General features: G+C 37.9%; 5 protein-coding genes across 13 annotated transcripts; 4 read left to right on the top strand and 1 right to left on the bottom strand.

Moving 5' to 3' along the window:
- Positions 1-870: 870 nt before the first annotated feature.
- Positions 871-30,669, top strand: atf7a (activating transcription factor 7a). Of its 3 annotated transcripts, XM_079850339.1 has the most exons (13): positions 871-946; positions 10,800-10,871; positions 18,611-18,707; positions 20,109-20,239; positions 20,436-20,600; positions 21,491-21,648; positions 22,781-22,874; positions 23,611-23,700; positions 25,187-25,306; positions 25,904-26,053; positions 27,471-27,659; positions 28,644-28,749; positions 28,833-30,669. In XM_079850339.1, exons 2-13 carry the CDS (start codon positions 10,824-10,826, stop codon positions 29,066-29,068), a joined length of 1,584 nt encoding a protein of 527 aa, XP_079706465.1. In that variant the 5' UTR covers positions 871-946; positions 10,800-10,823; the 3' UTR covers positions 29,069-30,669. The 3 variants fall into 3 exon arrangements, with proteins under 3 accessions (XP_079706465.1, XP_079706466.1, XP_079706464.1); XM_079850340.1 differs by lacking the exon at positions 23,611-23,700; XM_079850338.1 differs by lacking the exon at positions 871-946 and having other exon boundaries at positions 10,782-10,871.
- Positions 30,670-32,409: 1,740 nt separating this feature from the next.
- On the top strand, positions 32,410-85,217 carry dip2ba (disco-interacting protein 2 homolog Ba). Of its 2 annotated transcripts, XM_079850336.1 has the most exons (39): positions 32,410-32,695; positions 62,233-62,304; positions 64,614-64,751; positions 65,367-65,492; positions 67,734-67,967; positions 68,251-68,388; positions 69,676-69,795; positions 70,026-70,223; positions 70,437-70,528; positions 70,619-70,729; positions 70,807-70,930; positions 71,032-71,141; positions 71,224-71,326; positions 72,189-72,253; positions 72,367-72,460; positions 72,588-72,707; positions 72,798-72,912; positions 72,999-73,138; positions 73,603-73,739; positions 73,837-73,917; positions 74,108-74,235; positions 74,328-74,442; positions 74,663-74,864; positions 75,199-75,311; positions 75,661-75,684; positions 76,276-76,356; positions 76,443-76,566; positions 77,402-77,523; positions 77,733-77,844; positions 77,931-78,040; positions 78,145-78,275; positions 78,463-78,631; positions 79,320-79,490; positions 79,573-79,634; positions 79,717-79,774; positions 80,443-80,517; positions 80,652-80,826; positions 83,489-83,612; positions 83,743-85,217. In XM_079850336.1, exons 1-39 carry the CDS (start codon positions 32,611-32,613, stop codon positions 83,993-83,995), a joined length of 4,752 nt encoding a protein of 1,583 aa, XP_079706462.1. In that variant the 5' UTR covers positions 32,410-32,610; the 3' UTR covers positions 83,996-85,217. The 2 variants fall into 2 exon arrangements, with proteins under 2 accessions (XP_079706462.1, XP_079706463.1); XM_079850337.1 differs by lacking the exon at positions 75,661-75,684.
- A 720-nt stretch (positions 85,218-85,937) lies between these two features.
- Positions 85,938-108,486, bottom strand: LOC307146393 (acrosin-like). Of its 5 annotated transcripts, none has more exons than XM_079850343.1 (5): positions 102,025-102,088; positions 91,916-92,132; positions 91,579-91,829; positions 91,337-91,476; positions 85,938-86,576 (listed from the first exon to the last, which is right to left on the bottom strand). In XM_079850343.1, exons 1-5 carry the CDS (start codon positions 102,029-102,031, stop codon positions 86,403-86,405), a joined length of 789 nt encoding a protein of 262 aa, XP_079706469.1. In that variant the 5' UTR covers positions 102,032-102,088; the 3' UTR covers positions 85,938-86,402. The 5 variants fall into 5 exon arrangements, with proteins under 5 accessions (XP_079706469.1, XP_079706468.1, XP_079706471.1 ...); XM_079850342.1 differs by lacking the exon at positions 102,025-102,088 and adding an exon at positions 92,231-92,380 and having other exon boundaries at positions 85,939-86,576; XM_079850345.1 differs by lacking the exon at positions 102,025-102,088 and adding an exon at positions 106,994-107,072 and having other exon boundaries at positions 85,940-86,576.
- scn8aa (sodium channel, voltage gated, type VIII, alpha subunit a) lies at positions 108,284-165,138 on the top strand. Its single transcript, XM_079850334.1, has 27 exons — positions 108,284-108,576; positions 112,043-112,374; positions 121,142-121,261; positions 125,627-125,715; positions 125,855-125,983; positions 128,702-128,793; positions 131,486-131,710; positions 132,107-132,170; positions 132,418-132,559; positions 133,830-134,036; positions 134,234-134,524; positions 135,362-135,634; positions 137,552-137,687; positions 137,789-138,027; positions 139,100-139,273; positions 140,209-140,565; positions 143,151-143,621; positions 144,099-144,216; positions 144,346-144,500; positions 147,518-147,691; positions 154,223-154,345; positions 159,731-160,015; positions 160,118-160,171; positions 160,243-160,380; positions 160,502-160,606; positions 160,690-160,960; positions 161,073-165,138. Exons 2-27 carry the CDS (start codon positions 112,099-112,101, stop codon positions 162,209-162,211), a joined length of 5,847 nt encoding a protein of 1,948 aa, XP_079706460.1. The 5' UTR covers positions 108,284-108,576; positions 112,043-112,098; the 3' UTR covers positions 162,212-165,138.
- A 6,073-nt stretch (positions 165,139-171,211) lies between these two features.
- Positions 171,212-225,434, top strand: fignl2 (fidgetin like 2). 2 transcript variants are annotated; one of them, XM_079848405.1, is made up of 4 exons: positions 171,212-171,315; positions 179,087-179,234; positions 210,548-210,689; positions 220,950-225,428. In XM_079848405.1, exons 3-4 carry the CDS (start codon positions 210,665-210,667, stop codon positions 223,004-223,006), a joined length of 2,082 nt encoding a protein of 693 aa, XP_079704531.1. In that variant the 5' UTR covers positions 171,212-171,315; positions 179,087-179,234; positions 210,548-210,664; the 3' UTR covers positions 223,007-225,428. The 2 variants fall into 2 exon arrangements, with proteins under 2 accessions (XP_079704531.1, XP_079704530.1); XM_079848404.1 differs by lacking the exons at positions 171,212-171,315; positions 179,087-179,234 and adding an exon at positions 208,625-208,725 and having other exon boundaries at positions 220,950-225,434.
- Positions 225,435-231,114: the final 5,680 nt, after the last annotated feature.

Here is a 231,114-nt window from a genome sequence, read left to right as displayed (position 1 = left end):
CGAAGCACAGGATGTCCTCTTTATGAGAATGCAAATCAGACAGGAAGGAAACTACACTAGGAGTGAATAAAATAACCTTCCTGTCCTTTCAAAGCCGTCACCTTCAGTTTACATCACAGTTTTCATCTTCATCATTGCCTTACATAGTTAATCAATAGCAGAGGATTGAATCACTGAACACTTGTGAAGAGAGACAAGCCCAGAGATGGGAACCACATGTTTTTTTGTTGTTTTTTTGTCAACATTGTTATAGTTTATGACATAATCTTAGGGTATGAATAATAAAATAAAATAAAAATTGCTTCCTACTTTGCCATTAAGATTTGTAATGCAGAATCACTGTTAAAAGAACAAAGAAAACGACTCTACAATCATTTTTTATATTTTATTTTATTAACAGAATCTTGGAAAAATAGATTCGAGTTTGATATAATGTGTTATATATTATTGTTTAATATATTGAGAATATTAATATTAAATATTAATATTAAACTGGTCGGTTTAGTACCTACAAAGAAATCTTGCAAATGAAATTGCATATTAAATTTATCCTACGAAATACAGATGGCAACAATAAATTCTAGACATTTATTTTTAGTTATTTACAAGTTAAAATAATCTATTTTAGAGTAAGAACATTAACATTCGTATTAACAAGTTCTTGCCACAACTCTGTAACATTATTACAGTCAGAGTATTATGAGCTATAATTCTTTCTTCGTCATGTATCTGTATCACCATACAGAAAGTAAAAGCATCAAGAATGTCAGCATATGGAATTACCAACTAATGAGTTGACAAGATCGTAAACACCCCAGGTGAGGGACGCCACAGACACGCTTGTGTGACGTCAAAATCTCGCGATACTTCACTGGGAGGGGCGTGTCAGATTCCAAGAGAGGAGAGAGAGAGAAAGAGAGAGAGAGTGGGATAGAGGGGCGCTGTGGTAAGTTTTTGTAAACATTCTTAATCTGTCAAAAATGTGAAATCGATGATTGTGTGGATTTGAAACAGTGTCCAATCGTTATTTATATTCGTCAAAAAGGTTTGTCTGTGATCGAGAGTAACTTTAATGAGGCGGCTGTGAGGCTGTCAGATTGGCAGTGGTCTTCCACCGAGGTCTGCGCGTACACTGCAGCTCGTTCAGGGCTCTTGACAAGCGAGGGCAGAAATTTTAGCAATAAGAAAAGTGTCAAGCCGCCATTTATTACTACTATATACTATGGAGTTTTTTTATTTTTTTTTATTTTAGTCAATATATACGTTTTATTACTTATATAAAATGGCAAATTAGATAACACAGTTACTTTATTTGCTTTAAAGTACTCTTTGCATACTTTTGTTTCTGGGGGGGAGATATGAGCCTGTACTCTGTAAGTCCGTGAATTCCATTTTTGAGTGGAATTTGCGTCCGCCAATGAGACGCAACTAATAATCATGATTGGCGTTTATTGTAGCCAAACAGCAATTACATAAATTTGATTGACGTGCACGTGACCAATCAGAACAACGGTAGGGCGGGCACATGCGGGAAAAGGCTGGCTTTAAAGTTGGCATGTCCGCAAGACATCAAGTTAGCATGGGTTTGCTAAATAGTTAGCGACGTTTATTTTCGGCGAGGGCACTAGAAACGAACGTTATTTTATGGTGTAATCCAACATAAGAGGTAGAAATTGCACATTAAAGTGTCAGAAAATTATATTTAAACAAAACCCGGCAACCTTACCTTTTGTTTTTAGTTGCCATAACTGTACATTTGCCTTCAAAAGTTTCTATTTTTGTTACCCTACACATAGAAACACTCATGAGTTAAACTAGGATACATTCCAGAGATGTCTGAGTAACTTAGTGCTGCTTTTCATATTTTGAACTAAACTTTTTGCTAAAGGTGTTATTTTTTTTGTTTTTGTCATGAATAAATAAGAGGTCAACCCCACACAAATGTCAGCATTCTAAATCACAATATTTGCTTGCCAATTAAACACACAATACTTGATTATGGCTTGTTTGTATGATATATAAAAATGCCATACAAAACAAGCACCTGCTGTTGATCAGTTGTTGTGTATATTTGGCCAAGATCATTCAAATAAAACAAAAGATAATGTGAGCATTTCACATCTTTGTTCATAATGCATGTAGCGTGAAGAGACACTCCCCAAAACCACTGATAACCATCAACTTTATTTCATCTGAGCATGTGAATGTCCTATCTTAGAGTGCCTGTAAACACATCTGAGGACCTGTAATTGTATATATAGGTCATCTTCGCATGGCGCTTGTTGAATTCCAATAATGTTACTCTTTGGAATGACTGTACGTCCCCATATAATACATCATCCTCTCAGTAGACATATTTGCTTGTGCACTAGTGAACATTTTTGCAGCTGTTACAATAATTGCTTCTCAGCGACTTGATTAACGAGAGCTCGGAGCCTTGCTTGTTGCTTTCACCTCTGCTATAAGGCGTCTGCTGTAGCTCATGGTGAAGACGCAATGTGAAGACGTTTTACAGGAAGGAACTTCATATGCAAGTTTCACATGATGAAATCGGCTCTGTTTCTGACTTGTTAAAACCATGCTCTGTGATTAAACGTCAGTGAACTGTGAATGAAGGATTAGCCTATGTTATGATTATGTAAGTTGTCCTGGCAACAGTTTTATACAGGATAATGTAATTGACAGCACGGTTGTCCAGATGCATCTATTGAGTAATTGAGCAGACCAAATAACACTGTTTCAGATTTCCAGCAGACCAAATAACAGACTGTTCAAATAAAAGAGACAATAAGGGTAAACTGCCAGGCGTACTTGAGTTGATTCTGGGCATCTGTGCTCTTCTAATGTTATGTAATATTTGGTCTGCTCTAAAAGGTGTGACAGGCCCATGAAGTACTGTGAGAGTGCTCTCAAAGATTGAGGGAGATACTCCATTTTAGAAAAAATGAATGGACGGTATGGGTGGCTGGAAAATGTTTTCATCCGATTTTGGCAAACACGTCAGGCTTGATGGATTGCTGTGATTTCGGGATCGTTAAAATATGATATTCACATGCCATCATGTTGCTGTAATGTTTAGAGAACTAGTCAAATATGCCAAAATTGTGTTGGTATGTCAATTATAATATAATTAGCAGCTCTTTCAGAACATTGCCATACTCGACAGCAATATGTCTTGAGATTTCTTTCCAGCCTTTTAATATAATCTTGATGTGTATTTGCTCTGGAATTTCTTAATTTTTATCTTTTTTTGGAGTCATAGGATAGGATCAATCATCTTGACCATACACTAAAGTTTAATGCAAGAAGAAAAATATGGTAAAAAGTTCAAAACATTTTTGACAGTTTTGCATTAATCATTACTCCAGTCTTCAATGTCAAAAATGGCTTATTATTAGCAATGTTGATGGTTATTAATGTTGTGTTGCTTAATATTATTTCTAGGAACACCATAGAAAGTTCAAAAGAACAGCATTTATTTTGTACAAGATATTTTTTGTAACATTATAAATGTCTTTACTGTCACTTTTGATCAATTGAATGCATCCTTGCTCAATAAAAATAAAAATTTCTTAAATAAAATTGTACTGACCCCCAACTTTACAATATCAACATTTAAATTTGAATTAATTTAGTGTTGCATAATACTAGGCTATATACCAGCAAAATCATTGCAATATATTGTGGATATGGATATGGAACACTTTTGGCTTTTGTTGACTTGTAGCATGTCCAACATTGTTGTAGCAGAGTTTTTTTTTCAGAGGGGGACTTTGGAAGGGCGTCCACATTGTTCTTAGCGGAGTATGGGCCCTGGGGATTGCATTGGGCTACATTGTGTATTTCCTCACCATGGATTTAGCACCGGGCACACTGCAGACATGCAGACATGGATCTAAAGTTTCATTTGTTCCATTTTCCAAAGCTCAGGTTCACTAAGGTTACATAAATCCAAATCGGCCATAGAACGCACCCCTGATCCCCGACACTATCCGCAGCACCTTTGGCCTTTACCTACGAGTTACCGAACACCCTCCAAAACCGTTCGTTCCATTCTCTGCTCCCTGTCCCACTTTTCTGTCGCTCCCTTTTTGTGGGGTCTCCCTTACTCTCTGGCAGCTCACTCACCAGATTCCTCATTCTTGGCTCCAGCTGGAGCTATTAATACAGTTTGTTTTGTCAGTTTCCTAGCAGACAGCATCAAACAGTGCACGCCTGAGGCAGATTATAGCCGGACCTCGCTACACGTCCACCTGCTGAGTAGGAGAAATCCAAGTTAACAGCAGGATGCTGCTTGTCCCCTTGTCGGACCCAATTGATTCTGAGGAAACCAGGCTTTGATTTAAAAAGTTCATGGATTTTGGAGGGAAAAAAAAGCCACTGAAATTTCATCCTGAAAAATCATGGAAATTTCTGTAGGGAATATACATTTTCTAAAATATCTTCTTAATACATTCAGTCTCTATAAAATGATTTTTAAAAATCTAGTTTTTTTTTTTGTGTTTTTTTTTTTTTTTTAATCTAAAAAATCTAGGCTAATGAGTTATGGAAAAGTTATTGTTTACAAAGGTACCTCTAATAATGCTAGTTGTTCCTGTATGATCTGTTAATATAAGACTCATAATTTTTAAGTCATTTTGGATAAAAGCCTTCCTCTTAATGATTCAATGTAAATGCAAAAGTCATGGAAATCGATTGGTCGAAAGGTGTGGGAACCCTGAATGCATTGCATTTTTTAAAACTCAACCAAAGCAGTGCACTGCTAGTACTACCAGCTGTCTTCCTGTTTAAATGGTTGATGATAGACAAACCCAGCTGTTTGATTTTATCTTCGGTAGTACAATCAAAGATGGATGTTGTCAGAGCCGTGGCCTAGCAACTAGCACTAGTGCAGGGACACATTGAGCTATGCTTCTCATGTAGGAAACTCTGGTTTGAGTCTGGTTGTATCAGTTCCCCTTTCTCGTCATCATTTTCTGTCCTGTTTCTACAATCGCTATCAAAACAAAAAGTGACAGAAAGGCCAAAAAAAACGTAGCATTTTCAGCAAATAAAGTTTAGATAATTGGTAATTGAGCTTGGTATGGTGTTGCGTTCTCAAGTGATAAATTAAACCAGTCATAGTAAAGTTCTTCAGCAACTTTATCAATATTTCAGCCAAGCAAATTATACAGATTGCTACTTTAGCATCCTTTTTTTGGTCACTGTGAAGTGTGTCCAGTATCCACCCAGTTATTTTTTAGTTTATCCACGTTGTGTTCACGGTAATGTATAAATAAATGCTGACACGGTTAAAATGTGAAATTGAAAAAGCGCTATTTAAATGTCACCATTTCGGCCCTCCAAATCTATTTCATCCAAACTCGACTTTTTTCCCCAGCCAAATATTTTTGTTTGCCAACGTTTTATTGTGTGTCTTTTTAGGTGCAATTTTGTTAATGCAGACTCTTTGAAATGTTAAGAGAATGATGTCTGATTAATAAAGGGGTTTATTCCGAATTTGTTGGAAATAATTCAGTACAAACGTTCAAATGCTTCCCATGCTTTTATATTGCAAACAAGTCTTAATCATAACAGGAAGTAGTCTTAGATTACTCCAGAATGTCTTTGTTAATAATCTATCTTGGCTCTATTTTTGTTTTGGATGGTCAGTTGTAGCACACATTGATGCAGGTGGGCCGATCTCTGTTTGTCTGATTTATTGTGATGGTAAACTTCAGAGAGTGCGCTCCCCTAGTTTGAGGCTCACTGAGATGTGGACACTTCACCCAGGGTATAACGAATGGGTGGTTCTCATTTGTATATAGTCACTCCGTGCATTTCTCTGACCAAACTGTCTGTGTGTATTGCAACCAGACCGAAAGCTCTGGCACCAAGCTGTTGGCTCACTTGTAGAGCGTGTGAGGTCTGCAAGGAATCAAGCCGCTTAGCTTGTACGCCACTTTGATCTCGGTCGTAATGGGAAGGGCCTTTCAGGGGCAAACAAGATGCAGTTACTTTCTTTATGGAAAACAGAGCAAGGGTCTTGGCAGTGGCTGCTAATTTCAGCTTGTAATAACTGCACGTCCCTCCACACGGGACACTTGAACACTAACACAATTGAAATAGTGATATATGGACATTGGTGTTTATGTTTAGTTCTATTCTATTCCATCCATACATCCGCTTATCCTATGTAGGGTCACGGTATTCTATACTAATTAAAGTCTAGGCCTAATATTTGATTTTATTTATTTAAAAAAATATAATGGTTTTTATGTAAAAAAAAAAAATTTTTTTTTTTTTGTTGTGCCTTATATATAGCATGTTGACAACTTGCACACTAAAAAAATCTTTGGACATTAGCGTTTTTTTAGGGATGCATGATATATCGGCCACCATATCGATATACACTCAGCTAAAGGATTATTAGGAACACCATACTAATACTGTGTTTGACCCCCTTTCGCCTTCAGAACTGCCTTAATTCTACGTGGCATTGATTCAACAAGGTGCTGAAAGCATTCTATAGAAATGTTGGCCCATATTGATAGGATAGCATCTTGCAGTTGATGGAGATTTGTGGGATGCACATCCAGGGCACGAAGCTCCCGTTCCACCACATCCCAAAGATGCTCTATTGGGTTGAGATCTGGTGACTGTGGGGGCCATTTTAGTACAGTGAACTCATTGTCATGTTCAAGAAACCAATTTGAAATGATTCGAGCTTTGTGACATGGTGCATTATCCTGCTGGAAGTAGCCATCAGAGGATGGGTACATGGTGGTCATAAAGGGATGGACATGGTCAGAAACAATGCTCAGGTAGGCCGTGGCATTTAAACGATGCCCAATTGGCACTAAGGGGCCTAAAGTGTGCCAAGAAAACATCCCCCACACCATTACACCACCACCACCAGCCTGCACAGTGGTAACAAGGCATGATGGATCCATGTTCTCATTCTGTTTACGCCAAATTCTGACTCTACCATCTGAATGTCTCAACAGAAATCGAGACTCATCAGACCAGGCAACATTTTTCCAGTCTTCAACTGTCCAATTTTGGTGAGCTTGTGCAAATTGTAGCCTCTTTTTCCTATTTGTAGTGGAGATGAGTGGTACCCGGTGGGGTCTTCTGCTGTTGTAGCCCACCCGCCTCAAGGTTGTGTGTGTTGTGGCTTCACAAATGCTTTGCTGCATACCTCGGTTGTAACAAATGGTTATTTCAGTCAAAGTTGCTCTTCTATCAGCTTGAATCAGTCGGCCCAGTCTCCTCTGACCTCTAGCATCAACAAGGCATTTTCGCCCACAGGACTGCCGCATACTGGATGTTTTTCCCTTTTCACACCATTCTTTGTAAACCCTAGAAATGGTTGTGCGTGAAAATCCCAGTAACTGAGCAGATTGTGAAATACTCAGACCGGCCCGTCTAGCACCAACAACCATGCCACGCTCAAAATTGCTTAAATCACCTTTCTTTCCCATTCTGACATTCAGTTTGGAGTTCAGGAGATTGTCTTGACCAGGACCACACCCCTAAATGCATTGAAGCAACTGCCATGTGATTGGTTGATTAGATAATTGCATTAATGAGAAATTGAACAGGTGTTCCTAATAATCCTTTAGGTGAGTGTATGCTTGTTTTTAATTTTATTGTTATCAGGCCCATAAGAAAATTTGGCTGATATATTAAAGCTGATATATAGGCCTAATGTATTATTTCCTTCAGCTGAGACACTTCAGATGTGCACTGTTTGCCATGATGGTTTTAAATTGCTTGAAATATGATTGGAATCACTTCAAATAAGGAAAATACAGTCATAGGCTACATAAAATTATAATGAGAACATTATAATTGTGTGCTTGGGACATGACTTTTAATGATGAGACTTTAATCAGGCTCTCAGAAATTATATAAAAATGTGGATTTAGATTTATCGGCCAATAAATCGGTTATCGGCTTTCAAATATAAAAAGTTATCGGTATTGGGCAAAATTTTCATATCAGTGCATTTTCATTTTTTTTATTTGGCTGTTGTGTCACATCTTGGAGTGTTTTTTTGAGTGTCCTCCCTCAAGTGTTGTGTTTTAAGACAATGTGAATTTAAAAATAGTCCTTTAACCTTAAAAAAAAACTCATCTTGAGACCACAGCATTGTTTAATTCTTTTGTGCTCCGTCCATCTGTACACAAGGGCTACATTTATCTAATGAAGTAATGTTTTGTAAACGCCTCCTAAACCGCATGTGCATATGAGTAATAAATGTTTCTTAAAATATGTGTATTTTTTGCACATTCCTATTCCATTGGCACCTTGAGCGCAGTTGCTTTTGTTTTCTGTAAACTTTACAGCGCCAGTGTTACATAAATTGGCAGCGACTCAGGCTGCAGACCTGCCATTTTAAATGGCTTTTTAAATTTTCACAGATGACAACGCAAGCTTTACCCATTTAAATCCCTGCTGTTATAGTCAAGGAAGATGTTTGGTTCATTCTTCACCTTTTGTTTGCGCTGGTGATTGTGTAACACACCAGACGTCATTCCGAGCTGGTGGGGCATGTTGAAAGTTTAATGAAACTTCCCTCCATTTAAATTTAATGAACGTGTTACTTTTTCCAAAATTCCCAGCCTCTCCACACGTGGGCCGTTGGGTTTAAAGGAGTGAGAGTGTAGATTGCTGTAAAGACAGATTCAACCATCCCAGTCAAGATGGCTAAAGGCCACCACTACTAAATATAAAACGCATGTATAATGATACTAAATGTGTGTCATACATAAATAGATTTAGAACAAAAGCTGGGTAATGTACTGAATATTTACTGTATGTTCGTGATGTTGTCAGTATAAAAGGAAGCAACATTGTGAAGATTATGATTATGCTCTTTAGTTAGCCGATAGGTTTACTAAGGACCTTGACATAGTTTTATTATTTTCCCTAATGGCTGGAATACACTAGACAACTTTCCCCCCAGTTTGCAGTCTGAAGGAGTCGCCGCTGTTTGCCACATTAGTCTTCACATTTTGGGCTGTCAGAATTGACAGATTTGAGGTAAAATTACATAGTGCATAAGGGGCCGATTTTTTTGTTGTTGTTGTTTCAGATTCAGAATATGATTTCATCCAGTTGGAGGATAAAATGTTAAATTTCACGTGAATCAGTTCAAACTGTCTGTTACAGTGAATTGATTCAAAACTCAGATTCAGCGATTCATTTGCTTCACTTAAAGGGATAGTTCACCCAAAAATGAAAATGGTCATCATTTTCTCACCCTCATGTTGTTCCAAACTTGAGTGAATTTCTTTCTTCTGATGAACACAAAAGAAGATATTTTGAAGGCCCCAAAGACTTCCATAGTATAGAGAAGAACAAAAATACTATGGAAGTCAATGGGGCCCATCAACTGTTTGGTTACAGACATTCTTCAAAATATCTTCTTTTGTGTTCGCCAGAAGAAAGAAATTCATACAGGTTTGGAACAACTTGAGGGTGAGTAAATGATGACAGAATTTTTGGGTGAACTATCCCTTTAAAAATGGTTTGAGGTCTCCATGTTGGATTTTTTTGTAGTGTTATATGTTTGCAAATGTTTTTGTCTACTACTATATATTGTTGTATTAGTGTATATAAATGCAAATGATAAGATATAGCCTATATTTTTGTGTTAATTAAGTGAAAAGCAAAACACTTAGTTTTAAGCCATTTCTGAGCAAATATTGCAATTCGCATGTTGAATGTTGTTGTTGGAAAACGTGGAAGTTTTTACATTTTAAAATTGTGATTTCCAGGCCTGGAAATGTCATTGAAATTTTATTTGAAAAATTCATGGACATTTTTGTAATGACTACTAAATGAATAATTAATCAAACTAATACATGAACTAGACCTAATTAATTTTAAAAAAATAGCTAAAAATGGCTTTTTGTGAGAATAACCTGCAATCAGAAGTCATGAAAAAACCCTGGATAACCAGTGCTATTCTGAATATAGGCTAGACCCTAACATGGATCTAGGGAAGCTTTGGTTTGGTTTGATTACAGAGTAATGTCAAACATGCGTGTGTTTGTGTGGAAGGTGCTGGCAGTTTGTCTGGAATAATTGCAGTGGTTCAGCTAATAGGAAAAGAGGGAGTGTCTACGACGAGCCAATACACACGCATGCCATTCCCCTGGATCAGAGCGGTTCATTCCAGACATGTCTCTCCAGAATTACCATTAGAGCACTGCCCTTCCTTCATTTACAACACTTACACTCGTTACACTCTCTTGAATTAGATGAAAATGCAATCAATTGATCTTATCTCCTTGGTAAATCAGTTCCCGGCGTCTGGCAAAACGGTACCAGCACAACCTCTCGATGTCAATGTAGATGTCTTGAGTTCCTGTGAAAAGTGATGAGCGTCTGGGAGTGTGGGTTGCTGATATTTGATCCTGAGAAACGGGTGGAGGAGTTCAGAGAATGACTGCGGACAAAGGTGTAGAGTGGCACTAGAGTCGTCGCCGCAGACGAGCTTTGTGGAGATGGTGTCAGGAAGACTACAATGAAAAGTAGAGGAGGGGCCAAAAAGACTTTGAGCAAATCCCAAACACCGCGTGTCATTGGTCTGCCAGATGCCCCCAGTGTGAAGAAACTATCACCGGGGAAACTTGTGATTGCTGCATTAACATGCATGTGCTCGTTTCTTCTCATTGTTTTTAAACACCCATCGTTTCCTGAGCCGAGCGAGGATCCAGGCAGAAGCATCCCTGGCTGACTGTTGAACTTTTCCTGGCTTAAACCTCTAGGAAAACCCTTCAGTAATGTTCTCGTCTTCTCTTCCACAGTTACATTGCAAAGCCTTTGCAAAGATGGGGGACGACAAGCCTTTTGTGTGCAGCGCTCCTGGCTGTGGGCAGGTAAGTTCACTTTCACTTTGTCTTGGGTTTCAGGTGTGGGTGTTCTTTGCTGGTTCATTCTCCTCTGGTTATTGAAGAGTGTCAGCGTGCACGTCGTCCTCACAGCTGTACGGTGGCAGCACGTCTGCCCGGCGTGTGTGTGGAGAGAGGTGTGCCTGCTGTACCACTCTGTAAACATGTTGTTTTTTTCACACTGATGGAGCTGATAGCGCACTTGTGAAACTGCGTTAATGTCTCTTCCACTGTCTGACTCACTCACAAACTTAGCGAATGACTAATCTTAGCTCAGTTATCGTCTACACTTGTCTGGTTTGAGTCAAAGTCCATGCAGACGCTATGATGAGATATTTGACTAATACGTAATACTAATAATAAGTGCGCTTATGCTGGTGAAGTCAGTCAAGAGGTTCCTGTATTTTTTTTACAGTAAAAATATCTAATGCTCTTTAAAAAAAAAAAAAACGAAAAGCAAAAAATGAAATAAGGAAATGTAAGAAAGTAAGGAAATATTTTCAGAGAGTGTATATATATATATATATATATATATATATATACACACACACGTGTGTATATTCTCTGAAAATAAGTTATAATGTCTTAAGCAATTTTGCTTCTCAAGTAATTATATTTTCCAGTGTAAGAAGTGAAAAACAATGTGGCCTTTGGAGGCTTGTGGTGCTTTGAGGGCATTGAAAACCGAAAGAGGAAGTGATCGAGACCCGTCCTACTCAGTGAGACAGTGATGTTCATTTTGTGGTTTTGATCTGAATGTTCTCCTCCGCAGTTACGTAGAAAACATTGTGAGAAATGTAGCATGGACCGAAATGAGGCAATTTAACAGTTACACCTTGCCTCTCCAGTACTGAATGCAACAATGATCATTTAACCGTACCGTTGGCAGCATAATCTTGAGAATTGAGAGGAACAACATGAACTTAATGAATGATTTATGCAAGTTAGTTGTTTGCAGATGTTTCTTTCCATAATCCACAGGGACTATGACTGTTTGCTACTGCTTGCTCTGACCTAGCCAGACTTCCTTACGTAAAAGGTGCCTTAGATATTGGAATTTTCAAATATCTCTATTACTATTGCTTATACTTTTTTTTTGCAGATGATTAAAACAGGTGAAAAAATCTCATAGACTTGTACTACCGTTTAAAAAATTGTGGTCAGTAAGATCTTTCAATGTTTTTGAAAGAAGTCTCTTATGCTCTCACCAAGGCTGCATTTATTTGATCAAAAATAATCATATTTTGAATTATTAATACAATTTAAAATAACTGTTTTCTATTTGAATGTATTTTTTTAATGTAATTTATTCCTGTGATGGTAAAGCTGAATTTTCAGCATCAATACTCCAGTCTCACATGATTCTTCAGAAATCATTTTAATATGCTGATTTTCTGCCTCAGAAACATTTCTTATTCTTATTATTTTTTTCAGGATTCTTTGATGAATTAGGAATCCAAATCTTTTGTAACTTGATAGATGTTGTTACTGCCAAGTATTAATTTCTTTAAAAAAAAAAAAAAAAAAAAAAAACTGACCCCAAAGAGTTTTGATTGATAGTGTACATTGAAGCATTCTGAAGCATCATAGCAGTATCATGTTGTCAGGTGAAGACATTTTTTAAAACCACTCAGCTCCGGTAAACCAAAACTAAAGGCCACGTAAAGGGAAATAAAGGAGATTGGTTGAAATAGAGATCAGGTTGTGCACATCTGTCAGGCTTTGTTGAGATGCTTAGATGTGTGTAGCTGGATGAGGGGAGTGAGGATTTACTCTACTTGAGGTATTGTTCTTTTGTTGACGAGCAAACGCTGTTTGCGTCATACTGAAGTCTATAGGGGTTTAAGATTGTTTTGCTCCATCCCAGCGAACCAGATTTCCATGTGACTCCACTGTTTTGGCAACCTATTACTGAAAAATAACACTGAGATTTGAGATTATCAATGCTAGTGCTTGTCTAAAGATATTTTCAGAGTAAATTAATCCTTTTTAATGTACTTTGATTATAATGTCTGATATTTTTACATAAATTTCTTCTGTATCGCAGTCATATGAATATAAAAAAACATTGTTCAACAAAATTAAAATTGGTTTTAACTAAAGGCTACACTTTAGCTAGTGCTTGCAAGTCAGTTTGTAGTTTAGTTTTTAACAGGAAGTCCTGGACATAGACTACCGTTCAAAAGTTTGGGGTCAATAATTTTTTATTTATTAAAGAAACAATACTTTTTTACTAAAAAGAAAGAAACATTAAATTGACCAAAAGTCACAGTAAATACATTTATCATATTAAAAATATTCAGTTTTCAATTAACAACAATTTTCAAAATTGAAAAATCATTTTAAAATATTTTAATAGAAAACAGTTATTTTGAATTGTAATAATATTTCACAATATTTTGACATGACTTTGCTAGGTATGGTATAGAAAGAACAGGAAACATGGGAATAACTAATGGGAAGAAGCTCAACATGTAGGAGCATCTGTACTAACCCTAGGCCAACAAAAACTGTGATTTTATGCATAGATGACCATTTCCTGCTGGTAGAACTTGGTCAGAGTATTTATACTTTGGTAGTTGACAAATACCATGCATTGCTTTCTCCACTGCTTAACATGAAGAAAAGAAAAAGGTTCTATATAGAACCTTAAAGAGTTCTGTCAGACACTTCATATTATATAGAACCACTGATCTATATAAATGACTGGATTGCTCATTGCGCTTTAAACTGCCGGCCGGCAGTGAAGCCACCAGAAGTGTTCGAATGGCCATATTGGTATTAGAATATGTGGGAATGCCAATATTGCGGCGATACAAATATAATAAACAGTGCTTTTCATGTTTTTCAGGTAGGTCTAACAGTAGTTTTCAGGTACAAAAAATTGAATAAACTGGGCTTGAAAATAACTTTTTACTTGGTAGCATTGGTGCTCCCAACTTCAAAAAGTTAGGAGTAGAAGCAAAAATTTAGACTGATCATGAATGAACATCAGAAGGAATGTTTAAAAGATAAAGTACAACTGAAATCCATATCATGTCTCATGTAATCGCTCAATCAGTGTATCAACCGCGGAAAGACATCAATAGAACAGCTTGTGAACCAGGGGTGCCCAGTCTTGTTCCTGGAAATGTAACTTCCTGCAAATTTCATCTCCAACCCTGATCAAACACATCTGAAGCAGCTAGATCTTCAGGAGCACAAGTGTTACAGGAAGGTGTGTTGGATCAGGCTTGGATCTGAACCCTGCTGGTAGGTGGATCTCCAGGAACAGGATGGACCCCCCTGTTATAAATATGTCATGTAATATTACATTTACCCCAGAAAAGCCATTTAATGACCATAAACTTATTAGTCAGCTGGAAAAAATAAACTCTAGAGAGGAGCATTTTGCTAAATATATGCACTATATTGCATTTTCATTTTATTTTTACCAAAAATTGTTCTTCAATGTTTAAAGGGGTCCTATTATGCCCTTTTACGAAGCCTTGATTTTGTTTTTGGGGTGTACTAGAATATGTTTTCATGCTTTATTTTTATTATTCATTATTTTTCACATTTTACATTATTACAGCTCCTCTCCCAAGTCTGGTTGAACGTGCCGTTTTGGATGAATGTCACCTACCCGGGAAGAATCTCGTTGTAGTCCCTACCAGCCGTTTGTTGTAGTCCTTCAAATGCGACTTCTGTAAAATAAAATATCTCCCTTTGCATTGAACTTTGAGCGTCGTAACTTTGCAGATGTTGTTTACGCTCAAACAGCAACATTACACACTGATGACATTACAAAACGCTGTTATCATGTAAATGAACGGCAAAAACGTTTTCGAAACGTTTTCTTTTTCAAAAAAGCTTTTCGTTTTTAGTTGAAAATGGTCGTGTAAACGGCCCCTAAATCTGACTGTACTTTGCTGTTTGGTGATCATGAAACAATCAAACCACATTTACAGTATAATCTGCATATTTTCTTCTCTGACACATCACTTTTATAAAGCTTTTTAGTTTTCTTCTCATCATGCAAGCATGTTATCACTTCGAGAAAACTAATGAAAACAGAACAAATTATTATTTTATATATATTATAAATTTATATATATTTACAGATGACTGTACTATTTACCGAAAATAATTCTGTGAACCATGTATGTTAAATATGGTCTGAAAAATCATTTGGAAGGAGGTCTGGAAATTTGAGTCTGGAAAAGTATTGAATTTTGAAATGGAAAATGTGTAGGAACCCTGTAATAGTGATGCACCGATTATGACTTTTCATGGCAAATTCCGATACCGGTTGCCTATTTTATTTGTTGTTTATTTGATCTATAACAGGCTAAAATGGCCTTAAAAAACAACCATCTGTTGCCATTTGAAATTAGAGGCAACCACTGCATTTTAATCACGATCCAAACAAAGATGCTACACACATGTTTTTGATTTAAATTAGATTGCATCATTTCAAGACTTAGAGTGAATACAGAATGGTCTGACTTTAGCTTTATGAACTATGTTACATAAGACACCTGCACAAAACAAAAAGAGATGGACTGAATGGAAAATGCCAATTCACTATCTGACAACAGGTGGCGCTTATGGAAAAGAAGCGTTTCTTTACACAAAGGAGCTGTGCTTATAAACACTACTTTACACAGATGGGAAGAGGAAAAGAAAATGCCATCGAAACTGTTCTATAGACAGTCAGTTCCCTTCAGAGATCCATTCATATAACCCCCCACCCCAATTTAATATTTATATTTTTCTACCCATATTTTGAGCATCGCGAACTGTGATCTTGCGGTGCCTGGTATTTTCTCTGCTGCGCGTCTGCGCTCTCCTCTTTAAATCGGTCTTCAGCATGTCCCGTCTCTGGCCTGTTAACGTCCTGTTAACAGACTTCATCATAATTTCACATGAATGACATTGCGAGAAATGATTGCAATGCAGTTTGTGTGCAAGTCCAGAAAAGAGATTAGCCAAAATGAAACTAAAAACCAGCCGGTTGCCGACTGTGTTTTTGGAGCAAAAAACCGTCCATTTCCAATTTATGGGCCGGTCGATTGGTGCATCTCTAGAAGAAAGGTCGCTCCACAATAATTATTTGCACTCGCACAAATACTCCCAAATAAATTGTGAGGTCGCATTTAATTTCAAGAGCATATGCAACCAAAATGGTCGCAATTTTGAGCCTTGATAATGTAATCAAATGTAAAATAACACTGCATATAGGCTAATCTTCACTGTATAAATTAAATAAAGATTAAGCCTTATTAAAGTTACAAAAGTTATTCAGTCAAGAGCAGTGAGAGATTTCTCTGTTTTTTTTATTAATATAATATATTTGGCTAATATCAGCGGCGTGTCTCCTTTGTTTTCTATGCTGAACTGCAACACTTTTGTCAACAATAGATTTACATTCTAACAGATGATAGGGTAGCTACCATCACTTGAAACTCATCCGGAGTGTATTAATTAACAGAAACATACATTAGTGGTCTATGCATTTTTTTGTTACCTTATTATATATGCCTCATCAGAAGTGCGTGCCGAACCATGAGTGGAGAACGATGCGGTTATTCTTTTTTTTTTTTTTTTTACAGAGAAACGTTACACCCAATTTTTTTAAGTATTAAACTGTGCCGCTATATAACATAATTCATTCTTGACTATTAGAATAGCACTATTTGTTGCATTTCACAATTGTCGCATTCTTCTTAGAGGAAGATACAAACATAAGATATGGCTACTAAAGAGGAAGTATAAAAATGAAGCCTACTGCATGCAAGGCAATCTAGCTGCATTTCTTGTTTGTTGGTGTTAATTAGTTTCTCTGTTTGCTTCAATCAAGCTGTTGTCCTTGTGTTGTCATCATGTGTTGTCCTTGCCAGAGTAACTCATTTAAGTGTAGGGAGAGAAGAAGCTATGAGAAATGCAGTTGTTGTATTGGTGATGCTGGCACAGCTAAAAATAAGCTTCTGACACTTGACTGTGTTTCCACTTTGCGCTGTCACTGCTGAACTGTAGCCATGACATGGAGCCAGAAATAATCTGAAGAAGACTGTGGAGCCCAGTGAACATGATTTGAGTCATGAAATCCACTCAGAAAGAGGAAAAGATAATCCTAGAGGCTCCACCTCCGCATGAGTTGTTTTGGAAAAGCCTGCAAGGATTCAGTAGTCGAGGTGCTTCTTCAAACAACTGTTAATTTCGGCAAACGTTCCAAACCCACCCACAAAAAACCCTGAACTGAGTCACGTTTAATCAGCGAAGTCCGCTTTTTAATGAATAAAACAAATACAGCACAAGTGGAGTCCAAATTCCTGAACAAATGACACTTTTTTTTCAGTCAAACAAAAATGCATTGCAACCAGTGTAGTCTGAATCCCAAGCAAGCTATTTTGAGTCAGTTATTTTTATTGAATCAAAAGCATATCACAACTTATGTAGTCTGATTTCTGAACAAATCACTCCTTTTAAATCAGTTATTTTTTACTGAATCAGAAACATGGGGCTCAACAGTGTTGTCCGATTACCAAGCGTATATCTATTTTGAGCTGGTTCTTTTTAGTCAATCAAAAACATGCAGCGCAAACATTGTTGTCAGATTATTGCAGATTATGTCAGCAAATAATTATTTTAAGTCAAAAACATAAGAACGTGTCCAAAGTAGTCTGATTCCCAAATTAATTACTTTTATGAACCGGTTCTTTTTAGTGAATCAAAAACATACAGTTTATATCTTACTGTGTAAAATCTTATGTTGTACTTACTCCTGTTGTTCATATTATATTATTAATGCAATTCATTTATTATGTAGTTGACTAGATGAAAATAGGGTGCTTCTATAAAGACTGAGTAAAGTCATCAAAATGACTGCAAATATATTTTTCAAGAATTGTTGTAAATTTATAACCAGAATCTTTACCTTTCATTAGATTCCCATTCCTACTTAGCACAGCTGTTTCACTGCTATCTGTCAGATCATAACATTTTAATTCATCATATTCCAAAAAAGCATCTTTAATACTTGTGGAAATGGTTTCTTAAATATCCGCGATTCACTAGCTGTGCATGTGCAGCGCACGGTTTTAACATCAGAACAGCTGTTTTGTTAAATATAAGGTAAATATAAAAGCACATTGGAGAATGCATGATTGCCTGTCATAAATGTTAATTGAATACGTCTGTGTAGTTTGCTCAGCCCATGAGCTGTTGTGTCCTGCATGCATAACATCATGGTTTTAAACCACGAAACTCCACCTTAACATCAGCACTTTTGTACTCATTTGCACAATGTATTTTTGGACTGTTCTGAAAGACATTTTTATTGTTTGACAAATGTGGAAGTTCAATATTTACAGCGTAATGCTTTAGCTGCACTTCTGAACGGAAGCGTAAAGAAACGTAAGCATTGTAAGCCTGGAGGTTGTATAAGGGTACAAAGGTCAGCTGTGTAACAGAAAGCCACTTCTACTGTAAGTCTTTGACACTGACACTGTAGTTACATCCTATACCTCAGAGACATTGAGTAGGGCACGGGTTTGGTGAAAAACGATCATAATGAAGTCCTCTCTGGCCTACATTTTCTGTTTCGAAAGACAAATCTTGTCAATGCCACTCCCTCTAGATTTCTTTGGAAGTGTGTCTCTGCCCTGAGGTCATGAAAGGCTCCTCTTTCTTCTACTGGCCAGATTTGTCTCGTAATCCATCTGTTCATCTGTGTCCCTCTGTAGAGGTTTACTAATGAGGACCACCTGGCTGTCCACAAACACAAACATCAAATGACGCTGAATTTTGGACCCGCCAGAACGGACTCAGTCATCATTGCAGGTACTTTGCACCCAGACAATTTGATAGTATGAACGCACATTGCCTCAAACATAATATTTTTACCATTTCATTAGTCAAAATAAAAAAATAAAAGTTCGGTTTAATATTAAAGTTCGGTGATATTATTATTATCACTTCTTCAATTGATAATAATAATAATAATAATAATACATTTTATTAAAACACACAGAAACTCAAAGGTCTGCATTACAAAATAAATGTTTGGTCTAGCTTGAAGAAATTATGAATGAAATGTAATGCTATTGCACAGTACAATGTACTTCTTAAAGTAATAATAATAATAATAATAATAATAATAGAAATACAATTAATTAAAACATTATTTTTAAGAAATATTACACAAGTTTTCATACATGTTTTATTTTAAACAGTAAACTTAAATTTTAAATTTTCATTTAATTACATTTAAAAAAATTAACTAAATTGTTAAGTTTATAAATAGATTTGATAACCTTATATTGAAGTCAATTTGTATTTGACCGTATAATGTTTTTATGTTATATGTACTCCTGACAGTAAAATAACCCACAATAAACCTATATTAGTGTGTTAGTGACATGTAAAGGCCAAGTATGGTAACCCTTACTCGCAATTTGTCCTTTGCATTTAACCCATCCGTGTTAGTGCACATACTTTTACTTTTGGAGTAATGAACACACACACACACACACACAGACACAGTGGCCACCAGGGAGCGATTGGGGGTTAGGTGCCTTTCTCAAGGGCACCTCAATCATTTCCTGCCGGTATTGAGAATCGAACCAGTCTGACTCGTTACCAGTCTGACTCTAACAATTAGGCCATGACCGCCCAATATAAAGGCCCAGTCATGAAAAGAAAAAAAGTGATGTACAGTGAAACCGACAGAATCTTAAAATGTACCGTCATACATTCTGCATTATTATATTAATTAAATAAATAAATATTGATAGTTATTGTTAATTTGTCTTTGGTAGGTTCATGTCCCTATCATCCATCCCCATATTTACATCCATGTTTTTGTGTGTCACTACTTTTGTGGGAAATGGTAACCAGGAATGCTGGTTTCAGTGGCACTGACAAAACAAATAGTGTAGAGATTTAACAATGCAATTTGATATCATTACTTTATAGCTATTGAGTGAAGCTAAATCCCCTTAAGCTAGTAATTATAAGGGGGGAAATTTCTCAATGTGCTTTTTTTTTTTGTCTTGTTAAACTTTTGGGGAAAAAACACAAACGTAATAACCTTGAACTCTCACAGATTTATCATGTTAAATCGTTTGCAGATTTGGTTTGTATGGCTGCGTACAGCCATTTGGCTGCACGACAGAGTTTATATTGTCCATGTCTTTCATAAGGAAACAATGAGATCTCTCGGTTTCTCACTCTCTATCCCAGACCAGACGCCGACTCCCACTCGTTTCCTGAAAAACTGTGAAGAGGTGGGCCTTTTCAATGAGCTGGCCGGCTCGTTCGAGCAGGAGTTCCCTAAAGGCCAGGAAGATGAGGACAAGAGGGCCAAGAACCCGGTGAGCTGCGGGACTGGGTGGAGGGATTCAGTCATACAGTCAGACGTGCTCCAAACATGAGGAGCTCTGGTTGTCTGCTGCCAGAACTCAGATTTATGGACTGCAGAGTTCCCTATCAGTTCTCGTGTAACACTGCCTCGTCTAGCCCTCTCTCCGTCTATCACATTCTTCATCTCTCTTTCTTTTTTCCATGTAGTTGCCGGCTCCTAATTCGGGAGCACTAGACATGAGTTTGCAGACGCCTTCAGACGTTAAGGTGAAGGAGGAGGACCCTGTGGAGGTGGACTCCTCTCCGCCTGACAGCCCTGACTCCTTCTCCAGCATGTCAGATAGCAGCAGAGAGCCCATAGGCAGAAGACAGGTACAGGCTTTATGCAAACCAAACTGTGCTAGAGCAGATACAGTAAAGCCCAAAAGTCTGAGACCACACTGGATATCTGCAATTCAAAATTATTTAAACTTAAAATGTTATATATGTTTTATAAATGCAAAATGAATAATAATAATAATTTCTAGGTCACTAATCAGGTAAATTTGTGACATTGATCATGTGAATCTCTGTACAGACAAATCAGATGATCTTGCATTGAAGCACAAGATGCTCTTTGGATTGTTTTCAATCATGCTGGAGAACATGATCCTAGGTTTTACACAAACTTGTGGAGTTTATGCAGCTCAACACTGCTGTCAATAAAGCAAAAGGGGTACAAACTGAATACTATTTCTGAAATTCATGTACATTTTTTAATTGAAACATTCACTTCTATCATTTCACTTTTCACTTCTATGTTAAAATATTATGTAATTTAATATTAATAATTTAATTTAATGATTTGTATTTATTATTATTTTATTATTAACTGTAAATGTATTTGTATCATTATATTTACTCATTTAAATAATTATCCAAATAATGTATTTCATTTATTAAAGTAAAATACATTTCAAATAAAATTAAAACTAAAGCATTATCACTAGTCTTTTTGTAGAATACATAGAATATAAAAAAATATAAATAGTTAGTAGTAACGTATGCTAGCACACATTTGGCATTCACGTGGCCACTGAGCTATGGAGACCATAATTATACATTTCACTAAACTATGTATTTGGCATTGAATGAACTAGATGTGTTGCATCACTAAACAAACAATCATGACTGGGTGACATCCATTTTGGAAGTAAAGTGTTGCTTTTGAATTAAAAGCTTTGAGATGTTTGTGCTTAGCTGGCTGATTATCTACCTTACAGGATTCTCCTCCAAAGCCCGCCTTCAGTTCGGCTCCCACCCCTGCCATAGTGCGTCCTGGCTCTCTCCCCCTGCACCTGGGTTATGACGGCCTACAGCCCACCATGCCCTCTCCTACCTCTGTCATCACACATACCCCACCGTCCAACCGCACACTGGGGTAAGAGAACAGCCACAGCGTATCAATGAGGAGTCGTTGCTTTGGGCCGTCAGCTTTATTCTCTATGACTCATTTCTATATGACTCACTGTGCTGCTTTAAGTTGGTGCGGTAGTAATTCTTAGGAAAATGTGGGCAGCTGGCTCATTTTAGATGCCATACTTGACGTCCCAAGAATGTTTGGTCAGATAGTCGACAGGAAGAGAGCAGAACTTGCCAACAGAACATTACCAATCCGAAGTCTATATGGAAGCCAATGAACCTTCCTTGGAAATCAGACGACTAAAGTTGGCTTTACAATATCAGGGCTAAAAACTTGAAAAATCTGAAAAGCACTGTTTATTTCATTTATATGTTTGTTCTTTTGTATTTATTTGTTCTATTACTAGTAATTTGATTATTTGTTCCTATTTTATTGCTTAATGTTTCCTAGTTTATTACTTAATGTTTAAATGAATTTATCTAGTAGCTTTAAAATAATGAAAACAAAACTAGGCTTATTTTATAGGCCCTTTTTGTTGTGGGGCCAGTGAAAATTTTGGCAGGGCATGTAAAAATTTGAACCACTGGCCCGACCGGTCAAGTAGAAAAATCCTTAGCGTTGAGCCCTGAATATGCAATCAAACTTAAAACAAATAAGGAAAATACAGACTATTCAACAGTTTTTTCAAGTCAGCATTCAATAATATGTGAAAGGACGCCAAGTTACATCCGTCCATTTGGTCTACACATTAAAACCCATTTGGAGAATCTGAAAGTGGATTTAAACAATTTGGAACCGACACATTTTTGCAGAATTTCAAAAAGCCCCAAATCTATCTGGATTTAGCAAGAAACCAAAAGTCCAAAACCCATCCGAATGATTATAAACCAGCAATTTTTGGACATGAGCAATGTTCCCACAACATACCCTGATATACATAGATAGATCTAAATCTGGAAATCAGCTGGCAGTGCTTTTGCAACAAATCAACAGTGTCAGTGTATACGCATCCCTGACCAAAGTTCAGTTTTCACAGCAGAGACAAATGCTCTATTATTGGCATTGAATGAGAGAAAAAAAAGAGCAGAACTTCAGTATGATTTGGTGTTGCTGCTTGTGCAATCTGGAAATTTCTCTACTTCTCTTTCAGGTCTCCCACAGTGCCGTACCCAATGATGATGCTTCCCAATGGTCAAACCGTTCCTGTGCTTCCAGGTCCTATGCAGATGCCCTCTGTAATATCTGTAAGTTTGAAGTGTATTTACTATAATTCATTTGAACTTATACTGTAATCAGAAACAGTATAAGGCAGGGGTGTCCAAACTCGGTCCTGGAGGGTCACTGTCCTGCAGAGTTTAGCTCCAACTTGCCTCAAGTTTCTAGTATGCCAATAAGACCCTGATTAGCTGGTTCAGGTGTGCTGAACTCTGCAGGACAGTGGTCCTCCAGAAACAGGATTGGACACTCCTGGTATAAGTAGATAGACAACTCGAAGGAAAATAATTGGAGAGACCCGTTCACTCCAAGAATGGTAAATATAACGATAACTATATTTGCATTTACACCAATGCATGATATCATTCTGTTTATTCTAAGCATGTGCTGCAGTTTTGTGGTCTGCCACTTTAAATGCTCAAGCTCTTTTAAAACAGGATGGATTCTGATTGGCTGTCAGTTTTTATCTTTCATCAACTGGGAAGAAAACATTCCAATGATATCGTCTCTATGTGCCATTATTGTTAAAGTTATTAGTGTGGCCATTCTTTTACATTGAGAAAGATTTGTCTTTCTTTATCATTATAGTTGTATATCTTTATAATTATAGTTATCGTCATTGGTGTGAACGGGCCTTAACACTCGACTTTTTGTTTACTGTAAAACTGTTTTTTAAACTGGGGTCTGCAAAATGGTGCTGGGGGTCTGTGGAAAATTCAGTGTTGTTATTGTCAATTGAAACTAAGGCTGTTTCTCAATTCCAAGAACGGACTTGCGTTCTCGTGGAGGCCGGTCTTGCCAGGCTACTTTGAAAGAACGAACTCGGAAGGACGCGAGGACACAGAACGCATCCTTGTGAGAATTGAGATGTGCTGTGATCTTGTTGCTCAACTGACCGTCCCAGCATATTATAAGTAGCAGCCAATGCACTATAAATACAACATAACATCACAAACAAATCTCATAAACTATTAAAACATTTATTTCATGTTATTATAGACATTTATTTTCATATAGTTTTATATCGTTTTATTTTACCGCATGTATTTGTGAAAACGAGCATATATGTTTAATGTTATTTATGCTTTGTCAGTGTTAAGATATTTTTTAATATGCCAATTAAAATACTGCAGGCTTTCTCCAGGTCTTTATCACTTTATTAAAATGAAGCAAAACAGAATGATAAATGTTTACTTGTATTTGCGAGCTTGCAGCGGGAATCTCTTAAGTGGGAACGAGAAGTTTAAAGCTTATAGGCTTCTGTACGTCGTCGATTCTCTCAAGTCTGCATTCGATGCAACCTCGCTATCAAAAACACATCCGGGTACTTTAATGCGTCTTCTGTACTTGCGTTCTGGAGTATTGGAATTAAACTTCGACGGTTGATGATGGCGTAGTATAAGATCACAAGGATGCAAGATCGCTTAAGAACGCATATTGAGAAACGGCCTATTAAAACATGTTTTTGTTAATTGAAATAAAGCTTTAAGTTAAAATACTAAAATTACTAAAACTGAAATAAAAATAAACTAAAGCTAAACAGAAATATTAAACAAAACAAAAACTAATAAAAATGACAAAGCATGTTACAAATGTACTAAAAACTACCCTAAAAATAAAACAAAATATAAAAAAAGCTAATTTAAAAATATTAATAAATACTCTAATAGTATATAAATAATACTAAACCAACATTAAAGCACTACATTTTAGTACAATAACTTCATATCTGTTATTTAATTTTTAAACAAATGGTTGTCTTTATAATATCATATTACGTATATAATGTTAATATCAAATTAATACTATTGTTCTCACTCTTAAAATATACTGTAGCTGCTTTTATATTTTGAAAAGGGATAATTTGCAAGAGAATCATCATATTTAGAGGTGCTCAAAACACTTTCTTTTAGCATATTTTGAGTTAAAGAAGCAAACTTTGTTCTGATTAGAGATGTATTATTGAAATGTAATCCCGACAAATAGTTTTGGAGCTTTCAGTCTTTTGATCTCACTGAAGTACAGGAATAAATTGGTACAGGGTACAGGAACTGTACCTTTATACCCATTACCTATATATAAAATAGCTGCTCTGGTCCATTACCAAGATGGACACCAACTGAATTGACTTGCCTTAATGGACTTTGCTCTGATTCAGTTTTAAAGGCCAAGTGTGTTTTTTGTATCATGTAACCCCCTTGTTTCAGCACAGTGCCAGTTGTAGCTCAAAAATTATTCACTTCTATTTCAATATGATGTTTCTGTGAGCTGTTCTTTTTGATCTCTGGAGTCATTTATAATTTGCCTCATAATATGTTTTGTGTTTGGCTCTGTGGTGTAGCTGGCGAGGCCCCTGTGTATGGTGCCTAACATTCCAGGAATTCCCGGGCCTCCACTAGGGGGCAGCAGCAGCGGCTCGTCTTCACCTTCCGGTTATAACCCCCACACTGAGGCAAAGATGGTGAGGGCAAGCTTTTTTTCTTTCTGTGCCAGCCTGTGGATCTTAATGCAAGACGCTCAGATGCATAGCTTTCTCTTAGTGTTCCTATGTTGAAAGTCTTAATCCAGCACGTCACATGGGTGATAGTTTTCACAACAAACAAGCACTGGCTGTTGGAACTAAGCAACTCTGTCATTAACAGTCTTTATTTCAAATACACTTGTTATCCAGGGATATGCCAAAAATACATATTTTCATAACAGACTAGTTTGTGGGTGGTTTGAAGGCTAGTCAGTCTACATAATTAAGCTGATATAACGTCCACCAGATATGTTTCTTAGGACGTTCACTTAAGATTTGGAGAAGAAAAAATCGACATGACCATCCTGACACATAGAAATAAAATACAGAAGTTCACACGTGTTTATTTCCTTTCTGTCACATGGTTTCTCTCCTCAGTGCTTGATGAGTTGTGGTTCAGTTTTATGAAATGACTTTTCTTGCCATTCCACATGAAAGAGGATTCAAATTGAGTGTTTGGGCTGTAACAGCTGTCTGTAATTAGACAGAATGCCATCTTGTGCCACATTACCATGGTGTGTTTGTTGTTATTCTCAGAGGTTGAAGGCAGCATTATCTCAGCAGATGCCCTCTGCTCAGGGTTGTCTTGGTGTGGCGATGGGGTCCAGTGCGATGGTACCTCAGAGGGTTGAGCAAAGCCAGCTGCTGGTCCAGCATCCAGACGCCCCATCCCCTGCTCAGCCACAGGTATAGCACGTTTTCACGCTCGAATTGTCTGAACTGCAAACATTATGGGCCCTATTTTAACGATCTAAGCACATGGTCTAAAGCACACGGCGCAAGAGCACTTAGGGCGTGTCTGAATCCACTTTTGCTAGTTTAGCGACGGGAAAAATGGTCGGCGCGCCAAACGGTTGTCCCTATTCTCATAATGAGTAATGGGTGTGTTTTGGGCTTTACGTGCAATAAACCAATCAGAGTCTCATCTCCCATTCCCTTTAAATGCCAGTTGCCGCCATGGTGGATTTGCTATTTACATGACGGAATTTGATAGTGGAAAGACCGCAAACGGATCTGCTCGTGCGCAAGGTAAAAGTGCGCACGCTGATCATCTACGGGACAAGCCGGATTCCACCATATCTTTATGTACACAATAATAATCTTTTACATTGTAATCCTTATTTTTAATATTTGGCATGTTTGTGTGCTGCTGTGCGTCCCTGTGTGTTTAATAAGCAGAGCAAAATTTCGTCAAAATTTCAGATTCAGTCCGGCATTTTAACATGGTTGTCACTCATGAAAAATAAATATTTTATTCAAATTATTAATGGGTTATACACAGAAACTGAGTAAAGTTATATAAAGAAACCGTGCAATCAACACTGCAAAAACATGTAAATAGAATTTCTTTCACATACCCCTTTTCCACCAGGATGGTTCGCGCTAGAGCGAAAAATTGAAGCCAGAGCCAGTTCTTGGCCAGGCGAACCGGTCGCATGTTTCCACAGACTTGAAGAACGAATGGTGTTGTTTACCTGACTATAAACAGTTTAACTTAAACAGTGTGCGTCCTGGTGTTTGTGCAGACAGTGCGGCACTTCTGTTTTGCTGTTCCAGTATCGGGAGTGATTCTAGCGTACCGGCAGCTCGCATTAAATCCCGGTCCTCTCATATGTCCTTTTTGGAGATGTATTGAAACTGAAACCATTGATTCACTCATGCTCTCGCACCCACAGTTTTCTATATTTAGACATAAAGAGCAACGTTGCATACACATATAATAACGTTGCATATTTAGATATGTCGTGCAACGTTATTAAATTGCTCAGCGAGACTGCCATAGACAGCGACAACATTTCTCCACCCTCTGCTCCCGGCTCCATTCGAGACCAGCAAGTTTTTAGGGCTGGAGTTCTTTCAAAACAATCTTTCTGGCTAGGTACCCCTTTTTCTGCAGTGGAAATGCGCGGAACAGTCTGAGAACGGACACAGGCCGGGAACCCGCACTGGAACGGTGTCGGTGGAAAAGGAATAAGGGAGTGCTTACACAAATATTCACGGGAGCGTTTGAAAGCAGAGCATCATGTTTGTCAGGGAGCATCTTTCACTTTGCTGTGGCATTAAGCAGTAAACATCTCTGTTTACTCTGTCCTGCTGTGCTCAGGTGTCACCCGCTCAGCCCACCGGGGGTCGCAGGCGGAGGACGACTGATGACGACCCTGATGAGAGAAGGCAGCGCTTCCTTGAGCGGAACCGAGCAGCAGCTTCTCGTTGCAGACAGAAACGCAAGGTGTGGGTCAACTCTCTGGAGAAGAAGGCTGAGGAGCTCACATCCATGAACGTCTCGCTGTCGGTTAGTGTGCATGAAAAATTCTTTGACTTGTAATTTGATCTAAAATCAACTTGAGCAAAAATGTGTTAGAAGTGGTTCCTCCATGTTCTTCAAAATGTATGCAATTCATGGAGTACCTACATTTTCTTATACAAGATGCATACAACCAGAATATACTGTGTGGGAGACCATATCCCACAATGCAATGCGTTTGTCTTTAACTTCTATTTAAAGAGTCAAGACTGAACCAAAATCAATGCCAACTGTGATATTTTGTAATCTCTTTAAGTGGCAAATGTTAAGATAAGATAAAGTTAGAGTTAAAAGATACATTTTGTTTGCACAAAATTGCAACAAAAAAAGGAAGCAAACATTTATTTACCAGGTAAATGTATCTCACTTAATGTAAATAGGTTATGATGAGGTTATACTGTTTTACATACTGTTTTTTGAAATATTTTTAATTTCTTTTATATCTTTGCATATACTGCACTATTTCTAGTATCTCATTCCAAACATAGACTATTTTTTTACAATTATTATTATTATTGCTATTATTATAATAAAATAATAATAATAATTATATAATATATATATATATATATATATATATATATATATATATTATTTTATAAGAATTTAATATTTTTTATTTATGTGTATGTATTTATTTATTATATTGTTTTTGTTGTTTTATTTTATTATATTTATTATAAATATTTCAAAATGACCATCATTAATAATATTAATAACAGCAAAAATGCTAATATTTTTATTTTTATTTATTATAAAAGAAAATATTTTCGATTATATTTATTTATTATATTGTTTTCTCATTACTTCATTTTTTTATTATTTATACTATTTTTCATTGCTTTTGTTGTGTGCATTGATGGTTTGGCATTGTTGTATGTACTTGAAATTGAGTAGATACAAATGTGTTTGCAAGTTTGTGTCCAAGTGTCATGTTCACACTTTGTTTTCACTTATTTGTATGTGTACAAGAATGAGGTGTCTCATCTGCGAAACGAAGTTGCTCATCTAAAGCAGTTGCTGTTAGCTCATAAAGACTGCCCTGTCACCAACCTCCAGAAGAAAGCCGCCTACTTAGGTAAGTGGAGCTTGAGTTGTGGTTCTTTCACTTGCATCTGCATGATCTAATCTCCTTTTCACTTCTTTTTTTTTGTCTCTCAGGAGAGGAACACATGAAAGAGACGTCTGAGCCCACGGGCTCCCCGGCACCGGTCATTCAGCACAGCTCTCTGGCCCACAGCCCCTCGTCTACAGTAGGGCCCAACGGCCTGAGCTCCCGTGCTGCGGCTGAGGCGGTGGCCATGTCGGTGCTGGCAGGGATGGGCAGCCAGCGAGGGGAGAGCGGTGGGCCATCGCATGTCATCATGGCCACACAGTCCCACCAGTCCAGCAGATGATGAGAGCAGCTAACAGTCTGCCTGGGACTCTCCGCATCCCGGGAGAGGGGGCAGATCTGTACACGTATAGAGTGAGACGGAAGGAGATTGTTGTTCACTATGCCATAGACTATGGGGGCTGGACTCCAAACCGTGTTCTCCTTTGCATCCTCTGTAACTCTTGCTCCTTCCTTCATCTTCCTCCTGCTCCTCCACTGGCTGTAGGACTGCAAAGCACTTCCTGTCATTAAACGTATCCCCATAGACATATGCACATACACACTGCAATAAAGACATTGCCTGAATTGTGACGGTGCACTCGGTGTATGTGTACATGTGCTTTATTGCACATTAATTCACACACATGCAGGCTGCGTCTCAAATTTGTGACGATGCAATACTTTATATATTCTTATATATATGTATTAGTATGTGTGTGTGTGTGTTTGAGAGAAACATGATGCTTTAATGTTCTGTACGATCTTTTACCTTGCTATTTTAGAGTTTTTTTTTTAGTTTTCAAGTGGCCACCCCCCTCATCTGACCCTCGCTCATCTTACCTCATTTTTAACCTGTTATATACGTTTATAATCGACGTGTGCATGTGTGCTTCTTGTGTGGGTGTACAGTGATGTACAACGGAAAATAGCAGTTTGTGAAGGACTGATACACTAAGACTGCCTTGTTAGCATGCAACCTTTTTGCTATATATAAACTGTATTGTATTGGCACATTGCATTCAGTTTGGGCTACAGAACCTCATAGTTGTCGTTTGTTCGGTCCTATCTTTGTTTTCTTGTGTACGACAAACTCGCAAAACGCAAATAGCATACTGTCCGAGGACCCTTGCGCACAGTCCAGTGTCTTGAAAAATCGATGTCTTTCCAAAGTTAGCCATTTTCTTTCCCTGTGATCACAATGTTTTAAATTCAACTTTATATTGAGTTAAGTTGGCCATAGAAAAAATAAGAAAACTCATAATAATGAGATAAAAAGTCACATTTATGGCGTAAAAGTCATAATTATAACAAAAACTCGTAATAGTGAGATGAAAATGTACAATTATGACAAGTTTAAATTATGAGACAAGTCAGAATTATGACATAAAAAGTAGAACTTGTGATGATTTAGAATTTTGTCACAATTTTGATGTTTTTGTCATAATTTTGACATCTCATAATTATGTTTTACCAGAGCATTTTATGATGTGGTGGAAATGGACTTCCATAGTTCTCCGCCTCACTTTTACAGTAATACTGCCCTAGTGCCTCTATAACCTCCCGTTCAGTCACTTTCACGATTACCAGACTGTTAAAGTTGATATCCCGATACTTTGTAACACTATTTGTTTTTCTGCTTCCTTATCCGCTCATAAACATACACAGTCCCTGATAAAAATTTAAAGAGACATGGATTCTGCCTTATGAATCACTCGAGTGCCTCTTTATAGGTTATCCTCGACCCGACTGGCCAACTATCGCATTCAGGCATCTGTCAGGAGATGTTAAAAGCTTTATCTGAATCATCAGTCCTGAGGTAATGAATTAACAATAATGCCTTTAAACAGCCAGAGAGCACTGCCCTTAATTTTGAGCATATTCTATACTGCCACCTGGATGTAATAGGGTGCTATTACATCAAACTAGAAGGCTGCAGGGATCAAAGAGTATCCAAATCTACTGTTGTTCGAATGGTTTTACCTGTACCTGATGTTTAATCAAACTCACAGACTTGTCTTTTTTACACAATATCAGACACTTTCAAAATTAAGGCAGCATATAGACAAGGGACTAAGATGTACTGTCGTTGCTCAGTATGTAACTTGAATTCTCATTCATTTTCTGTCATTATTTGCAGTTTGAATGCTGCATTTACACAGTATCAGTCCAAAATGTATATAGGCCTGCTAGAATGCACTAAAAAACAGTTTGGGTTATTTTTCTGTTTGGTGTCTCAGAGATTGTCAGGTTTTCTTTCAAACAGCATATCAAACTTCCCACTTGACCGATATCTCATGAATGACTCCTGGTTTAAGTGTTAACCCTGGCTTTTCTGTTATATTATGTGCTGGCACTGTAATCGTTCAGCAGAACCCATATAGAGGATTGTTGACCTGAAATGAACAGAATGGAGAATTTTTTGCCTCACTGGCACTTTTTAATTTGAATTTTTTATGAATTTTTTTTTTCTCATTGTATGCTGCCAGGACTATAGAAATATCTATAATAAATCTTTTTTGTGTGTGTTGTAAGATGTAAAAGTAGAAATTCTTTTGTAGACTTTATTTTCTCATTCTCTTTTTGTTCTTCTAACACTTTGTACTCAAATATTTGTAGTTATTTTTATTTGTAAAGATTAATGAGGATGCCTTGAGACGGTCCCTGACTGATTCCCCCCTCTCACTTGAATCACTTTAAAGTTATACCAGATTTCTGTCTTGATGGACTTAATGATCCATTATTCCAACAAAATGCACAAATAATTTATTATGGAATTATTTCATGCAAGTAAAATTGAATGCAGTTTCCCTGAGATAGTCTGACTGAACAAAACAAAAGTCCTTTAGAATAGGATGATTTTATAGGCTAAAGAAAAAATTATAAATGGTTGTTTAAGAGTATGTCTTTTATGGGAAATAGCCTCACTCCAAGTTGGACCGATAGTTTTTAAAATTGTCCCTTGTAATGTACATATGTGTACCATATATATTTACTATTTTTCATGCATGTTGAAGTGAAATACTCTGAACACAGTGCTGCAGTTTTGATTAAACAAAAAACAAAAAAACAAAAATGTCTTTAGTCTTATTTAGGCACCACGAAAGATTATACATAATATGTTTTATATAATTCTCTATATAATTTTGTTTCAATATAATAGAATTGGGCAGTGTTCCACTAAACTAAAAAGTCCTATTATTAAAGCCTACAAAACGTTTGGAAGTGTGACGAATACAATTTATACATTATATAAATATATGGTCAATTTATTACAAATAAATGCATAAATAGGCAAATATTAAAAATACGTATGTAATAACAAGTAATGTTTCTTATGCACCAGTTTTTGATGGTCCACAATGGTGGAACAATGATACAGTATAATCTATCGATTGTAATACCATAGTACCCTGCTGCTGAATGATTTCCATATTCAAATATTTATATATAATATATATATATTTATTTATTTTATTAAAGAATACCATAGTAAGTTACATGTTCAAAAATCACGTCAGTATCACATCTTCTGTGTTGTCGCTAGAGGGTGCATGCGTGTCGTCTCGAGGTGTGTGTGTGTGTGTGTGTGTGTGTGTGTGTGTGTGTGTGTGTGTGTGTGTGTTTGGGGGTGTCGTTGATCTCACACACAGGAGGTAAACGCGATCACGTGACCGCACAGTGCAGTTGGCGTTGGTGAGTTCTCACAGCATGGCGGAAGGAGTAGTTGTCCGGATGGATTGTTACTCACCTTTTAATACATGTCTTCTGTCTTGACGGGAGGATTTTTGCCTTTTAAAACGCATTTCTTCACACTTAAAACAACTTAAGCGCATTCTCACTACGATGGCAGACCGCGGTGTGGATTTGGCAGCTCTACCGAAAGAGGTTAGAGAGCAGTTGGCGGAGTTGGAGCTCGAGCTGTCTGAAGGTAAGAGATGGAGTTATCACCTTAACCTTAATAATGTTTAATAATATTAACCTACTATTTAAATCCCATGGTCGTATGGCGCTAAAACAGTCACATAACTTATATACTCTCAAGCAGACAGTGTCTACTGCTTTGTGTTGGTGTTTGAAGGTCCTCTGTTTCCCCTCAGAGAATTTTTTGAAAGAGGCTGTGTTTCAAAAACTTGCGAGCTGTCTACCTAGACAGAATGTCTGGATGCCTAAAATGCCGTTTCTAACGCATCTGATGCCCAGACATGCTGTCTAGGTAGACAGCTCGACGGGTTTCTAGACACCGCCAGAGTGTGTTGAAAGAAATTATGATTTTCCACCATCAAATATGCTTTTAATCTCGTGTAAATGAAAGATCCGACCTAGAAGAACATTGTTGCTGAATCCGGCCGTTTGTTTCACCTCGAGACTGAGACTATTGTTTGTTCAGTGATCTAGACCTTAAAGAAAAGAGAGCCCTTGACAGTTTAGCTAGACACAATGCCGTAGTACAGAGACTGTCAGTAAGGCAGATCGAGTTCATGTGGTTTTGGATGTTGATTGATTGTATGTTACGATCGCTGTTCTTCTCAAAGCCCTTTGTTTTCATTTTGGAGACGTTTTTAAAGGGGCATCACTTTTTGCTATACGAGTGTGTCTGTTCTTTAAAGCAATAAATCAGTGACGGCATTGATCTACTTCTTGATGTCCTGTTACCACACAGACACGCCTTCTCTGTAGACACTTCCTCTCACCTTTTACTCAATATTATAAAATGGTGATTATCCATTCCAATCCAACCATAGTTTATCTTGTAAACTATATTTGATGTGAAGATGCATTTTTCCACTACACTAGTCTATGGGTTATACAGACCCTTAGTCAGCTCATTATTTTAAAAAGCCAAGGACTAAGTTACATTATCACACAATATATATTTCTTATCAGTTATTACTTTAGTTCATTAAGATTTATACTTAAGTTCATTCAGTTATATTGGCTAGATTATAAATAGTTCTACATATCTCTAGCACAAATCTCCTACAGTACCTTTCAGCCAGACATTAAAATCGTTTCATGCACAGCTAGCCTTGGATTATCCCTTACTTAATATCTTTGAGACCATACATAGCACCATATTGAGTGCTATTGTATCTTAAAGGGTTAGTTCACCCAAAAATGAAAAATCTGTCAGTAATTACTTACCCTTGTGTTTTTCCAACCCTGTAAGACTTTCGTTCATCTTTGGAACACAAATTAAGATATTTTTGATTAAATCTGAGAGCTGGATCACTCCTCCATAGGCTTCTATGGGATCGAAACTAGCCGGCCCAGAAAGTTAGAAAATATAATGTTTAAAATAGTCCAAGTGACTACAGTGTCTCAACCATAAGTTTAATACTTTCGTGCGCAAAACCCCCCCCCAAAATAACGACTTTATTCACCTCTGACATGAGTTCACATAGTGTAACAGCGCAGCGCTTGTGTGTTGTACGTCACACGCGTCACACACATGACCAGCGTCGGCCAATAGTGAGCCTATGTGCTGACTTACAACGCAGAAGCGCTGCGCTGTTACACTATATGAACTCACTTAGAGACCCACTGAAGAAAATGAATAGTAGAATAAAGTCGTTATTTTTGTTTTGTTTTCGCACAAAAAGTATTCTCGTCGCCCTTTAAAGAGGCCTTTTAGTGATGCTAAATGTTTAGCTGTGTTACCAATATGATAGTAATCACATTATTAATATACTTTTTTTTTTTTTTACAATATTATTTGTTTAATAATAATAATAATAATATAAAATGATAGTAAAAATAGTGTTTTATCAGAAATATCAGCCATTTATGTCTATTCACAGGGTTTAGAAGTTCATTCAATGTTCATCACAGCTATGGTGTTTCATGCACCGTCATGCATCTTCAAGCATCTTCTCACCGCCGTGTCATCCGTCTGTGAAAGACGGTGCCGTTCTACTCATTCACTCAGTCAGAGAGCACTATGTGGGGGAGATGTGTCAGTTTTCAGCTTAGTAATAGTGTTACACAACTGGAAGTGTGTGGGCCAGACTCTCAAACAACTTGTTGATGTGTGCAGCTCCAGGCTGCTTATCAAGAAAACCAGCCATAGACACTGTAACCGGAGTAACACAACATTTTATGACCGTATGATGAAATGCTATAAATTATGGACATATAATTACTGATGACCATTGAGCCAAGTTTTTTTTTTCTTCATCCAGCCACACTATAAAATATCTGCTGAGTGCAAAAGAATGTAATGGAATATTTTACCCCAAAATGAAGGTTTACTCAAAAAGTCATACGAATGCAAGTCAAATTGTTTGGGTGAACTATCTTTTAAACCACTGTTTTGCATGTGATCTAGAGGTCTGTGACTTTTGAGAGTGTGTGAAAATAACATGAAAGCTCTTACAACTGTGTGTTTAGTTTAAGGGTTTTAGTGCCCTTGGGGCAGGTGAGTGATCTGGAGTGTTTGGTCAATTGGAGGGCGGTTGCAGGCTCACCCCCTCACCCCCTCCTCCCATAGGAGCAGCTGCCAGTTACGGCTGTCGCCTCCCCGGACGGTCACCTCCCCACTAGCGCGTCACACTCCTATCCTTGCTCTCCTCTGCTTGCGCCATCCCTTTCTCTCTCTTTCTAGTTCTGGGGCTGACTAGTTCTTGCAGATATGACTCAAATGCATCACCACTCCCTGACCAATCAAAATACACCTTAATTCAGCACAAGCACTTTAATCATCTTATTTATACCAGTCAGATAAGTTGTATGTCGATATTTGATTGTGTGTGTTAATTTATCATTCAAATGACTTTTTCCAACATGTACTCACTTAAAGGGATAGGCCTAGTTTACCCAAAAATGCTAAATTTTGTCATCTCTCATGCCATTCCAAACCCATGAGACTTTCATTCATCTTTGAAACACAAATGAAGATATTTTTAATGAAATCTGAAAGTCTAGGCCTATTCATCAAACTCTCACGGCTCGAAACGTTCATAAAGAGATCTTAAAAGAAATCCAGACGAATCATGCTTGAGCTTACGTTTTACCAAATACGTTTGCTGATCAATGTTTATATGTGAATAAAAGGCTTAATTAAATCTGGTCATCATATAAAGTGTTTGTTTGTCTTCAGAAGAGGTGAGCTTGATTCATAAAATTGATTTCTTTTATAATCTCTTGAGTCTTTATGAATGCTTTGAAGCGTCATGAGTGAATAGACTTTTAGCGGAGGGACAGAAATCTCGCAGAAAAGTCTTTTGGGTTTGGAATGACATGAGGTTGAGAGACGATGACTATTTATTTTTGGGTGAACCCTTTAAAGTTAATCTTTAAAAATTAGAATAATTTAACACCTTTAATCTTCAGGAACTTTTAAAATTAATGTGCGTTGTTCATACTGTACATTGTAATATTGTGATGCCTAAATTTAATTGTAGATGCCCAAATAAATGTAATATTGTGATGCCCACAAATATATTTTAAGTTTTTCTTCGGAATGAATGTAGACAAAATTGTCACAACTGGCCATTTTTTGGTTATCAGCCATAACGTGAAAATAATTAACGACTTATCACTATAGAGTGGTGCAGGTATGACATCACTTTGTAGGCCAATAGCGCGTTAGCGTTTTAGCATTTCCGGTTTCATCATCCCAAAGTCAATTTTGGTTAAAAGGCTTTAAGGCCTGTGGTGAACACAAGCTCAAAACACTTTAACGTTTTATTCTACGACATAAAATATATCAGTATGACTATGACCCCACTTGTGAATTAAAAAAAAAAAATTTTTTATTTAATTTTTATAAGCTGTTATGTGTCTTGAAAAAGGCGGTTTCAAACAAGTGGCTAAATGGTACTACAGAGGCAGTCGTGGACATTAAACGTCATCACGGAAGCTTGTGGCGATGTTGAATTCGTGGGACCGTGGTGTAGTTCTTTTATAGCCTATCTATAGCTTTTTACTTCTGGCGACTGCATTTAGGCTTCAAAATTCATAAAAGTTGTTCATCTGTGATAATTATCTTGATGGACAAAACGTGTAAGTATCATAAACTTTTGTTGATCACAGACCTTGTTTTTAGTGATAATCCAAAAGCCTATGGGAAAATCCTTTTGGGTTTTTATCGAGGGAACCAGTGTGATGCTAACTGCCGGTTGGCCTACTACGTGACGTCATACCTGCACCACTATTGGCCAGAATTGCAGTATCTCTAATCTGCTAGTTGTTTGTTCAGCGACTAGTTGACTTTTATGACCTATTCTGTTCCTAAAACCCTTTCCCCTCCACCACTTGAAACTAGGGCTGCAACGACACGTCGACGTAATCGATTATGTAAATTAGTCGATTTGCATGGAGTATGTCGATTCGTCGCTACGGTTGAGTATCGTTTGAATTTTAACGATTCCAAATTCGATTCTGCTTATCGATTCCAATTCTTTTTGATTTCTAATTTCAATTAAGGAACAACATAGATATCATTCACATTTAGTCCTGTTGCAAAACATTTAATTGTAGCTGAATATCATGAACAAAAATCATCAGGCTAGAACACTTACGCAAGGCCTTTTTGTTCACCATTGATGGCGGCTCCCGGGCATGCTGAAAATCAGCCATTATTACAAAGCTATCGAGCCCGATCTAAAGTGTGGGAATTTTTTAAACAGAGACCGAATAAAATGGTGCTCTGTACTTCTGTAAAACTGAAATGGCATAGGCCTACCACAGCAGCAACTTCTATGCAGGAGCATCTAAAGAAAACATCCAGTGGCTCCCTTTCCACTTCTTATTAGAACCACTTGTACACTAACAAGTAGCTATAAATGTTTAAATCCATTAATTCAACAGATTGGCTTATTATCTGACATCCAAATGGAAATTTCCACCAGCAATCTCTAGCATGAATCTCATGAATGTCTGGACAAATCCTGGAAAGCTCATGGAAAAGTTCTGAAAATGCACTGGTCCGAAACTGTGGAAAACCTGCTTTCTGATTTGCTGAAAAGGTGTTTATGCTGTTGTCATGTCTTGCCTTTAATTCTGGATCCATGTGTGGTTTCCACAAGGGCACATGTTGACCTTGGAGGGTAGAAATATTTCCCATTGCCATGCTCTGCTGGGCCTTTTTACAGTGAAAAAAGTCTTTCCAAATGATCTCCTACATAATGACCCAATTCTGCAGGATTGTAGTGATTAGAGTAACAATAAGCACCATTGAGCTGATCTGGACTATGGTGGTTCTGATCTGAACTGGCTTTCAACTGAAACCTTTGTGTCCCAAATGAGCAGACGAGATATGGACACAGTCTGGGAGTGAGAGAGAGTATTTATGTGTGTGTGCTTGCATCCACTCTATGGCTTCCTCACCAAACAAGGCATCTCCTCAACATCTGTGATAATAGATATAAACAAAAATAACACCTTGATAATCTCTGTAATCTGAGTGAGACCCTAATTATAATTCTTCTGTCTAGTTGTACACCTTGTAATAAACCAATGCTGTCATATGTGAAGGTGTTGCAGGAAGTCGAGTGCAGCCTGAATCTGCTCTTGAGTGTGTGCCACTCTTTGTCTATCCGGCTTAACGCGGAATTGAACTCGAACAATAAAAAATCATTCAAGCTCCTGGTGACGTTGTTCAGAAGATCCTTAGCACTGTAATCTCTTCTAAATAGCTTATTGTTCTTTTAAAGAACAAAGGAAATTATCCTGCTATGCAACCCCACGTTCTGAGCAGCATGGACGGCTCCCATTCCATGCCATCTTATTAAATTACTTCAGTTACTTTAGGGGGAGTTCTTTTAAGATGCAGGATTGTTAGAGGCCTCTGTGGACGGCTGTGATGTGGAGTTAATGTGTGCAGTTTGTAAGTATTGATTGCTGTTCTAAAGAGGGTTGAGTTCAGGTTGTCAGCAGTGTGGAGACTCAATGTTTTACTGCTGCCATCCTGATGGAGGGGTGCATGTTATTGCCAGAGCCTTCCTATCTAGGGCACTGAATGACCGAACATGGACTGAACCCTGTTCATTTGTGCTCTGAGTCATTCTCTCTTTCTCTCTCTCTCGGTTAAGCTGTCCTCTGACCATTAAGGGAAGCCACAGACATCTATTTTTGCAATTAAGTAGTTCCCCTTTTTCTTCTGTTGTTTTGTGTATCTTATTAAATTGTTCCAAGTGAGACTGGGAAATGTTGTTTCCTGCTGATCACGTCGTGTCACATTTGAGTAAAAACAAAACATTTTCATAACAATTAAGTGCTATTATTCTGTCAATTCTCAGTTATCTACTTCAGTGTGGTGAAAATATGTATTTTTATTTATAATTTAATATAATCATAAATATTTGTATTTTATATAAAGTGTAGCCTACAATTTGAATGTGCATTATAGTTGTTTTTGTATCACCTTTAATGTATGCTTTAATTTACTATATTTTAAAATAAAACACAAAATAATGTTAAATACAGAAAATTATGAAAATAATTATGTAAAAAATCTTGTTGCACTAAAAATAGGCCTAATTTCCTTTATGCAAATGTTATTTCTTTTCTTTTGACTTTTGGGGTGGAATTTGACTCAGAAATGAGATTCACTCTGAAGTTGAGTGAATTCATTTAAGCTCTTCATTTAAAACATTAAGACCTGATTTTCTGTAATGCTGCTTTGAAACATAATGGCTTGTGATAAGTGCTATACAAATAAAAATGACTTTACAATATGGTCATTAGACTATAGGCAGTTTTTGTGTGGCTGAGACTATTTGCGTGCGTATATACCCTGACCACATGAGTAGACCGTCACAGTTCCTCTTTTCTGTAAAGGACCCTTTGTTACACATTCTGTGGAGGAAAGGTTTGTCACAGGCTACTTGTTACGTAAACAAATTCTTAGCTTACTAAATTTGGCCAAACTTAAATCTATGTGAATTTCATTTAATTTTATATCAAAATAATACCAAACCAAGTTTCATTTATTTGCTATAAAGATCAAGCAAAACAAGTTTTTAAACTATAAAACAATACATACACATATACAGTTCACATGAAGGTAAAAAAGTGTTGGACACATTTGCTTACAGATTCCATTTGTTTTGATATTTCATATCTAATGCAGACAATTAGTGTGGCTAAAGTGTCCAAGCCCCTTTTTGGGGCCACTGTATGTGACCAAGTGCTACCAAGGTTTGCATGCTTGTCAAACTTAACCTCCAATCTGTCCGCAAGAACGACCTCACGGGAATCAAACACAAAGTGCTTTCTTCGTGGGAGCATCGTATTTATACAGAGTGCTAAGCATAGACAGATGGGACATGATCAGATGTCCAGGCTTCACACAGATTCCCTTTCCCTCAAACAAAAGCCCGGAGCCTCTTCTCCTGGTACTGGGCCCACTGGGTCTGCTCCCTCAGCATGGGTTGTATAAGGAATCGTCCAGGCTGCCCTTGGCTGTGAATGGTTAATGTTACATTGCTGTTGTCTTAAAGGGTGCTGAGCCTGAATTATTAACATGCCTTCATTAAATACCATGAGGCTTTGCTTGTGTCTCCCTTTACTGGCACTATGTGAACCAGGGTGTGTACGGGGGAAGTGCTGTCACATATTCCATAAGTGAAAGTTAGTGTTGTGGTATGACGGAGCTATGCGCTGCCAAGGGAACACTCATAACTCGCAACACAATGTGCCATCCATGAACAGGATGTGGTCTCCTTATAGGAATGATATCTCAAAATATATCCTTTCCTTAGTTGTTTGAAATAAGAATTGCTAGAGCCGTGGCATAGCAGTTGGCACACAAGCTTGACATGTTATGTCATGGTACTCATGAAGGTAATGTTAGGGGTCAGTAAAATTATCTATCTATCTATCTATCTATCTATCTATCTATCTATCTATCTATCTATCTATCTATCTATCTATCTATCTATCTATCTATCTATCTATCTATCTATCTATCTATCTATCTATCTATCTATCTATCTATCTATCTATCTATCTATCTATCTATCTATCGGATGCATTAAATTGGTGAATTTACTGTAAAGACATTTATAATGTTACAAAAAACTCTGTAGTATTCTACTTCAAATAAATGCAGTTCTTTTGAATTTTATATTGATTAAAGAATCCAAATGATCAGTTTCCACAAAAATATTAAGCAGTACAACTCAAATCAGCATATTACAATGATTTCTGAAGGATGATGTGACACTGAAGACTGGAGTAATGATGCTGAAAATTCAGCTTTGCTGTCACAGGAGTAAATTACATTTAAAAATAATTTAAAATGGAAAACAGTTATTTTTAAATGTAATATCATTTCACAATACTGCTATTTCATTGTATTCTTGATCAAATAAACGCAGTCTTAAGCATATGAGCATAAGAGTTCTTTCAAAAAAAGTAAAAAATCTCTTGGACCCCAAACTTTTGATTGGTAGTGTGTTCCTCAGAATTCTGCAATTCCTACAAAATCAGTGCAAAAACATCTACAGAGACCTGTATATTACCACACACTTTTTCAGCAACGTGTCAGTGAGTCACGCATTGAATCAATGCCATTGGTCTCTATTAAGTGAAGCATCAGCTTCAGAGTTACTGTACCCATGAGACGCAATGCTGGTCAGCTGAGCCTTGAAAAGTGGAGCTCAAAGTTAAAAAATAATGAACACCTTGTTTCATTACATCTATCTTTTTTATCAGCGTTTTTGAACATTTTTATTGAATGAACAGTTTAAAGGCCCCTTGAAATCAAAGTTTAAGTTTTTTAGCTTTTAGTAGGAATATGTTAAGCTTAAGGTTATGAATAAGCTGGTCTTTTCCAAACCAATGACAAAATTCGCATTTAGGAGATATAAGCATTCAAAACTTATAGCCCCACACTTCCGCTAAAATGGATCACGGATTTTTATGACGTCACCGCAGACTTCAGCTTCTCATCACATCTTCTGTCCAATCAAATTCTCTCTAGAATCTAAAGCGTCCCGCTCCTTCCGCTATAAATACCACCAGGCCAAAGCGACCATCGTTGACACACGTCGCGGAGCAATATGGGTTTTTGCCTGGCTTGATATTGTCCCGACCACTTTTTGAAACATCTTGCAGCACGGATGTACATAATACTAATAAATAAAACATCTCAAATTAACTAGCAGGGCATTCATTTTGTTCATTTGTCAAGTAAGAGGCGTTCTAGCGCTGAAATGTGTTGTCTTTTAAATCAAGCTGCTGAGCTCGTTGCCCGGCTATCAGTTGCATGGATACAGTGTTCTCTTGTGGCTCGCGCACAGTCTTCACTCGGACACACTCTTCAATCTATCGCCGTTGCGGAGACTCTATTCGTTCCGATGAAATCACAAAACAAAGTGCACACAAACTTGTCCCTGATTGATATACAACCACTGATTAACATATTCGGTTTTGATGAGAAAAAAACGATACGGTAACGAAAAAAACGATAAGTGCGGATTAGAACCCAGAACCTCTTACACGCTTGGCAAAAGTTCTGCTACTAGCCCATGAAAGCACACAAAGTGATTTTGCGGATCTATGGATTTATTCACGTGAAAATTCTCGGCACTAACAATATATGTTAGTAGATCTCATTAAATGGAAAATTAAACCCAATGTACTATCGAAATTGATTTTTGGCCATCGTAATGTTATTTTTTCCGAAAATTGTTATTGTACACATATATTGTACATATATCTTAGCATTGATTCTATAGCAACCTCCTTACGCCATTGGTTAGAGATGCGTGTTCCGGTTGCTTCGAGTTTTATTCCGTTTTTAATTCCCTACTGTACATTGGACTAGGAATGAAATGGCTAGAATTTCACACCTCTATTGAATCCAATGTATCATCAGCGCTCGGATTCGATTCCATGGTGCTGTCAAGTAAGACTTGCTAAACTAAATGCTATTGGCTATTTGAAAAGGGGGAGGAGCCATTCAATATGTCCCACCTTAGCTTCCTGTTTCAGTGGAAATGACGTCAACGCATCAGACAAAGCTGCACGTTCCAAGGCACTTCAGTGGACCTTTAATGACTCACTCAAAGACAGTCCGTTGCCGTAACAATGTAACTGCGCGCTGAGTGACAGCCTTTCAATGCACAGAGATGCTGTTTAGTTTCCGTTACATTGGTTACTGAAAATGTCCTCGTTTTTGTGCATGCTGACCACATCGTAACACTTATTTATATAGCAACAAATAAATATAAATGAATCAAAATAAATAAATAAATAGTGATTAATACCGTATATCACGCTATTGAGCCACTCAAAATTACCGCAAGGGAAATTCCTTCACCGCGACAGCCCTAAAAATAGCTCCTTTTGCTGGGAGTCCTAAGTGGACCTATGTCTATTTAGCAAGTCATCAGCTGATACTGCTAAAAAAGTACATTTTGGATTATTTAAAATTTGTCAAGACAAAGTTAATCAAAAAGTTTTACTGACAAATTCTCCATTCCTCAGTCTGCTGCTGTTTCCAAACCTCAGCCTTGTTTACAGCTTTTATTCAAAGCACCCGGGACACTCCTGTTTTTGTAACCCTCCAGCCTGAGCTTTCCTCCAGGGAAAAGCGTTTCACACACATTCAGACTGTGAGAACCTGTTTTCCCTGCATTTGTCCTGTTGTTTGCTTGATTTGCACACATGCTCTGCACTCTTCCCCGAGTAAAACACCTTGAATGAGACCTTACATTTCAGGAAAGGGGAAATGTACCCTCAAAATTTAGACAAGCACTGGATTACCCTGAGTTTTGAGCTCTTGATGCCTGACATTTAAGGTGCAGTGGTTGTTTTGCTGCTGTTGCTCAACCACACTATTGTCTTTAAGGCCCAGAGTTAGTGTGAACTGGCTGACAAGTGCTGACAGATCCCTCCTGAAGTCCCAAGTCACGTTCACTTCAGGTTTCAGTCAGGGCTTCTTCTAATGAAATGCCAGTTTTCGAATGTTTGTTTGACTTAAGATTTATCTGACTGCCATGATGTAGGTGAAGTGGAGGTTTTGGGTCAAAACTTGGTAGGTCTTGCTGTTCCTCATATATTTGCATGACTTTTACGTCTGGCTTGTGGAAGTTATTGTCTAATATGTTATAAAAACACAGCATAGTTCTGTTTAGTGGTTGACCAAATGTGCCGCCCAGATTCCAGGGCTTTTTTAAAATAATATTGTAAGTCAGATTGCTTGCCATGCACCACTAATAAATTTCTATGTTACAGAAGACACAATTTGAAGCTAGAAAATGTGCATTATTCATTGACGAGGCTGTTGATTGATGTAATTTCGGTGAATTGGCCCAGTGGGTTTGGTTATATGATACCATTAAGCTCAAAATGACTAATTATTGGCCGATTAATCAGTCAGTCTATCTCTAGTTTTATTGTTCTGTCAGCATATGACCCGGTCGAGATTGAGTCATAACATTCACGTTCCCGCTCGTTGTGTTTCTTGTCTTGTCTACTTGTGCTCAAGTTGCTGTGAATAGAATTAAACCCATGAGAAATGAAGAACAGATTTAAGGAACAGTCTACTCCAATAAAATAACATCTCTCATGTTTTAACAAAAGTTCAGCTCTAATCCTCTCTCCCAGATCTTCCTCCCCTCCCTCGTTTCTGTCTGTTCGCCATGCTTCATTGTGCTGGAGTCAGGCCTGCTAAATCAGATTATGAGCACTCGATTGTTGGTGGAGGGTGTCGCAACTGTTAAGCATTTTAACAGCAGCTCTTCACGGTCTAATTTTAAATCCAAGAGTGACCTCATAAACCACAGAGGGACTCGCAAGAGGGCCAAAACTTAGTCAATGTCATTAGCAATGTCAATATATTACTATTGATCTAGGGATGAAACGAATACTGGTTTCACAATAAACCACGATAAAATGTCCTGACGTTTAGTATTATAGTTTAAAATGTAATTATCATTAAAACCGTGTAGCCGGAGCTACTTCTTTCTGTTTATGTCTATGACGAGTCACGCTGGTACTGGGCTACTCCGCAGTAGTAGTACGACCCTTATCAGTCGAAAATAGTCAGAATTAGGGGTGTAACGGTACACAAAAATCACGGTTCGGTACGTACCTCGGTTTTAAAGTCACGGTTCGGTTTATTTTCGGTACAGTAAGGGAAAGAAATGCAAACATTAAACTGCAGGTTGTTTATTACTATAAACTTTTTTTTAACAATTTGTTTACACTTTTTTAAACACTTTTTAATAAAATATAATAAAATAGATATAAAATAAAAAAAGAATAAGAAATAAAATACTGCTGCAAAGTTCTCCACTAAATAAAATACTCTCAGTCTCAAACCAATATCACATAATAAAATATAATGAAAAATATAAATAAATAACTATGATTACAGTGCAGGAACAGAAAATAGCCCTATATTAAAATAATATTAAACAAATATATTAATGTATTATTATTTTTCAATAATCAATCAACATAATAAATTTAAGATTTTTTTTTTCCACTTTTTTAATAATTATCAAAATAAAATATAGTCCAAAGCTATAGTACAAAGCTATTATTACCAGAGCATGTGATCAGAGCAGGTCATTTTACCATTGTTGCCAGCATGACTATACCAGCTCAGCAAACAGAAATCTAAGTTACTACTGAGAAATTTCACCTTATTTGAGCGGACTTTGCTTTTCCAGTGCGTGATCGGTACATGATTGGAGTGTTTGGGCCGTTAACGACAGAGCAGAACGCGCAGCGCAAACACGGACTCGAACATTGAGCAGAGAGCGCAGCGGGTCGTCGACACACACACACACACACGCACGCGCGCGCGCGCGCGCGCCACGGAACGGAGAGTGCGGCGGCGCACACGAAGCGGAAAAGCTTTTTTTCGCCATGCAGTCTATTTCATTGTTACAGTGACGACGGGTAAAACACGGGTAAAACCAGAGAATGTCTAATAGGAAAAAACATTAGAATCAGCTGCAGGGCGGGATTTGCGCTGAACGCGGAGACTTCCGCCACTTAATATGTTCGTGTGGAAACACGAAAATGTACCTATGTTCCGCACACAAAATATTGCATTCAGTCATTCGGTACACACGTGCACCGAACCGAAAGCCCTGTACCGAAACGGTTCGGTACGAATACACGTACCGTTACACCCCTAGTCAGAATAAGACTTATTATAGGTGTACTGTAATGATTCAGGATGAGACAAAAACACGGTTTGGAAAATGGATTCATGATGTACTCGCTTTTTATATACATTTTGTACATTTTGAACAAAAAAGTTACATACTGCAGCTTTAATGTTTATGTTTAAAAGAAGTACATAGAGCTGCTAATTTTACTTGTTGTTTGTTGATTTTCGAATATTAAACATGTTGAAATGTTTTCAGTGTGTGTGTATCAGTTCTTTTTGAACATTTTCATCTCATTTTAACAAAACCGTAATAATATTTATAATCGTGATAATTTTGGTCACTATAATCGTGATATGAAATTTTTATACCGTTTCATCTCTAATCAATCACATTTATTTAGACTAAAAACCCTTTTCATTAATTTGGTGAGGAACATTTTTGAGCAGCATTTGCACTCCCTATATGCCACTGCAGTAGACGCATATTGCAGTATTAAGGCTAACGGTTAACCGATTAATTGATCATTAATTTAAACGACCATCGATCATTGGAATTTGTATAAATTGACATCCCTAAAATGTGTTTTATCGATACCGAACGACATGAAACATTATATCGTGATACATTTTTTTTAGCTATATCGCACAGCCCTATGTTTAAATTAATATAACATATATGTATCACGATTTTGCGGAGCGAAGGTGTCCCCTGTCGGACTCCTACGCAAAGGCGTGCGTGAGTCTCTACAGTTGAGTCTTCTAAAATTACAGTAGAACAAAAACTGGAGTTTTTTTAGAGGTGTGGTTGCACAGATCCCTGAGCTCTGTCAGCAGTTGAGATGTCTTGGCACTTTGCCACGCCATAAAGCTGTCAAACATCAAGGTTGTTCTCCATATGCTCTAATTTGTTGTAAACACCGTTAAATCTGATAACAGAAATCAATTCCAAAAAAACAAAAACAAGGTGGGCTGACCAGCCAATCAACTGTTTTTCATTTGCTCTTTCTCATTTCCTGGAAGATACTTCCCATGTATGTGTCCCAGACTATCTTATGCCTCATCTAGTTGTTTGCGTGTCTAATTGCTCATCCACTTGTCTATAGTTTCCACCAAAAAGTGAGCGAGGGTCGAGGAGATCTGATGTCACAACATGGCAAGAAATGAATGAGGATCTAGCATGTGCTTCTTTCGCAACGAAAGTCCCTTCCTCCCACTCTTCCCCCGGCAGACACACCCTGTTGCTCAGGGACTTGTTCAATGTTTCCAATGCGTTGGATGGAGACCAGGACGCGTCAGAGCTTGGCAGCTGAACCAATCCCATGCCGTCTTATGATAGACTCTGATATAATGATCAGCCAACCTTTGCATGTATCACTGTGTATTTTACAGCGGTCTGAGTAAACATATCCTGAAAGCAGGGCTTTCCCCTCCTGGTCATGTTTAATCAGCTATTTTCTTACAGGGCCGGCCTCAATGATGATGTCACAGTTTTCCGAGTAAACAGTTTGGAGTGAGCAATGCAGCAACTCTCTTGGAAGCCTAAAATCCGTTGTTAATTATTATTATTATTTTTGTATGCATAGTTATGCCTTAAACAGACTGTATGTCAGGGGTTTTCAACTTTCACAGACCCAAGGACAAAAAGTCAAGTTTCTCAGTAACATTTTATAATGATGGGGATTGTATGATATATCGGGACCAACATAATATATAAAATAATAATAATACATATATGCAATATACACTCTATATTTAAAGGGGACCATTATACTCTTTTCATAAGATGTAATAAAAGTCTCTGGTGTCCCCAGAATGTGTCTGTAAAGCTCAAAATACCCCATAGATCATTTATTATAGCTTGAGCATTTACAGTTTTTGTTTCAGATACTCACATTGGTACTGGTACTGCCCATACTACACATTGGGACACTGATGACTCTCTTTCCGGCAGCGTGACACCATCCTCATTGTACAAGATCACTACTCATGTTTATGAACAGCAGCAAAGCTGATATCTGTCTGACATTACTTGTAATGTTATTTAAAGGAGAACTCCGGTCAATTTTAACATTGAGCTCATTTTTTTGTACATTTGGAGTGCTGTCAATACAGAGAACAACGACAGAAATCTGTGTTGCCTACACCGAGTTATCCTCTTTTTAAAATTTGCACCCTGTTGACTTCAATGGGGCAAGTTTTAAACTTGCTTTTAGCCTCTTAACATCCTTGATGTGTCATTACAAGTGCACAGGTCATGTGAGTGATTCCTTCAGAGTGAACACGAGTGAGTCTGACTGCAGTAGATGTGAAAGATATGAATAAAAGTGATGTTATTTCAGCCAGCGCACATACCTGTATTTACATCCTGTTTTCGGTCAAAGTCCATAGTAATCGATTGTCGAGTTCACGCGCATTGGTTTAGTACCTATGATCATGCGTGTGAACTCGACAATTGATTACTATGGACTTTGACCGAAAACAGGATGTAAATACAGGTATGAGAGCTGGCTAAATAAATATAATTTTTATCCATATCTTTCACATCTACTGCAGTCAGATTGACCCGTGTTCACTCCGAAGGAATCACTCACATGACCTGTGCACTTGTAATGACACATCAAGGATGTTAAGAGGCTAAAAGCAGGTTTAAAACTTGCCCCATTGAAGTCAACAGGGTGCAAATTTTAAAAAGAGGATAACATGGTGTAGGCAACACCGATTTTTGTCGTTGTTCTCTGTATTGACAGCACTCCAAATGTACAAAAAAATGAGCTCAATGTTAAAATTGACCGGAGTTCTCCTTTAAAGTACATTATGATAAATACTTTTAAGCCGTAAATAAATTATTCATGTTAGGTAGAATATATTTATTACCTGTCTAGCAGTGTATGTTTATGCTGAAATATAGTAAAATAATGGTTTGTATTTATAAAAACATCTTTCACGTGTCATTATGTGTAGTGAGTTGGCTCACGTGATTTGTTTTGCACTTCAGAACTTCTGTTTAGGGAAAATGGTGAGCATCGATGCACCCTGGTTTTCACAGTGCATTGTGGGACTTTTTAGGGAGCAAACGTTTCAGTGCCCTGGAAGGATTCTGCTATTGAAACAGCCCTTAAAATGGCCGACTCCCTGATCAGTGCCCTGACTACTGAACTAGGGAGCTGATTGAGACGCACCCAATAAGGCAGATCGTCACCAGTTATGGGCGGGGCTTCCTCCTCCTCTTACCGCTTGTTTGGAGAGACTGTTTATGATTTATGGGGATTATAAAAAAGGACTGGGTGGATTTTTACTATTATAGGCTGGTTGTTTACACACTGTGGACACACATCTTATAAAAGTCAATTTTGCCTAATAGGTCCCCTTTAATGTATAATAATATAAATTAGGATAGAGATAGGGCTGGATTTAACCCTTTAAGAGCATTATATTTAAGAACGCTTCAATTAAAGGGACTTTCTTCTCATCTATTCAACATTCTCATCAATCAAGTTATCTATATATTATGCTGTATCTTATGTTGTAATGCCTATAAATTCAGTTAAGCATCAACGTTTATCTGACTTTTAAAAAAAAAAATATATATGTATTTTTTATCAGTTATCAGACATAAATTTCATTAATGCTATTAACAAACATTATTAACTTCTATTGTGCTTAATCGATGCATGATTCTGAGCTTGCATAGCCTTGAAGCATTTGTCTTCATGAACTTGCATAGAATAAGTTTTGGTCCATAAATGTTGGTTATGCAAAAAAAAAAAAAAATTTAGCTGATAAAAAAATGGCTTTTGATTGACACTATTAAAATACCTGTTTTGATTAGAAATTGCCTGAACAGAGAAGAGGAACATGTGCCCATCACCAGCTCCTGCTGTTTGTTTTTAAGTGTGTGTGAGAGGTGGTTTTCCCACAGCTCTGGTTGACTTTAACTGGCCTGTGTTGAATGTGTTGCCCAACTGTAGTTCTGACCCACTGGATGGGATTGTCTCTGAATCTGTGATCAGATATCGCAGAATCTTTGACTCAGTGATACCGTGTTGATTCCACAGTCTGCCAGACACGTCTCGAAAACAAAGCCCTCCACACCAGTTGCAACATCAAACCTCCCTTTTCCATTTAAAGATCTAGATTTCATACATGCACAGACACATTGTGGGTGTCATACATGAATAAAAAGTTGTCTGTTCATTAAGCACTTCTCTTTTCTAAGCATCAATGTGTACAGTATCAGCAAATTGGATCAGGATTAGCTGCAGGGCAGAGGAGTGTTCTGAATTTGTGGATGTACTTGAAAGCAACTGCTCTTGTAGGTCAGAATCACAAGTTTTCCCATGACATTGCCTCTACTAGAGTATTTTCATGGTCACAGAGGTCACTGAAGCTTTTTTTATGACCCTTAGAATCTGACCTTTAAATGACTCCTGTCAATCCTGGATGAACCGGACACTGTTTCAAACCCAGTGAGCTGCCTCACTCAGACGGCTCTAAGGCTAAGACAGCATCATGTCAACCCCTTAAGTCGCTGATTTGAAATTTTACATAGGCAAATAGCACTCCTCATGCAAAGTGAACTCAGAAGTGATTTTAATTTAATTAGTGAGGTGATACTCTAATTAGTTAGTAGTATAGTTTATTGTCCTTTTTCAGGAAATTTGTCTTGGACTCAAAGCTGCATTAATACACAACATATACATACATACATACAACATATGCACACACAAACCAATAAAGAGCTAAAAGTGTTAACAGCATCAACAGTCCCTCTTCCCACCATATAGGCTAATTGAAATGGATCCAATAATGAATTTACACTACATTTCAATCTCAGAGAAAAACAAAACAAAAAAACCCACAAAAAAAAAACACACTACATTACTACATCTTGCTATTTAACATATTAATAGATCCAGTAATAAATGACTTTTTGTAACGGTTGCTCTTACACAATGGGACTCTATACCGTCTCCCTGATGGCAGCATCTGATACATTGGAAATAAAACATGGCTTGAATCACTCACTATTGTCTGTGCATTTTTAAAAATCAACGATTCGTAAATTGATTGAAGTGATGAGTAAACACCCATAACTTTCATTGCAATTTTCACAAGACGAGCAAGCTGTGATTTTAATTGGACCGAAAGATTGCCATATCAAGTTTGCATCCCATAATTCAAAAGACTACCTAAAACAGCGTATAAAATAATTGCATAATTCTCTGATTTACACCAAACAGCCTAAGTCTTCTTAAAAAATACAATCGTTGTTGGAATTTTGAACAAATATAATCAATGTGGGCTTTCCAAGTAAATGAACGATCAATGACCACACCTAGATACTTATAGGTATCCACCTGCTCAATGATATTATCATAGATGATAACTGGGCTATAATCAACTAATCTTTTTGGATCTATTATTATTAATAAGTGTTAATATACATGATGGAAGACGCTAATCTTTTTATTTATTTATACATTTTATTTATTTTTTTCTTCTTCGCTAAGCTTGTTGCAGTCTTCTGTGAGGGATGTTGCTTTAGAATTTTACCAAAACAATGTTTCTTAGGAGATAGCACAATTAAGTTGCCTACCTTACTGCTGGGCATCTTATTAGGTTTTAAAATGGAGCAATAAACTCCTTACAGTCCCATTACAGCTTCTGTATGAAATGAATCATCCATCACGCATGGAGATCATATGATGAATGTAGCATTGTTTACTTGTTTTTTCTTGTCAGTGTAATGTATTATTACTGTTGTGAAAGTGTTTTGGGGAACTGATGTGGGACTGAGTAAGTTTGGCAGAAGTTAAAGCACTATAGAGGTTTCATGGAGGAATCTGGTCTGGTCTCATATGAATGCTGTGGTTTGGGGAACAGGCTGATGTTTTTGTCATGGAGACCAGGGGAATTTATGGAAGAGAGAATCGTGCTGACCCTCGGCAGTTTAGCTCCAGTTCAGGCTTGTCCGTTTCTCTCACGGCCCCACAACAGAGCTGCCCCCCTTGGGGTCTGTGTTCATTTGCATTAAAGAGACTGTAACCCGCACATGCACGAACAAGTACGCACGCACACATGTTCTCAAAGTCTCCCAAAGCCACACCCTCGCATGGCCTGTTCATTAGTCGCTTTGGGGAAGCTTACCAAGGTGTAGTGTCCTGATTTAGCCAGTTAAATGAGGCCGAAGCCCCACTGGGAAGTGTCTGTAATAGACTTAAACACTGACACACATAATTTTTTTAACTGGATGTGCTGCAATGCAGCTGATGGATAGATGGATAGATGGATGGATAGATAGATAGATAGATAGATAGATAGATAGATAGATAGATAGATAGATAGATAGATAGATAGATAGATAGATAGATAGATAGATAGATAGATAGATAGATAGATAGATAGATAGATAGATAGATAGATAGATAGGCCTAGATAGATAGATAGGCCTAGATAGATAGATAGGCCTAGATAGATAGATAGGCCTAGATAGATAGGCCTAGATAGATAGATAGGCCTAGATAGATAGATGGATGGATGGATGGATGGATGGATGATCAAATTCAATTAATTTTTATTTAATTTCAGCTTAGTCATGAAAATGTTTTCAGTTTAAAGTTTTTCCAGTTGTTACTTTGTATTTTCATTTCATTTAACACATTTTTTTTTTCAATAACATATTGTCTACAAGGATAAACATATTAGTAGCTTACAGTCTTAATTCTGTTGTATTGCTTTACTTTTTGTACGAGTATACCTCACAATTTTGTCTGCCCTCCTATTGGTAGTTGCAGCACATTGAATGAATTCAAACCGAATGACTTGCCGTTGCTTTGTCAATGCAAATCGCTGTCAGTGTGAACGCCCATGTAGTGTGGTGACTCAGTTTTGTATCCTGTGTTTGATTTACAGTGGATGTTCCTTCATCTATGATGTGTTCATATCTGGTGAATCATACCATTCACACAGTCGCATATTATTGTTTAAGGCCATTCGATGGAAAGGCTCCCCAAACTTTTCGTTTATTTAGAGGATTAGTGACTAAATTCTCATGTTGTTTAAATGGTTAACATTCCCCTGGAGTTAGCGCAAGCTTGTTGGGTTGTTTCATTGTTACTGGGACTGCAGAAGTTTTATTGAGCCGTTGATGGCCGTTGAACTGCCTTGATGTGTAAATATTGAAAGTAGGAACACATCTGTGAGCACTTCAGTGATGGAGAGTGGCAGCCTGCTGAAAGCTAGTGACACCACTCTTTAAACAGTGTGCTTTAAACAAACCAGCAGATCTCAAAGGTCAGTGTGATTTATTGATTTGTTTGGTGTTCTAACTATGACAGATCTCACTTGTTTGACTGAAGACCAACCTGCTACAGACAGGAATGATTGTCACTCTGTCTGAATACTGAAGGCTAATCTGCCTGATAGTCTAATAGTCACATAGATGAATTGTCATTAGAGCTAATGGACTCATCACATGAAAGAACCAGCTGCAGTTCAGACAATCAGGTTTTTCTTTCCAACCTAGACATTTTTTTTATTTTTATATGAATATTTAATATTTTTATTATACTGTATTATTAGATTTATGTTTTTACTTATTATTATTATTATTATTATTATTATTATTATTATTATCATTATCATTTATAAAATGTATATGTACAGTGTGTATATATATGTTTCCTGTAACGCTTTCCTGTAGCTCAAACAGTAGAGCGTTGGTGCTTGCAACACCAAGGTCATGGGTTTGATTCCCAGGGAAAGCAAGAACTGATAAGAATGTAAATGTGTACCTTGAAATGCAATGCAAGTTGCTTTGGATAAAAGCGTCTTTGTGTGTGTGTGTGTGTATGTATATGCAATATTTGTCATATTAATATTTAAGATTATACTATATTATTAGATTTGTTTTTAAATAATATATTTTACACTATATTAGTATATTTAAATAATATACAAAATAAAGTAGAATGCATTTACATGTATTGTAATATAATATTGTTTTTTAAATAATGCTTATTTTATTTTAATTATATGTATATATTAATACTATACCTAATGAAAGTTTGAAAGTTAACAACAAACACTGTCATTTATTAGAAGAGCAGTTTTTTTCTTTTACACTTAGTTCTTGAATTTTGGCAGCTTCAATTCTTATGTTACAAATTGTGGCCAGTCGAACATCTCAGCAAAATCAACAGGCCCCAAACATGCTAGAACCACCGTGGGCTGTTGGTTACCTCATTTTTGTCTACTTTTCATCCTTTGTAATGTTTTTTTTTATTTTTTTTTTATACTGTCTTCAGTGCTGAACATTTATATTGAAAATAGACTATGACTGTATTATTTAAAACCTGAGCTACGTACTTAGACAGCGAACAAACCTATGCAGTCTAGATTGGAAGCCACTTGATTTTAAGACACTTGGTGTGACCTCTCTTGGGAAATGATGACTTGTCATGACTTGACAGAGTTTTTCTTCATTTTCTAGTCAGCATCCAATCTGTTTGTCCATCAGTGCTCTAGCACAGCCCACGAGGAGCTTTTTCTCACCCCAGAATTTACAGACTAGACTGTTGCCCATTCATGAAAAACAGAAAATCACCCACTACAATCAACACCTTGTTTTGATTGTCCCCCTCATGTGATCACAAATTACAGTGTTTAGTGTCATAACACTACAAGTGAGGGTGAGATTTACAGTGTGTCCCTGCTGCTATCCTGCTACTTAGTTGATTCAGATCATCTCTTTGAACTGCAGACCCACAAACGAAATTAGGATTGATTGTTTCCCGGCACCGCCACACTCATTTTACCTTTAAGTGCTATAGACTCCTCGATATCCACACTGTTAACTAAAGTGGTTTTAAATGAGAAACAGCAGGCACTGACGGGTTTGCATGTGACACGGAGGTGGTGGTGAAAATAGTTAACAGAGCTGACAGGAAGTGATGTCAGCACCAGACACCCCGTCTTTAGTGATGCATCGAAAGGAAACCGAAAATTTTATTAGCCAAAAACCGAAACCAAAAATGACTTACTAATTCAGCTAGCTTAGCTAAAATAATGACTAATTCCTTATTTTAAATTAAATTTTTTGTATCATCATTATTATTATCATTATTATTATTATTATTATTATTGCCTATTGAAAACTACAAGCCAATAAAAGAAAATAACCACACTTTTATTTAAAGTCACACAAAAATTGTACAGAAAATAGACCTATAGTAAAAAAAAAAAGATTAATATAAAGGTTAATAAAACGTTACACTCACTTCTTCTGGAGGTGCAGCAGGAACACGAATAGTTGGTACCGATCCTTTTTTCAGGAGCAGCTTCTTAGCAAAACCAGCTTTATACTGACCCTCGTTTGTAAAGCAGTCTGGTGTGTGAAAAGATTCGCGCAAACATGAATGCATTGACGTTGATCGTGGGGAATATTCCCTTCGAAAACAAACTCAGCCACTGCGTCTTCAGCGGTTCGGATTTAGGAACATCAAAATGACTGCTGTGTTCGTTATTACACCCAAGAACAGAACACCACAATCGCTTAGATGCCATTCTGCTCCAGCGTATCAACAATGGCGGACTATGATGACAGCTCGCTCACGAGCGAGGGCGGGTCTGTGTTGAAATGCTGCTGTCAATTAACAATCGTGGGAGGGGCGTCCGATGGTCGAATGGCTTGATTTGAGACAGGGGAAAACATATAAGGAGATTTAAAAAAAAAAACACTGGATGGATTTTAATCATTTTATGATGGTTGTGTACAGGCACCGCCAACACACATTTCAGTACAATCAACTTGTAAAAGTGCATGTACCATTATATGACCCCTTTAATAATTTATTTTGGATCAATTTTAACCCAAAAAAGTTACGGACTGCAGCTTTAAGATAGTCAAATGCTTCTTTCCTTAAATGAATCAGCTGTTTGAATGAATCGGTTGAATCTCAATGATTCGCTCATTAACAGTGACTTGCTGTCACTGCTGTGAACTGACCACCACACAGAGTATGAAGAATATCAAAAACTTTAGGAGTCGGCTGTCCACGACCGTCCTAAACCTGCCAAAGTACCAACACAATAAACACACTCAGCAAAATATTGTCTAATAATCGTTATCGGGAAAATCCAAGAAAATATCGAGATATAATTTTTTGTCTATATCGCACACCCCTAGTCCTACAAAGCTATTATTATCAAAGCATGTGAGCAGATAGCAGGGAGTGGATCAGTGAACGAGGGTAGCGTCGTTTTACCAGCATTGCCCAGCATGGCTATACACACACCTACTACAGACGCATTAAACGCTTATGCTTTTGTTTAAAGCGGTTATAAATATAAAGCAAGTATGTTTCGGACAACTTGGATTGTGTACCTTCCCCGGAGCAGCTAACTCTGTGTCTTCTATTTTCCATATGCGTTTTGTCCATAGAAATGGGTCATTCACTACTGTAAAGTGACATGACTGGCTGATGGTTTCCCTGGCACAGTGCGCAGACTCGTCTAATCGATAAACAAATTCGTTGTCGATTATTTTCATAGTCTATAATAATCGATTTTAGCGATTCGTTTTTGCAGCCCTAGTCCATATATTGTGCAATAAGTCGATATAGTAAATATCGCGACAGGCCTAGGAAGCTTGCAACTTATTTGCCTTTTTAAATTTGGGCCTCACATGGACCTGCATATCACAAATAACAACCCTAATCATAGTGTTAATTCGAAAATAGTGATTAAAGCAACACAGGTCTATCACCAAACCCTGTACCATATGGATGAAATATGGATTTAAAGTGTGTTGAGTGTGTGCATGTGGGTGTTCGCATGTACAAGTGTAATTCCACACATTCCATCTGCCTAGTTGGGCCCTTTAAGTCTGTTAATATCTGCACCGGCTCATCACATAGCCTTAATAACAGCTGATTCTTTTGGACTGACCCCTGCACCCTGTGACATGCATCAGCAGCTAAATTTGACCCAATTGTGGCCGTAGTTAAATATGCAGCAGTGTGCATTCTTCTTCTTCTTCTTCAATGTTTTTATGAGTAGCAATGAACGACTGTTAAACGGCTTTTTAGGGTGTTTATAAAGAGGCCTCTTAAATCAGTTGGACTGTATATAGAGCCTTGTTTTCAGTGTAGGCAACAGTCGTTTAGGGTTTCTTTTATTTGGAAGACCTACTTGTTTCAGTGAACCAGTTCCAAAAGAATCAGTTCACAGACTTGAGTCATCACTGAGAAGTGTTCCCAAACATCCCTTTGCTGGTATTTTGTTGTGATCATGATTTTTTTCATTATATAGATTGCCTAAAATACGTTTACCAACATGTTGCTTTCCTGACAGTTTTACTACTCAAGTTCCCCCTTTAAGGGTGTACACACTGACAGCGATTAAATCACTGGAGGTCGCCAAGTGGATCATATGAGCCCCATTTTCTGTAGTGGTGTAATGTTTGACTCGTTTTCTTGATGCATTGATTACAAAACCTGCCGATTCAAATGCATTCATTGATTTTTCTACTTACACTCTGCTTTAAAATGTTTATCAGCAAATTGCACTCTTCATTATATACCAAGTAGCCTATATTTACATTTATTTAATGTGTCCATTCAAGTTACTTTTGATGCAATAAATAAACTATTTATTTTTCTTGCCTACAAAATATTAAAGAATACCTAAGTATCCAGCAACCTGTCAATCACACGAGATCGCAGCAATTAGCAAACAACTACGAACCAATTAATGCCCGATAGACCAAATCAAGTCTCGCCTTTTTTTTCTTGTTTGAGAAGCCGTTTCAGTTAAATATCCGTCACAACAGGGAAGAAAAGACGATTACATTTTTTTTCTTCTCAGGCTCTTTCCGGCCGATTTTTTTCTATTTTTTTAATTTTTAAAAATACATAATCAAATCATCAATTAAATAGAATTAAATCAATCAGTCAAATTGAATCATTCTGAATTTGATCCTTGAATTGTGAATTGAATCGATTTGATGTCTACCCACTTCGCTAAATGTCTGCATTCCCATTGGTAGACACCACTTTAAATCAACACTCATTTAAATTAAGTTAAAATGCTCAGCGTTGTCAAATTCCCAATGGATTTGTTGTTTGCCGTCTCAAATTACCAGCTTTCTTTGAAATTGAACAACTTGCAGTCACAATCAGTGTGAATGCCTTTGTGCAGTTCAGTGTTTTACAAATTAAGCAAATTGACAAAACAGTTTCAATGACAATTATCACTACACTGAATTATTATTAATAATATTATTATTTCACTTATAATTACAAAAACCGGCATGCACTTAATTTTGACTTAATAACCTCCACCCAGCTTTATTTATAAGGTGGTGTAGGAGTTAAACGAGGACGTCACCTCAGCAACTGATTAACCATTGTGGAATGAGAGCCATTAGCTGATGGGAATTAAGTTTTACATTGGCTAGTTTATGAAAAATAATCAGGCAAGTTATTTATATTCCTGTCTTTCTCATGGCCGTTCACTTCATTTTAGAGACCGCAGAAGCCTGAAGCCTAGCAACCCGAAAGAAAAAAACACAGCACTCCTGTGGTGGGGTATTCAGCACCCTCTTAGTCGGGTTCTTTGTTTTTGCCCTCATTTTCTTGTGTGTGTGTGTGTGTGTGTGTGTGCGCGTGCGCATGCACTTCCTCCCTTGTGCTCATGGGTTTTTCCAGTCACCCTGGGGCCCGATGGAGCAGGAAGCCCCACAAACTTATCATTTCCTCTGCTACTGGCTCTGCCTGAGCCTTGTGTATGGTAAACTCACTCACACACACAGATCCTGACAGGCTTGTAGGCTAAATTCAAGCGCTGACACACTGACACAGATAACACCGTGGATGTTAAACAGGTATTTGTAGAAACATGCACATCGAAGCCCCTCACGGTGAGCTTGTGTGTCTGTTCAGTGTGAAGTCTGTTTTGAGTCCTGAAGGAACTGGCTAGCTATCCCTTTTGGCCACCGTTGCCTTTCTGCTAGCCAGTTGGCCCCGGTCATCATCCAATCAGCACATTCCTCCCAATGAATACACTGGGACCAGTTTTGGCAGGCCACGCTGGGTGGGGTAATGTTCATATCCTGTGAACTGACCCTTACACACACACTTGTATGAGACATCACAGCCGTCACAATAGACCAAAGTTTCTACTTTCTTGAGTTTGTCAGCCAATCAGTTACATGCAGGCATGATTCCTCAATCCTTAAATAGACAGGTACGTGTAGACACACCGATGAAAGGAAATGAGAAAGGGAGGGAAAGAATAGCTCTTTAGAGCAGAGCGAGTGGGCACAAAGCTCCCTCAGTGCTGGAGTGGCACTGCCAGTTTGTGCAGACCTGTTGTTGTGTGAGCACAAACCCTGCTCTGTGTGTGTGCGTGACCCAGCTGCCCTCCCAGCATTACATCAGTCTCCCACATCACCCACACACACAATGAGACTCCAGTCAGCCATTCCTCCATATGCCCAGCACGCTGCCCGCATGCAAAAAGCAGCTTTACGCTCTCACACGTGTGTGTGTGTGTGTGTGTGTGTGTGTGTGTGCGCAGTGTTGTTAGCTGAGCTATTTATTAATGATGTTTGCTAAGACAAGTATCCCTATTATTGTTGCTGTAATTTGATTGGATTTGTATTTGATCAAATTCCTAAACCTAAGTATTCAACTTTTGGCATGTAAACCGCCCCGCATTGTTTGTGTTGTAAACGCTCACTGTCATGTTGTTCCAAACCAGTATGTCTTTCATTCTTGTGTGGAACACCAAATATATTTAAAAAATGTTTTGGACCCCATTCCCTTGCATTGTATGGAAAAAAATTGTTCTTCAAAATATCTTCTGTTGTGTTCCATGGAAGATAGAAAGTCCTAGAGGTTTGGAACAACATGACGGTGAGTAAATGATGACCGGATTTAAATTTTTCTATGAACTATCCCTTTAAGTTAAGCACCACCCAGAACACATTATTAACACCACAGCATTCACATAACAATGCCCTGGCAGCTACTTAGAACACCTTAGCAACGCCCTGGAAACTCTCCAGAATATCCTATTGGCACTATTGCAACCTAATAGCAACGTCATGGCAACTCCTTAGAACAGCTTAACAACTACCTAGAACACCACAGCAACGCCCTGGTAACACTCCAGAACACCAGATTTACACTATTGCAAGCAACCACAAAGCAATGCCCTGGCAACTACCTAGAACATATTAGCAATGTCCTGACAGCTGTCCAGAGTATCCTTTTAACACCATAGCTACCATATAGTACCGCCCTGGCAACAACCTAGAACATCATAGCAACACCCTAGTAACTCTCCAGAACACCCAACTGACACTATAGCAACACCGTAGCATCTACCTAGAACACCATAGTAATGGCAATTTGGCAACCATGAGCTACAAAAACATTTTTCAGAAAATGTTACAATAAACAAATCAATTTGAACTCATGTTGATAAAGTTTGTTCTGCTTTAAGAGGTTTTAAATAAGGTATTGTGTTTGTGTGTATGTGTGTGTATGAGTTGTCACACACTGAGCAGAGTGGGCAGGAAAAGGCTGTTGTGTTTCTAGGCCACATTCTTAAGCAGAGAGAGAGTAACCAGGCATGAAGTCTGCGCTCAGCGCGGCCCGTCCCCACAGAAGTGGCATATCTCTCTCTCTCTTTGTCTCTGTGTTCTCTCTCTCTGTGTTCTCTCTCTCTCTCTCTCTCTCTCTCTCTCTCTCTCTCTCTCTCTCTCTCTCTCTCTCTCTGTGTTCTCTCTCTCTCTCTCTCTCTCTCTCTCTCTCTCTCTCTCTCTCTCTCTCTCTGTGTTCTCTCTCTCTCTCTCTCTCTCTCTCTCTCTCTCTCTCTCTCTCTCTCTCTCTCTCTCTCTCTGTGTTTTCTCTCTCTCTCTCTCTCTCTCTCTCTCTCTCTCTCTCTCTCTCTCCTGTCTTTTCTGCTTTCTTTCTTTTTTTTCTCCCCTCTTATAGCAGAACTGGCCCACTTGGCCCCTCTGACCTGCCTCCTTTTCACTTCTTTCTCTGCAGAGTTCATGCTGACATGTTGCATGTTGATTTTTCAGTATAAACACCATTGTGTGTAATCTTATCACCTAAAGCTGACAGCTGTCTCCTAGACAGACCAGATCTGGTTTAGAAAAGAACCAGGAGCCTGGTTGTGTATCCTATGGAAAAGTGTCGGTCGTCAGCAGATCCGTCACTCCTAGTTTTGTTTTGCTCTACTCAAATTTGGCTGTGTAATGTGTGTTGCCTCAAACTCTCTGCAGGCCACGAGGTGTGATCCTCATCCAGCCGTGTGTCACAGGAGTTTAGGAGCTACTTGTTTGTCACAGATTAGAGGAGACATGTGCGAGTGTGAGTACGAGTGAGAGAGGGGTGTTTTGTTAGGCTTTTAGGGAGTGCTAACCGCGGACATAATCCACAACAGTAATGGTAGTAGGCTTGGCAAAAACTGCTTTAAGAGAAACGAAAAATTGAACAGGATGGAGGTGGATCCATGTGATTGACTCACATGGCCATCCTTCTGTTTTTTTGCTTGTTCTGTTTGGTGTTTCTTAAATTTTATGGAACTGTTAGCCCACAAATGAACATTGTGTAAGTATTTACTCACTCTCACGTTATTTAAAACCTTATGACTTCCTTTCATCTGTGGGACACACACGGAGAAATGTTGAGAATGTACTGGCCACTGTTTACCTTGAAAGTGAATGGGGATCTGGGCTGTCAAGCTCTAAAATGACTCAAAAGCACCATAAAGGTTTAGAAAAGAAGTCAATATATTTATATTTTAGGTCTTCTGAAGCTGGTTGCTTTATGCGAGGAAGAGACTGAAAGACATGCTGTCCACATCCATTCAAATATGGCGCCTTCATCATGGATGATTACATGTTGTGTGATCAATTATGAGGCAACAAGTTTGATTTGACAAGTGCAAATGAGATATGAGAGAAAGATAAGTGAATAACGAGTTGTCATGTATAATATTGCGTATAGTCATATGTAGTATTATGGTTAAAATTAAACGGAAATTAAAAACAAAAAATCAAATGTTTCTTTTATGGTGCTATTTTGCCATTTTGCAGCTTGGCCCCTTCATTTCACAGTTCTCTTTTTGTGTTTCACTAAAGAAAGACGAAGTTAACCATAAATATGAGAAATAGTTGTGAAGTTTCTCTCTAGCTTTAATCCCTAATTATGAAATACGCAGAGAGAAACTTACTATTGTGCGTATTGTGTGTTCTGTTCACCAGTCGTCACACAGACAGACAAGCTCAGTTTGTGGATGTAGACGTGTGGTCCCATCACATGTCAAATGTATATTTATATATTTGTGTCGTCTTGTGTTTTGTGCTCTTACAGGTGACATCACCCGGAAAGGCTATGAAAAGAAGCGAGCTAAACTTCTGGCCCCGTTCGTACCACAGACCCAAAGTAAGACTCCCCACATAGACTTCCTGTCTGCTAATTTTCCACCTCCTCTCTGATTCTTCTTTTGTTTTGCATGCCACACAATGCCATCGTCACACTGATCTGAGTCAAATAAATTATTTTCTATAGTTTGTTTTTTATATAAAGGTGTTTTCATGTTACTGCTGTGTTTAATTTTCTGGAAACCAAATCCTGCTGAAGAATATGATGTAGAGGTGTGACATCTGTCACACTGCGTCAATTACGTTGCACTAGAGCCATAAATGAAGAGATTTGTTTTGTTTTTTCTCTTTTATTTGCATTTGTTTGGCTCCATGCTGCATTCTAGTGGTGATAAGTAGAACTCTACCTGCTGGAGTCGTCTGCCTCTTCATTAAGAGAACGCACTTTAAAAAATAAAATACACTTGAAATAGTCTTGTGACCATTGGTAAACCACCTTCTTATCTGGAAACTTTGAGTAATTCAATCATCAGTCAACAGACAAACATTGCTCTTCTCAGGCTCTTTCCGGCCTATTAATGTCCACACACACACACACACACACACACATACATATAGGCTTCCAGTAAGCAGCAGCCCCCTGCCAGTCGTGAAGGAGGAACTGAAACAGGTGAGTTCACTATATTGGTGGATTTTGACAGTTTAGTGACCTCAAAACTGACTTCCTTGTTCCATAGTTACGAGCTATTACATACTGGATAGCAGGGACACGTTTACACAATAGGTCTGACCTTCGGATATAGTGAGATATGTCTAAAACACATTTGTTGCATAGATATGTTCTTATTTGAAACCCCCGATCAAATGTGCCATTTTGTCTTCAAAGGTGCCATTTCAGTGCTTTGAAGTTAAAGTTCACCTCCTGCTGTCCGCTTCTGCCTTGTCTCTGTGTTTCTGAGGTTGACGCTTCCTCAAACTGTGTATATAACACAAACATGTTATACCAAATACATTTAAGGGGTTAGTTTGCCCAAAAATGAAGTTTCTGTCATTTACTCTCCTCCATGTTGTTTCAAACCCTTTATTAAATTATCTCTTCTGTGGAAAAGAACCATATTATTAAGAAATCGGCTCAAGTAAATATTGACTTAAAGGGGACCTATTATACAAAATTCACTTTTGCATGGTGTTTGGACATAAATGTGTGTGGGCAGTGTGTGTACACAACCATCCTAAAAATCCACTCCTTTTTTTTTTAATCCCCATAAATTATAAGCAGTGTCTCCCAATGACCTGTTTGCAGCCATGGGGCTGGTGTGACGTCACAACAGCCACAGGCCCCGCCCACGAATGTTGACAGACACTGTGGTTTTAACATAGACCCGCCCTGATCGAGTTCACAGCGAGTTGTACACATCCACCATTGCTGCACTGATGAGAATGTAGGTGTTGTGTGGCTGGATGTATTAATCTACATAGCTCTCTCTCTATTTACTCCTGAAATCTGAGCCAGCCGCTAAAGACGAGGTGGATTCATTTTGTTTTCGAAGAAAATGCTCCCTCAACTCTATCGAAATTCGTTTATGTGCTTGTGCACTTCTCATACTGTGTTTACTCAGCTCTTAGGGTGATTTTCTGGAGTAAAACTGACGCTTCATCTTTTGTGTGATGTACAATAAACTTTATTAAACTCATCAGTTTATTTTTGGCCATCATTCGGACGGGGTCCTCTACAGCAGGCTTAATAGTGGTTACAAGCAATGACACATACGTTATAACCGTAATTAAACTAAACTAAACTATACCTGTTCCATCTCCATACAGCATATATTCTCTGACTCTGTAGGCATTATTGTCCGACTCCGGGTCGAAATAAACACCGTTACTCTGAGTTTTTGTTTTGATATTATCATTATTCTGTGAGATGAGATTTTTCTGACACTGAGCACGAGCTCGTGAGGCTCCGCCCCCTGTGCAGTGCAGCAGCAGCTCATTTGCATTTAAAGTGCACACACTAAAACGCCATGTTTTCTGAGCCCCAAAAAGTGACAATTTAAACATGCTGTAAAAAATGATCTGTCGGGTATTTTGAGCTTAAACTTCACATACACACTCTGGGGACATCAGAGACTTATTTCACATCTTGTGAAAAGGGGCATAATAGGTCCCCTTTAAGTTTTCATCCAACCTATTCCTCAAACAAAGATATTGTATGGTTTCAGAAGACTTATAATGCACTTCATTTTTGGGTGGATTATTCCTTTAATATGTGTCTATATAATATGCATTTGGAGACAGACCAGAGACTTTGCACTTTCTGTTGATGTTGTCTGTGTACATGAGTTTATTTATGAGCTGTGATCTTTATAGATATGGACGTGAGTATCAAGTTGACCCCGGGCCATCCTTCAGACCCTGCTTCTAGCCCTAACGCCATCCCCATTGCTGCCCCACGGCAACACCGAGCTCACCGCAGCGGAGGAACGCGGGATGACCGCTACAGATCAGGTAATGAAAATTTGTTTGCCATTTATACATTACTATTTAAAATTTGGCATCAATAAGAATGATTATTGAAAGAATATTGTGAAATATTATTACAATTTAAATGCACTGCTTTTTAAAAAAAAAAAAAAAAATATATATATATATATATATATATATATATATATATATATATTTTATAGAAATCATTCTAATATGCTAATTTGCTACTCAAGAAACAATCCTTCTTTTTACAAATTTTGAAAACATTTTGTGCTGCTTAACCATTTTGTCATGTATATATTGGTTGTAAAAAATAAATAAATGTATTGTAAGTATAAGCAGCTATTTAGGAAAGGTCATCAGTGGAGAAAGATGCTTTTTCTCCCCTGATTGTGTAGTTACGGCATTTACATAGTGCAACTGAACGCCTAAATGTGAACACTGCTCTGTAATGTGTTTGTCACCACATAGAGACAATTCTCTGTCTCTACATGAGTCAGTCACTGTTTGGTGACATTGTTGGATGTCTCATCTGCCTCTTGTCATGTGCTATTGTGTAATTGTTATTCTCTTCATTTGTCTTTCTGTACTCTTCGTTCTCTCTTCTTCTCATCGTTCTTTGTGTCCGTCTGCTAGATATCCACACAGAGGCTGTGCAGGCTGCTCTGGCCAGGCATAAAGAGGAGAAAATGGCCCTTCCCATGCCCACTAAGCGTCGCTCAGCCTTCGTCCAGTCTCCTGCGGAAAACTGCACTCCTCCCGGTAGGTCCTGCATCGCCCACAAGCCTTCTGCTTCTCCTTCTGTCCAGATCTCACTGACCAGCAGGGTCTCGGAAAATACAGGCACACCCGAACCTTTAGCGCACACCCTGGCCTTCATACGAGAAAATTATAAAAGTATCTTAACAGGGTTTAAAAATATATATAATTATCGGGCAGAAACTGTATATTTGTTCCGAAAACGGTTTGATTAGAAAAAATACCGGTTGATAACTTTATTTAAAATATACTGTATATATATTTTGCCTATACTTTATATCAGAGCTTGAACTGAAGAGCTTGTTACTTAACCTTGTAACTCCAGTGGATCCTCAAACTCGGCAAAACCTCATACAGAAACTCCACCCGCCTCAACACATTTTGGAGACGGTGTTTGACCTCTGCTTGTTTGCAGTGCAAGGGTAAATAAAAAAACTGGTTCTTTGAATAAGTACTACAATTTCTTTATTCAAAACATGATGTGTTGTAAAGGCTAATGTTTTATGTATTTGAGGAGCCGAGAGGAGTGTCTTAGTCTGGTATTTGCCGTCTAGTCATATAGCCAATACAGCATGTGTGTAACACTTAGTCTTTTATAACACAAGCTTTTTAACAAATATATTAAACAACAGTAGCCGCGTTTCCATTACCCTTCAAATTGCGCAAATTGAATTGGCGAATTGAAAATACTCCCAATGTAAAGACGTCAATTTCGCCAAAACTCCCATTTATTGCAAAAAAGTTTTTTCGCTCGTATGAGGTGGTTTTTCAGGCAATTCGAAAAATAAATATTTCGCAAAACTGCAATGGAAACAGTTTTAGCGCATTTGCAGGTCACCTGGCGTAGATGGCGCAGTATGTTTGGACAGAATACGAGACAGAGTTCTATATTAAATTTATTACAGGAATACTGGATTCTAAACCTCAAAGAAATGCCACAATCAAGACCTCGAAGCAGATATGAGGGAGAAACACCTAGAAACACCTTATATGTGCCGCTCTCAAGTATAAGGGTCTTTCCTTGCCATTAATGATTGGATAACGCATATGTCTCTTTCTATTAATAATAATGGCTAGTGTGGCTGGGATACATAAACCTACCAACGTCCGTTGCCATGATTTTTGGAATGACTTCTCGTGAGAGGAAAAAATGAAGTTTTAGTCGCATAACATCGGTTAATGGAAACGCAGTCATTTCGCAAAAGTTTTTTGTCAACATTTAGAAACAATCTCAAAGGTTTTGCGCAAATCTGTAATTGAAACGAACCTAGTAAAAACTGAGCAGCCACATAGCTACAATATCATTTGTAACTTGCAAGTTAATAACTTAATATGATACACTTACTGCCTCAGATGCGACCGTTCTAATGATGGACAAATCTCAGACTTTCGTTGGTGAAAATCCTTGTAACTCCATGTGAGCTTAATTTTGGAAAAATGTCTGACCATACATAAAGCCACAAAACTAACTTTGACAGTAGGGTGTTTAATTATTTAAAAAAAACTACTTTATTTTTTTAATTTTCTAAATAGTTGCAGTTTTTGCACTAACTGCTATTTTCGCTGGTTTCAAAACATTGCTGGATATAACCTGCCATGGTAACATATCCTCGGATAAACTACTGTGATCCAACGGCTAATGCCAGCACTTTGATTTGGTGACTTACATTGGATGACTTGACAACTGAGTGCAGGCATTTCTCACTTTGGATGCGTCATCACATTTGCATAGGCTGTTATATTTGAATTTAATTGGTTGACTGCCAAATTAAAATATTAAACAGAAGAATGCTAAAATAACGTTATTAACTGGTTAATGTTAATTTCAAATAAGCGTTTCTGTTCAGAATGTTTAAACTTGATTTCATTTTCATTTTTGTTTGTTCCTGTTAAAAAAAATTTTCGTTTGGTTTTTGTTCCTTGAACCGGTTCGGAGCCCTGTGTCATATATTCTCTAGTGATATTCTAAGAATATATTCATTTTATATTAATTTCCCATATAGGTCAGGATGATATTTGAAGCAAATGTTAATTGGATAATTCCATCTTTTCTATTGTATACTAACATGTTTGCCAAATATTTATTGTACTATAACTACAATTTCAGTATCACTGCTAATACATCATATCAGATTCATCATTTATTTGTGTCTGTCTTTTGTGGCCTTTATCTGTAAGCGTTTTTAAAAGGTTATTTCTGTGAATAAATAGCTGCTTTAACTGTTGTTATGCGTGTGGCCACAGATACATCATCGGCATCAGAGGACGAGGGCTCCCTGCGCAGGCGTCAGGCTGCAATCAGTGCAATGCTGGCTCAGAATCTCCAGAGTCCTGAGTATTGGATCAACCGCTCTGTCCAGGGCTCCTCCACCTCCTCCTCTGCCTCCTCCACGCTCTCTCATGGAGACGGCAAAACTCACAACCACAGCCAGGGCCAGACCAGCATGCTCGCAGATGTGCTGGCACACACCCGCATAGGTACTGCAAGATAATGAGTCACACGTACATACATGTTCAGGTGCTGAATCATAGACAACCACTGATACACACACAAAAGAGCCTCAGTTTTATAGGTCTGACACTTACGCAAGCACAATTTAACTTCCAATGAACTGGTCAGGGCAAAACAAAGCAACGAAAATCCAAACCAGTCAGTGTGGATATTGACTTTTCAAACCTGTTTGTTCAGTTGTGTTTCATATTGAGCATGTGCATGGGTTCACCAGATGAATCACTGTGCTGTTTTGTGTCTTCACTGCAGAGAGCAGCAGCATTCCTCCTGACGTCACATCCACAGTGCCTCAGGACAGGAACTCCAGAGCGGACCTGCCACCCAACATTGTAGTGAAGGGCATAAGCCGCGTCCAGAGCCGCTCCAGCATGATGGAAACTGCCGGCGGTACAAACAACATCTCACACAGCTCATACATGCAGGGACCTAAAACCAAACCAATTGGTTCTCGACTCAAAGGCCCACCATTGTGCCAATATACCAAGATATGTTTGATATTTCTGCTGTTATTTACCAAGCAGAAACTGTGTATTGATATATTACATTTAATAACATGACACATTTTGTGATTCCATAAGTTAAGAACTGTATGTCCTTCAATGAAAATAGTTACTGAGGGGAAACACTTTTTTTTTCATCCATTTTATGTAATTTAATTTAAAGTTATTTTAATAATGATGTATTCATTTAAATGTGGCACCTTGGCTGAGAACCACCGATCTACAGTAGGTCAGAGTTGAATTTCCATAGTTAAAACATTTGCAAATGTTGTACAAGCAAAAAAAAAAAATAAAAAAAAAATAAAATAAAAATATATATATATATAAAGAAAAACTTAAAACTTTTAGTTACACTTTTAACAAGATTAATATTTTTTTAATTTACTGAGGCATTGCTGATAATGTAATTAAACCTATTTGTATGTCCTCTTTTGTGTATTTTTTCATAAAATAACCCTTGCTACTACATTGCATATTAACTAATGTTAACCTTAACATTGTCTAGCTAGCGTCCACTAGCCTGTAAAAATGTAATGGAGGTTACCACATTTTGCATAACAATTGGAATTTAAGAGGCCCACGGACATGGGAAAACCAGGAATTTTAAGATGTGTTGTTTCCAGGCCAAAAATAAATAAATAATCCAGTAATCATAAAATAATATAATACAATATATATATATGTAAATATAATGAAATAATGTAAATTCATTGATTTGAATGGCTTTTTCACTTCCAGCAGCTGGTTCAGAGTGTCATTTGGTTTACCACTTGTGTTTATTCACTTCCCAAATAAGCAACAGAAATCATTTCCTCTCCATGTCTTTTTTTAGAGCGATCATAAATTAAAGTAGTTGTCATGCATTTCTGCTAACATTTGAATGTTTTTCTTCCTCCTTTGTCGTGATGCAATCTGACTGTAGGAAAAGGTAGGGGTGGATGGGTGTTTAGTGCAGTGTAGTGACACTCCTCCCTAATTTTTTTGTCCTCCCTAATTGATCCTGTATGATTCTGTGTGTTGTTCCAGTTTGTTGTTGACTTCTGTGTTGTGACAGAACCTCTTCCTTATTGAATCCTCCATATTTGCTTTGGCTCTGTCTGTTCCATATGGTGTCCATTGACCAGCTAATTTTTCCGTAATCTGAACAGGTGAATGAGAATATCTCTGTCAACAGGTGTTCCAGCACACAGTCGTGTCTCCACCAAAATACAGCAGCTGCTCAACACATTGAAGAGACCTAAGCGGCCTCCTCTCAGCGAGTTCTTCCTGGATGACTCTGAAGAAATTGTGGAAGGTGTGATGCTATTTCTTGATGCCATATATTGGGACATATATTTCATCATATATAATATAATAAAGTTTCAATTTTGCTTCTAAATTATTTTCTAATTTAATGCAACATTTTTGTTAGCAGTTTGAGTGAAAATCAATTTTAAAATTAACACGAATTTCAGAATGTCTTAGTATTCAATCTGTCCTCCTTCTGAATCTGAACCCCTCTATAACCGTCTTCTCCACTTGCAGTTCCACAGCCAGATCCCAACACACCCAGGCCAGAGGGCCGACAGATTATTCCAGTAAAGGGGGAGCCGCTAGGGGTGGTCAGTAACTGGCCTCCAGCTCTGCAGGCGTCACTGGCACGTTGGGGAGCCACACAGGCCAAGAGCCCAGCTCTCACTGTCTTGGACATGACTGGCAAACCACTCTACACCCTCACCTATGGTGAGATGTCACACTGTTCGGATTGGGACAAGCAGTTTTCCAATGTTTTAATGGGATAGTTTACCCAGAGATACAAATTGTGCAATTAATTACTCACCCTGATGTCATTCCAAACCCATATGTTATAATATTTTTCAGTGCAACATAGTAGTAGAACATTTTGAAGATTTCTTTTAATATATTTGGTCTTTAATAACCCTGTGATCCCTCTAGGTAAGCTGTGGAGTCGCAGTCTGAAGTTGGCGTACACGCTGTTAAACAAACTCGGCACCAAAAACGAACCAGTTCTGAAGCCTGGAGATCGAGTAAGATTTCAACACAGTGTTTGGCACACTGCAATCGCATACTGTTCTCAGCTGAAGGCTATTTCTGATTTTCCATATTTCTCCCTTTAGGTGGCATTAGTTTATCCCAACAGTGACCCTGGGATGTTCTGGGTGGCCTTTTATGGGTGCCTTCTCGCTGAGGTCATTCCTGTCCCGATAGAGGTGCCTTTATCTCGGAAGGTATGAGAGAGGATCAAAACCCCTAAAACATGACATTAGCTTGTTGAAATGTTTACAGTTGTTTGTGTGATTTTTAGGATGCAGGAAGTCAGCAGATAGGCTTCCTGTTGGGCAGTTGTGGTGTGGGACTCGCTCTCACTAGTGAGATTTGTCTAAAAGGACTTCCAAAGACCCCGAATGGAGAAATACAGCAATTTAAAGGTTAGTTCCCTGTTGCTTTTCTTATCACCCTGCTTCCTCACATTAATCATAAACTTCTCTTCTGAGGCTGCAGAATGGCAGTTTAACCTGTTTTCTTACAGGATGGCCTCGACTCAAATGGGTGGTCACTGATACCAAGTATCTTACCAAACCCTCCAAGGACTGGCAGCCGCACATACCTACTGCAAACACTGACACTGCTTACATAGAGGTGAGTGTGGGTGTTTAGGTGAGTAAGAATCCTTTCAGTCTCTGATGTGTGTGTGATATGTGCGTGATGTGTGTGTTCTCAGTACAAGGCCTCGAAGGAGGGTACGGTGATGGGAGTGGCTGTGTCGAAAATCTCCATGCTGACACACTGTCAGGCTCTAACACAGGCCTGTAATTACTGTGAAGGTGAGTGCTACACTATTACTGTAGAACAAATGTGTTGAAGTATTCCTGTTACTGCAACAGCACAACACTGAGCAGCCCCAGAATTAAGCAGTGAGATTAATTAATTTATAGCCCATGCTTAGTTAGATTATTTCATTAGATTTATACTAATTAGATCATTTTCCCAATAGTAATTTGGAGATGACTTGCTTTCTATGTAATTTTTTTCCCATTTGATTCTCTATAAAATCCTTGTGAACTTTGAAATTTTTGTTGGCCTGTTTACTGGCTTGTCTCAGTTTATCAGTTTAAGTCTAAAATGATTTAATATTTACCCTCAGTGTTATTTTTGTATTTTTTTTTAGTAGTAGATGTAATAGTAAATGTATTATTATATTAAGTATGATTATTTATTTACATTTAGAATTTGCTTGCTTTTTTATATTTTTGAGTAATCTTTGTGTAAGGTTTAGTAATTTTGTTATTTGCTTTTGTCATTTATATTGTTATTTTTTAAATCTTCTGTTTAGCTTTCTTTTATTTTATTTGTTTAATTTAAGTAATTTTAGTTAATTTCAACTTTAACTTGTATTTTCATGTACATGTATTTCAGTTAGTTGCCAAGGCAACGTTTCTAATTTTTATTTAATTGTTTCCGTGTAAATTTATATTTCAGTTTTATTTCAGTTGCCAAAAATGATTTTTTAGTAGTTTAACAATAACAACACTGGAATTATAATAACAACAATACCATTATAATACGTAATACCTCTTATTATATTTTTTAATACACGTTTTTTTCATAACATAATACCCATAATATATAGTTCTTGATTAAGAAATATTCTGACATTATAAAAATGTTTTCTGTGCTCTTTCTTAGGAGAAACACTGGTTAATGTCCTGGATTTCAAGAAAGACTCAGGCCTTTGGCATGGAGTTCTAACGGTGAGTGCGATTCCTCTGAAAATTTCTGTTCTGTGCATTCTTTTCAGTTTCACAGACTTGTTGCTACATGGTCGCCGTTTTTTTAACTTCTGCATGTTTGTGCATTCTTACAGAGTGTCATGAACAGGATCCACACTATAAGTGTGCCTTACTCTGTCATGAAGGCTTGTCCACTGTCCTGGGTGCAGAGAGTTCATGTTCACAAAGGTAAAGGCATCCTCAACATCTGTGCGTGTAGTTATGTTATTGTGATCTGGATAATGGCCAATCATGTTGAATCAACAGTTCTGTTGTACAGTGTCTAAAGTTCTTTCATGTTTATGTTTACACACAGCTCGTATGGCCTTGGTGAAATGTAGAGATTTGCACTGGGCTATGATGGCTCACAGAGATCAGAAGGACACCACTCTTTCTTCCCTGCGCATGCTGATCGTAGCTGATGGAGCCAATCCCTGTAAGGAAACGAGATAGGGGAAAGAGATTGTTGTATTTCTGTGTTTCAGTGGCTTTAAGTGCAAATAAATGATCCATATTTCTGTCTTAGGGTCTGTGTCATCTTGTGATGCCTTCCTGAACGTGTTTCAGTCTCATGGTCTGAAACCTGAGATGATCTGCCCATGTGCTTCCTCCCCTGAGGCCATGACCGTGGCCATCCGCAGGTACCTGCATGTATTAAGAGCTGTGCACATCATCTTTCTATACTTAATTGCCATAGATATGCTTTAAAGTCACTCTTTGTGTTTAGGCCTGGTGCTCTAGGCGCTCCGCTCCCTGCCAGGGCCATCCTGTCAATGGCAGGACTCAGTCACGGGGTGATTCGGGTCAACACAGAGGATAAGAACTCTGCCCTTACCGTGCAAGATGTAGGACATGTCATGCCTGGAGGTTAGACTCCGTTTGAACATTTCACTGTAGATTATGTGAGTGTGGTGTGAATCGTCAAAACCAGTTTCTACCTTGTAAACAACTACTGGATATTAGCAACTAATTTAGCATGTGTTAAATCAGCAAAAACGTACATTTTTGCTTTATCTGATTTATATCCTTTTAGTAGCCTGAACAAAAATAATGCACAAAATACAATGTTTATGAACCCGACCCAAACCACATCCACGCATCGTTTAAAATGTTTCAGTATCAATGCAATATAGAGAGAATAATAATAAAAATCTATATTATAATATTTTATGAATATAAATGATTGTATAGGCACATAAGTGTCTTCAGTGTTGGATTTTGTTTTTGTTTCAATTAATTTAATAATTACAGATTTAAATATTTCAAGACTTCAGTACATTTCAAAAACATTGTGTTTGAAATCATTTCTGACTTGTCTTTCTGCTCCACAGCTCTGATGTGTATTGTGAAGCCCGATGGGCCGCCCATGCTCTGTAAGACTGATGAGATCGGGGAGATAGTGTTGAACTCGCGTGCCGGAGGCACCATGTACTACGGCCTACCCGGGGTGACCAAGAACACTTTTGAAGTACGGAAAAAGTGCATGGAGAGAAATAATTCTGCAAACAATACACAGAATACACACATTTACTCAAAACGTCTCTCACTGACCTTATTGACTGCAGGTGATTCCTGTAAACTCAGGTGGTACCCCTATAGGAGACGTTCCCTTCACGCGCACTGGACTGTTGGGCTTTGTGGGTCCGGTAAGTAATACTGTAGTAGTTAAGTTTTTCTATATATTTGTATTAAATGATTTTAACGCATTAAGGATTTTGAATTCATCGCATACTTTAACACGTTAACGTTGACAGCCCTATATTTGAGTTTTTTTTTTTGATAAATACTGTTCTTTTGAACTTTCTGTATTAAAAAAACTCTTCTCTGTGCCCTCAGGGAAGTTTGGTGTTTGTGGTGGGGAAGATTGAGGGTCTGCTTGCAGTCAGTGGTCGCAGACACAATGCAGATGACCTGGTGGCCACAGCACTGGCGGTAGAGCCAGTCAAAACCGTCTACAGAGGGAGGTACGAATGACGCAAAAGAAAAAACAAAAACACATTCAAATTACAGGTGGAAATGTGATGTGGTTTTGAAAGTGTGTGTCGTATATATGCAGGATTGCCGTGTTCTCCGTCACCGTGTTCTATGATGAGCGAATAGTGGTCGTGGCAGAGCAGAGGCCTGATGCCAATGAAGAGGACAGTTTCCAGTGGATGAGTAGAGTCCTACAGGTAATACACAAACAACCAAGTTGTTGTCCTCACTTAAAACTGATTTAGTTTAGTCTGAAGTAGGTCATTGAAATGAATGGACCTGAGCCAGCAGGCTTAATGCAATGAGGCAGAACACAATGACAAATTGACAATATCCAATGTTGCAATTATAGGTTTTGACCCTCTATTTCACAGTAATAGCTGTCATAAATTCCTGTCCCTGCATGCTTTTCCACAGGCAATAGACAGTATCCACCAGGTGGGATTGTATTGTTTGGCGCTGGTGCCTGGAAACACGTTACCCAAAACTCCTCTGGGTGGTATACATGTGTCCGAGACCAAGCAGCACTTCCTGGAGGGTTCTCTGCACCCTTGCAACATTCTGATGTGCCCTCATACGTGTGTGACCAACCTCCCAAAACCTAGACAAAAGCAGCCAGGTACTGAAAAACATCAAATCCTGAAAAAGTCACACTTCTCAGAAATGTGATCAGTTGTCTGAATTTGATGAGGGGAATGAACTTTTAAGCTTCAAGTTAATTGCTGTTAGTTCAAAGGAACATCCTTATTTGTTTTATTAATATGTACTTTATCTTTACCTTTTATTTGTTTTAATTCATTTTTAATTAAAATTAAACATTTTTATGTTTTATATATATAATATGTTATTATTTTAATGTTTTCATATTTCTCACACTGTTCTTATGAATCTGCAAAGGACTTTAAATTGCTATTATGTGTGAAATTTGCTATAAAAATAAACTTGTCTTACAGTGGGAGTTGGTCCGGCCTCCATCATGGTGGGCAACCTGGTTGCAGGAAAGAGGATCGCACAGGCTAGTGGGAGAGATCTTAGGCTCATTGATGACCAAGAACAATCCAGAAAGGTTAGCCAAAGATTACTAGACTACTGCCTAGTACTCCCTGCGTGATGTCCCAGGACATGAAGATTTCAGTAATGCCTCTTATCTCTTTTAGTAGTCTGTAATAGAGTAATACAATCTTTAAGTGTATTATAATACACAATATTATAAATATTTTGCAACATTAAGCCTCCAGTTTCTAGGTACTTGCAAACACCACAGGATTGCACCTTGATATCTGGTTTAAATGATAATATCATTAACTCTAACTCAGCATAAATAGTTTAAGGAGAAGTGGAGATGAAGAGTTTTTTCTCGTCTCCTCTAAGCTTGTGCTCTGGTCTGTCTTTCTCTCTCGTGTGGGGGGCTGTAGCTCTGTGTGTGGCCCACTAACATGGTAAGGCTGAATGCCAGCAACACTCTGCTATTTGTGTGTGCTGAGCTTTAAATCCCCATTGCTACCAACAACAACAACCACCTCAGGGCCTTACAGGGACCAAAAAAAAAAAGAAGTTTATAAAGTGTTTTGAAGAATTTAGATTTTACTTCAAAATGGAAGCAAAATGGACCCTTTTGTCAGAATAGACTAAATTGACTTCTTATCGCAGAATTGTGACTTAATTCATTGTAATTGCTACTTTTGCATCTCAAAATGTGTTTTATGTCCTACAAATGTGGCTTTAATTCAGATTACATAAACATTACATTTCAGAAACTGTAGGCACACTTTTACTGCATGGTGTGGTCATTATTGCTGCTGCCTGCATGAGTCCTGCTATGTGTGTTTAAAGACAGACAAACTATGTGAACTATCACCTACCCCTGATATTATAAACCTTACACCTGTTTTATTTGCTGGCTTAATATTGCTGTTTGCTGAAATGCTATGAGTTGATTTGTGTCTTCCTGTTATATTAAAGACTAAGATTACTCTTGATCATTTTGTGGTTTGTATGGATAAGTTGACCTGTCCTCTTCTGTCCTGTAGCATCAGTTCCTGTCTGAAGCCCTGCAGTGGAGAGCACAGACTGATCCTGATCATGTTCTCTATATGCTGCTGAATGCAAAGGTGACACGCATATAAAACCCCCATCAAACTGATTATGTAGTCAAACCATCAGCCTGTTCTGACTTATTTTTTGCTGTGGCCTGCAGGGTGTAGCAGTGAGCTCAGCCACATGTTCTCAACTGCACAAAAAAGCAGAGAAGATCACTGCAGCTTTGCTGGAAAGAGGAGGAATTAACACTGGAGACAACGTGGTTCTGCTTTATCCTCCCGGTAATGACATCCATCACAGCTTTCAAAGAACATGTTAAAGTGCTGTCACATTAGGAAATGTCTGTGAAATTTTTGCAGGCAAAAAAAAGAAAAGTCCATTGTCTATTGGCTGTAGTGTTGCAATGTATAAAGCACTGCTCACACTGAAGTGAGTTTCAAACACAGTGAATCCGCATGACCAACTTGCTAGGGAAATCTTTAGCCCTCACACAAAATTCTAGATCAAATAGATTCCTAATGAAAACAAAAATTCACAGAACAACCGTAGATGTGACCTCACCTCAGTTAATATACAGCTAGAATGAACACATTAATGCACAGATTTTGTTTTTAATTAAAATTATGAGTAGAATTTTGGCAGAATCTTTTATATGAACATTTTTTCTTTTCTTCTTTTTTTCCAAAAGATGATTAAAATATATGGTAACTTCAGTTCCTGTTGGCCACATAGAAAATCGATTGTTTTTATCCAGCGGTCACAGAAGTTGACATGCATTTCCGAGCACCTTAAAAGGATAGTCCACCCAAAAATGAAGATTCTGTCATAATTAACTCATCCTCATGTCGTTCCAAACCTCTACGACTGCCTTTCCTCAGCTGAACACAAAAGATATTTTGAAGAATGTTAGTAACCAAACAGTTTCAATTTTCCATTGACTTCCTTTGTATGGATAAAAAAAAAACAATGGAAGTCAATGGGAACTGAAACTGTTTGGTTATCAACATTCTTCAATTCATTATTGGGGGCGTGACTGTCCCTTTAAAGACCCAGAAATAACAGCATGAAATACCACATGACATATTATCAAGAAAGATGTTTTCTTCTTTCCTGCAGGCATAGATCTTATAGCCTCCTTTTATGGATGTCTGTATGCTGGCTGTGTTCCAGTCACCGTCAGACCTCCTCACCCACAGAATCTTGGTGCCACTCTCCCCACGGTCCGAATGATCATTGATGTGAGTCTGTTTATTTTGCACATGCCATCCATTATTTATGATTTTATAGAGCAGGGGTAGTCATGTAGTGCCACAGTCCTGCAGAGTTTTGCTCCAACTCTGATTAGGGTTGGAGCAATTCTCTGCAGACTTTGGCTTTCCAGGACTGACATTGGCCACATCTGTTATAGAGCAAGGCATATAAATCTGTGAAATGTTGTCTGTATCAGGTGAGCAAAGCAGCATGCATCCTCACGACTCAGACCCTGATGAAGACTTTGCGGTCTAAAGAAGCGGCAGCCAGCGTGAATGTGAAGACGTGGCCGAATATCATAGACACGGGTACAGAAATGAAAAATATTCCAATGGCTTTTATGCTTATTGATGAAAGATCGGTATCCCTGACTTGACTGCTCTTGTGTGTTCAGATGATCTTCCCAGAAAACGGCCTTCACAGATCTATAAACCGCCCACTGCAGAAATGTTGGCCTACCTGGACTTCAGTGTGTCCACCACAGGCATGCTGACCGGAGTTAAGGCAAGACTTGTCTCTTTTCCTCTTTTTTTGGCAAGAACAAGTGTGTAGTATCTTTCTCTTAATTTTGTCTGGTCAGGTCCTAAACAGTTATGTGTTTCTTTCAGATATCTCACGCAGCTGTCAATGCTTTATGTCGATCCCTCAAACTGCAATGTGAGCTGTACTCCTCCAGACAAATTGCCATCTGCATGGACCCCTACTGTGGCCTGGGCTTCGTGCTGTGGTGTCTGTCAAGGTAGTACACACAGTGTATTGTGATTTTGACTTAACCAGACGTAACTCAATAAATCACATCTATTCCATGTTAATCTGAGGTTAAGCGGTGTCTGCACGAGGTTAAGCGGTGTCTGCACCTGGTTAGGACACAATGCTATGCATGCAATTTATAGAATACCCATTGTAACTTATATCTTTGTGTGTAGTGTTTATTCAGGTCACCAGTCAATCCTGATCCCTCCCTCGGAGCTGGAGACGTCTCTGCCCCTGTGGCTGAGCACGCTCAGTCAGTATAAGATCAGAGACACCTTCTGTTCATACTCAGTCATGGAGCTCTGCACCAAGGGCCTTGGCACACAGACTGAAACTCTAAAGGTGAGTCAGCAGGATACAAATTCACTACTGTTCAAAAGTTTTGGGGTTGGTCTTCTTTTTTTCATTAATAAAAAAAAAGTCTCTCAAATGCTTACCAAGAATGTATTTTTGATCAAATAAATGCAGTATTGTTATGCCTGAGGCTGTATTTCGGTGCATGTGTGTGTTTCTCTCTCTCTGTTGTTTCCGCTGTCTCTCACCCTCTGGGGATTTTGAGTCACTCAGGCGTTACAGTAAAAACCGCAACATTGTGAAACTGTATGCGTCACATGCTCATGTCATTCTGAACCTGCATGACTACAGTGGAACACAAAAGGAGTATTTTTAAGAATATCCTGGCCATTCTTTTCAGCTCCAAAATTATGAAAAAATATTCTGATACCGATAATAAGTTTGACAAGATCGACCTAGCTCACAAAACCAGCCTGAATGATTAACTTAAAAAAAGGAATGATCCAGTTCTTGATTCAAACACAAATCATTCATATGGAATAGAACAATCAGCAAGTTGAAAAGAAAGAAAGAAATCATAGGGGTTCAGAATGACACGAGGGTGAGTAAATGATGATAGAATTAAACATTTTGGGTTAATAATCCTGTAATACTGAGGACAACAGACAGAAAGGGATGGTAAAGGTACATAAAGTGTGGACGTGTCTATAAAAGCTGATGAGAGATGTATGTGCAGGCGCGCAGCGTGAACCTATCGTGTGTAAGGAGCTGTGTCGTCATAGCCGAAGAGAGGCCTCGTTTGGCACTCACGCAGTCATTCTCCAAGCTCTTCAAAGACCTGGGCCTGTCTCCACGCGCAGTGAGCACCGCTTTCGGCGCCAGAGTCAACTTGGCAATCTGTCTACAGGTTGGGCCTATAAATATATTGCATCAACTGTGTCATGACACAAAAACAAAGCCTTATTTTGATTTCTGTCTCCTTCCATCAGGGCACTGCTGGTCCAGACCCGACCACTGTCTACGTAGACATGAAGTCCCTCCGTCATGACAGGTATGTGTGAGATGGCAGTGATGACTTGAAGACAGTTTGTACATGCTTGTATTGTGACGTTGTCCTTCTTTCTCCGTCATAGAGTGAGACTGGTGGAGAGAGGAGCTCCTCAGAGTCTGCCACTGATGGAGTCTGGGACTGTAAGGCCATCCTAGTTCTTGTTCTGTCCTAATTTATCTTCAGTTCTGGGTAGATTACTTGCTAATTATAGTCTGTTACTGATTACAAATTACATGACACATTATTTTACACATTTTAAGGAATGTATTCTATTTTTTGATTAATTTTAGATTACTTTTAACTCGTTTATCACATAGATTGGATTGTATCATATTTATATCAGAAAATATATTCTATATAAATAAAAAATGGAAAATATAATATATAAAATTAGAAAGAATGAAAATATATTCCAGTTTTATCAACAACATGAAGGATCCCAAACTTCAGGGTGTTCATGAGTTGATGATAAAGTAAATAATATATATATTAAAGTGAAAAAAAAAAAAGATATATATATACAATTTTGAAATCAAAATAACAAACATGAAAAAAAAAATGTTTAACTGGCATCAGAGAATCAATAATTTACTGCCATTGTGTGAATGTGTTATCATCTAATCAATAAAAGTAACTGTAGTCTGTGTACGAGTATTTTAAAATGTAATATAATCTAATTACAAGTACTTACTTTTTAGGAAAATGATTACATAATCAGTTACTAACCACTGCTTATTTTTAGTTTATCGTATATGCTTGTTATAAGACATATCAGTCATCCCGTATTGTTTTCTTTGCCTTACCTCAGATGCTTCCTGGAGTGAGAGTAATCATTGTGAACCCAGAGACAAGAGGACCATTAGGAGACTGTCATCTAGGCGAGGTGACCAAACACATTTAATTGGAGTAAACGCACAAATACAACTTGTCTCAGTGATGTACATTTCTCTATATAGGAAATTTCTCCATATTCTTATCATGCTCTGTGTGACAGCTGTCATCATCATTTTTTTCTAGATCTGGGTGAACAGTCCTCACAATGCCAGTGGTTACTATACCATCTATGGTGAGGAGAGCCTGCAGGCCGACCATTTCAACACACGGCTGAGCTTTGGAGAGACCGAAACGCTTTGGGCCAGAACCGGATATCTGGGATTTGTCAGGAGGACAGAGCTACTGGATGCCAGTGGAGGTCCGTAACTAGCAATTTAAAAGTTTGGTGTCAGAAATTTGAAAGAAATTAATACTTTTACTCAGCAAGGATGCATTACATTCAAAAGTGTCAAAATTGACAGTAAAAACTTTTACATTGTCACGAAAGATTTCTATTTCAAATAAATGCTGTTCTTTATGGAAGCTTGTTTCTGGCACAGAATAAAAAATATAAAAGGTAATTGCGACTTATCTCACAATTATGACTTTTTATCTCAAAGAATTGTATGATATAAAGTCAGAATTGCATGATATAAAGTCGCAATTAAGTGTTAAGTCAGAATTGCGTGATATAAAGTCGCAATTAAGAGTTAAAAAGTCAGAATTGCGTGATATAAATTCACATTTGCGTGTTATAAAGTCAATAAATGAGAAATAAATGTGCAATTCTTACTTTTCTCAGAATTGCATGTTTATATCTCGCAATTCTGACTTTATAACGCGCAATTGGGAGATATATAGTCAGAATTGCATGATATAAAGTTGCAATTACGTGTTAAGTCAGAATTGTGAGATATAAACTCGCAATTCTGAGAAAAAAAGTCAGAATTGCGAGATATAAATTCACATTTGCGTGTTATAAAGTCAGAATTTATAACACACAATTGTGACTTCATATCACTCAATTCTGACTTAATATCTTGCAATTGTGAGAAATAAAGTCAGAATTGCGAGATGTAAACTCGCAATTTTGAGATAAAGTCGCAATTATATTTTAAAATGTTTTATTCTGTGGTGGAAACAAGCTTCCTTTGTTCTTTTTCATCAAAGAATCCGCAAAAATATTAAGCAGCACAACTGTTTTCAACATTGATAATAATAAGAAATGTTTCTTGAGCAACAAATCAGCATATTAGAATGAATTCTGAAGGATCATGTGACACTAAAGACTAGAGTAATGATGCTGAAAATTCAGCTTCTAATCACTGAAATAACAGTTTTAAATTGTAATATTTTACAATATTACTGTTTTTACTGTATTTTTGAACAAATAGATGCAGCATAGGTAGGCATAAGAGACTTCTTTTTAAAAAGTCTTACTGACACTAAACTTTGTAGAACAGTAGTTTACAATTTTCACACATATACTGTAAATATAAGAAATTCCATAAAAAAAAATAAAAAAAGTTTTAGCAGGAAGTTTTTCACATTATAATTACACTGGATATTCCAAGAAGCTAAATTCATAACCAAATGTCACAAAAAAACTTTACATGCATTCTCAGAAATGGTAGGATATAGTCAGGGATGCACATAAGTGGTGCGCAGGTGCGCATGCGCTACCCAATTAAACAATGCGTACCAGATGAATTGCCGCAACCCTCATTTGCGTACCTAAGATTTGGGGATAGATAGGTGCGCAATCTGTGGTGTTGGATAGGCCTCAGAACTAGAGATGCGCGGATGGGCTATTTCATCCGCAACCGCATCGCAAAACTCATCATCCGTCCGCCATCCATCCGCATCAACGTTTTTGACCAATTTTCAAAACCGCACCCGCCCGCCATCCACTGATTGGGCAATGCAAGGCGCTGCTGATGACAGCCGCGAGACTAGAATCTCTTGCCTCAGAATATCAGCAGTGAACTCCGTCTCCGATCGGCGCACATGGACAAAAATAAATTAATTAAATAAATAAATAAATAGCCTAAATTAAACGAACTTCGGCAAACCTGACCGTACAATATTTTCATTGTAGCCTAATAGAAAACGCATTTTGGCACATCATTTAGGATTTTTCGTTGGTGCGCCATCAGCTAGCCTATGCCTACAAAAGACAGATGAAATTTAATATTAATAATTGATCCATGTCGGTATACACAGCCTAATATTTTACACTTAGGCTATAATTAAAAAATAGCCTAAACAATCAAGATAGCCTATTTACTTTTTTATTTATTAAAACCAGGAAATAGGTTAATGAAACATGGATTAAAATTAAGATACAATTAATACAAAACGAAATTCGCTTTAAAGAAAGGCTTTGTGCTTTCTGTTTGAGGTCTCTGTGAAAGTTTGAAAGTCTTTTAGTGCCGCGGCGCTTTCAGAGTGGTCGCGTCCGTAATGGAGAACTGTCACTCACGTAAGATTTCGAGATTTCCTCATAAATGACAAAATACTTAAAAAAAAAAAAGACAAACCATCAATTTAAAAAAAATATATATATAAAAAAAGGATGGATTTATAGCGTTTTGGGGGAAAAATGGATGGATGACCTTCTATTGCCTTTGTTTTTAATTCTCCTTTTTTGAGTTTGTCACGTAAAGTTACCTCCTTCGTCGGCGTTGCCATCTCTGATAATAACAAGCAGTCTGCATAGACTCGACTAGGCCATATTAGCCTACTGCCTGATAAAAATTTGACTATTTTAAAGTGTGCTCGATTTTTTATTTTTTTTATTTTATTTTTTTTATTTGGATGTAGGTATAGTCAGATAACAATATTTAACAATATATTATGCATCCCTCTAATTTGTTCCTCCCGTGAGGTGGGTTAAGGAAAAAATGCATTTGAAAATGTGAGGACCAAGCAACAACCCCAGGTTCTCCCCTGAGAACAAGACCAAAAATGTTATGTGCACCCCTGGATATAGTGCTGATCCACTGTCTCACACCTTTTTCTTGTGGTTTATCATCCACCAGATCGCCACGATGCTCTGTTTGTGGTAGGTTCACTTGATGAAACACTGGAGTTGCGAGGTTTGCGTTATCATCCCATTGACATTGAGACTTCTGTGTCTCGGGCGCACCGCAGCATCGCTGAGAGGTGAGAACCTCGAGATAATTTACGCTTCCTGTCTGCATGTATCAGTCTCTAATTACTGCACTAAATGAGTTTTATTGTAGTTACTATGATAGTTCCTGTCTCTGATTGGATCGTATGCTTCATCGCACAGTGCCGTCTTTACGTGGACCAATCTTCTGGTGGTCGTGGTGGAGCTCAGTGGTTCTGAGCAGGAAGCTCTCGACCTGGTTCCCCTGGTCACTAATGTTGTGCTGAAAGAGCATCACCTCATCGTTGGTGTAGTGGTCATCGTGGACCCCGGCGTCATCCCTATCAACTCGCGGGGCGAGAAGCAACGCATGCACCTGCGCGACTCCTTCCTGGCCGACCAGCTGGATCCCATCTATGTGGCGTACAACATGTGAGCCTAAAGTGGACTAAAGTGCTTAAAGCTCAACGTGTGGCACCCAAAGATCCACTCACAACACAGCTGTTCCTCTGTGCCATTAGCACGCAACTGGACACGGAGGAAAAAGCTGGCTAGGCCTCTTTCTGCCTCTGCGCTGAGCCTTGTACATATTTTTATGTTCTCTTAATGTGATTGTGGCCTGTTCGACCAATGGCAGTCACCCGGCTTAAGCCATCCAACCCTCCCTGGACATCCGGGAGGGTGGTGCTCTTCTTTTAGAACATATTTCTGCCCTTTAAAACAGGTGAAACCACATTTTCACAAGTTGCATTGACTTTAATGTCTAACTTTTGGTGCCACTTCCGATATGCCTCTTCCATAGAGCAGCGCTTGTGCTCTTGCAGTGAGACCTGAGGGACTTACATGAAGCTTTTCTGCGCACTTTATCTCCTCTCCTGAGCTAGTGCTCAGAGGAGAGTCCTTCAGTTTTCATTCTGGAAGTGCTAACTTAGTTTTATGGATCAACAGTATCACCAGCAAAACAAACATATCTTCTTTTAATCGAAACTGCTAGTCATTTTAATGGTTTTAAAATAAATGCACCACATTTTATTGTTGCATAAAGTTTTTTAATTTTACTGACATTGCCCACTATAATGCACATCAATATTGAACTGTGGTGAGGAGGAATTTGTGGAATTGCCCTCACTGAAAGCACAGCAATTTTAACAGAATACATTTGTAACTTGACATCTATATACATTAAACGTGTATATTGAAGGTGACAGAAAGGTTTCAAGATGAAGACAGTTCCATGCCTAAATGTATGTTTCTGTCTTCATTGTGATTGTTGTGTGTAAAGGGACTGGAAAGATGAATAGATGGAAGGTGTTTGTGTGGAGTCTATATATTGTAGTGTCTCACTGGTGTTACTGTATAAACAAATGGACCTTATTATCCGGTCCTACAAAAACTTGACTGATATTTCATACTTGATGGCAATTTTCAACATAATTTGCTCAAGAACATGATGCAAAAACAATACAGATATTTTTACACATTACAACGGTCACAAAATAGATAATTTTCATGTTTAATATCTGGTTGGTCATTCTGTTTCTCGTAAGCCCTGTTCACACTGACACCGAGGTCGCCGAGTGCTGGACCATGATGTTGCTGCAAATCTCTGTCAGTGTGAACAACCCTTCAATGTTGAATGTGTGTGTGTGAGAGAGAGTGTGGTAGAAAGTAAGAGTGTTTTAACCAAGGCTTTCCAACATATGGGGAAAAAAGATAATGTGAGCAAAGAGATCTTTTCTATCCTAATAAAACTTCAGTAAAATTTATTAGCACCTAACATGTCTATTTCAAAATGGCCTTAGATATCAAAATATTCTTTCTTCCTGCAGATTGTTTACATGTGAAATTCTGTGCAGCTCTTTAACAATGCACACATTCTCATAACATTTTTTTTTCTTTTTGTATTTTTAATTCTCATTTCTTAATTGTCAAAATATTGTTTGTTGGTGCAAAATTTATAAAGTTTTATGTTAATTAAATTTATTGTCATCAATGAATCTTTTACTGTCTTTACTACAGTAACTTCAGGTGAGCATTGTGCAAATAAGGAACTGTTGAATGAGCCTCACACCGTGTCTACACTGGACGAGACAGTGAGAGTAGAGCGAGCGCTTTTAAGTACGTCAGAAATAGACAGGGAAATTTGTTGTGTTGCACCACATCCGGTGTAGACGGTATCACTGATTTATGGGTTCTATCTGCTTCGTCACGTTTGTCTGGTGTAGACCGTGTTAAAAGATTTAGTGCTCTCAACCAATTCTGTGAGGAAAAGGCAAACTAATCCATTTATATTTAACAGCAAAACTGTACTGCACATCAATACAAATTTATTTAAATTCATTTGAGCTGTTTTTAGGTTTTGTACTGTCCTGCATTTATACCTTTATTTGATTAACATTATGCTTAGGTATAAATGCAGGGACAGAAATTATATTAATGACCTCAAATAATTGACAAATACTTTTAGGAATAATCCACTATTATTTATGACAACTGAAAAACCAATCCATTACAGCTTATCAGGAATCATCATATAAAACCTACTGCAAGTTACAGGCTAAATTCAGATTTGTCCACCAGAGGTCACAAATATCCTCTGATTCTTAATCACACATGTACACAAGTTTAAGTAATCTTATAAATAAAGTAATATGCACACAGGATACATATCAATAGGTGAAATTCAGAACTTGAAATTAGATAAATACATTTATAAGTATATAAGAGGAAATTAACATATAATGCATGACACTCAGAACTTGAAACTATATAAACATAAATACACTACCTAACTCAGTAACATGACTATGCACATAGAATAGTGTGAGAAATCCAGCTTGATTTCAGTGGAAGCTTATATTCATTTCACGCTCAATCCAATAGTAGAGGGAGTAGACTTTCAAATAAATATTTGGTCGGTTAGGTTCTCCGCAGGAAGTGGCCTTCACTCGAATTCCAATCAAATAGTAGCGGTGCTCTATTTCGACAAAGCAGTTCAGCGGTCCACCCAGATTTGTCTGCATGTGTTAATATAAACATAAAAGGTCACATAATGAGTAGCTTAACTCACTCCAAAATTCAGGGTTCCTACGCATACTTTTGCAGACTCAGTTTCCAAACCTCTCTGTAGATTTTTCACACCATATTTAACATGGTTCATACAACATTATTAGTCCCCAAGCCCTAGGGGGCGCCCCCTGAAGTGCAGTTGAAAACTTTGTCCATATATCATACATACTTTCATGTATATGTAGGAAGCTCGGTACACATATCAATCTCATCGAGCCGAACAATTTTTACGCCCACAGTCTAAAGCAAACCCAAAAGGAAGTCAGCTATTCAGAGTTTTGTGAAAAACACATGCGCTGAACTTTTCAATACTCCTCCTAAGTGATTCATCCGATCGCCACAGAAATCGGTCAACGCTCGACATTATGTCAAGACATTAGCCCCTTTCACACAGCAATCCCGGTAAATTACCGTAAAATTACCAGAATGACCTTACCGGTAAATGCACAAATATGCTGTTGTTCACACAAGCAACGGCGTTCTGGCTTTTTACCTGTAAGAGACCACTCACACATCAGCACCTGGTAATACAATCAAATAACGGTAGATTATTTGATGTCAGTCATTGGAAATTATCTTTAACACTGCAGCGTTGTCTTCGCCCCGCATGAGGAGAAGCGCTTTAGTTTCACTGTCTGTTCAATTTGACAACATTTTTTGACGTCTGAGTGAAAGGCAATATGGGATGATCAAACAGAACGTGATTTCACTCTTTAAAAAACACGAGACGTGTATAATAGTATCCAACTGCAGAGCCACAGCATTGATGAATTGAAAAGAAGCCGGAAAACTTTCTAATTCCGAGCTCCAAACAACAGGAAGTCAGCTATTGAATGTGGATTTTTTGACAAATCAAGCTCTGAATTTTTAACTATTCACACCAAACTTTCTCAACATGATGCCAACACAATGAAGATGCTAAATTGCGAACAGATTTTGTATATCTCGAACAGTGTTGCCTGCATGGCGAGGGAGTAAAATGACCAAAACAATGGGGAAACAGGAAAAGTCTCATATTTTCTAAGCAATAAGCTATACACCATTTATTTCTATATAAAATAATACAACTAGAAAAAAACAACAATTATTTTTCAATTAATGCCGTATGTGTAATTTAAAACTAGGCAGAATGGTGCCTATCTGGTTGAAATAAATAAATCAAATATCATAGATAATTTATCCACTAGTTAACAGTATAGGCCCCATTTTTGAACAAGGTTTAACAAACCCTTGTTGTTAAAAACAATGTTGCCAGCCATAATGACTCACTTTTATTAGGTATTGCATATGGATATATATTCAGACATTATAAAATAATACTTTGTTAGAGTTTTTTCTCTTTTTTTGCACTTAATGTTGTTAAATCTTCTGGCTCAACTAACTGGTAAACAGTCTCAAATGAGCATTTGACCTAACTCAGGGCATGGAACCATTTGTAGGCCACTGACAACATATTGTTATAAAATTAGTCTAATACATAGGTTAATAAAATATAAAAAGACTGTAAGAGGAATCATTTTGGACTTACAAAATTTTGAGCTGTAAATGACAACTTAGCCTTCATTTAGCATATCCTATGACATGAAATTCATTTGAATTTAAATGACATCATGGATATGGCTGTTGTGGTTTGCAGTCATAGTTGCACTAGCTGGCTGTAGTAAATGTAGCAAACTACTTTGACATTTACCCTCTTTAAATGCAAATTGCCTGTTGTGTACAGTCTTCCTAAAGCCACTGGGGTGGAAGTGGCACAGGGGCTTGGGCCTGATCATCACTTTATTTTTTCATTATATTTGGTAGGGGTGTGAAAAGATCTTAAAACGTTACAATATTTCTCGTCGAGGTGAAAAGCTGTCTAACGATATCACCATGATGGAGTTGAGTTTGTGGCAAAACCTTTTACAGTGCTTGCATTACTGCATATGAATTCATATTCAGAAAGTAGAACTAAAGTGACATTCATTAAGGTGATAATTAGTTAAAACGTTTCAAAATGCACCTGCATTGTTTTTTTTATGACTTTCAGTTGAATAAAAGATATATGCATTTCATATATTTAGTCACTGAAGATCTCTTAAAAGTAGTGTTAAAATATTGTCAAGTCTCATTCTTGTGAACCAGTATCGTGTATTGTCTTGTTTCATGAACTAAGTGTTTCATCACAGCCCTAATATTTGGTAAAGTACAGTCGTCTGTAAATATTTTAGTTTTCTCAAAGTGATAACATGCGCTTATATGAGAGGAAACCTAAAACACTTAGGCTGCATATATTCACCTTTGGCACATTACTTTGGTACTGTAAATGTAGTCTGATGTTGCATGATCACCAAACAGCAAAGTACAGTCTGATTTAGATGATTGCATTAAAGGGGACCTATTATGCCCCTTTTTACAAGATGTAAAATAAGTCTCTGATGTCCTCAGAGTGTGTATGTGAAGTTGTAGCTCAAAATACTCCACAGATCAAATGACCCACAGATCATCATCTATACTATAGCATGTTAAAATTGTCACTTTTTGGGGGTGTCCCTTTAAATGCAAATGATCTGGTGTCTTCTTTCAAGAAGAGGGCAGAATTTTAAGAGCTCATGCTCCGGTGTCCTCAGATAGAAGATAGAAGAGGTATATTTTAGTTTAATTACAGTTATAACGGTTGTCATTTTACTTCGATCTACTATTAGTACAAGCCTTCTATAGAGCAGTGGTTCTCAACTCCAGTCCTCAGGACCCGTTGCTCTGCACATTTTGTATATCTCTCTTATCTGACACACTCAGTTCAATTCATGGAGTCTCTCTTAACGAGCTGATGATCTGATTCAGGTGTGTTAAATAAGGGAGACATACAAAATGTGCAGAGCAGCGGGTCCTGAGGAGGACTGGAGTTGAGAACCACTGCTATAGAGGACCCGGCCCAACTTTACTATTGAGTTTTATTACGTTTATTGTACTTCACGTTCACACAAAAAATGAAGAGTCTGTTTCACTCCAGAAAATCACTGTAGGAGCTGAATAAAACACAGTACAAGAAGTACTGTGAAAGAAAGAGGATAAGAAAGTCTTATCCATAAACTCTCTCTCTCCCTTGCATTATCATCAACATACACAGCGAACTAACACAGAAACACTTGTTACAACTAACAGTAAACAAATATATACGGACCATATGCCTTTCCAGGGGGTGCTTAATACACTGGTAAACTTTATATCTGTAAAATAACTCAGATGAACTGTAATAAAGTGTGCGTTCTCCCTTTCATTACTGCTGTGACCAGTATCGATCCGGAGACTGTAAGCTGGATCACGAACAGTTGGTACTGATCCATCCATGAGTAACTACTATTTAATAAAACCTGCTTTTGGTTTATGGGGATTAAAAAAGGAGTGGGTGGATTTTTATCATTATTGGCTGGTTGTGTACTCACACTGCCAACACACATTTGTTCAAACACCATGTAAAAGTGAATTTTGCATAATAGGTCCCCTTTAACACTATCAATGCCGAAATGAATCTGCAGCTGTCAGGTGGTACAGGTCAAGTTGTTTATGTTCAGTATTACTGTAATGTTATGTGCTTTGAGACATGAGGTAGTTTACATGAGACATGAGTAGTCGTGATGCTTTTGTTTGATATGAACCTTTTGCCATATTACCCACCCCTACTTGCTCCTTTATCTGTTGCAGGTTTGAATGACATTTAAGTGAACATTATTTTATTGAAGTTCAAAAGAGACTTGCTAATGGTAAAGAGAAACAGTTTTGCATAATGAAAATCTGCACCTTGAATTCATTAAGTCGTGTTCGACAATCACTAAATGATCGCTAAACCTTTGCCAAGATAAATTTATTTTTTAGAAGTTTATTTTAGAAAACTGAATAGGGGTAATAGTCTAGAATTTGGAAACATATTTTTCCATACTATTTTCTTTTTTCCATACTTATCCAGACCTGCGTAGGAACCCTGAAAATTACAACAACCTAAAATCGTCATTGTACATGCTACAAGTGAATTTAGGCATTAAATGTATAATGTACAGTATGAAAAAAAATATATTTTGATTTGCTATTTGATTTTGAAATTTGATTTCATGAAGGCAAATGTATTTTACTCTAGTGTTCAAAAGTTTGGGGTCTGTAAGATTTTTTAATGTTCTTGACATAAGTCTTTTATGCTCACCAAGGCCAAAAATATTATAATAACCATTTTCTATTTTAATATATTTAAAAATTATATTTATTCCTGTGATGTACAGCTGAACTGTCAGCGTCATTATTCCAGTCTTCAGTGTCACATGATCCTTCGGAAATCATTTTAATATGCTGCTCAAGAAACATTTATTATTATTATCACTGCTGCAAACAGTTGTGATGCTTAAGATTTCTTGTAGTAACTGTGATACAGTTTTACAGTATTCTTTGACGAATAGAACAACATTTATTTGAAATGGTAAAGATATTTATAAAGTTACAAGTTCTGACTTTTGATCAATTTAATGAGTTCTTGCTGAATTAAAAAAAAATCTTACTTTGACACCCAATATTTAAACAGTAGTGTAAATGTAGAAATATAGAATATCAGCATGCACAATTAAATTCAGCCGATAATCAATGTTTTACAAGTAAATTGCAACTTCAAGGAGTTAAATGAATTTAACTATTCACCTTTTACACAAGTAGGCCTGTAAAAAAAAGGAGTACTAAAACATACCTCACATCCGTCAACACCTCCCCCATATTCTCCAACACATAGCATGTCCGCTGACACAGTGTAGTTCCAGTATGCTGGCTTATTGCACAATGACCGTGACATTATAAACACATTTGCTTCTTGCAGTACACCAATATCACCTGATAAATATAATATGTGTCAAATTCACATAAAACGAGAACAACTAAAATTGCAACATCTACAGTCAGACACTATTGTAAACATCTGCAGTGTCAACTCACCGCCAGGTTGAGCGTTGTATCCTGTGATGTGACAGGATAATTTATGATCAGCAGCCATGTTATCAGGCACACAGATGGGATAGACAAACTCATTAAACACAAAAGGGGTCTCCATTTCAAAAAGAGCAATACTGTACCGCAAAGTGACAGGATTGAATAGTTCGTGTTTGATAATTCTGGCGACTTGTAACGACTGTGTGAACTCATCATCAACATCCAATCTACTGCTTCCTGCTCGGATCAAAAGTTTTCTATAGGAGAAAGTGCAACAACATTATGTGCGTGAGTAATAGAGCGTATGTATCTTGCTATTTAGGATTAAAGTGGACATAATTACCTTTGATTCTGCACATCTGCACATGAAGCTGCTGTCATTATCCAGTAATCGTCGATAATAGCTCCACCACAGACTTGACTGAACGGTACAGATGAATTGGGCTGGTACAGCACAGCCACCTGCCATGGCCAAACATCCACGCTGACGTCCTCACCTCCGATCATCCGGGGTTTTCGAAATTTGCCTACTCTCTCAGGCCTGTCGCCGCACTCTCGATCTAAGAGATTGTTTAAAAAAAAAAAAAGTAACGTTAGTAAGATATCGGTTAGTGTAACGTTACTGAGCTAATTGTTTATAACGTTTATATTAACTCACGTCGAACGGACGGATTAGAGATTCCGGCATTATAAAATACGAATGACCCCAACCCAAAAGCACCCACAAAAAAGAGAACTTTCATGAAACTGCCCATCACGGCGGTGGGATTTAACGTTAGTTAGTTGAGCGACAGATTAGCTTGCTCGACTGGCTCACGACAAATACGTCTGTTTGTGTTTGGATAACGGTCAAATATATTTGAATTCTATGACGTAAGTCACTGTTTTGTGAAGCATTGTGGGCCGTTCACATATCGCGTCTTTTGCGCGCTCAAGTTAACGTTATTTCAAGTGCGCTAAGCGCTCGTTTTTTCCTAGTACTAGGGATACATAATCAACCAATCAGCTTCACCCTTTCCGTAACAACATTGAAAGCTCAGTCAACATAATCAGGATGGGGTGCACGCACCGTGCATACAAACCATACAAACACTAACGTTCTCTTTCAGAGCTATGCAAGCGTTTATCGGTGGTGGAAATCCATAACTTAAACTTCCTCGTCGTTGTGGACATACAATCCCGAGCTTCCCACTGGTATTTACGACATTGTGGTGGCGTTCAAGTGCATTCAACTCAGATGTAATACATTAGATACGTCAACGCGTCCGCTGAGGGCAAGACTGCGCTGTAAACAAATATAGACCTTATTCATAGCAGCGCCATGACAGGTGTGAAAGTGAGGCTGTGAGGGATAGACTTGCCGTGTTTCCAATAGCATCCGCTGTAAAAAGCTGTATAATAAAGCTCCTAGATTACTTACACTTTTCCGTAGCTTATATTGTCGGGAGTTTTTTGTCAACTGAAATTTCTTGGAAAGATATTTTTCCAGTGTTTTATGAGCAGAACAATCCAAAAACACATTGAATAACAGTACAGCCCATTGAAGAGATGCATGTCTGTCCCTCACAGCCTCGCTTTCATTCCCATTAAAAATCAAAGATGGCACTGCTGTGAATAAGGTCTATGGAAGTAAGATGAGCTGCGGTTTTTCTGGATAAAAAACAAAAAATAACGTTTACATTTATCAACCAATTTCAGTGGCTTGTACGTGGTGTACAAAAAGTTGAATCTCTAGTTATTTAAAATCTCGATAGTTAGTATTTTTAGTATTTAGTAAGGAATTGTCAAAGCTCAGGCTTGTCATGTAACGTTATTTGGCTTTTTATTCTTGGATAAGAATTGTGAAGACCCCCATACTGAGATATAATTTAGTTTTCACAGTAAATGAAATAAAGCTTTCTTATTGTGGAAAAAGCATTTTCTGTCTTTGACCCAATTTTAGCAATAACAAAGATAACTGATGGATCCTTTATGGTAATACATATGATATGGTACAACTACAGTGCAATGCAAATACGTAGTAAATATAAGATCAAGTGAGGAGTAATAGTAAATAGTTTAGTGTATAGTCAATAAAATAAACAAACAAACAGTATACAGCAAATAAAATAGTAATGAATAGTATAATTATATAATATAAGTACAATAATATAATAACAATATATTGATAATAGCATATAGTGTATGTATAATACTATAATAATAGCAATAGAATATGAAATATCAATTACAGAATATAGACAATAAAAAAACAATAAGTTAAATAGTGACTAGTGAGTAGTACAATAATGTAACAATTTAACAGCATAATTGATAATCGCAAGTGGTAGGCTATAATATTATAATAACAACAATAATAATAACAGCAAATACAATGTAATATAAATTGCAGAATAATATAGACAATAATAAATAGTAAATGAAATAGTGACTAGTAACGTTACCTACCCGAAACAAGTACTTGTCATAAAAGTCGGTTTTAAGAAAATATATGAATATTTAGATTTCAGGAAATTTACTTTATAATATAAAATATAATACAAGCTAAAACTATAATATAAATCATGTCGACTCATGTTTCAACTTTCACAGCTAAGTTAACTAGCGACATCGTTAGCTATTTTAGTCTGACTGACTCTGGTGGCCAACTAATGTTACTATTACTAATTATATAATGACCAAATACAACCAGAAACACATGTTCAGTCTTGCTTGTGAAAGGTAGGCCTAATTCCCCGAGACCTGTTTTTAATTGTGCGGCGATTTGTACAGCCTCAAGCAGCACACGAAGCAGTCATTTTTCTCAATTCCCATTATGAGAGGTATGGGAAAGTTGCCCTCCGCAATATGGCGGCGCCGTGGATGTACGATCCAGCGGCCAATAGGACGTCTGTACTGTCCTCCAATTGGTGTTCTTGACCAAAATTAGACAGACAGCCAAACTCCCTCATGAAAAACATGAGAGTCAGAATATAGCTTCTTAGTTCCGTTTAATTGAGACTCTTGTTGAGCATGAAGACATGAACAAAGGAGTGAAACTGAAAACAAGCACAAAAAATACACTAAGGTGAAATTGTCACTCGTACAGATACTAATAAAGCTTAATTACAATGAAATATAATGTCTCAGTAAACAATCAGTTCACGAATTGAAATCAAAGATTTATACCCATATATGGTTTAAATCAATATGAAATCAGCACAAATCTATTATTAGAAATACTGTTAAACAGAAAACAACTTACAGGCAGTTCTTGCTAAGGAGAAATCAAAACATAACAGAGGATTATTGCAGCTGGAACAATCTTCACCATGTGCTTTTTTAAACTAACTTCCTGATTCAGCCTGCAATACCATACTTGACCGTTAGAGGTCCTAATTACTCTAACAAGGAAAATACCCAAAGGGCAGAACACTCCCCGCTTGGTGTTTATGACACCACAGTCCACATTGCTAAAATTTAGCACAAACTTTCAATCCGTTGGCGGTAAAAGTAGGACGACTTCTGTAACAGGCCTTGTGAAGGTCTTTGGAGTACCTTGAGCAGTGGTCCTTAAACTAACTGTTCGTACCTTTCCATCTTGGCTATGAATAGCAGAAGTGACCACTGCCAAAGGCAATGTATTGCGAGCAGCTTGGTTATCCTTCAGGAAGACAACATCACCTTCTTGTAAGTTGCGACGTGTCTCATTCCATTTCCTGCTACTCTGTAGGGTTGGTAGGTACTCCCTTTTCCATCGGAGCCAGAACTCATTGGCAAGGGCCTGTACTTGTCTCCACTGCTTGAGAAGAAGATCCCTGTCACCAAATTTCCCTGGAGGAGGTGAGACTGCTCCCTTCTGAGTAAGCAGCATTGCTGGAGTCAAGATGAATGGAGACTGTGGGTCACTTGATACAGAAATGAGAGGTCTGGCGTTGATGATGGCTGAAACTTCGGCCATAAGCGTGCACAAGACTTCATGGGAGAAAGCAGTATGTTTTCTTAGTAGGATACAATCGAGAATTCTGCGGGCCACTCCAATCATTCGTTCCCAAGAACCTCCTCTGTGTGAAGAATGAGGAGGGTTGAACTCCCAGGAACAGCCCTGCTCACTCAAATATCTGAAAACCTTTTCCTCCTGTTGCAACTTGTTCAGTCCTAGCTCTTTACTTGCTCCCACAAAGTTTGTGCCGCAATCAGACCTTAGCTGCTTTGCGGGTCCTCAAATGGCGAAGAATCGCCTCTGGAAGCTGGAAGCATCCATTGATTCGATTACCTCAATATGCACCGCTCTTATGCTCATGCAAGTAAACATGAGCTTTCCGCATCCCACTTATTTAAAAGGTCCGCATGTCCAGCGGAAGTTCCTAAATAGGAGGAACTTCACCTCTTAGGTCTAAGTCCTTTATAGTCTTAGCGTGTTCCTCTTGAGGAAAGGCTTGCATAACAACTGGGCTATTTGAAGCAATCTTGTGCAAACAAAGGTTCGATTCGGCTAAAGATGCTCGTGTTCTTCGAAGGAGACTCACTGTCTGATTGTCAGTAGGTAGGGACACAAGCCCATCATCCATGTAGAAGTGTCTTTCCACATACTGTCGAGTATCTGAGCCATGTACCTTCTCACCCTCGCTAGCAGCTCGTCTTAGCCTGTAAATGGCAATGGCCAGGGAAGGGCTATTGCCAAAAACATGTACCTTCATGCAGTACTCTATGACATCCTTTGTTGGGTCGCTGTCTCTGAACCAGAGGAACCTAAGAAAGTTACGATGGTCCTCTCTGACCTTGAAACAATGGAACATTTAATGGATGTCAGCTGTGATGGCTACGGGTTCCTTACGGAATCGAAGAAGGACTCTCAGCAAGTTATTGTTCAGATCGGGGCCCGTTAACAACACGTTGTTGAGTGAGATGCCCTGATGTTGGGCGCTGGAGTCGAAAACCACCCTGATTTGATCTGGCTTTTTTGGGTGGTAAACCGCAAAGATCGGCAGGAACCAACACTCCTCTCCCTCCTTCAGTGGTGGTGCGGGTTCAGCGTGGTCATTCTCCAGGATTTTTTTCATGAAAGAGACAAACTGTTTTTCCATCTCTGGTTTCTTGGTAAGAGTACAATGCAGAGAATGAAATCTATTAAAGGAGAACTCCGGTCAATTTTAACATTGAGCTCATTTTTTTGTAAATTTGGAGTGCTGTCAGTACAGAGAACAACGACAAAAATCGGTGTTGCCTACATCGTGTTATCCTCTTTTTAAAATTTGCACCCTGTTGACTTCAATGGGGCAAGTTTTAAACCTGCTTTTAGCCTCTTAACATCCTTGATGTGTCATTACAAGTGCACAGCTAATGTGAGTGATTCCTTCAGAGTGAACACGGGTGAATCTGACTGCAGTAGATGTGAAAGATATTAATAAAAATGATGTTATTTCAGCTAGCGCACATACCTGTATTTACATCCTGTTTTCGGCTGAAGTCCACAGTAGTCGATTGTCGAGTTCGGGCGCATGATCGTACGTACTAAACCTATGCGCGTGACATCCTTTTTAAAAGGTTTAAAGGTTTAAAACTTTTTTTAAAGGTTTAAAACTTGCCCCATTGAAGTCAACAGGGTGCAAATTTTAAAAAGAGGATAACACGGTGTAGGCTACACCGATTTTTGTTGTTGTTCTCTGTACTGACAGCACTCCAAATTTACACAAAAATGAGCTCAATGGTAAAATTGACCGGAGTTCTCCTTTAAGAGCTTGTACACGATTGTTGGGAAGTATTTGTCTTGGCTCTCTGAACGGCAATGGGGCGATCCAACTGTTTCCTTCATCCTTGTAAACCTCTGAATTCATGATCCTTAAGAACACTGTGTCCTCATTGGATGGGGCTAGTTTTTTATCGTTCTCAGTTCTTTGGAACACATCACAACCAAGGCTGTTTTCTTTGTTTCTTTACATGATATTTTTGCGTGCTCCGAGGATAATACCCCTAGGCTTCCCGCTGTAAGGAGCTTCCTCATTCAGGTTCATGTAACTGGTGCAGGGCGAAAGGTAAGTGGTGTGACCATTCTCTAATATATTGGTCCTGAAGGTGCTCACACTAGGTATATGGGCGTTTCCCAAACATACCTCACCAACTACCACCCAACCCAAGTCTAACCTTTGGGCAAAAGGGTGCATCATGTGGGCCATTAATTTGTTGTCTGACCTTGTGCACCCTAATGATGTCTCTCCCCAGTAAGAGAAGGATCTGAGAGTTGGGATCGAGTTTGGGAATTTTGCTTGCAGCTGACCTCAAGTGAGAGTGATTCAAGGCTACATTTGGGGTGGGTATCTCACATCTGCTGGCCAGTATTTGATTGCACTCTATGAGTGGTGGTAGAGCAAAGGAAGCACCTCCTGCGGCTGGTGAGATCATGAGAAGCATTCCTGGCAGACATATTGGTAACTCAAGCACATGTCCGAATGGAATAAGAGGAAGGTTCGCTATCTATACCGAACAGCTCAAAGAAATAATTTTTTTGCCAATGAGCGATTACTCTGATCGTCGAGTACTGCGTACATTTTGACAACCTTCTCTGGCTGATTCTGAGGGAACACATCCACCAAGCAAATCTTAGAGCATGATTTCCCTGGCTGCCCCTTGCCACAGATCTCAGTACAGTGTAATGTCACTGTGGAGGTTGACAATTCATTGTCATCTCCTTCTGCTTCGTAGCTCAATTGCGGGGTAGAATGCTCAGGCCCTTGACAAGGTGGGCCAGGGTGCATGACTGTGACATGGCGATTACTCTCGCATTCACTATACTTGACAGTTAACTTGCAGTCTTTGGCTAAATGAGTAGTGGACGTGCAACACTTGTAGCATATTCCATTCTCACAGAGGAAGGATTTTCTCTCCTCAATAGGTTTAGCCCTGAAAGTGCGACACTTTTTCAAAGGGTGTGGTTTGTTATGTATTGGGCAGTACTTTCCAGGTTTCTCTACTTTCTTGTCACTGAGAACATCGGTTTTGTGAGTTGACAATGGAATTCTTGCCGTCCTGAGAATTGGTCTTTGGAACGAGTAAATGAGACACTAGGGTCGTTCCTGATGTGTGCCTCATTGCAAATAAACTCCGCAAAGAATGAGAAAGGGAGGGAAAGCCCATTGTGTTCTGCTTTGAACCTGGATCCTTGGACTACCCATTTTTCTTGAAGAGAGTATGAGAGCTTTGCTAAGGACTGATGCCTCGAGCGGTATCCAAAAAGGCCAATCCAGGCAGGTATCCATCTTGCTTCCCTTATAAGATCTCCATGAGGAGATCTCCAAGTTCTCTAAGTCTCACAGAGTCGTTGTTTTAAATTTTAGTAAACATATCCACTTTCTTGAACAGTGCATCTTCAATTATCTCAGGTGAAGCATAACACTCGACCAATCTATCCCAGGCTTTCCTGAGAGCAACCTGAAGATTGTTAACATGCATGAGACGTATCCTGTTGACATAATGGCCTGATTCCTTGCCTAGCCACTTAGTTAAAGGGGTGGTTCAGGATTTTGGACATCGGACCTCATTTCCAAGTTAGCCTGGGTGTTATTTATCAGTGGAGACAGTTTTCAAAAATTTTCACCCAGACCTTCCAGTTGCATAGTTCGCCGGTGCTAGGCTAGCGCGAGTCAACGGTAACTGCTAGCCTGCCATTAAAACAGTTTTACCCACTCCACAGTACACCAAAAGCAAATAAATTATAACGCCAGACTATCGATGTAAATGTCTGTTGAGAGCTACAAGGCTAGCTACCACCAGAGCTTGAAATTCATTTCACACAAAATGTCTAGTTAGTTGGCGAACCCATTAATTAATTACTCCTCATTTGTATTTTTCAACATACCGGGATGTTTAGTCAGAACATATGCGGTGCAAAACTAGGATGGTTCACAACATAAATGTCCGTGTCCTCATCTGATTAAGAGATTTCGTCCAGGAGAAATTGGCATTGTTGAAATTCTTTGCTACAGACGGACTCTGTCTCTGTGTCCATAGGCGCACAGTGAGAGCACAGGCACCACTAGTCCGCCCCAGCTCGAGCCAGCCCGGGCTCCTCGTCCGCGACAGGCAGGTCTTCTGCATCGGTTGCTCTTCGCTATAATGCGGCTCATAAAGGTAGCCACAAACACTTGATTCGAGCATCAGACTTCCGAAATCCTCTTCTTCTATATCATATTGAGTACCCTCCGCTATTGTCGTAACTTCACATCTGGCTCCACAGCGCCTGTTAGCATAGCATCCAAACAAGATGGAGGATATTGCTTTTAATTTCAGAAAGTGAAGTCCCACCCACTGATCTGTAAAAGCTCTGTAATGTGAGTGGGTCCCACCCCCTTGGAAAGATGAGGAACGAGTGTTTGTAGTCTCAACCCCTCTACAAAGATATGGGACTTCCTGCTTAGAATGACGCAAAATGACGATTTTTGCATCATTGTAAGCAGGAACTGCAACACTGAAATCCTTATTTCTCCCGTCTCAGGGGAAAATGAGGGAATAATGCATATAATCAAAAATATGGCTGTGTTTCTAACGATACAAGGCTTGATGCAAATGGGTGAAGTGTCCCTTTAAAATTGTGCAAGAAGACCATGTGACAGGAAATTATATCACAGAGAAGGACCCCTAGTGACTCTAACTGCTGCATGCAAATGTTAGTAACTCTCTTTAAAATGTTTGACATTTATAGGGTATGGTCAGGTATTCTTAAGGATAGGCTATGTCAAGTGGTATGACGCCAGGAATACATTGATAATTCATCATTATTATAAAAATGAGTATTAACTTCAAATTAGCCTACATTTTAAATATTACCACCAAGGCCACATACTTACATAGGTGTCCGTGATAATGCCTGTCAAATTTGATTTTAAACAAATATCTGATTTTAAACAAGAATCTGTATCAGAATCTGAAAAAACAGTATCTCTTTGACATAGCTACAACACTGTCAGCCAGCCTCCGCTATTTTTTGTGTATTCCATGGGCGGGGATTATTTAAATGAGGACCATTGTGACTTCATAAGATCTGGAAAAAACACGTTGTCCAAACAAGCCGTTCGATGTAGTTCTTGAAAAGGGGATTATGTTAAATAAAATATCTCCCTTTGGAGTGGACTTTGAGCTTTGTAACCTTGCAGATTATTTATGCTCAAACAGTAACATTACACACTAACTAAAGGTGAAAAAGTGGAAAAGCATAATATGACCCCTTTAATACAAACAAAGGGTGTTACGGAACAGATACTCACAACAAGGATGATAAGGTTAATAAACAGTTTATTTGAGATCGGCGGGTATATGGACGTAAAGTATGCATCACTGATGTTGAAAAACAGGAATGATGAATGAGACACTGACAGTTCCTTTGTGTTGTAGATGGATGAGGAGGTTGTGGATGATGGCAGCTGGTGCACACACAGAAGATGGGAGAGAGGCAAGTAGCCGTTTGTACAAGAGGGAAAACGAGGAATCCACGGAAGACCAGGGAGATGATGAAGACACGGAGGATGCAGGTAGACGAAACGGTAAACATAACATAGCCTACACTATACTGGTGGTAAGTGATGACCATAAATGAGAATCCTTACTCAAACGAGACCAGACAATGTGACAGAGTGATGTGTGTGCTTATATGCTGCCTGTGGTGATGAGATGATGATGTGCAGGTGCACGTGATCATGAATGATGTGCAGGTGCGGGTGATTAGTATTCAGGTGATAGTGATATCTGTGATTCGGTGACGGTGGGGCCTGACTGATCCCTGACACAGGGCTTGACATTAACTATTTTGCTCACCAGCCACTGTGGCTAGTTGTTTTCCAAAGTTACTAGCCACTCAGCATTTTCACTGGCCACAATTTTGACATCGATACCATGGGGAAAATCTGCCATATAGATATTTTTATTGTTATCTCATAATTTGGCAGCAGGTATATTAGGCTGTTGTCACTTTAAGAGCTGACACACGGATCCATTATAATGTTACACATGCGTTTTCTTTCTCAACTGTAACTGACTGTGTTTATGCGAATACTCGCCAATATAGCCAAACCATCGTTTGAGAGAGACTTTATTTAAAATGACTGCAGAGATGTTCTGGCATTTGATGGGGCATGGCTCACATTAACAGGCCCATCCAGGCAGAGAAAAACAGGGCTGAGAATAATTGAAAAACTGTCAGATCTGTGACTGAGGCAGCAGATACAGATCTTGTTTGAGCTTCTCTCAGCCAGACTGTGTACCGGCTAGCACGAGTATATATGCCAGGTTTCTTTGGCAATGCACAGTCTGCTCCATGACTTGTCACACCATAAAGGTAAAATCTCTTCATGTCTTGGCTGTAACACTGTAGAGGGCCTCCGCTGTCACCCTTGGTTGAAGAGTATTCCAACAGATACTGTTAATCACTGTCTATCACTGACCAGTTATACTCTGGAATGTGATATAATGAGATGACATTACCTGACATGTGTCGACACCCCCTTTGTCAAATCCTGCACAGATCATGTTGTCATTAACATGGCCATTATACCAGCTTCTCTGGTTGCAGATTCCAGTATCAATGAGCTCAACTTCAGCTTCCTGAAGAGTGTCAACTAACATTCCTTAAAATACAATAAAATGTTTCAGACCTTTTCTGATCAAGAAATAAGCATAATTCTAAAATCTAATCAAGAATCAAAAGAAACAATCTTAATAGGCTATCTTTTAAAAACAAATTTTGTTAAAAAAGATATATAAAATGTAAGTGTTTCTTCTTAAAGCGGGACGAGAGAACTGATTATATAAACTCATATTATTAACAGTTTAACTGCCAGAAAGATGCCAAAAATAGAGCTCCTCTCTGATAATATATTACACATTCTGCTAAGTAATCGTCTGTTAATAATGCAGAGATTTCGAGTTTTTTTACTGTTTTTGGATATTTAAAACACTAACCTTGTAACACTGAGCTGCCCCAACCAGTGATGTAACATGAGCCGAAGCTGAGCTGTTTCTCCTCCATTTCATTTTCAATCATGCACAAAGGCTGCACATAATTTGTGAAATACAAAGAGCGATGCAGATACAAAAGTGCCACATCGTTTTCAAAATATGATCGGATGAATTTCTCATGCAGGATCACTTGCTGAACTGAGCGATACTGGACACCCTTTTCTCGCTTGGATCGAGAATTCACTCCAGCCACTACTTGTAGTTTATAGTTGTTTCTATAATAGAAAGATGCAAATGATCTGCAATAAAAACTATTATTTCGAAATGAAGAGTTGGTTTTATTGTTTTAGGCATTTTCTGGGTGCGTAAAAATGTTTGATGTAGTAAACAGACTGCATTCAATGCTAATCAGACATTTAAAGAAGATTTTAGGTGAAATGGCTGAAAAATCATATAAACAGTCATTAAAAATATGATTTAATGGATTATCAGAGGAGTTCGAAAAAGTAGGTTTTGAATGAAAATCAAGATGGCGGACAGGAAGTTCGGCCAAATAAGGAAAACTTGGTGTCTATGTTCTCAGCTTGACCCAAGGAATCTATTAAGACCAGTTGCATTACAATAGGCCAATTTATTCAAAAGTTATTAGCAGTTTTGGAAATTTTGTTATAACTTTTGACCACTAGGTGGCGCTGTCTCGAAATATTTGAGTACTTTCAGGGGATGGTGCTGATAGCACATTCTTAGTTTCGTAATATTACACCAATGCATTTGTTTTGTATAGCATTTTATTTCACAAAACTGTATTGAAGTCAATGGGAATTTCATGTTTTGTTCTATTATAGCGCCACCAAGAGGCTGAGTCCCACCATTTTTTTTATGTGTCCTCAGAGTGAGCCGGGAGCCCATACATATGTGTGTCGATTTTGGTGAAAATATCTCAATTCGCTTCGGAGTTATAGACATTTATATGAAAAAACACGTAAAAAATGACTGACACATGACTTTGATTGGAATTTACTACCCCTGAACATCAATATTTTTGCATATGGGCATTAGTGATTAGCTATCGACCTATGTTTCCAAACTTCTGACGGTGGTTTCGTCTCGATCGGACTAGCGGTTTCGAAGATTTAGCCAAATTTTTTTTAAGCGCTAAATCACAACGCTACACAAACCGTAAGGCGAAACCTAGCATGTTTGGTATCGTAGGACTCGGCAACGATTCAGGAGTCTAATGAGATGAGTCTCGTGAAAATAAGCCGACCACACCCAAAGTTATAAGCATTTGAAAAAAAAAATCACCACTAGGTGGCGCTGTTTCGAAACTTCTCAGGTTCTTTCGGGACATCGTGATGATGACCAATACCAAATTTCGTAACAATCCGTTCATGCGTTCTTAAAATACAGCATTTTAGCACAAAATTCAAAATGGCCGACAGTCAAAATAGCCGATATGGTCAAATTGGATATCAGTCGAATCGGCATGTTGCCCTGAATCTAACGAGACCAATTTTATGATTTTTTGACAAACTGTTCAGAAGTTATAAGCAAAAATAGCCATTTTTCATATCTCCGGACCAGTAGGTGGCGCTGTGCCGAAACGCAGCATGTAGCCTCAGGTCATGCTTGTGAGTACATGTACCAAGTTTGGTCTGAATACGATAAACCGTTGCGGAGATACAGCCTTACGACTGTTTGTGCTAGCGCTACGTAAAATGTATTTATGCGTTTATCGAAAGCGGTTTGACGAATCAATTTGAATTCCATAACTTTTTGTCAGCCCTACCTGGCTGGACAAACCGTCTAGGAGGAGTTCGAAAAAGTAGCTTTTTTTGGAAAATTCAAAATGGCGGCCATATTTATATGCCGGAAAATGACGTCATATGGTGCAATCGAATCGGCATGAGCTCAGGAATCAGAGGAAAAAAGAATTTTGTTGATTAGCCGAACGGTTCAAAAGTTATTAGCAAAATATAAGTGAAACTTTGGACAGGTGGTGGCGCTAGAGGGAATGGCTTAGAAACACCAAAATTGGTGTATTTAATGTTGGGACGGTCCTCTATCAGAATGTGAAACCAAAACAACTTTCCCACAATCGGTTCTATGGGCTGCCATAGACTCCCATGGCGGAAGAATAATAAGAAGAAGAAATGGAACAGATACAATAGGTATGGCGTTATTTTTTAGTCAAATGTTATGAGCGTGTAAGACATGCTCACGAGCACATTATGTTATTTCACACGCGCAAAAATGAACCTTCAGCTGGCATGATAAAAGTACTCGCGCACAAATTCAACAACCGAGAGGTGTACAGGTAGCTGCGAGCGAGCGCCTGGCATACTCTCATAGGTTAACTCTGCTTGTACAGTGGAATCCTGCTCGCGCGCAGCGGGCTTCTGCTCGCGGAGTGCTGTTTTGCTCGCGCAGTGGATTTCTGCTTGCTCAGCTGATTTCTGCTCCCTCGAGTCTACATGACTTTTGACAATTTGGGGGCGGAAACCAAGGAGGGCACTGACCCTCTTATGATTGGTCACTTTCATCATGGAAAATCTTGGGAAATCCTAACCCCGCCCACCTTCTGACGCAGTGCGCGTCACTCAGCTCGCTCTGCTACTCCGGTTATCTCTGTGGCAACGAAATATGTGATAAAACACCTTAGTAACTATTTTCGTTTTCATTTAAAGAAATCTTAAACATGATAGCCACACAAATGTGGTTCAGGCAACGCGTATTGATTATATTCACTGCACATAACATTTGCCTATTTATAAAAAAACAAAATATAAAACACAAACCTGCCTCTTTTCGTTTTAAATATAATATAAAAATATTAAACATTTTAATATGGTCCAGGGAATATGTGCATTTGTACTAAACAACAGATTTTGCAGTAAACAACATTATAGATAATCTTCGTTGTATTAAAATTTAAAATGACAAAACTCAACCCAGTCTCTTTTTGTTAAATTTCAGTTTTATCAATATTAGCCATTATAAAAGTATAAGTAAAAGGTATAAGAAGCTATACAAATAAAGCAAACAATTCAGTCAAACACACAAAGTCAGCGCTCTAGTCTAACCATACAACGGTAATGTTAAATAGCTTATAAAGTTATGAAACTTCCCCTCAGCCAAAACGATTGGCCAGGGAATAAATTATAGATTCACGAGATCAAAAATCGCCTGTTAGATACACAAGACGAATTATATCTCATGTTTAACCACTACAGAGAAAGCGGTGTTCCAGGCGGGGGTACATGAGCGCCGAGCGCCCGGTCATCGTTGTATGTTAGACTAGAGCGCTGACTTTGTATGTTTGACTGAATTGTTTGCTTTATTTGTATAGCTTCTTATACCTTTTACTTATACTTTTATCATGGCTAATATTGATAAAACTGAAATTTAACAAAAAGAGACTGGGTTGAGTTTTGTCATTTTAAATTGTAATAATTGTATTTAAAATTTTTAAAACTGTAATGTTGTTTACTGCAAAATCTGTTGTTTAGTACAAATGCACATATTGCCTGGGCCATATTAAAATGTTTAATGTTTTTATATTATATTTAAAACGAAAAGAGGCAGGTTTGTGTTTTATATATATATATTTTTTATAAATAGGCAAACGTTATGTGCAGTGAATATAATCAATATGCGTTGCATGAACCACATTTGTGTGGCTATCAAGTTTAAGATTTCTTTAAATGAAAACGAAAATAGTTAGTAAGGTGTTTTATCACATATTTCGTTGCCTAAAATATACACAGAGATAACCGGAGTAGCAGAGCGAGCTGAGTGACGCGCACTGCGTCAGAAGGTGGGCGGGGTTAGGATTTCCCAAGATTTTCCATGATGAAAGTGACCAATCATAAGAGGGTCAGTGCCCTCCTTGGTTTCCGCCCCCAAATTGTCAAAAGTCATGTAGACTCGAGGGAGCAGAAATCAGCTGAGCGAGCCGAAATCCACTGCGCGAGCAAAACAGCACTCCGCGAGCAGAAGCCCGCTGCGCGCGAGCAGGATTCCACTGTACAAGCAGAGTTAACCTATGAGAGTATGCCAGGCGCTCGCTCGCAGCTACCTGTACACCTCTCGGTTGTTGAATTTGTGCGCGAGTACTTTTATCATGCCAGCTGAAGGTTCATTTTTGCGCGTGTGAAATAACATAATGTGCTCGTGAGCATGTCTTACACGCTCATAACTTTTGACTAAAAAATAACGCCATAAATAGGTGCCTCCGCACCTTCGGTGCTTGGCCCCTAAATACGCATGGGTATGATTAACTGAACCATTACTGCAAGTAACGTTAGGCCTATATCATTTTAGATCAACTACCCACCCTTGCTTATTTAACTAAATGTGCATATATGTTCAGATAAAATGTATCACCTGTTTGCTTCAGCAAACCACAATCATTGCTGAAAGTTAAAATAATGAGATGTGGAAACTGCACACAAATGTTACATGTTATGAGGGAGGAGAATCACAAAGTGCTCACCTATTTCTGAAGCAGTGGGATGCTGTGATTATCCACCGATGGCTTATGATGGACCCACCACAGATATGCCTCGACATCCTCTGTATGCTCACCTGCCAAGGCCATGTACCTTTTAATGCAGAATGGCCTCCTGCAATTCGAAGAGGCTTTGATGGACCCTGCAAAGTTTGCTTTCCACAACCTAAAAAGAGCATTATAGTCAGTTGCACTGAACTCTTCTCATCACTTTTTTGTGCCATAACCACTGATGATACTACTGTCTGTAAATAATATTAGCCCACTTACCCACCAGTGACATTTAAGACTATAAAACTATGAAAACGTTGATATGCATTTTTGATGGATGTAATATTTAAAAGGTCTAATAATGTATTAAAAGTCACAAATTAAGGCATGGAAAGACCGATTTTGAATAAGTAATGATTGAATTGCTTCATAAAATTGTAGAATTTAAAGTATTGTTACATTAAATGGAAAAAAGAGAAACATTTATTTTTGAATTATCAGTTGTTTTGTTTTCCCAGAATTGCCTGATGATAGTATAAATAAATATCACATTATATGATACCTTTTGTTTGAAACTGGACAATTTTTAACTCCCATCCATTACAATTGTGACCATAAACAACAGACATACTTTCCACAAACGTTTTCTGAAATGTTGTTTTTTTACAAAAGCCATGCCGTTTGTTTCCTTTGGGCTATCCAATAGTAAAATTATTGTGTTCACATCTCTGGGATTAAATGAATTAATAATAATATAAAAGAATACCTGTAATCCCAGAAAGCAGCGTGCTACTAATGAAGACTAATTGTAGAGCCGTTTTAAACATTTTAAATGTGAAGCAAAACGAGAGACACAGAAAGAGCAGAACAATCGGATCACCTTGTCATTGATAATTAGGTAATCTGAAAAGATTCTAAGTGACGTAACATCGTTCATACTGTAATGACATGAGAGACCCGAGCAAGGAAGAACATGTAAATCAACACATTTCAAATCTTTAGTTATATATGCAGATAATATCATCAGGTTTTTTTTACAGTACATATCACCAATTTTATGACATTTTAGAGTGCTGTAAAGGACACAAAAATGATAGTAAACGTCATCCTTTAGAAACTAGGCGACAATTAGAAACAACCATTAGATGAATTTCATGCGAGTTTGTCGCTCATAATAATACACCAAGCCAACGACCTGTTTATTTTATTCAGAGTGAAAAAACGTTTTTTAAAATAGCCTAATTTCAAACACAATTGTGTCGGTGTATTTTTGATTCAGACATTATAGCTACACGGTATCAATCGTCATTCCTGAAACGCCTCATTCTCGAACAAGGACCTAACTGGGATTCAACCAAAAGAAAACTGAAATTAACGCCTTTTATTGTAGAACTGGTGGTAACGTTACCTATTGGCCGACACTCCCTTACTGCTGGGAGTCATCAATTATGCAGGGTAACGGTGCACACTGAAGGAAGGTAGCAGCAACAATATGGCGACATCCGCAATTTCTTCCGAATTTATTCGACATCTGCAGTGCAGTGAGGATTTTTTGGATACCCGCTAACGTAATCATAGTAAGTATTGTGTTTCAATATCGCTCTCGCGGTGTTTATTCCGTGCGATGGAAGTCATTGCACTGTCAGTGAATGTCGCAGAGATGCTGCACGCTGAGGGGGTTTTACTGCTGGACGCTCCTCGCAAAATGCACATTCTACTTTTATTCCCTTAACTGAAATGACGATTTATAAACTCACCCTTTTTGTTAAATTGAACCAGTTATGATTAGGCATTTTCATTTTCCCCTCTCAAATTACAGTTTTAATATGTCATGATATGAAACACATTCTTCTAAGGTTATATGTGGTGTTATACAGCCTACTTGCATTATCAATGCCGTGATCTGTAGCCTTGTACCCTCATCTGAATAAAGGTCTTATTGTCAGCATTAATCGAATGTCAAGCTGAGCAAATGAGCAAAAATGCACATGTGGACAGGTTTTAAATGATTCGTTGTAATTAAGACGTTCGAATGGCAACATGCTTGGCTGCTTATTGATTGTAGGGTGGACGCAGGTTGCACGGGTGTGGAATGCTACATTTTCTTGTTTATGTTCCTCGCGTGCAGAAACCTTGCACAGCATCGTCGAGATATATCGCTGTTTTCTAATAATTTACGCCGTTTTCTCCCAAACCGGATTATATGACTGAAACATGTTTGCGCTGTGTGTAAAACGGTAAATACGACGAGAGAGCGAGAGAAAAAAAAAAAACACTGCAGTATTTTCCGTTTTTCCTCCGTGGCTTCGGCCCGCTTTCGTGAAGGTGTCGGAGTGTTTATAAACGTTAGTTTTCAGGCAAAATTGTTTTCTGACACCGAGGAAGATGTGACAACGTTTTGGAAAACGCAAAGACGCTGTTTGTGAAACCGTTGTGATGCTAAGCCATGGATTTCGTGACCAAACATTGATGAAATAAGGTAGGACCACTGCGCATTCAGTCACATAACGATACAACTTGACGTTTTTAAAATAAGGTTATGGTTTGTTTAAAGGAACTGTTGTTACAGATGTATGTGCGAATAGCCTTCATAATTTATTGACAGGTATTTTGCATATGAAGACATTAGGGTGTCGCTTTTATGTAGAAGAGAATTCTGTGGCGCACAGAAGCTCGAACGACTTAGGCATGATGAAAATGAATTCATAATTTGATTCATAATGCTTCTTAAATTTACCCATGTCTTCACATCTGTAAATAAGCTGGACCACGTACCCCACCTGACATTTTCTAAAGCTATCATGTGTTCACGTGCAGCCCAGCATAGTTTCTTCAGGTATTTCTAGATGTTTCGGCCCACCCAACAGAAGTGATACGGATTCCCTTGCACCATTTTTATAAATCCATGAGTTGACTCCATATCCTTTATCTTATCTGTTAACTGTCTTTAGTAACACTACTGTTTAACCAATCTGAATATGATTGTGAATACAAAATGTCTACAGTTAATACAAATCTTGCCTTTTTATAGTGTGGTGCTGATAGGACAGCTCCTGTAAGTAAAGTTGCCTTTGTGCTGTTTGTACCACAAAAGCTCAGCTTGTTTCACTAATAAGACATTAAAAAAGGAAAATGCAATTTTTGATTTGATTTGTTTTGTTTTGTTTAGGATAATCATTTCTTTTGTTTTCCTGTTTCATTGCTTGACTTGCTTAGAGAGAAAAAAAATCAACTTAAACCAACCTAAGCTGTTTAAGCTGGTCTCCCTGCCTGATCAGGTAGAAAGTGCCCCAAACCCCTTTAAAACCTGCCAATAGACCAGTTAAGGCCAACAAACCAGCTCAGGCTGGTTTAAGCTGCTTTTTTCCAGCAAGTCTTGAAATGATATCAGATTTATATACCCAAGGGACTTGTGCCCCTAATGGTGTCTGTTATGTGCCAATGTTTGTCACATTCTTTGATATTTTGTTCACGTGTCTGATTTGCTTGAAGGTAAATGGGGTAGGCCTATATTTACAGACTGGAAATGCCAAACACCATTTCTGAAACAAAACTGTGGAATTGGATGGAGAGAAATGTTAAAAGTGAGTTAAGTAGCTCTGTAATATCAGGATATGGCTTGGTTAAGTGTCTGGCCCTTAAATGCACACAAGCTTTTAGATGGTGTGGTTCACTATGCCTCCCTTCACCCACCCCATTTCCTATTCTGCTGCCTTAGGGACATAACGCATGTTCCAAATCGACATCTCAGTGGAGATTTTGTTCATAGGGAAGACAGGTTCAACTAAAATCTGCTTGTGCTATTGTGTGGTATCTTCTAATCAAGTCTACATCTTCCCTGAACCCTTTAATCTAAAATAGAAACATCCATCATAATGACCCAAAAAACAATGAATCACTTATCACAAAGTCGATTAGTATTATTGCAGATGTAATCCAAAGACAAACATTAAGTATCACCTTCATCTGCTCATAACGGAGGGTGCTTTTCATTTTTCATGAAGTCGATGACTCATCCTGGATCTAGTGCCAGTCCCTCTTTAACATGCTCTCAATTTAGCAACAGATTGTTTTGATGTGTAAGGTAATATTTTTAGATGCAAGGCTTAGCGTTTTCATTTCCTGCACAGAGCTGAACATATCAGTTTGTGTGAGCGGGTGATGTAACAAGGCAGTATTGTTCAGTAAGACTTTATCATTCCAAAAGCTAAAATGAAATCTAAATGACAGGGTCATTTTTTTTGCAGTGCATTTTTGGATTTTAAGTATAAGTGATATAAATGGTAACCAAAGTGTAAATGTGTGTTATTGTGATTGGTTGCAAATTCACTCTCTATTTTATAAATGTTAGATCTCATTGTGAATGATTCAATTATGTATGTTTTTTAACCTTGTAATTTATAATTAAAGTTTCATACCTCCTGACTGATGACTTCTCCAATCACTTAGTTAGCTTAAACTCCACCCCTTTCTTACAATTGACTGATCTGCCGCTACTTTGAAGTACTTTCATTTCATTGCGACTTTAAGTCCTAAACTTTTCAATTCCTCCATTTTCCAATCTCTATTTACGAGAAGTGAAATATAGACAAATATTAATGACATTAATCTTAATGATTATAATCACACAAAACATTGCAGAGTTACAGTGTTTTTGCAGCTAAGCTGACTTAATAAGAGGCCTTAATATGATATGATTCGTTTTTTGCTAATGCATATCTTATACTTATACTACACCCAGATAAATGTATAGACAGGAAAGTAATACAATATTGATATTAGTATCACGACAACAAGGTCATGGGTTTGATTATCAGGGAATGCATGAACTGATAAAAGAATGTATGAAAGCATCTGCAAAATGCTTTACTAAAAATATTGCATGCAAAACTGGAAAGCTCTTTCTTGATCTGGTAAGCTCTAATCTCATTGGCGAAATTTATACAACTTTTGGCAGTAAGTAACTTGTGGATGAGACGGCTGTATGATTCTGACTTTATGAGCCTAGATGTCCATTAATGTCCTTTTCTCTTTCCGACATAGAACTAGCTGCCGTGGAGGGTACATAACAGGAGAAGAAGTTGCTGCAGGATGAAAACATGGCTGCACCTCTTATTGCACCGCCAGGACCTGACAGCTTCAAATACTTTACCAGGGAATCTCTGCGTGAAATCGAGAAGCGCATTGAGGAGGAGAAAGCCAAGCCGCCTCCTAAGCCAGACAGCAGCTACCGCGACGATGACGACGAGAACAAGCCCAAGCCTAACAGTGACCTGGAGGCGGGCAAGAGTCTGCCCTTCATCTACGGGGACATCCCTCGTGGCATGGTGGCAACACCACTGGAAGATTTAGATCCCTTCTATGCTAATAAGAAAGTGAGTGCATCATCTTGTCACTTCATGTGTCCTGCACAGCTGGCATTCACATGTTATCTTTTAAGCAACTCACTTTGGATCATTCCAGAGTTGGAGATGCTGAGGATATTTTTTAACCTTTTTTCAGTCCACTAGTTTTTTCTCCTCATATATATATATATATATATATATATATATATATATATATATATATATATATATATATATATATATATATATATATATATATATATTTATAAAACGCCTGATGGTAATCATGTTCCTCATAGGATATACTTGATACATGATAACGTGTTAATCATATGAAATTTGAATAACTTCCTCCTGTGATCCACTACAGTGCTGAAGCATTTGTTTGTGGCTTGTGTGTGTTGTAGATTGTCTGAGAGATGATGCTTTAAAGAGGTTTGAGGAGGAGGTCATCTGTGGTCTGCTGAAGCTTTTCAGTTCCGGCTGACAGACTTGTTTTAATTGTTTCAGCAGTAATCCTTTAGAAAAGAAAAGCCAAAAGAAACACTCCAGTGCACTTAAAGAACAGGGGTCCATCCTTCGTACCTCGCCTTAATACATCTGAGATGATTTGAAAGATGCCAGATATTCTAATCGTGATAACTGATCTCTGGATAATTTGGTTCTTCAAACAAATTTGTGGATTTGATTAAAATATCTGGATTTAGTTGATTACTGCATGTTCTTGTATTCATTGGAAAGGGCAGATATTTCAATACATGAAACTAGCAATGCAGCGATTGGCTGGCAGAAATAAAGCAACGTAATGACATCATATTAAAAAAGAACAGATTCCCACACTTGACGAAAATTTCGAATTTTGAATTTCTGGACCTTTATAAGGAAACAGCCAAGCGACCAAAATGATATAAAAGTTATAATCGATAAATTAATTAAGTTATGTTTGTTACATGATTCCCAATTATTTCCATTATTTCACGATTTCTAATATTTGTACAGGCTTTACATTTTTATTTCAATGTTGTAATGAGAAATTAATTTAATTTTACCTGTGAAGCATATTTGTTATGTGACAATATTAATTAAATTTTCACAGCACATCAGGACGGCATTTTTTACTAAGTTATCTGCATCTCCTGCGCTGCTTCAATCCACTCCCATAATAGCTGTCACCATTTAAATTAAAGGAGACATATCATGCTTTTAAATCGTTCCTTTTTACATATAAATCATACATTTGTAGTCTATATAAAGCGGAACTGCAATGCTTGGGTCTGAATTCCTCATTATTATAGCTCCACAGGCCCCTTTTCTACCCCTTTTCTGATGTGCGTCTGAGAGCAACTCGTTTTGGTGCCGTCTCTTTAAATACAATTGAGACACTTCATACCCCGCCCCCTCTCCAGGATGCAGAGGTTCAACTCCACCCCGTTCGGCCATTTTTGATAGCCGAGATACGATTATCTAGCGGCACAGAAACTTTTTATTCACACGTTATTAACAAAATGTCAACAACGGAAGACTTGTCCAGCCAGCCTTACATGTTCGAGCCAGAGCCGGAGCGAGATGAAAATGAAGACGACGAACCTGCAGAACAACGTCTTCATATTGATGTATCGCAATGGTGTGTTACTGTATTTACACGTGAAACTTTGGTCTTCCGACCTTTTACCACCGTGTCGATTTATTTTGATTAATATGTGCGAGGGAGAGAGAGCAAGACAGCGTCTAGTTTGGAGACGGTGTCTTGTTTACACTTTCGCCTGGCTCCGAAGAGAGAGAGAGAGAGTGCGTGCGCGCGACCGGGTCTCTCTCTCTCTGCTCGTTCTTTCAGTTAAACATGCGCCCTGTCACAATCTACATTAGACGGTGTAATGAAGCGTGTGGGTTACTACATCCAACAACCGAACATTTTAACTTACCCTCTCGTAACTTCTGCATCTTTTAGCTTGGACTACAAAATTGCAGCGAGAAATGAAAATGGCGGATTGCTCGAAGTGTTGGGCTGGAAGTCAATGTCCTTATTTGACAGTTCCGCTGCAAATACTGTGACGTAATAGTTCACAAAACGTCATAGATAACAGAAAAATTGGAACAGGTTGAAAAATAAGGCCAAAACAGAATATAAAGATATCAACGAAGCACCTGAAGAGAATAATTTCAACTTTTCTGTACTTCTAAACACTCCAAATATACAACAAAATGCATTTAAGGGCTAAAAAAGTGGATTTAGCATGATATGTCCCCTTTTGCACGGCTCAGAATAACTGTACATTGTGTGTGTAAGACTTCAATCGAACGGCCCCTGCTATTTGAGTAGTAGTTCAACAGTAAGAGAGTTAGGCCATTTAAAGATCTTTAATGTTGTTGCTTTGGAGACTCTTTAGTGTTACTGTATGTACATGAAATGACCAAAAACATATACCGTTGTTCAAAGTTTTGGGGTCAGTAATTTTGAAATGGTTAGGCTAATGCTCAACAAGGCTGCATTTATTTGATCAAAAATACAATACAAAAACAGTAATATTGTGACATTTTATTACAATTTGAAGTATTTATTCCTATTCTAATATATTTTAAAATGAAATTTATTCCTGTGCTGGCAAAGCTGGATTTTCAGCAGCCATTACTCAAGTTTTTTAGTGTCACATGATCCTTCAGAAATCATTTTAATATGCTGATTTGGTGTTAATATTTTTGTGGAAACATAATATTTTTGTGAGGAATCCTGAAAAAAAAAAGGTTAAAAAGAATGCCATTTATTTCAAATAGATTTTTTTTGGAACATTAACCTTCAGACGTTCAGATGTTCTTGCTTCCATTGAAGCTTAAGACATGCTTTGGATAATTTTCAAATCATGCTAAAGGACATGATCATAATAGTCCACTGTACAAACTTGTGGAGTTCATAGTTTGGTTTGGTTTGGATCCATTTAAAAATGTATTCATGTATTTTTCGATTAAACTTTTCACTCAAATATAATTTCTAATTTATGTTGTATATTATAAAAATGCAGCATTTTGTGCTCTAAGACTATTAAGTGGATGCACAATTTCTTGATATGTTACTAGTCATAAAACGGTGCTTTGTTTTTGTTGCAAATGAGCAATATCAGATGCAAGATAGCCCTCAAACTGATTTTCAGGAGTGAATTTTTGTTATGAGATGTAGCCTAAGGGAGGATGAGGTCATCTTTTCTGTCTGAGTTGTAATGGAGCCCAACAGCTCGGCCCTGTGTTCACATTTGGCTCTGTGCTAAGTGCAGTGGTGAGACTTCAGCAGGGTCTGCCACACCGGACTTTACCAAATAATGCACAAACTCGTTTGTGTTGTAATGCCTATTAATGTGTGCATGTGCTAAAGCATTACCCTGCCTCCCTCTCTTGCTTTCGCCCTCCGTCTCATTCCTCTGCCTCCCTCTCATGCAGCGTACACGACTGTTATGTAACCGTCCGCTCCATGCACAGGAAGGAGATTTCAGTCTCCTGATGAAAACCTCATGGAGGAGCGTATGTGAAACAGACAGTCTAAAGGAACTGAATTATGCTCAAAACTGAATACATTTTTATTGCAACAATGGCTCACGTTAGACCTTATTTCATATTTAGATGCATTTCTGGACCATGCTTTCATGCACATGCCATTGACGATCTATCCTGCACTCTCAAGGATTTAATGGCTGTTTGATTGTATGCTTTCTGATTAGATCTCCCTGTCTCTCATTGTTCTTTGTTTCTACACGCTGGGCTTGACTTGCAGCCTGCAGCAGTAGTGAAACCTGATTCTTGAGGCTCAGGGCGGCTCTCTTCCTAGTTGAAAACCAGCTGAGAAATGGGAGCTGGCAGCTTTTAAATCCAGACCTGTGACACTATCAGAAGAAATTAGCTTAGGAAGCTTTGCTACAGGAGCAGCTGATGAAGCCTGAGTCCTCCAGCACAGATGATATAAGGAGATGGTTATATGTTGAAAACAAATCAGTTGTGAGACGGAGAGGCTTAACAGGATTTACCCAAGTTGGAAAAGTTGGGTCTCCAGCACTGATTTATATTTATGCATTTAGCATATTCTTTTATCCAGAGTGATAACAGTGCAATCAAGATATGCTCTACCAATTGAGCTTCAACATTCTAAACTGTGCTGTGTTGTATTTTACTTTATTATTATTATTATTATTTTGTTTTATGTTCTTTTCTATTTAATTAGGGGTTCAAGCATGTTGCGCTGAAAGCCTATTGTAATTATTAGAATTTCCAAGGATCAGCATTCTCCCCTAAAAGTGATTGGGCAGGTCACGTGAAAAAGGATGCGGCGACTGGCCACTTGTTGGCGCTATAAAATGAAAAAAAACCCCACTAAAACGGCTATAGCTACACAACAGACAGTCCGGTTGATTTGAAAACTGGCATGCGGTCCAGGGCGCCGTGATTGTCTACGAGGCAATGGCATGGCAAAAACATGGCAGCCGTTGGCCAATGAAGTTCGAGCGGCTGTCAGACAAGGTTAATAGAGGCCGATCATAATGAAACTCGCTGGGCCTGTTTGACTTGCAGCCCTAAAGGCCTGTGAGAAATTCAAAAGAAACCGGCCACCGGGTGGCGCTAACGAGTTTTACGAAATGTTGAACTTAACTCTTTGGATAGCTACTGTATAACAGGGTCATTTACAAAATGGACATGGCAAAATATACTCAAAAGCCTATAAATCCTAAACGAAATCTCAGAAATTCACGAAATTAGATGAGCACATGCGACACATGATTCTAAACAAGCATGCAAACTTTTATGGAGATAGGACCATAGGTGGCCCTATAACTGTTAAAAACCTTTAAAAAACATATATTTCGATAGTAAATTGCCTTTATTGGCTGTAAATGGTCTTTTCCATCTCTGATGTAGGTGGTTACAGGCTTAAGAAATGAAACGCATGTGTATAAAGGCCTTAAAGGGCTTGAACCCCGATAATTTGCAGCTATATTTTAATTTTATTATTTTGCCTGAGCTTTGCACTATTACAGCACCTTTAATCAATCAGATTTTCTGATTTTAGATGTTTCAGATTTTACCAACATTCTTGTACACATTTCATTTTCAGGTTTGGGCTCTGATGGTTTGATAGGAATGTTGTTGATCCAGGAGCATGTCCTGCTTGAATAAAGGGTGTGCAAAGATGAGAAAGGGGAGACAGAAGGAGAAAGAGGCAGAACACCACACCGGGTCATAAATCTTAAGAGTGACTCTTCAAAATGTGCCATGTAGGACCATTGCTTTTCCCTGTGATGACGCGGCACTCGGAGTGGTCTTGGCTGGGCTGGTTGGGGGGCTGGGGAAGGCAGGGTGATGCACAACTTGAGTATAATGGGCGTCTCACTCCTCCCTCACATCTGTTCACAGCATCTACACTCTCCACACCAGGAAATACTCCTATTCTAATGCAGGCATCTCATTTATTTTTGTTGGTTTGGCCTTGTGATGTGACCAGCTTTTATTGATGTGGGAGATGCTGCATTATTAGCTCTGGAAGCTTCTTACTTTTTTCATTCGCCATTTGCTGCTCTTTACATTAGTCACCATCTCTGTCTGTTGTTTATGTTTCTCCATTTTTCACCATGCTTCTCTCCTCTCCATGTGTCCTGCCACCATACGTCTGTTCTGCGCTTCATCTGGATCTTGTTTACATCACTTACACTTTCCTGCTCACTTTGCATCACCCTGTAACATGATCTCTCTCTCTCTTACTCCTTTTCCATGTTTGCCTCTCCCTGTGTTTTTTTTAAGCTTTAGTTGGAATATTAAAATAAATAAATGTAATTTACATTTTTTAATAATAAATATAATAATATTTTTAACGTTTTTTTTTAACTGAACATACTGCGGTATCTAGTTAACAGCATTATTTTGCCAAAAAAAACAACACAAGCACTGTTAATGTTTGATTTATATTAATTTACATTTACATAAATATACATTTTTAACCACATAAATATTGCAATTTCTTGTGATATTTGTGATAATATGGAACTCTGTGTAAAGTGGAGGGTTTTTTAATCAGGCATTAGCTATCCATCGTTCATATTAGCAAATTTCTGTAATACATTTTATTCATTTAATTTAATTAATTAAACTCAACTAATTGTATTTTATTTGACTTGTTCTCTAGACTAAAGACTATTGATGACTGCTTTTTGAGGTTATTGCTCCCAAATTGTGGGATGCTCTTCCTTTGGATTTAAGATCTGTGGACACTATGAATGCTTTTAAAAGCAACTAAAGCACTAAAAGCAACTAAAGCACTTATTTTGCTTTTGTCTAATTTGTTCTGTATTACTCTGTTTTTATCCGATTGTCTTTTTTTAATGTCTGTCACTCTTATTTTGATTTCCTTTTTATATTTGGATGCAAAGCACTTTGTGACGTTTGCTCTAGAAAGGTGTTATAGAAATACAAATCGCTTAATTTCTTAGCCTTGTGAACCAATACTATTTTATAGTGCATTTCCATCAGTATTTTCTTTATTTTTTCACCAAGGGGTTACATTCAGTGTCTGTGGTTGGGTCCAGTTTTACATATTTTTTTAGCTTGTTCTCTCTCTTCTTCTTATTATTATTATTATCATTCTTTTTTTTCTTTTTTCTTTTTTTTATATTTACGATTTGCTTTTAAATGTCTTTGTTTCCTCATTCGTTCTCCATCTTCCTCTCTTGCTCTCACTGCTTACTCATTCCTCTCTGGGCTGTCTTTCTCCCGTTCTTTATCTTTCTTTTTCTGCTCCATTCTGGATTATGAAATTTTCAGTAGCTGTGCAGCCTGTCATGCATTAAAAAGAGGAAGCCCACATGTACATGTACTATAGCCAGAGAATATTGAGAAAGGGCAAATGTATTTTTGTTCATAAATGGACCACTTCTGCATTATTTTTTCATCTCATGATGTTTCATATGTGACTACTGGTTTGGGCTACTGTTTTGAATGGATCTTGTCGTGTTTTGAACACAGGAGATGATGCAGTTGATCCCCAATGTTTCACATGCAGTTTGGGGTTGCTGAGCAGTGAGCAGATTTTTTTTTTCTCTTTTTTTTTTCTCAAAGCAGGTCTCAGTATGTAGTTTACATGGTGGCCTGATTCAGTCTGACCCAAATAGATCTAGCTCTTCTCCATCTTTAGTTACATATACAAAGTTTTATTTACTGAGCTGTCCTTCTTTAACATTAATCATTATTGTGGACCAACAAACCAAACCAAATGAAATGAAATGACCCAAATTATGAACTTTGATAATTCTGTGTGCTCAATATTCTTCTGAGGAGTTTCTACTCACGTTATGTTCAGCTTACATGTATGGTGCTGCATTGGTTGCATAGACTCGGCACTCTCCGTGGTGCTGAAGAGGGTTTCTTAGTGTTCAACTAAACTCAAGCATGTAAAAAGAAGTACAGGGGTGAATCCCATCTCTGCAAATGCAGGCAACCTCCCATGAAACTTTGATGGTACTAAACATGTTTTATTTAAACAATTATGAGGTTATCTACTGAAAGGCTGGTGAGCTTACGCTGACTCGTTCGTGTTCTTAAGCAGTTCTCTGAAAAATGTTCATGTGAATTCAAACTTTTCATATTCATAGAAGTGAGATATTTGGGTACAACGAGGGTTCATCTTTGGCATTATTACAGACATTAATAAATATTTTTTCTCCTCTTCCAAATATAGAATATTTCATCCAAGCATTTTGAACCTTAAGACAAAATATAAAAACATTTAATACATCAGGGTTTGATGGACCATATAGTATGATATATTGAGAATATAGAACTCATACTCGAGGAGAACAAAAAAACACCTCAATTTTATTCAGAGGCCCAAATTAAACAGAAATATGCAATTTGCTGCAGATGTTTTCATTTATGTTGTCATGTGGCCAAAAAGTAAAAAGCATTTCTGGGTCTGAATGAGATTTCTATAACATTGGGATATATAGAGTGACAACTGATATTCATATGCATTTTATCTATCTTAGTAAGATGATTTTAGTTTTCTGATCAAAGCTCTGTAGTTTTAATTGTGGGGGGCAAGGGAATTCATTTAATGAATATCTGATTGGCGATTTCAGTGGGAGTACATTGTGATTTAATAAAGCACCCAAGAGTTTCAACAACTAAGTTCATGGATCATTCGGTTTTCATGAAGAAAAAAACAGCAACTGATATTTCAGCAGTTTAAATAGTAAAATTGTGGCGGATGCCAGTGCTCTTCTGTTCACCATCCTGCACTTCATAATCCAGTCCAGTAAGTGTCAGAAATACAACCGTACGTTGTTGTTGTTGTTTTTTTGTTGTTTTTTATTGTTGGGTGAATTATTACTTCAAGCATCCTGCCACCTCATGCTTATGGGCAAATCGCAGCCATGATATTTATGCTATGTTGAACTAAATATCAGCACTCTCAGCTAATCAAATTCGAGAACTTGAGCTAACTGCTGTATAAACATTAAGTAATATTTTTTTTATTGCACTCCAGTACAACGTGGATGTTTTGCATGCAGTCTTGCAGATTTGCTTACTACTTGCCAAAGAATGTGATTTTAATTATTTAGTGGTATATAAAGCAAAATGTCTTCATTATGATGCCTTGTCTTCCAAATGAGACTTTCAGTACATGATTATTAATTCTGAAATTCCAGTTGAATAAGTGATGATGTGTCTCTATGCTTGCAACTAATCTAGTGTTTCTCTTTCTCTTTGTTATTCTGTCTTTTTCTCACTTATTTCTCTCTCTGGCTGTGTCTGTTTTTCTTCTCCACAGACATTTATAGTCCTAAATAGAGGGAAAACAATCTTCCGCTTTAGTGCCACACCTGCCTTGTACATGATAAGCCCTTTTAATCTTGCTAGGCGAATAGCGATTAAAATTTTGATACATTCATATCCTTTTTCAGCTGTTTAAATGTATATATGATAAATACTTTGTCTACACTGTCTTTCTCTGCATCAAATATTTAATATGTCTGCTTATTGCTATATTTCAGACTAATGTTTTAGTTAAAGGTAGGGTAGGCAATTTCGGAGTGGCTAGCAATAGCAAGCTAGTTTTGAAAGCATTAGATCTCACCCTCCCTTCAAAGCCACACCTCATGCAAAACACATGAACGCACAGAGCAGAGTCTGCAAAGCACCACTAGAGACAGCATTAAATTCCCTCATGTCTCCAAGCACGTAACATTACAATAATAATGAAAGTAAACAACTTACAGAGCTTGGACTTGTACCACCTGACTGCTGCAGATTCATTTCGGCATTGATAGTGTTGACATAGAAACACATAAACATATATCAAACATATACCACAACGATTTGAACTCTAATGCTTTGCCCTGTTCACTGGAAACTATTTGACTAATTTAATTGTTAATGTGGTTGTAGTCTAAACAAAAAAAGTTTTAACTGCCTATATAAATGACACAAAAGAGCTTAAAACTCCCTGTTATGCTATTAGCATTAGCACTTCTTTTTTTTTTTTTTTTTTGCTGGTGATATAAAGTTAAAGGGCACCTATTATGACTCTTTTCACAAGATGTAAAATCAGTCTCTGATGTCCCCAGAGTATGTATGTGAAGTTTTAGCTCAAAATCATCAAAATCAAGATCATTTTTTACAGCATGTTTAAATTGTCATTTTTTGGGGCTCAGAAAAAAGCGCTGTTTTAGTGTGTGCCCTTTAAATGCAAATTAACTGCTGCTGCACGGCCCAGGGGGCGGAGCCTCACGAGCTCCCGCTCAGAACCAGGACTGATAATATCAGAACAGAAACTCTCAGTTGCGGTGTTCATTTCGACTCGGAGTCGGACAATAATGCCCACAGAGCCAGAGAATATATGCTGTATAGAGATAGAACAGGTATAGTTTAGTTTAATTATGGTTATAATTTACTTGTCATCTGCTTTTATCCACTATTAATACAAGCCTGCTGTAGTAGACCCCGTCCGAATGATGACCAAAATATACTGACGAGTTCAGTGAAGTTTATTGTACATCACACAAAAGATGAAGCGTTAGTTTTACTCCAGAGAATCACAGTAAGAGCTGAATAAACACAGTATAAGAAGTGCGCATTAAAGTTTTATCCATAAACTCTCTCTCTCTCCCTTTCATTAGCATGTTGGAACATACACACCGAAGTACACAAAACACTCGTTACAACTAACAGTAAACAAATATAAACACACCTTTTCAGTGGGTGCTAAATAAACTGGTAAATCTTATATCCGTAAAATGACTCGATGAGCTGTCATAAAGAGCGCGCTCTCACTTTCATTTCTGCCGTGGTCAGTAACGTTAGGCCTGTCGCTCCAGAGCCTGTAAGCTGGATCACAAACAGTACAGATCCATCCTCGAGTAACAACGGGAGTAAATGAAGACTGCTATGTTCATTCTTACATCCAACAACAACACACCTCAATCGCTTAGGAGACATCTACAGCTTGTCTACAGCTGCTCAAGCATCGAAACAATGGCGGACTCTGTGTCCAGCTCACTCAGGGTGGGTCTATGCTCAAACTGCAGTGTCAATCAACCGTCGTGGGAGGGGCCTGTGCAATTCTACGTCACATTGCATAGAATCTTAGAACAGCTCATTCTGAGACAGCGCTTATGATTTATTGAGATTGTAAAAAAAACACTGGGTGGATTTTTTTCATTCTAGGGTGGTTTTGCTCACACACTGCCAACACACATTTATGTTCAAACACCATGTAAAAGTGAATTTTTCATAATAGGTGCCCTTTAAACAACATTGTGAATACCGAAATTATGCTAATGTGTATTTATTGTTATATGGTATACTTTATTAATGAAAATGATTAGGCCTAAACATTAATATTTCTTTGTTAATTTTGTGACAAACAGATTATACAGCCATGGCCAAAAGTATTGGCAGTGACATGAATTTTGTGGTTTGCAAAGTTTGCTGCTTCAGTATTTGTAGATTATTTTTTCACATGTTTCTAGTGTATTCTGGAAAACAGTGATAAGCATTTCGTAAGTTTAAAGGCTTTGATTTGGAAAAACATGCAATATATACAAAGTCAAGATTTACAGTGATGACCCTTCTTCTTTATAACCTCTGCAATTCGCTCTGGCATGCTGGATATCAGCTTCTGGTCCAAATCCTGACTGATGGCGATCCATTCTTGCCTCATTAGTGCTCGGAGTTGATCACAATTTGTGGGCTTCTGCTTGTCCACTCGCCTTTTGAGGATTGACCACAGGTTCTCTATGGGATCCAAAATTTCAATGTAATGATCTCAGAGCCACTTCATTATTACTCTTGCCTCATGACATGGTGCTCCATCATGCTGGAAAATGCACGGATCATCGTGAATTGCTCCTGTATCATTTGGAGAAGTTGCTCTTGCAAGAAGTTTTTTTATACCATTCTTTATTCAGGGCAGCGTTTCTGAGCAGAATTGTGAGAGTCCATACCCTTGGATGAAAAGCAAACCCACTCATGGATGGTCTCAGGATGCTTCACTTTTGGCACGACACTGGACTCATGGTAGCGTTCACCTTTTCTTCTCCGGACAATCAATTTTCCAGATGTCCCAAACAGTCAGAAGGAGGCTTCATCAGAGAGGATAACTTTGCACCAGTTTTCTTCTGTCCAATCCTTATTCTTCCTGTAGAATTTCACTCCTTGGTGTTTTTCATGGAGAGAAGTGGCTTTTTTGCTGCTCTTCTTGACACCAGGCCGTTGTCCAAAAGTCTTCGACTCGCTGTGTGTGCAGATTCACTCACACCCACCTGCTACCAATTAGGGTTGTAAATGCAAATTAATTACTTAAAAATCATACAATGTGATTTTCTGGATTTTTGTTTTAGTTTCCGTCACTCACAGTTGAAGTGTACCTATGATAAAAAATTACAGACTTCTACATGCTTTGTAAGTGGGAAAACCTGCAAAATCGGCAGTGTATCAAATACTTGTTCTCCCCACTGTACATTCTATTATACAGTTGTAATATATTTCTATCATAATTTCTACAAGTTAAACCAAACTTTTATTTTGACAATGGTTTTTCTGAAATAAAATGATAAAATGCTCTTGAAGCGTTCTCAGAGCAGCTGTTCATGTCCTCATATTGTGAGACGGCAGACACTGAAAACAGCATGAGCGTCACGCGTACTTGAGTATAGAGGGAATGGTGGAGCTCATTCAGAAAGAGACACACAGAACAAGCAGATTATATATTTTTATAGCAGTCTTTTTGCGCTTTCCCATGACACAATTTGATTTATTGTAGAGCTCTACTTTGGATTTATTCATCCATCCATCAATCAGTCAATCAATCAAGCAGTCAAGTGGAAAGAAGTAGCTTATGCGCAGGTGAGATTCTCCATTTGAATTTTTCCGCCCAGTACTGTAGATAAGCAAATTGTGCACAATACTGTATGATAATCGTACGTGGTCATACCATGATATATACCGGTATACCATTACAACCATACTGCCACTATTGACCAAGCGCTACACTAATGGTGGCATGATTCCGTAACTGATTCCTCAGTAGGAGACTGTTCTGGTGCTTGTTGGACGCTCTGGGAAGTCCTGAAGCCGCCTTCAGTGCAATTGACCCTCTCCTCTTGAAATTCTTGATGATCCGGTAAATGGTTCTTTCAGGTCTAATATTCTTTTCAGCAATTTCCTTGCATGTGAGGCCATTTTGATGCAAAGCGATGATGGCTGCACATCTTTCTTTAGAGGAAACCATTGCTAACATGAGAACACAATGATTGGAAGCACTCCTTCCCTCCTTTTATTGCAATCAGCTCTTAAAATCCAATCAGAATGTGATGATATCATTAGTGAAATCAAAACAGTGATTTTTTTTTTTTTTTTGTCAATGAAGCTTTTTGCAATTATTTAAAAATACATCTGATCATTCCTGCACAATAATCTAGAAACAATGTGAACCAACACCACAACAACTGAAGCAGTAAACTTTGCGAAGCACAACATTTATGTCACTGCCAGTACTTTTGGCCATGGCTGTACACTTCTTATATAATGTTTATAAATACATATCAAATATTGTCATAAGACTAAAACATATTTAAATATAATTATTGTTAAGCCCTAGCAGTGCTTTACAACTATCCAAAATTATAATTTTTCTGTCTGTTTTGGCAATCTGTTATTGATGAATGTCCTGATGTTTATATTTACAAAGTAAAATGAATTTTTTTAATTTTTGTTATTCTGTGATGTCTCAGAATTTCCTTAACTGATACCCACAGTATTCAGCATGTTCATTATGTGTACGATTTTGACCAACTGTGTGTTCATGACTTTTAGTAATCCTCCCGAGTGGTCCAAACAAGTAGAGTAAGTATTGATCCTAACCACAGCATGCCTCAAAACAAGTAATTCACAACAACAACAAAAAAATTTGCTTGGTTGTACATAATTTAGTTACAGTTACTTAATTTTAAAATGTATCCCCACCTCCTGCTTTTTCCCTCAGGTATACCTTCACTGGAATTTATACATTTGAATCGCTTACAAAAATCATTGCCCGTGGATTCTGTATAGATGGCTTCACATTCCTTAGAGATCCATGGAACTGGCTGGATTTCATGGTCATCTCAATGGCGTAAGTATTCAGCCACTTTTACATCTTCTCACACTTAAAACTCTAAAGCCGGGTGCGCACTATGATTTTGGGAAATTTTTGCGAATGCTAAAATCTTGGCCAAAATCTTTAGTGTTTTATCACTAATTTGATATGTTCACAGACAGCCGATTAATGACCATTGCAATAAAATTTTACCTCATATGAAATTCTGCCACTGTCAGAAGTTTTGAGGCACAGTCCTGCAGTGTGGCGTCTCCTACAACAACCGTCAAATCAAAAACCAATAGGAACGCAGAACCTGATGATGCAATTAGTGTGACATCAACAAACCACCACCTGCTCCACACACATCATCTTCGTTTATTTCCCTATTTTTTTATAGACAAATCATGATCAAAATTAAAGCTAGAGAGTTTTTGTTTGCTAGCCACCATTTCAATCCATCATGCATCACCGAGCGTGTCAAGGATTGATGATGTAAAACTCTGGACGGGTCTTGCGTGTGTCTGTTTTTTAACGAATCTTGACTGTCGTACAGTCTGACATTAAAGACAACTGAGATCCCGCAGTGTGACATGGCTTACAGTGGGGATCATGTTCGTACAGTCTGACAATCGTAAAGGACTATTTTAAATTGTACAGTGTGCACCCGGCTTAAGATCACTAGTGAAAAAGGTTTTTTTTTCTATTAAACAATTTACTCTTTTCAAATTTCAATGTGGTCTCAGACTTTTGGAATCCACTATAAGTGTCCCCTTTTTTGAATTCTATTACAAGATCCTGATTCTAGAGTATGTAATTTTGTAACTATGAACCTTGTCTGATTTTTATGAGCTATCATTCGGTTAATAGCAAATAATAAAAAAATAAGTCATTTAACTAGTCAGGACACTAGCTCAACACTTGCTTAATTTTTTTTTTTAATGATGGCTGATGAAGCTGTTTGTAAATTGAGCTCTTACTGTATGTGGGGGACACATACAACACATTTTCAGTGTTCTATTCTCTCTCTAACCATATGAACGTTTTAGGTAGCATCTTTATGGATGTGGCAACTCTGCTTATTGTCAAGTTCACTGCTCTGCATTTGTCCTTGTCCTCATCCCGCTGCTGTGCTGTGATTATACCTGGTTCTTCCAGGGAATCCAGAAAACTCACTCTATTCTTCCTTTCTGAGAATTTTCATTGTTCAGATGTTCCAAAAGATCAGTGATTAGAGTCATTCACCATCAACATGACTCCCAGCAGCTAGGGGTGGGCGAAATGACCAACATCTGATATCACAATATGAGTACTTTTATTTCATGATAACGATATACATCACAACACAGTTATCTCATCACCAATTTCAATATCACAAAATACTAGCCTAATTAACAAGTAAAACAAACTCTCAAGATCACTGAAGACAATTAAACAGTCAGTGATAAGAAATGAAGAAACGAATTACAAGAAATCGGACAAAAAACTACAATAGAACAAAGACAAAACTGAAATAGACCTGCCTGAAAAACTTCAAGCACTAGATAGGCCTATAGAAAAAGGCTACTACATAAATTGTAGTAAGGATTAAAAACGCATTCAAATGATAAGCTTTCGTGATGGCGCAGAATGGCAACGTCACGTGAGCGTAACCGCGATAGAAACAATAGTCCAAAATCTCTAGCGGTTGACAAATTTCTACCGGTTAATCATGTCTATATCGGTATATGGCCCACCCCTACCAGCAACCCACGCAGAGAACTTTCTCTCACTAACTGACTCTTTCTGCCTTCCTAGTTCTCATTCTCCATTTTCATTTTTATCTGTTTATATCTCATTGTATTTTTTTTTTATACAAATACCAGACAAATTCATCTGAGATATATTATATATCCTATAATAATATTACCATATGAGCATAATTGTTTATGAAAGCTATTAGGGGTGGGAAACAGATCAGGTTTGTGTTGTTGCACCAAATATCTACAATGCATTGCAATGTCTTTCTCTTTTTCTTTTAGACTGAAAAAGGAAAAACTAAATATGTAACATGCAAGCATTTTTACTATATGATGTAATATTTTTCATTATTATTATTATTATTATTATTATTACTACTACTTATTATTATAGTTATAAGTTATTCCGTGTTCTATCTGAAAGACATTGCTAATATAATCTACTATTGCCATAGTATGTTTACTTTCCACCAAAACTTTTTTTAAATTCATTGTATTATTTAACATAATAATAATACAAACTTTTTTAAATTCTTCATCTATTTAAATAAAATTAGAAATAATTTTTTTTAGCATTTCTATTTTGAATTGTGACTACACTTAATTTTTTCCCCCACCTCTAAAAGCTATTAAGAAACAGATCATCTTAGTCTGCATATGGAAGTCATCAAGTACTAAGTCATGACCATGTCTCCATGTAACTTTGATCTGATCATTGCAGGTATATAACAGAGTTTGTAAACCTAGGCAATGTCTCAGCTCTGCGCACGTTCAGAGTTCTGAGGGCATTGAAAACTATTTCTGTAATCCCAGGTAAGAGAGTGTGTGAGAGCGGGAGGGGTCGGGTCGGTGTTAGGTGTACGTGTGTGTATTTTGGTTTTCTTTTCCTTCCTTTCCCCCCGTAGTGGACAGGCTCTGTGAGTGACGTACCTCCTGGTGGTTCGTTGGCGTGGTGGTGTTCTTGGTGTGTTTGTGGTTGTCATTGGTGTCTGTGTGTGATCCTCCCTTATTTCAGATATGTAACAGAGTTTGTGGACCTGGGGAATGTATCTGCGCTGAGAACATTCAGGGTTCTCCGAGCATTGAAAACTATCTCTGTCATTCCAGGTGAGATGCAGTTTTGACGCTGAGGTTAACTTTCAGTATGACCCCCTATTACTATTCGATTTGAAATCTTTTTTGTTGGACTTCTCTCTCATTATTTTTTAGCGGAAATTAATTTGGAGAAGACCATTTAATTTGCTTTTTTTACTATCTCCAAAATCATCAAAAATGGTACTTATACATTTTTGATAGGCTTTGCAGTCTACTATCAATCTCCAGAGTCCTTTGGTTTTCGACAGCCTTTTTATCCCAGAGCAGATTAGAGCGATTTAGAGAGAGCTTTGGTGAGCAAACCTCTGTAACCTATTTTATGTAGGCATTAAACATATCTGTGAACAAACCCTGAACAGGGTTGAACTCAAGCCACTATATTACTTGTAGGTTTGTTGTTAAGATGTTGCTAAACACTAAACCAGATCTCTGAGTTACATAAGGCTCTATTTTATTGCAGATTTAACAGTAAAGACTTTAGATAAAGTGATGTTTCAGTCTAAAAGAGAACCTAGGGGTACACTGTCTAAAACAGAGTTGGACCAGTAGCCTCCAAAAAATCAAACTGCAAAGGTATGAATGCATTAATTTAGCTGTTTAATGTATCAGGATACAAATAGAACTTTCAAACTAGCCCCTGTCCTCAGAGCACTAGAATAGATATTTTTAACAAGCTATGTTTTGTTCCCCAAGATGAAAATTGAATGGCTCTCAGTGAGTTCCCAAAGAACATACTTGTTACTTATTTATGAAGACTGCCAAGCCTAGTTTGTGGACATATTTTATGCTGCATGATGCTTTGGAAGTCACTTGCTTTTATAGTATTAGCCTACTAAGTGCTTGGCTGCCTTTTATTTATTTATTTATTTATTTTAATATTCATTTTTGTTCACTTTTTTTCCTTTATTTTGTATGAAACTCACAAATTGCACCTGGAAGTGAAAAAAGAAGCATAGTGCAGATGGTCAAGGGAGATTTTTTTTTTTCTTTGTCTGTTTCAGAGGAGTGAATTTTTTTTTTTCCTTCAGTGGCCTTGCAAAAATGCCAGACCTTTAGCTTAACGTCTTGACACATTAGCATCATATGCAGTCATTTTCAGTGAAATAACAGATCGTTGATTTATTTAGCTGACTAGGTTTTACTGCAAGTCATATTTGTCATTTCCATGTTATTTTCAGTAAGGGCCTAAGCCTACTTATCAAATCCCTGAGCCCCGGGAGATTTTTAGTTTTGATGGGGTTTATGGGCAAGAGGATTGAAGCAGATCAATACTAAACTTCAGCATTACATTTGAGATTCTACTGTCTTGAAGATAGAGCAGTTCTTTTGAATCTGTGAGGAGTCAGTGCAGTTCTCATGATGTTTAGCTCAGCATGTCTGGTGGAGCCCTGGAAGATTTTAACACTGGACTTGTTTCTGTTCAGTCTTTGAGCTGAAATGACCTGCATGTAATCTTCACCCCCTTAGTCCCTGCCTGCTTTATTCTCCCTATGTCATTGCCCTCTGGTTGTGCTGAAGTATTAATAGACAAATGGATGTCAGGTTTTTCTGTTTCTGGGAGCCCTCCCTTGAACCTTGAAACTTCTTTTTTGAAATGCCGTAATTCAAAAAAAGTTTCAGGATTGATTTTTGCATGCCCTGAAATAATATATTATCTTCTGTAGGCATTTATTAAAACCAAGTTTAAGAAGAATAGTAAATAATTCTTTTGAATAGACCAAATGATGGGATGGCTCCTAAGCAGTATCTGTGTAAAGAAACTTAAAGTGTATTTTGTGGTGCTGTTATTTATATGTTGTCATAATCAATTAAAATAAGGATTCAAGGCATGATTTAAAATGGAAAAATAAATAATGAACAATTAAAAATATTTATTTTAATTTATGCGGAAGTGCATCCTTAAGCATCCGGATCAGTGGTTCTCAACTGATTTTGCTTCAGATTTTACATTTACAATCAGATAAAATTGATTTCATACTGTTGGCAGTCAGCAATTTATCACACAAAACACATTAGGCCAAAACTCTGTTTATGATAAAAGCATGCCAAGCATTACAGTATGTATATGTTGCCATCTGTCTTAATTTGCTCATTTCTACAAAATGACACATGATGTTTAAATTTAATTGGATGTTTAGCTTTCGATATCAACAACAATACTGTATATTTACAGAGAGAGAGAGAGAGTGTGTGTGTGTGTGTGTAGGTGTATAACGGTTCCAGTGCTGATACTGGGGGAATAATCGCACGACTGGAAAAGGCTCTAAAAAATTCTAACTAAAATATTCTATTGTCCTATAATACTTAGATTCTGACAATGGTCTGTGCTTTCTGGCCATTTATTCTTTTTTTTTTTCTTTTTTTTCAGTATTCAGTAAATTAAGAAATGTATTACTTAATTTTCTATAGGGTTAAAATGTAGCATAGTTCCATGCAATCAGAACATACCTGCAAACCACCAGTTGAGAACCACAGATAAGACGAGTATATGTGTATATAAGACAGAGTGTCTTCAAACCAGAAACATAGACATGAGCTCAAAAAAAAAAAAAAAAAATGTCATGCCTTGAAGACTCCTTTCATACACTTCTGGGATTTGAGCACACATGCAACTGTCTGTGCCTTTGTGTGTGTGTGTGTGTGTGCGTGTGTGTTTGTGTGCATATTTGTGCGTGTATGTGTGTGCATATTCAATATCTCATAGGTCTGAAGACCATTGTTGGCGCTTTGATCCAGTCTGTGAAGAAGCTGTCAGATGTGATGATCCTCACCGTGTTCTGCCTCAGTGTCTTTGCCCTCATTGGTCTGCAGCTCTTCATGGGAAATCTGCGGCAAAAGTGTGTCATCTGGCCCATTAACATCACAGACATGTTCCCCGATACCAATGGCAGCAATGCATTCGACTGGGACGCCTACGTCATGAATGAGAGTGAGCTTCTGTTTAGTTTGTCACACACAAATTACAAAAAATGGTTAGGGATGCACAGTGTATTGGTTTCAGCCAATAGTAGATTACTTTTACAATCATCCAACACTAATAATTTAATAACTCTGCTAAATGTATTTTATTTTTTGGCAAATCACAAAAATGAATATCCATGTGCATTATACTGTTGGGATGCCTATGTTCACTTTTAGCATTTAAAACGATTGATTTTAGTTTTTAGTGTTTTCATTTTTTAATTTATAAAAAAAGTAGTATATAATTTTAATTTCAGCCATTTATCTCTTTTCTGCCTTAACAGTATTGGCCAAGATTTTATTGTCTTGATCAAAAATACGAAATGGTTTAGTTAATTGATTCTACATCTCTGTTTGTCATTAGAAAATTTCTACTTCCTGCCAGACCAGTTGGATGGTCTTCTATGTGGAAACAGCTCTGATTCAGGGTGAGTGTTTGGTTCCAAACATGGTTCCAAAACTTTAAATCATACAACATAGACATTTAGAAAACATAAACTACACTTCTTTATTAAAAAAGACAAAACACGAAGAAGCTGCAGTTGGAGGCAGTTGCCTTTGTGCATTCATATGTTTAAATAACATCAAGAATAGCAGAAGTAATTCACTGTGACAAATGTTGTATGCTAATCCATAGAATGGTCATTATGGGTTGTGTGCACTTTTTTGCCTCAGTCGCTGTCCTGAAGGCTACACATGCATGAAGGCTGGTCGCAATCCAAATTATGGCTACACCAGCTTTGACAGTTTTGGCTGGGCTTTCCTGGCTCTCTTCCGCCTCATGACGCAGGACTTTTGGGAGAACTTGTACATGCTGGTAAGGGCGTAGTCTTTTTTTCACCCCGAATATCTTAATTTTACTACTAACCAAATGATTATTTCCTAAATCAAATGTTATATATTTTATCTTCATAGAAGAATCTACTTTGAAAACCAAAATAAATTTTGCTTTTGCATCTTTACACAATTAAACAGTCAGTTGAATTTAGATATTTGCATTTAGCATTGTAAATTAAATAAACTCAGGGCTTGAGTTATTTTCATGCCTTTTACATTTGTTACTACATTGTAAACAACAGGAAACAATATTTGATTGGTTTCTCTGAATCCAGTTTAATATGCTTTGTTAACCTTACCTTTAATTTGTGCATGGAGGAGTGTTTAGGATAAGCCACAATATTTATGCTACGACAGCCCACGTTCTGCAGGATGTCCCCAAACATACTGAACCCTCTGGAATCAGAAGCAGCAGTAATGGACAGCTAGAAGACTAAATAGTAGAATGCTAAATAAATCCTGAACTCTAGTTCATTCTTCAATAACTTCAAGCATAGGTATCTAAACCCCAGTTTTTCATCTCAGCTTCCCTAAAATCTGTGATAAACTCACCTATCTTGGCTGTAGTGAGGCTGATGTTATTCACTCTCTCTCTATATATATATACTCTCTATAATACTCTCTCTATATATATATAGATATAGATATAGATATATATATATGTATATAGATATATGAACTGAATGTTATACCCCCCGTATTTAGCTATTGAATGCATTTTATTCCTAGAAGACACGTAATTGCAGTTCTTTTAAAGCTGATGAGAAGAAATGTCACTCCTCATAAGTTAGGCTTAGTATTTTCTCATTATTTTGTCAGGCAAAACAACCGTACTGCTAAAAACCATGAAATTACTGGTTATATTTCTGTTCTTCTCTTTTTAATTTTCTCACTCCAAACAATCTGTCTTTCTGTTTGTGCACCAGCATGTCAGGGTGCCAGTAGCTGCCTTAAGCCAGTCTGTGTAATAGTATGTATGCATGAATGTATGTGTTTATGTATGTGTATTTGCATTCTATGCACAAGTAGGTCAAATATTCTCAGAATAATTAACTGACATTTGAATTTTCCAGAGAGTTCTCTTCAACATGTATGTCAGTGAAATAGCACAGCCAAAATCCCTGGATATTATGTTTATAAGTGTTTAGAAATTCGTCAGTGTGTATATGTGTTTAAAAAAAATAATTTTTTATAGTGATGTATGAATGCTCTCGAATTTAAGATGCTTCTGATCTGTCCCTCATCCACAGACCCTGAGAGCAGCGGGGAAGACCTACATGATTTTCTTTGTGCTGGTAATCTTTGTTGGCTCGTTCTACCTTGTGAATCTGATCCTGGCTGTGGTGGCCATGGCATATGAGGAACAGAACCAGGCCACTATGGAAGAGGCGGAGCAAAAGGAGGCGGAGTTTAAAGCCATGCTGGAAGCGCTGAGGAAACATCAGGATGACGTGCAGGTTTCAAAGCCGATAATAACCCTCTTTGTTTAATTTCAAATGTGTTCTAGTATAATGTTTGCCTGGTATATTGGATGGTTGTTTTGCATTTAGTTATTCACTTGTGATCAAGTCTGATTTTTAATTGTGGGCATTTTTGTGACTGTTGGAATCTAAAATAATTTAGATCAGTGAATGATTGAAACATTTTGTGATAGCAGGCTAATGCTATGGCAACGTCGGCGGGGACGGTGTCTGAGGACGTGGTGGAGGATGATGGTGAAGGAGGAGGGAACTTGTCCTGCAGCTCATCTGAGATGTCTAAACTCAGTTCCAAGAGTGCCAAAGAGCGACGCAACCGCAAGAAGAAGTGGCGGCAGAAAGAGCAGGACAAGGAGAAAGGGGACAGTGAGAAGTTTGTCAAATCCGAATCGGATGATGGAAGCAGGAGGAGCAGATTCCGGTTCCCTGACAACCGTTTAGGGCGTAGGAGTTCTATAATGAACCAGGTAAAGAATGGCATCTGTGTATCGTCAATTTTGTTAATGTGGCTTTCTATGAATAGAGTACAAAATATGCTCTTAAAAATAAATTTTTTTCTTTTTTTTAACAAATGGTGTGTGAAGAAAACAGCGTGCAAAAATAACGTTCAACAAAATATTATATAAGCTGCTTATTATTTATTTTATGACTAATACATTTTATTAAATGTATGTATCCTGGACATCCATAATTTTATATATGGCATAAATGATGTGTAATTAATATAAAAAAATTACATATACATCAACATTAAATGGGTAATTATTAATAAAATGTATAGAAATACAATTACATAAAGATTTTCTTTTTCAATTACATAAACATTTTCTTTTTCAAATAGGAAGAAAATATGAATTTTTGTAATAAATTCCTTTATTAAAAAAAATAAAAATGTTTAACTTTGAACAAGACCTGTCAAGACCTTAGAGGTGGGACAAGCCAGAAATCACCATCTTGTACCATTTTGCTTTTCAAAAATAATGGAAAAAGTACCTAATGTCTGTGCCTAATGTTAAACATTCCACTGTGAGAGCAAGTGTGTAAAACCAAAGAAGTCAACAGTTCCACTTTTTATTTTAAGGTGCCCTTGTTACATTGTAATTATACAAATAAGTACTGAGTAATATTAATTAACCACATGTACTTGATATATAATTAGGTATTGGTTTAGGGTTAGTTGCTTGTAATTATGCAAGATTTACTGTTGTTATTATAGTATGTGTAAAATGTGTAACAGAAACACTGTAAAATTAAGTGTTACCAAGTCAACATTACCATTTTCACTCTGTTTTCCTTGCCTCTAGTCTCTTCTCAGTATCCCAGGCTCACCATTCCCTTCAAGACGCAACAGTAAGAGCAGCATCTTCAGCCGCTGTAAGGACGGAGGCTCAGAGAACGAGTTTGCAGATGATGAGCACAGCACGGTTGAGGAGTACGACGAGAGGCGCGATTCATTCTTAAGCCCGCAACGTCGCAACAGCTACACGGGTTACTACGGCAAGCGCAACAGCACTGTGGATTGCAATGGAGTGGTCTCTCTCATCGGGCCGGGGCCTGGCGGACGCCTACTGCCTGAGGTGATAATAGATAAGGCAGCCACTGATGACAGCGTAAGGAAGTCTAAGAGTAGATCAGTCTAGGCATGGGCATCATCTATCTCTAAACCTTGGCTCTCTCTCTCTGTTTGGCTCTTTCTCTTTCTGATGCATTTGTGTAATGGTTATTTTGACTTTGCTCTAAAATGAGCTCTCTTTCAGTTGAGGACTGCCCTCAAAGCCTGTGTGATATGCTGCCCTTTAATGCTAGTTTGAAATTAGTGAACAAGCTACTAACTATAGATTGACCTCACTGTATGAATGCTAAGATTCAGGTGTTTCATACACTACTGTTAAAAAGTTTTGGGTTGGTAAGATTTTTTTATTGTTTTTGAAAGGCTGATCAAAACTACAGTAAAAACAGTAATATTACAGCAATTACAATGTAATTGTTTATTTAATTTAGTTTATTTATTACAATTTAAAATAACTGTTATTTATTTTAATATATTTAAAAATGTAATTTATCTCTGTGATGGCAAAACTTAAAGGGTTAGTTCAGCCAAAATTTTTATTTCTGTCATCGTTTACTCACTCAGTGGTTCAACCTTAATGTTATGAAGAGACGGGAATACTTTTTGTGTGCAAAAAAAAGAAAATAATGACTTTAGTCAACAATTTCTTCTCTTCCGTGTCAGTCTCTGACGCTGTTCACGTGAGCACCATGACGTATCCGGACAATACTGAGCCTGCGTTCTGACGTAGAACCTGGAAGCGCTGCGCTGTGTTTACACAACACTACCGGACACTAATGCATTTATTTGAAATAGAAATCTTTTGCAAAATTATTGTCTTTACTGTCCCTTTTGATCAACTGAATCCATCCTTTCTGAATTATATTATTAATTTATTTTAAAAATGTTACTGAGCCCAAACTTTATAATGGTAATAAACGTTTTAGTAGTCATGTTCATTTCTCGGGGGAATCACTATTCATATCATCATCTTATTACACATTCTCTCCCACTCTCATTTCATTTTAAGTTTTTAATATGTTCTTTTTAAAGTACATGTCAACTCATTATCCTTTGTAATTATATTTTGGTTTACATTCATGTAAAGGTGAATTAACCATGAAATGATTCCACCGCTTACACCCTCCAGCCTTCAATTCTCTTTTCATATTTTCTCTTCATCTACATTGTTTTTCCTCCTTTTTTTGTGTTGTATATAATTTTTCTATAGTGTTTCTTCATTATAGTTTTTTTGATGATCAGTACTGTTGCATCTATACTGAAGTATTGTAGTTAGCATGGTAGTCTGCTAGCTTAATGAATCTTAAAGAGCTCTGGTTTACCTTCAGATCTTCAATGCTTCATGAGGTTAATGGATCATGATGTTTATTCTTTTCCTCTCTTGAATTCTTTGTCTGAATGCATGCAGATGCATGCTGACTGGATCTCCTAAAAGATGGAGATGCAGGGGCTTCAGATGAGGGGAGGAAGAGAGCGGAGGACAATGGCTGATTTATAATGTGATGAACTTGAATAAGTTACTAATTCATGGCCTTTCCAGCATTCTGGATATTTAAAGCCCAGTTTATAAAACATATACTTGACTATTTCAAATGCCCAAAAGATTGCAAATACGTCCTGATGTTTAATATTTGAGCAATTTGATAACATGTAGCATGTTAATAACGTGCTTATGTTTCGTACAAACACTAATGACAAATGTATCTCCGCCCTACCTTCTCTCCTGTGAGAGTCCAGCATGTTTCCGCTTTAATGCATTCAAATGAAAATGGTTCCTTTGGACAAAATGTGTCAATTGTCAAAAATGTTACTCTTTTCTTAGCCAACCTTTCTCTAACTAGCTCTGTGATGGTTTCTTCTAGCCACTAGCTGCACTATAATGTTGTGATGGGTCTGTTTACCCTCATTGTTTTCCTCCTGACAGCCAAATTCTGATCTTGAAATCAAGAAGAAACTCTCAGGCTCTCTAATGGTTTCCATAGAGCAGCTTAACACATCTTTTGGGCGCAAGGAACGAGCCAACAGTGTGATGAGTGCGTTAACCAACACATTGGTTGAGGGTATGTTCACATCTTGTAACCTAAGGAATGTCTTGCTTTTTTTTAAACAGAAGGAATTTCATGGTTATCATGGTTACCATAATTGTATTCTTTACTTCCAGAACTGGAAGAGTCTCAGAGGAATTGTCCACCATGCTGGTACAAATTCGCCAACACATTTCTTATCTGGGAGTGTGGCCCCGTTTGGATGAAGATTAAAGAGATTGTGAACCTGATTGTGATGGACCCTTTTGTGGACTTGGCTATCACCATTTGTATTGTGCTGAATACTCTCTTTATGGCCATGGAGCATTACCCTATGACGCCGCAATTTGAGCATGTTCTGAGTGTCGGAAACCTGGTGAGGATTCTACATAAACCCTCTAGAAATCCCCCCCCCCCCCCTTTTTTTTTTTTTCCTGAGAGTCTTTAAATTAAAATATGAAGAATTCTTTCATCGCTTAGTGAAATGGTCCCCCTCCCCCATGGCTTATATTTTTGTAGTCTCTGTAGGGATGTTGTTGGAACACTCAAAGCCATTTTTATGCCTGGCGTAAAGACAGTGCTAAGCTATTGGCTGAGTGTGGTGGTGCAGAGCCAGCATAAATATTTCATGTAGCCTAATCAATGAGCGGCTCTAAAATGGTGGTGGTTTCACAGTTCTGGAGCTCAAACCTCAAAAAGAGAAGAGCAGGTTATCTTTTCCCACTCATGAATCATTGAACCAAATTGCTTTTTATATTACGTAGCCAAGTGATGGCGAAACTGTTAGGGCTCATAAATTCTCACTGTCAGTGCGGTGCTGTACACTGACCACAAATCATTATTTCCAAAGTCATGTGACCTGCTTAATGGAGTAAATCATATGCATGCCTCTTATAGTGAGGCCTCTCTCAATGTAATTTCAGCTGTGCTGACATGGTGAAATAATGATGCAAGTATTTAAACTGGTTCAGTACACCTGTGTTCGCTCTGTTGTCATGGTAGCAGGGGGCGTACTGGAATGGAGCAGGTCGTGGCTGTGCAGGCGGCAGCGTGAGTCACGTTTGCTGGCTGCGCAGACACATGGCAGGCCTCCTGGAGTCAAGGCCACCTTGTACCCTCCCCCAGATCACCTGCCTGCAGGGTGATTAACTGTACCCTTCACCCTTGACAGCAGGATGATCTGTTTGACACTTTGAACGCCACAGTCTTGTGTTGATTTGTCAGGACATTATTGTGAATGTGTAGGCCAGGATTGGGCACTGCTAGGTGTCATGCAATGTCAGGAAAGAGCTTGTGTGTAATGGATAAGTGCCTTTTGATAAGTTGGTTGATATCAGATTGCTTTTATAAATTAGTATGGCATGTGAAATTAACAAAATGAGATTAAATAAGTCTCAAAGTAGTCTTATTGTCAGCAGTCCGCCTAAATTTAATTTTTTTCTTTGTAGGTGTTTACTGGTATCTTCACTGCTGAAATGTTTGCCAAACTGGTTGCAATGGACCCATACTACTACTTCCAAGAGGGCTGGAATATATTCGATGGCTTCATTGTGAGCTTGAGTTTGATGGAGTTGGGCTTGGCCGATGTGGAAGGTCTTTCTGTGCTGAGATCCTTCCGATTGGTAAACCTTTTTATTGCTTCAGAATTTCAATGTATTAATAATGTAATGCTTGTTAATTATGTGAATCTGGTAACAAATTATTTGACATGAAATGGATATTCACCCTATTTTGTAGTTGAATCTTATTATGAGTGATTCATCCATGCATATGTTTCTTTTTTTTGACCATATAATTTTTAATCAAGATTTCTTAACTCGATCTTCCAGTGAAACATCAGACTTCTCTCTGGTGATGTATGCCATTTAATCGACTTAAACCCCGCCCCCTTTTTTACAGTTAACTAAAGCTCACATTCAGATCTGCCTCTACCCAATCAACAACTGATGTAGAAAACCAAGTCGCTGTCCTATATATATTGTTTTTTATTTTTCAATAAATTTCACTCGGATGTAAATCACAACGCTGAAGAAATTATCTTTTGCTACTTTCATGATGTTGCAGCTTTCCTGCTCAACTCATTGACCTAGAGGAATTGCTTAAAGTGTGGTCACCCACACTGTATGCCTGTATATACAGTATGTCAGTTATAACTTTTCCATCATTTTATTATCATTTGATGAATTACTACTTCAATTCCCAATAAAAACAGTATAAACACATCTCTCTTAAATAAAATTCTGTTGAGCACCTTCTTTACGCGGGCGGCAATAGAACAACGTTAATTGCATCAGGCAGATAGTGAGTATAATAAGTCTAATTTACATAGAAAGGAGGTGTGTTTGAACTGAAAAGAATGACGGTTATTTAATTTAAATACAGAGCAACATTCGTTCAATGCTTTCAGCGTCTGGTTAAACTGGATTGTGGGTGGTTAGTGAATAAGACATAATGAATAAGTGCCGTAAATTTGCTCTTTGTTTTCAACAGCACACATTCAAAGACAAATATTGAATGCTCATGGTATTTTAATCCTCCTTTTTGTCACTTACAACAGCTGAGAGTGTTTAAGCTGGCTAAGTCATGGCCCACCCTCAACATGCTGATAAAGATCATTGGTAACTCAGTCGGAGCTTTGGGGAACCTGACCCTGGTGTTGGCCATCATCGTCTTCATCTTCGCCGTGGTGGGCATGCAGCTGTTTGGGAAGAGCTACAAGGACTGTGTGTGTAAGATCTCTCAGGATTGTGAGCTTCCCCGCTGGCACATGAATGACTTCTTTCACTCTTTCCTAATTGTGTTCCGGGTGTTATGTGGAGAGTGGATCGAGACCATGTGGGACTGTATGGAGGTGGCTGGACAAGCCATGTGTCTCATTGTCTTCATGATGGTCATGGTCATAGGGAATTTGGTGGTAAGTGTGCTTTGATGCAGAAAATGCATTTTTGTTGTGAAATCTAAGCTGAGTTGTACTTATATGGCGATAAACATACAAAATCGTTTTTTTTTTTTTTAGCTTTATTTAGTTTGACAGGGACATTGTACATTAATAAAAACATTCCTGTAAATGTACCAGAATTAGCCAAGGGCTATTTTTCATCCGTAGTCCCTGGACAAGATGTTACAAGTCAACCTAAACAAAATATGATTAAGAATACATAATAGAAATTTTAATAATTACACAATACAATAAAAAAAAAATCGATTTAAACAATTTAAGATCAATTAAAAACAATGCAACAAAATACAAACAATAATAGGATGGCCAGCAGATATAAGATTCTAGTGTTGACAGATCTGAGTACTGATTAACCAATTCTTCAATTGAGCCTTAAATAAAGCATATGTGTCTAGATCTCTTATAGCTGTTGGAATAGTGTTCCATTCTTGTGCAGCTTTAACAGAAAAAGCAGATTGACTAAATTTACTTAGTCTAAGTGGTATGATACAGTCTTGTCTTAATGCACCTCTTGTAGAGCGATAATCGGTTGTTCTAATACGAACTAGCTGACCAAGAGGGCGAGAAGATAAACCATAAATAATTTTATACATCAAGCATACATTTGCATACTTAATCATGTTTTCCCAACTCAATAAATTATATTTTTCCAGTATTGGACAATGATGAAAATATACCGATTTCTTATCAAGGACCTTAAGTGTACGTTTGTATAAGGACTCTAATGGTTTTAAAGTCACTGAACTCGCCTGAGACCAAGTGGTTAAACAGAAAGTCATGTGAGAGAGAACCATAGAGTACATAAACATCGTAGCTGCTTCTAATGACATGTTATCTCTAGTAATCTTAAAATTATAGAGATTAAACTTAACCTGCTTGCAAACCTTTTTTACGTGAGCTTTAAATGTAAGTTTAGAATCAATCAGTATTCCCAGATATTTATATTGTACTGCAGCCTCACCCCTGACACATAAACATCCGGCTCTTTAATAATACTGTTAGACTTAGAGAAAAACATACATACTGTTTTGGACACATTTAGTTGCAAGCAATTCTCTTTTAGCCATGCCGACACATTAACCATAGAATTCGTAAGTTCATTTGCAACTTGTGTCAGACTATTACCATGTATATAAATCACTGTATCGTCTGCATACATTTGTATATTAGTGCCAGGACATGAAAGATGAAAATCATTTATATACATAGCAAAAAGCATTGGACCCAAGATAGATCCTTGCGGAACACCAGTTGATATACCTAAGTCATTAGATAGGTGATTGTGTAGTCTAACACATTGAGATCTATCTGATAGATATGACTCTATCCAGTTAAGTGTATGTGATGAGAAATTAAAACAAGCTAACTTAGACATAAGGATTCTATGATTAACGGTGTCAAAGGCTTTCTTTAAATCAAGGAACACTGCTCCAACTACACTACCTTTGTCTAACAGAGTTTTAATATTTTCTATAGAAAAACAATTTGCGGTTTCCGTGGAATATTTTGCTCTAAAACCGAACTGCATTGGATGCATTGAAAATGAACTACTACTCAAATAACTGCTAATCTGTTCTGCAACTAGTTTCTCCATAATTTTAGAAACGGTGGGTAATATACTAATTGGCCTATAATTATCAATAGAAAGGGGGTCTCCACTTTTGAATATTGGAACAACAATCGCTGATTTCCAAACACTTGGGAATTTTCCCTGAGAAATTGAAAGATTAATAACTTTACTAATAGGTTTAATTAGAGTCAAACTAGATTCTTTGAGCATAATAACATCCATACCATATTTATCTTTTGCTCTAGATGACTTAAGAGATCTAATTGTTCTCATAACATCAGAGTCACTAACAGGCCTTATTCTAAAAACAGGCTCCACTGTTGTAACTGGACAGACATTAATATACGCAGGCGGAAAACAACGAGTAATAGTTTCTACGGAATCAACAAAATGATAATTAAAAATCTCTACCATCTCAACCATCTACAATCTGTTCCATAACTTAGTGTGGCAGCATCCTATCCATCTTCATAACTCATAACTGATCATGGAAATGTTATTCATTTGCAAGCATTTCAATAGAGTTGAATGTTACGATGTTACACGCTAATATAATATATGTGTATTTTATGAAATATGTATTTTATTTTAATTATATAAAATGTATGGAATGAAATTATATACATGAAAAAGTTCTTAATATAATATTTTTTTCATCCCAATATATGTATAATATATGTATTGTGTGTGTGTGTGTGTGTGTGTGTGTGTGTGTGTGTATATATATATATATATAATTCTATTTTATTATCCATTTAATATTATAATATTATTTTATTAATATTATGAAAATAAAATAATAAACGATGTTTATATTATATATTTTAAATAAAATGTATATAAAATACATTTCAGATGCTTCAATATATAAATGATGCATACACTGCTCCAAAGGCAGCTGTTTAGGTTTTGAACTGAAATATTAGTTTGAGACTACTTTTTTATACTACTTTTCTCTCACGCTGATCAGGTCTTGAATCTGTTCCTTGCCTTGCTGCTGAGCTCGTTCAGTGCAGACAACTTGGCAGCTTCTGATGACGATGGTGAGATGAACAACCTGCAGATTGCAGTTATCCGCATTAAGAAGGGAATTGCCTGGGGGAAGATCAAAGTTCGAGAACTGGTCAACATCATCCTCAGGAGGAAGGTCACTGATGAGGCCAAGCCGCTAGATGACATGTACGACCGAAAGCTAAACTGCATCGCCAATCACACGGGCGTGGACATCAGTCGTGACATGGATTATCAGAAAAATGGCAATGGAACCACCAGTGGTATCGGCAGTAGTGTGGGCAAGTACATGATTGATGATGACCACATGTCCTTCATCCACAACCCCAATCTGACGGTATGTGTGCCTATTGCTGTGGGCGAGTCTGACTTTGAGAATCTCAACACTGAAGATTTCAGCAGCGAGTCTGAGGCAGAGGGCAGCAAAGAAGTGAGTATGCAAAGGAGCTGATGCTGTGATGCTTTCAGGGTTTTCCCTAGATGCTAGTGGGTGAAATGTAATTCCTGTGGTTATTGATTTGGTCTCAGGAGTAAATGCTCAGTGATTCTAAATGGAGGTATTTGCAAATTTTTGCAGTAAAGTGTGGTATATTGTTTCAAAATGATGTTCAAATGTAGGTAGGCCATTAAGAACACTGTATTGTGAAACATGAATACAGACTCTTGTTGTTTCATTCTTAAAGTTAAGTGTATCATTTCTAGGCGTTTACAAACACTTCTTGTCTTCCATTGGTCAAACACTCATGTTATTGATTGCTCTGTTTGTTTGAGCATCCTGACCAAGATTGGCTTAATTTTTTTTAATAGTGCCAGAGACCAACTACAAAATAATTTTTTGCAGTATTTTTGCTTTGCTCTTTAATTTTTTTTTTAACACTTGTTGTGACCTCTGTCTTTTCTCGATGAGTTGGATGACATCAGCTCATCAGAGGGCAGCACCATAGACATTAAACCAGAGGTAGAGGAAGCGGTGGTGGTGGAGGCGGTAGAGGAGTACGTTGACCCAGAAGCTTGCTGGACCGAAGGTAAAATGGCTCATGCATTTTTTTATTTCTCTGTTTGCAAATTTGTACTTTAAATTTTTTTTATATATATATATATATATAAAGTGTAAAGAATTGTGAGAACAAATATAATGTGTGCAATTTTTGCAGCTTGTGTGGCCCGATACAAGTGTTGTGATGTGCCCATCACGGAGGGCTGGGGTAAGAATTGGTGGCTCCTCCGGAAGACCTGCTATCTCATTGTGGAGCACAACTGGTTTGAAACCCTCATCATCTTTATGATCCTCCTCAGCAGTGGAGCATTGGTGAGAATGTACACAAACACTACTTTCTTAAAAGGATCATGTGCACAAGTATTTTGTTCTGCAATGAATTACTTGAGTAGAAAAATACAGCTTAAAGGCCTTGTACAGTGCATCCGGAAAGTATTCACAGCGCTTACTTATTCCACATTTTATTTATGTTACAGCCTTATTCCAAAATGGATTAAATGGATTATTTTCCTCAAAATTCTACAAACAATACCCCATAATGACAACATGAAAGAAGTTTGTTTGAAATCTTTGCAAATTTATTTAAAAAAAAAAGAAAAAAAAAAAGCACATGTACTGTACTGTACATAAGTATTCACAGCCTTTGCTCAATACTTTGTTGAAGCACAAATTAGTTTGGTACTTTGTTGGTACCAATTACAGCCTCAAGTCTTTTTGAGTATAATGCTACAAGCTTGGCACACCTATTTTTGGGCAGTTTCTCCCATTCATCTTTGCAGCACAGCCATTTTCAGATCTCTCCAGAGATGTTCAATCGGGTTCAAGTCTGGGCTCTGGCTGGGCCACTCAAGGACATTCACAGAGTTGTCCTATAGCCACTCCTTTGTTATTTTGGCTGTGTGCTAAGGGTCGTTGTCCTGTTGGAAGATGAACCGTCTCCCCAGTCTGAGGTCCAGAGCACTCTGGAGCAGGTTTTCATCAAGGATATCTCTGTACTTTGCTGCATTCATCTTTCCATCGATCCTGACTAGTCTCCCAGTTCCTGCCACTGAAAAACATCGCCACAGCATGATGCTGCCACCACCATGCTTCACTGTAGGGATGGTATTGGCCAGGTGATGAGCGGTGCCTGCTTTCCTCCAGACATGATGCTTTGCCATTCAGGCCAAAGAGTTCAATATTTTTTTCATCAGGCCAGATAATTTAGTTTCTCATGGTCTGAGAGTCCTTCAGGTGCCTTTTGGCAACATTTTCCATACCCTTCCCCAGATATGTGCCTTAATACAATCCTGTCTCAGAGGTCTACAGACAAATCCTTGGACTTGATAGCTTGGTTTGTGCTCTGTCATACACTGTTAACTGTGGGACCTTATATAGACAGGTGTGTGCCTTTCCAAATCATGTCCAATCAACTGATTTTACCACAGGTGGACTCTAATCAAGTTGTAGAAACATCTCAAGGATGACCTGTGGAAACAGGATGCACCTGAGCTCAATTTTGAGCTCAATTTCGAGTGTCATGGCAAAGGCTGTGAATACTTTTGTACATGTGATTTTTTTCGTTTTTTATTTTTAATAAATTAGCAAAGATTTCAAAAAAACTTTTTTCATGTTGTCATAATGGGGTATTGTTTGTAGAATTTTGAGTAAAATAATGATTTTAATCCATTTTGGAATAAGGCTGTAACATAACAAAATGTGGAAAAAGTAAAGCGCTGTGAATACTTTCCGGATACACTTTATACAGCTAAATTTGGTTGCAAGTTCAATTTTTAGTGCTTGATCCTCTTCTGTACACACAGTTCAATAAGTTAAGGCCCGGGTATACTTCATTTTCCACGTTCCACTCCGTCTCACGCACAGTTGAGTGTGCGATCCTTTCAAAGTATACAACTTTGGCCGTGAGTGCGGAAATACACGTTTGGCACACTATCTAGTGGATTTGTTTTCAAAGCGCTCAAGTCACTCGTACTTGCACTGTTGTACGCGCACTGTCCCCTCGGTCACAAAAAGTGGGCTCCTCCTGATGACTAAAATTACATCACATGGATGTGGACGGCCGAAGTATACTTTGGGCAGTGTGACAGCCGCATTTTACAATTGAATTAACTCCCGAAAAATGCAGGTATTGATAACCGCATTAACAATTAGAAAACTAGTGTGTACAGAACCGAACTGAACAACTAGTTGTTAATGATGTATTTAAATGCTCGTCAGAGATATGTCTCTTTTCTGTATGTGTGGTGCAAGTAGGTCACAGGGAAATAGGTGTGAGCCTTGACTTGTTTATGTTGCCAGATCAGCAAGCAAGAACAAGCCCATAATAAACCAAAATAAAGCAAAATGCTTTATACTGAAAAAAAACAATACCAAAATATCATGACCCACACCCGCACACTTTAATAGAGCACATAAACTTGATTACTTTATGAGCCAAGACCAAACAACAATTCCAAAAACGCACTTCAAGGGAGCGTGCTGCAAAGCAGCCTTCCAAACATAATCAAAACACTGCCTTTGGTTTTGTTAAAACTGCAGAACATAAAGAGTCTGGTAGCTGTAATATTACTTTTGTTAATAATAGTGGATGCCAAAAAAAATTTATTATGACGATGTCAATCATCACAATTTTCTGGATTAAGTCATTTTCCGTACACACATGGAACGATAATGCAGTTGTCAATCCTGAAACTCTGCAGTGTGTACTTGGAAAAATATTGCATGATTTACTGTAGTTTACTGTAGTTGACTGTACTTGACAACAAATTAAAAAATATATATATACCTGTAGCAACTTATTTGCACTATATTTTGGATTCTGTTTGGATTCTATCTGACCACTGCATTAATGTCCAGTTGAGGTTAATGTGAAGTTCAAGCAGGCATTGTAGAGACCTGGCGCCAGAGCTGGGTGATGTGATTAATGGACTGTACTATTCATCCAATTGGATCTATTTCTGGCACTGGAAATGTTCCTGTCTTTAGCACAGCTAATGTTGCCAAAAAAAGGAATGTAATAGAATCAACAACCTTTCCTTATACAGATGCATTTTGAAAGCTGACTCTAACCTGTGTTTTTAACTTAAATTATTGCAAAGAAGTAGCCTTCTGTTCAGTTGTTTTCCCAGATATTGTTGTGCATATTATTATTATTATTTATTATTTATTTTTATTACCTTTCAACTGAAGTATTACTTAATTCTCTTCTTTTAAGAGATTAGATTTTCATTAGATTTTAGTTTTTCATTTGAAATGAATTCCACTGAGAGGTATTGTGAGCAGTTGATAGTACTTGTGGTGTTAATGCATCCATGTGTTATGTGCTGCAGGCTTTTGAGGATGTGTACATTGAACAGAGGAAGACTATTCGTATTATTCTGGAGTATGCTGACAAGGTCTTTACTTACATCTTCATATTGGAGATGTTGTTAAAGTGGGTAGCCTACGGTTTTGTCAAGTACTTCACCAACGCTTGGTGCTGGCTGGACTTCTTCATTGTTGACGTAAGTCTACTACTTCAATCGTGCTATGTTTGTTGTCTGTTTACTAAATGCCCTTGACATACACATCTTGTTGATGAGTCCCATCCTGCTAAAAGCAAAATCTGACTAGTGGTAAATTGAGTCAAAACTGGAACAGCAAAATGCAGTACCAAGCAGAAAATATTCATTTCTAATATAAAGCTCTGTGGAGCGAGATTTTGCAACAGTGCACTATGGGTGGGGCCACGACGTGTGACGTGAAACACAATATGGCTGCTTTGGACAACATCAAAAAAATTCAAAGGGATTATTTTATTTTATTTGAACATGGGAGAGATGAGAGATTTGTTGTCACTTTGTGTTGAGGCTAGTTTAAAAGGTGTTAGAAAGTGGTTGGGAGCTAGTAGAAGTTAACGATTAAAAACTCTGATTGATGAGCTGTATGATTCTCATTTCTGTTAATGAATTTGCAGTCTGACTGTAAAATGTGTAATACTATTGAAAAGTGTAATTTAAATATATTAGCACAGAAAAGCAGAAATGAAAGAAGAGTAGGAATTAAAGTCCCGCCTTTCAGTTAAAAGATTGCCTTTTTGTCAGAGTTCTTTTTTTTTTACATGCACACTAACTGAACCAGACAGAAAATACTTTGTTATATATGATTAAATGTATGATTTTTGCTGACATGATTTTCGTTTTTATTTAACTTGAGAATTTAATTGCCTATTTAAAATGTTGTGGTTTTGACAAACAACTTTGGACATTTCTGTCTTTTCCCATTTAAGTAGATAGGAGCTATATGTCTTTTACCTACATCAAAAATGATCTGCAGTGGGCGTTACCTGTATGTGGTCGTCGAGTGACCTGGCTTGTCTTAAAGGGACTTTAGGAGCTTTGTTTAAACTGATAAAATAAATTCTGTGGCATTTCAGACAGTATAAACTCTGCATATTCATAGACCTCACAATAACGTTTGCCAGTCACAGCAAGGTAAGTTTAAAAGATGGCTTAAAAATAGCTGAACACTGGTGTAGTACTTTCTTTGAGCTGTCAGTTTAAAATAAAATGGTGTAGCAGGGGAGATGAAAAGACAAATATCTGCACGTTGTCCTGTTTCTATACAGATGTGTTATATGGTTAAAAAAAACGCACAAAAACAGGATGCTTTATTTTTCAACAAGATGTGAATGTTTTGGCAGAGAAGAGTCAAACATGGTATTTTATATGAAGAGTGAAGCTGTTATGCAGGGGTGAAGCTAGAAGAATAACAGTGTGCTTATCTTGAATATAACTGCTTATGTAATATTTATTCTTTGTTTCTAAATCGTGTTATTTCTTAAGATTACATAACCTCTTTAAGATCTATCACCCATGCATAGCCATGCAAAAATGCTAGATCTCTGCGTGACCCTGAGATGCTTAAATATCTGCCATCAAGAATGATAAAACTGGCTTTAAAAATCACCAGTAATGTGCAAATATTTATACTTTTTTGTCTTCCCCCTTGTATGCAATCAATAGTGAATTCCTTTTGATAACAGAGGCCATATCCCTCCTTGTATGGTTTAAGTGTTTGAATGGAAACGACTAGCCAGAATCAGTCTATCAATAACAAGGATTATTGATCTATGATATTCAAGCAGTTCTCATTCTAAATTAACCTGGTTTCCAATTCTTGTACATATGTGTATGATGTCTATATTGTGTGAACAATAAGATATGTGTGGCCTCTGACTGGTTTCATTTTCTACCCTGCCCTTATTGTGGGAGACTCACCAAGTGTAACTTGCATTTTAGAGTCTGTTATAAGCTAGGAGGAGTGCAATCAGTTATTCCATAAGCACAGAATATTTTACATAACAAATGACTGATGTTAATTTAATTTAAATTAACATCAGTTAATTTAAATTATGAATCAAAGTATTTGATTGAAACATTTGAAGCTGTTTATGTGACTAAAATGCTGACACTTGGACTCCATACTAAGGGATTCAGAGGAATGTGATGTGGATGTGCTTTTCTCATGATATGTGGAGGACATGTTACAATTGCAGTGACGATGTCAAGATACAAATTGATTGAATGTGTGTTCTGACCTTGTTCCTGAACTAACCACATTTTAACTGAACTCGTACAAGCTCCAAAAAGCTTGATTGTGGAAATCTGTTGTTTAGCACTTTAAGAAAAGAAATTTAGTCATTAACAAATAATTAAATATTAAATATTTATTTATTAATATATATGTTTACACACACACAGTCTGGTCCTTAAATCATAGCTGATGCTGCATTTCATTCTAACTCGGAAAGTCTGAATTTCCTACTAGGAAAAAATAATAATAATCATATTATAATTTTTCAAAATGTTTTGGCAATTAGCTAGTCTAACATTGTTCTATCTAGCTTTAATAACATGATCAGTGTGAGCAATATGACCAAAATCTTATAAGCTAACCACAAAAAACAACTAATATATATCCTAATATAGCCCATGTACAAAAAGATCTCAAGTAATTATTTAAGTAATGAAGTAAACAGCCAGTAATAAAATGAGAACAAAGAAACAAATGACAATAGTACAAATAAATACAACATGAAGATATATATACACTGTTTTTTGCCCTGTTGTTGTTTAACATTTACAACACAGACAGCAGCGGCTATATTAGGTTACTTTAAGACTTACAGTAATGCACGGATCCAATACTGACACGTGTCCCAAACTGTTTGTTCACTTAAAGGTTGGGTAGGCAATTTCGGAGAGGCTAGTAATAGCAAGGAAGCTTTGAACTCATTAGATCCCACCCTCACTTCAGAGCTCTCTCTCCAAATTACAACATTACAATAATAATGAACGTAAACAACTTACAGAGCTTGGACCTGAGCTACCACCTGACTGCTGCAGATTCATTTCGGCATTGATAGTGCTGGCAGAGAAATGCATAAATCCAAGTCTGAGGATGTGAACAGCTCTGGATAGAATGTCATGGGTTACCATCTTATAATTACGTTTATGACATGGCATGAACACAGCATAAGCTTGTTGTTTTGGTTCTGGAGGAATTGTAAAAGGCGGCTGCTGCTCGGTGACTGTCTACAAGCCTTACGGAGCACGCTGATGATGTGTGATGGCTGTGCGAACAGGTGCATGGAGGTATAGAAATACATAGGCTGACACGCAGGTAGGACCGAATGGATTGGACAAATTTTTTAGATCACTTCTATTATTGATTGCTATCAGGATGTGAAGAGAGTTTCAACCAGAATAACAAAAAGTGTTTTTTAAAAAATTGCTTACCCTACCTATATGACATAACCACCAAGATGGACATTTTGGCATAATTATGTTTGTATCTGACCATTCAAGTGCAATAAGCCTACAAAGAGAACACAATTTGGTACATGCGTGCTGACAGGCGGCAAGCGCACCCACAGAAATGTGAATTAAATTTTCTTTTTGTGGTATGCTGCGCTTTTTATAACTCTGTTTAATACCAACAAGCATTTCATACTTTTATTTGGTCATTCGTCCATGTTTCTTACTCGCTTCGCATGGTCATTGGAACTTATGTGAGACAGCAGGTGAGAAAAGTTTGCTTTCGCTGTTTCACTGACATCATGTGCGCGACATCTGTATCCTAAACTCAATTAGATAGTTATTATCTATTCTTTGTGAGACCTTTTCATTTTTGCGATTATTTTGCGTTGAAATGGCGAATTATGCAGGATCGCTGATTTTGCGTTGTATTCAGCGATATCGTGAAAAACTGGAGGGACGATGTAGTGTTCCTGTAGTTCAAATGGTGGAGAATGACATTAGTAACGTCAGGGTAATGGACTTGATTCACAGGGAGTGCATTAACTGATAAAATGTATTTCTTGAATGCAAGTTGCTTTTGATAAAACATCTAACAAAGGCATTAATGGATCTTAATACTGTATATCTTGTACATCTTCTGAGCATTGGGACAGTGCATTGTTTTTTTGTTCTGAAATCTTATGATATTAAGTAGGAAAATCCCACATCTGACTTAAAATGGAATGCAGCATAACACATAATCTGACCATCCAGCAATTGACTAAGGATTCATCCCACTGCTAAAAAGAAAAAACACAAACTCATGTTTGTGAGTTTGCTCTTACTACAGTACATACCTACCCTCTGTCCAATAACCCCTATTCCTCAGTCCTAATTGAGGCTGATGGAAGCTATAGTCCTCCGTGACTATTTCTGGGTTTCTGGACTGACACTTGTGCTAGTTGGGAAGAACTCCTTATCCCAAAGATGGATCAAAAGTTCATTCCTCCCTTCCCCACTCACACCTGCTCTTCCCTTCCTTGAGGTAGTGCTGAGATGTGTTGATGTTGAGGACATGCAGCAGACGGTGAGTTGTCCTCCTGACTAGTCAATGCTCTGTTCCTCCACTGTTCTTTGCTTTTATGGGTGTGATGCTCAGAGGGCTTTCACACGGGGCCGGCATCATATCTAGCATGTGTTTGTGTTGTGTGTTTATGTATATTTATATACTGTGTATATGTGCCATTATTTCTCATAGTCTGTGTCATACTATATATCTGTGCCATCAACCATTGATTGCTCATATTTCTAGTTTTTTTATTTTTTATGTTAAGGGAGTGTGTGAGTTATAATCCATTCCAAAAATATATCTATTATTTGAATATAATGCTTTATTAACTTAATTTTATTAGGGGAAAATTCACTTAATAACTGATCACGTAATGGTATGAGTGACAAACATCAGCCATTTTTGATTATGTTTTGAATCTATTCCGTTTCAGTTGATATTTTTTTTCTGTCTTCATTTGGTCACAGCCACACATCTCATTGACCTTGCCTTGCAGAGCGAGAGTGCCGGCAGATGAAGAAAGCTTACACTGAGGGGCCATCTCAGCCGGTTCAGGGGGCCCCGGGGCCCTCCATAAAGGGGCGCTTGTGGGTTCCGACTGAGGCTAAAGGTGACAATTACCCCCAAAGATCACATGATCTGTAGATGAAGGAGAAAGCTTTATTGCACAGAATCTCCAGTAAAGGACTGATTTTGTGAAGTTACAGTATCTAGCATAAAACGAGGAACTCTTGAGAAAATCAGTATTTTTTATTTTTAAATATGTGAAACAAAAAACTAGTTTATTTAAATTTATGCCATTAAATCAATAAAAATTTTCATTATAATTTAACAGTGGATTTATTTGTTTATTTATTGTTTAGAGATTATTGATGCAAACCATGCCCTTGTGGGTCAAACCTATTGAAGACTGCCAGTTCTTGGCTTGTGGTTTCTTAAATGTCCGCTAGAGTGGTTTCTTCAGTGAAGGAACATGATATCATCATGCCATTGAGAATAAAGCTTTCACCTTTAATAGAATCCCCTCTGTGAGTTGGTTAGCTTTCGATGTTGTGGACTTTTGCTGTGTTTTTACCAAGTCTTCGTCAGTGGTTGGTTGGAGGTGTGCAGGTCTGTTTGTATTCCTTTTCATAGGGGTGCTCAAGCCTGGTGTCCCAATGCCACTGCCTATCCATTGAAATTTTTGGTTCTGAACAATAACAAGCTTTTTTGACATTCTTATTTGTGCCAGTCCTTTTCATTGACACCTTTGACTCATGAAAATAATCAATATGTTTCTCTGGAGAGTCATTTTGACCGATATGACCTTTCTGCCCTTTGCGTTCACGTACGTTTTATCCTTTCTGCTAGCATGGAGGACGTTTACCTTTCCACAATGGATGGCATTTTGAGATTCACCAGGGCTTGAGTTCCCGCAGAGTGATTTTTGTCCTTTGAGTGCTGTCTAATGTCCATTTACTATCTGCGATCCCCTGATCTCCCCCTCCACTGTCACGTTACTGTGTCAATGTGATGCTCTTTAAACAGTAAAATCAATGTAACTTGCAATTTGGCATACATGTACATGTTTACCTGTATTCTTTCTCACAGGTTCCATTAGTTTGTCTGTCTTAAAGTAAATGGGATTTAATGCCTCAGCCAAGAGCCACATGGAGAGACAATGTTAGAAGGGCAAGGGTAAGGTTCTTGCAGTATGTTGGGTTGATTTCTTTTTAATGCATATGCAGGGGTCACCTCTATCTTCTCAACCCCCACGTCCCCAAGGTCTCCTAACGTACTTCATCAGCCTTGTGTTTTGCGCTTCTCTGTCTTCTTGTGTTGGAGTCTTATGCTTCTCTCTCTGTCTCTTTCTTTCAACCACAAGTTTCTCCACAGGTGTAAGGAAGCTTACAAGGGTTGGTGACTTCCCAAAACTAACAGAGCGCAAAATCCTGGGTTTATCCTCTGCCTCTGAACCCCTATCTTTACCTGTAACCAATACTAAACATGAGTATTTCAATCTCTCTCTCTCCTTCTTGGGGATATATACATGTATAAATGCAGTGTTATATATGTATATACCCATCCGAACTGTTGTGTATGTGTGTAAACCAACGTTCCAGCAGCTCAAGAGGCCATCTTTTCCCTCAAGAGCTTTCTCCCGTCTAACAGTATGGATCCTTTTTTGCTTCTCTGTTTCTGTGTAGGTGTCTATAGTCAGCCTTATAGCTAATGCGCTGGGCTACTCCGATCTAGGGCCCATTAAATCACTCAGGACACTAAGGGCCCTGAGACCCCTCAGAGCATTGTCACGTTTTGAAGGGATGAGGGTAAGATACAAAGCTATAGAGCTGATCTCTCTGCATGCCCATTCAGCAGTTACAGCATGCTAGAACTGATCGAAAAAAAAAAAAGCAAAAAAAAAGCAAACGACAAGGACCACCAAAATCATACCGGGGGATTTTTTTTTTATAGACAGCCGCCAATGAAAAGGGCCTATCCTTTTCATGTACACCTCTTCTGTACCACATTAATGATCCAGTCATGACGCAGCTGAGATAACTGTGAAACATAGGATGTGAAAAGCATCTCTGTTCCCTAATTTAACTGAAATTGGGTGTATGATTGACTACTAGTTAACTTAAGTAATTGTCAAATTGATCAAAGCTGCCTCATTACAAATAATATTTCAAATTGGCCCTGGAGGGGGAAAAATAGCATGAAAAAATGATTTACAAACCAAACACAACACCATTCAAATCCCTTCTCATTTCACAAAGCATTTGATCTGCAATTGGCTGTTCATTTAGCCTGACTCTTAACTTCTGCTTTTGATGGAGAGCCCCCTTCCTTTCATTTCTGTTACACTGACCCTGTCTCTCAGAGAACAACCAGCAGCACAGCACACTTTACCACTGAGGTCCCCACTTCACTAGTACTACAGGAAACTAGATACTCTCGTACAGTAAGGAACATTTAATATAAATGACCCTTGCTAAGCTCCCACCCGGTTTCAGTTACTTGCTCCGTGTGATTCATTAAAATGTGCTCATAAATATGCAAAATTTTAATTGATATTACGTAAAATAGAATGAAGTATGATATAGTAAAGCATCTTTCAAAAAAAAAAATTACACAAATTGCACAGTAACATGATTGAAAGCTGATGGGACTTTGAATCAACAGAACCGCTAAAAGTTATATTTTATTGTATAACTCATTACATTAAATAAATAGAACTGCATCATCCAAATGTTGATGCCCATATTGGTGTCATACATGTTAATTTTGGAATGATACATCATATAATGGTATGATTATAATCCACATCATGCACTTGTAAAGATTGATTTAACGATTTCAAAAAATACTTCACGTATATCCTCTGGTTTTTCCCTATAGCAGCAATGTTTGCCATAATTTTAAAATGTATTAAAATTGAAAACTTTTATTTTAAATTGTAATTTGTCTAGATAAATGCTCAACTTCTCTCAAAAACATAAAAAAAAAATAAAATAAAATGATCCCACACTTTTGGAATACTAGTATAATTGTTGTAAAATTAGCATTGACTTGAATTATTAAAGAGCCAAATCCTGATATGGCATATATCAAGAATGCAGACCTTAGCAAAGAGTCAATTGGTCAATGTGAAACATTTTACTTTTTTTACTTCAGTCAAAGTGCAAGAATACGTCAGAGTGATAGTTTAACCAGAAATGATAATTGCCTGTTAGTGCTGAATGTTTGAACACATGCAGGTCATCCATAGTCGTCATCTTAACAAATTTGACACCTTTGATGGTTGTGAACAGTTGCACCTGGTTGTTGTCACTTTCAGTCTTTCTTCTCTTACCTGTGGACTGGTTGCCCTGAGCTTCTGTACCCTCTCAACCCCCCCTCACCTTCTCCCTGCCCCTCACCTGCAGCACCGTGCAGCCCCCTCCTTCCTTCCCTCCCTCCCTCCCTTCCTTCATTTCACACTGTTCACTTCAGCCCATCTGGCCCCGCGCTGCCCAGCCCAGAGCAGCGTTTGAGGAGCCAATCCGCTGGAGGCTCACCTCACCCCTCTTTGCTTGTCTTGGATCTGCACATGGAACTGTAAAAAGAAAAACCCGGAGTCTGAGAGGGGAGATATTTGCTAAGCTTCTGTATCTATTTGTATTTTCCAGCTGGTTTCCATTTGAAGCCTTTAGCAATTTGGAGTGGATGATGTCTTTTAGATTTGATTAGTTAGGGCATTTATAATAGTTACTAATAATCAGTGGTTTTATAAGTAGCCAACACAGAAGCTTAGGAAATGTGCAAGACTTTGGAACAAATAGCAAGTGTGAAGTCTGTAGTTTTTATTTTCAAACAGTGTGAAGCATAAAGTAATCAGACTAAAGAGATTCTGTGATCTCACACTGCTGTTATGACGAAAGGTATATCTGAACCCAAAAATGACAGACAAGGTTTCTCAGTTATCAAAATTAAAGCTGTATTTGATGTTATGTTTGCACTTATATATAAACAGGGCTCCAGACTGCAACTAAAATGGTTGCAAATGTACAAAAATTTGCGACCAATCTAAAATCTAGTCACCATTGTCGAGTTTGTTTGCATCCATATGCGGTTTTGTCAGATATAATCTTGTTAGATCGTACACAAAGAACAGTGCAAGCCATGATATCCATCCCGCTTTGAAAAAATTACTCTTGTGAAGCGTCTCATTTGAATGTGTTTAAGATTCATGACACGAACATGCTTGTGATTTAGTCGTCTGAGTCAGACTCGCTCAGTCAGTGAATCATTCTGGCAATAAGTTCCCTTGCTGAAGCCCAATTCATTTTCAATCCAATGAACCAGGAACTATTACTTATATAATAATAATTTAAAAAAATGGAATATTTTACTTTATTTTTAGTCATTTGGCTTTTAAATGTTTTATTTTAAGAGCCAGTGGGTCCCTAGTCATTTTTATTTTATTCTGGAGCACTGTTATAGCATTTTATGGCATTTTATTTGATAGTTTTTTGTAATTAGTTTGTGTCTGTCTTTCTGTCTTCTTTCTCTTAATACCTTTAGTATTGTACTTAGATTAGACCGTCATTTTTGGGTGAATCAAAATGGTTTTCATAGATTTGTTCTGTTTATGTACCTATAATTGGATTCATGAGGGTGTGTGAAATCAATTTTATGTAACCTGTAGTAACATATTAGTCAAAGTACAGAGAGAACAATGAGTTCTTACCCTAGAGAATAGTCGATATCAAAGTTCATCAACTGATATGCTGTTTTGTTTGAAATTAGCACAAAAAAAGTTAAAAATTAATAAATGTTTTGACAAGGAGACACAACTTTGTAGAGAAAAAACCCGCTTAGACTGTGGAGTGTTTGCCCTTTTTAACAGCCAATTCTCTGACCTGATACAACAACCCAGTATATTAGGAAATAATTCTTGTTTGATGTATGTTTTGATTAACTGGAAATCGATTGACCTTATTCAATCATTCTATCCTAACAAACATTTATCAAACCCCAGCCAGCTTTGAAATAGCAGATATCTCTCCACACTGCTGCCTCTCCTGTCCATTTATTTATTAATTTTAATGGTTCTTGAGATTGCACAAAGATGTCATGTAACACGCATGTCCTGTTCAATTGCACATTATGCACTTTTGAAAGCCATTTTCCCTCACTTTAATATCTGTGTCGATTCTCACAAAGATATTTTATGTCTATGTGACATTTGAACATGTAGTCTCTATTGAAAGATGGACAGGAATTCTCCTGACAAGTGCTTTTTCCTGGGGATCTTTTCCTTTAATCTTAAGCACTCCAAATTCTTACCTAGTCTATCATTATTACTCGTCCTGTATTTCTCTTTGAATACGTAAAACAAATCAGCAGTCAAAAGCACCAGCTAAAGTCAGACTGGTCCTCTGCACTTGCTGAGAGAATCCTGCTGTCCTTTGTGCCTCTCTGTGTGTTTAAGGGGGGAATATGGCTCCACTTTTCAGTATGTGAGAGATCTGCATGCTCAGCTGCCTGCCTGAGAGCTGCGGCTCGGCTGCCTAACACAGTTAGTGAGCGTCTCCTGGCACGCTCTGCTCATCGCTAATCACTGATGGACAGTGTCCTGACTGGGACGGTGGGGGAGGGGAGGGACTTGGAGGCAAAAGGGGTGCGGGGAGGATGGGTTGATGTAAAATGTTTTATGTTACTCAAGCTTGCCATTGCTACGTTAAAGTAGTTGGGTGGTGGGTTGTAGTTTTAAGGGTGCAAATGTTTGCTTTGGGTATGTAGAAGTCGTTGTGTGAGTCTGTGTGGCATATTTGTATGGAAGGTGTTGCATTCATTTTTATAAATATACTGCTAAGTCAAATGGATACTATTTAGGGCCATGGTCCTGGAAGACCCCAGCACCTCACGTTTTATTAGTAGTACTTTTAGGTCTCAATATGCATACAATATATATTAATAAAGGAGAAAAATACCCAAATAACCTGCTGCTTCCACAGAGATTCTGAATTGTGTGTCTGGCACTTTACTCCTCTACAGTGGCCTCATTGGTCACGTAACTGTGCCAGCATGTTGGATGTAGTGTGTCAAGATTGTATTCATACAACACACCTGAATACATACTTCTCGACTGTTAAAAAAAGTAAATTCTGTAAGTTCTTCATCAAATCCAGTACACAGAACATGTTGTGCAACATCCATGTTGTGCAGTGCTGGGGTTGTCCAGGACCAGAATAGAGAATCACTTATTTTTGAGATTGAAAAGATTTCTTGAAACTAGTATTTGCAAGAAATAGTGTTAACTTTGTAAAGGTCGTAGGCCACCCAAGAAAAACAAAATGTTTGTTTAAAGCTATTTGTGCTGACAGGTTTCCCAAACCTCTTCTCCAACTCACATTCCACCAACCAATCAATTTACAAATCCCACTAAGTTAATTGCTTGACTATTTATAATAACCTTAAAGAGACTTAACCATTTGGTTATGAATTGATATTCATGAACTAAACATGCAGTGTTGATACATCACAACCAGTCTATAGTCAGCGAGCAATAGCCCACCACACTGCAGCTATCTTAGAAGAACTGTTGTTTTAGGTAAAATACTATTCTTGAACAACCAAAAGAGACTATTATATATGTGCAGGAATGCAAATTAATACTATTTGGTTGCTGGTTTTGTCACAAAGTATGTTGCTGCCTGTCTGCAGCCTCATGTAATGCAAGGTGACCGCATCTTTCATACTTTCTAAAAAATGACTTTGGGAATGAATAGGGAGATCTTTTAGTATAACAAGGCTGAATTCATTGCGAACACAATGAAAAACTGCTTGCAGCCGAAGTCTGCTGTAAGACTTTTATTTTTAGCTTAGATCCCTTGACCTGAAGTTGTCTCCTGTGTGGGAAAACAACATAAAAGCAGCTTAAGTCAAGCAAAGAATTATAGCAAGAAATTGAACAAATTTTATCGTACCGTTCAGACAATGAGCTTCAAGCTGTTTTCTTGGATGACCATGTGACTGAAACATGAATTAAAGAGAGTATATCATTTGTTAATATTTGAACTTGAGCAATGTTCATAGTGGCATTCTTTGTTTGTTGTGCCATCCAAATATGCAGCCACAAATGTGAGTGTGTTTGAATGTGTTTCTGTATGCTAGGCCTTTCCCCGTCTCTTACACTATGCCGCCTTGTCTGTCCTACTCTGCTCTAGGTGGTAGTCAACGCCTTGGTGGGTGCCATCCCTTCCATTATGAATGTGTTGCTGGTTTGCCTCATCTTTTGGCTGATTTTCAGTATCATGGGTGTCAACCTGTTTGCGGGGAAGTACTACTACTGCTACAACCAGACCGAAAAAGCATACTTCGATATCGAAACGGTCAACAACAAATCAGATTGCCTATATTTGATGCAACTGAACCACACTGAGGTGCGCTGGAAGAACGTCAAAATCAACTTTGACAATGTGGGCGCTGGTTACTTGGCTCTACTGCAAGTGGTAAGTCTACCTGAGTGTTTTAGTCTCTTGTTAGATGGTACACTGGCTAAAGAAATAGTGTTGATATAACACTGATATTAACTTTCCCTTTCTACCTCTAAGGCAACCTTTAAAGGATGGATGGACATCATGTACGCAGCAGTTGACTCGCGAAAGGTGAGATTTTTGAGCAATCTTAACTGCAACCTGAATCAAAGTACCTGTTTAAAATATATTTCTCTCCTCAGGTGGGAGACCAACCGAAGTATGAGGACAACATCTACATGTACATCTACTTTGTCATCTTTATTATATTCGGCTCTTTCTTCACCCTCAACCTCTTCATTGGTGTCATCATCGATAACTTTAACCAGCAAAAGAAAAAGATAAGTGTCCACTTTTTACCTTTACTTAAAACTATTTGCTCATTCTAAAGAGTGGTTTTCACTTTAACTTTAACTTTTGCTTTTTGAGTAGATTTTAACCAAATATTATTTATGACTATACTTTGGAGGTCAGGATATATTCATGACTGAGGAACAGAAGAAGTACTACAATGCTATGAAGAAACTTGGCTCAAAGAAACCTCAGAAACCCATACCCAGACCCCAGGTACATCACTGTTAAAAAAGTGATACTGTGCTTACTGACTTGACACAAATAGTCCTAATTTGTGCTATTTTTCTCTTCTTCAGAACAAGCTCCAGGGGATGGTGTTTGACTTTGTGACACAGCAGGTCTTTGATATTTCCATCATGATCCTCATCTGTTTGAACATGGTCACCATGATGGTTGAGACTGACGATCAGTCACAAGAGACCGAAAATATTTTGTACTGGGTCAACTTCATCTTCATTGTGTCCTTTACCTCTGAATTTGTCCTGAAGCTCTTTGCACTGCGTCATTATTACTTCACCAACGGCTGGAACATATTTGATTGTGTTGTGGTCATTCTCTCTATTGTGGGTAAGTGAACAATGTTTCATGGACTTTTTTATTTACGCTTTGAAATACAGCACTTCATTTTTGGCTAATTTTGTCCTCTTCTTCTCCTTGTTTCGTATCACCCAAACCACAGGTATGTTCTTGGCTGACCTGATTGAGAAGTACTTTGTGTCTCCAACGTTGTTCAGGGTAATCCGCCTGGCTCGAATTGGGCGTATCTTGCGTCTGATCAAAGGAGCAAAGGGCATTCGGACTTTACTGTTTGCCCTGATGATGTCACTGCCGGCCCTGTTCAATATCGGCCTTCTGCTGTTCTTGGTCATGTTCATCTTTTCTATTTTTGGCATGTCAAACTTTGCCTATGTGAAGCGGGAGGCTGGCATAGATGACATGTATAACTTTGAAACATTTGGGAATAGCATGATCTGTCTGTTCATGATAACCACCTCAGCGGGATGGGACGGCCTTCTCGCTCCCATTCTCAATTACCCACCAGATTGCGATCCGAAGAAGGAGAATCCAGGTACTACGGTGAAAGGTGACTGCGGAAACCCTTCAGTGGGCATCTTCTTCTTCGTCATGTACATCATTGTCTCGTTTCTCATCGTGGTAAACATGTACATCGCCATCATTCTGGAGAACTTCAGCGTCGCCACAGAGGAGAGTGCTGACCCACTTTGTGAGGACGACTTTGAGTCCTTCTACGAGATCTGGGAAAAGTTTGACCCCACTGCTTCCCAGTTCATTACCTTTGCCAAGCTGGGTGATTTTGCTGACACTCTGGAGCACCCGCTGCGTGTTCCCAAGCCCAACACAATAGAGCTGATCGCCATGGACCTGCCCATGGTAAGCGGCGACCGCATTCACTGCCTAGACATCTTGTTTGCCTTCACCAAGCGTGTGCTGGGGGATAGCGGCGACCTGGACATGATGCGGCAACAGATGGAAGAGCGATTCATTGCTGCCAATCCTTCCAAAGTGTCTTTTGAGCCCATCACCACCACTCTGCGCCGCAAGCAGGAGCATATGTCTGCCTCAGTCATCCAGCGCTCTTACCGTGCATATCTCATTCGGAGAGGCTTCATCTGCAAGCGCTTGCTCGGCAGCAGCAGGCTGGAGAACGGCGGGACCAATCAGGAAAAGAAAGAGAGCACACCTTCTACTGCCTCGCTGCCGTCCTACGACAGCGTGACCAAACCTGAGAAGGAGAAGTTGGAGGAGAGTGACAAAAAGGGCAAAAAACAAAAAGATGTCAAGGAATCTAAGTGTTAGGAACGATGGAGACCGAACTCCGTAGTCGAGACTGAAACTGTCTGTTCCAACAAATGTATAGAAAATCATTTGCAACAAAAAACACAGAGATCTTTGGGGGAAAAGGTTGTTTACAGACAACAAATGCACCGGTGCAACAGGAAAGCAGCTTGGTTTTTTACAGCTTTGATGATGACCAAACCAACCTATGAGCTTACTGTCTTACATTTGTGCTTAGTGACCAATATTTTACTGTTCCAACTGCAGCCAAAAGGCACTTACAAGGAGAAATAAAATAATGACCTATGGCAGACATCTTTGATAGGGACCACCTGCCAAAGGACGAAGCAGTACAAAGTAAACTCATTAGATGGATTCCTTTGCACCACCATGTGTGGAGTTCAGCATTCCTCTGCTACGGACATCCCTTTCAAACACTACACTGCCGAAATCCGACAGAAACCTCCCGCTCATCCCAGGAGGATTCTGGGATGTTGTATTTTAACCATAGGTGAACCAGTAATAACGATGTTAAATCAATCATGTGGAGTGTCTGCAGAAAAAAAACAAAAAACAAAACGGAACAATATGCAAGGGTTTTCCGTTGTTGTGATGAATACCCCACCTTATTTGACCCACAAAAATTAGGGGAAAAGTTCAGCCCATGTCATTCATCTCGTCATCATCTCTTTGTTATACTTACAGGAAAAAAAAAAGACATTTTATACATGGGCTTTCACATCGATAATGGGTTGGGGTTTATCAGGGTTTTGACTTGGGCTGAAAGAGACTTATTCAGACCGAGTTCCTGGTAAATAAATAATTAATTGTGCTCGTTCAATGCATAGAAATGATTTGCATGGTGGCATGTTTTGATCAGGAATCATGCATGTATAATCATAGTCCACTTGACACTACTACTCAAACCACATCAGTGGCTTGACCATACTTTCGATACTGTCCACTAATAATCAAATTAAATAGATATAGCTGGGAAATGATTGGTCAATAGCAACATATTTAACTACTGGCTATGACAAGTATATTTATACTTACCCCTCGTAAAGCTTGCTTCCTGATTAACCGGTTCTCACACCATGCGTCATGTGTGTATTTTAAGGTGGCCGATCAAAGCTATTCATTCGTTTGGATATACAGTGTGGCAACTGCACATTCGTCCACCCATAGAGGTGTTTCACTGCCCTGGACTTGAGGAGAAGTTGAGAGGAAAATTTGGAGAAACGATTTCACTCTAATCAAATCTTGGGTTCATAAACCTTGATTTGTTTTTTTGCACCAGCAATATAATTCAACTGCCCCTCAATGTGCAGCTGAGGCTCCAGTTGGGCCTTGAGTAGATCTTCAAAAGGTACATGCCATTTTAACCCTTACAATGCTTTGTCAGACCTCAGTGGGAGGCAATCTCTTCGATTTTCCTGGAGGTACTTGTCTTCATGTCAGCACATCCTCGTGTTAACCATTTAAAGGGGTTGTCAGTTGTGTTAGCATCTTGTTTTGTCTTAAAGATGTTGAGGAAAGCACTCGAGTAGCCATTTTTAATGCATCCTGTAGATGTTAATAGCTTTCTCCTTGTTGAATGAAAAAGTGACTCATGAGTATTTGGTATAGCTCGGATTATACACGTAAAACTGGCCTCACACAGCAGGAAAACAAAGCAGGCGACAGTTTTAGAATGAAGTGATGAGTACTTGTGTTGTCTGATAGCATGCAGTTTATGATGGTGGTGGTACTACAAATTGGCTTTTTTACCTATGTTGCTACCTTTTGAGCAAACTGCCATCCTTTCTTGCTCTGGGTGCAATGGAAATTGATTCGATTTGCAACAGTAATTCTTACGTTTACAGTAATTTGAGTGTCGTTTCATTGCCTCTTCTGTTTGGTAGGAATGAATGCTTATTCTGGTGTGGGCTAGCCCAGTATAAGGTGTTACAGTGGACCACAGACAACATAATACAATGCTGATACAAACTGTAGGTATAAGGTTATGAAAGATCATAGGATATATTAAACTGCTGGGTCAGTAGACGTACGCCACCAGAGCCGGAGTGCTGGAGAGTGCACCAGTTTACAAACCCACTTCCTCTACTTCTTAGACCTGTTGGTCTGCTTACTGCCTGAGATCTCTAAATCAGCATAGGTGCTGTGGACTTAAACCAAATGAAGCCTGGTGAAACACTTAGACTACCATGTAGTTCCCCCAACTCCCATTTTAGTTCAGACGTGAAATGAAAAATCACTCTCACTCACTGTATGACAAGTTAATGTATCATTCAATGTACAGGAGGGGGCTATGATGTACATGGCACAATTGCTGAAAAGAATGAACTTTTTGAGGAAAACTATAAGCATTGTAATATATTATTTTCTTTTAAATGGCATGCTTTGTTGTGGGTTTTGTAAATACAGAATTTTAAAGAATTACTGCTATTACTCTAATAATAAATTATAACAATGATATAGAATGGCTTCCAGCTGATGCCCTTGTCACATATTTTAATTTTTTGTTTTTCTAACACATTTCACTTTTGATAAAGGGACCTGAATGATATAATGTATCAAGAATACTCTTTTAGACAAAGAATATACAGTACCTGTCAAAATTTTGGAAACGAAAATATAGTAATATAGCAAAATATTATTACAAATTAAAAGAACTGTTTTCTTTTGAATACTTTTTAAAATGTCATTTTTTCCTGTGATGGCAAAGCTGAATTGTCAGCATCTTTACTTCAGTCTTCAGTTTCCGATGATCCTTCAGAAATCGTTCTAATATGCTGATTTGGTGCTCAAGATTTTTTTTTTTTAATGATTAAAATAGAAAACAATTATTTTAAATGAATAATATTTCACAATATGACTGTTTTTACTGTATTTTTGATTAAATAAATGCAGCCTTGGTGAGCATAAGAGACTTCTTTCAAAAACATTGTAGTTTCCAAACTTTTGACAGGATATACATATGAAAGGATATACAAATGAGCACTGTAATATTTCATTTATATGCAACGTGTCCAGTGGATGTCGAAAAAATTATGTTGGAGACGAACTCGCGCACAATTGTTATCAGCGCTGCTTGGATGTTTTAATCTGATACTGTATGACGAGAGGGTTATGCAACCAGCACACCTCTGTAACCTTGAGGTTTTATAGACATGCATACAAACACACATTTACACGTGAATGCACATATATGCGCCGTCCTGCCTATGGACATTGTGTGGTCACCCACCCGAGCCTGAAAGTCTAAAACAGTCACAGAGCAGTTAATGTATTCTACTCTAAAGGCCTCCCCGAACACTTCAGTGCTGGTACTCGTGGGCCTGAACAACAGTTTTGTATGCATTTCGTATCCAGTTTTTATGTGTTCAGTGGTCTGTTTCTAGTGCTACTTCACTAATTGTCGTGTGCCTTTTTCTGCATTTTCTCCATGTTCCTACATTTTCTGGATTGCATTTCACTGCAATTTTGGAGGATGATGCCATATTTAACATTTAGTTGATGGTGGGGGAAAGACAGGAGAATACAAAATGGCGCTCAATGCAAATCAGGGACTATAGTCTGAACAAGGCGTCTGGTGTGATGCCAGAGAGGAACACTGAAACCAACCAAGAAAACAAGCCCACTTCTTCCAGATTTGATGTTACAAAATCTTCTGATGTTCTGTTTTCTGTACTTTGTGTATCATCCACTTGGCTTGTAAAAAAAAAGAAGAAAAAAAAAGGAAAAAAAGTATAGCTTGCCTTCAGACTTTTATGTTCTTTCCATCTTTGAAACTCACTTTTGTATCGATATTCAGTTACTGGACTTCCATTTTTAGCATGACTAAAATGCTTTCCATTTTGCTGAAAAGATTTCAAAAGTGCTTTTCAAACTGTTGTTTTGTTTGACACGGTGTTGTAGGAGGACATATAATTGGTGTGTATGGCACAACCACTGGAACTCTTAGTAAGAACATATAAAAGATTGTCTTCATTTGAGCACGAAACTTTTTAACAATAAAGCAGCCTTCCAGTTGCACAGAGTCGTCACTGATTTTGTTGAACATGAATGAGATTTAGTGCCCATATGACATCAGGAAATCTTAATCTGCTACACTCATGACTGGCCCTCCATAAAACTATTAATGCATGTTTTACAGATAATTTTATTCTTTTATAATTGATCATTTGGTCTTCAATTAGCCTACTTATGTTCCAATCCTGTATGAATTTCTTTCTTCTGTGGACCACAATAAAAACTGTATTTGCCTATACAAAATACATCCTTAACATTTTTCAAAAATCGTTTGTGTTCTGCAGAAGAAAGTCATCTCAAACCTTTAATTTTGTGGGAATTTTGCAATTTTTTGATCATTGAGAGTTTTGTCTTTCAAATAAGTCTCAAGGTGAGATGGGATCTGCACTAACACTTCTATCGGCGTCACTGCAGATTGTGGCAAGACATGCTCCTCTGTTCATCTAGTAAGTCATGGTTTAGCAGAAAGATCAATAGAAAGCTATAGCTGTGAGCTTAAGTATCAATGACACTCATCTGAATAACCTCAGGGGGAGTACACCCCGACCACTAGCTCTTGGTTGAATTGATGTGCACTTTTACCAGTATAGCAATGGTTAAAGGATTAGTTCAGCCAATAATGAAAACAGAGTTATAATTTACTTGACCTTATGTTACTTTTCTCTGTGTATCCCGAAAGGAGAACATTTTGAATAATGTATGTCATTATTTTCCATAGAATTGGGGACTGAAGCCTTCACGCTTCCCAAAAAACCCATAAATGTTGTCCATGACATGTGCGCAAACCAAAACCATAAAAAAGCTTTTGAGAAACCAACTGAAATATGTCACTGTTCACTCATAATCTTGCCCGTGACTTGATCTTGAGAACCGAATCGGTCAGATTTATGAATGAATGAATGGTTCTCAGGGGGCCTCAAGAGGACTTCTTATCCTTAATCCTTATCCAGTAGATTAAAACGACTGGAAAAATCATCAGGGCCTTTGAATATTTATTGTGGACAGTAGGGGGCCTTGGAGTCAAATGGTTGAGAACCACTGACCAATGTCCCTTTCAAGTTTATCTGTAGTTTATCCAAATAATTTTCTTTTATATAATTTTAAATAATTGTATATAATTTTGTTCTTCACCATGTCCCTTTATGGGCTCATTACCTTCTTATGAACTGAACAGACATTTTTTTCCCCCTTCATTAAATAACGACTTTAATTTTGACCTGTTTGTCAGAAAAAAAATGTATGATTTCATGTATAATGTACGAATCAGATGGATCACACTTTTTTTCTTTTCTTTTTTTTTTTGGTCATTTTGGAGCTTGACCGCACCAGTCCTCATTTATTCCTATTTACATTGGGGGAAAAAAGATCAGGATGTTCTTCATAAAATTATGTTCCGTGGAAGAAGGTCAGTCAGAAGTTTCATTTTTGGTTTCCGTTGCCTTTAAAAAAAGACGCCAGAAAGGAAAATGTCTAAAATTAGAACAAAGCAGAAAGAAGCTAGCGCGAACATGAATGTTTTTCCTCGCCTTTCCTCCATTTCACAGCTGAGCAGGATTCTGTCCCTGCTCTCTTTCTGCAAGTCACAAGGCTTGTTCTCTTGCCCCCCCTCCTCCTCCTTTAGGCTACTCGTATCGCCAAACCTTACGAAGCACGATATTCCACCCCCACCCCATCGGTGCCACAGCCATTCATGGTAAGGACCTGGTGTTTATCTTAAAATGTCTGTCTCACCACCCCCCGTTTCAGTATAGCGAGGCGGGAAGACCGAGAGGAGAGAGGGTGCGGCGGAGCACTGCAGTGCAGATAAATGAATGCACCATTGGTGGCTGAGTCAGCAGCACACTCCCAGTTTGGCCCACTGCCTGCACCAACTGTGTCTGAGGAGGAACAACATGCATGCAGTCAATATGCCTCCTGCCTGATCGAAGGCGCACCGAGAATTTTGCTCTCAATGTTTCACTGGGCAAAAAAAATGTGGCTTTAGTAATCGGTGATCTTGCAGGCTATACGGGCTTGACCTAATTAATGAACCGATTCACCCTAACATGCATACAAGTAAATATGACCTTCATTTCAGACTGTTTTTGAGGGACTGTATTTATAAGAAACAATGGCATTGTGAGCTCAATGCCATTTCATAATTCTCATCTATTTATTCCAAAATCCAAATAAATGAAGTCTTGTGTTTTCCCCCCGGTCGATCTGTTGTGATCTGATCTGCTGAAGTCTGGTGGTGGTAAGCTACAAACTAACCAGCTGCTTTGATTTATGGTCTGGTGGTGGAGCTTTCAGACTCCACCTTTAAAGAGAGTCCAGTGAATCAATGAGAGAGGGAGGAGGAGGGTGCTGTATCACTCAAGTCATCATGCTATCCACCAATCACAGAAGCCACGACGTTTCTCGAACTCCAACTGAGCAGCATGAAACTGCACTGGAACTACAAGTGTAATGGAGGAACACCAACCTGAATAGTGCTGCTGGATTGTGGGTAATTGTAGGCATGCTGAATAAATAGTGCTAAATGTCCAAATAATTGCATAAATCAAATGACACACTTAAAGGGATAGTTCACCCAAAAATGAAAATTCTGTCATCATTTACTCACCCTCAAGTTGTTCCAAACCTTTATGAATTTCTTTGTTTTGCTGATCACAAACGAAGATATTTTGAAGAATGTTTCAAACAGTTGATCGACCCCATTGGCTTCCAGTATGGAAAACAAAATACTATGGAAGTCATTGGTGCCCCAGAATTGTTTGGTTACAAACATTCTTCAAAATATCTTCCTTTGTGTTCATCAGAAGAAAGAAATTGATAAAAATGTAGGACTATACAGCAGAACAATATATATTTACACAACTTGAGGGTGAGTAGCTTAGCTAAATTACAAATTTGTAATTTTTGGGTGAACTATCCCTTTAACTGTTATTTTCACAAGCTGTAAGACTGAATTTCATTTATCTCTTTATGTATCTGAATTATTATATATTGTAAATCTTTCAGGAAGTATTTTTTTTTTATGTTTTCCTCAAAGTGCACAGTTGACAACCATGAATTTGCACTGTGATGTATAGGGGTATGTTTATGCATAGGTTTGTAGGATTTTATTGTGTTGCTTCTAAAAGATTGCTAACACTTACTCATAATAATGCTGCAGCTAAATGTTGTATCATCTTTACAAAGAGCTTGAAAATCACTTAAATTTTATAGTAGGCCAGGCGTAGGCCTGCATGTTGCTTGCCTATCAAACTAGCGTAATTGAAGTCAGACATCCAGTTAGATATATGAACAGTATCAGGCATCAAACGTTTTAAAGTCATTAACGAACTAATATTGCATATTCCTATTTTTAGTATTAATAATGTAAAAATATTTTCTTTGAGCTCCATGCGTGCCATCAATTGTAAGCGCTAACAAACCCGTTTTGAAGTAAAGCGCTCCAGCTAGTGGTGGCTTAGCGTTAGTGCATTTCTTCCAATATTACTAATGATGTGAAAAGGTAGTTCTGTTGGAACAAACTTACTAAACTTACTTAATTTTTCTGATAGAAATGTCAAAATAATGATGCTATGTATAAGCCATCTCACATATGGCTTTAGTACTGCAGTTGCGCAGCCATCGTAGTGTTTTGGGAAATTATGGCTTATAGAAAAATCGGAATATATTTTAAAATGGATCAAATTAAAATAAAAACACTTTATTCTTGATATAATATTTTAAAATATGATATTTCGAAAACAACTGAAACTATACTCCAGTGACGATTCATTAAATGGGGTTTACAAACTAATAATTCTATGGTGTGTGAGAACATATATTTTCCCTTAAAAACATCACAGTTAGGCCTATGTGATCTGTCGACAGATATTTAGTTAAATGTTGTAAACTGTTTCTTGTTTGTTTCTCCATGTCATTGGAGAAACTATTCTAGGCAATGTAAAAATGTTATAAACTCTTCCAGTTCTCTGTTCATATGGAGAAGATGCTTCTAGATGTTTTCTGCTGAAGGAAATCTGTGTTTTTATATGAAACAGTATGATGAAACACCTTCAAATTGCTGTTGTACAGTGGTCTGGTCATGGTGTCTGCTCTCAAATATAAATGTTATTTTAATGCAGACAAATCAGGGGTCCCGGGACAGGTTGCCTCTCTCTTCTTTTTTTTTTTTTTTTACAAAGGAATTATTCATGTTTTACTAGCTAAGATCCCCCATGAACTTTTCAACTTGAAATACCACTGTGGATGTGTAATGTCGTTCAGTCAGCTGCACAGCAGATGCTTTCAAGTAACAAGTCTGGTCCTGAGTGCACACATGACCCTTCATTATAGTTCTTCTGGTACTTTTAACATTTTCAATGTAATTTTGCTTACTGAATAAAAATAATAACTTGTTTTGCTTTTGACTATTGGCATGTCTTTTCCACTACCAATTTAATTCAGGCTAAGTATCATCTAGGCCTATATCATTCATGAAGTTGTAATCTTTTTCACAACTTGTTAGCAGCATCTTATATTTTTTAAATCCTGTGGCTAAAAAGTAAATTATTTTTGGGTTTAAAGGGATAGTTCACCCAAAAAATGAAAATGTCATCATTTAGCTTCTCACCCTCAAGTTGTTCCAAACATGAATGCATTTCTTTCTTCGGCTGAACACAAAATAGGGTATTTTAAAGAATTAAGGAAACCAAAAATTTGATGGACCCCATTGACTTCCATACTAGTGTTAAAACCATAGACTGTGGGGGAAAAAAAGACCTATTCATGTATTTTATGTCAATACGCGTCACTCTGTCAGCCCCTGCTGGTAGGTTTCTGAACTACACCAGTTTGATGACTAAAGACGGCCATTGTTTAAGCAACATATAAACCTCAAATATAATATGATACTATTTTATTGTATTATTGTAGTTGCCAACACTGACAAATTGTTTTGCCCTATCACTTATTCTGATTATTAAAAGCGCGAAATTAACATTATATCAATTAGTCCTATCTGCGGATCAGTCACATGACAAATATGAAGCAAAGATGGCAGCGTCCAATCACGTGCTGCGCAAGCGGAGCAACCTCTGAGGTCAAGCGTTTTCCGGGTATTACAGACCTGCATGATTCCATCGCACAATGCTAAAAGTTCAATGTTGGGAATTTTATGTTGGGAATACTATAAGACAAACATTTTATTTCGACAATCATGTCAAAAGATTAAAACATTTTATATTTTTAAAACATTTTATAAACTTTTTTGTATCTCTGGTAATGCTGAAATAGCTCCCACAAGAGGGCGATAATTAACTGATAATAGTCCATAACACTCAGGCCTATGTCATTTTAGTACTACTACAAGGTAATACCTTTTTATTTTTAAAAAGGTTCATTTTAAAAATATTTAAATGGTGTATAACCGGTTATTTTGTGTAAGCCATGTTTTATATTACTTATGACTAAGGAGTAGGATGTTAGAGTTATGGTTGCAGTTCATTAAAATATCAGATGATGGCATAGTGTATCCTCTACGCCTCTCTCTCACTTGTCCAACCACAGTGCATGGCTGATTCAAATTCATGAGTCTGTTATTACTGTAAATTTAGAACTGGAAAGTGTATGGAAAATTGTCATGGATGTTTAATTATAATCTCATGAGTTATTCAGTGCATTTCCTACAGTGTCTAGTACCTAAGTCAAAGTCATTATTGGATGAGGTAGTGCTTCAGTAGTGCTGCACCAAGGCTTTCTTCATTTAAAATGAACACACTCCATCCCTGACAATCACTGTTTTAACGAGTCTTGGAGTTTGCAGCACTGTTCTTTAAAAGTAATGACAACTCAAAAATAATCAACTGATAAATTGTTATAACTTTTACTTCTCTGATCTTTTTTTCAATCTTCACACATCAGCTGGTTGCGAAACCTTTAAAGAATTCAAAACTGACTTTTTGTGTTCCACTGAACAAAGAGTCATAACTTTGGAATGACATTAGGGAGAGTAAATAAGCATATTTTTTGGTGTGCACTATACACATATACACCAACCCAACCGTTGGTTTATATTAACCTAGAATTAAGGTCATTTAGAATTTAAATTAACCTAGAATTTTAGGTTAAACCAACGTTGAGTTTGTATTGGCTTTTGTATTATTTTGTACTTATGTGTATAGTGTGTGTGTGTGTGTGTGTGTGTGTGTGTGTGTGTGTGTGTGTGTGTGTGTGTGTGTGTGTGAGAGAGAGAGAGAGAGAGAGAGAGGTATAGCAATATTAGCATGCGGCGCCTGGATGTCCTTTCTAGATTTGTAATAAGCAGACTACATGTATTATTCAGGACTGTGTGGACAGGTCCTACTCTGCTCCGTGCTCTCTCGTACTGACCCGTCCCCTAGGGACCTGATGCCTAAATTACTATTTCTATTTGATATATTCCCATAGCCCGGCCCTTAAAATGCATAGGGAGAGAATGGTGTGTTCTGTGGGGGTCACAATGTAGCGGTCACTCAGTAGAAGTCAGAGGTGGACTAGTGGATACAGATTTATGCATTCATTCCTGTGATATCATAAAACAGCAATGTCACCTTTCCTCATGTATGCTGATCTGAAGAGGTCAGAAAGGGACAATTCTGTTTGAATTGTGCCCATATTTTATTTTCCTAATTAAATCTTCTTCAGTGTCTTTAGAAGTTTACTTTAGAAGATAAAACTTCTTGGTTGAGACTTGCATGATGGTTAATAATATATTAGCAGCTTTCCATTGCTGGGTCAATAAAGAGTGTACATGCCGAAGAAAAGAAAATGTTTGAAAAAATCTAGCTTCCAAACTCCAAGTTGTTGAAAACATTTATATCATTATCAACAAGTAAAGTTTAAATTTAAAATCGGTATAACGGTATAACCAACAAGTAAAAAATAATATATATTTTTTTCTCTTTTACCTTAAATATATGAGTGTACACTTAATCTTTTTTTTAATGTAAAAAAAAAAAAAGGATTTAAACGGAAACAATTATGAATTTAATATATAACCTTATATTTAAATATAATTTATAAATCATTATGGTTTTGGGGGAGTTGCATTACATGACATTTCACAACCCAAACTTCCTTTTATTAAGTGACTTATTGTAACTGTTGTGTTTCTGTTCAGCCTTGTCTTTTGTTTTCCCGCCACTCATCCGTTGCCATCATTAGTTCATTATCATCACCTGTGTCTTGTCAATCATTTTCATCTGTGTCACCTGGTTTGTGTTCATCAGTGTCTGTATTTAGTTCCCTCTGTTCAGTCAGTCTTGGTCTGTCTCGTCTATGTAACATTGACTACGTTTACATGCAGCCAATATCCGGGTTATGGTCGGGTTAAGGTCACTATTTGGGTTTCTGAAACATTCGGAATAACCCGTTAACATGCGTGAGCAGAGAGAGTTAAGGCCCGTTCACACCAAGCACGATAACTATAAAGATAACGATAAAGATAACTATATATGCGTCCACACCAACGACCGATAACGGTCTTTTTATTCTAAGCACGCGCGCCCGGATGATCCAGATCCATTTTAAATGTGCGAGACCTTTAAATTAGAATGGATTCTGATTGGCTGTCAGTGTTTTATCGTTCGACAGCTGGAAAAAAATCGTTCTGAAAGTGATCCCAACGATATCGTTCCTCATATCTTTATCGTTATAGTTGTGGTGTGAACTCTGTTATTCTTTAATATGGAGAACGATTTTTAGAATTATATCTTTATCGTTATCTTTATAGTTATCGTCCTTGGTGTGAACGGGCCTTTACTCCTGTATACATGGAATTTGTAATCAGTCATATATCCCGATGTAAACGGCGACGCACGGTGAGCGTCTGGACGTACGGACAACCTTAAGACGCAATATGCGTCATTTCCGATTCTTCTTCCTGTATCCAAAGACAAACAACAACAGCAGCAGCACGCGGATAATGAATAGTTCGGGGCAGATAGCGATCGCATTTGTTTGCGCTTTCCTCCTCGCTTCAAAAGTGTGGTGCTGTGCTGCGTCTCGCCATGTTTACCTCTACTTCTTGTTTACTTCCGGTATACTGCACGCGGGTTTTTGTATGTGCTGTCTCTACTCAAAAGACCAAGATTCCTTGCGAATAGAACATGCGCAGAACACAAATCAATGTTCCTTTTGATGGGGATATGCCGATACGAGTTTACATGACCAAATATTCGGGTTAGAAAAGGGGTACCCCAGGGGTCATATCCGGGTTTTTAAAAACCGGGATATGAGCATATCCGGGTTTTTGCCGGTGTTTACATGGCCGTGCGCGACCGGGTTATTGCTAATATCACGGTTTTGAACGGGTTATTGGCTGCATGTAAACGTAGTCAGTGTTATCATTGACTACGTTTACATGCAGCCAATAACCCGTTCAAAACCGGGATATTAGCAATAACCCGGTCGCGCACGGCCATGTAAACACCGGCAAAAACCCGGATATGCTCATATCCCGGTTTTTAAAAACCCGGATATGACCTCTGGGGTACCCCTTTTCTAACCCGAATATTTGGTCATGTAAACGCGTATCGGCATATCCCCATCAAAAGGAACATTGATTTGTGTTCTGCGCATGTTCTATTCGCAAGGAATCTTGGTCTTTTGAGTAGAGACGGCGCATACAAAAACCCGCGTGCAGTATACCGGAAGTAAACAAGAAGTAGTGGTAAACATGGCGAGACGCAGCACAGCACCACACTTTTGGAGCGAGGAGGAAAGCGCAAACAAAGGCGATCGCTATCTGCCCCAAACTATTCATTATCCGCGTGCTGCTGCTGTTGTTGTTGTCTTTGGATACAGGAAGAAGAATCGGAAATGACGCATATTGCGTCTTAATGTTGTCCGTACGTCCAGAGGCTAACCGTGCGTCGCCGTACATCGGGATATATGACTGATTACAAATTCCATGTATACAGGAGTAACTCTCTCTGCTCACGCATGTAAACGGGTTATTCCGAATGTTTCAGAAACCCAATAGTGACCCTAACCCGACCATAACCCGGATATTGGCTGCATGTAAACGTAGTCAGTGTGTATCCTGCCTATTTGTGTCGTATATTTGTAAGTAAGCACTTTGTAGCCTATTGGAGCCTTCTGCCTTCCTCGTCTTCTTCTGCCTGCACACACCCTGACACCAATTGACTTTGATAGTCATTTTTTGCGTTGAAAATATGAACAATATTTAAATTTTAAAATGTAGGCCTATATTCAAAATGAACAAAATTCAAATAATGAATGAATACATCATCAATCCTTCTTCCAAAACGTGTTTTACCCTGATTCACTATGGTAAGCCTAAGTGTTTATATTTTAGACCTGAGGAGATTGTTTTCGCGGGAAATTGCGAAGATATGTCACTCGCCCATGTGTTTCGTCATATCTGTAAATAGAGAAAATATGCCCCTGTCACTTTAAGGAGTGAACGGTGTGGGAGTGGCATAGGTTAGTTGTCACAACGCACGAGCGAGAAAGGTTGACAAGGAACACGTTAAATCTAGAACCTCTGGAGAATCATCCGTTTAAAAAAAAACCTTACAAAAAGAGAACTTGACAGAGCTCGCAATAAAACGAGAATCAAAACTGCCCTAGCTTTTCGGGAAACTGAGGGATTTGAAGTGGCGTTTTTAATACTCAACAGGTGAGTAGCCTAAGGTATTTTATGAATAAATTGCCATATGTAGCTCTCAAACAGAGTTAATTGTAAAGTATTATCTATTGGGTCATTTCATTATGGTTGTTGTAGTAGCGCTGTGCTGGAATTTATTTTCAAGTGTAGATATAGCTTAAGCTAGTCAGCTTAAAGGGATAGTTCAGGATTTTAGACATGAATCTCTATAGCTTCCCCATAAGCAGTGTGGTGCATTGACCATGACTTACCCCCGACAGCGTCCTGTGAGCCGAGCTCCGGTCCAGTTTTGGTCAAGATGAAATTAGTCCGGCAAGATTGCTGGGGTCACGGCAGTAAAGCTTTTTTCTTCTCAAATCAATATGTGTTCAAAAGAGTGATTTATTTGCGTCACTAAAACGTTGTCTATGGAGAGGTCAGACCTCGTAATGGCTTTGGCACTATTTTCTCCCCTGTCATATCACTGCGCGCTGCCGCTACCTACAGCCAGCTGCGCAGGCGCACACCACTTTTTCAGTTGTTCGGCAGTGTTTACAGCAGTGTTTACGTGCTCAGAACAGCTACACGAACGAGCTAACATAGCTACTCACCAAGAGCGATCAGTTTGTGCAAGCTTTGTAGAAAATGGTGCGGACTTGTGACTATCCGGACTGTACAAACAAAGATGTGGCGCTTTCTCTCTCTTTCTGTCCTTTCTAACTCCATCTGGCGTAACTCGTCATCTGTGTATTCAGGTTCGTAAAGATATCCTTTTGGCTGTGTGTCGAAGTCAATGTTGTCATCGTCGCTGCTGTAGTCAGACATGTTATCGTTCTCTTTACGAGCTGTAAACAAAGTGACACGTGCGCGGCTCCCAGCTTGCTGTAGGTAGCGGCAGCGCGCAGTGATATGACGGGGAAGAAAATAGTGCCAAGCCATTACGAGGTCTGACCTCTCCATAGACAGCGGTTTTGTGCTGCAAATATATCACTCTTTTGAACACATATTGATTTGAGAAGAAAAAAGCTTTATTGCCGTGACCCCAGCAAACTTGCCGGACTAATTTCATCTTGACCAAAACTGGACCGGAGCTCGGCTCACAGGACGCTGTCGGGGGTAAGTCATGGTCAATGCACCACACTGCTTATGGGGAAGCTATAGAGATTCATGTCTAAAATCCTGAACTATCCCTTTAAGATCCTTCCATCTAACACCGGTGCCGCGAACTATATTCATCCGCACAGTCACGCAAGAGCCGAATCACAACCAAAACAATGTTCTTTCTGCAAAAAGCATGGAGTTTTGTTATTTAACCGGTAGAGGGCAAGTTACATAGTGTACCTTTTAAGAATGTCTTTTTTTTTTTCTTCATTATGATGACATCAGGATCACCCTGACAATTTTTGACCCCCCAAAAGCTCAAAATGAATTTTAGTCCAGAAAGTAAAAATGAACCTCTTCTCTTCTATGATGAGCTTGTAATTTATATATGAATTGCAAGTTTAATGCATTTAAAAATTAATTTGTAGATTCAGACAAATAGAGCGTCATTGACCCTATTATGATTAATATTAACTTTAATAAAAGTCAGTAATATTAAACTTTTTCAGTTTTCCGTTTTTGGTCCAAAAGAAAACATTATTGTTGAATCTTTTGTGTGTTCAGGCAGCCCTGAAAAAAGATATGGCTTCTTTTCAAGTAAACATGTTTTAGAGCCTAGAGTAGTTTCATTGGCTTCTCTCCAGATGCTGTTTCATGGTCAGAGCTGTGAGCTAATTACACCTTTGTTGCTAATGTTCCTGCCAATAAACACTGTAACTGAGGTCAATAGTTTAGCTGGGCCTTTTTTTCTCCATTTATTTGGTCTGTTAATGATGGGATATCAGATTCCGATCTCTTTTTCCTGTGGTGGCCCCTCTTCGCTCCCCTGCTCTCTGCCATAGCCTGGAGGAGTGTGGAGCTGAGGCGAGCATCTGGGTGAAGCCTGCTGAATGGGGCCCTTTCTTGCCGAAGCCTGCGGTCCAGCGAACGCACAGCATCGCGCACGCTGGCCTAGCGAGAACGGCTCCTATCATAACAGCACCTCGAGGCTCGCTTTTAACATCTCCTCCTCCTTTCCTCCCTAAACTCACACCCTTTCCTTTTCTGTCATCTCCTCCTGTTCCGTTCTCACCTTTCACCCTTCTCGCTCTCTCCCCCGGTTCAGCGGTTAAAAAACCTTTGGGTTGGATTGTGTAAATGAAACGGCGATGATCTCTGGCTCGGATCAGGCAGAAAGATTTATTGAAAAACGGGGAGGCATGGTGGTCCAGGGGTCCACCGAAGGGGTCAGATAGATGAAAATGACTTGTAACAAGATCATAAAATGCGGACAAAGCTTTGGTTTGCAAAGAAAAAGGCCTTGACTCATTTAGCCGGGGTGGGGGCCACGTTGCTTGGGACACATATTCCACATGCAATGAGCAGCTGAACTATTGTCTCAGGTTCAAATGATCTGGCAAATGAACAGACTCACAAAGCTCCGCCCCCTCAATGAAGAGCTAGTGCATCCCAAGGTCACATCTTAGGGACAGAAATGAAGTGATTCGGAGAAGAAAGACATTCCCTGCATTCGAATATAAGTAGTATGCCTGAATTCAGAGTATTCATAAAATAATAGATGGAAAGTACTATTAACGGCGAGATTCTGAAGTGCGCATCCAGTGGGCATTTGGTTATTGGTTATTAAAAGGCTTGGGGGGATTTGAGTCTCAAGGATGTATCTCAAGCTGTCTAGTATGGCAGCTCGAGCACCTTAGAGCCTAAGCCTCTCGGCAAATCCAAAGATTGTCAATAAATTTCATTCACAAAGTGGTCCTGACTGAACTTATGATTTCTACGGGTTCTATCCACCTTATTTTGCAACATTGAAGTAAGCTATTTTCTGTGAACGTGTGATACTTCCAATACATAAGCCACTATTTGCGCCACAAACCGGTGTGTTTATAATAACAACAATGCATTAAAAAAATTCCAATGTCAAGCAGCATAATGAGTTGTTTTGTACAGCTAAAAATAACTAGAAACGAATGACACCAGAAGCCTCGCACATTCAAGTTACAAATGGCTGCGCCTGCTAAAAATAAGGTACTTGTAACACTCTGCTTTTGTGTATCTCATTCATGCCAGTATTAGAGACCATCTTTTGAAATGCATGTGAAATGAAGGCTCCTTCTCCATTTGTGACTTCCTGTGTACAGATTCAACCTGCGAGAGGAGACTTTGCACAACCTTCTGAGCTGAAATCCTGTTAACCCATGACCCATCACTTGACCCAGTGGAGTGTTGGAGGGGACTACAATCAAATGTGAAACAATGAAACTCTAAGAGTCACAGTCTCATGCTTAAGTGAGTAAGAGAAAAGTAAATCTCTTTTGTTGCTGTTTTACATCGGGCAGTTTAAGTTGTGTTGGAAACGTGATTTGTAAGTGAAGACTGAGTCTCTCAGCCATTTCCACTAGTATTATATCAGAATCGCTGTGACAGCGAACCTGATGTCTAGTTCAGTGATGCTCGTAGGTGAAGGTCTGTGTGTTCAAGGACACTGAAGCTCATCACTGCCACCTTACCTGTCAGTTTTAATGGCTTCCTACATGCTCCCTCACCTTCTCTTTCCCTGCTACCTCTTACCTCTACCACTGTATGTTGACATAATTAAAATAGACAAACCAACCACTAAAATAAGCTAAAATAGCTAAAAATTAAGATGCACACCGCCATCATATTTCTTATTTTTTAATTTGCCCCCTTAAAGGAGAAGTTCACTTTTAAAATGAAAATTCTGTCATCATATACTCACCCTCATGTTGTTTCAAAGCTGTATGAATTTCTTTCTTCTGCTGAACAGAAAGGAAGATATTTAGAGGAATATCAGTAACCAGACAGTTTTTGGGTCCCAATGACTACCATAGTATATTTTTTTCCTACTATGGTAGTCATTGGGACCCAAAAACTGTCTGGTTACTGACATTTTTCTAAATATCTTCCTTTCTGTTCATCAGAAGAAAGAAATTCATACAGCTTTGAAACAACATGAGGGTGAGTATATGATGACAGAATTTTCATTTTAAAAGTGAACTTCTCCTTTAACAGCTGTCATTTTTATGAATTTATGAGGACATTTTTTTTAAAAAAATCAGTGGAAATGAATAAAATCTTAAAACGTTATATAAATGTTTAAAATGCTCTAATATATTTTATTGGGTAGAAATGGCTGATAAATTGCTATAGAGTAAAACCCAGAAACGATCAACTTTAAGTAATTTCAATATATTGATCATAAAAAGTGTAAATGCTGTAGAACATTCAGTTATTGAAAGTTCTGGAATTTTCTGGAGTTTAATTGTTAAAATAAATAAATATAAATATTGTTCCACTCCTAGTTTATGAAAATAAAAAAGTTTGAATATTTTGGGTGCCTTCAAATTGGGTCCAGAAATCAAAAAGATTGAGAACTGCTGGTTACATTTGGCTTAAACCAGCATAGGCTACTGTATATACGCATTAACCGGACAGAATTGTATGCGTTTTGTCATATATATTTGGACAGTGGCTTGATTATAATTGTGCATGTAAACATACTTTATGTGTGCTGCAGTGCAGAACCTGGATTTTAGTATTTATTAGCATTTATGTTTAGAGTTTCTAATGTGTAGTAAATTATCTTTTGACAGGTGGCAAAGGCAACAATATTATATAGCTTCAGTTACAATAAACTGCTATACAGCTCATTCAGCGACTATTCAAAACATACCATATTACCTCTACAGTTTGTGGTGGACATTTCAGGAAAAACCTGTTTTGGTCAATGCCACATGAGTAAGAGAAAAGGTGTGGCGATTTCTGTAGAACTTTGTGGTCCACTGATAAAGCTTATCTAGGGACCAGAATGACAGGCTTTCACACTTCTACTTTAACCCTCCTCTTAGCATGTTAGCATTGTAGCTCTGAGGTAATGTTAACTAGCTGTGCTTAGCATATGGTTTACGTGTTGTATATTCTATATGAGAGAGTACATACATTCTCTACACAAATGCTCCTAAAAACCTGTAGGTTTTCAATTCAGAAGTCACTTAGTTTATAAAGTTGAACAAAAAGTTTAATTATAACCCATCTTCCTGGAAATATATTTCTTTGTTGACATGCTGAATAAAACTGATACCAATTACCACCTCCATCAAAGTGGCTGTCTGCAATACATGTTCCTAATAGTGATTAGATTTTCAAGGCCGTGGATGGCAGATTAGATTTATTTCCCCCACATAGTTAATCCACTCATCTCAGTGTCTCATGCATTGAAGAGCACTCATAATTGCAGCACGGCAAAAGTACCCGGCTTACGTGCCCGTGAAGAAAAGGCCGATCTGCTGGAACAATGACAATATGGCTGGAGAATTAAACGCGTCACTGACCCAAGCTTTTTCCCTGTGCTCCTCGTCCCATTGTGCTAGGCTGATTGATTTTGACTGGGGTCACGTAAGCCCGTGCTGGAAGGCATGGTGCGCTGCGCACAGGGCTAAACGTTTACATGCATTCATTTAAACACACATGCACGGGCACATGCGCACAGACACAAGCGCATGCCAGGGCTCACGGGGTCAGCAGCCTGCGAAGGGGTTTACTGTACAAAATTTGTATGTGTCAGTTTGGATTTGAGGGTTATTTGTGACGTCAGTAATCTGGTCAGTGAGATAAAAAATATATATAAATACATACAGGTGAAACTCGAAAAATTTGAATATCGTACAAAAGTTCATTTATTTCAGTAATTCAACTTAAAAGGTGAAACTAATATTATATAGAAAATGAGATATTTCAAGCCTTTATTTGTTATAATTTTGATGATTATGGCTTACAGCTTATGAACATTTTCAAAATTTCTGAGATTTTGAATTTGGGGTTTTCATAAACTGTAAGATTATTACAAATAAAGGCTTGAAATATCTCACTTTGCATGTAATTTTCTATATAATATATTAGTTTCACCTTTTAAGTGGAATTACTGAAATGAACTTTTGCACGATATCCTGATTTTTCGAGTTTCACCTGTGTATGTATGTATATATATAATATATATATATTATATTGTATTGTTGTTCTTTGGAACTTACTGAGCAGCACAACTGTTTTTAACATTGATATGTTTTTTGAGCACTAAAGCAGCATATTATAATGATTTCTGAAGGATTATGTGACACTGAATACTAGAGTAATGATGCTGATTCAGCTTTACAATCACAGGAAAACAAATACATTTAAAACATATTAAAATAGAAAATGGTTATTTTAAATTGTAATAATATTTTTCTTTCTTTTTCTTTTCTTTTGTACCATATTGTACCTAATGAATTATATTTAGTTCATCCGCCTAAAAACACCCCACAGAATGTTTACTAGTACATTACAAAAGCCAACAAACAGCCAGGGTCCTTAACAAATATTAGAGATGCATGTGGGCTGGCAATGGCCCCCACTCATTGATCTATTGATCTGAAATCAATAGAGGTGAAGTTTTCCAATAATTCATCATGAATTGTACACTTTCCTCCCTGCAAGTCAAGTGAGAAAGACTACAAGAGATGACAAAATCTGTACTACTGAACAGCATTTTTTTAAAAATAATATCCTGTTTTTTAATTACTAGTTTATAGTATTGATGTGCCTCCATAAGTCATGAGGTAGTGATCTTCTGAGAATGTCTGTGACATGTCTTAAAGGATGTGTGTGTGACCTGTCTTTGTTCCGTCCATTAGTCTTTGTCTCTTTCGAGGTCCGCAGCATGTGATCAGAACACATGATCTTGGATGCTGTAGTGGGCAGTTAAACTTAACAGTCACTGCTGAATGTGTAATTCTTGTTAGCACAGTAGTAATTAACACCACAGGTCCACATTGTTTACAGTTTCAGGGAAATCATCCCACAAATAATTGTCACTGCATATTAAACCGTGATAGGTGAAAGAAAATACACACTTAGCTTTAAATTACATTCATGTTTTTGATCAGCTATTTTCACTTTTCACTCAGCCATTCAAAAATGTGGGGTTGGTAAGATTTTTTAAAAATGGTTTTGTTTTTTTCCTAAAGATGCAGTGATAGTGATAGATTAACATTTAAAATAACAGTTGTCTATTTAAATATATTTTAAAATGTAATTTTTCCTGTGATGTCAAAGCTGAATTTTCAGCATCATAACTCCAATCTTCAGTGTCACATGATCTTTCAGAAATCAGTGCAATATGCTGATTTGCTGTGCAAGAAATATTTATTATTATTGTGCTGCATGCTTAACATTTTTGCGGAAATTGAGATGCAGGATTTGTGTACAGGATTCTTTGAAAGTTCAAAAGAACAGAATTAATGTAAAATAGAAATGTTTTGAAACATTGTAAAAGTCTTTACTGTCACTTTTGATCAGTTTAATGCATCCTTGATTAATTTATTGAAACAAAAATACAACAAAAAAATTCTGACCCCAAACCTTTGAATTGTAGTTTAATAAAAACTCCAAAAATTTGAGAAGGTTTTTTTGTTTGTTTTGTTTGCTATGTGATGATGCCACTAGTGTATGGTATCTTTAATTTATTTAGTTAAATATAGCTAGTGAAAATGGAGAAAAAGTGTTGTAGCGTGGTCTTTAAGAAGCAAGAATATCTGATTACTGCTTATTCAGGTGATTGATATTGTAGTGAAGTGTGTAATAGCTTTTATCAGTACATAGATGTCTTCATCAGGGTCTGCGATGAAGCCTTTTGATTTGTGTGCGCATTAAGTCTGTGAAAGTGCGCCGCTGCACGTTCTCGTGTGTGCTTGTGCATTTGAGTGACAGGACCGTGGGAGCTGTATTGAGTAGTTTAGCTAACTTTGGCACTTCTGACTTTGGAGCCCCTATTCAACACCCCCCTTACACTCACACACGGCTCCACGCGGACTCAAGGCAACACGCTTTGACTCACACGCTCATGCATAGGCGCACACTCTCACGCACGCAGAACCTTGGAATTCCAGTAGGGCCAGGAGGCAGAGAGGAGGCTGATGGGGGACAATGGGCAGGACATCTGTCATGCGTGGCTGCACTCCGTCCACTCACAATGGAGAGAGGGAACCGGCGAGTGGTGCCTTTCTTTCCTCTCTCTCCTTTCCGGGGAGACTTCTGCATATCACAATGGTCCTTTTGTCCCCTCGTTGCTTTTTTTTTCCAGCATTTAACCATTTAAATCTGCTCCTTTTCTGCCAGCCTTTCTTTTTTTATTCCTGAAAAAGAAAGCAAAATCTGAGAAGCTCCCTTAAGCTCCACTACTCCATACATGCAGGGATATGCATTTGTGTCTCTGAACTTTTTGAGAAAGAGAAGAAATCATGGCAGCATCATAGAATTACTTGGGTCAATTAAATTAAATTTTTAACGCAATTATAATTAAATGTATATTATTAGAATAAATATTTAAATGACATTTAGAAAATTGATTCTGCTTTTCAAATTATTCATTAATTTTTTAAAATTTTTTGATTCTGCTTTTAGATTCTCCTACCATTTTTTTTTTTTGAAATCCTTTATCCTTTCACATCCAGAGTATTCTCTCCTTTTCTCTCTCTCTCTCGCTCGCTCACTCACTGTCACTTTCTGTCTTCCACCCTATTTCTCTCCATGGGAAGTCTCATTATAGACAAGCTTTCACACACTCAACTGTAGTCGTTTCTCCTTGGTTGATAACTTTCAGCTTATTGACCACCACATGCATATGAGCGACAGTCTTGCAGATAGCCAGAACTGTCCCGAGCACCATTGATTGGCCAATCCAGCAGCGTTTGTAGTGAGAGGCCTCTAATTACCACCGGCCCTTCTCAGCTGTAGCTTTTAGCCTGTTTTCAACACACTGCCGCTCATGTAAATTGCAAATTGATTTCTCAGGCGGCCTCCCTTTCTTAAGGACTTAAGGGGTTCAAGACTGTCCACCATTGATTTAAGTCCGACTGCGATGTTTTTATTGCTGTCAGCCGTAAGGCTTTTCAAGGGGAAAACTTCAAGAAAGGCTTTTGGGTTTCGCATTCAAGGACTTTGGAAAAGTCCCAGAAAACTTTTGTTCCTTACATCCAATTTGTCTGAAATGTTATCTAAAGCCAAACAAATTGCGAGGTGAGCCACACAGGTGTGTCAGCTAATGAATTAATAGCCTACTTCTTTAAGATTTCAGAAGTTTGGAGTTAACTGAGGTAGATTGATTTACTACTTCAGCATGGACGTTGAGGCTCCCATGCTTGGATAGGCACTATAATACACTGACTGGCAACCCTTACTGCTGTGTACTGGCAGTTAATTGTTCCCAGCTGTTGTGGCTCAGGGAACAAAGACACTTTTGAAAAGGTGATCTGTTGATTGGGGCACCAGCCTGACTTCCTTTAATGGGATGTGGATCACAGGAAAGGTGGCATCTGTGTACAGCGTTGCTGGTTCATGTGGCCCAGGGCTAACACTCACACTGTAACAACAGTGGCCCATCTGTGTGTGTTTGTTTAAATCAGAGCGCATGTTTTTCATGTTTTAAAAGGCGAAAAACAAAGCAAGCAAAGAAGAGAAATGGAGTGATTCTGACGAGCACTTTTACTTCTGGTGTGAAGGAAGGTGTGGTTGGTGGTGTTTTTTAGAAGTCAGACATTGAAGAGCTTTGTGAATCATGTGATTAGAGTTGGGGTTGGGTTTTGCAACCTAAACAATATGGATGCACCGATTGGATTTTTTTTGGCCAGTTCCAATATTGATATTTGTCACTTCCTCTATTATTTGTACTTTTGTTCTTAAAATAGATTAGCGTTTTGATGGTTTTAAATGAGCAAAGTGCATTAAGGTATACAAGCTTATTGCTGCGTAATCAAATGATTTCTATTGAACATTAATTGGATCCATTTAACATTCAACAGGCCAACATAAATGCATAAATACAACAGAACAAAGATGAATATGAAATAAACAGTGCTTTTCAGGTACATCTAGTAGTATTCAGTTAGAAAAATAATACTTATTAAAGTTACAAAAGTAGTTTAGTCCATAGTGAGCGATTTATTTATTTTTTTCTTCTTTTTAAAACAGACACCAGCGCAGCAGAAATATTACGCTGATGTCACATTAAGAGCTGCATGGATCCAATATACTGGTACACAAGTGTTTTATTTCTCAGCTGTTTACATTCATTTAAGACATAACTGACAATGTTTACAAGGATACTTGCCAAGACGTGCATTTTGAAATAATTTTGTATGAATTAGAAGTGAAAGAGAACTCAATTCAGTATTTGCGCGCCATCTAAAACGCAGCTTTCCGGGCACATGCTTTGAATGTGTGCACACACAAATCTTCTCACACCGTGTCCGTGCGTAGAATTGAGTTCTCTTTCGCGTCTTGCGCTTGAAAATTTAAATTGGCAAGGCTTAATGCGTGCAAAGGATTTTGTAAAGATGCAACACTGGCCTGATCGGGACAGTGACAGTTTTGTTAATTGTCCTGACTCCTGAGCGTCGTTCACACTGGCACCAGGCAGCCCGTATTGTTGATAAAATTAATTATTTTATCTGTTATACATGCTATAGTTGATAGGCCAATGGTTTTAAATTGATCAAAAGTCGGCCAATAAATATTGGCGTCCGACACAACAGTGTATCTTTTCTTAACATGCAAAACTGAAATTCAGCATTGAATTGCCTGAAAGTTTAAAATGAGATTTGATAAGTCAGTAAGACATGCAGATAGATGGTTTGGGTGTTGCTAGGATGTTCTCTGCAGATGCATAAAGAGTACCTGAAAACCATAAAAAGTAGAGATACCTTACAGCTATTACTTCATTACATGTTACAAGTCACCAATTTCAATGCCACTTGACTAAAAGTTTCAGAGTATCTGATCTTAACAGTAGGCCTGATTAAGTATTTTACTCGTACTCGTTTTACTCATGAATCTTTCTCTTTTAAGTGACACAAGCATGAGTATAGAAGACAAAAAGATAAAGAAACATAAGAAAGAGAACCTGAGTGAGCACAGGCAGACCCACAGAAGCACATGTAGAAAACATTCTTCTCACTTTTCTCTTCACACCAGGATAAATATTTAACAGGGCCTGTCAGCAAGACTTCACTCTGTCTTATCTCTCTCTGGGATGGAGGGAAGGAGTGAGTGGAGAAATGTTAGCTTTGTAGGAGAGAGGGATTGTCAGAGAGGAAGGAAAAGGGGCAGAGAGAAAAACAAAGAAAATGAGATACAGAAAGAGAGAGAGAGTGACAGAAAGATTTCACATTCTAGACTTGTATGGTTCATACTTCCCTTTGGGTCCGTGTTCACTATCAGACAGCCCGTCTGCTGCATGTCCTGACACGGCTGTGGCCTCCATTAGCTGTGAAGGTGAAGCAAAGAACAGACATAAGCTGAAATGTTTTTACCATACGTTCGTGTTCTTATAACTGTGCAAAAATGTTGCACAGATTATCAAAAACAAGAAATTAAACGTGTTTGTTTGTAACTGTTATTGGTGGCGCAAATTGCAATTGCTATTGTTTATATACTTAGGGTTAGATATTTAGAGGCAACAATAGATATTTTCAGATGTATTTTTAAATTTATTTCACCCAACTGTAATCACCCGAACACTTTTGCAATATCCGACCACCTAGCATCATGGCAGTGAGTTTTGAATGGGCATGTGGTTTAGTTTTACACAACGATGCATATCAGTATCATTATCTTTGCACAGCTTATTTGGATTAACTATGTGCCAAGTATACTTAATCCCCAGATCAGTTTTACATTTTGAATTCATGATCGACATGAGTGTTACAGCTGATGGATGTCAGATAAGAAACATCCACATTGACTACAGAACCCCACTTACATAACAGTGAATATCAGTGTACCTCTACATTTAGACAAGCACATGTCCTCATTCCAGACACAGTGCATTGTGTCGCTCCAGTTTAGACAGAGGAGGGATTTGAATGAAGTGGACTACTGCTGAAACTGAAACCGAAACCAGAGAAAGTAAGACAACACGAGCAGTCGGTCCGGGCTTGGGTGTCCGTATCCAGTATAGCTTATGGGTTTAAATAGGAACTGGAGCACTGGAATGGGAGCCAATGAAACAGTAGATCAGCAGGTGACTTTCCTCAGTATTAAAACACAGCCTGCAGGTTTAGCAAGTCCATATTTCAGATTTTCTACATGATATCACAGTACTGCTTGACACAGTAAACTTATAATAAAGTCCACTCTCTGTAAACAAATGCTAAATGTGAGGAGAGCGCTACAGATTTATATTGCTGGCTCGATAGGAGGAATTGCAGTAAATGGATAACCTTGATATTAGAGGCATTGAGATGTGGTTAACAGTTGAAGCTGCCACAGCTGTGCTCGCCCAAAAGCAATTACGCTTTATAACATCTGCACAGCCACAGCTTCATAATAAAAAGTACCCACAACACCTGCGATGACCCCCCTTGTCCCTCCCTCTTTCACAGGCCCAACGGTATGGATGCCATTCAGGGTCAGTCTATCCATGCTCTGGATTCAGAGTTATGTTAGGAAATCTCATAAACACAACAGTCCTTTCTGACCACTGGTAATCAGATGAAGAGTCAACTTGAGAAACTCAAAAGGTCAGGGAGCTCTCTCATTCTAGTTGCCTGTGAAAATTATTTTATTGTTCCAAAATAATGTGTTTATTTTAATTTATTTGTTTCTCTCCTAATGATGGATGTCAAATGTGGAAATTAGAACGGCAGCCCTTATTACCATTTGACCCAACTTGGTCGACCTATTGAAATGAGTCGTGCAATGTTATGTATATAAAAAAAATTTTTAAGTTATTGCATTCCTGTTATATATTGGTGGTGACGTAATATTATTCTTGTAAACGGTTTCCTTCTTTTAGGAGTATTGTATGGTATTTGCTTATCAAATCAGTATATTCATTCTTTGTTTGACATAATGTGTGGCTGTCAGACACCTTTGACCTTGTAGATGTAGATGTTTGTGACTGGACTTTATGCTGGCGGTTTAAGTTCTTAACAGCTTTATACTGACACAAAACTTCTATTTGTTTTTCAGTCGCACATTTTTTCCTCTTAAAAATACAAGGTTTTCAAAACAAGACAAAAAACAGTATAATGACGAATCTGTCAGAATAAAGGCCTTGAGTTTTGACAAACAGCAGGCATGAAGGGAACAAAAGTGACCAAATTTTCCATTGTGGTGTTTGCCTGGCTAAAGGCTGTGTTGATTGTTTTCATGTGTTCAACGTTAGCCCTGTTTGTGCGTGTTTGAAATGAATGGTTGGCAATGAAGCTCAGTAATAAATACAAATTTTTTTCACTCTCTTGAAAAACGCCATTCTCAAATGGCCTTGTGTCAGTAGAATCAACTCATAGGCTTTCACTATGACAATTGTCACAGCCCTTTCTTCTTACAAGGCTCCAAATCCTCTGTTGTATTTGCAATTTCATCTGACAGTGCTCCAAACAGACCAGATCCCTTTTAAATAGGAACAATAATATGGAAAATGACTTCTATGTTGACTCACTCCCCTGCCATTCTCTCCCTGCATGTTTTCTTCAATGTGGGGCCATTAAGCTATCAAGGACTAGGCTTGAGGGAAATGAAACACTGTCCAGAGCCGAAGGATTCCTGCGTGCCGAAGGGAGGACAGACGGAGGGAGGGGCACGTGATAGGATGATGAGGGGCAGACGCGGAGAAAAGTGTGCTATCAAAGCTGAAGGAATGCAGAAGTAGACTGATGCAGTCTGGAGTTCAGTCTGTCCTTTAAACACCTAATTACAAACAACAGACCAGAGACATAGAGACACTCTCCATACGATGACCTCCACATGGCAGTTTAGACACTGGCTGGAAACTGTCCCATAAGAAAAGAAAATCAGTAATGAGAGATTTTTAATTTCGCAGTTCTTTCTCCAAGGTAGCAAAGAGATAACAGATCATTTGATAAGTTAGTGGATAGTTCGCTCAAAAATGTTAATTCTGTCACTCACTAGAGTTGTATGGACTTTGTATGATTCTTTTATGGTACTTTTTGTCATTTTTAGAGTTTCAAAGCTATTGGCCCCCATTTACTTTCATTTATTTGTTTTCCATGGACACAAGAAACTTTAGTCCTTGTTTTAAATGTCATTTTAAATAATGACAAATTTCCTTTTCAGGTAAACTATTCCTTCAATGAGATCACCTTTACCAATATAGTTCTTAATTTTTGTTTCTTTTACGTTACCAGTGCTTGTTCTTCTCATATCTACTTTGCTTTTCTTTTCTTATTATATTTATTTATGAGTAAGTGCTCTTTCCTTCCTTTATGTCATCAGTCAAGTTATTTTTTTAAATCTTCATGGTACACTTTTCTGCCTTTTTCTGTTCCTTTGACACCCACAGCCACCATCATGCATATATGCATCTATTATCGCGCGAGTGGAATCCGCATGCTTCCGTCTGTCGTCAAAATTTTGGGTTAGTTTCACCGCCTCCATAGTGTGAGCGAGAGCAACATTCAATAATTATTGATCTGTGGACATACAACTTTTACTGGAGCTCCCATTTAATCACAAAAGCTGATTTATTGTTGCCTTTCTGACAATCCCATTAAAATGCTGTCTAGCTAATCAAGTCCATTCACTCTCCTTGAGGACTAATCTTTTACAGGGCTGGCAGAACAAATCCCTGTGGTAACAGGATTGCAGGGGAGTGCGGAGGACTGTTCATCTGCTTTCCCCCATAAATGGGAAAATAGAGTTTACTAGAGTTTTGTGATTTTTTCCCCTCCTGATCCTGTTGAAGTACACAGTCATTGTTCTGTTATCATCAGTCATTATGCATTGGTTCTATCTACCATTCCTACATTGAAGAATTGTACACCACTTCTTTCAGTCTATCGTATATTTTTCTCATCAATTCAGTGCAATTATTGCACTCTCCCAGCTGATTTAGGTGCCAAGGCCAGAATGTCTATTTTCATTCAAAACAAATGTCCTTTAAGAAAAATGTAATTCATATTTTAATTCTGAACACCTGACAATACTCATTGTTGCTTATAAATTCTCTAAGAAGCAGTAAGATCTCTAAGCCTTTGATTCAGTTGACCATAATCTATTGCTACAGACACTTGGCACTAAAATGGTTTAAAAGCTATTGTTCTGAACACACAAAAGTTTAGTTTAGAAAATAATAAATCTCATTTTTTTGAGTTCCCCAATGTTCCATGTTAGCTTCTGTTCTTTTTTCTGTTTATCAATGATTTAGGCTTAGGAGTGGATTCCGCTAATATACATCTGTATGCCGATGATACAATTATTTATACAGCAGCATCTTCTTTAAATCAAGCTCTATTGAACTTACAAAATGCGTTTAATGTAATACAACATTCAACTGAAATTGGTTTTAAATTAAAACAAGACAAAATATATGATTTTTACTCATACTCATTCTAAGGAAACAGATGTGGCAATTTCAACTTTAGATGGTGCATAATTTGAATGAGTTAGCTCTTATATAATATTTAGCATATGGTTAGATGGAAAACTAGTTTTTAATGTTCATATTGATAATTTGCGGAAGAAGATTAAACCAAAATTTGGGTTCCTTTATCGCTTAACAGAAATTGGTGGAGAGTACTTTTTTTTTTTTTTTATCTATGATTGATTATGGTGACCTTGTTTATATGCATGCGTCCTAGTCTATATTAACAGGGTTCCACGGGTCCTTGAAATCCTTTAAAGTTTGTGAATCTGAAAAAAACATTTCAAGGCCCTGGAAAGTTTTTGATAAATAAACATACGTAGATACAGGTCCTTGAAAGTGCTTGAATTTATTTTGTGCAAGAAGTTTTCTGGAATAAATTCCATATTATTCTCTCCGGTCCGCTAATGTGTTATTTCGACCAACACTTCGTGGCCTATGCATACTAGCTTGCTTGATATGCGTTAGTTACGCACATTTGCACGTTACGTTAAGTGTTTCCCACGTGAGGTACTTTGTGTTGAACGTTGCCATGATGTTCATGCGCGTACAAAACTACTACGATGGTACCTCAACGTTTCACACACACACAGTGAAACATTGCAAAAATAGGCTGGTTACATGAGCCTAAGCTCTTTTCAATATAATCCATGCAAAAGTTAATATCATTTTAGAATACAGTATAGGAGGATATATCGAATATTCTTCAGTTTTATACAAAATAGAAATATGACAAATAAAATATCAGATCTCTGTCATATGGCCAAAAAGAAATGTTTGACATGAGACCTGTAACAATGTATCTTACAAGGTAACACGATGTAACCTTGCTCTCACTCGAAATGTGTCCCCACATTAAGTCCTTGAATTTGAGGGAACCTGGAAAGTGAAAGGTCCTTGAATTTGAAGTTAACCAAGGTGTGGGAACCCTGTATTAAGGAAACTGGAGTCTGTTTATCATGCGCCGTTACGTTTTGTGTGTGGTGCAGAATCACGCACACAGCACTGTATGCTTTATGAATCTCAATTCTCTAGCATCGGCATCTTTACAGTATAGGAGGAATTTGCATATGTATATTTATTGTTAAGGCACTTTTAGGTAAATTGCCTTCTTAAATCTCTAAACTCCTAACTTTTTATACAAACAGTTATGGTACTAGATCTCAGTTACACCTTCGACTAAAAGTCCCAAAGGTATCCTCAGAGTTTGGTAAACATGCTTTTTCCTTTTATGCCCCTTGGGCATGGAATGACCTGCAAAATATACTTAAACTGGGGTTTTTGCCACCTTTGAATACTTTTGAATGTATTTTTAGAATCTGTTTTAAGAGAATCCTGTAAGTTTTCTTAATCCTATTTTTATCAACTGTTTTGTTTGAGTATTGTTGTGTCCTTGTTTGTTTATTTATTTTTATGTGAAACTCTATGTGCTGCCGTCTTGACCAGGTCTCCCTGGAAGAAGAGATTTTCTCAATCTTCCTGGTTAAATAAAAGATAAATAAATGAAAGAGATAAAAAATCAGTACACCATACACCAAAACATCTGTTGACTTATTTTATCCTCTAATATGATTCAATAAGCTTTTCTTATAGAAAATTGCAGACCTTTATATTATATATATTTTCCTCTTTTTTTTCTATTCAGTCATGCTATTGAATTATCTGTATTGAGGCCATTATGCAGGCATTCTTGTGTGGCTTATGCGTCATTGACAGTAAGCTGTCTTTGTGGCCTTTCTTTGACCTTGGAGTGTTTGTTGAAAAGCCTTTTTTGAGTGAATTGGTTTGAGGGCTTCCACGTTTGGACTATGCAGTATTTGCGCTCTGATAAGACGCTGTGCAGTGCTCTCCGTAATGGGTTAGGTGTAGCAAACTTCACTGCACACGTATCTGGACCATATACATTCCAGAGTCATGCAGTTATCTGAACTATTTGGTTGGAGGCAGTGCAGGCTCAAATGTGCCGAGAGTTGTGCTTGTGTGGTTTTTGGTCACTATACTGGTTTTATAATTGCGCGTGTGCATACTGGTATTTATTTAAGAGCCTCCGGTTTGCGGTAAAAACGAATTGATGCTCCTGTTTGAGATGAAATAAATTGATTCCAGTGGCGGCACACAAGGTCCTAAAGCTAGCTATAATGAAATTGTACTTTTAAAGCCTTCAGGTATCTCCAGTGTGGATATATTCGAGGGGGAGCTGTGGTTTATGAGTTTTTCATTGTCTGTGGGGCTTCATCCACTAAATGAATTGAGAACCCAGTTGAGAGTGACAATGAAACGATGGAGATGCTTGGATGAGCTTTAAAGCTTTACAGCAGAATTTTTTAATTTAGCTTTGTATTTGAAATTTAAATCCTTCTAAATAAAGATTGAACAAGGCACATCTTGGGACATTTAAACTTTACAAATCTATGAAAATGAAAAAGGTTTTGCATTTTAAAATCCTCACTTGAAAGATTTTAGCTTGTGAATATGTCTCACCGAATCGTTTGAGGTTATGAAATCACTGGAGTGAGATATAGGGCTATAAATCCAACTATGGAGATAGATCTTACACTGCCTTTTTCTTATGAAGACTGTATGATTTGTGCGTTGTTGCACTTTTGTATTTCAGCTTCTCTGACCCACAATTCAATCTGATATGTCCATTGTTCTGATATGCAGGCTCTAGGGAGAGAGTTATTAAAGTAATGTGTAATATCGGCATTTTCCTACTGCCTCTAGCTGTGTTTATATTATATTATTTTATCTGAAGAAAACCTTTTCAGCCAATTGTGAGTGATGAAGGGAGATCATATGTGCTTAGTGATCAATGCTTATTATAGGAAGAGGAATTGACTCTCTGTTCACTGTCACCTGATAGAAAGGTGATTGTTCCTCCTTCTATATACATATTATTCTGTCGATAATAAATAGCGAGAGATGATCTTTTAAAGGGAAGCATTTGTCCTCAGACTCAAGACATGAAGAATTGTCGACCATCATCGCAGACAGGCATGTCGTGTTTCTTGTCTTGCAGAGATGCATGCAAATGCTGTACTGACGTACTGCAACAAGCTCTTCATTGGAACAATATGCAGAAAAGCTGCCCATCTATTGATCTCACTGGTATTATAGTTCCTCTCAATGCTTGAATCTCATCTCCGGTGAAGCGTATCATCAGCTGACTGGTATTGTTACAGACAGGCAGTGGAACATGAGATTACTGTCTGGACAGGAAACTGTCAGCCAAGCTTCCTCATTTTACCATTTTATATTTATTTCATTTGTTTTCTTACAGATCATCAGATAGTTGATATTAAAGCGAAACATATTCTTTTTAAATTGTGGCTTGCATGGTAGAATAAGCCCAAGTAAACGTACCTCGCGATTTACAGCATCGGTTTCAGGCGCTTGCTCCATTTACTTTCACTGCTTTGCTCTAAAAGATTGTCAATCTGGGAATGGCCGCTGCCGTTGGAGTGCCAGTAAAGTCTTGTCGATTTCATTAAAAATGGGGACAGATGTTTGTCATTACCCTTATTGATAAGTGCATGGTCAATAGTGTGATTTATTCAGGAGACACAGGCTAAGCTTTAGTCACAAGTTTTACTGTGGCTTGATCAATAGCGCACAATGAACAAGTACAAGAGCGGCAAGAGTGCAAGCAAAAGGTTTTGGTGCATTTATGATCAGTCAGGGCCAATAACTGAGCTGCCTGGGCTATACATTATTAATAGTTTGATGGTCGTATAAGTTATAGTCAAGGAATAGCTTACTATTTGTAAGAAATTAATTTGAAATGCTTACATCTGTCTCAAATAAACGTTAAACAAAAGCGGAGTAAGGATTATTTTCAGTATTTTGAATGTTAAATCAGACTCTTTAAGAATAGCTTAGTTGTCATCAGTCTAACTGGACACATTTAGTACCATATAATGTGTTTGCATGCTTTCCTAAGCCCTTCAAGCATGGTACAAAAGAAAGGGCTTTTGCTTGATATGAGTGACACAGTCTAGTTTGTCAAGTCCAAAAGTAGATCAGAACTACATAGTGAAAATCTCCCAAAGACGTCACTGTGTTCAAGAAGGTGAATCTATTACACAGTTCTTGACAGTGAAAATTACCTTACCGCAGGCCCAAAACTTGTCAGAACCTGTGTTGCCAGATCCAAAAATAGAGCCTCAAGACACTTTGAAATGTAGGTCAGGGACAATGGCTTTAGTACATTATGAGTATAATATTCTCCAGATATTATGTAAAATTCATTGCACTAAAGGCCATCCTTCAAAATTAGCATTAGTGTATACAGTCCTGTTCCCCATGTACATATTATGTAGGCTACTTTATATAGTAATTACAATAATAACTAGTACTAACTCTGAACCTAACCTTAACCCATGAAGTTACCTTATATTACCAGTACTTTCTTAGGTAAATACACTGTAAGTACACGTAAGTGTGCGTACTGTAAAATAAAGTTCAGCCATATATATATATAGCCTACTTGTATATGCATACTCTACCATTGAAAACTTTGGGACTTTTTTTGTGTGTGTGTGTGAAAATAACGTAATACTTTTATTCAGCCAGGATAAAATAAAATGATCAAAAGGGACAGTAAAGACGTGTACAGTTACAAAAAAATGCAGTCACACTTTTTATTAGCTGCCTTTAACTATACTTGCATCAAAAAAAGTTTAGGTACATTGGACTTATTGTGCTGTATTGCAAAACACTTTTGCTGCTATTGAGGTAGGATATACGGGTAAGGTTAGGGACAGGTTTAGTGGTATAGGTTTATGGGTTGGTTAAGGTGTAAGGGAAGGGTCAATCGTGTAATTGTAGATAAAATGACATGCAGTATTTTCTTTAATATAAGTACATTGTAAAAACATATATCTACACAATAAGTGTGTTGTATCAAATCATTTAAATCTTAGTACAAAGTAAAGAAAATTTTCTTTTAAACTTTCTATTCATCAAAGAATCCTAAAACAATGTAACACGGTTTCATATTAGCATATTAGAATGATTTCTGAAGGATCATGTGACACTGAAGAGTGGAGTAATGATGCTTTGACACATCACAGGAATAAATAACTTAAAAAAAAATATATTAAAATAGAAAATAGTTACTTTGAATTGTAATAATGCTTCACAATATAACTTTTTACTGTATTTTTAAACAAATAAATGTAGCTTTGTTGAGCATAAGAGACTTCTTTAAAAAAACAACAAATACAAAGATATAAATGTGATAGGCCTATAGATGTTTTTGAAATAGACAAATGACATCCTTGTCCTCATGAACAATGACTATTTGCTCTAAAGCAAATGTCTAGCAGTGTGCTGTGGGGGTGGCCACAGAGCCATCTGTTTGTCTGATCAGGTTGTTTCTGGATCCCCTGGACCAGTCTGACCAGAGACACATTCCTCTGACTGATATAGAGCCTGAAGATGCTGCATCTCTGGGTTCCAGCGCAAATGCAATTACGGCAGCCTTACAATGTCAGGGCAGACACGACCCTGACAGCGGCTAAAGAACGAGCAGTTTAAAGATTAAATTATCCTGCTGCAGCACCGCTGCCTGTCTGGAGTGTGAGGGATGATGTAGAGCTGAGGCTGAGCTACATCTAATTTTCTCTCTCTCTCCCTTGCTTTTTTCTGTGTGGTGAAATCTCTGTGACATTAATGTAAAATAAAGGGACGGTTCGGCCAAAAATTTAAATGCTGTCATCATTTAGTGACCATGTTATTCCAAACTCGAATGCTATTTCTTTCTAGGGAAAACAAAAGGAGAAATTGTATGCAGCTCGTGACGTGCCTTGAGCTGTCAAATAAACACAAAAAAGATGATTATCCTTTAAAAAGGCTTAATTGCAGTCTATTCCTCATACAAGGCTATTGTAGAGCCTTTTATGGTGGTGTTTTTTTGTTTTGTTTGTTTTCGTTTGTAATGTCTTGGAAAAATGTATTACAGGCCCCAAACACTTGAATGGTAGTGTATTTTTTGATGTGCGTTCCTCAGGAAAAAATAACCTCTGGTAATTATTTGGAATGACATGAGTGAATTAATAATAACAGAGTTAAATAAGGCATTTTTGGGCAAAGTTTACAGTTAAATCCAATACAAAACATGTTTTTATTGCCTAATACATTTCATAATTTTTTCATCCCTTTTTCCATATTTTTTCTTGCTCCTTTTGCATTGATAGGACGGAAAGGAAGAGCCCATGAAATATGGTGAGAAGGGTTCACAGAATCAGGAAATGACTCAAGACAAACTCTGTCCGTTTGAGCCCAACACACATATTTTCCCAGTATCTCCCAAGTTCTGTAAGCATTCTTTCTATTTAAATAGCAATTACTGTGATATTATTTGAGACAAGCCCAATTCCAGGAACCACCATGTTGTATAGAATTCAGTGCTAATGAATTTGCACCTCACCACTGACAGAAATCAATGGACATTTTTTCTTCACTGTCATATTCAGTATAGCTGAATGTATGCTTACGGTAAGAACCTCCTCCCATCCCCTGACTATTCTATAGTCTCTCCTTTACCTAATTTCATTCTCGAGTCTTTACCTTAACTAAAGTCACTTTCACAGATTAATTAATGTTAACGGCTTTTATAATGTTTGCAGTGTACTGCACATTAAGCCACTGTAATGGAGGCTTATGAACTATTATTTCAATTGGCTGAAGGATAAAGGGACAAAGGGATCAGCTATAGATCATAAGAGGCCCTTATGTAGAACAGTGGTACAAGTTGAATGCTGGGATCAGATCAAGTCCAGCTATCAATCGGTGTATGAATGCTTTGGTAAGCAATGTATAGTGACGACGATATGCAATTCTGTCTAGTTGGGGGAGGAGGGTTTGATATGCATAATTGAAAATCATTCAGACAGTTGTACAGTTTAACCTTGAAACAGCACTGTCATGTGCAAGATATTATTAGTTGGTGCCTAAGAGAATGGGAGATGTCAGTGTTGTATGCTGAGATACTGTTATTTTTATATGAGATAACATGCCTTTGTGAGTAATGCATTTGCTTTAGGGATCGCAATATTGATCGTATATAATTTGACTATTTATCAGACTGTCTTAATACTGAACTCGCAAGGGCTCACAGCAGATATCTTGTCTGCTCACTAAAGCTTTGCATTGTGTCATTCATATGAAGACAACCTTTGCTCAATATATGCTTCGATTTAATGTATAGAATCAATAGACATATATAGAGTAGTGGAGTGAAAAACAAATTGAGGCAACCAGTGAAAATGCTTGTATTTTGCTTTTATTTAATTCAATTTTTTTGTAGTATTTGACTATATTCTTAAATGTTGCTCCCACTCTTATTGCATCTATTTTTTCATTATTTATCTAATTTATTTTATTAAGGGACTTTCAGAACTTTGTAGTATTTGAATTTATTCTTAAATGTTGCTCTTTTACTCTTATTTGTTTTATTATTTTTTCATTTTATTTTAAATGAATTTCAGATTTTTGTAGTAGCCTATTTGTTTTTAGTCTTAAATATTTATTTTTGTGTTATATCAATTTCTGTATTGTCAGGTTTTTTGACAGATTTCCAATGTGGTCTCAGACTTCTGGATCCCTCTGTATATTTAAAGCCATAGGAAACCACTAACATTATCAAACATATTAGTGCTTCGAGACATTTACTGAAGATCAGTTTTTTTGCTTACTTCCAGGGAACATGGCTATGAAACATTTTTCTAAATAGACTGGTAGTTAATGACGAAGACATTTTTCCCAGTTGTGTAAGCTTATGACAGAAGCTTAAAAGAACTGGACTGTAACTTAGTGATGGCACTTAGGGGAGCTGATGAACAGTTTTGGGACCACTAATAGATTCTGTGCTCTGGCCAAATGGATCCCGCCTCCGCCCAGGCTTCTGTGTTGTCACTGTATTTGTGGAACAAATAAATTATTGATGGATAGCTGATCGGGAACTCAATTACAGGCAGATTACTGAGGAAGGCGGACACTAGGAGACTGACGGCGTGATTGAATTAGCACCTTCGCACACAGAGAAAGTGTCCTTCAGACTCGGCTTTCCTTCCAGGACCGCATGGGGATCCCAAATGCCTCAAGCCATTTCTGCCCACCTCTTGTGTTCATTTCAGCACTCTGTGCAGGTTTGAGATGCAGTTTCTATAGAATAAGGACATTTGTTGGACCAATTATCATGTCTTTTGGATCAAATGGCCAACAAAATTTTTTATTTTGATATTTTATGTGCATTTCCCCATATTTTCAGGCACATTTGCTTTGAAGGGCCTGCATTCAATGTGTCTATAATGGAATGATCTTACCAGAGGAGAGTATTCAGAGGCATTAATGTTTGGAGGTGTTAATAAGGAGCTGTATATGTCTATGGATATGTTTACATACATTACTTGCACAGATCTTGGCACATCTGTTGAATATGTCTGTTGCAGCTGCTTCCATCTGAGCTTCAATAGGAGCACCAATGAGACAGACGTGGGCTGAAAATATATGTGCATAAGTATTGGCATTTATGGAATCTCATTCATATAACATGAAATGTTGAATTGGAATCTTGCCTCCGAAGGAAAGAAGCTATTACAAAGTTAATGTGAGCTCCGGATAGAAAGCTAGAGGCTGAATTGGGTGCATTTATCTTTTCTGCTGGTCAGCAATTGAAAGGAGAAAAAAGTAAAAGAAAAAAAGGTTGCTGATACGAAGAAACACCTTTATTGAACAGATCAATTTGCTTCAGTCATCAGACCCCTTTTTTTTTTTTTTTTTTTTCTAAGGAGTTCTGTATGCCTTTTTCTGCACCCAGAGTCAGAAATCTATTTGTAGTTGTAGTTCATGCATAATGTGTATATGGCCTTTATTTCATCTAGATTTTAGTTTAAAATGAATATGAATGTACACTTTACAATAAAGTTTTATTTGTTGACATAAATGCAAAAGCTAACATGTAACAGCAATGAACAATACTACTGCAGCCTCTTTTTAATCTTGGTTAATTTAAAATTTCTATATACTAATACATTTATATTTTCAAATTGTATAAATTAGTTAATGTAATGAATTAATAAGCAATAATATCTGTTTCTTAATGGCCTAGATTCGAAAATACTGTAAACAACAACAACGACAACAACAAGTTATTGTTACCTAATAAATAAATTCAGCTGAAATTGAACCTTTTTGTAAAATGTTGCCAGAAAGACCTTGTTTTTTAAGCATTGTTAATCATCATTTAATAATTTAAGTAATTTAATAATTATTTTAGCTTTCATTACTTGGAACTCTTTCTCTGCCATTGACGTAAATTTCCGTAAAAATGTCTCAAAAAAATCCTGTCGTCACTGGCGCGCAATGAATTCTGGGGTAGGCAAGGCCGCGAAGGATATATCAGTTGTATCCTTCATTTCATGGGAAGTGATGGACGCATTTGAAGCAGCTTTCAAATTGGGACAGTCATCGTCGTGTCGCGATAATGCAATCGGCCTTCGAATGCGGCCTTTGAAGGATGCAGCCTCTGAATTGGAACACAGCACACGCTTACCCGCCATTGATGGAAATTTCTGGCTTTCCGTGTTTTCACTGATATACGGTTGGAGAGAGAAGACAGAGAGAGAAGCTACATAGAAAATGTGTATGAAGCTATAGAAGCTGCAAGCATAATAACTCAATTTAAACCAAAATGCTGTTTAAGGTATAGAGTAGCCTATGTCATAATGCCAACTTCCCTAAATTATTGAATACCTACTACCCATTTATCCTCATTCTAAATGTACTAGAGAGACTAGTTTTTACCTTTACTTTTGCCCTTGTTTCTCATTGTTTAAATTGCTAAGAAAATCCTAAATGAGGACACCTGTTTGTGGCATTCATTGTCATTGGAGATTCTGACATAGCTGGACAAGAGCCTGCTTTTGTTGCTACACAGTTGTGTCGATGTTCAGGAATATTCTGAGACTTTCCTTAGTGTTTCTGTGCTTGTTCTTGGGCTAGATGGTGTACTCAAATGCACTCTATGGCATAGGATTCAAATACATACACATTTATTGATAGACTATAAAGTTCATGCTGATGTCAGCTTTACTGACAGCCTTGGGCTAACAGGCACCAGCAATATGGCTCACCACCAAGTTTTCCACGCAGTGTGGGTGGGTTGTATCAGTGTCTCCGTCTCTCTCTCTCCAGACGCCATTCTGGCTCCAGCGTTCCCCCCCCAGTGTTTCAGCCTGTTCAATTTATTGCAGCTTCAGGCTCTCCGGTAAAGCATCAAACCTTCGTCCTGCTAGATATATTGTGCTCATGTCAGTCAAAATTTTCATATAGGTGAATGTTTTCAGCCACACATTCTCTAACCATTGATCACTGCTGCTTAACGCTCTGCATTAGACAAACCACCTGACCGGTAATTTTTTATTTTTTTTGCAAACTGAAAAATACTGAAAGATACAATCAATATGTTGGCCGACTCGCTGCTCTGAAACTATCAATCACAGAGAAGCAGAAAGGAAATCAACAGTACTAGATAACGCTGCGTTTATGCCTTTTAAAAGTCAATGTAAACAAAGTATGGACCTTGAATGGTAAACAGTCACTTTGTGATTTGCCAAGTACAGTGACATTGATCGGATAAGTGGCAACTGTGAACTTCATGAATCATGCAAGTGAGAATCGTCTGGTGTGTATGCGAGCTGGAATGTGTCCATCTCTCTGTCCGTGACTCATCCGTGCCAACTCAGAGCTGCAGCTATATTTAGAGTTCCTGACATCAGGCTCTGTTGAGGGAAGAGCTGGTGGAAATGTTATCCCGACACAATGGGCCATTGGAGGTTTGAATGGACAGAAGGAGCTCAAGTGACACACAGAGAGTTGCAGCCCAAAAGTTATTGTTCACATGTTGCCTATAGGGGGGAAAAAAACGCTTGAATGTTTATGCGCCATGTTCTGTTGAGATTCAGACTGTTTTAAATTAGATTAGATTACATTTCCAGAAGTGCAAATAGCAATGTCTATGACATAAAAAATAAAAAGTTCAAGGTTATGAGGTAGAGATTCAAATGACACACACAAGTGTGTGTGTGTATGTTTGTTTGTTTTAATTTTTGTCCTTCTTTTTGAGACCGAAGATATAATAATTTGATATTTTTCAAAGAGGCCATTTGAAGTGTGTTATCAATTTTACTTTATTTTATTTTACAAAGTTTCTATAGGGCCAGTGTCGGTTGATTTAGTTTTATTGATATATATACATTTACATATAAAGTTTTAGTATATATTTAGTTATTTTAGCACATCAAGTCAAACTAAATCAAAATGAAAATGTTGCTTTGGAAAGTAGCTGAAGTTTAGTTTTTTTATTTATAATTTATTTCGATCGTTTATTTTTTAATGGTTTTAGTTTTAGTAATAATCCTGCCATTGACCAAATAACTTTTTTTCTGTATGACATTTAAATAAATGTACTGACATTATGTGAATAAACGAAATGATAGCTATATTTAATAGACACACATGCTGTTTAGTCACACATGAATGGCAACCATGCGAGTGGTTAGCCACAGTAACCAAAGTTCGACCCTGCAGCTAGTGGATTAGCCCACCTCTGTCTTTAATTAGAGGTCTAAAGCGCTCTCATCTGACTCCTCTTTCAGCCTTAGAGGAGCATTGGCACTCTAATCAAAGCTAATTTAAAACCACATACTTCCACTGAAGTCTTTGCGGGTATAGTTTGCAATATTTCTGTAAGCTGGTTTCAACACAGCTCTAAAAACACACAATATAACCAAATGTGACTAGTATCTCATGGATCAAATTTATTTATTTTTATTTTTTCTCTCAGTAGTTTACAATGACTCTTTTCCAAGGCTGCACCAGTCTAAACTAGACTGAGCATGTATATGTATTGTGTTTGGAATGGTATTAAAATCTAACTTCATCATAGGTGACCCATGTGCTGCCCTAAACGCCATGCCTGCTGCACTACACAGAAAGTTCATGTTTCTCTGTGGGCTGTCACATGTTCCCAGCCAGATTAGCAGCCTTGCATGGACGTGACTGGGCGTCTGTGGGAAAGGAAGGCGTAAAAATGGAGCCCAGTTGCTTTTTCTGTTTCAGTCTGAAATGAATTCCCCCATTGCTATTGCAGAAACTTGATACATTGCCATTGTTCTATTAGACATATATTGCTTATTGGTTAGTCTTTCATATTTTAGGATATTTCATGTTTTCAGTTATGTTGCAGATGTTTCTCTCTTTAAAAAAAAAAATGTTAATGGAGCATCTTAGATGCTTAGGTCTTTCAATAATTTGATGATTATGTTTGAGTTCATACTTAAATCTTTGGATTTTGATTGCAGAATTTGTATCTTGTTAAATTTGAGCAGTTTGTGACATTTATTGAGATCACTTCTGAACCTTTCATGGTTCTTTTCTTCAGGAGTAACATTTGTGAATCAGGATCCTCTATTTTCTCTATTTAATCTCATCGCTGTCTATGAGATACTGAGAAGACATTGAGATATTAAAGAGATATATTTTCTGTTTTTTTTTTAACTGATAGAAGATCAGCAATGAAAGGCAGGAGTGAACAAAAAGAATCCCATTCAGCAAGTTTCTTGCTTTCTATCTTCCTCCATTGACTCAAACCCCAACTGTGTGGAAGCACAGAGCATAAATAGCTGAGAAATGTCTTTTCTGAGGATCCAAAGTGCTGGATTTAACCCCTCTGCACTGATCCCCCAGGCTTCTGCTTAATTCTTCAATTTTCAGCTGTTAGAGATAGAATAGGAATAATAAACATCTGAAACAGCCAGTAATAATCCATCTGACCCCTCTCCCCTCCTCTGTATGGCACAGAGGCCAGGCTAGAGTTTCAGTCCGTCCTAATCTCTGCCAAAGACTCTGCACTCGCCTGGCCGACTAATGACACCATATCACCAAACTTCAGCAGCCTGGGACTGATTATCACCACATTCATGCGCACACCCCCAAAAATCTCTCTCTCTCTCACACACACACACACACACACACACACACACATTTTGAACTTTGACTACTGCGTATGTAGAACTTGATAGCTTTTTGTATGAAATTATATGTTCTACAAAATCATTAAATTCAGACTTGTCAAAATGTTTATTTTTTATGGATTTATTTATTATCTCCATGTGGAATTAAAAGTAACACAGTGTGTCTGTGTCATATCCAATGAATTCTTCAAAAGTGTCTAGTCACACTGATAATGTCATGCTATTGAGTAATAGTATATCAAAGTATATCAAGTATATCAAACTAAATATATGTTGTTGTTTTTTATCTTCATACATTTGTGTATAATCCTGAAATTTTTCCAGTCTTGCCTTATGTAAGGCTTGTACTTTTTTTGTTTCATTTTTTATTTTATTTTTTAAAGATGATTGCTCTATTTTATATTTGTTCAGCTATGGCAGAGAATGAACACATGTCTTCAGGAGAGGCATTCTCTCTGGCTCTAGAATGGCATTGTCTAATTATAGACTAATTTTATTTTAGGTGGTTGCTTGAAAAAGCATGACAATATTTCCTCTACCAGCCATGTGTACCACTCAGCAGTGTACAGCTGTCACCTAAAATGAGACCTGAAAATTAGCCATTTAAACAGAACAGTGCAGCAATAGCCAGGGTAAATCTGGCACACTCCCTAAAAGCTATCACACACTCAGATACATACACATATGAAGGTATATAGAATTTCATTTATCACTACCTTTCAAAAAGTGTTCTCTCTGATACATTTTTTCAGGACTCTCTGATGAATAGAAAGTGAAAAAACAGCATTTATTTGAAATAGAAATCTTTTGTAATATGAATATCTTTGTCACACATGATCAATTGAATTCATCCTTGCATTTCTTTAAAATGAATCTACTGAATCTTACTGACTTACTATTGTATCTATCTTGTAAAATATGAATTTATATATTTATTTAATATATTTAAATATTTATTTTTCTGCAATTAGTAAGGAAAGTAATGGAAAAATGTATTGGCCATAAGGTGTGAGAACCCTGTAACACAGATGAGTGCAGCCTATTTTAGTTTAAAACTGAAAATCACTAGCATGTCATCTTCATTAAGGGTTGTGTTGGAGTAGTCCTGCTCTTTTGCTCGCTTAATGAGTACCAGCGGGGGAACACTGCAAGGCTTGCAGCTTCTCATTCAACCAAATTACTTATTACCCTGATTCATCACTGGGCCGTCATTCGTGCACCTGAACCCCCTGCACTGTACAGGCGGAAGATGGAAAAGCTGCTAAAAGCTGGCATGACCTCCAGCAATGAGGTCAGACTGAGATTTTCAGCGTTTTAGGTCATTAGCGGTGTTTCTCATCCATAGTGTTTGTTTTGGGGTCCGGCATTCAGTAAGCTCAGCTGCTCTGTTCTTTTGTGCTTATAATCTAATATGCTCAAGATATTATGTGGTCAGTGAACATGTGGTGTTTGAGGTTGTACTGAGTGGTGAATTGTGCACACTTGAGGTTGATTTTATGAGTGACACCTGTCAAACTCCCTCTCTGTTCCTCCCTTTCTAGCTCTGATGTAAGACTGCTTTGTGGTCATTAGTGCTGCACTCAGCAGGCTTGCAGTAGCCAGACTGCTTGCCTCAGCATTAATGCTTAATTTCTTTCTCTTCTGGTAGGCGATAGAGTGATGGGCCTGCATCCTCACAAGGCCCTGCCAATCTTCTCCAGTATACAGCCACTATCATATACCAATTATAGTCAGCCTGGGAAGAAAAACTGCACTGTTAATAGAGACTGACGCACAGTTAATCGGTGTTTCCGCATGGCATTGTAAACGCTTTAGCATTTCCACTTTTTAAATGGTGGCTTGCGCACTTTTAAGCTACAAAGAGTTGAAATAAAAGGATGAAAATGGCCGTTTACCGTTTCACCCCGCGCTTTGTGCTGAGCTACAGTGATTTCCACTGGTGCGCCACTAAGAATAGTACCAGTTAAGGCTTTTTGTGAGGAAGTTTCTTTTGAACGGGGGTGGTGCTGAATGGCAGCATTATGGGGATAAAAGACCTTTGTTGGACAAAGGATAGTTTTATAGATGCTGATGGAGCAAGTTGCTGTGTAGAGTTGACTTGGTTGCTGGTTGCACGGTGGGCTTTTTTCCTTAGGGGGTGATGAACCTTTTAATTTATTTATTTTATTTTTTTGCTCAAACAATTTTCCCAATGTTTTAAACACTGAAGTCTGCATGCTTTTTGTTTATAGGTGTATTCAGAGGCGATACAGTGATATGATGCCCAAGTACCATGTGACGCGTTACATTTGGATGCGACGGATTTGAATGCGCATTGCTAAACACAGCGCTCTAAAAACAGATCCTCAGCTGTGCAGAAATGCTCCATACACAACCTCACACACTCTTTACACTCCTCATAAATTGCTGATGAGCTCCAAAAATAAAAGCACAGGACTCTCCAGTCCACCTGTGAAAATGTGGGAGTCCATATAGAATGTAGGTTCCAGTACTTCAGGCCTCTCCTGTATGCTAACATGCTAAATGGTTAGTGTGGCAGCTGCAGTCATATCATATGTTCACACAAACACATTTGACCTGACGCTTTGAGCTTTATGCTAAACTGAAACCAATTTCTAATGTTAAAATAAAATCATTCACTATGTTATTGAGTGAATAGAGCATTTTCTTATATGTTGAAGTTGAAATAGGCACAGAAGCAGAGCTGAATCGCTTGAGCATGTCAGACTGGACTTTGGTGTCAATAAAGTGTTCCTATAGCGGTCATGACCTTTGCTGATGCAAGTCCAGTTAACAGATACAAAAATGACAGTGATTGTCTTAAAATCTCAACCAAATTGAGGCATAAATTATACATTTTGATAATATAATATTTGACATATAAAAGTGTAAGAGTCTATTTGAAAGCTTCACGTATGTAAGTCTTTGAACTAGAATTCAACTCACTTTAAGTTACAATTAATTGTTCTGTACTGATTTGAGGTGAAAATTATGCATTTTCATAATACAATGTTTTTATATATCTATAGTTGTGTATTTATAGTTAAGTCCATTTAACAACTACTAAGTTAAGTCACTGATCAAGAAATGTCCACTAATCTGAAGCATAAGTTATACATTTTGATAATATAATTATTTACCATAAACTATCAGTCAAAAGTTTGGGGTCGATAAGATTTTAAAAAACAAATTTGAAAGAAGTTTCTTATGCTCACCATGTCTGTATTTATTTGATCAAAAATACAGTAAAACAGTCATATTGTGAAATATTATTACAATTTAAAATAACTGTTTTCTGTTTTATTATATTTTCAAATATATTAAAAATATATATAAAATTAATAATTTTTAGTATCATTAGTATACTCCAGTCTTCAGTGTCACATGATACTTCAGAAACCATTCTAACATGATTTGGTGTTCAAGAAACATTTCTTATTATTATCAATGTTGAAAACAAAGCGTCTTGTTTAATATTTTTGTGGATTTTCAGGATTCTTTGCTGAATAAGTTCAAAGTTAAAAAGAACAGCATTTATTTGAATTATAAATCTTTTGTAACATTATAAGTGTCACCTTTTATCAGTTTACATCCTTGGTGAATTAAATTAATAATTTCTTTAAAATAAAATAAATAAATTATGAGTTTGTGATCTTAAATTGTTTAGAAATGTCTTATTGGACTCACTTTATGTTAGAATTAAAGTTCCAGTAATAATTTGTGGCATAGTGTTTACCATATATAGTATTGATCAGTATTTCAGAATCAGGAGTAATTTAGCCATTTTCGACCAAAATAAACATCTTCACACTAATTCCCTCAGGGACTAGCCTAGCTCAGCCTCTGCCTTTCCCTCCACCATAACTAGCTTCTCTATTTCTCTCTCAGAAAAAGAATACAAGCCTGCACTCCAAGCATGATTGGTCAGCTGCCCCCACCCCATAGCCCTCCTCTCATTCTCTCTTTCTCTCTCTCTGCTTAAATAGTTTTAACAAAAAATAGAGAGAGAGAGAGAGAGAGAGGGAGAGGGGGATGGGGAAAGCTGGGGGAGGGTAATTGTGTATGTGTGTGTGTGTGTGTATGGGTGTGTGGGTGCTCTGTTGTCACTGGTTGGGAGGGAGAGAGAGAGAGAGAGAGAGAGAGAGAGAGAGAGAGAGAGAGAGAGAGAGAGAGAGAGAGAGAGAGAGAGTTTAGTCGTGTCCCATATGTGGAAAAAAAGCATAGTACTGCACACACGAGCCTGTCTGCTCCAGGGATTATTTAACAGCTTTTGAATCTGATGTGGAAATGCAGGCATGAGTAGGTGAGTCTACCTTGACTATTAAACTGGACAGTTTGCTGCTGTTGTTCTCATCTGAAGCTGTAAATGATTGAAAGTCTTAACTCTGCATTGCACTGTCCTCTACTTCTCCTGATAGCCTGTACTCTTCTTCTTCTCTCCGTTTCATTGCATTCTCCCTCCTTTAATGTGAAACAGCCTCTTCTGCATTCCCCGCACTGCATGCAGGTGTCGGGTTTTTAGGCGAATGACTCTTGCTGTCTGCATGTGTGTGCATGAGTTTGGTATATAGATGTGTCAGGCTTCATTCTCAGCAAGTTTAGAGGTTGTTTATTTAGGATAGTATTTCAGTCAGTGATCAAATGTAAAAGCTTCCATTTCAAGTTTCAAATATTGTAAAAGCATCACCCTGGAATAAAGTTTTGTATTTTTTCTGTTCTTAGTTGATTTATCTCCTGAGTCTAACAATATTAGTTTCACTCAATTTGTCATTTTTGTCACAAAACCAACAGTTACATGAAATAGAACATCAACATAAAAATATGCTATATTAACTAAAGTTTTAAGTCATTTGTAATTTTTGTATTAAAACCTGTGCATGAACCTCTAAATAAAAATATACTATATTAAATAAAAATATTTTGTGCATTATGTTGTGTACTCATTTACAGGTATATATATATATATATATATATATATATATATATATATATATATATATATATACATATACATATACATGTGTGTGTGTATATATATATATATATATATATATATATATATATATATATATATATATATATATATATATATACGTGTATATGTTAACTTGACCAGATTCAATAATAAACTGATCATTAAAACATCGGTGTGATTAAATATACATATTTACACATTAACAAAAAATGTATTCTGTACACTTTTTAAACTATTTATTTCATTTTTAAGCATCATTTTGTAAAGAATGATGTGTCAGTTGCCATTTCATTTCCTGAAAGCAGGGCTGGACGCCACACTGTTTGACTAACATTATTATGTAATATTTTTCATTCATGTGTGAGCTATCCTACACGCTCACTTGAGAAGGAATGACGCTGTCCTTTGGGACACACCAAACTAATTGTTCATGCTGCATTTTTAGATATACTAAATTCACTAGATATTAGATTGTTATTATTTATTTTAAAGTCATTTCAGAAACAGATTTTATATAATAAATAAATTATTTATATACTTTATAAGAAATTATATATAATGCTATTTATTCATTCATTGCAAAATAATGCAATATATATATGTGTGTGTGTATGTGTGTTTGTGTGTATGTGATTGCCAATATACGGTAGTTTAATATGTCTTTTTGTTTAATTTTTTTTTTCTCATAGAAAAAAGAGATAATTGAGCCAGGAGAGTGTGTGGCAAGGGATGAAATGAGCTTAATTTTGTGAAAGCATGCTCTCTGGCTGCTGTTATGAGGCGAGGGGAACGGCTATGGTATGCATGGTGCTTTTTGTCAGGGAGATTTAGAAAGCCCTCTTTAGAAGCTGGACACAACCATACAATCAGCTTAATGCCTGTGTGCAGGCTCTTAATGAATACCCCTGTGTGTGTTCAGCCCACAGTGAGAGTCCCTGTGTCCGTGACTGTTTCACTCTTGCCTAAAATTGAGATGAAGCCTTAGAGGCTATTGATTGTAGGTTGCACACTATGTTCACATATATGCATCATAAACTTGTTTGTTTACATTGTTTACACTGCTTATTATGCAGTGCAGTGTATGCGTAAATGATGAACATTAACCCCTCCTGAATTCTCCTCCTCCTCTTTTTTTTCTTCTTTTTTTCAGGAACACGTTTTTTAGAGTCCCAATGTGAGTAGAGGTCAGCGATGGACTACAGCCGTACAGACGCTAACCTGGGTTTCTCCGCAGAACTGTTACCATAATCGAGACCAGATCCGCAGAATGCTGAGTCCCATTGTTCCCTATAGTAAGTGTAACCTTTTTAACGTCAAACCACAGAAAAGGCAATAAATAACCTATTGTCAACTCTAGACTAGTAAAAAATTCCCCTACGGCTACTTAGGTATTTGGTTTGTTGGTAAACCAGTTTGAACAAAGCCACATTTTAAAAAACGAAATGTCTCAGATGTTCACCCCAGTCAGTGTCCTCATCATGATGTTTTAATGAAAATACCCAAAGTATATATGTCATGGTTGGTAGGACAGGTGTGGGGGTGAGCTGATGGCTCTACCAGCAGAAACCCTGTGGTTCTGCCAGTGTCATCTCACCATGATTGCCCACCAGTGTCCAGCTTACTAGCATAGTTACTTCCTCTATCTCTGTCCTTTTCTGTCTGTCTTTCTTTCTTTCTCTTCTTTTCTGCCTCCCTTTCTCCAGCTCTCTTCCCCCTCCTCACTGTTCTCGACTGACCTAATAACTGACGTGTCCAGTTTTAGCCCCCATTCCTAACCCCCCTGCCAGGCTTCATTTGGGCTCCGCGCTGGCCCTCTCCAAAACAGCATTGTTTGTAGGCCAGCATGGGGTTTCTTCCCCCAGTTCTGCCTGAAGAGATGCTTTTTTCTCCACTCTTTAGCTCTTCTTCTCTGTGCTATATAGGCATGACAGTTACATGAAAAGAGGGAGGGAAATCAAACTAAAGGACCAAGGCACCTCAATTTGAGATGTAATCATGTATTAATGAGTCGCCAGCTTGAATACCTTTCAGCTGGCTTGCTAGGTTGTTGCAGCAACCGATTACCATTGATGTCTAATATGGTGTTATAATTCCATTAAGCACGACATTCAGAGGACCTTTGTCATATGTGCCGATGGAATTACTTTTTGTGTTTGTTTTGATAAATTCATTTTGTCATGCAAATAGTTAGAACTGCATTCTGTAGGCCTACATATGTTTTAGAAGACAGGAAAAACTTGTTTTGATCAAGGGAAGAGCTTTTATGTTTTAGTATAATCAGTAATCATAATTCCACTTTTGGGTGGAATTCGGGTGAGTAAGATTAATGCAAAATAAGAAATTACTTTTAATCAGCAAGGATGCATTAAATTGATCAAAAGTGACAGTGAAGACATTTATAATGTAACAAGGATTTCTATTTCCTGAAAATATTATCCTTAAAGAAATGTATAATGGTTTCCACAAAAATATTAAGCAGGTTAATATTACATGTTTTCAACATTAATAATAATAAGAAATATTTCTGAAGGATCATGTGAGACTGAAGACTGGAGTAATGATGCTGAAAATTCAGCTTTGACTTCACAGGAATACTTTACATTTTACAATATATTAAAATAGAAAACAATTATTTTAAATTTACACAATATTTCACACTATTTCTATTTTTACTGTATTTTTGTCAAATAGATATACAGCGAGCATTGGAGATTTCTTGTTAAATAATAAAAAAAAATCTTACTTTGGAAGTTAGTTTGTATTTAAATGATTTATTGATTATTAATTTATGTTTATAGTTTATTAAAGGTCTGCCTTTCCTTGTAAAATGAATCAGTAATAGTTTCAAATCTGAAACTCTTTTCTGTCTAGTCTCTCTTTGCACACTTTATTTTCAAAAATGTCACAAAGCCCTGTCAGAATATTTTAAATTCTTTGAAGATCTAGAAAGTTGTTATTTGTGTGTGTAATTTAGTGCACAAACCTCTTAACCACTGATTTGAGATTGCTAATGTCGCAGATCCTGATTTTCCAGTACTGCAGCGTGCATTTCGATTTTGGAACTGATCTTTTTTTTTCTAAAGTTTGATGCTTATGCACTGTGCATATATGTGTATGTGAATGTTTCCCTGAGTGTCTAGTGTGATATTAGGACAGCACACAAAGGTGTTAGATATCCCTCAGAGTTTACCCTTTGAGCTTTTAAAGCCAGTCAAATTCCTTTTCCTCCAGGTCGTTCGCAGTCCCGATATGTCCTTTCTGTTCATTCTGCCTCATAATTCGTCTGTGCCGGAGCCAGGTGAATTTAGGGCAGCTTATGTGGTATATATGTGAATAGTGTCACATCCATGCTGGAATTTACTTTGTGGAGCAACTGAGCATTTCTGACATCAGTGTTTATGTTTGAATCAAGAGGACTGGCATGATTGTACTCCAAATGTGCGTTTGAGCACTTGTTTGATGTCTGTCACATGCAATTACATATACACTCATTGCATCCACAAACAAAAGTGTTGCATTGATGAGCATGAAGGAACCATAAGCTGAAGAGGTTCAGAGTCAGAGCTGAAGGAAATCTGAGAGAGATTCCTGGGGCCATGGATACTCCTGGAGGGATTTGGTGCAAAGAATCTGTAATCTGCACTTCAAACACACCCTTAAATCAGTCCCAGGCCAGCAGCCCATGAGTTCTCTAACTCTTGTTGCTTGGGGGCCCTGCTATCCAACATATTCCTTGTGTAAAGAGAAACAAGCATAGCCTCAGCTCTCTCGCATTATGACCTCATTTCTTCCCTACTCCACACTGAAGGCCTGGGCAGATGAAGCACTCTAATTGCATCTGTTAAGTCATTAAGGCTTTGAGTTTGGTCTATAGGAAGGGGCGCTTTGGATGGCGCAGAAGGAGAGATTAACAACGAGCATCTAACACATCTATTCTAATGAGAGCGACAGGGTGAATACGCTTCTGGAGAGGCATGCGGACCCTTGAGTAAACAGGCAAGGTGCTGAAGTGTTTGTGTGAATGAGCGCGGGGTCATTAGCATTGGGTGTGAATGGACTTTAATTAGGCCGCAGTGCAGTCAGTGAGATGGAAAAGAATCTGCGGCCATAGGAAAAGCGACTTAGCGATACACATTCTGCCTGGGACCCCCCTGCCTCAGCTCATCATCTAACCATAGTTGAAGACCGCTCATTAGGCCCGTTGCTGCCACAATTAGGCTTCCAATTAAGTCCCGGACTTCTGAGGGTTATTGGGCATGAAGCTTGCAATCACTGCTCCAATATATCTCTCAAAGGGCTTGTCCATGGTTCTCTAATTAAAGGTATAGTTCACTCAAAAATGAAAATTGTGGCCTTATGTTTTTCCAAACATGTATGTCTTTGGAGCACAGAAGGAGTTGTTGTTTTTTGCACATACAGAGAAAGTCCATAGGGTCCAATGTTGTTTTTGGACCCCGATGACTTTCATTACATGGACAAATGAAAACATTCTTCAAAATATCTTCATTTGTGTTCTGCAGAAGATACATAAAGAGTTCCTGTAGCTCAAACAGTAGAGCATGGCACTGCAAAGGTCAACGATTCCCATTGAAAGCAAAAACTGATCAAATGCAACGAAAGTCGATTTGGATCGAAGCGTCTGTCAAATGCATAAATGTAAATATAAGGTCATACAGGTTTGGAATGATATGTGGGTGAGTAAATGACAGAATTTAGGTTTTTGGATGAAGTATCTCTTTAAGCTGGAGAGAGTTTTTTCAGATCAGGCATTTGCGTAACATACTTTATGTCCAGCGTTCAATCCAAGTCATATTTGTGAGTGTGCACACAGAACATCCCAACACGGTTGTAGGGTTATTAAATAAAGCGGCCAGGGAATTCGAGAGAGGGCACTGATACGCAGTCCGGACACTCCGTGAGGGGGCAGGGTGAAAAGGAAGGAGGGAGGGGGGGGGAAGAGAGATTGGAAGAAGGAGATGGAGGAGAACAGGGGGAGATGGAGGAGAGATTGGGTAAGAGGGACAGATGGAAGGGGGTGATTGGTCATCACAGAGCCTAAGGACAGCTGTTCTTTGATATATTAGTGGACACAATGACCTAAACCTGGCCTGCGGCCGCAGAAAATAGGAACCCTGTTTTTCTTAAAGGGGAGGGGTCCCAGGCATTTGGCCATTTGTGGACAAGAATTAGCTGGTCAGGGGGATGGGGATGTTGTTTTTGAAATTATGAGCATCTAATCATTCATTCAAACCACCAAGGCTATGGGTTTTTCTAATTTTCATTGCAAAATGAGCTAAAATGTGCACAAGTATTTATTCACAATTGAAACCGATATTGCACTTGATTTTTTCCCCCCATTTTTATTCTAGTCATCATTAACATGAACCCACGGATTGCAACTTACTGTGTCCCAAAAGGCAAAGCAATAACACCTTCAAAGCTGAGAGATTATGGACTGCAGCTCACATGGATGACTAGTGAGAAAGAGCGAGAGCGAGAGAGAGAGAGAGAAGAAAAAAAATCTGATCATTCACTGCCACTCTAGAAGATAGGCTCCTTCCTCTTGGGACCCCACGGGGCCTGGCTGAAAAGAGCCACGGCGTCTGGCAGTGTGCAGAGGAGCAGGTGTGAAAACTCGTAAGGCCCACCGCCTCTTCTGCTATTACATCTTTTTAGGTCCATGAAAAGGGAGCAGATGAGCAGAAAGAAAGAGACAGAGAGATCATGTTAACCACACTGCTGTAACTAATGCATCACTTCATAAAAAATTTCATAGTTCTGCCCTGTTATGCATGCCTTGTAAATTATAAGGAGCTGCTGTCAGGATTTTTAAGTAAGGACCTCACACAAATTTTTCCTTATGTTCTTTATTCTTTATCTGATCTGCCTTCATCCAGGAACATAACAGATTTTCACAAGACATCATTATTGATATGTTGTTGTTTTTTTTTAGTTTAATTGGTGTGCATCACCATTGTGCATGCCTACAATATGCCTTTTTTCTGCCACAGGGACAGAAATATTTTTGAAAACTACATATTTTAAGTGTTTTTTTATTTTCATAATTTATACTGAAATATAGATTATCTCTGTTTATTTTTTTGGATTTAAATGAAAATAAGAAGTACCAACACTGTACAGCCTGTAGTATCAATATACGATATAACTATCGTAAAGGCTTTGCATGACTTTAAAATGCCCAATGGGCTTACATCATTGACATTTTGCAGTTCCTCAGCCTAAAGCATTGATTCAGAGACGTCTGTATACAGAATACAAATCAGCTGATGATTAGAACGCTGGGTGCCATCTTATCTGCACTGAGGTGATTAATTCATGTAAACACAATCCTCCCTCTGCAGTCTTTTCAACCAGATCTACCCTTTCTCTCTGTCTCTCTCATCTTTCCCCCTCTCTCTCCCTCCTTCATCTTTATTCTCTCTTGAAAGAGCCCTTCTTTTGTGGCATCTGCGTTCTTCAAAGGGAGTTCCACACATACCAGCACTGTGGGCTGAAGTTTCAGGACATAATTCCTAACAGGATGCTCACTGTTCACCCGTACAACTTCTTTTCGGTTGTTTTGAAGTTTAACTGACAGAAAGTGGTAGTAATTAATCAAATACTCTGAACTGAGCAATCGGGTGTGTGTGTGTGTGTGTGTGTTGTTATTCCCGGTTGCTTCCCTTTAAAGTTGTCTCTTATTTCAACAGTGTTACTCTTTGGATTTGTCTATGTGCTGTTTAGTTGCAGTGCAGATGCAGAGGGTCTCTTGAACAGTGTTTGTAGGATTTGATATTTGAATTTGCAATGAGGGGGGTGTCTTTAGTAGATAAACCTACTTAAATCTATGTGTGGGGTTTAGGGAATGGGTACCCACCATAATACCTGATTGGATTGATTCAGCCTGCTCCTGTTTACAACTGGCCCCTGTGCAATCTGCCTGGTTTAATGGCCCCGTGTCCCAGAAGGCTTGTTGCATCCATGTAGGTTTTGTTCCTCGGGGCAGGAAAACAAAAGTGACGTGGCCTGAAAGTGCACACGGACCCCTGGGGAGCTGTGAAAAGCTGAGCATCCTCCGGCAGCCGGGCCTGCTCGGCTCTCACATTGCAGAACCTTCTGCTCCGACATCCTGCTTGTAGTCGCATAGTGGCCATAAGAGTCATTACTAATATTTTGGTTATCCTAACTTTTTTTATTTATTTATCTAGAAATGGTTTATTAAAACCCACTGATATTCACTGATTCCGTTTTTTATTTGGTTCCACATATATTTGTGAAATATCAAGATGGCGCACACAAACAAACACACATGCACATCTCCAAAGGAACCCTCAATAAATCCCAGGACAGCACAAAGGCTGTCAGCGCACTGCTCCTGAATAGATTAATAAGATTTCCATAATTAGGCAGGCCTCTGACAATAGGATCCCTCAGCTTTTGTCTCAGGACCAACAGGATTGTCAGGCCAGGAGGACGTCTGCTGGATGGGTTGTGCAACAATGGACACACAGACAGTAAGGCGACCAGTTGAAACATCTGTCTCCCTGCCAGCCTCGGACCCGCACAGAGCCACCACGGCAAGCTACTCGTTGCTGCTCACACAAAGCAATGGCCAGGATTGCTCTATAGCTCTGTTTACGCATCTTTAGTTAATGATGTGTGATTAGAACTGGTCCTGTGGCTATAATTTAGGTTTATGTGTTTGAGAGGGAGACTGAAATGTTGTTGTGTCCATGTAGAGACACAAAATTGAGATAAAGCTGCACCTTTTCCAGCATTTCTCATACACTTGTGTTAATACTGTGTTTTGCCTTTTGGTCTATCTATCTTAATTACCTGTTCAATTCAGTCTCTCTCTTTTTAAAATTATTTTTGTTTAAAGGTGCACTTGATCATTTATAGTTTAAACGGGGAATGATTTAAGTATGGCTTACTGCAGCTAGTGCATTTTTACAATGGTAGTGGTTACTGAAAATTTTGCTGGAAATTATTAGATATCTGCTACTATAAAAATATATAAAAATAAATAATGTGAATGTTATTAATATTAAATAATAGAATTGATAATGTATTATCAATCATTATTTTATTTTATTTTGCATTGCATAATTTCTCATTATACATGTTATGCTGCAAATGCTTTAGCAAGACAAATGTACAGTTTTTGTCATGCAAAAAGAACCTTAAAATGTAAATTGAGTTCAGGAGCTTGATGTTTGCCTAATCTTAATGAGAACATTCTTTGTTCTTATGTGACTGCTGCTATATTTATCAAAACGTATTATCTCACTCTCTTTTGGCACATTTTATAAATTATTTCTTGGTTTGATACTGTCATTTATTCACTGAAATGAATATCCTTCAGTGGTCATTCCCACTTCTACCAGTGTAATTGGACCATCTATTCTCAAATGCCCAGAATGAGTTAATTTCAGCTGCTGTGGTGATTTAAATAGAAACACTTTTAACACATCTACATTATTAGATAGTCCCATCTGAGGCATAGCTCTAATTGCAGGACAGTTCATCTGTGGTTGATTTCATACTAATGGGTAGTAGTGTTGTCACGATACTGGAATTTCTAACTTCGATGATACCTTGAAAAATATTGATTATTCGATACCATTTTTTGATACCACAGGGAAAACAGCCATATATGCTGCCATACGTTACTTTTATTATCTCATAAGTTTTTGATAATTTTGGCAATTTTGTGGCAAAAGCTTACACAGAGCACAGGGAGGCTTTATTTGAGACTTAAATTTACACACAAAAAAAGACAAGTGAACAGATACAGAACAGATTCTTATAAAATAAGAACAAATAAACAAATTGCAAATGATACCACAAATAAATACAATAGAATAAAATTAAATAAACATGGCTTTAAGTTTTTCAGGTGGGTCTACCAATAGTATTTGGGTAAGAAATACTATAGAAATTAAATAAAGTAATCAAATGTAAAATAACACTGGATAGTTGTAAAAATCTTTACACTTCATTGTAAAAATTAAATACAGGTTAATGCTAAAAATTAAAGTTACAAAAGTAATTCATTCAAGACAAGTGAGTTTCTTTTTTTTCCCTTTTTTCTTTGATTAACATGACAGACAGCAGCAGGTATATTAGACTGCCGTCACTTTAAGAGCTTGTGCTCGGATCCAATATACTGTTTGTCACACAACATGCAAATTCTTTCTCAACTATTTACTTTCTCAAATGTGTTTATCTGAATACTTGCTAAGATGGGCATTTTGACATCAAGTGCAATAAGCCACAAAATAGAACTCAATTTGGTACTCGCGAGCTTTATGTGCACGCTACTTATAAAGATCAGTGGTGTGCGTGCTTTGGGTGTGAGCGTAAAAACTTACAGGAATGAGTACATTTATGTGCAATTCCCGCAACCCATGTGACACCAACACTATTCAACCGGAGCAAATGAGACGTGTTAGTGAGAAGAGGCGTGTATGTGTCGACTTGCCGTTGGAGGGAAGACAGAGTGAGTATGCAGTATTTGGAAGTATTGGAGTATTGGAATCGTTTCAGTTATTTCAGCATCGATACGTATCGAAATATCTATATTTTTGACAACACTAATGGGTAGCACTTTTAGCTGAGTAGGACTCTTGAAGTAGCCTTACCCAAATAGCCCTTCCATGTCCAATTTGGAAACGATTTCCCGTGTGTCTTGGTGCACACACACTCATGTATATTGATGGAGTGGACAGCAGTTTGGCCGCCTGAATGACCTCTCTAATGTCAAACCCCATCCTCTCACATAGACTCATGCGCGTGCATGCACATGCACACACGGCGGCCGGAGCGCCTGCTGTCCACTCCCCCTCCTCCTTTCCTACCCGTTGCAGGTTTTATGAGCTCCCCTGGGCTGCCATCCATCTCTGTCGCACACTGGCCCCATTATTGTGCTCCATACAGCACTTCACAAACCAGCCTGCAGATGGGATTGTCCTGCTGGATATACACTGTTTCTACTGACTGGACAATGACCAAATACTTTACCTGTGTTCACCTTGTTTACATTTTCTGAGTCGTTTTTATGTTTTATCTTGTAGCTATATTAGAAATAGGGGTAAGTTTGGATGTGGGGAACTTGAGGATCTAGAGATGAATATGAAGGACATGGTAATCCAGTGGCCATCTGGTCTGTTGGTGTGATCTTTTGGAATAAATAGCAGGCGTAATCTGAAGACACACATGGGAAGGTTTGGTGACGGGAGGGGTGAGAGTTTGAGAAACAGAAAGAGCACACAAAGGGGGAGGGCCAAGTTTTTGGGAGAAAACAGTAAGGGGGAACATAGCATACAGAACTGAGGCTTGATTTAAATGGCAATAAAGCAGCAGCTTGCATACTCTGACAGAAGTGCGAATAACAAATCATCACTTTCTCCTCCGATTGCAGGCTATGTTGAAGATTTGCAGTTTATTCCATTTACTTCCCCATTTCCCCCTGTAGCCCGCACCCCAGGCTGATTCCTGACAGTTCAATAATGCCAAGCTATGTGTGGAATTTAGCTAATGCCTCTGGAAGGTGCAGTTGCAGACCCTCATGAAATGGCTGTTTTAAAGCTCTGCTCCATGAAATTCACAATACCAAGAAAAAAATGCAATTCCAATTGAAGTAATAAGATCTTTTTACTATTAACAGACATTAATTATGCATACACCTTAGTAATTAACATTTTGATTTGTTCATTTTAGAATTCATCTCTTATGATTGCCTTTAAACTGTGATGCTGTTAAAGTGTATTGCAATTTTAGAAGTACAGAAAAGCTCTGAATAAAGGAATTTGCATTATGAAAGGACATGGCAGTGACTGGATGTGGACATTTTTTTTTATTGAGGTTTATTTTCCACTCCTCATGTGCATTAAGACCCCCTAAGCATTAGGACAGCATAATTAATCACAGGAAAGCTGTCCCGGAGAAAGCCAGAGGAAAGGGCATTCCACACTCCCAGTGCTTCATGGGAAGTGGCCAATGAATAGCACAACTATTTCGTCCACCCGTCCCAACCCCCCTTTTCCCCCATATTGGTCCCTCCCTCTCCCCCTCTGTTCCTTCTTCTCTCTCTTTCCCTCCTTCTGTCAAGCTGACCATAGAGGCCTTTTGGAAAATTGCTTTGTGGATGAACTGTGGTGGTGGGAGGGGATGTATTGAGGGAAACATGCGCAGGGTGATAACAGTTTCTCCTTTGGGAGAACTGCAGATGGCAACACAAGGCTGCTACATGGCTGAGGGCTTGAAAGGAGAAAATTCACAGCCCTTCTCTTTTATACTTACTGCAGAAAAAAAAGACTCCCTCTGTGTGCATGCACACAATACCAAAAGAGTCATCTCGGCAAGCAAAATGGCAACAAAACATCAGCCCCACAATCATCCATAATTTGCCTTTAGTCATTTAGACTTTTCTTATAATTCTTTTAAAAAATCACTATATCCATCTAATACTTATTTGTAAATGCTTGGAATGTACACTTTTGTTATACAGCAAATTCTTGCATAATCTAACAAATTGCTATCTCCGGCAGGCCTATTGAAGATGCACTGGAACCCGGAGCATGCCCAGCCCCTGAGCCAGTGGCCTGAGCAGCATTTGGACGTGTCTTCCACCACCTCATCCCCTGCCCACAAGTCTGAGCTCTACCCCAGCCGCGGCCGTGGCTCCTACAGCTATGCCTGGGCAAATGACGACATCTCGGCCCTTACTGCCTCCAACCTGCTGAAGCGCTACGCTGAGAAATACTCAGGCCTTCTAGACTCACCATATGAACGCCCTGCTGTGGGCGCATACCCTGAGCCTGGAGCCTTTGGGCCTCTCAACGGAGGCCAGAAAAGCGAATTGGAGCCTTGGCCTCTTACGCACAGCACTGATGGGGCATATTCCTTAGTGCCTCCTTCATCTCATGATGGTCTGTCTGGGCCAAAGGTGGTTCCCACATCAGCAGGCCCACCAGGCTCTGGCAATGTGTCAGCTGTTAACAGCAACCTTTCAGACTCAGGCTACAGTGGGAGCAGCTCCTGCAGTGGGCCCCATTCCAGTGACTACCCCCCCAGTTACAACGGCACCTACCTCTCATCAGCGTACTGTCCCCAACCCAGTTCAGCACTTCCACCAACCTCGTTACATGCCCTTCAGCCTAACCCCACACTTCTCCCCAGTTACACACCTTCTGCGCCTGTGTATAACTACCCCCCTAGCACCTACCCTCACCAGACTAGCCTTGCTCCTAGCTACACCCACCCAACAGCCCCTTACATCCCCTCGGGTATAGCTGCCCCCTCTCCACTACCCTCAAGACCCACAGTGGTTGGTGGCAGCTATGGCTATCAGAACAGCAGTCTAGGGGGCTCAGAGCCTGGGGGCTCTCTGAAGAGAAAAGCATTTGAGATGACCCTGGATGAGGAAGATGGAGATAGCTCACGCTATAGGAAGTATAGCTATGACCCCATGAAAGCTGGGGGAGATTCTCCATATGGGGTTACTGATAAAACTGAGTGCCGTGGAAATGGCTTTGGAACGGGCAGCACAGATCCTCAAACCTTTAAGCCTAGTAAACCTTCATCTCAGTCAAGCCTCGAAGGAGATGAAGTTGAAAAGTACAGTGGGCTAAAGCCCTTGGTTTCACCAACGTATGGAGCCGCAGGGGACTACAGCCCCCCAGCAGCCATGACTGGGGAGAGCAGAGGTGCAGAGCAGGGCTTCTCCCAACATCATTCTCAGAAGTGCTCAGATCCTATGAAAGGCATGGAGCCCCAAATGCTGGAGCTAGTAAGCCGAGAACTGCAGGATTGCAGTCCAGCTTTGCTTTGGAGTGAACTGGCTGGGAACTGTCACATCAAAGCAGCACTGGAGGAGGACCTGCTGTGGCCTGTCCTGCGACCCAACCCTGCCATCCGCCCACCCAGAACGGTCCTGCTGTTTGGCCCTCAAGGAGGGGGAAAAACCACACTGGCACGATCCATGGCATCTCAACTGGGTGCTACCTTCTATAGGCTGAGTGGTGCAACTTTGGCCTCTAAATTGAAAGGAGAGGCAGAGCAACTATTGATCACCCTGTTCTCGGTGGCAACGGCCCGACAACCTTCAGTGGTTCTGCTCAGTGAGGTGGAGTCCATTGAAGAGGAAGGTCTCAGACAGCAACTGCAGGCCCAGCTTGAGAAGATCCAACACGGTCAGAGCAGCCTGGTTCTGGTGGTGTGCACCACAAGACGGCCTGATTTGATCAAAGATCCCCTTCTGCGCTGCTTCTCCAAGCGTTATCATATAGGCCTGCCAGATGCGAGCACACGCAGGCACGTGCTTCTGCAGGCACTGGTGCCCCATGGCTGCAGTCTGGGTGAAAGGGAGATGTCAGCAGTACTGCAGCGTTCTGAAGGCTTCTCTGTCTGGGAGCTGCTGCAGCTCTGCCAGCAGGCTCTGGCATCAGCTTCTGCCTCGGCACCCGTGCCCTTGCACGGCCTCCCTGCATCCCTTTCTTCCCCTACCCTCCAAGACTTTGAAAATGCTTTCTGCAAGGTACGTCCTCACAGCACCTCCAAAGATTTGGACACTTGTATGGAGTGGAGCAAGGTTTATAGCCACTGAGAACCTAGTCAGCCACTGGTTGGGGACTGCTACAATTGTTTTTAAATACTTGTTGCAGCCAAAAGAGTGGAACTCGTTGAGAAATTACAGTTTATGAATGGGAGGCATTTTGGATTTAATGCATTTAATCTAGGGAACATGCCATTGTGTGTTGTTTTTCTATAAATATACATATACTTTATTTTTTTCCCAAAGAAATGAAATATTAGGCCTTTCTTGAAGGGGCATTTATTAGTTGCTTGGCTTATCTGATAAAATATCTGAATTATATTTTGGAATTTCACTGGAATTCCAATTAGCCTTGATCCTGGAATAAACCTGGAGGTTATAGATCACTTGACTTTTTCCTGAAAAAATACCCCCATTGATTGCAACTCTCAGGATCCTATTTATTGCCAGTCCACTCCAGTGGTGTTGTATCTTTTGCGTTGATTTACTTTAAAGATCATTTGGTGTTAAAGGGCTTAGGATTTATCAAAACTACTCTGTTTTTACCAAAAATGCTCAACAACATTATATTGTCCAAGTTACAGCATTCACCAAAAGGTATTTACTGTTATGCAACCTCTTGGGAAAGAAAGCAACAGTATTTTGCAAAATTGATTGTTAGGCCGCGGTCATATCTTGTGCACTTTGTCAAAATGGTCATTTTACCAAAAGAGTATGCGTTGCTACCCAAAAAGTATTAAATTGCTAATCCATAGAAAGCCAGAAAATAGAAAGTGACTGGCTTTTACTGTTGGTAGTGGTACACTTCTTTCAGAACACTTTGTTAAAGGTAATACTTTTCCAAATACAATATCATGTAAACAACCCATAACATTCCTCACAATCTTGTGAGAGCCTTTGCTCTGGACCCTCAAACACACAAAAAAGCAAGGGTCCATGAATGACTATTTCTCTCTTCTGCTTTACTCAGTTTATTTTATTAGTATATGTAGTCTTGTTTGAAAATACTCAGGAAGAATTTCTTTACCTCAGAAATGATAACTAAAGAATGTATGTAATCTTAGGGTCTTAGTAGTAAGCATTGAGGTTGGAGGTGAGCAACAGACCTGACACAGACATGTATACACACTGCATCTGTGCTGTTACCTCTTAGGTGAAACTTGAAAATGCTACCAAGACAAACAATGAATGTAATTCAGGTATTTCAGAGAATATCTGATGCCATAAATCCATGTTTTAACTCTATATGAAAACATTTTCCCTTATCCTAACCCTTTATTTTTGATGTAGATTTTTGATGGAGTGATGATTGTCTTCATGACGTGTTATTGTAGATGGCAAACCAGATGTTTGATTTTGTTGGACAAACTGTTTTTAGAGACCAAGGTACATAGGCTGTTTTTCGAAGGACACTGACATATACTATGTAAGTACTCGAAGAGCAAAAAAAAAAAACAATACAAAAAACAACCCAAAGATCAGAATCAGATTGTTTTTTATATAATTGGTAGCTAATCATGTCTAATCATAAACTGTGTTATTTGTATACATGTGTAATGTATACAAAATTGTAAACATGCTCATCAAATAGACAATCCAGATGGAGCAGCCTCTACCAATGTTTAAATATTTTTTAGCTTTTTCGTCTATGAGGTACACAAAAGCTAGAGTTATCAAATGTCTTCAAATCACCACTGCTGAAGAAACTGAGATTGAGTTCATTTATATTGTCTGTAGAATGGCTTTTGTGGATTGTTGAATTTCGATCAGCTGTGACATGACATTTACCCCCAGCCCACCCATCTTAACACAATGGGTTGTCCCCTTGGTTGTTGGTCCTGTACAGCCTTGTGATGAGCTGATTTCCCACCCCCCGTTCCTCTATATCACCACAGCCTTTTGGAGAAGCCATATTCTGATTGATGTCCAGTAACCCTATAGCACTGTTCGGCTCTTCAAGTACAGCTGGTGGCTTCACTCATGCCATACAGGTCAATCAGAATGACCCCAGGAGCACATATTGATCAGTGCCGAAGCGACAGAAAACTACAGAACCTGGCAGACTCAGGGACATCCTAAGCACACAAATGCATCATCTTGTGTAGAAAAATTCAGCACCAATTCTTATTCATAAAACCAAAGATACACTGGTTTTATTCAGATGAAAAAAGTCATTTATGTGGCTGATTTCAAACAAGAACACAAAAGATACTTAGCAATTGAACAGTTTGTCCAACGAAATTGTCATTAATTAGCTGTTTTGAAACTATTAGTACAGTAACTTTGTTCTTGGATCTTGTTCTTGTACATTTTCTGTAACCATTTCTACCTCATTTTTGCAGCATATTGTACATGAAAATATTTATTTCATGTCTTTTTTGATGTCTGTTTTAAAAATGTTCTTGAAATGTAATGGTCTACCTCAAAAAAGACTGTATTTTAAGAAAAAAGTATTACACAATATTAAAGAGAATATGTCAAAAATCTCTCATGGCTCAACTTCCTGTACATGTCAAGAAGTGGCAGATTGTAAGGGTGAATTGCCTTCTCTTACATGCACATGATCTCAAAATATAAGGTCAGTGAAACTAAGATTTGTGGGATATTGAGGGCCATGGCTATGAATAAACCAAATAAAAAGTAAAATGATTTGAATGTAAGTGAATATTTACTTGTAGCTTCTACATGTTCAACACAGAAAGGGATCTTTTCCAAAGTTCATTACTATGTTGCTTAATTTCATTCAGTGTTTAACATTTAAATACTATTAAATGATCTTGATTGCTTCCAGTGTCAAATAAAGATGTTCAATCTGTGGTCAAGGGTTCAATACAGTCCACAAAGAAAAGCAAATCAATCTTATGATATATAAAAAAATATATATATAAATATAAATATACCCCCCCCCCCCCCCCCCCCCCCCATCTGGGAAGTTGATCTGGGAATCCCCATTATGTCCAATATATTTTTAAAGTCTGGAGATTAATCTCATATTTAATGTAAATTACTGATGGATGCTGATGTTTAATTCTCATGGTTAAGATGAATAATGGAGGGTTACAGTCCTGTTCTCCAGCTGCCAGTAGAATAAAATAATATCCTTCAATTCATCCACTCAATAACACACTCACCTTGTTGAAGCGCTAAGGGTTAATAATATTTGAAGGTCAATAATTACCATACACTGAAAAAAAATCTTCTGTGAACTAAGCTGTGGACTTACTAAAAAAATATTTTTTTGAATTATCCACTGAATATCTGAATACATTGCATTTCATTTACTTTATAATTAATTGGATGTGTTTTTAGAGTTCACTGGCAAGAAAAATATTTCAGCTGTTTGCAATTTGTTTACACAATGCTAACTAGCACCATTTTTTTTTTTTTTTTTTTTTTTTGAGTGTTTTGTTTCCTGTTGAGTGTATCGGAAAATTTGCTTGAGCAAGCAAACAATCCCCATCAATCCCTATATCTCTTCCACCATAACCCTCACCATAGCAACCATCCCTGCTGGTGTACTCTGAGTGATGTGACCTGGTCAGCTTGAACTCGACCTCTGACTCCAGAGCTAGAGCAAAATCTAAATTTACAGAATGACAAAGTGTACTAATTCAGCATAATGGAAAGGAAAAAAATGACTGTTAAGATCAGTATGTAAAAAAACTGTCAAGAGAGCCAATGGACACATTCATATGTACGCCATATATTATGTAAAACACAAAAGTGCACGCGTGATAAACATTTTACAAATATACTTAACTTATTCTCTGCCAGAGTTTTTGAAAAAAGTTTACAGCCAGCATTTTCAAACAACCTTCATGGCCCTAGTATGGTCCACAGAGGTGGAGCTGGACTAGGAAAAGCTCCACCTGTTACGCCCATGAGGAGGAGCTGGGCGTCATTTGGCTCTGCAGTGAGCATCACTTGGAATATTTTGTTGTAGGAATATCTGAGCATGTTGATGAGCATGTTGATGATCATGTTATTTTACATATGCATCTGCTTACACATGCTATCGCTTGTTTCTGCTATCTGCATCTTCTTCACCTGTTTCGATCCGGAGAGTCAGAAGATGCGTAATAGCACCCACTACTGTATAACAGTGAAAACACAGAAAGCCGGTCAATGGCGGGGAAAGAGTTAATATGAATACCTCAATGTAGAATGTAAAATCCCCCAGTTTCTCTGTGTTAAACAAAAATGAACAAAATAATATTCACGACTATGGCTAAATGTATTCTGCATTCTAGTTGAACAGATATGAGCATCAAGGGTCTGAAGGATGAAATCTGTAGATAGCATTTGTAAAAAAAAATTAAGAATCCGTGTGAATCCAAGCTATAGGCTATATATTACAAAGCATGGATGTTTACATCTAAGAGTGGTCTTGGCATAAAATAATCATGGGTGATTTTAAAGGTCAAGTAAATTTACCTCAGGTTGTCTTAAAATATCATATATTTTTTTAACATGCAGAGGAGTTTTGTCAGTTATATGAAATAAATGTTTTTCGCCACAATTGGCACCCCAATCATTTTTTTATGAGTAAAATATCTCTGAAGTATATTTCCATTAATATTTACACTTTTAGCTAACAAGGGTGACTAGGAACATAACATTGTCTAGCTATGACTTAGTTATGTTGTTGGAATATAAATATGAGGAAACAAAGGCCAAATTCCCTTAATCCATCACAATGAGTAAAACCAAAGAATATAGTTCTGATGTGCTGCAAAAGATTGTTGAGCTTCACATAATAGAAAGTGGCTGTAAGAAAATAGCTAAAGCATTGAAAATTCCCATTTCCACCATAAGGGCAATAATTAAGAAGTTCCAATCAACTAAAGATGTTACGAATCTGCCTGGAAGAGGACGTGTGTCTCTATATAGTCTTAATGCATGGTGAGGAGGAAAGTTTGAGTGGCCAAAGACTCTCCAAGGACCACAGATGGAGAATTGCAGAGATTAGTTCAGTCTTGGGGTCAGAAAGCCTAAATAAATTTTTTAAAAATCAAACAACCCCTACATCATCACGTGTTTTGGGAGGGTTTCAGGAAAAATCCTCCTCGATCGTGCAAAAAAAAAAAAAAAACTCCAGCATATTCAGTTGTCAGACACGACTGGAACTTTAAAAGGGACCGGATTCTATGGTCAGATGAAACTAAAAAAAGATGTGTTTGGTGCAAACTGGGATAAAAAGTATGCCATGCCCACAGTTAATATACCGCTGGATCTTTAATGTTGTGGGCCTATTTTTTTTTTGCTGGAGGTCCTTGACATCTTGTTCAGATACATGGTGTCATGGACTCTACAGATAAAAATAGATAAAAAATCAACAGCCTCTGCTAGAAATCTTATAATGGGCTGTGACTGGTTCTTCTATCAGGACAACGATTCAAAACAAACATCAAAATCAACACAAAAATGTGTCACTGAGCACAAAATGAAGCTTTTGCCATGACCATCCCATCCCTGACCTGAAGAAAATAAGTGGGGTGAACTGAAGAGAAGAAGCACCAACATGGATCTGGGAATTTGAAGGATCTGGAGAGATTCTGTCAGGATGAATGGTCTCTGATCTCTTGTCAGGTGTTCTCCAAACTCCTCAGGCATTATAGGAGAAAACTCAGAGCTGTTAATTGGCAAAAGGAGGTTGCAAAAAGTATTTAATGAAAGGGTGCCAATAATTGTGGCCAAAGAGAAGTATTTATTTCATAATGTCATTTACCCCCCACTTTCAATTATTTTGCTTCAATGAAAGGTTCGATTTTTTGCGAATTTTTTAAATGGAAGATCAAAAGGAAAAACAATGCAGATTTATTTTTACAGTCATCTTTGATCATATTTACCAGGGGTGCCAATAATTCTTACCACAACTGTACATTATCTGTTCTAATTTGTTGTATTTTTAAATGGCAATTTTCCTTCATGTTTTCACATAAAGTATACAGAAACGATCATGATGGAAACCAGAGGGTTCAGATGCAGAGCAGCAAGACTTAGACCCTGCCTATACCTCTGTTCCTGACTGCTCATGTCTTGCTCTCCTTTGTCCTGTCTAGCCTTGATACAGACAAGGTTGACATCAGAGGAGATCCCTGACACAGGGTGAGTTAAGGCTGCCAGCTGCTAGCAATCAAGTCTATTTAGGAGTCAGGGACACATGGACCCCCAGGGCCAAAACCGTAACTAGCCCAACCCTTAGCCTTAACTCCCCCCCAAACCCTCTAGTTACCCAGTTCGGCTGTATTGATTCCAGATGTGCTGCCATCAGTGCTGCTCAGCGCTGGGTCTTTACCTAAGGGGACCCCGAAATAATGACAAGCTGTGAAGGAGGGGAGAAACAAATACAGAGCAAACAAACAATCCAGGTCAACCCAATAACAATTTGTTGATTTTTGACTTCCTCTTAAAATATGAATCTATTTATTTATTTTTATGTAATTATGCTGTTTTAAAAAAAGATATACAATTTACTATTTTAAATTGACAATGTTTAAATTGCCACACAAAAATATCAACTGGAATGAATTTCTGATAGCATGATAGCATCTTAGAAAAGTGTCTATTCCTTCGCATGTGTTTATTTTTTCCAGTTGTTACTTTTCAAAACAGCTGCAAATGGTTTGTTGTCATAGAAGTTAAACACTTTGCACAACTATTATGGAATTTTTATGGATAACATTTGTTACTTCAGAATTCCATTTTGGGGTTGTCAAACTCTATCAGCGGGAGATTGATCAAGTCAACTCTGACTTTGTTTAAGTTAAAGCTGGAAATGAAAACAACCCCTGAAGCTTATACAGCATTCTGCTGACCTATCTCAATAGCCTCAGACAGGCCAAATGTATCATGACCGGTCAGGAAATGGGCTTTGATATGAGGAATGCCTGATGCTTGAAACAACCATCCCTGCTTGGTCATGCTGCACATGAGATGTGTTTGGATTTAATATAATGTTTGAAACTTATTATTATTATTTTACATTTAGTAGGCTATATTTTTCAGTTTTACCATTTAATTTTATTACATAACAACTTCATCAATTGACCAACACAGATCAGTTCGCTTTTCACATTGGCTAATGACCCACTGCCCTCTAGTGGTAGCACAAAATACTGTTTTTTTGTGTGTGTAGATATTATGTTGTAATACTGTTCTAGTCGCCTACTGATCTATTCTTTATAGTCATATATTTCTCAAAGATATTGGCGAGCAAAGGATAATGTTATTCTGGGTGTGGGTGTGAGAATTGAAATGATTAGTAGTAGTAGTAATGACGATGCAGTTTCCTGACTTCAACGTTTCCTGATGTAAACGATGATGTGTTGCCAGATCCGCTACAAAACAAGCAAACTAAACGGATAAAACATCACCCAAATAAGCGACGTTTCTCACAAAAACTACGCGTGAATAAGCGATTTTATCTGTTTCTACGATTCTTGGGAAGGGGGAACTATACCAAAAAAACCAACAACTTAAAAAAAAAAAAAAAAAACTATAGGCTGCCTACAAGCAAAAGAAAAAAACAAGTCGCTTATAAGGGTCGGACATGGCAACATTTCACCTCTCGGGATCCAAAATTCATGAATTATTCAGAATGAGGTATATTATCAAATAAATTCATTGCTGGATTTGCTTATTTTAAAGCCGTAAACATTAAATTGGTATATTTTTCCTCAAAATCGCAAATTCTTTACTGAAACATTGCAGCACTGCCAGCTTTTATTTTTTAGTGCATTAAAAATAAAAATATCCTTTGTAGATGTCTTTCCTGAGGACGGGCAAGAAGAAATTATGCACCAAAAAAAAAAAAAAAAAGAAAAAAAGAGCTTCTTTGATAAGCGGAAATCCATTTCGAAACTCCTTACTGGAAATCAAGCGTTTCTAGCAGAAATTGCGTTGTTGTTTCCCCGCCTACCAGTGACGTTTTGTCCTGAAATATAGAAAGTCGCCTCTTTTGAACAAGCATATGATGCAAAAGATGTTGTCTTGCTAGCTCTCCAGGTTTTGAGACACAACCATATATATATACTAGACTAAAGAACAAGGCAACGTATCATTTGTCTGCCTTGTGGTCATTGGTGGTGCAGTTGTGTCCTGTTTTGGTTGCACACTGGTTTTCAGCCCAATTTAATTTACGTTGCCTTCATTAAATA

Source organism: Squalius cephalus, assembly GCF_949319135.1.
Source record: "Squalius cephalus genome assembly, chromosome: 18".
NCBI classification, from domain to species: domain Eukaryota; kingdom Metazoa; phylum Chordata; class Actinopteri; order Cypriniformes; family Leuciscidae; genus Squalius; species Squalius cephalus.
The sequence above is the reverse complement of the archived record's forward strand: the minus strand, read 5'-3'. Positions and strand labels throughout refer to the sequence as shown.

What these genes read in the sequence shown, in the direction of transcription:
- fignl2 (XM_079848404.1), top strand. Translation starts at nt 210,665, where the DNA reads ATGCTGAGTCCCATTGTTCCCTATA. An exon ending in GAGTCCCATTGTTCCCTATA is followed by an intron (nt 210,690 to 220,949) that starts GTAAGTGTAACC and finishes TATCTCCGGCAG; the next exon opens with GCCTATTGAAGATGCACTGG.
- LOC307146393 (XM_079850341.1), bottom strand. Translation starts at nt 107,826, where the DNA reads ATGTTTAAAACGGCTCTACAATTAGTCTTCATTAGTAGCACGCTGCTT. An exon ending in GCTGCTTTCTGGGATTACAG is followed by an intron (nt 107,175 to 107,765) that starts GTATTCTTTTAT and finishes TGCTCTTTTTAG; the next exon opens with GTTGTGGAAAGCAAACTTTG. An exon ending in GGGCAGCTCAGTGTTACAAG is followed by an intron (nt 102,168 to 102,501) that starts GTTAGTGTTTTA and finishes TTGTATTTTAAG; the next exon opens with GAATGTTAGTTGACACTCTT.
- dip2ba (XM_079850336.1), top strand. Translation starts at nt 32,611, where the DNA reads ATGGCAGACCGCGGTGTGGATTTGGCAGCTCTACCGAAAGAGGTTAGA. An exon ending in ATGACCGTGGCCATCCGCAG is followed by an intron (nt 72,913 to 72,998) that starts GTACCTGCATGT and finishes CTTTGTGTTTAG; the next exon opens with GCCTGGTGCTCTAGGCGCTC. An exon ending in AGGACATGTCATGCCTGGAG is followed by an intron (nt 73,139 to 73,602) that starts GTTAGACTCCGT and finishes TCTGCTCCACAG; the next exon opens with CTCTGATGTGTATTGTGAAG.
- atf7a (XM_079850339.1), top strand. Translation starts at nt 10,824, where the DNA reads ATGGGGGACGACAAGCCTTTTGTGTGCAGCGCTCCTGGCTGTGGGCAG. An exon ending in ACAAGAGGGCCAAGAACCCG is followed by an intron (nt 20,240 to 20,435) that starts GTGAGCTGCGGG and finishes TTTTCCATGTAG; the next exon opens with TTGCCGGCTCCTAATTCGGG. An exon ending in AGATGCCCTCTGTAATATCT is followed by an intron (nt 22,875 to 23,610) that starts GTAAGTTTGAAG and finishes CTCAATTCCAAG; the next exon opens with AACGGACTTGCGTTCTCGTG.
- scn8aa (XM_079850334.1), top strand. Translation starts at nt 112,099, where the DNA reads ATGGCTGCACCTCTTATTGCACCGCCAGGACCTGACAGCTTCAAATAC. An exon ending in AACCAACACATTGGTTGAGG is followed by an intron (nt 137,688 to 137,788) that starts GTATGTTCACAT and finishes CTTTACTTCCAG; the next exon opens with AACTGGAAGAGTCTCAGAGG. An exon ending in AGGCAGAGGGCAGCAAAGAA is followed by an intron (nt 143,622 to 144,098) that starts GTGAGTATGCAA and finishes TTTCTCGATGAG; the next exon opens with TTGGATGACATCAGCTCATC.